The sequence below is a fragment of the Semicossyphus pulcher genome, unplaced genomic scaffold (assembly GCF_022749685.1).
Source record: "Semicossyphus pulcher isolate SPU_LCO1_2020_fin unplaced genomic scaffold, fSemPul1.0.p SCAF_1, whole genome shotgun sequence".
NCBI classification, from domain to species: domain Eukaryota; kingdom Metazoa; phylum Chordata; class Actinopteri; order Labriformes; family Labridae; genus Semicossyphus; species Semicossyphus pulcher.
In genome coordinates, this window is record NW_027211603.1 from 12,298,778 (window position 1) to 12,557,500 (window position 258,723).

The 258,723-nt window shown below is 40.8% G+C and overlaps 10 protein-coding genes across 13 annotated transcripts in view; 4 read left to right on the plus strand and 6 right to left on the minus strand.

Annotated features, from left to right (window-relative positions):
* Window positions 1–101,901: 101,901 nt before the first annotated feature.
* nkpd1 (NTPase, KAP family P-loop domain containing 1) lies at window positions 101,902–112,526 on the plus strand. 2 transcript variants are annotated; one of them, XM_069657926.1, is made up of 6 exons: window positions 101,902–102,235; window positions 103,508–103,574; window positions 104,743–104,859; window positions 107,925–108,253; window positions 108,737–110,197; window positions 111,358–112,526. In XM_069657926.1, exons 2-6 carry the CDS (start codon window positions 103,556–103,558, stop codon window positions 111,646–111,648), a joined length of 2,217 nt encoding a protein of 738 aa, XP_069514027.1. In that variant the 5' UTR covers window positions 101,902–102,235; window positions 103,508–103,555; the 3' UTR covers window positions 111,649–112,526. The 2 variants fall into 2 exon arrangements, with proteins under 2 accessions (XP_069514027.1, XP_069514028.1); XM_069657927.1 differs by lacking the exon at window positions 101,902–102,235 and adding an exon at window positions 102,383–102,417.
* lims1 (LIM and senescent cell antigen-like domains 1) lies at window positions 111,909–120,066 on the minus strand. Of its 2 annotated transcripts, XM_069657929.1 has the most exons (11): window positions 119,928–120,066; window positions 118,507–118,663; window positions 118,281–118,347; window positions 117,245–117,365; window positions 116,884–117,033; window positions 116,635–116,785; window positions 115,670–115,762; window positions 115,483–115,531; window positions 115,299–115,374; window positions 114,898–115,073; window positions 113,784–113,867 (listed from the first exon to the last, which is right to left on the minus strand). In XM_069657929.1, the coding sequence occupies exons 1-10, from the start codon at window positions 119,954–119,956 to the stop codon at window positions 114,935–114,937; spliced, it is 1,032 nt and encodes a 343-aa protein (XP_069514030.1). In that variant the 5' UTR covers window positions 119,957–120,066; the 3' UTR covers window positions 113,784–113,867; window positions 114,898–114,934. The 2 variants fall into 2 exon arrangements, with proteins under 2 accessions (XP_069514031.1, XP_069514030.1); XM_069657930.1 differs by lacking the exon at window positions 114,898–115,073 and having other exon boundaries at window positions 111,909–113,867.
* A 4,436-nt stretch (window positions 120,067–124,502) lies between these two features.
* LOC138593228 (F-box/LRR-repeat protein 3-like) lies at window positions 124,503–131,107 on the minus strand. Its single transcript, XM_069664142.1, has 6 exons — window positions 130,827–131,107; window positions 129,152–129,356; window positions 128,361–128,525; window positions 128,138–128,260; window positions 127,365–127,536; window positions 124,503–126,570 (listed from the first exon to the last, which is right to left on the minus strand). Exons 2-6 carry the CDS (start codon window positions 129,353–129,355, stop codon window positions 125,930–125,932), a joined length of 1,305 nt encoding a protein of 434 aa, XP_069520243.1. The 5' UTR covers window position 129,356; window positions 130,827–131,107; the 3' UTR covers window positions 124,503–125,929.
* Window positions 131,108–133,808: 2,701 nt separating this feature from the next.
* tpp2 (tripeptidyl peptidase 2) lies at window positions 133,809–149,243 on the minus strand. Of its 2 annotated transcripts, XM_069658001.1 has the most exons (29): window positions 149,077–149,243; window positions 148,086–148,214; window positions 147,763–147,858; window positions 147,481–147,585; window positions 147,226–147,350; window positions 146,970–147,133; window positions 146,688–146,842; window positions 146,523–146,599; window positions 146,310–146,437; window positions 145,914–146,162; window positions 145,702–145,817; window positions 145,331–145,502; window positions 145,080–145,237; window positions 144,918–144,994; window positions 144,724–144,830; window positions 143,877–144,031; window positions 143,665–143,781; window positions 143,481–143,581; window positions 143,294–143,390; window positions 143,063–143,200; window positions 142,696–142,940; window positions 141,688–141,766; window positions 140,702–140,740; window positions 140,132–140,283; window positions 139,938–140,034; window positions 139,723–139,853; window positions 139,294–139,576; window positions 138,139–138,258; window positions 133,809–138,040 (listed from the first exon to the last, which is right to left on the minus strand). In XM_069658001.1, the coding sequence occupies exons 1-29, from the start codon at window positions 149,239–149,241 to the stop codon at window positions 137,951–137,953; spliced, it is 3,867 nt and encodes a 1,288-aa protein (XP_069514102.1). In that variant the 5' UTR covers window positions 149,242–149,243; the 3' UTR covers window positions 133,809–137,950. The 2 variants fall into 2 exon arrangements, with proteins under 2 accessions (XP_069514102.1, XP_069514103.1); XM_069658002.1 differs by lacking the exon at window positions 140,702–140,740.
* A 7,688-nt stretch (window positions 149,244–156,931) lies between these two features.
* On the plus strand, window positions 156,932–201,894 carry rasa3 (RAS p21 protein activator 3). The gene is made up of 24 exons (XM_069658034.1): window positions 156,932–157,119; window positions 174,233–174,350; window positions 176,386–176,489; window positions 177,853–177,947; window positions 181,563–181,639; window positions 186,568–186,648; window positions 186,769–186,841; window positions 188,842–188,915; window positions 188,995–189,099; window positions 189,796–189,952; window positions 190,035–190,183; window positions 190,700–190,814; window positions 190,939–191,013; window positions 191,106–191,229; window positions 191,707–191,813; window positions 192,768–192,845; window positions 193,007–193,084; window positions 193,328–193,401; window positions 196,742–196,848; window positions 197,403–197,485; window positions 197,597–197,805; window positions 197,891–197,994; window positions 198,091–198,274; window positions 198,683–201,894. Exons 1-24 carry the CDS (start codon window positions 157,065–157,067, stop codon window positions 198,756–198,758), a joined length of 2,502 nt encoding a protein of 833 aa, XP_069514135.1. The 5' UTR covers window positions 156,932–157,064; the 3' UTR covers window positions 198,759–201,894.
* A 1,370-nt stretch (window positions 201,895–203,264) lies between these two features.
* pros1 (protein S) lies at window positions 203,265–212,112 on the plus strand. The gene is made up of 14 exons (XM_069657994.1): window positions 203,265–203,355; window positions 203,950–204,107; window positions 204,626–204,650; window positions 204,731–204,814; window positions 204,902–205,024; window positions 205,177–205,302; window positions 207,272–207,400; window positions 207,499–207,739; window positions 208,168–208,354; window positions 208,514–208,678; window positions 208,819–208,987; window positions 209,571–209,707; window positions 209,793–210,021; window positions 210,997–212,112. Exons 1-14 carry the CDS (start codon window positions 203,277–203,279, stop codon window positions 211,182–211,184), a joined length of 2,040 nt encoding a protein of 679 aa, XP_069514095.1. The 5' UTR covers window positions 203,265–203,276; the 3' UTR covers window positions 211,185–212,112.
* Window positions 212,113–213,606: 1,494 nt separating this feature from the next.
* Window positions 213,607–227,863, plus strand: gas6 (growth arrest-specific 6). Its single transcript, XM_069662877.1, has 15 exons — window positions 213,607–214,075; window positions 214,322–214,482; window positions 216,701–216,725; window positions 216,824–216,886; window positions 219,535–219,657; window positions 220,604–220,723; window positions 221,414–221,536; window positions 222,543–222,664; window positions 222,844–222,962; window positions 223,923–224,112; window positions 224,206–224,370; window positions 224,459–224,627; window positions 224,854–224,993; window positions 225,080–225,281; window positions 225,770–227,863. Exons 1-15 carry the CDS (start codon window positions 214,000–214,002, stop codon window positions 225,919–225,921), a joined length of 1,950 nt encoding a protein of 649 aa, XP_069518978.1. The 5' UTR covers window positions 213,607–213,999; the 3' UTR covers window positions 225,922–227,863.
* Window positions 227,864–229,388: 1,525 nt separating this feature from the next.
* LOC138593244 (transmembrane protein 255B-like) lies at window positions 229,389–243,534 on the minus strand. Its single transcript, XM_069664168.1, has 9 exons — window positions 243,471–243,534; window positions 242,509–242,651; window positions 242,329–242,391; window positions 234,567–234,656; window positions 233,586–233,666; window positions 232,558–232,643; window positions 231,685–231,844; window positions 231,411–231,557; window positions 229,389–229,607 (listed from the first exon to the last, which is right to left on the minus strand). Exons 1-9 carry the CDS (start codon window positions 243,532–243,534, stop codon window positions 229,389–229,391), a joined length of 1,053 nt encoding a protein of 350 aa, XP_069520269.1.
* Window positions 243,535–245,456: 1,922 nt separating this feature from the next.
* On the minus strand, window positions 245,457–253,546 carry grk1a (G protein-coupled receptor kinase 1 a). Its single transcript, XM_069678472.1, has 7 exons — window positions 252,845–253,546; window positions 252,226–252,353; window positions 251,402–251,559; window positions 250,508–250,591; window positions 249,748–249,872; window positions 245,917–246,118; window positions 245,457–245,749 (listed from the first exon to the last, which is right to left on the minus strand). The coding sequence occupies exons 1-7, from the start codon at window positions 253,544–253,546 to the stop codon at window positions 245,457–245,459; spliced, it is 1,692 nt and encodes a 563-aa protein (XP_069534573.1).
* Window positions 253,547–255,268: 1,722 nt separating this feature from the next.
* Window positions 255,269–258,723, minus strand: part of tmco3 (transmembrane and coiled-coil domains 3) — a 10,241-nt gene continuing 6,786 nt past the window's right edge. The window contains exons 14-15 of the mRNA XM_069657840.1: window positions 258,648–258,723; window positions 255,269–257,546 (exon numbers count right to left, since the gene is read on the minus strand). The exon at window positions 258,648–258,723 is cut by the window's right edge and continues 74 nt beyond it. Of these exons, the coding sequence (XP_069513941.1) occupies window positions 257,433–257,546; window positions 258,648–258,723 (190 nt within the window). The 3' untranslated portion in view covers window positions 255,269–257,432. The remainder of the gene's footprint in view (window positions 257,547–258,647) is intronic.

The window sequence follows — 258,723 nt, forward strand, 5'->3', positions numbered from 1 at the left end:
AGATTAAAAGGGCCAGTACACCGATTTTCGACCTCAGTCCTATCATGCTATCATAGGGAGCTAATGCCATTTTGGTAGGTAAAAAATGCAGTTTCAGCCTTTGGAGGACGCTATCCGCTTCTTCAATGGGCCCTGGAAAACCTCCGCCAGACTATGTAAAACGTGTCATCTGGTGGAGGCCAGGGAGTTAGGTAAACTACACTTCCTCAATCTAGGGCGGCCGCCTCTGATGTAATGTCTTGTTAAAAATCGTCAGGTTTGAAATATAGACTGCAGACGTGAAGATTTTTTAAACATCCATTGTTATACGCTTGTCTTATTTCAGATTCTGTAACGCTCTGAGCCATCGCCTGCAGAGAAAACGGTAGTATTTCACTTCAGCGTCTCTCGCTGGGCCATTCCTTTCAGGGCGAGGGGCGCAATGCACGCTGGGTGTTGTAGGAATGTAGAATGGGTGAAACCACGAGCTGTGTGTACAACTTTCTCCACAGCTATGGCGCCAATTTCAAATATTATTGCTTCTATCGATTACAGAGAACACCAGCTTTGACTGAAAGGCGAACTGCTCCTTTAAAGCTCCTGTGAGGGATTTTGGCGACCCCCGTGGACAAGGCAGGACATCTTAACTTTTTGCTGATCTTCTCCTGTACGTCTGTATGTATTTTTTTTCTTAAATCTCATCCTGCTTTCTTTTAACAGTCAATTGTATCAGTCATTGAGAATCTTTGCCGGGGAAAATGTAAAAAAAAAAAAAAAGCTGGTTTGGCCGCTAGATCTGACACCCCGCGGCAGAGGTTTCAGGCATTAAAATTACTATACAGAAATAGTCAATAGCTGACGGCCTTGTTTGCTTTTGTACATCAGTATTAATTTCAGTCTGATTTTATAACCAGCTAAAAACTCCTCACAGGAGCTTTGATAAATCTTAGCTTAGAAATCATTTATTTTTTGTTCATAAGTTTGTATTCATGTAAACTGGATGTGGTCATATGAGGGTAGTGGTGGGAGAAGATTCACTGTTTCTGTTCCTCTCTTTTGTTGAGTCCTTACTGATGTGTTTTCACCTTATCACACTCCACTTCTGTTTTTTTAGTTGGATCCATTTTGCCTTCATTTGTATATATTGTGTTTTTAAGTGTTTTTGAAGTTGGCATGTTCTCCCTGTGTCTGCGTGGGTTCAGTTCGGGTACTCCGGCTTCCTCCCACAGTCCAAATGCTTGTTAGGCTCTAAGAATTGCCCGTAGGTGTGTTTGTCTATCTCTCTATGTGTCAGCCCTGTGATTGACTGTGTGATCAGTCCACGGTGTACCAGCCTCTCGCCCAATGACAGCTGGGATTGCCTCGCTACAACCCTGGACAGGATAAGCAATATAGATAATGGATGGATAATTTTTTTTGAATCAAGGAAAAAATATTGCGGAAAACTCAAGAAGCAATCCTTTACAACAAGAGGAGCATAATAATGTCAGTTCTTCAGGGTCTACAAATGTACCAGCAAAATTTGAATACTGATTTTTTGCCTGCAAGACATGCAAAATTTATATCTAAGAAACTTCATGTCTGTGGGCATCATTGTATCACAGAATCCAGGCTTATTGCCACTGAATAAATGACAATGAGTTAACTGTACAGTGCAACAATAGAGTGCCAGGGTGAGCATTAACATGCATGCCACAATCTATTTAATTAATCCAAGAACCACTTCTCAGCGTCAGCAGAGACTTCCTTACAGCCCGATCTCTTGCTTCTCTCACTGCTTCTTTCAGTGTCCTACATGTGTGTGACAGAACTGTAACACAGACCTTGGGAGCACTTGAATAGCGCTGTGTGAACATGTGTCAGAGGAGTCTCTAATGGGAGCACCACGCTCCTAATATACAGTCCATCTGTAGCCTGCACGATGAATAACAACAGCTCTTTGCAATATTGACTCCTCCCTGCTCCCCCATTTTAATGATTATGCCTTTGTCCTCTGTGGTAAAAAGTCCTGCAGGAAACATTCCATTACTGTGTTACGGGAGGGGGGGGGAGGGAGCACAAGGCTGGTGCTCCTGTCACATCAGCTCTTTATTATTCATTAGGATCTCTTTCTTTTCCCTGCTTTAAAAGGACCTTGATAAGCTATGTTTATTCATACGCTAACCTTTTTAAATATTTCCAAGAGCTCTCCAACAAAGACCTACCTGGCATACCTAATACCTAATCTTTGTTTCATTATTCAGTCCTCATGCACTCACTTCTCACTTAAGATGCAATACATGAATTGTGCCTCCACACTTCTTCTTTGTCTTTCTATTTGCTATCTCCCCCTGTCTCTGTACCTGTCCCAGTCCCCCCGCTCGCACTATCATTTCATTATTTATGTTTTCTGGCAGGCATTTTTTGGTCCTTTTTAAAAAATAAATTGTATTAGTTCTTTCTTCTTTCCTCCTCCTCCTCCCCCCTTTCTCCTGTCTGCCCTCTTTTTCTCTGGCTTTCTCTCATTCAGAAGTCCTTGCCTGTGCAGACTGATCCCTCAGGGCAGCCTACTGATTAGTGCAGTCATCCTCCCCCACCTACCCACCCCCATCCCCTCTGCCTCTCCACCTTCAGCTCACCTGACCACTATTGTTTTTTTCTTTTCTTATTTAAATTATTTATTGTGCTGAGGTTAGTGTCACAGTATGCAATGCTCAAAGAAAATGGGAAAATAGCACCTTTATATGTCTGCTGTGCATTACTAGAAATACCCCAAAACCTGCTCTTGAAGCCAGTGCAATCACAGGATACTTTAAGGTAATGCATAGCTATTATTTGACACTTATGCATACTGAAATTAATGAGATACAACACTGGTTAACACCACAATGACTTGCTTGTTGGTAACATTTCTGTAGAAGTAGTTTGATATGAAGCCAAAGCCAGGATCCGGTTAGCTTAGCTTAGCATAAAGACCCTTAACAAGGGGAGACAAAGCTAAACATAATTGGTGTGTATCTTCCCTTTAGGAATAATGCATAGAGAAATGAGATCTGAGTTTAACCTTTAGCATCTCAATTAAGCTACCTGTGAAAGTCCCATGCAGGCTGAAACTCTTCTTCACGCTTTCTAAAGGTTCACATTTGTGAGCACATAAAACCATGTTCCTGTCCAGCTCCATTTGTCTTCCATCAGTGGCTCAGCAAACCTTACTCTGCTCCTCTATTATACCTCCACCGCTTGGATGGATACAGTAGTTAGCACTTGCAGACATGTTCCTTTTTCTCCGTGCCTACATCTGCCAGACTGCCAGCCACCCATGATACTTGGCAGGATTTCACTGGCTGCAGTGAGCGCTGTAGCAGCCCCACTGGCACCGCCAACACAATGCTAAGAGATGGGCCAGCTGTAAGGCCAGATACTGATGTACAAACACAGGCGCTGGTCCCAGTTAACACAGGTAATCTGCAAGGTTTCTAGAGCAGCGAGGTTCCAACACAAACATGGCTCAGAGCCAAGAGAAGAGAGAGATACTGCACATACCCAATATATGCTGAATAAACAGTTAATATAAAGCTGGGTTTCTTAATGCTGAATAGAATAGAAATAATACAGTAGAAAAGTACAGAATGCCTTAACAGGCATTGCACACTGTACAATGAAATAATATTCACCAGTGCATAAACACGCTCCACACTTACACATACTGTATATACACACATACGCTTTTAAAAACACGCATACACATATATAAACATTCACATACATTAATATGCAAACACATATAAACATGCAGAAACATATATAAACCCACACACATATTTACACATGCATACACGCATATGACACTCGTACACAGAAACACACATACACATATAAACACACTTACATGTACACAAACACACATACCCATATTTATACACTCATATACATATATAAAGATTCCTAAACATATATAAACTCGCAAACTGATATAAACATGTAAGCCTACACATATGTAAACCTGCACACATACATAAACGCGCATATACAGTATAAACATGCATACACATATATAAACAACCATATATAAACAAACATATATAAACATGCATACACATATAAACACACACATATAAACATGCATACACATACATAAACACACATATACAAACATGCATACACATACATAAACACACATATATAAACATGCATACACATATATAAACACATATAAACATGCATACACATACATAAACACACATATACAAACATGCATACACATACATAAACACACATATATAAACATGCATACACATATATAAACACATATAAACATGCATACACATACATAAACACACATATATAAACTTGCAAACACATATAAACACACACATATAAACATGCATACACATACATAAACACACAAATATAAACATGCATACACATATATAAAGGCACAAATATAAACATGCAAACACATATAAACACACACATATATAAACATGCATACACATATAAAGACACAAATATAAACATGCAAACACATATAAACACACACATATATAAACATGCATACACATATATCAACACAAATATAAACATGCAAACACATGAAAACACACATATATAAACATGCATACACATATATAAAGGCACAAACATATTATACACATAAATAAATATGTATACACATATATAAACACACAATCACATATATGAAAATACATACACACAACACAAAAAGTGACCTCATGCATTCCTGTTATTTATGACATAACTCTTGTCATGCCACTTATCTCTGGTAATCTACATACATGTGATCAACTAGCAATAAAAAAAACCTTGGATGTTTACGCTGTATGGTTTGCAGGATTGATCAATGACCGTGGCTTTATTCCTTTGGTCTATCCAATAAACACCTTCATCGTCCTTTCCATCCTCATCCAAACACAAATAAACTTTTATGTGAGCTTTGACCGCATCAGGAGCTTACTTAGATTGGACAGGACAGACACAAGCAACACCACTGCAAAATGGCAGATCATGATGGAAAACAAGGTTCAAGCGCAGTGGGAAATATCTGTTTCAGTTGACAGCTATCGAGTACATCAGGAAATGTTTATTAGTGAAATTAATGACTAATTTAGCAGCTGCACCAGTTTCCAATTATTCCATGTGGGTTACTTTATTTTGCATTTCTGCTTCCCCATGTACTCTTGCGTGCTGTCAGCCTCGCGGCGCTGTCAATCTCTATATAGATCTGCCTGTTTGTTTTTCCCTCTCCCTACCATTCTTCCTTCAGATGAACTGTCACATCCCCTCCACCGAGCATCAATCCACTCTCCGCAATCTGCCCCAAAGTTAGTGATGCCAAATCCATGACGGCCTCACTCAATCCACATTTTCCACCCAATGGAATTTGAGGACACATAAACCAAACGTTGCTTGGATATGCACATTCCCTCTCGGACTCATCAATCAGGCCTCGTGGGAGCTGCCGTGCTCCAGATTGGTTTTTAGCTTTCCAGTGAATTGATTGAGAAAAAGAAACTTAAAGTAATGTGTATGCCAATAAGTTGCCACACTGGCTCGATTTGAAACGGCATTAGGCATCCTGACTGCTTCTACCTACGATTACTAAGGTTTTGCTTTGCTGTTTTGGAGCCTTCCCACCGTCTCTATTGGCCACACAAACTATCAAACTATGTTAAAGTACCCTTGGATATTACCTGCTGTCTACCGAGAGGAATGGGAGTTTGCGTGCGGCAGGAAAATGAGTGAATGTGAGGGTGAGTAGAAGGGGGGGTGGGAGAACGCGCGGAGAGAGTGAAAGCTCGGCAGCGAGGGGAGAAATCTGAAGGGGAAAGAAGAAAGAGCTGCAATTCAAATGCTGCAATCTGACAGAATAATTTATTGAGTTTCTGCTGCTTGGTAAAGAGTTTCTGATAAATGGAGCAAGTCACACTGAACTGTTATCAAAAAATGAGAAGAGGGTCATGGCCAGTAGGAAAATATATAGAAAACATCTGAACTATCCAACCTGCTTATCATTGAGAGTGGCGTAGGGGCTGGAGCCAATCCCAGCTGACATTGAGGCGAGAGGCGGGATCAGGATGGGCAGGTCGCCTGTCAATCACAGCGCTAAATCTGATCCTTCAATTTGATATACTGATGACAGACTTTGAAGGGGCGGCACGGCATTGTGTCTTCATCGAGTGTTGTGATTGAGACAAAGAGACGTTCCCTCTCTTATTGTCGTTCCCCGCAAATAATACACCGACATGAAAGAGACGAAGAAAAGAGAAGGATTCCAGATAATAAATCAGACTGATTAAAGATGCATGCGGGATAAGCGAACCCCATTTATAAGCGTGTTTCTGTATACACAAGAAGAAACAGAAAAATTTAGGTCATTATGATAGAAAAGAAAACATTAAACAGAATAAGTTCAGCCGAGATCTTCCAAACATCTTTGAACGCTCTACAAACAGCGCAACATGAACTCAAACTTATTTTTAACAATTACAAGTAGCGTGTTTACAAACTCGGAAAACTGGGAGTCTTCCATTTGTCTTTGTTAGAGAAGACAGAGGAGATAGAGATCTCCGAACCTCAATGAAGTAGGAATTGTAATTAGCGGCTGTTTTTTTCTGTCACATATTCAGCAACAAATTTTACATAGATGAGGGATTTCACTTGAGGAAGATGTGGTGTTATTGATGTTTGTATTGTGATTATTGTTATTATAAACTGCTGTCCAAAACACACAGAAACATTAACACTACTCATGTCCCACACTTATGTATATTATATTTATTTATATACTCTGTGTTAACTTTCCTATTTTTATATTAGGCCCTAATCAGAAATAATTCACAGAGTTCATAATATATGTTTTATATGATTTCACACATTGTCCCTCTTGTTTTTCATTTAGTTAAGTGTTCTGTTATTATTTCTCTATTTGCCAAAGCCCTGGCTCGTTCCCACTGAGTGAGTGAGTATTTAGTGCTGTCCCACTATCAAATCATCAAGTGCATGAGAGCTCGGGTGCGGACTTTAACGCCACATGTGTGCACTTTCTGTGAGTCTGCATAGCTGCGGACTTTCCCGTGGGACGTACCCAGAGTTTATTGCTAACTTGGTGACGTGAAAGAATATGATTGTCCAGCCCCCCACTAAATGTAAAAGCCTTAAATTAGCCTTCAGTTAAATTGAAAGGCTTTATTGTCATTGTATGATAAATAAATACCAGTATAATAAAATAGTATTGAATAAAGTTTGACGAGCAAGCATGGATGGTGACGGGAGAAACGTCAGAATCAGAGTCAGAGTTTATTGCCAAGTAGGTTTACACATACAAGGAATTTGTTTTGGTGATTTTGGTGCAGAACTATTAACACAGAACTAGAATAAAAATAAGTTTTAAATAGAATAAGATTAAAAAAAAGGGCAATGAGACTAAAAATATAAAAAGTCTTAAGTTTATCTGTAAGTGAAACATCTGTGTTGCATGTTGTTACTGTTTATCAACCGAATATTGACATCAGATTTACATTTATTGCTTTTCTGTTTATAGCTTGCTAAAATATGTAAAGACTGTACTGTGACATAATTACATATTGGAGGTCGGCTTGTTTCTTATTACTTAATGCCTCAACTTGTTTCCAGGCAATGTGTGAGGCCACGATAGTGTGTCCCATTCCTCATGTTATACCATCGGAAGCCCTCAAAGACTCCCACACTCTGAACTGCACGGCAGACGTCTGCACGCCTGAAGTCTGTGCCTTTTATTCAATATTTACATGCCGGCGCGAAAGCTTTACAGGCAACAGTAACCAAGGGGGGCGGGACTTAATGGAGGGTCAGTCACCACAACCTACTCAGTGTATTTAGTCTTTTCTTCGCTTATTTCTGTGCCAGTTTGTCTTCTAACTTTATTTGCAGTGTGTGTCTTCCTGTGGTAATCCTAGTTTTTTCACCTTTAATTCTTAGTCGCTCCCAACGGCCTTTTGTTGTATCATCTTACAGTCTGCATTTAGGTCCCTGACTTCTTACTTTTCATGCCAAACCTGAAACATGATGCAGGTAAGAGCTCATGTGCTGTCTCTACAACAACCTCCAGCTTTCAAACGGTTTAAAGCAGGAAGGTATTGGTCTCTGTTGACTTGGAGTTTAAACTTATAAAGACAAATCAATTGGCTGACTCAATAAGGAGCAGTCTGTGCTTTGTCTTGTTAATATTTAAATAGGTTTGGGTGGTGAGTTGGCCGGTTTTCACTATCGAACCTCTTCTGAGCACATGGCTGGAAAAGGGTTTTGTTTTCACACAGTGTTCTGGGCAGATAACTTTGAATAAAGAGATATAAGGTCCAGTAAATATTTAATTAGTTTATTTTAAAATATCAGACAAATCAGTCTGAAGAAGAGCATCAGCTCGTTACCCAGAGAGATTTATTTATGGTAGTTAAATAAAAACTACTTGGGAGCATGATCCAGTGTGCGGACTCTCTTTATCAGTCTTTTCATTCTGGTGTATTATAATAAAAAATCTGATTTTAAAACCACACTGCAAATGGCACATAGCATGTTAATGCTAGTATCTACTGTGCAAAGAATTACTTAAACTTTCACCTTCAAGCTCCAAAGACAAATAGTCCGTGTCACTGCAACTCCACTTAATTTTTATTCTGTTTTATACCTCACAGTAATCGACAGAGAACACAGAGGAGTACACAGAAGTTTGGGGTTCATAAAACTATCTATAGAGAAGCGAAGAAGAGAACTGAATCCCTTTATTAGGTTTCCATTGCAGGAACATGACATTTTGAGCCTGGTTTCAGCTCTGACACTTTTTGATTTAGCAAACCTCGAATCCTACACAGCAGCAGCAAGATTAGAGCAGAATGTCATCTGCTGCTGAATTCCTTATGTGAATGCCAAATATTAAAATATCTACAATGGGGTTCATCATTATAAGATTGCCTGACGGGTCTTTGTGGCACCGCGTCCTCTGAGATTCTGCTGCTGACACGTTGGAAATATGTTCATGAAAGAGCTGTTTTAAGTGCGGCGCTGTCACAGGGCTCTGAACCCCGTCTGTCTTCCTACACACAACACCTCTGTTTGGGTGAATAACAGGTGCAGCGTGTGTTCAAGCAAACTAATGAACACAATGAACCTCGCTCAAAAGGCATAATGTGCTGTAAGGTCAATTACTGCAATAGCAAATGGAAATAACGGCAGCAGCCTGATATGGGTGAATGTAAGGTTATATGATAGCAAATAAAACAGTGATTTGCAAAAGTGATTGCTTGCCTCGTAAACACTTTCGATGGCCGACGCGTGCAGAGACAAGTTCCCTGATTGCTTATTGATCATGAATGAGTACCTCGCTGAGAAGAGATGAGCTCAAGGTTACAAAGGTCATCCAAACAGCCCGCCAGGCCGGCACAGGTCTGTTATTAATGCTTCACCGTGTTCATCAGTGATGCATTAATTCATTGTTGAGTGTTTTTTTTAACACTTTCAATTTAACTTGCATTATAGCAGTTTTTATATAGTCTCATTATTAGGTCACCGAGTAGGTGTGTGTCTAAAACGATGAACCCACAGAGTCATGACGTGACAGCCTTTTCTGTCAACTTTACATTTTAGCATCTTTGAGCCCTTTGTTTTGTTCTGATGTTATCCACTGTGTTTGCTCTCATTAGCGTTGTTTTCAGAGATATCAGGCAGCAACAAAAAAGCCCTAAAAACCCACCGCGAGCTGGTGCACACTTAGAAGCAAAGGTGCGGTGAAATTTCATCAGTGTTTGGTTAAGAGCAAACCAGATTTAGGAAGAGGACTACATTGGACTTACAGGCATGAGCTGGACACAAACACACTTTCCAATGAGTGTTGATGTCTCTCTGAAAGAGCTTTCAAGTTGGTACAGTCAATAGCTGTGTCCCAATCCAGAGGCCGCAGCCTTCAAAGGCCGTATTTGAAGGCTGTTAGAAGCGCGTCAAAGGCTGTCCCAATTCGAAGGCTCCTTCAGATGCGACCCACAAATGCATCCTCCGTTTCCCTGAAAGCGAAGGATTTTCAAACGTCCAAGGAACACACTTTAATGAAAGACTCTTTGGTTTCAACTCAATCAAATAACGAGTGTTTCACATGTTTAAGAAAAAAAAGGGCCCTTGAAACAAATTATCTTTAAAATAAGAGGTTAAGTTATGCAACGTTAGTTATGCTAGCTAGTTAGCCCGCTAGCTACCTGTTGCTCAGAGACAGGAGCGGCGTTTGGTGACGCAAGGGGAGACCAGACCACCTCATTTCAGTTCGGCTTTAACGCAGGCCGTGAATGGAGCATCCTCCATGGACCGCCTCCTCTGAAGGCTGCAGCCCGTGGATTCGCCTGTAGTTGAGTTACCAGCACAAGTATGTGTTTAATGTGACCAAAGAGATGTCCTGCCAAGCCATGAGGGGGAATATGAATGAATAGCTAACAGATGTTGTAATCAAAAATCAAATCAAATGTCAGCAAGCAAGTATATTTCTAACTATAATATAAAGCTGTTGGTGTCAGAGGGGTTCTTGGTATCAGCCGATACTCAGGACAAGGTGTCAGAATCGGTCAAGAGTCTTGTTAAGTCAAGTATTTCCTTGCTAAGTATCATTTCCTGTTATATTTTGTAATTTGCTGCCTTATTTGCTGCCTGCCTTTGTGTTTTCCCGCCTTGGTAATTGTGTGCCCCGTCTTGTCTTGTTAGTCTCACATGTCTGATTACCACACGTGTATTTAATCTCTGTGTTCCTTCCTTTCTGTGCCAGCTCATCTTCGTCAATTTAGCCAATCTCTGTAAAACCTTTGTCAACCCTGCTCCATCGAGGCTCCCCGTGTGTTTCACCTGTTGTATTTTTCCTTTGGATTACTTTTGCCTGGATCCCACAGTTAGACTGCATCTGGGTCCTCTTCCTTTCTGTTTGGAGCACAAACATGACAGAATCAGGAGGGGAAAAGTGTTTCTTGGTGCTTTTTTTATTGCTTGTTTTGGGGTTAATGGTTTTATTATGTAAGCTGGTACACAAGTTGAACTATGCAGTTTTATATGTGGTTTAGTTTGAAGTGCTTTTCACCGCCGTACCACTTTGTTTGAGCTGTAGAATAGGCTGATCGGCTAATTTGTATAGACATATACTCCTCTGTTTTGAGCTCAGTCTAGTCTTTGGCTCAGTCCTACCCATGGGTCTGTATGTGACTGACTGACTGACTGAGGGAGTGGGTGAGTGAGTGATGGTACTTTCAGAGCCATATAGAGTGCGGCCCGGGTAACACTTCAAAATAAAAGCATTGTGTCAAAACGAGGGGAATCAGAATTCCAGATCGGGCTTTTACTTTGAAAAATGACACTGGAGGTGTTGCTACTCTACTCTCCATGCCTGTGACTTTTACAACAGGAAGATACGTTAATATTGCTGTTAGAGATCAATAGGACTCAACTCAATTCACTTTCACTGTGTATACTGACTGAGAACCGCGTGCGGCTTGCGGCTTAAATGGGCAATCCTCCTTTTCTCTACATTTTCGTGAGTCACGCCAGCATTGTGAGGACTCTCATCTGTTTTCATGTCCCGCAGCCGTCACACACACGCCACACTTCCAGTGTTGCCCACAAAAGCGCACATTGACCTGGTGAGGTCAATCTTTTGTTTCATATTTGTGTATTGATTTTTTTGGTACTTCGGGTAAACAGAAACTGTTTTTTTCTGCAAAATCCACTTGACTCATTTAATTTCATGCAGGTACACTCTAGTTTCTTAAAATGAATTCCACGGATATGCAGGGAAGTAATGCTCATATGGGAGTCTCTTTGTAGTCCTATAGACTTGATAAAAGAAAAAGGTACTTTATTTTAAAGTTAAAGCCGTACATGGTGTAGGCACTGATCTAATTAGTGAGATACACACACAAAGAGAGAGTATATGAAAGAAACGGCATGTCTGCTCGGTTGGGGTGCCTGGTTCAGAGCAGACGGGCATGTGTGCACATCATGTGCCTTTTCATGAGAAATAGGGGAGACATTTGCCAGTCTCGTGTTATAATCTATAGGTTCTTAGAGGAAAGGGGGATAAGGCGAGGATTGTAAACCATATTTCAAAGGAACTGAGCAAGATAAAAACTCCTCAACATTCCTTTGCGCTCCTCCGTTCCCCAGCTGTGAGTATCAATCATTCTCTAATATTCCCAGCATGTCTTCAGGGTCTCTCCGCTCGGGCCCTAGAGCCCAGCTTATGGCATCCTTCAGATCTTTCTCTCTTTCATGTGAATGCACACGCCGACTCCCAACATTTCCGACCAGCATTAAGATTTAGGTTTCGGCTTTGACGAGGGGAAAAGGGCTGGGCTTTCTTTTGCGCTTGATGAAAATGCTGCACAAATTTGGGAGGTCAGTGGCCAAAGTGATCAGAATGGGGAGCAGCGAGGGCGCTCAGTTTTTAAAACGCATCCGGGATGAAGAGTAAGTTTGAACTGGCTTTGAAGTTAAACAAGTGCAGGGCTATATGTGCTCAGAGAATAAAGACGCACTTCTCTGAAAGGAAGAGCGTAAAGTTCAAAAGCTCAAGTGGTCGAATATCTCTTATAGCGGTTCGTTCAGAGAAACAGCCTCAAAGTTGTGATTTGGGGTCTATTGATCAAACTTGACAGCTTCTCCTTTTCAGATGTTCTGAATATGTTTTTGTATTTGATGCTTTTTTTTTTTACAATTCTGTATAAAGTATTTCCACATTGGTCTTCTTATATTCTTCTAATGTGGTAGTTTAACTTGTAATTTGAAGCTGTTTGAGGACAGCAACAGTTTTTAGTTTGCAGTTCCTCTTGCAGCTGTGGCTCAGTGGTAGAAGTGGGAGGTTGGGGGTTCGATTCCCTGACCGCTACAGTCACATGTCAAAGTGTCTTTTGGCGGGACACTGGACCCCAAATTGAATGTGAATGTGCATAAATCCTGATTGGAGGTTTGCACTCAGGCCTCTGCAATCAGTGTGTGAGTGTGAGTGTGACAGGGTGAATGTGACATGAAGTGTAAAAGCGGAAGACGAGAAAAGCGCTCTGTAAGTACAGTCCATTTACCATTTACCAGTACAATTGTACAGAATGTTTACCATGTAAAGTTCCAGTGTGACGATTATAGTACTATATTAGAAAAAGATCATGGTCTATGTTACACATTGAAACAGTCAATGATGTCAGATTGTTATTAGATTTAACCCTTATTGTTTCTGCTATTGTTAAAAACTCAACACACACACACACACATAGGCAGCCCAAGAGGATACAGTAAGGCTGGAAAATATATGTGAAGTTTTTAGCCGACACTTCTTACATAAACTAGAATCTTAAACAGTATTCCCGCTGCACCTCTGTCTCAGAGAAATTACATTCATATACTGCTTATTTGATTTTGCCACACTCGGTGGCAGCTACTGTTCCCACTGAGGGAAGTGCTGCTTTTTGTCTCACAAATCCTAAAAGGTAGTCTGGTGGCTGGTCGGTGGCTGGTCGGTGGCTCCGAGAGAGGCAACAAAAGCAGTCAGGTTGAGGTCGGGGGAAAGACTGTCATTTGGATTAAATATTAATACAAACACTTCCTGCCTGGCGTGTCAGTCACTGTTGACTTTTTAAATATTTAACCAAGACCATGATCTTAGTCATTTAGGTGCCTAAACATAAAGCCATATTATATAGTTAGAGTTACATGGGTATAGAGTTAGAGGTGGGACACAATATCCATACAGCAATATACTAGTGCGATACAATTACCGATAGGCTGGTGCGCTCTAAACAGAGTGCCACTACTTCACATTACATTATATTACACTACACTATATAATACTATTGCAATTTTTACCATTATATTACTTACACACTTTTATACTGCACCTTATATTGTATTATCTCATCCTGCACACCAAGTCACTTTATCCCATAACTTCATTTTGTCACTTACTCCTACTTGTATAACAGCTGTATATACCTCAAATTTTTATTTATTTATCTGTTCTTATTTTTATATTTACTTGTGTTACTTGTTTATTTGCTATGTTGTCTTTGAACTGCTGCAACACCTGAATTTCATCAGTAAAGGATTATCTTGTCTCATCTTCATGCCTCCTAACGGTGGCGCTTATGACTTGAATGAGGGTAACGTGAACAGAAATTAACTGCCCGAAGAAGTGTGTAATCAGATATGGTGATGTATCATTGTTTGATTATCCTGCAATAGATCAATTAATGTAGAATTGATGTATCGTGATATGACCAGTATCGTGGACCACGCATCGCGTATCATGAGTTACCGTGAGATTCCCATATTGCAGGTAATAAGTATATGAACGTTACAGTTAGAGGCTGGGCTGATGAATGTGGTAACTCTTTACTTTAACTCCCCTATTTAGCACCACAATCAATATAGCATGTTTTATAAATGGTTAAATCATGTGTTATATAAAAGGTGGGATTTCCTTATCTTTACATACATCAACATCCACTTATGGGAGGGTATATACACTTTAGAAGAACTGTTGTCTCTGCTTTATGTTTCTTTAATAATCTTAGAAATAATTAAAAATGTAGAAAAGTTCAGATCTTCAAAGATAGACGAGAACAAAAAGGAGCTCCTCTGCTTATTAATAAAGTCAAAGCAGGCTCCGTCAAGAGATCAAAAATGAAGCACATCTTCAGAACGAACTGATCTGCTGACAAAATAAATGTTTCAATCAAGCACAGGCGTTATGTTCTCTGAACATGTGCCACGTTTTTTAATCTTTAGACAAAGTGTTCCAGCACTTCATTAACATTCTGTATATTCCACGTGATAAAAAAGAAGCCGTATGCTGGCATACATTATTTTACTTTGAAGATTACGTTTAGCTCTAAATGCAGATGTGTAGCTGCCACAAGATTGGTTACTGTATTAAGCAACAAACACATTTAATAATCACAGGGTCAAACTTTATATGGAAAGTGCAACACTGACACATCTGTTTGTATTGTGTTACTTTATATAGTCAGTGTAAGGGCCGTTGTAATCGTAGAGATGTTGCATGTTGAGGAAAAAGTGACATTGCGATGTACATATACAATTAATGATCATGCTTTTTATTATTTTAGACTTTTAAGTCTACTTTCCTCTTACTTTTTTCACACTTGGTTTGGAGACAACTGCTTAAAAAAGTAGAGAGAGTAGGCTACAGGTGGAGTGATACGTTTCTATATTTATAGTGGGCTGCAGTTTCTAACGGTGTTCAAATCTATGTTTTATCAGCGTGATCATCCCCATGACGGTAACTATTGGCGACGAAAGCTCACCGTATCCCACTTCCTGACAACTCACGCCGTGTGCACGCTGCAGGCTTAAGTCGCTAAAAGAAGCGCAAACACTCAGCGGCACGTCCGCTCCATGAACAGTCCGTTTATGTGGCCTTAGCGTTAACTGGGGCGAGGTGCCCCTTATAACGGGAATACACACACTGAACAGCCGCCCACACACAACTAAAAGCCTGCCTCGATCATCCCGCCGAAGAGGATCTGTGACGGCAGCAGCGTGGCGTGCTTGTTTACAGGCAGGTGACACACAGACTCCGCTGCACAGCGGTCAGCTCACTCTGTGCTCTGGTGAAGAGCTGCACTAATGTGATATCAGATGGGCTTTTCCTGTACATTAGTGATGGAAACTAAGAAAATAGTGAGTACTCCTTTTGCTCCAAGCAACAATAAAAAACAAATTACATGTTTCACTTAATTTGTCTCACAATCGCACGTCCTGTGATGCGCCTATTGCACATGTGCACATTGCAATTGCAACGGTTAAACAATTTATCGTGCGGCCCTATTTCAAGTTATCAATTCAGAGTTTAAAAACACCTTTTTTCTGTTAACTTTATAAATAAATGGCTTCAAAAACAGTCAGAGAATGAACCTGGACAACATGGAGTATTACATTACAATTCAATTGTTCACACCAAGTCTCCCGAGTAAGTTGAGCAGCTTATTTTTAGGTTCCTTTAAACGTGGAGAATCCAATCACAAGGACCTAAATCTTTCAGCACCACATGCTGCCAAGCATTAAACTGAAGATTTAGATGTCTGAGAGTAATTTGCTGCCTCAGCTTTCCCTCCTCGTTTCTTTGTTTGTTTTAATTTCAGCTCCACCTTTCTCCGTTGCATGTTGTGTTCACGCCCCTTACATTGTCTGAGCAGCAGCGTGGCCACCAGAGGAGGTGCGAGATGACAAATGAGGGAGGAAGACACAGCGGGAGGTCATGGCGAGGTAGCGTGCTACCTCTCGCTGGGTAAATAAATAAGCCGTGGTGCTGTCAGCGCCGCCGAATATTCATCACAATAATGGCCACCTTGGGGTTGGTTAAATGTTCCAAGGAAACATCAAGGTCAGTCTGTGTGCCCTAATAACATCACAAACTTGAGGAGGTGTCTGATCTGCGTCTTTAGAAGCTATTCAGGCTTAGTGAGAAAATGTGATGTAGAAAAACTGGATCATCTGAATAATAAATGCATCTTTATAAGCAGCACATCCTTGACTTTTAATCTGTGGAAGTAAAAGTGTGTTTATCTGTGAGTCAAAGCAATAAATCTCCAGCAAAGGTGTCATTAAAAGTATCGATCCCATCCATACACCTTTCCTGGTATTGCATCTTACATAATAACAACAAAGAAAGACTCTCGAGAGAATCTGACATCCTGTGGACTCGTCTTTCTGCCAGACATATCATTTCGCTCTTGTCACACAATCAGACATCGTTCAAAGCCTGAAAGAACATATAAAACGTCTCCCTGACGCCGTGTTTTCAGCGTCCTTGGCTGCCCAGATCATAAAGCGGCCTGCAGGGGCGCGGGCATGGAGGTGGAGGATGGTATGCACTTGGATTATTTAAGTTAATATGCACCTGAAGCACAGTTAGACTCTACTAAAGGGATATTGCTCACCTGGAGCAGTGTTGATAATGCTGTGAAACACTGTGCATAATGGGCGTTTATGTGGTTGTGTTTCTCTGCAATTAAGACTGGGATTGTGTGGATTGTTTTGCACAAAATCTCACATGAACTCATTTTATATAAATTATTCATAATGGGAAGCTACTAAAATTGTATCTGTTTATGTTTTTACTTAAATATTCAGCCATAGAAACGCATTCAGCTGTAAGCTTCTGTGGAAATTGCTTATAAATGCTTAATTCAGAGATGTTCAAAGAGGAAGTGTGAGCTTAAATGAGGTTAAAACTTCAGTCCACGACCGCTGCAGCCTCTCTGCAGCCTGTGGATGGGTCTATTTAAACTGCTGTGTTTGTAAAATCAAGAAACAAAAGCATGGTGCCTCCGTGCAGGCCACAGAGGTGTTATCACTCAATTTTCAAGTCTGATTTTCATTCAGACGCTCCGTCCAGGAGAAAAACAACTCGAGTAATTCATCACATTTTATAATAGGTTGAATTTTAAAGATGGAAAAGCAGTCGAGTTACAGCATCAAGGGCAGTTATTAATACATCAAGTAATTAGCATGGTTCTGAGTGTTATGAATGAAAGTAATTGCATTGGACCCCTTTCCCACCTTGCCTCTCTCTTAAATTTTACAGAAATGGAAATTCCATCATGACCTTTTGACCTTGTGCATTATTCAAGTGCGCAGTATACCTACTATTTCTCCCACAATATAGCCCAGGGCCCCGGGTTTTTAGCACGTGTTGAAACCTCGGCGAGGCTCTGGAGAGTCGAGGCGGGGATTTATTACCCTTCACACACCCTTTTGGCTTCTTGAAAAATACCTCCCTTTGGATTAAATGTTAAAGACTAAGGCGCTCGCATTTTGTAGGGAAACTAAATTAACCTACGTACCCTAAAGCGCTCTTCTTCTACCTCGCACTAAAAGCCAAAAAGTGCATAAAGCATAATGTTAATGTCAATGATACAGATGGAGAGCAGAGGCGCTTTGAAGCCACCCACACAAACACGCTGACTGCCCTTTTACATTAGACTTTTATATGACTGTGTGCATACAGTTTGCATGATGAATGCATTGTACATTAGTAGCGGCAGAGTAAGGCCATATATAACTTACATTAGGCTCTATTTTGTGTGCAGATCTGCAGCAGTATGACACCAATTCTCTCGTCCGATTTCCTTTTATTAATGTTATTACAAAAGGCGACACATCCATAATAACAACTCATTGCTGCTAAATTTACATCTTGTGTATGCATGCAGCATCAAGTCCCTTCTTATAATTCAGTTATTCACACTGATTTTGAAAATTGCATGAGTGGCGTGCTCTTCAGTGAAGTACCACAGTGCTGCTCATCAGGCTTCAATAATGACTTCTTTACTGATCCTTAAGGATAAAGTCAAGAGCCTGCTGTTCACTGGCTTATTGTTGCAGTTTATCAAGCTCAGGTTATATAATACACAGATCAGCCATAACATTATGACCACTGATGGGTGAAGTGGTAACATTGATTAGCTCGTTATAATGGCACCTGTCGGTGGGTGGGATATGTTGAGCAGCAAGTAAACCTTTGCATTTGCAGTATTATCTGTGGCGACATTCAGAAAAAATCACAAGTGGCGCCCAGTTGGTGACGCGTTTTCTATCAGCCAGCAGTGGTTGGTCTGCCAGAGAGGGTAGGCGGAACTAAGCGGCTGCTTTTCCGGTCTCTGCAAGTGTTGTGTTGTGAGTAAACAGTAATCTACTATGGCTGAACAAACAAAGAAAAGATCGATGACTGCAGACACAACTTCAAAAATAAGTGACACCCTTCTATCACCATTAGGGGTCGCCAAAGAGAACAAAACTGAGAACTTCGAGATTATATCTTTAAAGGCTCTGCTGCTAACGTTTTGGTGCCAGATGCCTCAGCACGCCTTCAGAGGTCTAGTGGAGTCCATGCCTAAAAAGGGGGACCTACACAATATGAGGCAGGTGGTCATAATGTTCTGGCTGATCGGTGTATGTGTGGTTGTATGTAAAACGTTCTGTAACCTGCAACGAAGGTCTTAGAAGATATTTCAAGGTACCCTGTGGAATTTTTTCAGCTTAGTTATGTTTATGTTTAATACTACGTCAAAACACATCACATTTTTCCCTGAGGCCTTTAAAAAATATTTTTATATCCATAATTGATAGCCACCGGCTTATTTTTCTTGCCTTTCTTGGAACTTTGCTCCATTTATTTGATGTTGTCCATCAGTGGAATAGCACAGGATAAGCTGCAGGAATGTATTGCCGTCTTATGCCTGATAAAATCGAAGGGAACCCACTCCTAAAACTTTAGCTTAATAGCTCAACTAGCAATGGAATAACTAGTAAAGCTAATTTAAGCAGCTACCCTTGATAAGAAAATATTAATCAGGCAACCCTGATGTGGTTCGGCAGAAGCCCGAACAACCAACAAGTCAGACGCACATTCAAAGTGTCTTTTGAGCGATTTCGAATGGTTTCGTATGTGAGACTAACCTCTGCAGGAAATGTTAAGATCCGATTTTAATTGCCCTCTGCAGAAACAACACAGCGATTATTAACTGAAAGTGTGTACAGTATGTGCTGAGGCTTTTTTAATTCATGTGCGAACACAAAGTGTTTTTCTCATTCAGGAAACAAGGGCTGTTAATGTAAAACATCAAAGCAAAAGCAGCAGGCAGCTTGAAAACTGGGGGTGAGAAACCTGGTGTAATGTTTGCAGCCACAGTGGGGTGTGATTCCGGCATCGCTCTGTTCACGGCTGCACAGGCTCACACCTGCAGTTTTGCCAGAGGTGACTGACAGTTTTAAAGGAACTAGGAGGAGAAATATCTCATCCACAGCACCGGCTCTGCTGAAATAGCTTAATGGATAGATATAGCATTTGTGCGATCTACCAGGAGAGCACCAAATGCAACGTGTTTAGATTCTCTTTTATATTTTGAATCCATCTTTGATGTTCTCTCAGTAATAAGCTGCTGATGGCTTTAATGAATTAATAAAACATCCCACTGCGTGTTTGCACCTGTGTTTTATTGTGGTTTCCCTCTTTGGTTATTCAAAAAGGCAGTTTGGGGAGCAGCTATATTTACCGTATCTCTCGTGTTTTGAAGTTATTGGTACACAAGCCTAGGGACAAACACAAAGAAATCCCATTTTTCATTCAGACAAGAGCTCTTTGCCCGGCCTTGGCTTTATGAAATCCCCTCTGTGCTCAATTGCATTGAATGTCTGGAACGTCTTAGTTTACAAAAAGCGGGCTGACATTCTCAACCTAATAATTGACTTTGATAACAAGGTAGACGGCTTGTGTGTTCACGTATTGATGCTGAATATTAATGCTCTACAGATATATGATGCACTCTTATAGGAAGTAGCATGCCTTTAAAAACAGAGCAGGATGAGACTTCTCAGATTTGGCCTGGACTGCTGCCTTCACTTTCTTTGGCTGACTGCCAAGGTCAACCCTACACACGGGTCTGTATGTGACTGACTGACTGACTGACTGACTGACGGTACTTTCACAGCGGTAGACAGAGAGAGTTGCGACATCGCAATGGCGGATCATGGAGCATATTGGACCTCCACTGACACGACTCTCTGTCTATATGGCTCTGGATACTTTGTTAGGGGAGTAGGCGGGGCTGCTACTCCGCTGCTCGTCCGCTGTCCTCACCTACGTCGGCAGCGCGCACCTGCTTCCAAACACATTGTCATCAGCCTCATACGGACAGTCGTTTTGTTTTGCCCACAAAAGCGCACATTGACCTGATGCAGTCAGCCACATACTAGGTACTACCTAGTCTTGTTTATTATAATCAGGCTACTCTGATTTTGTTAAAAAGGAACAGATATTTTTATGTACATACATGGGTATGTACTGCATAACTTTCAACATAAGCACGTTTAAGTTTCCCAAGCTCAGAGTGGGAATTTAGCAGCACCGCTGTGACAAGAGAACATTATTTGATTTCACATTGGCTGCCGACAGAGCTCAAAATAAGGAAGCAGAGGGGGCTGTCTGGAAATTCAACAACCTAGTTGTGACGTATTACATTGTGTGGAACCACTTTTTTACTTCTCAGAGCAGATATTTACACCTGGACACCATGGCACAGGTGTGAGTAAAGTATCCTACTTGGTTCTCTGAGCATGTTTACAGTATAATAAAGCATGCACATCTAGTCTTTAAGATTTAAGCGTAAATTCACACAAACATTATTTGATTAAGTGACATCATCATCCTCCTCAAATATTTATTTAAATCTTCAGGAAACACATTGAGGGAGAACCCTCATTTACAATGTTGCTGAGGTACAGTCAACAATAGAGCAGCTACAAATACAGTCATTAGAGAAAGCTAGGGGGTACCAGAAGAAGGAGAGGAAGCATGGATAAAACAATGCATGTCATAATATTATGAAGGGTGCAATTTTGACTTTGTTATTTTATTGACCTCACAGGCCGATGAACATAGTTTGCTCTTGTTTCCGGAGGGATCTGCAAGCTATTCATTTATCTGTTTATTAATTTGTTTGTTGTCCATCAGTCTGGGCCTGTGGAATCACTGCATTGCTAAAGTGCACTTTTTTATGAGTGGTCTGTGGAGGGAAATTTAAATAATAGATTTAATCATATTAGTCCGTCTCCGTCTTGTAAACAGACTGTTTTACAATTAGCTGCTTCATACCAGGAATCTACGCAACACAGCAACATCTGAGATCATTACAGAAACAATGATCTTTCTGTGTTGTTATCTAACATGTATCTCAAATATCACTTGTAATAAATGTCAGTTGAGCTCATAAAAGTTGAGCTCTTGTGCGTATGTGTGTGTGTGTGTGATGTAATGAAACAGGAATCATCAAGGAGCTTAGGAACACCGGTCCATGTCCTAAGCCGAGGCTTTATTGCATCTTGTCCATTTTCAGCAATTCTGTAAATCCAATTTGAATGAAAAAGGCTGTAATGCAGCTAAAGCCGGCTGGTTACCTGACTGCTGTCTCTCAGAAACAAAGGAGTGAGAGGAGAGGTGTGGGGGCGGTGTCGGTGCAGTGACAGAATTGGATGACTTTTGCCTGTTGAAAGCAGCTGAAATCAGATTGCAGAGCACAAAGAGTACGAGAGGTGCTTTTGTCTAAATCCTTTATTGTACGTCTGTTTCTGAATGTGTGTGAGGATGCTTGACTATTGAATCTGGATTACCTTACATGATATCTGATGAGATGTTTTCATTTCAAGTGTAGGAGTGTGCTGCAGGCAGTCAAACACGTATATTACCATGCCAGACAGCAGAGCTGGGGGTGGATGGGCCGGAGACGCAGAGATGACAGGACGGAGGCTGCTGCTGCTGCTTACCTGTTGAATCTCAATGCATGAGACTGCAGGCTACCTGATAAGATAATTTGGTCCCACGTGGGCACACAACTGCAATCTGCTTCTCAGCTTTCAGGACACACGGATCATTACCTTGAAACCAACGAAGTAGATGTAACTTAATGATTATCTTATTCACTTGGAGGGAGTGCATTTAACAGGTAAGGTCACAAACCTAATGTACCTGCATTTTAAGTGTTTCAAAGGCGTAACACTTAAAATCCATAGCTGGGTACTTCCCCTGCAGGCTGCACTGCTCTGCTCCCGAGTTTTTGACTGGATGGAAAGAAATTGAGAGATAACTTTGCTGTTGTCCAAACTTTGCCGCAAGTGCAGCACAAAATGCTAATATTGTTGCGAGGGTGCCATCTCAGGCGTCGTCAAAATCAGGGTTTTATATTCCGCGTGACGGCCCTCGACAGATTTTGTCAGGCTCAGTTCAACTGACCGGATTTCAAGCTGTAACTGGTCACATACTGGAGAACTTTGGCTCAGCTGTGCTTTGATCTGCATGTCAGCATAGGTAAGCTAACCAGCGTGATAACTCCGTCCTGATATTTTGCATGTGAGTATTAAAACACAACAATTTTTGATCTCGGTGATGAAGGCACAATAGCTGACAGTTCAGCTGATAAATCATTGTGTACTGGAGAGGAGCTGTTTGACGTGCTTTTTTGCATTTACAGTTCAAAGTTAGCATTTTAAGCAGTTTATTGTGTAGTTTTTGGGTTGAGAGTGAGTTTCTAACCCGAGTATGTTAGAGTCTTGTTTAAGAGTGAAGTTTGAGAGGTGGATTGGTGCAGCGTCAGCAGTGTGGGTGTTGTAACAGACTGTCATGCTAGAAGAAGCTGCAGCAGAAGAGACATAATTTTGGCTGTTTCTTGACTCAAGTGCAGCTTTTGACGCTGTATACAACAACAATCCTAAAAACAACAAGCATATCGGTACCGAGGAGATGGTGCATTCATGGTTTCATTTAGAGAGACGCACCAGTATTGGGTATCGGGTGGTATCGAAGCTTAAGTACTTGTACTCATACTCATAAAACTACGACGAGTACCACACCCAAATACCACTTTATGGCTTGACATTAGCCTTACACAGAAGTAAAATGTGTGGCAGTGCCATGTTTGTTTGTTAAGTACAACAAAGTTGAGTGTTAAAATGTCAGCATCAGTTGCAGTTGCATCATTATGTCTATTTACTTTGTTACAGTCAGAAAGTGAGGAACATCTGATTAAAATGGAACATTTTTTAAAGTCATTTTGAGAACTGTAATGATATTATTAAGTACTCATATCGGTACTCGGTATCAGCAAGTACCCAAATGTAAGTGCTTGTACTTGGTCTGAAAAAAAGTGGTATCTTGCATCCCTAGTTTCATTCAAGCTTACTAAATAGAACTCAACGTGATGTTTCTGATGTAGATTGTGGTGTACCCCAGGGATCTGACCTTGGCCCAGTACTTTTTCCATCTTTATGCTCCCCCTCGCTGACATAATTTTCAGCTACGCTGTTTATGATCATTGCTATGCTAATAATATACAGCTATATGTACCACTACTGACCAATGACCTTTCCCAACTCCTAAATGGCATGCCTATCAGATATAAAAATGGACGGGTAGGAATGCTCTGCTGTTAAAAGCTAACAAGAGAGAGTTATTCTTTGTTAGACCAGCAAAATGTACATTTGTATGAGAAGTTCTGAGTTAATATTGAAAACATGATGCTGATCTATGCATTTGTATCCTCCTGAAGTGTCTAAAATGTGTTTCCTCTGTAGGGTGGCTGGGCTCACCCTGAGAGGCAGGGTAAGGATGTCAGACAGCCTGAAGGAGCCAGTGGAGGTGGTTTGGGCATCAAAACAGGATGCCTCCTGGGTGCCTGTTTTGGAGATTTTCAGGGCACATCCAACTGTTAGGAAACCCTGGGGTATGGCCAAACCACAATGGAGAGATTATATATCCTATCCGGCTAGAAACGCCTCGGGATCCCAAAGGACGAGCTGAAAAAAGTTGCTGGGGAGAGAGACGTCTAGACTGCCCTGTTTAGCCTGCAGCCACCGCAACATGGCCTTAGATATGTGTCACAAACTGGATGGATATTTAGCATGGTTGCACAGCAGAAAATTATTTGTGAATTACATTTACAATAGCAGCAATAACAGTTTTTGTTTGTTTGTTTCATGTCAAAAAGAAGTACACAACAAGATTAGGTACCAACAACAGAACAGAACAGAACCAGCAACAGACTTCAACAGAAAATCGGAGTTAAAGAGAAACATTTATTGTTGAGCAGAACACAATCCTTCTACAAAGAGACTGTCTCTGAGCCAAAACATCTGCAAGGCTACCCGAGATGAAAGAGCATTCAAAAGATGAGAAGGGTCTGAGAAGAGATGCAGATATGCCTCATTTTCTTTGAACTCTCTGTGCTTGCCACTGTTTAGCTGGTTAATCCTAACTACAAAAGCTTCTATTTTCACTTGGCTGGTGACCACACTGAGTTTGAATAGTACATGACATGTTTATTTAGGATACAAATGCAATACAGCCGAATGGTCTGCAAATCCTTCCTTGTCAAACTTATGTTTCAGTTCATGCTGTCGTCTACAATTCTTACAAATGTAGCCTGCATAGTGTTAAATAGCTTTATTTAACAGCTGCTACATTAAGGCAGGCCATACTTCTATAAATAAAACCATGCCCTTATCTCCCATTAGTTCTCAATATGCTCTATGAAAGGCAGCCTTTCATTCACCCAAAAACCAAAGTACTTCAAGGATGATAATCTTTCAATTGAGTGCCCTCCTTACGTATGAATGCCAACATTGACTGAGATCTGGGAAAGCCCTTGAAATCTATCCTAAATTTGGTTTTCTTTGCACTAAGAACCTACTTAAGAAAATATAATGAGGCCTTCAGCTGTTGAAAGACAAAATGCAGCATATCAACAGCCTGCATCAGAGAGGAGGCAGACGTGTGTGGAATGGTATCGTCTGCATAAAGATGCACTTTGTATTTCTATTTTCCTTAACATTTGACTTTATTTCTAACATTGAAAGGGAATTATAAGATAACCAATGACCAACTAATTAGCACCTGTATGTGCAGTGCAAGAAGTGGCAAATGCAAGCAGAGGTGGTAGAGAGTGATGGAAGGAAACCCTTATGCTCTGCGCCCTACCTCATGGAGAGCTAATAAGAAATTCTCAGCATGTTTTGGGCCCTTGAGGGTTCACTTGGGTAGATGTTTAATCAAAAGAAACATTATTGGATGTGAATATGGTTTGAACCTAAACCTGTGTCGGATATTCTGATAAGCCATGCAACTCTGAACCAGCTGTGAACCGAACGCCACGAAACGCATATTTTCACAGTAATTTCTTCACTAACCGAGGAACCTTCAAAAATATCACACACAACTGCACCAACAAATAAACAAATTAACTAACAAATCAATGACCACAGCTCTTAATTAGACTTCAATTGAACTGTAATAAAATCTCCATTTGTTCTTTTATGACAGACTGTGAGGGCATGCAGGTTTCAGTCAACAACTTCAATTAGCCAGACATACAAAGCCAGGGTGCACGGCCAGCAAGCGGAGAAGGGACTGCACTAATTGCACATCGAGGGAGGGGAAGAAACAATTAGGTTTTTGAATGATTTTTTTTCAACGTGTTTGGAAGAAATACTCTGCGTGTAATCAAGCAGAACAAACTGGATCAAACAGGTGACCAGGCAGCTATTGAGAACAAAAGTTACATTCAGATGTTGCAGGATTCAGGTCAGTTCACCCAAACACAGTTTACAAAACACCCAGCGTGTATCCACCCTTTAGTAGAGGAGAGTTCCAAATAAAAATGTCGACAAAGTATGTGGTTTATTCCTGAGTCACTGTGACATGTTTCTGCAAAGGCACGTCACTTTTGAGTCTTACAAATATATATTTTTTTATGTTTTTAGCATCACAAGCAGAATTCTATTCAGTCTTTTTCTGCTTGAATGGCAGCAAAAGTGTTGGATACCTTAAAACAGCAGAAAATACATATTTACTTTATGAATCCCCAAGGTGAAATTAATTAGTATAAACATGCTACACACACATAGGCCCTAACACATGCACAAACAGGACTCTATGGATATGCAGTAATGGAGAGATGTCAGGGTGAGGGGGCTGCACATGGACATGCCCCCTGAGCAGTCGGTGGATTCAGTGCCTTGCTCAAGGGCACCTCCACAGTGCCCACAAAAGCAACTGGCACCTCTCCAGCTACCAGCCCCAATTCCATGATTGGTCTGCACTGGGACTTGAACCAGCCACCCAGTTACCAAGCTTAGTCCCTACAGACTGAGCTACTGTCTACCCCAATGGTATGTTGGGTCACCCTCTTCAGCGGATCAAACCCAGATGGGGAACAAATACCAGTTTGATTATTGATTGAAAACTAGTTCACATACAACCCTATATGCTACCATCTAACCTGCTTTGTTAGATTGTGTATATTTTTCTGTTTTTCTCTTACTTGTGTCTAATTGCTTTCACTTATTAATCTTTTATGCTGCACAAGAGCTGCTTTTATTGTTCTAAACGCGATGACAATGAAGAGCCATTTTATTCGGTTTTACAGTTTATATGTGGCCCGTGTGAGTTACCACTGTACAAACTTTTATTTAAAGTCAGTTTTTTCATCTTTTAATACGGTAACAGAAGTGGTTCGCAGACAAACAAAATCATTTGGAGAAGTAAATAGACCTCAGAAGATAAGTGCTGATTACACCCACGCTGATGTTTGACAGGAAGGTTAGAGTTGAGAGAACTCTGCTGCCAGGGTTTTATCTCCTACTTATTGATATTCAACAGGAGCTCTGTTGTTTTTCAGTATGGTTGTTTTTCCTGGTTCACAGCTGACAGCACTTGAAATACAAACAAAAAAAAATGATCAGAAGTTGGCAGCATAAATGAAGTCCATCTTGTAAACTTGTAAGTTTTTGAATCTGGTACAAACAGTACCATCTAACTTATAAGAGCCGCAGTTTAAGAATCAATTATCCACAATGATGACTATCACACCCGTTTTAGCTTCTAAGAGACGCAGCCAAAGGATAAAGTGTAAGAAAGATTAGCATGTCTCTGTTGAGTGGCAAGAGGGGGGGACATAATTTAGGCAGTCGAGTTGATTCATTTTTGTAAGATGACTCGAGGCCTCTCAAGAGGAATGCAGCCAGGGTGTATAAGTGATATCTGCTCCATGGTTAATTCAGCACGATTTTCCAAGCACAAGGTCACTCATTGTCAGTGTCTGACAGAGACCCATTCAGAAGAATGAGATGAGCTCAGAGAGCGTTCTCATTCGGAGGCCGCAGCTCTCGACTCATAATTATCTGGATGGCGCAGGCCAGCGTGACATTGTCAAGGAACACAAAGCTGTAATCTCTGCCTGCTTCTTCTGTAATGAATTAACGCCAGTGGCGGTGAAACAGCAATGCATCACAGGCACAGATAGATTTCATTTTAGGGAGTTATCAGCGCTTCTATCACGGGAACGACTCAAGCAACATTGACTATTGAGAGCGGAATGACCTTTTCACCAGTGAGGTCTATGTATCTGGTGAATAGTCCACCTTTCATTGAAGCTCACAGGAGCACTGTCAGGTTCACTGACATGTTTAAAGGCTTTTACATCCCTGGAATAATGATGAGTTTACTGCACTGAGTCAGATTAGAGACCACCTCTCTGATAGAAGTGTTTTGTAATCTGACACCTTGTTCCGATCAACAGGACATCGTTTGTCTCCGACTCCCAAAACAAACAGAAGCTACTGTTAAAAACTAACATGTCTTTATAATGATGTGTAACATCTCTGACTGCGTGTGTAGTAGGGCTTGGTACTGGCACGGACCTAATGACACATACTAATGTAGATGCCATAACATGAAAATAAAGCGTGTAGTATTCTTATTGTGTCACTGAAGACACTGAACTAAAATTAATGCCGTAACATCGTATTAAAATAAAGTGCATATAAAAAGTTATCTTACTGTGTCGATGAACTGAAATGAATATGGCTGCTGTGTTTCCCACGCATAGTCGATACCTGGGCAGGCTGCCTCTTTCACAAAAACTGTATCGCAGGTGAAAAATGCAATATGCCACTTTCTGGCAAACTTGTGTTTTCTGGGAGACATTGTCAAACTTAACTATAATGGAAACAGAGCCGACACATATTGTGACAGAGAAACAGGAAGAGGGACGTGTCGTGTAACAGCACCTCAGTTAAAGCGGAGCTGTAGGTGTGTGGGGAACAAGGGTTATCTGCACGGTGTCTTGTTAGTGAGATCTTAAAGTTGGTAAATCATTAGTCTCTGTTTTGGTTGCAAAACCAAAGTACCCTCAAACGTCTGCTTTTATTTTCTCTGCCATGATCGCTTCTGAAGTATTGCCGGAAGTGGCTAATGCCGGGAAGAAACTAGCCTATAGCGTTACAGCGACATGTACAGGAACGGAGGTCGTTGTCATCACAGGAATTTGACATATAGGGGCGTCTTAAATCCATTAAATGTATCGATATTAGGGACGGTAAAATCTATACAGTATTTTAAACACAAATATTGCGATGTGTTTGCACAGCCCTGAGTAGACAAGAGATTCTTTTCTTAGCGAAAAGGGAAACCAAAAACAAAAGCATGAAATATACTTCACGTCTTAATTGTCTTTTAATTTGTAAAGGTGTCCCAACCAAAATTATGCACAAATATACAACAACAGACTCAAAAGAAACAACATGCAGATGGAGTATAGCCAATCTCTGCTGTATCATGAATGGCTGTAGGCTATACTGAACATATTGTGAGTGTATCCATTCAATGATTGTTCATTTGTATAAAAGAATAATAGAAGACTATCATTGTTATGTTACCTGAATATCTTACAGCAAGTCCTCTGAATGTACTGACAAAATACACGTCTATAATAAATCAAATCAAAACTTGAAATGTTCTTTTATTTTGAAAGGCCGAAATAAACAACCACAGATTCTATTTTAAGCAGTAAAAATCAGACAGCATTGGATGCATATCAACTATAGACAAGCTCTGCTGCATCATGAATGGCCCGCAGGCTACACTGAACATATTGTGAGTGTGTGAAATGCACAAGGAGACATATTGTTTTGTTTATTGAATCGCTGCTGGCTTGGAAGCTCAATGACACTTGTGAGCTTCCTGCAGGAGATTTACAACCGTGCTTAGCCGCCATGTGTTGAGGACACACAAACTATTGACCATATGGACTAAGTTTTTCTTTTTTTCTCCTGCAGTGAGTCTCCAGCTCAACTTGCAGTAAGTAATACTTTTAGGAGAGTTATTGTGAAAAGTGCAGTAAGCTTTTACGTGACCAAAGGCAGCAGCAGTGCAGCAGAACAGCAGCTTTAATACAGACAATATACCAGGGACGCGGACACAGACAGAGGGCCGAAAAACAGACGCCAGCCATGTAGAGAGGTGTTGAGGAGGAGCAATTAACTGCGTGAATTACAAAATTAATGGGTGAAAAAATATTCAATATCCCTGCAGGTGAGAAAGTCGAATAAAAAAACAGTGTGTGTTTGTGTGTGTGTTAGAGAGAGAGACAGAGAGTGATGAAGGATGACAGTGTGCATCTCTGCAGCATATTTGCCTCCCTCGTGGTTACTGAATAAAACACAAAACCTTTTAATTCTTTCCAGGGATTACTGTTTAGTTATAGCTCATTAAAAGAACATATTGGCTCCAGCTTTCTTTGCTCATTACTTTAAACCATTAAATCAAGACGGTGCGTTACTGAAACAAAAACATGAAACCTTTAGACTGTTTTAAGACTGCGACAGCACTCACGGATATCAAACGGGCTCTGCTTTAATGTTTTATTGATAGCTGATTATTATTAGACCGTTGTGAGGGGAGGGAGGAGCGGAGGCCTCTTGTTTTTAAGAGTTATTACAAAAGGAACAGAAATCGTTGCACTTTAAAATGCTGTCATGAACATAAATGTTGGTTTGGAAAGTCTCTTATTATATTTGCTGTTACCGAAATGTCGCCGTGTAGCGCACATGTTTTCTGTCAGACTCACAGCAGAGCTCAGCATCACAGCAAACATCGTCTCAGAGATGAAGGCGTTCATTAAGTGGTCAAATTTGTTCTGCTTCAAAAGCTTTTAGATTGCAAAACATCATCAACATTTCAACCTTTATTTTCTATTAAGAAAATTATTGCTCTGGGTTTTTTTTGTAACTCCTGCTCTTTTCTTTATCTCACACTCTCACTCTTTAACACAATTGTAGTTTCTTGTCATATTACAGAGCAGCTGCTAAAAGAAAATGACACATTTTTAGTAAAGTGGTGAAGAGATAATAACTATTTTACCAAACACTTCCATGAGACCACGTTTACAATTTGAGGTGCCAAATGTTCTACGGATGTCTCTTTTTAAGGACTATGTTAGTGGAGTTTGCTTTCTGGCCAGCAGTATTACTTTCTGCCATTCTTGTGTGACCAGCTCTCTAGTTTTAGCAGTTTTAGAAAGACGTGTGTCATGGGAGGAGTGGGCACAAGTCGGCAATGCATAGTTAAACAAGAAATAAAGCCAACATGTTGTTCAATTTGATCCAAATGGAATAATTTAGCAGACCGATTTTTGTAAGAGAAGTTGGTTTAGTACTTGTGTTTGGGATGCAAAGAGATTTTTAATAACTGTAACAGGAATACATTTATGATCAAACGCCTACCCGAGCTTTAAATGTAGATATCAGACCAAACCGAGCTGCTTTTTGATGAACAATATAAGTATGACACACTTTCTTATATGATTGCTCACAATTTACTACCTGAGACTTCCTTAAATTAAAGCATTGAGCTGGGATACATTTCCCAAAGCCCTCCAGCGCCTCATCTGAAGCCTGATGTATAATTCATATGGAAAGATGTTCGGGGGACACAACTGCGGTAATTAAGTTGTGTAAATGACAAGGTCATTAACAAAGTTTATATGGTAATGCCGTGCCCCCAAAAGGAGATGGGCAGCAGGACCTGTCGTGTTGTGGATGCTGACCTCAGCAGGCTGCCCGACGGGGGCTGACGAGGCTGCAGTGTTGCATTAGTCAGGGAAATGTTAAACAGCAGTACAGAGGTATTTACATAGACAACACCTAGTCATGAGGACTTAGACTGTGATCTCAAACTCATTTATATTACATTGTTTATGCAAGCTGAAATAAAAGTGCAGCTTGTGTAATTTTTTCTCTGCATTTATCATCTAAAACGTGTAATTTCTGCATGTACGATCTGTAAAAACGGCTTTTTGTACACATACGATTCAACAGAGAAAAGGCACTGCTCAGTGCGAGGCTGTGCTCCTCCATATTGATGATTACACCCTTAATTCACAGGTCTCGTTCCCTCGTCCCGTAGCTCCTCCCTGGCACTGATGGCCTCGCTTTGACAAATCTAGAGCAACAGAGGGCCGACAGAAGAGCAGATACCGCAGTTAAGTGGACGTAAGTCAACCTGCCAATGACGGGCGTCCCTTAATTGCAGCACTTGTGCGACAAATCAACATAAATGGCCCTGGAAATGTGGCCTTGAAAATCAAAGCGGCGTTGTCGAATCACACCTCCAAACACGAGATTAACAAATGAGGGTTCTGGCCGTACATTCAGCTCGATGTAATGGCGCCACTGACGCTTTGGAAACACACACAGTAGATTTTATTTGATGCTAAAATATGGACAGCTTGGGAGACACCTCACGCTGTGTAATTCTATAATTCACCTTGGTAATTCCTTTCCTTTAGGCGTGCTTTTTTCTATTTTCCATTGTTGAACTGCTAAAAAAGAAATCGCAGCTCTTTTCTCAAGCTCAATGGGGTGTTATTTTATGTCTCCTAACATGAATTACTTTGGCCGGTATGAAAATGTGTGCCGTGCCAGACAAGCCTGCTAAAATCCAGCTCCATCCATTCCTCCAATTGCTTTCAGTAAATGTAACAAAATGAGACAATAATGAAGACTAATGGCTTACCTCATTTGGTTAAAGATGAAATTCATTTTGATTACTCGGCGGCTTTGCAAAGATTTTATGATCTCTCTAAATTAGCCATTGGCTGTAATGTTCCTAATAATGAAAATATCAGTCAAAGTCCACACCTTTGATGCATAAATTGGGTTAAGTATGAGTTATAACACGTCTTAAATTGTTTCACATTGTGAAGAAAAACATCAAATGGATTGTACTTTCCTCAACCCAACTGTGGCAGTTTACATGACAACTTTGTAGATCTACTGTCAGGCTGAACACCTGACAGCTTTGTTGACTCATAAGCAAATTCACCTGCAGAAAAGTCTTTGCCACAGTCTTTGATGGTGTCCATCTTTTCCCTCTCTCCTAGTGAATGCTAATTACCCGTATTACCTTTGTCAGATTTGATGCCATAAGCCTCCCTAATCCGAGCTTCCCCTCAGACAAGCTCTACACAGTGATACAGAGAGATAGAGTGAGATGAATGCAGTGGGAGACAGAAAGAGAAGCTTGTTAATGTGTCCATCACGCACACAGACACACACGTGGACTACAAATGAGTCGAATGAACATATCGTGCATCAAAGCCGCACATATGGCAGGCGACATGTTTGATGAGTCACCTTTATGTGACAGCCTGAGTGGTCCGGATACTACAAATGAAAGTATGTTAAAACAATAGATCCCTGTCTCCTTAAAAATATGTTTGACTAAATTGTGTTCATAAATAAGTTGTGGTGACAACATAAGGGAGATGTCGATGATGTTCAGGGACCACAACAATAAAACCGTGAATGACACTCTCCTTTAATGTTAGGCACTGGAGATGTAGGGAGGAGGTTGCAAAGATCATGATTTCCGTTAAATGTATATTGCATAGACTTTAATTGTGACATTTGTTTGTCATGCTTCAAGACATAGGTCACTTCCTGTTAGCCATTTTGAGGAAACCAGCTAAATGAGACCACAGCTGTGTCTCAATTCAGGGGCTACATCCTTTGAAGGATGAGTCCTTTGTAGCCTGCATAGACCGCTAAGGCCGAACTGAAATGAGACGGTCTGGTCATTTGAGGATTTCCTGTTTGCATCAGCAGCTGTTCCTGCCCTTAACCTTGCATCACCAAACGCGGCTCCTGTCGCCTAGCAACAAGTAGTGAGTGGGCAACATTTGTATCTCTAGCTATTCTGAGTTGAAACAAAAAACTTTTACATTTAAAGGTGTATTCCTCGGCCGCTTGAATCTCTTGATATGTTGGGTTGCGAAGGATGCACCCGATGGATCCTTCGCGGAAGAGGAGGACGCATCTGAAGAGTCATTCTAGTTTAAGTTATGGTTTTGATTTGTGTTTCGGTGTTAAGACGTTATTATACTTCCTTTTGTATCTTGTTGTTTACTTTTGTATTTAGTTTACTCCGTGTTCTTGTCACAATTAAGTCTTGTTTAGTCAAGTATTTTATTCGTGTTTCATGGGTTAGATAATTTCCTGTTTTACTTTGTCACCTTGTCTCTCGTGTTGATCCACTTCCTGCCTTTGTGTCTTTCCCGCTTGTTTGATTGTGTGCCCTGCTCTTATTGTTTTCACCTGCTCCCCTGATTATCTCACCTGTGTCTGATTTGCCTCAGGTCTTAGTGTATTTAGCGCCCCTCCCCTGTCTCATTGTCAGTTCGTCGTCGTCTTTTGTCCTGAAACTTTGTAAGACCTTTATTCTAGTTTCTCTAGTGGATTTTATTAGTTTGATATCGGACTCTTCTGATCTCCTCATGACTTCTTGTCTTTTCCCTTGTTTAGGTTGGATTTTTTTAACCTGGACTCAGTAAGCCTTTGTTCTTTGCCTGTTCTTTGCCTCCAAGTCATTTTTGTCTACATCTGGGTCCTTTGCCTTCTTATTTAATACAGGACCTGACAGTTTTTGAAGGTTTCCAACTTCATCTATTTAAAAGAAACTGGCAGATTATTCAGTACAACTTTTTTGGTACTAGTGTTTCAAATGTTTCTTTATTTTTAAATTCATTGTCAGTACAATTGTAGCTCTCAATTGGGGCTACCAATACTTCAACTTTCCTCCTCAAGAACAGAGTACACCATTAATCAATTTTCATTCATTTGTGCTTCAAGTCCTTCAGAAAGATTTTAAAACGGATGAAAAGCTCATACATGATCATTTTCTGTGCTTCATTGTTGAAGGGAACACAGAATTATCCCTCGAACTTGCTCACTGTTTAATAATAGTTTTAATCATTATTACAAAGTGTGATTCATATCCTGGCCAATGTTCTTTTTTTAATCTTTATCTTAAAAATATATTCAGTACAAAGTCTTGTAGCTGCCCACCTGTATGTTTCTAGTCGTTCTCAAATCCAAGGTGGCACTTCACAAACTGATATGCTGTCTGTGCGACCCGGTCTCATCTCCAGGTTGTTAATAACACACTTTTTTCTTATATAACCGCACAAGATACGAGTGATTGTTTCTGCCAGAAAGCCTTTCTAACACCTGCTTATTGATGTAAAACACAGTTTGGTTATTAGTTAAGTAAGGTTTTAGGAAGCTGTTATGGTTTTAATTCAAATAAAAACTAAACACTGTCTTTGGGACACTCTGCTGTCTTTGGCAAAAGTCCTGTGTTTGACCCATTAATCCAAAGCTCCTTCCAAATACTAACCGCATGACCACAATACCGCGATCATGTGACACCAACCACGGGGTGGACCCAGAGACCGTCATCACCGCTATTTGTTTTCAATACCATAGACTGCCGTAAACTTTACCTCTACTATTTACTACGTCCCAGGGAACCATATCATCCTTCTTATACCGAACGATAAAGTGTGAACCTGGCTGTCAGAGCACTGCTGTTTCTACCCTCTGTGCATGTAATCTGCACAGTCTCGCAACAAGCCAGTCACCACATATTTCATTTCAACAATTAAGGATACTAGTGGTTAATAAACTCGCGTTACCACCGCTCATGCCGTGTTCACTCATGTTGATGTTGTCTTATTGTCTGGGGGACGCGCTGCAGTTAAATAAACAAAAGTTACTCCAGCAGCGAGCTGGGGCGGCGGTTAACCTCCGAACCACAAGGAGGGGCTGGTGTTTCACCACAGTTAGAAAAATCAAGTACCGTGACGGCCCTAATGACTTCTCACGAGCTGGACGGCTAACTGAGCATCAAGCATTGCCATTACATTGCATTACGTTACAGTGACTGTCAAGGGTACCTTGTGCCTCGAGATGAGGAGGGGCTGATATTTCATGACCTGGAAATGACCGTGTGATAGCAAACATTAGACTTAGTATAGTCATCTCATGTACTTGTCCTGATAAACACTTAACTTTAGAAGACATGAACGTGCTAACCTCTATATTAATGCCAAAGTTAATGCAATTATTTCTTTTTATCCCATTATTATTCACTATCCCTGTCGTCTGAGGAATAAAGCCTTGAACGCAGACATGTAAGTCATTGATAATGAATCCCATTATGTTACCTCTGAATAACTTAATTAATAAATCTATTACCCCTCATCAGGAGACTTATTGTATCAAATATAGCGTTATTCAAAAACATCAGCCTAATTGATTAAACAAATCAGTCCGATGTAATGAAATCACAATACGGTAACAAGGCCCAAAGGCAGACACCTGGAGGAAACATACAGGAAGAAAGCCTTACTAGGAAATAACTGTCATGAGCGCAAAGCAACAGATGATCCAAAACAACCGCAGTGACAGTTAAGACAGGGGTTTACATGCACAGGGGATAATGAGACAACAGGCAACAGGTGAGGCAGACAACATGAGGCCTGATGACGGGATGAGCAGCAGGTTTGCAGAGCTGATACTGCACTGATGTTATTTAAAGGGGCCGTATCTTTTGAATGGATATTCTCATATTTGGATGGGTTTCACATGTTTGAGTGTTTATTGTTCACAGTGAAAGTGAAAAATTCTGTGTTTTTCCAGAATGACATGTTTAAAAAGGTCGCCTCTGAAATGGGCCGTTCAGAACAGCTGCAGGTTTCTACGCAGAACCTTGCTTTGGCTGAAATCGACCAATCGTCATTCACCGTCACTCACCTCAGGCTGCCTTCTTGCCGAGATTTAAACTGACCATTCTGATACCTCCTGGAGATTCTGGCTCGTACACATAAGGCCCGAATAACCAATCCTAGAGCAGCCATGTTTTCTACAACTTTGGAGTGACAGTGCAGTGCGGCCGCTCCCCCACGTGGGGGAATCACACACGTGGGGGAGGGGCTACTGCAAATACTGTCAGCCAATCGTGTCTAACCTCTGAATGGTATAACAGCTTGTTACTTTCAGGAGGAAGGAGAGGCTCCAAAAATTAATTAAATTAAAATATGTATACAATTTTTAAAACAAAACAAACTTTACCAACGTGATTCAAAAACACATTAGAATAATAGAAACTTGATTGCATGGCTAAAATATATGTCCCCTTTAACGGCAGATGTTTAAAATGGTTTGTTTTTTAAGTTTGCTACTTTAATTAAATTATATATTAGGAATGTCTCAACCAAACAAAACTAACCTCTAACAGGTCCGAGTAAAAAATACATACAAATTTCAGGCAAAAACCAGTACAAAATGTTCACGCACTGTCTGATGCATAAACACAGGTGGTTGTTCAGGTGTTACAATAAGAAGAGCTCACAACAAAACAACCCATAATACGCTCATTTCTGCACATAAATAGTTTAAAAATGGTGCAGAGATAAACTAAAATGAGAGGACAGAATGCACGTTGTGCAGGCAAAATAAGAATATATATATGTGTGTCTTACTAGTTAACTATTCAATTTATTTTACAACAAAGTACAGGGAGCTTTATTTTCCAGCAGCCATACCTACAGCCAAGTAATGAGGGGAGATCTCCCTATTAAAATAACACACTGTGCAGTGAGAGTCAGCCTGCAGCCTACAGATGGGATTGAATCTTTCTCTCTGTACTAGAGCTTCACATGAAGGAAGCACAAGGACTGAGAATAAGATTACATTATTTTTTCTACTTGTACTTGTGTTGCATGCTTAAATTGGCTTTAAACTTGAATTGTCACATATTTAGAAGCATGCCAGAGTCTTGGCCTCTGTTTCTTCCTGATTCAGACAATGGTAATCTCTGCATTTGTAAAACAACACCGTGTCTGCAATTAGAAGTAGGGCTCTTGTTTTTTTATTAGCCTGCATGGGTTTGAAATGCATAATATGTAATATGAATTTTCTAAACAGCCCTCTCCTTTGGGCTGTTGGGAATGTCCTTACTGAGAGAGGGTCAAAAAAAAGAGAGACCACGAGGGAGAGAGAGTGACTAAATGGGCTGTAGTTCAACAGAGCAAACCTCTGCAGGAGACATTCTGTCCCCTAGTGGACATCAGTGTTCACTTTCTTCTTCAGTCAGCGCGTTCGACTGCATGTGAAAGAGCTCTGAGTCATATGAACTCTGCGCATACTGTGCACAGGCTCGACATAAAGACACCTGATTTAATGCAGCACATTTACATCTATGTGTTGTCTGTCTGTACAATCCGACATTTCACTCTGCAGGGGAATTTGTCACGCATTCAGAACTTGACATGTATTTATGGTACATCCTGCACTGAATAAATCAACTCTGGATCCTGAAAGAATTACAGACCAGGGATGGTATCCTCAGTGAATTTAGAGGTTGAGGAGAGCTGACGTGGGTTCTAATCAGGCGACAGAGGTGCGCCGTTGTAGTGAGAGGGAATTAAAAGTTTGCCTGCAAAATATAAAAACCAAATCAAAATTCACAAAAGGTTCTTTTTGCCGATATAATTTTTGCTCATTTGCAATGAATGACAAAAAAAAACAACCGAACCAATCGGCAAATTATAAGAAGGATTGAGAATGGATGTTTCTTCCTTTGCCAGAGAGATAATCAATTCCAAACAAAATGACAACAAATGTGAAGAAGATGTGAATAACAATCTGACAGGTTGACGTGCTTTGACTTCCAGGAAAAAATATTTTTACCCTCAATGTCTTCTGGATGCATCTGGAAGCATTGGTCACATTATGACAGTGCCTTCCTTAGGCTGGATTTATACTTGCTTTTAAATACCTGCTCGCGTACGCATGATGGCTGCAGCGCGTTCCCTGCGTCTGTTTGGAGCGCCGGCTCTGCAGGTCCTCAGAAATGAATGGTATGTGTATGCCAGATGGCAAGACCAGTAGGGGCAGAGGGGATGTGACAGGGTCAACACAGCAGCAGGAACAACAATGGCAGAAAGTTTTGAAGAGCTGAAAGATCAAGATGGCAATTATCCACATCTGTACGATGTGTCATTGTCACAGCACAGCAACAAACATGCCTGTCGAAACAGCTGGAGACAGATAAGTTTCATTTTAGAGGTCGACCTGGAAACCTGCAACTAAATGTAAACAAGTCGGGTGTCGCTATGTCTGTTGTTTACATCCCGCACATCCGGTAGTTGCATAGGGCCTGAGCTCTCTGGTGTGCCCTCTAGAGGTATCCTCCAGTAACATGCGTAGTGCAAAGACAAGCATGTGAACAACTACGTTCATAACACAGGCGGTTGTGTATGCCATGTTCTGTGCTCTTTTAGTGCGCTGGTGTGATTTTTGCAGGACCAGCTCAAATCCTGAAAAGGTACAGACACTTTCTTGGATCTTGGTTATTGCTTAAAGATGAACCCTCCTGCTGCCCCCATGTTTGAAAACAAACAGCCAAGGTGCCCTCTTCTAGATGAAAAAGAAAGTGCTCTCTAAGGATAACTTGATGCCTCCAGTGGCTCTCTAAGGTGCCCTCTCACTGGATAAATGTTATGCAGTGCTTACCAGGGTGCCCACTCAGAGGAGAAAACTAGTTGCTGGTCCCTCTACAATATTCTTTTATTCAAGAAAATGTGATGCAGGGCCCTCTAGGGTGCCATTTAACTGGAGAAAAGTTCATGCTGGGCGCTATAGGGTGTCCTTCAAGTGGCGAAAACCGTAAGCTGTACCCTCAATACTGCTCTTACAAGGAAGAACATGTAGCGCAGTGCCCTCTCTTGTGCCCATTCATGGGGGAGAAAATACTCCAGAGGCCTCCAGGGTGACCTTTCAGTGGAGAAAATACGATGATGTGCCATATAGGGTGTCATACATGTTAGGAAAGAAAGTTTGGCCTGTTCCTCAAAAAATGTATCAGGGCTATTTGTAAGCATGTAGTGCTCCTTTATATTTTTACACCTCTATCGATCAGACAGCCTGGGTGCACTGCTGTTCCCAAAGGTCCTTGGAACCATGATGGAGATGTGACATAGCCACAACCATCAGAATTAACTACAGCTGTATCCATTGGTCATCCAGGGTCAAATTGATAGATTTCTTCTACAGTACTTATGGAAAAAGAAAATCAAGTTAACCGCTCCAACAACCATTACAACAGCTTCTGTGTCAACCAAAAATAATGTTTCCTGAACAATGGTTTGGCCAGAAATCGTTTCTGCTGCTGCTGATCCTTTCGCCAACTGGGAGTTATCTAAGTTGTCAAATATTTCTAATGCAGTAAACTTGGAATTGAACTTGGAGGCTGATGTGAAAAATTTTTTCAGCTTTGTATGGACTAAACATTATGTAATGAATGCCACAGAGCAATTAGAAAATGTGTATCATGATATAGGAGAAGATTTACTTGTACCAGGAAGTCCCATTACATATTAGTGCTGTTATTAAATGAATAAGTGATTAATATTGAGACAGTTTGTTAATTGAATATAAGATTAACAAAAAACTGGAAACATTTATAGTGAAGCATGTACGTTGATGTTTCAGTATTACCTCATATCTGCTTTACCTGATGGCAGGCCTCAAAGGGGGGTTATTATGCTAATTTCAAGCTTCATATTTCACTCTGTGATACCTGTGGAGTAGCTTAGCATAATTTACAGTAAAAAAAAATTGTTTTCATTTTGGGGCACTGGTTTAGCTTGGTTGGTGGAGCGTGCACCCCATGTACAGAGGCTACGGTCCTTGACACATTGATCGCAGGTTCAACTCCCGGTCTGCCAATCATTTGGTGCACGTCATCCCCCACTCTCTGCTCCCAAAATTTCCTGTCTCTCTTGGGCTGTAAGGTAAAAGACAAAAAAATCTCACACTGGTGCTCTGTGCAGGCCCTCATACAGCCTCTGCCTGAAACCACTCAGTCAGCTCTGTCCCTTTAAGAAACCCCGCCCCTACAAGCCCACTTTCTTCTGATTGGCCAGCTTTCCGAAGCCTGCCGAGGCTGCACTTGTGATCACAAAGTGAAGCATATAGAAAAAAGTGTGTGAAACCTGGCATTCACAGCAGCCTGCAGACTGAGCTGAGAAGCCTGGGGATTACTCCAACATACTTTTACCTACAGATTTGAAACTGGACATCCAACATTGTAACATTATTTATATGTTTTATAATTTGAAACACAACATAATACCCCCTCTTTAATTATCATTATTGCAGTTGTTTCACAACACCACTAAAGAGACACTTTAACTGACGCCAAGGTTTATGTATTTACTGATTTTCACAGTGTATTGGATGAGACTCCAACAGTTAATTAAGTCAATATGCAGAAATTCCATTGATTAAAAAAAATGTAATGGACTCAGATGTTTTTCTTTATTTCTTCTTAGAGCTTTTTATAGTGTTGCATATGGTATACTGAATAGCACCCAGTAAGGTAAATACTGTACTGTTGATGTGCGATAATTAGACTTGATGTCATGACGATAATTCTGATGAGTATTTGGATCCAGCTGATGTTCCCATCTGAACTCTTGATCTAATTACTCTGCGCGTGAGAGCCGCTGCAGCTCGGTTAACTACTGTTTCATCTCTCTCAGCTCTCATAACAAAGTCGTCAATCTTCCCAGGTCAACAAAATATTTCTCTACTCACAGCTAATTGGACGCAGTCTTTGCAACAATTACAGATAATGTCCTAAAATGCGACTATGATGACAGTATAATATTTCTCTTCGTGCACTGAGGTCTGTTAGACTTTACTAAGCCACAGTGCTGCTGCATGTTGGCCATCTGGACAGGCAGTCATGTGCAGATAATAGAGAGACTAATGTCATATGCAGTCAGGAGAAATAGGAAGTACCTAAAAACAACTTTTCAGATGTTCATTTCCCGTTTGATATTGAGGTCATGTTGTCATTGATGCAGGTAAATCTTTAAACGGAGACTTCTTTAGAAATAAGAACATAGATGAGTTGGTTAGTGTTGCGTTTGATTTTAATCTTTCGTTGTCTTTTTCCTTATTTCATTCATATTTTCCCCTTATTACACTTCATTTGGTGTGTTAGAGTTAATTCACCTTGCGCGCCACATCATACATCAAGCTAAAACCGTCATTCTGAATCGGAGCAGATCACAGCCCTTTGTACCTTATCACTCTAATGTAGCTCTTTGATTTCTCTCGCAGTTTCTTCAAAGATCACAGTGTGAGTTTACAGCTTTTATCAGATGCTTTCAGACCTCGGAGCCTGTGTATGTGGTCTGATACTGGGTGATGTAATCAACAGAACGGGGGGAGACGGGTTTCTAAGACAAGAAGAAACATGTTACGTTGCTCATAGTTGCCTCTTTTACCACAAATTTGATGCATCAAAACATTCACACGGGCCTGTCAATCTCTGAAACTGTTAAAGTCTGACCCACAGGAGTTTGAATTTTTGCAGCTCTGATTCTTAATAGACGGGGAAAACACGCTCAGTTTCCCATAGATGGCCATTTTAATTGAAGGCTGAACTTTTTATGCTTACTTATTTTTTAAATTGCTGTATTTTAAATGCCCAAACATCTCAAACCAACCTACTACTAGAGTTTTAGTCTTTTCAATTATATAGCCTCCAGTGCAGTCAGGTATTTGGCGTTTGGATGACTGCAGTTTTGATCTCTCTGTGGGCTCATACAAAGTGATTTTCTGGGCAAAGCAGTCGCTCAGTGGTCAGTGCGGCTGCCTCGCAGAGAGACAGAGATCAAATCCCACTCTGATGCATCACTTTCTCTTCTGCACTTATAGTCCACTTGAGCCTCCCCACATGCCCTTGAAAGAGGACTGTTTATACATGCACACATTGAGCCAAACTCAAGGACAGCAGTTACACCGGGGGAAGGAGACCAGATAGGATGTTACAGTAGGATTTACCGCCTATATAAGACGCATGCAAACCTGCTCTCATGGCAGTTTGTTAAGTAGCCACAGAATGTAACCAATACATTTGACTACATGGACACAAGGCCAACCTTTCAAACTAAGGTTGGAAGTATTGCTGTAATGTTCCACAATGTTTGGAACAAGTGTTTTAATGATGGCTTTCACATTAGGGTGGGACATGAGTCAAACTATAAAATCTAAATCTAAATCATAGCCTTGTGCTTACAGGCTCTGATTCGTTCAAACAAATAAAACAATAAAAAATCTAACTTAGTCACATCTATTCCACAAACTTTCATTTTATAAATACATATTTGGACTCAAAGGAAACTTACGAAAGAGAAACAGTGTGCTACATTATTTTCTCATTTTACCAAACAAACTTTTGCTCAGATAATCGAAAAGACGCCAAATTACAGCATCTCTCCCAGCTCACACTTTAATAACAGAGTAAGAGTTTTATTCTCCAGAGTGAAACTGTCGGAGGGGAATTATAAACAGTCAGTGGGGGAAGATATTAAGCCTTTGGATTAAAGCCAAATGACTTCCTTAAACAAAATGGTAGCTATAACAACAGTGGGTGGTCTCCCACATACTGAAACACACACTAATGAAAACTCACGGGTTTACATGATATCTCTGCACGTAATCAAGATTTGATTCCCTGAAACCAAAGAATCCCTGAAGCACTTCCCCGCTGTAATAATCACACAAAGAACTGTCAGACATTTTAATACCTCACTCATGTAGAGCGCAGAAATGTCTCCGCATGCAGCACAGTAAATAACATGTGAGGGGGTTTCTGTTGTGCACTGCAGCAGCACAGATGAGTTTAACGAAAGCCCAGCCTGAAAGTATATTGTATATGTTCAACTAGGTGCCTTTCAAATACACAGGTTTAAGAAGCAAAGTAAAATGATGGGCACTTCCTGCACCTGAACATAAACACTCTGCACTCACTTGACTGTAAGAAGCCTTTCGCCTCTATCTCGGATGTAACCCATGCAGAGATACACACATGCTGCTGCTATTACAAACAAATCACACATAATAAATGAGAGAAACACACATAGGAACACAGAAAAACCCCGGTTTCTATTTCACATTTGATTGATGGAATGCTATTTATGCTATGCTATTTAAAATCTTTGGGCTACAGATATGGCAGCATGTTACACAGCAATGGCATGTTTTTAAAAACCTACCTGCCTTAAATCCTGGAAAATCAGCCTTGAAAGGCCAACGCAAACAAAGATTCAATCAGTTGGGACTGACCAATGTCAGAAATTTAAATATTGTTCATGTCCTCTAATCTCTCCTCAGCCCCTTGCACACTTCTTAGCATATTTCAAAATTATGCAGTTGGCAGAAGCTCAGACCTGGGGGTTACTTTCTATTCTCTTCTATTGATGCTATATAGCAATGTTTCAGAAGCAGGACCACACCTCAACCGCGCCGCTTCCGGCATTCCCATGAATTCAAACCTACCCCTCTCCTGCTTCTTCGCTCTCACATTCTGCACCCCTCCCTCCCACCCCCGCTCTCTTTCTGTTTCGCCTATCCGTAGGGCCCTGAGGGGATTCGTCGTGCCCCGGTGCTACAGCGGATCTCCTGTGAAGCTTCCCCAAAGCTTTGTTTTTTCAAAAACAGGCTTTAGGGGTGTTATCAACATTAAAATTTGGTTTATACTGACCAGACTTAAATGGATGGTTACGATTTTTCGATGCAGGGTGTTGTATGAGGTACATATTTCCAAACCAGCCGCGCACTGTATCAGATCAGGTGTTGCAGGTGTTTCCCTGTTGCAAGCTCAGACTGAAATCGCAACTTTTCAGCTGATTTTAAAGACTGTGCATGCTTGTGTTTTTTCTGGTTTGTTCACACAACAAAGCTGCTGGTCATTATAAAGATTTCACCATTGGTAGCAATACACAGGAATAGAGCTGAGAAAACGTAGTGCCAAAGAAAAGGCGAGTCTGACAGCAAGGTGAAGTGGAGAAATAATCACAATATAACGTACACTTTAACTTCTATTGATTTTTCTAGGTGGCTTGAATACGTTTTTCAAACTTGTGAAACACATAGCTTAGCTTCTGTAATAGGGCTGCAGTCTGCTGCTCCAAACAGGGTCAATACTGGCAGCTATCTACTGTAGGTAATATACTCACTATTGATGTAAAGATCGTGCAACCCTGACTCCAAAAAATCTGAAAAGAAAAGCAATAAAATCAAACCATAAAAAATAATCATTATACTTTTGTTCTGAATGTGGAATAGAAATACTGCGGATATATTTGGTTACTATAAAATTCCCTTTTTTTTTTTTGGTACAACTTCTTATTTTCCTTCTTGTTTCATTGACTGACATCCGAGATGTAGTGTGTCATAATGTTTGTGTGTCTGCGTGCAGTGCACTGCAGAGAATAGAAACAAGTGTCTCTTTCTCACATTAAAATGTGACACATGAAAACATGCATCTAACAAGCCTGGGAGGAAGCAGCTTCTTTCATCCAAACATCCAAGATGTTCTGTATTCTCTCCAGAATTTCTCTCCCATGTAAATCGCCTACAACCCTATCAAATAATATAAATAATATATGAGGAGTAAACTCCATCAATTTGGTATTGTCAAGGAAATCTACAGAGCAGGCTGCTTGTGTTTTGTTTCTGTTTTACCTCGGGCTATGGTGAGCACACTTGTCAGGGTTCCCTGGGATCTCCTCTTTGTTGTGTGTTTTCCGTGTGCGTGCAGTCATGCAGGATTTATTTTCCTTTTCTTTTTTCTGTATAGGGGTGTGGTGGGTTTACAGTGTGTGCATTATGTATGCGTGGTGATACCTTTTGAATACAGATGTAGAAGGGAACTGTATGACTCCCACACTTGCACTTTTTTTGCATGTGTAGATACGCGCAGAAAGCAGATCCTTGATAAAGAAATAACATTAAAAATCTATATGGTGAAGGGATAAGAACATCTAAGCAGAAAACTGCAACATACTTTAACTTGCAGCACAAAACAGGAAGTGGTTAAATAGGATATGTCTGGAATTAACTACATTATAAGTATGTAAAAAAAATAAACGGCACGCCTAAAACAGCAACAGCGCCTCTAATTCCTGAGTTTTCATTCTTGTCGAGCGCTCTAACACACTGTCTCCGCCGCACATTGCAGAATCTTTCCTCATTTGCGAGGAGGTGGAGATGGATGTGCAGGGATGTGAAAATAAACCCAGACTTCCCGATGAGTATTCCCCTCACAGCTCCCTGACCTTGAGGTGAGCTTATCCCTGACCAGTGTGCAAAGCTGCATGAATTATAATATCCACCTATAGTTCCAGCCGCAGCCTCTGCCCCGACCAAGCAGCAGCGGGCCTCGCACAAGCTTCTCTCCGTCTGAGACCAGCAGGAGCCTTTCTCCACCGTATAACCCTGCTCACTGAACAATGAAGTCCTCGCCAGTCCAGGCGCCTGGTTCAAGAATACAAAGCAAGTGGGGGAGTCAGAGGAGAGATGGCGGTAATTTTTTTTTGATTCATTTTTAATCCACTGTCAGGATGAATTTGAGATGTTGGATTTCATTCGGATTATTAAATTTTACAGATGGCTGGTGTGTTTCTACTCAGAGGTTGAGGGATTAAACACTTGGCTAAGGAGGTGATGTAGGTTTTGAACTGTGTTAGACATCATTATTACTTCTGCCTTCTTAAAAAGACACACAATAAGAAAAATTCTATGTGCATTAAAAAGACATGCGTTTTTTCCCCCTTGACATACATGTGAGAAAGTGAGATCGTCTTATATTCGGGGTCTAAACTTTTAAAGGCCAATTCACATTCACAACAGTAGACAGTGTGAGTGAGTGTACCCCTAATGACTGAGGCCAGCCGTCACTCACAGTGCCAGGGGGATGAAAGATGGAGAGACACGGTGATCGTCTGGAACAAATTGCTTAAAAGTAGGCCGAGTTAACCGACAACTGAGGCGGAGTAATGATGTCAATTTTAAGATAATTGTTGTTACAGAGTGTAATGTCTGAAAATGGCAGTCCCAAAAAGATCATGGCCCGGCCGTAGCGCCGCGTAGCTTGAGACTTAAAATGTTTTCTTTATAAAAACGAATATGATCTTCAAAAAGTATTTTTGGGGACGTCTTATATTCGGACCTATACAGTAAATCGTTTGGTGTAAGCACTGTTCTATTTCTTTAGTAATATATCATTCTAGTGTTTACCTGGCACACAAATGCCAACAACTTTTCATTCCAAGGTCATTAAATACTTTTGTCAGCACGTTTCCCATCCCATTGTCTCATAAATATGCACAAGGTGGGATGAAAGGAGGAGGAGGGTCACAATGATCGAGCTGAAACGACAGACTGACAGTGGAAGAGAGAACAGATTTAAAATTTGACAGCAGCAGGATGATTGGTCGACAGAAGTCGAGGCTAAATCGACTTCTGTGAGCGTTTGTTTTCACCTCTCGTCCACCAAAAAGCCTTTCCATCATGTGGTATGCGTCATGAAACAGTCCGTTTGGTTAGGTTTGGGAAAAGATCCACGTTTGGGTAAAAAAAAAATAACTCAGCAAAGACTTTTTTTTATGTTAGAACAAATGTAGCTCAGCGTAAGTTCAAGCAGGAAGACTGGTTCACTCATTCATTCATCAAGTCATTTTTCATTCATGTCCCGTTCTCGCTGTCTCCCTCTCTCTGTCCTTCCTGTCTGATGATCAGCTGATTATGGGCGTCTACTATTTTAAGCACTAAACCAACCAGATTTAGCCTCGGCTTCTGTCGACCAATCATCCTGCTGCTGTCAAATTTTTAATCTGTTCTCCTCTCTGCCGCTGTCAGTCTGTCGTTTCAGCTCTATCAATGCGACCCTCCTCCTTCACCCCGCTCATCTCCAATCCATCTCATCAGTGTCCAAGTCCAGCTCCTCAGCTCATCCTGAATCCTTCACCAACACCACCACTAGTGTCTGGACTCCATCGGGGGTATCCTATCCTGCTCTCGGCCTCACTACCCCTTCCGAGTACATGAAGACGAATGGGGTCTAATCGTCAAAGACTTTCCAAACCTGTAAAGAAATAATTGTTCAGTCATAATGAAGTCTCTCATGAATGAAATACCAGCAGCTGCCTCTTGTGTGGTCTTGTGTTTGATTCATTCATCTACACCATCCTCCGCCTCTCTCTCTACTACATCACCTGACTTCTCACTTGTTTGACAGCCAAATCACTTGCTCTAAGCATCCAATTTTGCCTTGGATGGGTTAACACTGGTATTGGTTGAAAGCCCAGTGTGTCTAAAAAAGATACTAAAGTGTATCTTGTGGTAAATATTTGCGAGGCGTCCTTATTTGATGACCTGGGAATGAAAATGGTCTGGTCAGTCCAAATCAATAGTCTCTAAAGTGAAAAAAAATCCACTGCTGATTACCCCACAAAGAAAAGTACATTTGTTTCGTTGGATGGTTGAAATGTAGAGAATTTATTGTGACACTTCCATTACATAAATTCTGCTTTCATGGTTACAAAACAGGAAGAGCAGACAGTGAGTGAGAGAAAAGTTTAACGAAAGAGAAAAAGGGCGAAACAAAAGTTGTGATAGATGTCGTACTTCTTTGAATTATGCTGCAGTGAGCAATCACGGCCACTTTGTGTTATTATGCAATATCTCTCTTTCTGTTCTTCTTTCCCTCCATCTGTCTGCGTCTCTCCGCTCCGTCCATCTGTCTTTCCTCCTCTCCTTCCTGCCTCTTCCTCTCTAACCCCTCCTTATATTCCAACACACACTCACACCCACACACTCACTCTGCCTTATCTGTATTCCCAGACAAGGCTCCCTGTTTGAGCTGTCATTATAACCACTTTGAATGGCCCAGCTTCATGGCGTACGTGGAGAGACATGCTGTGCCCAATCACACAACACTTTCTTCCTGTCCAATAGATGCATGTCGTATTTCATTCTGGGCAAGGTAATATGTATTGAAGGATTTGACTCCCAAATCCTCGAGTAACTGAACATAGCTCAGAGAGGTTTTTTTATGATAAATGCTCCCAGACAGGGCAGGTTTTTAACTTTTGGGCGGCTTTAGGCAGACGGATTTCTCCACCCAAAAGGCTCAATTATTTCTCTGCCTGGTAAGAGGGCGATCAGGTCTGTAGTACTTAGAAAACTGTGCCTTATTATTGGAAACCTCAACAGTAATTTAAATGAGGAGGTGTTTCATGACTCATGGACCACAAGCTGGTAAACACTTGAAACAACAACACATATTGTGACAGAGATACATAAATACCCAAATTTACTACTCAACTCCAGAGCAAAAAAGGACACTAATTATTGTGAATATTTGATGTTATTCTACATTTCTGAACAAGCATTTTCATAAATAACGTAAAAAAGCATGCTTCAAATATTATAATTAACCAACGAAAAGGGTTCAATTCACTGTAGTTGGTGCTGCGCAAACAGTGTTAAACTGTAACTCTATAATGACTAAATCAACACATCGACTAAAAGTAAAAGTGAGTAAAAGTACAAGCAGGTCAAAGGTCGTCTACTACAAGTTTTAAGTGAAGTGGTACTTAGAGTCTCATTAAGTCTGTATTCTTTCAAAAACCTGCATGTCTGCCTCCCTGAGTAGTCTGATGAGTAATAGACTTTAACATTTAAAAAAGTCATTCTCTGCTTAAGATATTTACACTCAACCGTACCTTCCATTTCAAACCATTTCTTGTATAGTCTGAAAAGCAAGAGAAAACTGTCTAGAAGCTTCAGGATGCAGTGTACCCTTTCAGCACACCTGTCGTAGCCGCGTGACTGCACCTGAATGCATCTGTGACGACAAAGTACACGCAGACCCCAATAGAACTTTCATCAAAGCAGCCAATTTGACGAGTCATCCCAGGGAAGCACAGGTGCAACTAATTTTGTTAACGAGGTCACAGTTAGACATGAATGCGTGCCAGCATCTACGACATCAGCACAATGGAACTAACTCAGCTCAGTGAAAAACAATAATTTTAATGTTATCAATTACACATCTGTTTTTCTTGCTGTCACAAACGTCTGTAGAAAACGAATATGAGAAAATAAAAAAACAACAGCAACTGACAAAATTAAAGTAATTAATGTAACTTTTTTCCTTTTAAATGAGGTCGGAAAAAATGTACCGTAAAATCGGGAATATAAGTCGCATCGGAATATAAGACGCAGTCTATTTTGGGAGGTATCCCAGATGGAAAAAGGTTTTCTATAGCTTTATTAATAAAATGTATATACAAATTATTTCAACAATATTTCTATTTATTTTCATTTAAACACAGTCAAAACACACACAAATTACAGCCTGCCATCTGTTTTCGCCATGTCGAATTTGCAATCCTGCTAGCTACCGGTGCTGTAGCTAGCGGTAGCTGGCAGCCTATGGTAACGTTGATTGTTGTGAGGGTGGCGGCTGCAATGGCGATCATGACGGCGCATGTCCGTGACGAAGCATTAGCAACAATTGAGTTAGTTTTCCTCGCTTAAAACAGTGCGGAAAACAGCACTGTGGCATATTGTAAATACGAGACGTCGTAGAGGCTTGGAACTGGAAACAGTTCAATGCGGAGATGTGATGTCGCCACTTAACAACCAGATAGCGCCATCATCTGGGTAAAATACCTTAACATAATAACATACCTCTCTGCATTTTATACTGGTATGTTGGTCGCACCGGTATAAAGGACGCAGCATAAATGTAATAAAATACGTCTTGTACTCCGAATTTTACGGCAAGTCAAATCTCAAATTTACATTTAAATTAAAGTCGTATCATGTCCAAATAAAACTGAAATACACTGACTGGATTCCAAATCAACTATTTACACCTGGTTGAGCACTAATAAGATCCCACCTGTGACACTTGGCAAGGGTTCTTCTGTGAAATGAGCACCAGAAACTAAACATAAACAAGGATTAAATATTCAAAAGTTTGAAAATTAAACTAAGTGGCAAAGGACCCCAGCAGTTTATCTGAACAGTACATGTCAGGGCAAAAACTTTCCCAACCTTACATCTCACCTGCAGTGATTATTTTTCGCCCCCCCGGTGTTGCAGAATTTCCAATAAAAGCTATCAGTTCTAAACTGTGGGCACTCACTCAGTCAGGACACGAGGCGGGCGGTCAATATTTGTCTGATCGCATGTTTGAATGCAGATTAGGTCTGGTGCTTGTTCAGAGGTGTACTTGCCTGTGAATTAGTTTGCTCAGTGGTGGCAGCACCTTGTCTAATTGCTCGCGTTAATGCTAATTAAGTTCAAATTAAGTTCACTCCTGATGGTGTGGATTTTAATCACAGTGGTGAGAACACGCCTGCATTCAGCATGATACGGCAAAATGGATGAGCCTGTAGGGATGCTTTCACATACAACCTGTTAAGTTCAGTTACAATGGTGGGTTTGCCAGTTTTGTTTGTGGTCTGAAAGCAACTGAAACAACCAGTGTTTGTGTAGTATTTAAGGGTCTTTATTACTATGATTTTAAAAGCTAAAATACTTTTTGAAATGTCTTTATTTGGCATATGTAGCAATTTGACTCATTCCAAGCCACAGTGAATCAAAGAGCCTTTCAGAATAAGAGCCTCAACACTTTTTAGTTTTGACATTTTCCCTTACACGAGAGCCACCAGGTGCATGAATTAACATATAAATGCAAAGCAAATTACTTTTTTTTTTTTTTTTTTAGAAAGAACGGGGTAGGGGCATATTAGGTTAAAAAGCACTCTCTCAGGAGGCAGGTCTTCAAGCTATTTTTTTCTTTCTCATCTCATCAAGTTTTGTAACTGATTCAACCGCACGAGAGAAGAGAGAGGATTGAGATTTTTTGCCTCACAATAACTAGTTGTGATTAATTTGCAGATTGTCGTGAACCATGGGGCTCGTAAACCTGAATGACGGACGCCAGGTAGCTTGTTGCAGAGCTAGTGGTCACTCTGTAGGCCAGAATTAGTGACTTGAATTTAATGCGTGCAGCCACAGGGAGCCATGTGGAGAGGAACAAAGAGTGGAGCGACAGGAGCTGTCTTTGTTAGGTGTGCTGTCACATTTTGGAGCATTTGCAGAGGTCTAATACTCAGAGTTATAATAAGGAATTTTTACATGAGATACATATTTCAATTAGGCAGTAAAAATCTGTTAAAACTGCAGTCTGATGTGCTTTTATCCCCCCTAACACAATTAATTTAGTTATTTAAAAAGTGCATCGCATAGTAATCCTTTGATACTAATAATAATAAGGTAATATCAGTTGTTTCCTCTTGAGCTAATTGTGACACCAGGGTGCATGAATATTCACATTACAAGCATTAAAGTTCTGCATAAACTGCTGTCAGTCTCTGAAATTTGATTTCCCAACGTGCGTCCAGATGATGTGCTGATGATGCAGGATGATATCACCAAAAACTGTCCATAGCTGACATGATGAAAAAAATATTTTCCCTTTTCATATAGCTTGTTGTTTTAAATCTTTATTTCTTCTTAAATTCTGCACACGAAAGCCACGCCACCTCCATCTAACTGTTGCTGCTTCCCCTCATGAACGCCATCTGAACATGACAGCCTGGTTACTTCCTGACAACATGAATCCAGCCCCCTCTCTCCTAACGCTTCTCACCCTGTGCTGCAGAACAGACCCTCTGAGGAGGGATGTTTGTATAGCAGATGAACGCACAGAAGGCACAAACAGCCAGACATTCATAATAAACCACGGGTGGCTGTATCACAGAGATTTGTTTCTAGTTAAAAGGATCTAAAAGGGGGGAAAGAGAAGTCAAACAAACTGTGCATAAGCTAACTTGATTGCTGACTAGACTAGATCATCCAGGTTAGTATTACACAAGACCACGTTACCTTTTTAAGTCCTGCAGGCATTTTAGACGTGTTACAAATACCGTGTGAAAGCAGCAGCATGTGTTGCACATCCAGCCCGAGCTGTGTTAACGGTATGTTTTAGCAAAGGTGTGGATTCACACATCTGTTGACTTGAGACTCAACAAATCAAAAATATCATACCGCCAGTATAACCCAAAGCTCAAAGATTGAAATGCATGCTTCTGTTCTAGTTTCCAAACAAGCAAAAGATTGAAGCTAAGTATTAGAAGTATTATTAGATAAGTGACATTAAATTAATCTTGTACTCAAAAGGAGTAGCTCCCCAATGCCTGTCACCTTTTTACAGGTGATAAGGTGATGTTATTAAAGAGAAATCAGTAAGCTATTAGCCCTGTCATATTTCCTCACAATTATGCTCTGAATTCTGTTTCCAATGTTCTTTGAAGATGTATTGCAACCATAAATCTGTCAATCAACACTATTCTTATTAAATGTTTGTTCTTGTAGTTGCAAGACAATTAAGTAGTAGTAGAAGGTATTTAATGTGCTACAAATATGCAATGTCTGGATTGATTTGAGAAGTTGCCATGTATGGATTGATTTGAGAAGTTGCCATGTATGGATTGAATTGAGAAGTTGCCACGTATGGATTGAATTGAGAAGTTGCCATGCATGGATTGACTTGAGAAGTTGCCATGTATGGATTGATTTGAGAAGTTGCCATGCATGGATTGACTTGAGAAGTTGCCATGTATGGATTGACTTGAGAAGTTGCCATGCATGGATTGACTTGAGAAGTTGCCATGTATGGATTGAATTGAGAAGTTGCCACGTATGGATTGAATTGAGAAGTTGCCACGTATGGATTGAATTGAGAAGTTGCCACGCATGGATTGAATTGAGAAGTTGCCACGTATGGATTGAATTGAGAAGTTGCCATGTATGGATTGATTTGAGAAGTTGCCATGCATGGATTGACTTGAGAAGTTGCCATGCATGGATTGACTTGAGAAGTTGCCATGCATGGATTGGTTTGAGAAGTTGCCATGTATGGATTGATTGAGTGTTTTGTAGTTTTCACAGGCTTCAGAAAAACTGGCCAATCAGAAGAAAGAAGGCTCTTAGGTAGGGCGGCCTTAAAGAGACAGTAACTAAAACAGCTTGTTTCAGAAGGAGGAAGCACTGTGGGTCTGCCTAAAGGGCCTGCCTTAGATAAATACTGTCAATCATAGAAAGCTGCTCTCCCAGTCACATCATAAACATACAGAGCTGGAAATAAGTATCATAAAGCTGATATTTAAAACCAGGGGGAAAAGCAATGGCTGTCTATTAATGAATCAGCTTGACTTCCATTTTATTACCATTAAAAGAAACTATTTAATTCTAATTAAATTCAACTGTTACTGAATGTTTATTCTACTATTGTTATTACACTGATGCCTGCTGTTTAATTGCAGTATTTTTAATGGCTACACTGTCTCCTCTGGCACCATGACTTTCTATCTTGAGCGGGCGAGAGAGAAAAACGTTGTACACCTGTCTCGTTACCTTAACACTAATTGACACTTGTAGTGGGTGGGTGTTCCTCCACTCTGTGGTCTACTCGTGCCACATGCAGTTTAGGCTGCTGGCACTCATTCTTCTGTTTGTCTGAGTGCAGGCGTGGGTCGGCTCCAGCCACACAGACTGATTTCATCTTTTTAAATAGCTGCACACAGTCTGGCGACAAGCCCCGGATATTTGCCTTTGATTTTAGAATATTATAAATGACACTTTAAACGTTTAAACCATTATGTGACGTGGTTTTTAGCCCTGAGATTGAATGGTCACAGTGCAAAGTAGAGATGTCGTTGATACAAAAGACAGATACAAAGAGACAGACAGGCGGAGAGGTGGCTGTGTGCAGACAGGTCCTACAGTTTGTGCAGCTATCAGAGCCAGACAGCGGGTGGTAATGACTGACAGCTTGTATTTTATCTGAGATTGTCTGGCCGTTTTGTTTTCTGTTTATTAAGCAGGTGAACTCAAACAAAGTCGTAAAGACCAGGCTCATTTTGAAAACAAGCCCAGAAAAACAAACCCTGCGTCTGCCAATATTCCCAAGCAGCATTTGGTTAAAAAAAAATACAAGCCTGAATTTGTCTTGACAAAAGTAACACTGGCAGTGATGCTGTGAAGTGTAGTTAGTACATATAAAGCATCCCTCCACAGCCAGGGGATTTCTGGCTGTGTGCTCTGAAACACAAGATTTCTTTGTGCCATTAACTGATTAAACAAATGAAATATAGTTACTTTAATTGAATACAGGAAGAAGGAAGTTCAGGAAACTATTTTCTAATTTTAAACTGACACCATATGTTGTGCAGACAACAGTGTAACAAGTGCATAAGAGCATGACATCTCTCCCTGCTGAATGTAAAGGAAAAAACTTTTTTTACACAAAATGAGGAACTTTTAGTGCAAATTTAACAATCTGCTGTCTTTTCCTCCAGGTCTTATTTTGTGCTGCAGTTGCTCCTAAATCATTATTACAGGGCTGTGAGGAGATGCACGCAGGAGGTTTCACGAGTGTCTCATCACCATAGCTACAAAACAAGAGTCCTGTAGGCGTTTCATCTGCTCTGTTCGAGCCGCTGTCCAAAACAGAATGTCCTGATGGAGGAGAGGGAGCTGGAAAAGGCTGGGTATGGGCTTTATCCATAATAACGTCTAGGGAAGTCAGCGATTAGAGCCATTTGGTGGATTTGGTAATGTTTCCTTTTATATGGTTGTAATTTTATAAATCATTTCCTGGGACTATTTCCAAGAAGTAATTTGGAACTAATTAAAAGTATGAGTAAAATCACAGGGAATGAGATAGAGACTGAGTTTAGCTGATGCGCTTCCAGTTGGATCTAATTAAATGCTGATTTTTTAAAGTTATTTGTTGCACATAAGGTTGGCTTACTTTCAAAATAGTTATGGGGAAAAATAAGAAATCAGTTTGCAATAGTTTATTTACAACTCGGTCACATAAGTTTTAACAAAGCAGGTCCTTGAGGGAATTCCTATTTTTCAAGTTATTAGAAACGTAGGCCTATTATTAGGTTATTATTACACAGTATTGTCGCATTTCTAATATGCCAACAAAGGATGAATAAATGTGGCAACACTACGTTCCCCTATTAAGCATTATAAGCAGTAATGTATGTATACAAGCATTTACTATATTGTTATATATATACACACTGCATGTAATGTAGGTTCATTTAGGAGGTATTTAATTTATTTTTTAACGACTGTAGCTCCTCCTTGATACTCATGGTAGCTGGTTTGTGTATTAGCAGATCATGAATGAAAATACATTAAAACATAGCTGCAATAATGTAAAGTATAACCTCGTAGGAGACATTATAAGTGTTCATAAATAGATAAAAAATGTTGTTCTGTTATCTTTCAAGAGATTTTACAAATTAGTTGTCAAAATGTTAGCAACAGAAATGTTGAAATCAACACATTAAAACTTTCAGCAGCAACTGTTTGGGTGTTACTGCTGTTATCAGACACAAGGTCAGCTCAGTGTCTGACCACATAACCAGGACATGAGCACGCAACGTAGCACAAGATCATTGCCCTAGATGCTTGATTTTCCTAATGGGTCATTCATCAATTGTAATTTGCTAAGCTAATCTTTCCATTTAGTTCTGTGAGGGAAAAAAATGGACCGAGCCAATTCACACTGATGAATGAACCCATTATCAACGTAATGGTAAATTGAGAGGTCAAATTAAGGTGGCTACTCGGGGAACCGGGACCCTCCCATAAAAGAAAAGTGTCAACACTTAGAACATGATCTCTCACCTCCAACAGCAATTAATAACACTGAAATGTATTAGTAAAGGTCGAGTGGAGCATTATTTCACAAAAGTGGTTCATATTCAAAGCTCATGCATTTGAGCTACTGTTACATTACAGAGGGCGGGTTGTAGTCGACAAGGATATTCAGTACAACAACTCAGAATTAAATTATGGGAGGAGCAGGAAAATGAAGATGTTTTCATCTGACAGGGGGGAAAATAAACCACACATAGTGTATATATGCAGATTGGATGAAGGACCCTGCAGACCTCACACAGGTGTTTTCACATATTCTGGCTAATAAGACTTCTGTTCAGGTTAAAGGTGGCCGACCCTACTGTGTGCTGGGAATTACTCAAGGTCAACAAATCTTATGAACTAAAAGGTGTCCAGTTAGGCAAAAAAATGGCACAGTGAAACTAATTTGCACATGTACGTATGGTACAGATGGTGCTGGAACATAAGGTCACATACAAAGTAAGAAAACTGGCTAACTGGATAGCTGACTAATGGTTTCATTGCAGCCCTACAAAGATTTACAACTATCCAAGATACATGTAAAAACCAACGGCATACTCACAACTCGAGGGGTCCTACGTTGGTGATACCATTTTGGTGAGATATTCATGCCAAAAAGGATACCAAGCCAAAGTTTGTTTTGTACTTGGACTGTTCTGCGCGTTACCTCAGATGTCGGCACTGTCACAACAGTTCCCAAATGCGTGTCAAGTCAAGTTCACAAAATTCAACACTAAAAGCAAAATAACCACACGTCCACGAGAAGATCATCTGTTGGTGGCTGTTACAGTGAAATTAATTGATTCAGGTCCAAACTTTCTTAGTCAGAAATGTTGGCGTGCTGGAAGTGATAAAGCTGTATATTCCCCTGCGCTAACAGGGTTAACAAAATTAACATTAAAGCAGGAGAGATGTCAATCAAGCAGAGTCTCTCCCACACAGTCCTGGGCAGATTCCTAATCAGTCAAGAGAAGTACAAACACCTGTGAAGGTGCACTGAGGGGCTGCAGAGGCCTTCAAATCACTTCTGTCCTGTCACGACGGATGCCTGTTAATAAATACAGCTTGTATTGGAGTCTTTTCAAAGTGATGTATCGGTTCAGAAGATCAAATTGTTTTTTTGAGTGTGTTTTAAGGGGGATAATAAGACAGGAAACCCAGGTGCTTCTTGTTATGTAATCAGATTCAAATTCAGCCTGTCAGAGTTTACTCTTCAATAATAACCAGCTTGCTGTACATTATCTCGTGAATAATGGTCCCATTGTGGCTTGTTAGTGGTTTGTAGTGTATGTTATTTGTTATGTGGGCTGTCCTTCTGTATCTATGCATAATTACGCTATAAGATATAAACTATGGGATACTGGTTGTGCCACTTAATCCACGGTCTTGCCATGAAAGCAGAGATAATTTACAACTATAACTGATTTCATCTTACTGTGAAAATTCATACTTTTTTCTTGCAAACTTATGTTACACTTAGCGTTATTTCAGTTTTAGTATCCGAGGCAGAAAATGTGATAGAAACAATAATATTTTTAACCAACTTTAAAGAAAGAAAAGGAAAAATATTTATAGACTTGAATTGTTGGTTGTAATTTTGCACTTGAGCCATAAGCCTCAGACCGTTTAAAACTGTATAAGCGGAGTACAGAGTAAGCCCGGCCTTATCCCGGCTGAAGCCAGTGAGCGACTGTAGATAAGCAGTAAATTTGAGCATACTGTGCCACATGCACTGTGGAAAATAGGCTATAGGCTTCACGCATCACGTACCTCAGCTTATACATCAATTCTGTGTGGTCACGTGGCAGTCTACTGTCTGGTTGATATTTTATTTTAACATGTTCCAGGTACAAATTCCTGTATCTGGTAGACTGATTGCTTTATTGCATGATTTAAAATAGGACAACAGCATTGTCTTACCTAGGTTAAACTGTGTGTTGTCTGACTGAAGTTCTGGTACATATCAGTACTTTTTTCAAACATTTCAAACAAGCTATTGATTTGAAAATGGTGGTGAGAAAATAAGGATGTCGTGTCTTTAGAAGTGTCCCTTCTGTCGTCCCACCAGAGCTGCCCGTCTCAGCACCACACAAGAGTAAACACTCATAATCAGTGAACCTTCGCCACTGACCTGAATCCACCCTGACGTAACAAAGACACTTCCTTTCCCTGCTTGCTCAGACTCCGGTATTGATCCTGACAAACAACACATCCGGGGTGTGTTGCAGTCATTCGACACATCTCTCTCCGCTTGTCTCAGAAGTTGCCTCTATCAACAGATCCCGCCTTTTGCGTTGCAACGCAAACACTTGCCTGAGTTTACCTTCAATGAGCGGTGCCATAACAACTCACTAAGTGTTTGTTCAAGCAGAAGGTGGGGAGAGGTCCAGGCGGGAGGGAGGGAGGCAGTGATGATAAATCACCGGCGAGGACTATGTGAAGCTGACAGTATTACATCCTTGGACTGTTCCTCAGTAGGCAAGGTGAGGCTGTCTATCGGTGGGCTGCGGCTCCCTCTGAGCCTGCAGGAAAGGCAAAATTAGGCAATTACAGGCAAATAAATCTTGTATCCCTTGACAGCAGCTTTCAGAGTGTGAGTGTAAAATGGTGTTAGGATTCAGATGGAGTGCCTCTGTGCACCAGGACTTAGGAGTGCATGATGTACTCTGCACACTATAAAGAAAGGTCCTTTCTTTGTTACAGAGAGCCAGTTGTGCTAATTCTCCATACCAAGAAAAACAGAGCATAGTTTGAATTTGGGAAACATATGGCAGCTTATTATAATTCATGGCCATTCTTCGTTCATTTTGTGGTATTGTTTTGCAGATTTGTGTGTGTTGTGTCTGCTGGGTGTACATGTGGTGATAACAATTAGTTGTCTGTGTTCACCTGGAAAAACAGATTTTACCTCTGAGGATGTTGTGTTTACTTTGATTAACCTACAAATAAAATATAAACCGGTGGCTCACTATCTCTAACTATCTGATTTATCAATCATGTTCAAATGGAGTGAAATGGTTGAACTGAAGAAAACAGCCGCAAGACCTGTGGGCCTACAAGGCGAGTGGATGGAGACAGAAGGCGTCAGGCTAATTTTCGTTAGCCTCATTACCTTGTAATGTAGAAGAATGCACGAGTTAATCTAAAAGGGCAACTGGACTTGGTTGAAGTTCTTGAAGATGTTTCATCCTAAAGGCTTCTTCAGTTCGTCGTCTTCTTCAGGACTGAAGAAGCTTTCTGGATGGATCATTTTTAAGACATATTCTATTGGTTTTGTGTAACTCAGAAAGAGAGCCATGGGGAAGGGGGAAAGTAGGAGTTAAGAAAAGCACAATTATGCAACACTTTAAGTTGTTTTTGGGGTTCATCAAGCATAAAGGTATGACCATGCATTGTCATTAACAAAAGTAATTTCATGTAAGCCTGCAATTATTATCAAAAACAAATAAAAGTCACCAAAAAAAAGGAACTTTAACCAAGTCAAGTTGCCCTTTTGGATTTAGCTTCGAATTTAGCTAACGTAGCATTAACTTGCTATCTGATTCCACAACCAATACAGCTACTGAAGCTAACGTTATGTAGCAAATTCATTCATGGGGTAGCCTTGCAAAGTTATCCATAGTTAAGACTAAGGGTGCAACGGATCACTAAACACACACAGGTTTTTGATTAGCAAAAAAAAAACCGTATACAACTTTTCCACTCCAAAGGGTGTTGAATGTTGTTGTAACATTCTAAGATTAAAGTATGCATTGGCTTGTTTGACTGGGCTGCATTTCCATAAGAATTTCTTTAAGTTACTTTGCTTCTGTTTTCCTTTTAACACACACACATTTCCCTTTAATGATATTTAATTAGGAATCGATTATTGTAACCCTTTTTTTTCTTTTACATTAAAACTCCATCATTACACCTATGGTCAGTGTAAAAGCTCATACAGCCAAAAGTAGCAGCAAAACTAGCCCGCCTACACTCATGTGACCCTCATCTTGTAGGTCGTAGCGGTCCGTCTCGTCCTCCTATATGGACTGTTGTCCAGACATCTTGTGAATGTTTTAAATGGGTACTTGTGTACTTTGCAGTTCCACTCCAGAAGGATCTAACTCAGTGAGACATTAGCTGTTTTCCCTGTTCCTATTTCATGCACTGTAGTAACAGAGGAGGACATGCGTGCATTTAACCGATATGGCTCTGCAGACGGTGTACCCGTTGATATTCACAGCATGAAATCAGACCTCAGTGCTCCTGACTTTAGCAGCAGACGAGGTGAGGCTGGAAATTGTAAAGATACATTTAATGATAGTGAAACAGAGGAATAGTTAGTATTCATGAAGAGACACGCCACTCCGACGCCCGCTCTGCTGCGGAGGGACATGGCTGGCCAAACACAGCAGCTTGAGGTAAATGCACAGAGGTAGTTTATAATGTTTGGGAGCCATAAACATTCTGCCCTTGGCTCTTCCCTAGCAGACGGACCATGGAGAATTTTACTACTGCCATAAAGCATGTTCATCTTCTGCCTCTTGCTTCCCCTCAGTTATAACACACACAGACACACACACGTACACAAACACACTCACACATGCCCATCCCTGTCATATTTCAAAAACATCTTGTGCGTTAAAATGAAGGAATGAAAGGGGATGCCTTCTGTAAACAGAGAGGTCTGTGGCTCTCCTCACAGATGCACTGCTTGTCTACTTAGCTTCAAAAACAAAATCCAAAGAAGAGAGTTACCTTACCTTATCGTGAAAGGGAATTAAGGGGTGGACACAATAATACCTCAAATCATATTTAATACAACGACTCCGCAATAAAACTTTTTTTAGATTTATCCAATTTGACAGCCTGACACAGTGAAATAAGGAAGAGCATCTTGTAACATATTTCCACTTGAAATTAAGTACACTGCAGGGATATTCACATCTAGAGAGTTTTTGGCGGATCATTTAAAAACTTTGATCACTTAAATGGATGTTACTTAGCGAGCTCGGAGTCCCTGGAGAGCCATAGCAGTTATATAATAAATTAAAGTTTATTTTTATGGTAAACAAATGAAAAAAGGGAACATTTTGACCAAGACATACAGTGCAAGAATGCCAGTTACAGACACCTGCACTCACACATTCAGAGGAAATTATCCCAAAGGTTATTAAAAAGCCTCTCGATAAAAATGAAAGTGATAAAGATATGGCAGGTCGTTCCAGAGGTGAAGTTTATAGCCGCTGAGGTCCGCCCAGACAGAGGACACCAGAGATATGAATTAATTAGATTGCCATCAAGCTCTTAGTAATGTAAACAAAGTTTTTTTTTCAACTGATATCTAGACACATGCCTTTGACCCATAATAACCCGGGCTAAGACGACCCAAGAGCTACTCAATGAGTCACCCTAAATCACATTTAATTGGGTAAATGTATACCCCAAGTGCAGGATGACTCATCAAGAAGAGAGCCAAACAACAGTACCACTGACACATAAAACAAGCAGGAGTAGGGCGATGGAGACGCCATCTATGACGTTGCATTGTTTGTATCAACTTTAATGGAAGGTTAATCTCTTGGTCAGAAGAAATCATGTCCTTGCTGTTTCTCTGCACTGAACTGACTTTTTTAGTTTTTTCCGTTAAATCCAACGGCCGATAAGAGATCAATTTAAAACTGGGTTATTTTGGCTCTGATGCATATGCTTAAAGGCATTTAAACAAAGTTAAGTGTTGGAGTTTGTATTATTCAAAATTTTGACGCCAATATTTTCACTTTTACTGCAAATGAATATCGGCTTCAAATATCGGTTATCGGCCTCCTTGACTACTAATAATCGGCATCGGCCCTGAAAAAAACATATCGGTCTATCTCTAAACAAGATGGACTGTCACTGATACAATGCAGTCCAGGAGCCTCATTGAGCGGCATTGACAATGATGAGTAGCACAAAAACATCCCGACCTTCTTCTACTTTTGTCAAAATTGTTTCATAATATGGAAATGTGTAAAACAAGTATGTGCCTCAGATAAAGTTCAATTTGTGATCATCGCTGGCAAACAACATCATGCTGGTGGATGGTAAAAGTCTTCACCCTTCCTTCCTTCCTTCCTTCCTTCCTTCTAACATGTGACATGGCGTTTTGTAATCGACACCTAAAGGTGAGGTGAAGTGGCAGCTACAGAAATTACGCACTTGGAATAACCTTCTGTATCTCCTCCAGTTATAACCCTGCAATATGGATTCAGCTGCAGTTCTGCACAAGAGGTGGACGCTTTCATACAAAAGCCAGCACATTACTTTTCTCACACCACAACATGTCCATCACCCATCCAATTTATAATCAAGAAGATGGATTTCTTATAATGAATGTATTATCATAAATACGTTTTCCTTACAGGTTGAGAGCACATAAAGTTGCTTTGGACCGAGGCATCTGCCAAATGAAGGTAATGTAATTGCTGTAAGTATTTTGTATGGTGAAATGCAGCCTTCATGAAGCCTTAATTAAGTTTCTATTTTTAGGAAATGTTTCTCTGAGGAAAGTGAAAACCAGGGGGAACCAGAAAGATGCTGTGATAGATCGACTTTATGTGCAACTGTTTAGACTCTCCGAGGCCTGGTGCAGCTTAACTCATAACCAGCAGTTCTTTATTGAACTTCTCTACGGGTCAATATAACTTTGATTGAAAGTAATGCCAAAAAATACACTCCCTCCCTGTCACATGCTTCTCCCCGAATCCCCTTCCTCTAAGTACGACTTTTGGAAAGAAACTTTTTAACTGGATTATAGGCCACTTGTACTTTTCTTCTTGTCACCCTCAGTCATAAAGCATCGCTAAAGTCATCAGGGGAACAATAAACCTCTGGGAACCATGAGTGTTAAAATGTCAAAATTTATGGCCTTCTGAGTTGTTGAGATGTTTCAATCTGGACCAAAATGCTAGGCCAAAAAAAACAGCATTGTCATCCCTATAGACATGGCTTTACTATGGCCAAAAAGTCACTTGTGTAGAGGCAGATAAGTGGAAATCATCACAACACTACAAAGAGAAAAGAAAACAGTAAGTTGGAGTAAGCAAAGTGCAGCCCTCTCTAGATCAAGAGGAGAAATCTGCTCGAGTTTTGTCAAGGCAAGGCTTGCCAAGGCAAAGAATATGTGATATATAATTTTTAAGTCTTTTTGTAACTTTTATTGGTTTAAGGAAGTACAGTGTGAAAAATCTAGGAATATTGCTTGCTATGTTGGAAAAAGGAAAGATTATATCGAAATTCCTTACTGTCTAACTCTATTAAACTGTGCTGCCATCAAAATTAATGTTGGCATTAGGGGTGGGTGGTGTACCAGTCTTAATACCGTCACCTGTGTTACGTTCTGCCACTACATGGATTTTGCTATACCGTCATTACCAGGATAAACGCAAACGTTTTGGTTTTAGTGCACACACGAGGGAAATTTACCTCCCCCAGCACCAATGACCTATGTAACACCCACAGAAGGGTCTCTCACACATAGGTCGCCAAGTGTGTATAATTGCCGAGTAATTCTGAGGTCATATCACAATTTTTATGCCATATCGCCCACCCCTAGGTGGCATTAAAAATAAAATTTGCGGACTTACAAACAAATTTTCAATTGTTTTAGACTTGAAATGCAGGACGTATTAAACACCAAGGGATCATTTTCAGTTTAACATAGAAAAAAAGTTGTAGAAAGTCTTGACAGGGAGATATAAATGTCATCTGCATAACTGGAAAAGTTAATGGAAGCTGTGACTAAGGGACCGAACGTACAGAACAGAAGTAGGTCAAGTACAGATCCCTGTGGGGCGCCATATTCAACCCTAGAACGAGCCGATACCAAACTATTCTACCCATCATTCCGAGTTTGTCAGACAGGACAAGTAACGTCCTGTGAGGAAACAGAGTTTTCCAGAAGAGTTCTCCAGAAGATCTAAGGGGACCTTGTGGTCCTCAGTGTCAATTACAGGACAGATGTCAGATGAGAGGCCACAGCAATTAACAAATCATTTTACTACCCTGGTGAGTGCAGCTTCAGTGGAGTGTTTACATCTGAACTCAGACTGAAATTGATCAAAGGAGTGGACAGATGGGCTGTGAGATGGCTTGGAACCATTTTTCCAACAGTTTTAGTATAGAAATTGTATAATTGTTTATTGCAGACGGATCAGGGACTTCTGAGTCCAGGTGTTTCTGAATATGTGTGGAGAGCTGTGGGAACAAAAGGATTTAGTAACTTGTTTAAGATGTTTAATTGGTCAAAAATAGGATAACTCATTAAAATACACTTGTTTTTCTGTGATCTGAAAAAAATTAATTAGTTACTCACATTTGGTTCCCTGGCTTGCTGTGGAGCAGGTGAATTATGTTGTCTCAAAACACCGCAGACTGGTCCAACTTGGATTGACAATTATCGTTTAACTGGCTTGAGTCCCCCGCTTCTATAATCAGTGACCTTTATTAAACCTCAACATGTTTGATGGATCTTCCTTTTCTAAAGTAAATATTAAATGTTCTGCACTAAAAAATTGTGTCTGACAATTAGAAACTGTCTGACAATGCCTGACAGGGAGATAATGATGATAGCCTGACAGACTATCATCATAAAGCATTTCTCTAAGGACTACACAAAGACAAGCCTGTTTACGTCTAATTAATCAGCAATCAATCAAAAAACAAAATAAAAAAAATAACCATATGCACAGACTGCTCGTTGTCTCCTGCATTTGGAGCACAGCAAACAAGGAGAGGAAAATGTGGGTTAATGGCTCCACACCAAAGTCAACGTAGGGCACCAGATGAAGATATTAAACCTCCAACATGAAATAAGATAAGATTGTTGTTTTTAAGGTCGACTAGACTTGTAATTAATATTTATTTGGAAGTCATTCATTTCTAGTTAAAAGAGAAACAATGACTTGAATATATAAATAGCGCCCCATCCATTATATTTGTACTGAAGCTTGAACGATGACATAAGACAGAGCAGATTGTTTTTTAATAGCTTTCTTAAAGATCAGCCAACAATGGCGATCAAACTCACAGCGTGCCACTTACTGCTTTAGGTGATATGCTTTTGTTGGACAAAGTAAAGCGAATGAAATGCTGCTTTTAAACAACATAATTTAATTCACAAGTTATTGTACTTGTAGGAGAAGTCACAGGTTAAACTCCCACACACTGTAAGCTCCAGGTTCTCTACAGCCTCTACAATTATGTGACTTTTTCCCTTATACAGTAGATTTCTGCAGTGGAATCTTAAGCAGTTACTGTTTTACATTTTCTAAGTCAAACAAGAAAAAGGAGACATGTGCGGCAGCAGCAGCAGCATATGGCAGCAGTGCCCTCTGAACTAAAACTACAGTACGACTTTCTTTATATTGTTTATGATAAAAAAAGAATATCACTCATCTTGTTCCGCACCACTATGAACAAATAATTTAATAGCTCCCTACATGTCTTTGGGAAAATGTTACTTGTATTTGTACTGAAGGTAGGTTATCTTAAACATTAAATACAAAAATAGACATCATTAGCACAGAGATTTTGCAAACAATAACATATGACCATATGTAAATACTTGCGATGATCATTACATATGACTGAAACATGGCAAAACAATGCCTTCACAGCAGTGTGGATCAGAGAAAAAGAGCTGATGCTGGTCAAAGGGCCAGTTCGCTGATTTTCAACCTCAGTCCTATCATGTTATTATGGGGAGCTAATGCCATTAGGGTAGAGAAAAAAAGCAATTTCACTCTCTAGCTTTGGAGGATGTTATCTGCTTCTTCAGTGGGTCCTGAAAACCTCCACCAGACTATGTAAAACATGTCACCTGGCAGAAGACCAGGGAGCTCGCTAAACTACACTTCCCCAATCTAGGACGCCCGCTTCGGATGTCATGCCTCATTCAGCATCGTCAGGTTTGAAATGAAGACTGCAGACCTGAAGATTATTTAAACAATCCAGTGGTATATTCTCGTCGTATTTCAGATTCTGTACCGCTCTGAGCCATCGCCTGCAGCGAAACGGTAGTATTTCACTCCAGCGTCTCTCGCCAGACTGTTCCTTTTAGAGGGAGAGGCGCAGTGCACGCTGGGTGTTGTGGGAATGTAGAACGGGCGAAACCACGAGCTGTTTGTACAACTTTCTCCACCGCTATGGCGCCAATTACAAATATTACTGCTTCTGTCTATTACAGAGAACACCAGCTTTGACTGAGAGTGGCTTTTTAAAGGGGCGAACTGCTCCCTTAAATGATTTTAAGGAAGCAATAGTAAAAAAAAAAAAAAAATACAACACCTTACATATCTCTCATTAATGGCCCAAAATTGTCTGTAATTTGTGTAGTTTCAGTTCAGTACAAAAAAGCACCAAAAATTATTCAACTAGTGGAAATTTGTAAGTTGTTGAACTACAAGCAAGCTACTTCAAAATGTACTCCAAAAAAGTTCAGTACTCCCCGACCCTGGACACAAGTGTACTTCAGTACCCTGTGACTGATCACTGTTGGGCCAGTTAGAAGTGGGAAAGAGCACACTGACTTCCACAGAGTCAGGGAGACAGAAAAATCTGTCAAATTACAGATGTGGACATTGTTTTTACTATAGGTATTAAACCAGGTTTTTGCCCAACCTTAATCATAATGTAGTTGCCATGTGCACACCTCAAATATGCTGTCACTGCATGTAATTTATGATCGCAGATTATCATTGTAATTTTCCTGTTGATAAGGTGAGGAAAGTAAAAACTGCTTTCTAACCTGCCGTGAAGTCCTTCTTTGAGGTTCAGTGTTCTGCGTTTGCTCTCTACATTCTTGAGTGGAAGGTAACATTCACAGAAAGTGCTACTTAATACAAATATCCTGATGCCCTTTACTGTGAATGTTGTTACATCACATAAAAATGTGAGTTATTTCGTGTCCAAAGCTGCAGGATGAGTGCCAGGTAAGTAACTGGATTGTTCTTTCTGCTCTCAGACGAACCATTCATAAACTCACATTTCTAAGAGCCCACTTTTCATTCCAGCATTAAACTCTTATTTTGCCCAGAGTGCCTGACCCCGTCCTATCACACATTCACATCCTGTCCGAAGCCGCACTGTGGCTGGTGGCCATCCATGTCCCTGTTTGTAGCTGCTTCTGAAGCTCCAACTGTCGCTTTGTAGAGACAGCCCACTCTTTGAAGCCTTCTCACTCAGCCAATGTTTTGTCCATAATGGGGAGTTGGCTGTCGGGCCAGTGTTGTTAGACTGGAGAAGAAAGTTTCATCCAAGTGCAACTAGAGCAGAATTACCATCAGTGAGTTTATAGCTCTCAAAAAGTGATTAGTATGTATTTAAGAGGAATAGCTGCAGCTATAGGAATAACTGTTACTCAGAAATGGAAATATAAAAGGACAAAGATCAACTCTCTAAAACTACGCGGAAACTCTTTCCAAAAATCTAAAAACGAAATAGTTAAAAATTCACCTCCTAAACTGGGAAGATTTCAAGCTTTTAAGGCAAAATTAACAACTGCAGCAAATAAATCTTTTCTGTGGGTAAATGTTTTATATCAGCACAAAAGAGCTACCAAAGCTGTTATGATTAGACGTGTGGCATTTAGCTTGTGTGGGAAGGGTGGCAGAATTTGGGCTGTAAAAAGCATCGGCTCATCAGTTGGAAAGCTGAAGGAAGCAGCAGGTGTGTGCCTGTTGCTAAGCAGCACCAGAACATTTCAAAGACACAGCTGAAAACAAGGCCCGAATAACATTTGGAAATATCACTAAAAGAATGATCACTTTTGTATAACATTTGAAAAGGTGGAACATAGTAGCGAAAGGAGCAAACTAATGCCTGGACGTTATAACGTGGCAGCTGCAGCTCAGGTAGCAGAGCGCCTGGGCCGATAATTGTAGGGTTACGTTTAAAGTGGTGACATCTGTAGTTGTAAGAGGTGCTACATATCAGTATAAATGTTTGAATTTAAGACACTTATTCTGTCTTTATTCTGTGTCATAATTACTATATACATTTTTCAAGAAGGATATTTTAAGAACTATACGGACTAAAAAACTAAAAGAGATTTTTCTCTCCAAAGTCATGGCTAGTAAGCAACATTATAATTTACAACCTAGCTAAATAGGCATATAGGCAGCATATAAGGTAAGATATTAAGTTTAATCTTTATCAGCTGACTATCAAACTCAATTTTTTTCCCTTTCTTTATTGGTGAGATAACTTCACAAAAAAAAGTGACAGAGAGAACAAAAAACAAACAAAAGTTTCGGAGTGTAGATTATTTTTTAGGAAAAAATAAATAAATGGAAAAAAACCCTCAAACTTTATTTGTACTCATCTTTTAAGTGTCGGTAGAGTAACAGTAACTTTTCTATTTTGATTCAACGACTGCAAGCCATGTGAACTATTGTGTGTCCGGGGTACAATGCTGTCGCTTCACTTGGTGTTTTACTTTTCTCGTAGAGTCAACACTTCATATGGACTGGCGGGCACAAATCAGCAATGCACTGGTATTCACTATTTTCAAATGGCAGCCATTTTTGTTTGACTTCACGCTCAGGGTGGGAAGCTGAAATGGGGCGACGCCTGCGAGCTAGTTCAGGTAGACAACTCGAGCTGCACTGATTTAATAATTGATCTGCGTCACTTCCACATCACCTGACAAACACTTCCTCCCAACTGGCAGTCGATTTAAGCTGCAAGATTTCCTGTCTCCCCCTCTGCTCTGTAATTGCCATCGCTGCCCTGCACCAGTACTGCGCCCTCACTTTCAGCCCCACCACCACCCCAGCATCCACCTGCAGGCTCCGAATAGGGGGTTTAAGATTTCATCTCATCACTCCTCAGTTTCTGCATGTAAAATAAATCAGCGAGGAGTGATGAGGATGGAGCCTAGACGCCAAACACAAGCTATGTTCTGCTGCTGCAATGAACATTTCAAACTACAACAACGTGACTTGTCTAACTGAAATGCTGTTATCATTTCATAGTGCTGTGTTAGAGGTTAGCTTGCTGTCTAATTTAGGGGTTCCCAACCCCCAGGCCACGGACAGGTACCGGGCCTTGGGTCATTTAGTACCGTGCAGCGAGTCTGTGACATTCCAAACATACACGGAGTCAGCACCCGCACTGGGCCTTGCGCCTGCAGCAACACTTCAAAAGTAGCTCAACTCAGCTGGAAAACAGCAGACCTGGCAACCCTGGCTTCGCATCCCATGACGTGATATGAAACTATGTTTGATCATGAAGCCTGATGCTCCTCTACAGCTCTGTGTTTATCAGTGAAATATATGAACTACACAGCATACGGACATACGACAGCTGGTGGAAAAGAAGTTTAATTTAATTGGCATGGAAATACGGACAGATCGCGACGTTATTGAGACAGTTGAACTTATTACAGCTACTGTCTGGTCCGTGTAGTCAAAAAGGTTGGGAGCCACTGGTCTAAATATATTGATACTGACCTATTGTTCTACATGGGGCCATATTTCAAGCACTCTTGGCCACTTACTAGACATTACCATTTAATATTGTTACATAATGAGACAGGAAAGCGATCAGTACTGTAAACTAGTGAAAATGTTAGCTAACAGTCATGTTGCCTTTTGCTGCAGGTGGTTATAACTACATTATTGGTTGTATGTGTGTATACTGAAAAGCAGCAGAGCCAGCCGCTGAGAGGTTTGGAAACCTTTACTGTATTATTAGTGTATGCATACAATAATTACAATAGGAACAATCTGGAAACTACGACTCAGGCAGGAAATAACTGGAATTATCCTTAAGGTTCACATGAAAACCATCAGGCACCTTCAGGAAGTAATACAGAGAAATATATATACTTAACAGACATTTTCACTCAACGCTGCCTTCCAGTGAATTACTGGATACTCAGCCAGCACTCAGGGGCACAGCGGTTTGATTGACATCGCTGAGCAAGCCAGAGAAGCTGCTCTGGGGTCTTGTTAGGAAGATAAAGTGCTGCCTATACAAGTTGTGTTAGTTCATCCTCAGCAGATAAGCATGTTATCTTTTTCAAACAATTACAGCGATTCCCGTGATTTACAACATGTTTAGTTGTGAAATATAACTGCGATATGACTCATCCCTTCTTGTCCGGTTTATCTACACACAGGCCTAAAGCATGATATAAATTTCTGATCTGAAGCAAACTCAGTACAGAGTATCCTCCACATGCTCACTGCATACAACCCCCATATCAACTTCTAAATTGAAACCACATTTCACGAATTCAGCCTCGATTTTGCATTTCAGACTGTGTTTGATGTAATGTTTCTTTAAACTGGTGCTGTGAGGGTACCAGCCCGGGAGCTTTAGAAATTATGTTAATACAGGATGTTAAAGGATGTTGCAACACACAATTGAAGTCCAACTTTCTGTCAGTGTCACTTGGTTGCCCTTTTCGTAGCAAAGAAGATCTGAAATTTTGTGTGGGAGGCCAGTGCATTTGCGAGGATTCAGACCTCCTCATCCAACTGTTAGATCAAAAGGTAGAGGGGAGGGAGAAATAAATAAAGACCCCAGCCAGATTCTTTGACAATGAAACACATACCTCCTACTACGACATTAACCCGACACAATCCACTGGTTAACAGTTGAGATCAGTTTAATATGTAGGGCTGAGTTAGTTCTTAATGTATAATCTGTTAATTTTAAACATGCATCATAAAGGCTAAATAACCATACCCTCCATATAGCATTTTTCTGGCACAACAGTACTGGCAGGGCGCTAAGGCTTGCTGGAGTGAAGCGCTTTTGCAGTGAGTGAAACACCTCATTAACACAAGCCCTAAGGCTGTTGTTTTAAATTAAAAACTACATTTATTATCAGAATACTCCCACAATAATGTAGCACTAGAGCATGCAGCCATATTCCAAGTAAAAACAACATAAATCATTAGCTAGCTTCACACAACAGCTGAAGTTAGCAGTCAAACACTTCCTAGCTAACATTACTGTTGATAGTGTTACACAATATGATAATAAAAAATATTACTGTAACTTTTAGCACCTTTCAACATCATTACAAAGAGCTCTACAAAACAGCAAATGTAAAACACAGAGTAAAACACGAACTAAAAGCCAAAAAGCTGAACATATTATGGCACACAAAGAGTGAAGACAAACACAAACATTAGCAAGTTAATGGTAATGTTAGCTAGCTAATGGTTAACTGCATAAGATAGCTGTTGTGACTTGGCCGTTGGTAACAAATTAGCTATCAAATTAGTTGTTCTGCCTTGAAATTTAGCCCTATTTTTCTCAAGATATTCTCTCAATTGTCTTGTAATTTACTAATTAGGGATGCACGATATTGGATTTTTTGCCCATATCCGATATGCCGATATTTTCCAACCCTTTTTGCCGATTGCCGATACTGATATACTAGGCACATGTTTTTATCCACCTAATTGCAGAGAACATCAAGTCTCCCCTGTAGTGGAATTGATATCAAGCCTACTCTTATTGTAGTGGCCAAAAATTGGCATTCATAGAAAATTGCCATAGACATCTTGCACCCTTCTTTACACTTGACAGAAGAGGCATTGTACAAAAGGTCACGTGTCTGAGCGCACCTGAATGCAGCATCCCCCCGAAACACGGCAGTGAGGGAGACATGCCCGGACTTGTTTACTGCACCTACTACGGAGACATCAGTGATAAGCAACGGACTGTTTTTATCGTGTGTGCGTCCATGAATGTGTAAGTTAGTTTTGCACTGATGTTTATGTTACACTCTGTTAGCGTCCGCTTTGGCCGCAAGTATATTTTCATGCCGAGTTAATGTCGTAGCATCACGTCAGGCTTTTTTATTGAATCATTGAGCATTCAGGCAGAATTAAAGCTTTGTTTCATCTGCGGAAAATATCAGCAGAAAAATGACATACTGTATCTGATGATGCCGATATGTCATTTTCATGCCATTATCAGCAGATTCCCATAACATGCCGATGATATCGTGCATCCTTATTGCTAATAAAATAATGAAGCGATAAAATTATAACCATTTATCTGATTTCCTACTATTATAGGTTTCGGAAACCGCCCTGGAGCTTCCCATACTGAGCTTGAAAATGGCCACCAAATACAGTATGAACATGGTGAATAGAGAAAGGGAGTAAGTGATCTGAAAGACATTTTTTTGCCCATGCTTGAGGTCTGGACTGACAGCCCTGATAACTTAGTGTTGGCAGCACACTGATCAGCTCTCGCCTCCTCAGTGTCTGGCAGTTGATATTTCAAAAATCAAATTTGCACTTGACATGAGCCTCAAGCCCCGTCCCTTTCAGCCAATCAAATGTTAGCATACTCATAGCATGCCAAAATTGGTCGTTTTGGAGATGCAGCTTCTGGGAGGGCACATTGGAATGATTTAATATTACTTCATATTCATACGCATTTAAGACGCACAATTTACAAGGGAAACCAGCATTATAACTTAGAAAACATATTTGTCATGTGTAACACAATCATAGAATAGCACAATGTTTGCCATGCACAGACCTTTAAAGTGTTATAAGAATTTTCCTACATCAATGTGTATTCCTGGTCCAACTATTACGATTATAATAGGAGCAGTTAGCTTTTAATATCCACCTTGAAGTGCTTTCCTGTTCACATAATGTGCATCTCGAAGTTGCAAGTGCAAAATGCTTAAAATGCAGTCACATTATACGTCAGATGCCACTTCATTCAAATACACACACACACACAAACACACACCCAGGCCAGCAGCAATATAAGTAGCATAAGTGAACAACAGATGACTATCAATGCCACATCCCACAATCCCTTTCTTCCTGCTGTGGTCCTCTTCTCTCTGACACAAACTGCTGAACTTGAAGGAATATTGCTTTTCTGATAACTCACAAAGTGTGACCTTACTCGCAAACAGACTCACTCACCCACTCCATGCGAGCGCACACACACACACACACAAACACACACATTCTCACCCAGATGAATACAGATATCTCCCTGTCATGTCAGATATACTGCTTGTCCTCAGTGAGCTTCGAGACTAAATCAAAAATCCATTATTAGTTTCATTCTGTCATCGGTCATAATAGGCCCAAATCGGGGATCAATGCATCACGGCGAGTTAATAAATGACTGGAGCAATAAAAATTGGCTGATGGGTATGATCGTGATTATGTAATATTCACACTTAACAAGAATCCCTTTTATGACGCTGACTCAGTTGGCATTCTTTGATCAAACTAAAAGACGGAGCTGGAATGAAACTAAAACTGCAGAAAATGAAAGTAGTACTTTTTTATTGCTGTTGATGTGTTTGATGATCATTGAGGAAAAAGACGAAAGGCAGATAGTGGGGAAGATGGGTAGTGGAGAGATGGAGTAGTGGAGAGATGGAGCCTCCTTGAGTATTGTTTTTTTAATTGACAAACATCTATCTATCTATCTATCTATCTATAACTCTCAATCTCTATATGTCTATCATTCACCCCTCTATTTCTATGTACCTATATTCATCTCTTTATCTCTATACAGCTCTTTCTCTATCTGTATCTATCTTTATATATCCCAATCTCTCTCTATGTTTAGCTCCATTAATCTCTCTCTACAAATCTCTTTATCTATGGTGAATGGTAAATGGACTGTACTTACTTTCTAGTCTTTGCGACCACTCAAAGCTACACTACATGTCACATTCACCCATTCACACACACATTCATACACTGATGGCAGAGGCTGCTACATTCATACCCCTGATTATGCCACCAGGAGCAATTTGGGGTTCAGTGTCTTGCCCAAAGACACTTTGACATGTAGCTTTTTGTAGCATGTATCTTTCTCCATCTCTCTATCTTTATCTCTATCTCCCTCTCTCTCTATCCCTATCTCTCTCCATCTGTCTTTATCTCTATCGCTCCCCATCTCTCCATCGATCTATTAATCTATCTTTATATATCTCAATCTCTCTCTGTCTGTATCTCTATCTATCTCTCTATCTGGACCCAGTTCTGCCAGCATTATTGCAAACATCAGGAACACCTTGGGTTAAGTCATTTATAATTGATATTGTTTTGGGATTTGTTGCCTTTAGTAATCTAACTCCAAAAATGTCTGCGCTCAGAATCTCAGAACACACAAAACCGTTGGTAACAAAACAGGATCAAAAACTTCTGAACGTGTTTCTCCCGGCTTGAAGTTTGATTTCCACTTCCCGGTATTATTCACTTCTTGATAAAATGTAGAGCAGCACTTCTGTCGTATCTCACCTGCGCTGCCTATTTATACAACCACGTCAACCAGGAGTACATTTTCATGAAGCTTATCTTCCACTATATAATACATAAAGACTAAAAAGCGGGTGTGCAGGATGTGCGGCAGACACCGATAAACGTGATCAATCCCCCGAAAGGACTCCTCTGTTCAGTGTATTTTAAGACTATCTGGGGTTTATGTTCAGTCCCATTAAAGTGAGCTCACTGTTAGTGATTTGACCTTCAGTTCCTCTGTCATGAGCTGGAAATCCAGAGTTAAAGTGACATCTAGCTGGCATTCTCTGACAGCAGATGAGGAGGAGGTTTAGACGTGTGCATGTGAAAGAGATATTAAACCCTAAGAACCCAGAGTGCGACTGACAGCTCCTCCACTCCTCTTGTTTCCTGTTCTTCTTCATAGCTCATCTCCTCCCTTGTTGTTTTTCCCTTTCTCACTCTGTCATCTGACACTTAACTGCACAACAGGAAGCTTCGCACCGAGGGGGTTACGATTATTATTTTTTTTAACAACCAAATGCTCTCTAGCTTGCGTGCGGTTACATAAAACATGCATATATGTTTACACAAGCAATCCAGCATGCAAAACACATCTCTAATGTTTCAGATCAGTGGGAGCATCGGATCAAAAGACATCAAACCCAGGGAGTGTCTGAAATGTCAACATTTTATGTGACGTTAAATTATTTTTGTGCCCATTTTTTTTTTGCCAGTTGCCATTCCTGAGTGAAACTTCGCGTAGCCTGCAGAACAAACACAGTTTTATTTAGTAAATGTGGATCTGCTAATTGGAATTCAGCTGGCTTCTTATTGATTTATTCACCAACAGCTGGCCACAGACAGGGGTTTAATGGGGAATAAAACCCTTTAAATCTTTTTAATTTCTTTATAACCCACCAAGTGCATTTGTGCTTTCTGGATTTATAGCAAAGACCAGTCTGCATGAAAGTGTCATTTATGAAACAAACACTTAATAAAACACTTGTGCTGCATCTTCACAGCTATCTTGTCCTCATTTTCACATGACAGAAAAGGCGCCACTGTGGATTACAACGGCCTTTAAATATCTTAAATATCAGTCCGGTTTTGTTTAAATTTTAACTAAATTACGCTGGAATCATCAACAAATGGTCAACTTTGTTAAGCAAAGTAAATTGGTCTTCCTTGATAGTATGAAGAAGATGTGGTCATTTCATGCCACTGCAAAGCTTTTGAGGTAAACTCATTTTGGCAGCTCCTACAAACCAATGAAACCAACTTCATTCAAATTAGAACTGGGACTGTGCTCATGCTTTTGTCCATCCAGCTGCAATTTGGAGCAAAATAACTTCCCAAAATTGCCACTAACTGAAAATAGCGACTCGTAGAAGGTGAAACTGCTTTGGAACGAGACCTGGAAGACAAAATAAAGCCTGCACATGAGAGACATGGCCACTTAGCCAAAATATTAGTCCTGTGTGCTGGAAGTCCACTGGGAAATTATATGACTTGTTTATTGACCATTTTTCTGTAGTGAAGGACAAAAGGTCCTCTACTACACACAGGGTGAGCCGAGCACTCTGTGTCTCTCCCTCTACAATGGCTGCTGTGACTGTATGAATAGACTTATTGTGAAGGTGGTTGTTCATACTGCTATACAGGTGTACTTGCTATTGAAGTAATGTTACTCTTGTGCATGTGATGCTAACAAACTGAACAGGGACTTTGGTGTTTTAACAAACGTATAAATGTGCCAAATGTAATCACTGATAATCAGCCAAATCACCGATTCCTTGTGCTGTCATTGATCTATGGTTGTTGAGCCTGTGCAGCAGGTCTGCTCTTTGCTATTGATATTGTTTCATCCTTTGCTTTGCTTTAAAGCACACTGTTTAATACATAATTAGTTATACTGTTCTGCTTTCAACCACCTCCTCAGGGAAATATCTGGCTCTTCTGCAGCTGAATGCTCTGTTGTTTATAGGTAAGTTATGTTTGTTGTTTGATACTGAGCAGGTATTGTAGTGTTTTGTTTTTTTACATAGTCATTTTATAAGAAGTGGTCGTCGCCATGGTGGTTTTCTTGCAGCTAATAAAGAGTGAGGACCTGGAGAGGGGACAGGTGTTGCCAATGGTAAGTTATACACTCCAAACTCAAGGCTAACTCATTAGCAAGACAATAAGTTAGCTAATGACAGCGTTCCCCACAAAATGAGATTCTATTTGCGTTGGTAGCTGGAAACAGTTGTTTATTCATAAGACTAAGAATCTAAGAGAACATAGTGAACTTGCCACTACCGCTCCCACCGGAGAAGTAGGAAGCTGGTGAGCAAACAAACAAGGCTATTTTAAAAGAAACAAACTTTGCATCACAAGAGCCAGCCATCTTTTGTGCAGGGGCGCTAAACAGGCTAACAAGCCATGTATGGAGAGCACAGGAACACAGTATACGTGCTAGTGCTGACTCATCTATTATTACTATTAAGCACACAATAAGCAATATGTCCAATACTTGCATAAACAAAAAGGCACCAACATCACAAAGACAGCTCAGATATCAAGTTCAGGGACTGAATTAGCCAAAGTGATACAGAGCAGACAGCTGATGGCACCCACCTGTCACTTAACCCTGCATAACTTTAAGCCTTACAATAATTAGAATTTTTGAGTTGTATAGAAATGAACCCCCAAAAAGTGGTTATGAACGGGGAAATGAGCTATGTGGACACGTCTTTTCCTGCTGTAAAGTTAGGCATTCTAATATGGGTGTCCAAAGGGATTGACTCGCTTTTGGAGAAGCCTCAAGTGGCCATTTGAGGAACTGCAGTTTTTGGTACTTCCATGTTGGCTACATTATTCAGCCACGGAGGCTGCCACCTGTTTTTTTGGAGCTTTTATACTGAAATCAGGATCCTGCTGCTGCCAAAAACAGGAGACTTTAACCAAATCTTTTTTGGACCAGAAAATGTAACAAAAGATGCACAAGTTCTCCGTAGAGTAAAATTTTAAGGCAAAGTCTAAGAATATTTTGAATAGTTTTTCTACCTTCCCGAGCAAACTGATAAAAACTGAAAATTTGCATTGCCATTTGAGATAGTCCACAGCTAGAAAAGAAAAGCGCCTGAGGTACAATTTTGAAGGCAAATATCTGCTAGTGATAGAAACATTTTCCCATTAAGTTTCCCATCTGTGTGGGTGTGAGTGACTGTGTGCCGACATGTGCACATGAATGTGCATGAGGCGCATTTGAGTGTGTGTGTGTGTGTGTGTGTGCGCAGTCTTGTGTGTAAATGATGACATCACTTGCATGCAAGGTCTTTCGCACACATCCCTATTTGGCCCGGCACAAAGGCATGCACACATCAAAGGCGTGGGGTTTGGATCAAACGCGGTGGGTTGCAGGTAGGTGGTGAATGTACACAACTCTCTCCATGGCTCCTTTCCCCTTCATCTATCGTGCTTTTCATGTCTGTGCTTGCAGGAGCCACATTCACTACAACACTTGAATCTTAATGTGAATAAATGAGCTGGAATCAAATGAAATTGTGGTTCAGATAGATCAGATGCTGGAACCTGGATGTAAAGCGATGCTTGACCGTGTGCCGCTGGTTATAAAACTCATTTGATTTCAGCAGGACTGAGTTGGACAAAGTGCATTACAAACTCTGCGAGGACCTTCAAAGCTGAATAGTCTCCTGTTCAGCCACAACATTGTCTATTCAGTGCAGGAACTACGAATCGCTGTGCTTCACAAAAAAAGTCCTTCTCTTTATCGGGTGTTAGAAGATATTTGTACTAAACTTAGATATAATGTGGATTAAAGTTCTGAAAACTAACACACAACTCCTGTTAAGCAGGAAATTATCCACATCTGGTCCTCAACGATCAATCTATCATTCACTAAATTCAGATGTACGGCTGCGTGGTGAAGTGCTCCCTAAGAAACTGAATCAAGTGGCCACTTATAAACTCCCACTCTGCTCCAAGCCCCCGTGGTTGCTCGGCTGCCCAAGTCACACAAACCTTCAAGTTTATTCTTGAAGTTTGACTTGTGCTCCTCTGGGACCTGAAGGTCGGAGGCGAAGGGGTGAGCGTCCCCTCTGCTTTCCTTCTCCTCTGTCCCCTCCACCTCCTCCTCCTCCTCACTTCCCTCCTCTGCTGTCTCCTCACTTCACCCATGGGACTCAGGAAAGGTGAGAGCAGGTCACACAACTCAAACGCATGGCCAACTCTCTGTCTATTTGCAAGAAAAAAAACGAGGGTACGTTAAAATCAAAATCTATACTCAGGCTAAACTCAACTTTTAGGTAGATACCTTAAAGGCTGAATGATATATGAAAGCAATAATTCTTTTGAAATGGCCAAAATGAAGTGCTTAGCCAGACGGGCTTTTTATGTTTTCTTTCTGATTTTTTGGACAGCTCACACAGAGAATTTAATAACTCGACGTTCATCCTCACAGAAGATGTACTTGCATCTTTCAAAATGCAATATTGCTTAAAAATACGATTGTACTGCCGGACCTAACTGCTTTTTAATGTTATTGTTATTGACTTTCATTATGCTGAAATGCATTATTGTATTTTGGTAAAAGGCCGTTAAAAGTTAAGAAGTTTTCAGTAGTGTCTTTAAGAGCGAGTTCCATTAATCACTGTTATAATAATAATAAAACTCGCCTCCACATCCCTCCAGATTCATCTCTTCAGATTCTGTCTGTTTCTTATTAAAGGCCTAATGGGATGTGATTGATGACAGAGTTCCTTGTGATTAAAAAGAGCAGCGACAGAGATGGTTATATCGTGTGGAGTGGAGAAATGTCACCATGATGCCTTTAATGGGTTATTTTCAAATCGCCTCTGTGATTTACAGGATTGCAAATAATTTAATATGCCCAGCCAGTAACATTGTTGTAATAAGCCATCTAAAACAATTTATTGGATGTTCTCCTACAATAATTCATGAGGGTCATGCATGTTTTATGAACAATCAATCAAACTCAAACACCAGCAGGCTGGATAATGAGGGACTATCGGAAGGAACGAGGCCTGTTCAAGCTCAGAGCTGGAGAAGGACAAACGCCGGGCTCAGTGTACTAGTTTTAAACATGGCATGGAGTGATTGTGGCGGTGTGGGTTTTCCTGCATCTGTCCATGTGTGGGAGTGTTTATCCATCACTGACAGGGAGACAGAGAGCATTTGCATGAGTCAGTTTCTTAAAAACATGCAGGATACTCTGACACTTTTTGACGTTTGTCCGCAATTACATCCAAGACAGCTTTATTTATCAGGTAGGCGGTAAGGGTAGGTCATATCCCCATCCATCACGGACTTTTGAATATTAAAGACTACAACTGAGCAGATAGTTATGATGCAAAGTGATGCTTTGAGCTTAATGCTACCACCAGCAGATGTTTAGCGGGTGGAATGTTTACCATACTTATCTGTCAGTTTGGCCTGTTAGCATGCTGAAATGTAGCCATCGTTGTTGAGACAATTTACTCACAAACACAAATGTCATATCATGGTTGATTTGAGAAAAGGCAACGGGATCTCCAAAGTTAGTATGATTCATCCTCTGGGGACCATGAATATCTGTTCAGTAGATGTTGAGATGTTTCACTAGATAGGAGAAATTTTGGCCCACTGGTGGCGCCAAAAAAACCCATAAGGATTCGTCCTATAAGCTAAGTTAACGGCAATCCAGCCAATATTTCTGAAGACTTTTGGGGACCTTTCTTAGGTAGTCATTGTGATGCATTACAGGCAGCAAATATTCAACCTTGTTACTCTTAAGACTGATCTTTGTTACCTGCAAATAGAGCCAATAGATCCGCTTTCCCACTGGTCAAAAACCCCACTAATACCTGCTAACACCCGCTGGTTTTTTTTTTGCTTAATGGGAAACGTTCCAATCGGCATTCAGACCCTGGTCAAATGACTCTGTGTCAACATGCTAATCTCCGCCCCCTTTCCGGCGCGATGCTATGCACCATCGGTAACTTCTGCAACTCCTCGTCATCTAGGCAACAAATTCCGCCCGTCTCCGTCCGAGCAGCGCTCGAACATCGTTCCAAATTTGTCGGCTACGATTTTGATAAACAGACTGAACCGGCGTAACATCTTCACTGTTGACTAACCCTGTTTCGGGCGCGTTTGTGACGTAAGACGGTGGCGCAGCAGAAAAGAGACCAAAAGGAGTATACTTCACTGGCAATGGGAACGGAGACAATCAGCATTTATAAGTGGGTTTTCCCAAGTCTGAAAAACCTGTGTCAACATGCTAAATTTAGGTGGGAAAGGGGTATAGGAGTGCTCCTGTCGGATGTAATGAGTTAAGTACAACCAAAATATGCATTAAAGTAACAAAAACATACATACAGACATACAGAATTTACCTTGTAGTTCGATGGTTTCACTTACTTTTCTCTCAGTCTTCTATTAACGTTCAGTCTTGACAGTAAAAATGTTGAATTGTAGAGCTCCCGGTAGAGGTCCAAAAGTTTATTCCAATATTACTGATTCTTTCTGACATGAGGAGGGAGGAGAATCTCACTGCTGATAAGCTTCCTGTATCAGCATTTGTATATTTTTTATTTTGTGTGGCTGCAAATTGCCGTCTTTTCACTTCTGTGAAATAAATTAGTATGTACTCATCAAGAAAAAATGAGCTTTGCAGCTGGTCGGACCACACCATTAGGCCTTATTCTCCGGAGATCATGAATTATATTTAAGTGTGGACCAACAAAAAGAAACATTTACAACCCCATAGAGCCACATTGCTAACACGGCTAGAAATGGTATCAAGTAATGTCAACCCCAAGCAACTCCAAAATTAATTAGACAAGTGGTGGAATTGACTTAACTCTGATATACATTCATATATTGTTTGAGGACGTGTAGGATAAACACTTTTTTGTAATCTCCGAAACTATTCTCTTCCAGTGCTGTCAGGAGGGTGAGAAATGGGGCACTTCATGATTTGTTTTTCACCTAAAATATCAGAAATTGGCAGTTTTTCAGTGAACTCTATTTCTGTTACTTGCAATGTGTCACTCCCCAATGTTGTACTTAATATGGGACATGGAGCACTAATCTTCCCCAGGGGACATGCAGTCACTTGCTCTATTACCTGCTCATTATTGGGCAAGCTTCCAGATGTATGTGACCATGCTGTAGGTAGTGCTAATCCTGTAATGACACAGACGCTCAATTGATTGCAGTCTGATCTCTGTCCAAGGCTCTCCCGCAAGGTGGAAATGGCGGCTTGTGAGAGAAGAATTTAACCTTCTCGCAGTGAATTGATTGAGAGAGGGACAGAGCAGGAAGTGCTGTAAGACCATCCTCGCTCGGCAGCGGATAAGCAGCTAGAGACAATTACTGACATGACATTTTGTCACAGACGTTGCTTTGTTGTACCGTCATTTGGAGCGAGTGAGAAATGTTCCAAGAATAAGCCCCCTGTCACAGAGAAATCAGACGGATCCTATATGATTTCTCTTTCATTTTCACTTGTATTTTCAAACACAGATGATGCAAGATGGTGCAATGGTCTTCTTGAAAGTAACAAACCTTATTCCTCAGCTTTAAACCAAACTATGCACGATCTTGACGTCAATACATTTCTTTGAGAACGTGGATCACTCAAGACAATTTCCACAGCAGAACCGAGTGGGCTCACCCTCAGGGATCCAGTCTGACGGAGGAACATCCTCTATCAAGGAAAGGCTCAATTTTGCAAAAGCACTGTTCAGAAAATACTAAATTTAAGCGCCTAAATATTTTATAAGTAAAGACATGAAGACATCTAGAATATTTTAAGTCACAACAGAACCTGAGACAACATTAATCCAGTAGGAATTCAATCCAAAACTGATTTGGGCAGAATTCATGAAGTGTTAGACGTTTATAAAGTCATGCTTGGGGAGCCACTGGGGATCAGAAGCTTCCAAACGGATTTGTTGCTGCTTCTAAAGAAAACCATGTCACAATGACCCCGGTAATGAGACATATCTGAACACTTCTAAAACACAACGTTAAAGTGATTATCTGGAAGATTTTCATTTAAATAAATATCTGTTAAGTCACTATCTATCGCAGAATGATGTAACACAATGGTGACTCACTGATGAAAGCCTTTGCATTTGCAGTATTACAGACTGGGTGTTGGTGTCGACTTTCGTGGGGAACAAAATCACAAGCGGCACCCAGTTATTGACACGTTTTCCATCACCCAGCAGTGGTTGAACTGCCAAAGAGGGTAGCCGCTTACTCACAGCTCCGCAGCTGTGGGTAAACAGTAATCTGCTATGGCTGAACAAACAAAGACAACTTCAAAAATAAGTGAAAATCCAAAGAAAAAGAAACAAATTCGACGCTCAGATGAAGGCAAACAGTCTAAAAAGGAAAGCGACCGTCAGCGAGGAAAATCAAGAGTTACAACCGGAGCCAACCGTGGACGTCACACAGGCAACACTGTCTGGATATCTGGGAAGCGTGCTCCAACATTACCTTTTATCGCCACAGGTGCCGCCAAAGAGAATGAAACTGAGATCTTCGAGATTACAACTTTAATCTCCAACACAGTACCACAGCAGTGTGTGAAATACTCTGTAATATATAAGTTCTAGGAGTAGGAATTGCAGGGTGACTCAATATGATACGATACGAGGCCCACGATAATATCATGATACAGCGATTCTAACTGATATATTGTAAGACAATCATACATCAGGATATGTGATTAACTGAGGGATACAAAATGCCCCTAAAAAGGTAAAGTGCAGAAATAATAACTGTAATTTGGTGTCAGATGATGACTTTAGACTTTGGATTTGAAAGTGGCTAGCGCATCTCTTAACTTCTTTTAACTGCTGTCCGACAGTATCCCACTGTTGTCTTCTTCTTTTTCTTTTATCCTGCTGTCAACATAATTCATTTCCGTTCACGTTACCCTCATTCATGTCATAAGCGCCACCACAAGGAGTCATGAAGTAGTGACGCGGTGAGTCAAAATCACAGGGAAATCTGTTTAGAGCACCATATAGCCTATTTGTAAATTAAAATATCGATATCTGACAGCCTATCCATAATTGTATTGCACAAGTCAGGACAATATAGTGCCGTAAAGCTATTTTGTCCCACCCCTATTATATTCACATACATGGACATGAATTTCCCCATGTTTTTTGTGACTGTCAGAAAGAATCTAAAACTACTGTATTTAAATTTGAAGTATCTTTAGTCCCTGCAGATTCAAATCCTGCACATTCCTCACTTTTTCACACCTGGCTAATTGCTGCAATAAGAAGGCGTGCTTGACAGATTGTTAGTGTTGAAACATTTCACAAGTGCAGTTTCCCCAATCTCCCAGCTTTCTCCAAAGTTGAAAAGGTGTCGGGAAAGAGGGTTTGAGAAGCTGTTAGATGATCCACAAGCGCTTCTTTAGAAGCATACTGATGCTTCAGTCGACGAAACGCATGTTCGACATCATGACTCGATGAACATGCTTTTAACCAAAACATCATGAGACTGATTCTCTGAGCATCCTGGTATTTCAAGGCTGAAACCGATTTTCCTCTGCGCTTCGACGTGCACTCAGTTCAAGCTGCAGAGAGACTATTTGAAGAGCACGGAACAGAAACACTTTTTGTTATGTAATTTGTGTTATGACGCAAAACGGACCACCTACAAGTGTGCCTTAAATAGGTGTGACCTTTAAGTATGGTAAAATGTTTTTCTGCAAGTCTTTCACACTACTTTATCGGAAGCTCTGAATCATCCGAGAATGGGGAGACAAGATACAGTTTAATACTTCTTTTATGCAGCCTTAAGTTTGAAACATAAACTATTAATTGTGTGTACATTTGTACCAATATATCTGCAACTGGTTCCAACCTAATTTCTCCAACTGTTTTATCAGCCAATAGATTTTCTCCGAGCCGTGTGCAGTGATTAATAATGGCTCCACGAAGGGTTACCTCAGGAATAACAGATAAGGCATGCTGCCGTATTCCAATGTAAACTGTGAGGGTTCAATTAACACTGAACCAAGTGTCCCTATGTTGCTATGCTGCAGTGAACATGATTGACAGATGGGTGTGCAGGAGAAAGGTTAGAGGGGCTTTGGAGGTAGCAGTGGAATTATGGGTTGGGAGGTGGGGGGGGAGGCGAGCACAGATCACACTCGAGATCACACCACGTTATCCATACCAATAGGCTCATGCACAGACATCGGCGTACAAATCTGCAGTTCGGTAAATTCACTGCACACATGGATGCATTTGCACACATGACACAAATCAACACAAGGAGGGAATCTTTTTTTTTTCCGCCCGCTTCCCTTCTGCACATAAAGATTTTGTACAAACACATTTACGCATGCATTGAAAAAGACATGCATGGGCACACACGCGCTTGCAGGATCGTGGGTTAGAGAAGGGCCCGGCGTGTCCCTGGTTGCAGAGCAGCTGGGCAGGGTCATTATCATCTGTGAACTGTGACTCACGCTGACATTGTCTGGACGGTCAGCTATGATGGGGCGGCATGCTGCGACAAGCTCCAGGTGACTCCAAAAGAGGATTGTGTGTAGCCGCCGGCAGTTTACAAGAAAAATAAAATGGAGAAGAGGACAGACACGGAGGGAGCGGAGAAAAAAAAACAGGATGGTGTGAAGATTTATAGAAAGCCTGAATTTTTTTTTTTTAAGCAAAGACGGATGAGGAAAACAGATGCAAGAGTTGCAAAAGGAAGAAAGGCAGGAAGAAGAAGGAGGAGGAAGAGGAAGGGGTTTGATATTGTGAGGGGGGGAAAAAAGCACAAAAAAGGGAAACCATGGCAGAGCAACAAAGAGGAGAAAAGGGGAGAGGAACCTATTTTTTATGTGAATAAAAAGCCCGGCATCAGGATGAGCTGAATAGTGAGCCGCAGTCTTGTCATCATGTCCTTTTTTCTTCCTGGAACAACCTGTTTGATGTGTACAGAGTAATATGGTGAACAGCGGGAGGTATCCACAGCATCAAAGAGAATTTAAACCACACACTGGCCCATTATAGTGTGCTCATATATATGTGTGTGTGTGTGTGTCTGCATAATAGCGACTGAATCCATGCGTCTGTATATACCCACTGCTTGATTGCATCCCTTTTCCTGTGTTGTGACAATTATCAACCAGCAGGTGATCTTTGCACGATGCTTCTTAACCAATCAAACCTCGCCCCTCCCACCTCTTGTTGTTCCGTCATTGAGTGCAACAGTGGAAGTAATAATGAACTTCCTTTTGATGATGCACAACAGAAGAGACGGCCGAGGACGGAGGACGGAATTTGTTTTCTGCAGCGCTCCGTCGCGGCTACTTTGTTCATGCATCGGCAGACACGCTCGGCTCGGCGGGCGGAGAGAGGAGGTGTTGAACAGAGTGAGGAAAGAGGAGGAAAGTCACTTCCAGCCGGAGTGTGTTGATGGATGGTCGGCTCCGTTTGGCTCAGAGCTCACATGAATAAACATCCAGTATTGAGGCCGTGTTTGCTGCAGGACCTCAATATGCAAACCTTTGATTATGTAATGAGATGAGTTTAAAAAGTAATTGAGAAAAATAATGTAATCTGGTTAGGGCTACTGTTTGAAGGGGGTTCGGTTACACTTGAATTTTAATAAGATGTTTTGAAGGGTACAGTTTTCTCCCATTGATTTTTCATTCGCCACAAGTGTCTACACCTTGTTCCCTTTCTTTAAGCAGAGATTTTATTGCAAACCGTATGTTTTCCTCTGTATACAAGACAGAGGTACGAAATGTATGTAATCACATGATCAATAGTCCCAATCAACATCTCTGCAGAGCCTCCTGCGACCTTTCTCCAGAGTCTTACAGCTCTGCTCAGAGAATTATGGACATTAATTTTTATTCATAATTATGAGAAATAGATTTTCCTGGTTCCTCCGTCTCCCCAAGGCAAGGCCCACACTGCAACCAACCTTTTTTTTTTTTTTCCTCCACTATTGGCCGACAGTTCAAGGCTGCCGTTGTGCTGGACAGCTTGTGAGGATTAGTATTTGAATGTGAAGCGTTGCTGAAAAATAAGCGAGTATGCACGGTCATGTTTTTGGATGAATAAACATTAGGACGGTCTTCTGAGACAACATATCACACATGGTCTTCTTCAGTGTTCTATTTCTAAAAACAAGTGAACAACTAATGAAAACTTTTTTTCTGTATAATGTCATTAAAGTGACAGACTGTATGACTAGTTTGAAACCTGCAGAATTATATTTATTTATTTTTTAAATAGTTACTTTTCAATAAGCTCTGTTCTGTTCTTTTCTAGCTGCAGGGAAATTAGCAACCTCATGCTCTGCTGTGTGCTATCTGCTATTCACCAGCTAACTGTCCCTGTCAGCCGTCCTTGGCAGGGCGGATGATATGCAGCAGGTTTTTTTAAACTTGTTCCCTGAAAACAACAGCCTACAGCAGTCGAAACAACATTGATCAGAGTGCTGATATTGAACCAAACAGTATATTTGCTGGCCATGAATCCAAAACCCCCCAAATGACGTGAAGGTTGCCAGTATGCTCTGCAGAGCCGAGGGGAACTGCAGGGTGTGGTGATGATCCTTAGTGGTTTCTTCACTTCAAGTAAACAATTTGGTTAACAACTCTGTTTTTACCGTTGTTCCTATCTTTCATAGCCTTTTAATATGAATTCCTTTGTGCACAGTGATGCAGGTGAGAAAAAGGAAAGATGGCGGTGCCAGAGTATCCATTAGACTTTTTTGTTGACGACCAATTTGGCCGTTAATATAGTGGCTCAGTGGTAGAGTCGGTCGTCTTTCAATCTGAAGGTCGGAGGTTCGATCACCAGCTCCCTCAGGCTACATGTCGAAGTGTCCTTGGGCAAGACACTGAACCCCAAATTGCTCCCGGTGGCATAGCCAACGGGTATGAATGTGACATCTGATTGGCAGTTGGGCACTTTACGTACCTCTGCCATCAGTGTGTGAATGGGTGAATGTGAATGGGTGAATGTGATATGTAGTGTAAAAGCAGCTTTGAGTGGTCGCAAAGACTAGAAAAGCGCTATATAAGTACAGTCCATTTACCATAATTCTGGCCACATAGAAAAATCGGGCATATGCTATGAATAGTCTTACATGCCTGATTAATTAATTCGATATGAATGAATTCATTAGACATCATTCTAAATGTGTCTTTGAATTTAATTTACGTTGAATAAAATAACTTTTAAATATGCTACATGAAGAAGCCAGTATAGGTCTAAATAAAAGCGGGGGGAAAAATAGCTCCGTTGTTCCAAATTTGTATTCGTTAAATTGCCGTTTAGGTCAGTTTGCGGGGAAATGGTTGAACAACACTGCTCCACTGCTTTCGCAAAGTTGAAGCCATCCAACCCATTGGGAAAACTTGCAAGTAATTCATCTTTTTCCTCAGGGCTGTTTTTACCCGGTTCTGGAGCGAGGATCCACGCTCTGCAGCCACACTCGACACAGGAATTGTGATGGCAGTCTTTGCCAGCTTTGCCCAGTCGGAGTAGATTTCCCCAAAATCTCGGATGATAGTTTCACAGGCCGTGTGGAATTTCCACCCACCATAGCCACGCAGCGCGGTCAACATCTGCACTGCATCTCCGCCTGTCCACTTCTTGATGTTGTAACAGTGGAGGCAAAACCAGGCTGCGTAAGTTTATATTTAAGTTCTCTTGGCGTCAAGTCTTTATGAGCCTTTTTAAATCACAATTAACATCTCTCTACAAAGTAATGGCACATTAACACCTTGAATCACTGTATCTGCACAATAACACCCTATACACTCTAACTGCACATTTACAGCTGTGAAGTCTGTATGGTACTTTACTTGAGTAGGTTAACCTTTCAGATATGTTCGTTTATGTATTAGATATATGTTAGTTTATATTTTAGATTAATATACTGTAGTTGAGGTTATTATTTATTATTGCTGTTAGAATTCCTGGATGTATATATTCATTTCTGTGTTCTAGCGTGAGGGTTATTGTTTACTGTGTATTTATTTTCTCCTGTGCTGTAGTTGCTTTGATAACCTGCTGTTGTAACGCCACGATTTCCCAGTTTGGATCAATAAAGTTTTTTTACTTATTTGGCATATTTTCCCCCGGACATTTTGACCGTTTATATCTTTATTTGCCGGAAAACTACACGTGGTACCGGCAAAAAGCTGGTCGATACCAGCTAAACCCTGCGCGAATGAGCGCAGTGGCTCTCGGCTCTCCAGTTTTATGCACCAACCAGGAGTGCTGCATGTTATCTAGTTGTATCCTGTCATACGATGACAATAAAGACTTTCAATTGAAGTTCACTCTAGGTAGCAAAAGTGGTCCACATTCTTAAACAAAAAAAGCAGGCCTACAGGTTTGAGATATGAGATAACACATGAAAAAAACATTCTGAGCATTCACTTAAGTATCTTTCTATTGTGGTAATAAGTTTGACAGCTGATATTGTCTCCCTATTAATTATACTGTAGAGACTCTTCTGTCTGACCACCTGTTACATGATATTTCTCTCTGTCCGTTTTATATAGTAACCTGAAATAAAACATCCTTCATGATGTTCTGCATGTTCCTAAAGGTCCCTCTTTAGGACCAGTGGAGCGTCGTGTTAGCTCAGACACAGCAGTGTGCGCTTGCATTAGCTGATTGGAATCAGCTGCTACACAATCACCGGCTCATTCAGCAGCCATGTGGCCACAAGCGGACCAGTAACATCCAATCACATCCATCCAGCTGTACAGGACTAGCATCAGAACCTCACACTTATAGTATCACTAATACTCTGCTGATGCCGTTTGGTGTCACAGCTCCCTGCACCAGCCCAACCTGCCAACGCGGTGCTGTTGACTTAACTCAGATTTAATGTTCTGTTATGTGTTTATTAATGGAGGATTAGATCTGGCAGCAGAATCCTCACTGCTGCTCGGATTACGAGAGAGCTGCCTCAAAGAACAGAGCAGAATACAACCCTCTAAACATCTGATATAAAAGGTTGAGTCCTTGAAATAAAAGTCTGACTGAAAACTTGCTTAATTTCTTTATTTCAGACACACAGGTCCATATCAGCATAGAAACCTAATAACATACAATGCAAAGACAAATTACAGTCCAGTTAGGGATTTTGAATATTCACTGGGAACTAGGGATGGGATTTATTGAACAACCTGAACAGCCACTCTCGTAGCTGTTGTCGGCTTGATGGTGGCTTATATTCCGGCTCGACAGACGCCATCAGCTCACGGAAGCCTTCTCCTTCCACAACACTTAATGGGAGCATATCTCCAGTCACCATGTTCGTTATTAGCAGGCTAATCTTCTCCGCTCTGGTATCATCACAACGACGTGTGCTAACAGGGCTAGCAAATGACGTGATGCGAGACTGCCTGTTGTCTGTCTCCGCTGGCTTCTCCTTTTGCTTAAAGCTCATAAGCATCGAACTAGTATTTCTATGATCTACAAGTGTAACACCACATATCTTGCACAGCATGTTACTTTTTTTTCAAAGTACTTCCAGACATCATTTTTCCTGGTCACTGCTGACACGGTGCATGTAAGCTAACTGAGTTAAACTTTAGCCGAACATTAATAATGACGTCAAGAACAAGTACTCAAATATTCGTCCCCATCCCTAGTTCACAGTGATGTAAAAACATTATTCACTGCCTTTTTCTCCGGATCCGAATCTCACAGCACAACACCTGTTTCACTGGCACCTGGCACCAATGCTTTCTTCTTCTTTTGTTATTTAATGGCGGTTAGCAAACAGCTTTCAGAGCCGCTACAGCCCCCGTCTGACGGTAGTCCTGCATTACACCCAGGTGCCGGTAACATTTGAATATTTGAAAATCATGACCTTTGCTTTTCGATCAGTTTCTGGGAGTGTTAACATGCTGATAACACCTTGAAGTCATTCAATATACTGCAAAAGCAACACCACCTCAGCCCAGTACACAGGTACCTAACACTATACAGGCTGTAGTCTATTAAATGTTTCTAACAACTAAGGTGTGTATGATATTGTGTCCGCAGAAATAGATCACATTGGTTGGTCGGATACTATTTAAATCTGTTGACAGAGAAATATTTGCTAATTATTGCATGAATTATCCTAATTATGACCTCATTAGCACACATGATTATGTTTAATATATCATGGTGATTATAGCGGGACATGCTGTTTCGCTTGTTTAAGGCAGTGGGAGAGCTCAGAGAGAGAGAGAGAGGCAGCAGGGGAGACGGAAGGCACGGCTCGGCAGGGTTTTCATCCTGAGCCAGCAGGGTTAACTGTGTGCCGACTCTCAGCTGAGGCCAGCAGATACTTATTCCTGCTTAGAATAACTGAATCTGAATCCGTCTTTAAAGACACTACACTAGAATTTAAAAAAATAACACATTTGTCCAAAAAGATTTGCTTCCACTCCAGTATAATTCAGTATAGAGATGGAATTGAGTTTTAATTAAAGTCTTAATTTATCCTCACAACAGCACAAGAACTTTCATCTGACAATAAAGCTCATTTATGCCTATGCTAGATTTAGCTATTAGCTTTTCATCTTGCAACAAAGTAACATCAAAACACCAGCACATTCATCTAGTACAACTACAAAATTACAATTCATTACTATTTAAACATCTCAATCAAGACCGAATTAATGTCGACATGACTTGTTGCTCAATATCCTTTTCTTCGCACCATGGGGAAAAGAGTGAAAGTCTGTGTAAGTTTAAGGCTCAGCTGGAAGCATATTCCCTTTTTTATGGCCTTAAATGAAAAAGCAGCTTGAGCACAGGCAGTGAGCCGCAGTGGGATGTTCAAGTTTAGAGCAGATCGAGGGGCTGCTCATTTGCTCAGAGTGGAGCTAAAAAAGCTCTCCTATGGATCTTAAGTTGACTTGGATTCAGAATTCAGAATGGGAGCTTCGTAACTGAAGAGGTTGTACGAGGACAATATGTTACAATGACGGGGATTTTGAGTACTTTGTTAAAGTTATAAATGTCAGATAAGTAAATGTCTGTTAAGTCTATCTTTTGGCGAGTCGACATCATTGGGAAAAAATCACACGCTGCGGTCGATCACATAGCAGTGGTAGGTCCATCAGTGTACCACAGTGTGTTCTCTGGTCTGTTGTTTTCTCGAAAACGGTTACTTTGGCCAAAGAGGGGAAAAAAAAGATCGATGACTACAGACAATGACTCTCCAAAAACAAGAGCAAGGCCGAGGGAAAAGAAACTTTCAACAACTGGCTGTTAAGATGGAGAGACACCAAGCCAACAGTGAGGAAGCTGTTTGGGTGTGATCCAAAAACACTCCTGTTATTAGAGCTCATCGCCAGAGGTGGCAGCAGAGAGAACAAGTAAGGGGTCTCCAAGATTGCTACTTTTAGGTTTGGGAAGGGTCGTTGATGTGATTGTTAACTTCCACCCATCCATCTATTATCTATACAGCTTATCCTGTTCAGGGTCGCAGGGGGGCTGGAGTCTATCACAGCTATCTTTGGGTGAGAAGCGGGGTCAATCCTGGACTGGTCGCCAGTCAATCACAGGGTTACACACAGAGACAGACAACCTGTCACGCTCACACTCACACCTACGGGCAATTTAAGGGTCACCAATTAACCTAACGAGCATGTCTTTGGACTGTGGGAGGGGGAGGAAGCTGGAGTGTCCAGAGGGAACTAGGAACCTTGTAGCTGTGAGGGAACGACGCTAACCACTGCTCTTGTCGACTTTCTCCCGTCTCAAAACCCTCACTCTATGGACAACCTCACATTTCTTCCTCATCATCTCTAACACCCCCTGCTGGCTTGGCTGCAGTATAGCTCATAAAGCCTGCCTCCTCCATGTTAACAGATGAGACATGAGTCAAACTATAAAATCAAAATACACGTCAAATAATTTTTTCTCAAACATGGTTTCTATCATTATAGTTAGTTATTATCATGCTGATTTAAGTCCAATTGTTCATTTTTCTGACAAGTTTAGTTTAAATGAGTTATTTGATGCTATAAAAGGGCTCTAATGCCATGATTGACAGCTCTGTTGACAAATAGGGCTCCTGCAGCCGATCTGCTCCGGATAAGCAGAGTAGAGGAGGAACAGCGAGAGGAGACAATCACTGCAGTCATTGAAGTTTCCATAAACGTGCATATCTGCTTCAGACCAACACAAGAAGCTGTTCTGCTGCAGACTGAACCGACGTGAGGGGTGTTTGCCGTTTTTTAGAAAGTTAAATATGTGTTTGGTTAGAGGAAGGGGCGGGACGTCAGTACCGTGGCTCCACCAGGCAATCTCTACTGTGCAGACTCTGGCTCCAAATGTGCAAGATGGCAGCGCCCGCTTCCAGGGGTATTTTGGCTTCACTTTTGTACAAGGAGACAAATTTACAACAGTCCCAGCAGGTCTTTGTATCTATAACACTAGGAGGACAGTCATTCAAGCATCCTGACAGAAAACAACAATCAATAGCTCTGAGGGATCGTCCTAAAATTGTATTCATTGATAGCTAAGCTTCCCACATAACATTTTAAAAATGATCCGTTTAACACTGCGCCGGCCTAATGCAACATTATACAGTGTTCATTCTGAAAGTAGCAGCTCCACCCTTTAACTACATATCGATCTTATGTGAGCAATTTAGCGCTGCCTCTCTTTCCTCCACCTTCCCTCCCTGGAGGAAAAAGCAATACAGCCTCATCATACACACAACAACACATAAACAGCGACACACGTGCGCACATGCACACTGTGGGTGTGAGACAGGGAAATGTGTGAGTGTGTGTGTGTGTGCAGGGGGGGTCACACTCGAATACATGACTAATAGACTGTCGACATAGATAAATGACTTTTTAAGTAACAGAAAATTGCTCTGTATTCCATTCACTGAACAGTAGTTTCCTCTCTTCTCTCTATCCATCTTCCCTCTTTCTTCTCCTCGTCCTCCCTTTCCCTCCGCTCCCTGCTCATCATATCTCCATCCACACGCCTTCCTCGTCTCTACACCTTTGCACCGTCGCGTCCTTTCTCTTCTTCACATCTGTACCTCTCCTTGCATTTCCACCCCAGTTTCCAAAGCAACAAGTAGCAGAATCTTCCCTTTTCTTCTTCTACTTCTTTTTTTTTTTGGCGACTGAAGGAGGAGACAGAGTCAGATCTGGGACTGCACAATAGTGGAATTATGCAAATTAATCCACCCAGTGACAATGGATTATAGCGGCCTCTCTCACAGCTGACAGAAGGAGCTCTGAGAGTCACTTTAAACGATTCTTGTCTCACAAAAATCAGATTCACATTCACGCTGAGATTTTCCGCGTCCACCTCGTGCCTTTTTTTCCAGCCGGGATGTTTGAATAGCTGCTGTATCTGTGTGCCGAGTAAACACGCCTGACGTCTGAATACTTTATAATAGACGCAACAGTTAAAAGAGAGCAGACTGAACCTTCGCACTGCATAAGAAGACGTTATTATTACATCTCGACACCTCTGCTGCGACAGAAAAATCTTCATACGCGTGTTTAGAAGTGTGTCTGTTTGGTGTGTGAAGGTGTGACAAATTATGTTTTGATGAGTGGATGCAACCTGTTTTTCTCCCGTCAGACGGATAGCACACATACCTGAGCCACTCCTACGTTTCATTAGTATTTCCAATCTAATTTTCACGTTTTTATATGTTTAGCACCTGGAAAGTGTTACTAGAAAGATGTAGATGATCTAAAACGTGCATTAAAGCTGCATTTTACCTTTCCTCCTCGCGGAATCCGATTAATCTTTTCTTTCCAAACATAGATTTGTGAACCTGACAGCCTTTTTCACAGCAAATGTGAAATTATTACTCTTTGTTCCAAACCCTTCAGGCTCCGGAGAGGCCATAACAATGCCTGCACTTATTCTTTGAATTCAAAATGTGTCTTTGTCAGGAGCACACCGCAGGCCCCAGCTGCTCAATTTCAATCCAGAACTAATAACACGTGGACTTTGTTGTGTAGGTTTTACTGCAATGTGGGCAAATACAGACAGAAAATGCATCAGCAACACAACAAAAGAGCATACTCAATGCACCAACGTTCATTCCCGTTGTGTTGCTGCTGTGTGTCCACATTGATTTTGCATTTACACTTCAGCCCGTCCAAAGCATCTCTCACAGGCTCTTGAGGTGGTTTGAGAAGCTAAATCTTCACACGTTCTCTCTGCACATCAGAGGCTTTTAAGCTGTGACTTTTATGTTCTGACTTCTTTATAGATTTAAATAAGAGTCTGCAGCCTGGCCGGCGGCTCTGTGAGCCTGTGCTTAGTCACAGCTGGGCTCTGAGCTAAACCTTTGTGTCAACACGCTAACATGATCAAAAAGACAACGCTAATGTGCTGCTGTTTGGTTTGGCGGGTCCCAGACATGTGACCGTGCAAACACTTATGTTTTCATAAAGGTTAAATGGGCAGACAGGACAACTTCAAGCTGTTGCTGCACTGAGTCCTCAGAGCAGAATAACTAATGAGCTAATAAGGTAGGTAGGCTTCCAACAGACCTGCTGCCCCCTACTGACTTTAGTAGGTATTGCACCACATAAGCGGAATAAAAGCCCCTAAATCTTATAATAAATCAGCAAGAGCTTGAATACATTTAATTATCATCCCTAGAAGTCGGTAGATCATTATCCAAAATGTGACCACATGTTTTGCGTGCGTTACATTAGCCTAAAAGGCTAATCATGTTCACCATCAGCGTGTTGTTGCTCGTATTTTCTTATGAGAGTTCAAAAGAAAGTAACGCTAAGGGGGTAAAGAATGGAATTAACTTTGAAGATATTTCATATAAAGCATTTTTTAAGATAATTTTTTTGGCCTTTTATGCCTTTACCTCTAGCGAGGACAGTGGATAGTGTTGGAAACAGGGGAGGAGAGAGTGGGGGATGACACGCGGCAAAGGCCCGAGGGTGGGAGTCAAACCCGAGGCCACCGCATCGAGGACTGTAGCCTCTGTGCATGGGCTGCCGATTTAACCACCAAGCTAAACCGGCGCCCGGACAAATTATTATAGTGTAATAGAAAAGTTAAGGTACCAAAGTTAAACAACAATTTAACCAAAGCGCCACATGAATGGCTGGACTGAATTTCATTGCGATGATATTCAATGTTTCACTCCAAACCTAAAATGTTAACCTCATGGTGGTTCAAAGTAGAAAAATACTTCACACATCCATTTCATAAGACAGGTGCGTAGGGGAGGAATGAGTCCGTGAAAACTCCCACACACTGTCTAACTTCCAAAAATATATTTTGTCTGGTACTGAAACTTTATTTTTCCAAGTTAAACAGTGTGCAGGAGTTTGCTTCAATTTTTGATAACCTCATAGTAGTAAAATAATAAAAGGCAGAGCATCCCAAAAGTCCTTTAGGATTGATCCTCTGTGGACCATGAACAAAATATCATCCTAGTCTGGATTAGGGCTGCAAGATAAATCATGTATGGATGCGATAGTGACGCGAATGAGCTACTAAAACACGCCATGCTACTACTTTATTGTTGCTCAGAGCAAAAGCAAAACTCGCCGGTTTCTCGTTTTCATTACTAGTCTACAGAAAAACGGAGCAGAACGTGCTGCAGGGTGTTTACCTTTAGCGGCTACACCTGCAGCGCACACATGGCGTGAGGTTGTGTGTGCCGAGACGCTGGGCTTTTGTTTCCCAAAAATACCATCACGGGGCTGGTCACGCTGATTAAACATACATTTGAACAACGTTAGAAATGGTAGATGGAATACCGTACAAGTAATGCAACTGCAGCCCGCAAGTCTGTTGGTATTTATTTTATTAAGAAACATGTCCACCTGAACTCTCTATACTTTTCCATGTGGTCGTCAGAGTCGCTGAACCAAGAGTGGTAAAAGTGTGTGTGTGTGTGTGTGTGTGTGTGTGTGTGTGTGTGTGTGTGTGTGTGTGTGCAATTGGCCCCTGGAAAAAAGCCACTGTCAGTCAAAGCTGGTGTTCTCTGTAATCGATAGAAGAATATTTGAAATTGGCACCATAGCTGTGGAGAACAGCTCGTGGTTTCGCCCATTCTACATTCCTACAACACCCAGCATGCATTGCGCCCCTCCCTCTGAAAGGAATGACCCAGCGAGCGATGCTGGAGTGAAATACTACCGTTTCGCTGCAGGCGATGGCTCAGAGCGGTACAGAATCTGAAATATGCCGAGAATATACGGGTAGATCGTCTAAAAAATCTTCAGGTCTGCAGTCTACATTTCAAACCTGACGATTCTGAACGAGACATGACATCGGAGGTGGGCAAGGTGTAGTTTAGCGAGCTCCCTGGCCTCCGCCAGATGACACGTTTCACATAGTCTGGCGGAGGTTTTCCAGGGCCCATTGGCGAAGCGGATAGCGTCCTCCAAAGGCACAAAGCGAAATAGCTTTTTACCATAATGGCTTTGTTCCCCTTAATAGCATGATAGGACTGAGGTTGAAAATCGGCCCTTTAAGGTGTTGGATGGACAGACAGAAGAACATTGCCATCCCTAGCTGCACGCTGACAGCATGGCAAAGAAAAAAGAAAACTGAGATAAGTGACAACAAATGGAGAAATTGAAATACACAGAACTCTTCTGTGTTAAGTTAAACATTTTCAAACAAAAGCCTACAGGGACAAAAGAAATAGTCTGAATGTTGACTTGTGTCCCTCTGTGCTGTGGATACTCTGAAGATATTAATTTTTCCTTCATAGTAGATTTTATTTTGTTTGACTTGCCGACTTGTTGGATCCACAAATATCCAACCCAAGTGTCATGCACACGTCTCTACTCCCCTGCCTCAGTGTGTACAGTAAACCTCTGCACATGCACCTTTTTGCATCTTTGTTTGCACTCCATGCTGATGCATTACGCTGTTTTTACAGCATCTCTCTCACTGTGTGCAGGAGTGATCAGTGTGTGCTCTGCTATCTTGTCGGGAGCTGTGGAACAACATGACAGCAGGGTTCAGTGTCATGATGAAGAGCATGCTGGGAGCCCTCCGGTGTATATTTTCATGAAATATAAAACAAACAAGATTAGTGCCTTTTGTTATATAATAAAGAAATTCCTCCGCGCATATAAGGCTGCCGGCTGTATTGACTAGAAAACACAGGTACAGGTGGTGTGACGCTAAAGAGGAACATGTGTGTGAGAGAAGGAAGTAGCAGAAAGGATAAGAGGAAGCCATAGGGGGAGGGGGGAGACTCAACACTTTGCACTGCATCTGGCTCTGTCCTCCCCTCCTCTTGCTTCTGTGTGGGTCCGTTAGAGAGCAGATTTCATAACAGCCTAATAACACCCTCCAAGGGGGTCTCAAGATGCAGCTATTCCATCTCTGCGTGACCTGCCATCATCTTTACCTCGACAATCCAGGCCCTGTCAACAGCCGTCAACCCCTGCAACCCCTGAGCCGCCTGATATTGACAATAAAACAGGAGGCAGGATCAGCGGGGCGGCGTGAATGTGTGCGCACACGCGTGTAAGTTCGTGTGTTGGGGAAAAGGTCCAAGAGTGGACACTCATTCCTCAACACCACCAACCCGGAGCAGGAGCTGGGTTTTTGCACCTGGTAGCTCCACTCTCGCACGGCGGGATAAAGACAGATTTCATGGAGGCGTGGAGAGGAATACAGAGAGGCAGCCGCACAGAGAGAAAAATGTATAATGATCCGCGCTGTCACAGCCATGACTTTTGGACAGCTCTGGTTACTCTCAGCGCGCCGCAGAGGAGATGGAGAACTGTAAGCCTTGTCATGCATCATAAATGTAATACCATATGGGAATGGAGCGCTCGCACACAAAAGAGAATAGGAAATCTGTGTGCTCCATAAAGAAGAATGTATTGCTTTTTACGAGGTAGCGCAAGACATATTGTGCGGAGGGCCTCATAAACATACGCATGTTTCTCTTACGAGGTTTCCCGGGATTTTAGGGAAGGCTGTACAGAATGAGGATGCAGGATTAAGAGGCGGAGAAGCACAGACACTATTTACATTGAAATGGCTGCACTTGTGGAGAAGGGAGAGGAGGAGGAGGAGAAGTCGGGGACAGATGAGACGGAGATGTGATGCGGGATCTGAATGTGGATGGGGAAAGGAGGTTGAAGGTGCGAGCAGAAATAATCATGTGTAGGATGTTTGCGCTGATAGATACAAGATCAGCATGCATGCCATTTTGCTCACCCCTGCCCCACAAGGGCTCTTGAGCGGCAATCTCAAAGCCGCCTTTTTTTTTTTTTCACCTCCTCCTAATATTTGCCGCAGAGGTATCAAACAAAAAGTGGATCTTGCTCAAGTGGAGGAGTTTTCATCTCTCTGTCTCTGGTGGGATTGTTAAAGCAGACAGTGTCTATAGATCTTTGGGGGGGTCATGGCATTCAGAAACCTCCATTTGTTGGTGCCATCATCCCCTTGGTAACAATAAAGGACAATCAGTGTGTGTGAATCAGCTGGTGGCGAGAATCTGAAACCCCTGCACCTCGGGGTGAGGACCCTATCATCGTCTTGGCTTGCTGCGCGGCTCTGCAGAGGCAGCGGCAAAGCTTAAGACATCATGCTCAGATTTGGCAGCGCTTACTTTCAGTATATCTGGCTATTTGGCTGTCCTCTCGCTGTGACTTAGCAGCATCTGCAGCCAGACTGATCAATAGATCACACCAACAAGAGGTCTTGAGGCCAATTAGGCCGGGAAAGCGGGTGTCAGGCTACGTGTCAATACCCAAGCTCGTCTGCCCTTAGGAACAATGGATAAGGAATAAAGGCAGGGAGATATAGCTGAGTGTGTGTCTGTGTGTGTTTGCGTGTTACCGATTTACATTAAATGATCATCAGCCCATCCAGGAGAAGTTCTAGCACGTCTTAAGCTCTTGACCGCACCCCGTATTCAGTAAATGCCTCCTTCACTGTCAGGTCTGCTCTTACATACCAAACAGAGCAGAGAAGTGTGATGAAGGGCGCCTGATCAAATGTCATTGTCCTGCTCTCATGCTCTATACTTTAGCACCCTCTGTTGGTGTGTCAGATTACAGCAGGGGTTTTTTTTTTCCTCCATGCACCACAGTTGATGCAAATGATCTTTCAGTGTGCACATTTTCCACCAGCTCCTGACAGAAAGTAATTGTCATCCCCTGAACCCAACATATTACAGTGTTGGTTTAATTTCCTATCGCCTTCAGCAAAAAAAATCCCTCCAAATCTGCCCAATCCTGGGATATAATTTATCTGTGTCCGATGCGTATCTCGGATTAATCATGCAGGTGAATTAGTTAACCTTAATTGGAAGGTTTATGTGGAGAAAGGGCGAGGTGGTGAGGGTTCATACGAGGGGAGATACAATCCAATTCACTCAGTATTGGTTTGTAAAAGACTTCTGGACAAGCGATAACTGAGAACCTCACACACACACGCACACACACACATACCTTCACTCTCTCTATGACAGCCGAGTTAATTAAAGTAGTTGCACAATCAGGTACTGGGAGTAAAGGCAGAATTAGTCACCCTCAGGCCAAGCACTTTAAATCTTAATCAGACGTTCACTAATTAAACTTCATTCGGCAACTAGTGGAAAAATTAAGTATTTTGCACTTCTTGTGTGCGGTTGTATGCAGTGTTGACAGCGAATGTTTGGATGTGTCAAAAAAGACAATTCAACACCACATATGCTCATGATAGTTGCATGTTTGCTTACATTATAGTTACTTAGGAACGGGTGTCAAGAACCGGTATTTTTTGGTACCGGTACGTGATTGGTCAGTGCAGAAAGTACTAATAAGGTCATGGACAAACTTGCTCCTTTCAGTATTTAACATTACAGGTTACATTCTAACGTAGCTGGCATCCGTCCCCTAGTGATGATGAAGCAACCGTCCTCAGGCAACGACGTTGCATTGTTGTGGTCTCATGCTGGAGAAAGTCTCGTAGGTCTATATGGCGGACAGAGCCAAGCATTCGAAAGTTTGTCCTCACTTCACCAAATTTAACTCTTGAGCATCTTTGTGCAATTTACTTAATAATGTAGTTGCCTCTAAAGGGGGTAACACCAGCAACCCTCAACAAACACATACAAGTTCAACAATCTATAAATCTGAAGCAGTGCAGCATGTTTGACTGCTTTAGCAAAGCTAACGCACGCGAAAGTGCTAGTTTGCCACCGGTGGCTCTGATAACAATACTGCAGAAATGCATGGTTCTTAGAAATCAGCCTGTAGTTATTCAGCCACTGTTGTTAGCTAGCTTTGGTTATTAGCACTTCTTAATTATGTTCCTATTTAATCCATAGACAGCATCAGTCATCAGCAGCCCCAGCATCATCTGCAGTGGGTAACATTAGCAGAAGTCAGACACCCAAGTTAAACCCATTCTCCATCGCTTAACGAGGGAAAATGAAAGGACGCAGAATGTCACAGAGCTGTCGCCAAGATAAGAGAATTGATGAGTATCAGTATCGATAAGCTGTATTGGTATTAAAACCAGTATTGATAAAATCCAAACAATACCCATCCCTAGTGTTAGGGTGCAAGTGGCAAATTATTCATAACACAACAACATTATTTTCACATAGAATATTACATGGCAAATTTTGTCTCCTATGCTGAGCTCTACAATTAAGTTCCCTTCAATCCAGTAGAACTCAGCATAAATGTCATCAGACATTTCACTAAAATATGAAGCACTTACATCATCATAAAATATGCAATACAACATTAAAAAGGCTTTTCCAATCTTCAATTTCACTGAAAAAGACATAACCATTAAATCTGTCTGCTTCTATAGCTAATGTACCTGAACATCACTGTGCCCACAGAGTTCAGTGAAAGTATACATCTATGTTTACACCGGCGTACGTGCGGTTTTAGATGTAATTTATGTACAAAAAAGAGACATGGGTTGACATTTATCTACGACAGACAAGCTTCATGAGAAATCCTGTATTCAACCATGATCAACATGAAAAAAATAGCTTTCAATTAAATATAGTGAAATAAATCATGTCTTCTTTTTATACATTTTCAAAGTCTATCTGCAGTGTTTTCTAAGGGACTGAAGGTATACTGCGACACCAGATGGCAAAAGTAGGCTAATGCCAAAAAGAAAAAACTAAACATGCCAAATGAAATTAGGCTTCTAGCTTGTTTTTCAAAGCTTGACTAACCAGTTATGTCATAACAAATCCTGCTCTGGGCAAATACAGGCTTTGGTGCTGCTGCTTTGGCATCTTAACCGCTGTGCGTGTCAGTTCAGGCCGCGCAGAGCAATCCAGCCATTCTCAACCTGGGGGACTCCAAAACTTGGAATTCAGTTCATGAATCATGCAGACCCCAGGCTCCGGCATGAAATCACTCATTTGTTCCATTTTTCCACGGCCTGAAAAAGTTGGACTGTGAACGCCACGAGCTATAGCAAGAATGAGGATTTTACTAGCTCGTAATGCTTTCAGGAACTGCCCACTTCACCGCGATTCTATGAATAGAGAGAAGATTGGGAGCAGGACTATGGGGCTAACGGATTGGAAAAGGCAGAATGGAAGAAACGCACAGCTCCATCTCTGGGAAATAATTTCATCTCATATGTGACAGCACTTCCTGGAGAGAGTCCGGCCTACAGACACACTGTCGTTATCAGGTGCCTCTTTTTCTCTCTTATCTGGGTTGTAAAGTTTTACAGCGTGGAGGTCTTGATGGTGTAAGGTTCACACACACACCTTTGCTACTGCTCCATGGTGCTCTCTGTGTACTGTACATTGAAATGAGCGATTTAAAATGAGTCAAAATAAAGATCAGGACTGATATTTGGAACTCAAACAGGTAAGCTTGTTTCATCTGTATCTTAGTTTGACACAGAATATAATAAGTCATTATTTTATTGCAGGTTATGGATCAATTAAAGTTTACGGTTGTAGTTAGGTATTTGTCAGTCTTTGCGCACAGATCAAAAGTCGCACCATTAAAGTTAAACATAAACTTTAGCAAAAGAAAAAAGGTTTGTCTGTAACTTACTTTTGTGTATGGTATGTTAAACTGCCTCTAAAACTTCAAGGCATCCTACAAGGCATGTACAGGCACGAACGCAAAGAGCAAATATGTTGCCAGCAGGGAAAGGGAGAAGGTAATGCAAGGTAATCATTGACACAGCAAAACTGTTGACATTTCTCGGCTCATAAAAAACACCGCCTGTACTCTAAGAGGGTGCATACACGTGCATGAATGTCAGCCATCGTCTTAAAACAACTCACTTAAAAGGCCCGTCAATCACCACTTAGAAAACGCGAAATGTAATCACTGTGGGTCGTGAATTTCTGGTTTTGCGATGTAAGCACTCTCAAGGACGTTCGAGCCACACGTGGGGCCTTTTCATTTAGCTGTCGAGGAGTTCGGCACATGAACAGAAAAATCTTTAACAGCAAATCCTCAAGTTAAAGTCAGAGGAGTGATTCAACAGGAGGTTTTTACATAGGAGCACTGGAGACTGAAAACACTTGTGTCTGCTCAGCATGATGTACAGTTAGTTTGAATTTTCCAACGCCTCCTCTGTCAGGCTTCCACAAGTCTTAGCTTGTGCACTGTATAGCTGAGTTGCAGCTGCTTTATTAGAGGTAAAATGACACTGTACTTGTGCTTCAGGTGTCTGTTTGGAAAGTATTTCCGCATATTTATTTTTACCAAGAACTGAAAAAAAAGAAGCTGTTTTTCAGGTATAATTACATCTGTCCCCAATGACACAAGAATACCCCATCTATCACTCAAAAACGACATCAACATAAGGAAGAGATGTAAAAAAAAGAAAAACAAGGAGGGACCTGTATGGAAAGCACACACCCAATACACGCACACACATGCAAGCAAACAGCTCCTAACTGCCGGCACTGAGCTCCCTGCTGTTTCTTATTCTCCACAGGTCAAAGGGATTTTCTGTGAAAGCCGCGTGTCACACCACACAGCCATCATGCATAAGCCAACAAAAGGTGAGTTCTCCGCAGGTAATGCTGCACTGCTTTCTCCCCTCCTGCTCAGAGGGACTGCATTTTCGCTTTCAGTTTCGCTTTGTTCAGGAGTAAACAAACATCAGTTATTGTCTAAAACGAGCACGTGCACACATGACCTTTCTGGACCTCCGTTAATCAACAATGCTTTTGTTTAAGCAGTATCATTGTTGTGGATGTCTCTGCTCTTTTGTTATTATTGTTGTATTTATTTCTCAATAATGGGAGGCCTGTTGAAAAAAATCTCACTTATTTCCTTATGCTGTTTAAAGTGCTGTATATATACACTTATCAGCCATAACATGGCCACTCACAGTCGAGTGAATAACATTCATTATGTCATTACAATGGCACCTGTCAGTGGGATATGTTAGGCAGCAAGCGAACATTTTGCACTCAAAGTTGATGTGTTGGAAGGATTTGAAAACTGCAGCTCTTGTGGGGTGTTCCCGGTCTGCAGTGGCAAACAAAAGTGGTCCAAGGAAGGAAAACCCATGAACCGGCTTATTGACGCACATGGTAAGCGACGGCTGGCACGTGTGGTCCGAACTAGACCACGGAGCAATGGAGGAAGGGGCCTGGTCTGATGAAAAGCGTTTTCTTTTCTGTGGATGGCCAGATGCTTGTGCGTCGCTTACCTGGGGGAGACATGGAACCAGCAGGATGCACTATGGGAAGAAGGCAAGCTGGCGGAGGCAATATAATTCTTTGAGCAATGTTCCGCGGGGAATCCTCGGGTCCTGCCATTCATGTGGATGTTACTTTAACACGTACCACCTACCTCCCTAGGCAGTGGCCTCTTTCAGCAGGATAATGATTAAGGAATGGTTTGAGTTCAAGGTGTTGACTTGGCCTCCAAATGCTCACCTTTATAATGCCTAGATTAACCAGTTTCGTGTACCTGCACTGTTTTTTTTCAGTTTGTCTGATATCGATTAATCCTTTGAGCGTGGCAACCGCAGGATCCAGTTGTCTGAGTTTTAATGTGACTCATTCTCTAATTAGGTGTGTCAAATAATCATTCAACACAAGTTACTTATTGGCTAATGCTTTTGCCAACAGAAGGCTCTGTGGATAAGGATATGAAATAATTTTACATGTCTTACATGAGTCATGCATGCTGTGTTTTATCTTTCAAATCTCCTCACAGATGATATCTATGCATATGCACTGTCCAAGACTCTGACAAAAGTGTCATCGCCTGCGACTGTAGGACTCTACTCCTCGTGTGAGAATCGAACTAACATGATCCTCAAACAAATGGAAGGTAAATTATCACTCTGTCTTTTCCTCAGCATGCTGCTACTCTTGCGCGCTGGATGACTCTTACTCTAATAACCACTTTAAGCCTTGTGACAGTGTCTACAGTCTGTGTGTAGGAACTGTGGGATGGAGGTCTTGAAAAATATTATTTTGTCACCAAACATAAAAAATAAACTTCAAATGGTTTGTACACAGTGTTAGTTTACAGTTAACGCCTCACACTGTGCACTGTTAACACTACTGTAGTATATGTTGACAGTAGAAACTGCACCTGCTAGCAACGGAAATGCTGTGACAGCATGTAGCGCTACCAGCAGCAGATAACTTTAAAAAAGAGGTGCTGAAGCAGCAGGTTAATATGCAGTGTGAAAAAGGTGACTATTATTAACACAAAAATGAGTGAAACAGAGGAAATAAACAGACACAGGGAACTTCAACAAAACATGAATGCAAGCTGACAACTCCTTCCTCCCCCCTTCTTGAAAAGATGAAACTTTATCTTCTCAGCCTCACCTAACTGGAATGTACCACCTGCACAGGTAAGTGTAGGGTGAGCTTAACAGAAATCAACCACCAAAATCATACAAAATAATTAGCAAAACATTGGTGGAAGATTTCCCAGTTAATGCTCCCATCACAATTCACCTATGGGTGCACATGCATTCCAATGGACGCAGCAAATTAAATAAAATATAATTAAGCGCAGAACTATTTTACCTATCTAAAAGGGCCTAGGCCTGCCTGTGGGCATAATGATACAAACCTGTTTCCCTGACTGAGCAGCGGATCTAAGCAAAGATCTCAGGCAGAACAACAACAGATCATAATCCTATGAAATAACAATAAAGCAAGCACATTAAACAAGCCTGTGTTATTTAAATGACTTAATAAAACATTGGCTAAACTAAACTATGAAAACAATAAGTAAACACAGAAAAACTGTTGATATTACATTATACAACAATGGCAACATAATGTTGAATTCTTGCGCTGACTATGCCACTGCTGTCGAAGTCTTCACCACTCTTGGCCAGCAGCTACAGCATGGGAATGACCTCAGAGCCAGCTCATGCTTTAATGAGTTCTTCACCTCTGACTGATTGATTGAAAAGTGGACATTGTATTTCTGCTCTGCAGGCCTTCAGGGGATTTCTGTGGCCTAAAGTAAGCACACCATAATTCTCCTAAACACTGAACATATATTCTAGCACAAGACACACAGGAGCACAGTTATGTTATATGATAAGAAATAAATAATGGTAATTACACATGGTCGCTTTAAGAAGGCAGCATGCCCCTCTTAGAGGCTGTGCTTATTACTGCGTCCAAACATGATGAAAAATGCATAAATGTATAAGCATATTTTACCTAATGAACAACAAGCAAGCAACTTTAAAGATGAGACTTATAAGACACTTATCACAATACCATAAATGAGTAAATGAAAATAAAGTAGCTCGCTTGCTCTGAAATATCATATGTAAAGGCTCAAACATAAAAATAAAGATTTCCATTTTATAGACCAGTGACACTGAACAGATTGAACATATGTGCTTCATTCAGTGGTGAAAAGATAGATTTAAGGTTTTTGCTTTGTGTTCAACAGAAGGTCTTGCAGTATACACAGTGCAATGTAGTGTTGTCATAATGTGTTTTCTTAAGCCTTCGCAGAAAGTATTGCACCCGCTAGACCCAGCTCTATGTTTACATGTTCATGTCCACACAATAAAAATGCTTCGCGAGCCGTTGCAAGACGGACCATAAATACTGTCATTCATTAATTATCAGTAGCGGCGCCAGGGGGAAGTTATTAGGGGAGCTATAGGAGGAATTTTTCACTTAACAGCCACTTAAATAAATAATGTTGTAACAGGAAAAACTACATTCAATAGTCCTCGGAATTTAACTGAAATGCATGTTACTAAATGTACAACAAAAAATTCGTGCGCTACTGTTGCGCAAAACAAACGCATCCAAAGACTATTTAAAAACAACCAAACAATTTTGATCCAAATTAAAGTCACCACAAAAACAATCTGTGGATTTACAAAATCATTCAGTTTAGAGGAAAAACGACTGCAGCACTGCTATGGTTCAATACTTGATATCTGAGCATATATTACGTTACTATAGAAACAGCGATTCACAACTCCAGCTAGCTAGCAGCTGCCAGCTGCAGCTAACTTTAGTCCGATTTACACAGCACATTGCTTTTAGCTCACAATGCTTACTTACAGCATTGATGTAGCTTGTTTCAGGAGGTCTTTCTCTTCATCCTCCTCATCATCCTCCATGCGTTGAATGTCTCCAATAAATTAGCATCCTCATTCCTGGAATTAGCAGTCGGTGAGTGTTGCCACCAACATAATCCACTTCCCCTCGTTTCCTCTCACAAAAAAAGTATCGCGATCCTTGGTCAGCTGATCAACTTTAACACATAAGAACTCAAGCGTTTGTTAAATTTCACAGAGTCACTTGGAAAAGTATAGTAACTGCTATAAAAAGCCACAATAACGTTTGATTATAATGTTCAACACATTAAGTCAAACTTGCACTTTGCAACAATACGAACAAGCAGCGAAGGTCAACGGCCGACACCATTCGCGTCACCGATACGTCATTGCGTAAATGAAAATATGTATTTAGTTTCTTATAAAAAAAAAATACATTTAAGCCAGAGTGGTGTGCTCTTTGCAAGTTTTATATTTTTCAAATCCATAAATATTTTTCAAAACAAAACCACTGCCCAGAGGGTGGCTCAGCATTTTTCAAGAGGGAATGTTGGACCCTGCTATAGCCCCACCTTCCATCGCCATTGTTAAAAGTGTGGGGGTGTGCCTTTACTTTGACTTGAATTAAAAAAAAAAAAACATAATCCTTGCATATTGCTGTATATATCTGCAGAAACTCCAAAATAAAAATCTAAAACAAGATTCTAAAACATCTTAAACCATGACCCTCTTTACATCACAACGCAACATTTTATCTATCTCATATTATTTACCCTCACATACCTAACCAGCTAAATGATTTATCCTAAATGTGATGTTATGTTTTGTGTATCTGCAGTTTACATGAAGCGGGAGACCTCAAGAATTGAGCAGGAACACAAAATGAGACCCAGGCCTCGCTCAGCTCAGCCCTCAGCCACTGGCTTTCTAGCCCTCATTGGCCGACTGCTCTTCTACTGGCCCGTTTGGACTGAGCAGAACCAGCAGCACCACAACATCAGGTTCATTTATGTGCATTTTAGTGCCTGGCATTTTGCAGGCAGTGACCTGCTGTGGGCCGGAATTGCCATACGACTGCTTAATGCCATGCAGATGAGCTTTGGGAAATTACAGCTGATACTTTTCCGTGTTTCTCAACATGATGAAGAACAGGAAGTCGTGAAGAAGGTTTGTGAATTGTCTCGACTTTTCTTTAATAGCTATCAGAGTCCACAGCCACGCTAGCTGCTCTCTGTGGCTATACTGGGATTAAATGCATGCATGTGAACATGTTTTGATGCTAATGTATCACAGGTTGTGTTCATGCTTTCTATGATGGCACTGGATAAGAGGTCAGGAGTTCACCATAGTTACTACAATTATTCCTTAGAGAAACATGAAAGTTTCAGCCAAACATGACCTCAATTCATCCAAAGTTGGGGAGATTTTTAACTTTAAGCTCATGATGGCGCTATACGAAAGGAAAAAGCTATTTAATGGCCATTTTTCTGATATACAGCACACTATACAGTCCCAACCAAAGTGTTGAACCAACAAACAAACTAACAACCACCACTGCCAGCTACAGCCTTGTTGCTAGTGTGGTTAAAGCATAACAGCGACATAAAACGTGCTTCCCTTTTTTCTTATTTTGCTTTTATTAAATTTCAGAAAGTGGAGGAGGGTCCTAATGACTGGAGGTCCAAAAAGGTTTGCTGCTGCCCTCTGTGGTTTCTCCTCCTGTCCATTCTCATTGTACCTATTATCATCCTGGTAGTCATGTTGACTTGTGGAGCTCCCAAACCTGAGCTGGATCCAGACGAGGAGGTGAACACGACAAATAGCCAGGTTGGTGTGCTGGAGGGTCTATTCATAGCTGCATTAGGAGTCCCTGCAGCAACTGCTTTGAGGTTCGCCTTCCAGATGGGCAAGAACCTCATCTTCAGCCAGGATCTGAACCTCAGGAGGGGGATGGACAATGAGAAGGTCAGCTCCCAGCTGGGCTTCATGAATGAAGTGAGGAAGGAAATGTGGTTCCTGTCTCGTTTCATCCAGTTTATGGAGGTGTTTGAAAGGAGAAGGATCCGTGTGGTACTGAAGATCACCAATCTGGACCGGTGCTCCCCAAAGAAAATTGTTGCAGTTCTGGATGCAATCAACATCCTGCTTTCAGAAGAGGAAAGTCCATTCATATCCATACTGGCCGTCAACCCAGATGTTCTTGTACAGAAGGTGAACTTTGCAGATGGCTGCTTCAGCAAAGAGGAGAGAGCTTATGCGCTGTTGAACTGCATTGTGACTCTGGCCTTCACAGTCCCACCACTGGGCGAGAATTCAAAGCGCAGTTTGTTTTACAGCCTCGCCCGCAGTTCAAAACTTCTTAAGGACAAAAACGAAAAGGAAGATGGTCGTACAACTGGGGGTCGTGATAAGAAATCTTCCTCAGATGTGTCTTTAGTGGAGATTGTATTAGACACCAAAGAGTCAAAGCCATTGATTGATAAAACCAGTGCTCTGGATGTAAAGGAGGAGGAAGTGGAGAAGTTGGTCAGGAGCGTCTTAACAAGCAATGAAAGGAATCTGAACCAGTACATGTTAGATGATGCCATGTCTATGAGAAGGGTGATCAACTCCATTCGAGTGACGGTGATAATCATGAAGGCCTTAAAGAAAGAGCTTCCTCAGCCAGAGTACATTGCAGCATGGGTAATTTTGGCCAATGGGTGGCCCTGCCGCCTCAGCTGGATCCTCCAGTGTGTGGAAGATGTTCAACAGAGAGCAGGTATTGATGGTAAGAAAGTGGCCAAAACTGATGATTCAAAGACCTTATGGGAAGTCTTCACTGAGTCCAGTGCAGAGTTGTACGTGATGAGTCCACAGATTGAGGACCTCCTCGAGCAGGACGGTGATCCTGAGATGTTTGAAAGGCTTCTCAAAATAGATTTCAAATTCACCGTGAAGGACTTAAAAAGGTTTGAAGAGGCGACGGTGAACCTGGATCTTTCAATCAGGAGGGAGCTGGCTCAGATCAGAGGGACATCCAGGCTGAAGGATTCTGGCTGGATGAGGGACCTGGCTCCTCTGCCAATCACAACTATCATCAAAATGAAAGAAGAGGATATTTGTGAAGAGGTAAGAAACTTGTCCAAGATTTCAAATGTGGTGGACTTGGCAACACCTGTGCTTACTGTTGGGAACAACAAAAGCTGTGTAGGTACAGAAAACAGTTCTTGAGCAGCTACTCTATCAGAATTACAACCAGTGTAGTGAATCTGTTTAAAGATCAGCCAAAAGCACTCATGTTCCTTTAATGAAAAACTCAGTCAAAAATTATTTTCTCCATCATGCCAGGAGCAACAAAAAGCTGATTTTCACACAGCATGAGTAGTTTTCTACACAGCAGACTGGAACAGTGAATTTGGTTACCCTGCTGAGGAGTTGGAGGTGTGCAGCTTGTCGCTGGCAGCTCTTCAACCAGCGGCTCACTGTGTCTGCTCCTTCTTGTTCCATTACTTGCTGCAATATTTAACTTGATCCACTTTCAAAACATGCGGAGAATGAATAACCACCACTGTTGGCATCAACCTAATTGAGAAATGTTTTGCAATTTCTGTGACTTCTGTACGATAAGAACCACAAAATGTGTCACTACTGGAATTCTTATGCAGCAAATGGATACAGCTACACATATGGATGAGTTGACAGTAAACACTGAGGCTCAATAAGATTGAAATGCTGAATTACATGCTGCACCATGTCCTGTACATCCCTTGGCGTAGGATGGCACTGTAAATCAAGCTGTTGTTATTACTGAGAGTTTTTGCTAAAAACGTTACATATATGCACAGCATAAATAGTATTAAAAAATGGTTTAACAACATGTAAATCTTCAGGATTAGAACTTTTACATCATTGTTAAAAAGCAGTATTTGTTAAGTGTAAGTAACACCAACTTTGTATTAAGAGATTGCCGAATTTCAGTGTTATTTTTTATGCTTTTATTTTGCCTTTTGAACTTTATTTCCTGTTCCTGTTTTGAAAAGACGCTAAAACTACTTCCTTCGATCGTAGTATCAGGAGTTAGGACCAAATGGTGAAAATAAACGGTCTCGAATTAAATGTGTTACATCTTAGCACCCCCTAAAGAGGCATAAGCTCCTACGTTGTTTTTTGTGTTTCTTTTTAATTAACCTTAAATCATCAGCTGAAGTGTCTGACCACCAAGAGAGAATGAGGAACTGAATCATTTACTCGTTGGTGTTTATAACCTTTATATTTTGTCTTTTTCCCAGTTAACGAGGCTGAAATTCCACGATAAGTATAATGCTATTGTGAAAAGCAATAACCTCAATGGTTCGGCTCTGGTGTTTGGTGATGCAGATGACCTCAAAGGCCTCCTACAAATGAGCTTTGGTGAATGGGCAACTTTCAGACTACACTTCCTTCCTCACTTACCCTCAAAACTCCGACCACAATACAGGCGAACACCATCAACGCTTTCTCAGCCTCAGAACCAGCTGTCTAGATTACATGCTGCCCAACATTACTCATCCAATCCCAGTCTGGATAAGAACTACATGTAGAGATCCAATTCAATTCCAGTAAGTCTAATATCCCTGGAATTATTCACATTTTTTAACATGTTAATATGTGTGCTTTTTCTACTGACAAGTCAATATGTTTGCTGTGAAACAGGCCTTATTACAAGACACTATTTTGCTTGTGTCAATGTGTTAAAGAAGGGAAGGTGGCAGATAGAAAAGCATCAGGAAGTTAAGAAGCTGTGAAATATGTTAACCAAAGGAAACTCACAGACCAAAGATTGTTCTATCATTGCTTTTACATTTATTTTTAGCTCTATTTCAATGTATTAAAATATGTACTTATATATTAGAAGCAGTAAGGTTCTCCATGGGTTCTATTTCAGTTTTCACTGTGTTGGCCACTCAATTATATTCACGTTTCAATCTTACTAGAGGGGTGTTGCAACAATAATTGAGACTATAGTTCACTATGAGGGAACCCTCATGTACAAAATAGCACATTCATTTTAGGTTTCTTTTTATTACTCTATTTTTGACATTTTAGCTTGTTGCATATTTTTTTAATTCTATGTTGAGTTAGTCTCACTGTAACCTTACTCTAGAATCTGTAAATGCTTATAATTAAGTGTGTGTTTTATGCCTATAGACCTAAACCAGAAATGCATGCTGCATGTTTTTAAATGTCTTATAGTTATCCCTTTGCTGCAGAGGCATAGTAGAATTGTATCTTTATTAGAGCCCGACCAGGCATGCACAACGTATAATTTGTACTTAATCAATTGAATTTCCCTGTGATGTGTTTTGGAATTCTTTATTGATCATTAAGAAAATCAAAAACAGTTTATAAGCTGCAGTAAACTGGAATTCTCCGTTTCATGTAAAGCCTGGCAAACTAAATGTATGCAAATGTAATAAAAAATGCTCATCATAGCAAAAATGTCTTTTTGTTGTGTGGTACTTTTCCAGTTTACAAACAGCCTCAGCAATGTGCTGAGTCATCAATGATATTTTAACATCAAAGTGTGAAATACTCAGCTGAAGGTTTATTTTCTTCTGAATGCCTTTGAACTGTTTCCCTCAGAAAGTTGCAAACGTTCATCTGTCTAAAAATATCTGATGAACGACCCGGGGCATTTACAGTACGAGCAGAATCCTGACACTATCACACGTGGTGGAGGCGTACAGTACATACAGGAGCCTTAGCACCCATTGGTTACTGTAAAAGATCGCGTTTCTAATTCTGCTGGCGTCCTTTCTCTCAACTAATTGATGTTTTCACACATTTGAAGCAAGGGACTACTTGTACAAAATAACAGTCACTGAGTAATTCTTTTAATAAAATATTCACCTCTTAATTATAATCTGATGAGCCTGTAGGTCCTACAGCACCTTCTAACGTACTTCTAACACTGTTATTTGAATCTGTATCAGTGTTAACATAGCCAAAGGTGGATTAATTAACACCTCATGGTTTGTTGATGCTCCGAGTAATAGCTTGTATCAAGTTTTTCTTGAAACATGTTTATTGTTTTTTGAAGTTTGCGTTTAGAGACATGATTACAGTACCTTGAAGAACACAGTGGTTGCTTTGTAGTTACTTGTACATAAGAATACAAACTCAAAAGAAGAGAGGGCTAGTAAACTTCTGCTTTAAGTATATACTAATAAAGATAGATACACTAAGGCATTACTTTATAATATAGTTATGTCAGTTACAGTATAACCATAATTTGTATTTTAAGACATACACTTTATATGTTCAAGGCACAAGTGTAATCAAATAATGCTGACAAACTTTTCACGTTCACGACAGTCTTTGATATAGACATTAGAAATTATTCTCTTGGCAAAGTCTAAATAAACTGGAACCCTACAAGTCTTATTTAATGAAGAATAAGGACGTGGACAATTTAGGAATGCATAAAAAAATGTATAAAAAACAAGCAAAAATCTGCTAATAGGCACCTTAATGACAACACCACAGTGATATACATTTAAACCTTTAGAAGGCTCCCAGCTTACTGACTAATATCGCTGTATGTGTTCGATGCCGGCTCCTCATGTCTCAAGCAGCAGTCATCCTGGATATTTTACAATCACAGGCAAAGCAGGAATACATCCAGGATGTTTGGAGGGAAGCAGCTCACTTGCGCCCCAAAGACTCAGCCAGCTTCTTGAGCCTTTTCTTCAGCTCCAGAGGAAACTTCTCATAACACTTTTTACAAACAGGCTTCATGTCAAACTCAACAAACTTGTTCCTGCAGAGAAGAAAAGAAAGAGCATGTCAATGATAGATATTTAATTCAAAGCTCTAGCCCATGTCTACTGTCAGACTTTCTTCCAGCAAAAACAGAATATCCTCAGCTTCAAGTCTTTCATTTGATCGTGCTTTTTCTCTTTGCATGTTTTATTGTGTTACGGTGTGTTGAGCTCCCTGGGACGACATACATATTCAGCTTGTTCTCTCTTATTTAAAGTGAGGATTTCCTGTTTTCTTTCTGTTTATATCACAGTAAACTGTTCATTGACTAAACAAGACATTTGAGGACATCACTTTGAATTATAATTATCATTTTAAAGAAATAATGAATAAGAAAATCATTATTTGCAACCATTACTGTAACAATCAATGATTAATAGCTTATGGGTCACCTTAAACTGGAGCATTATATTAGCATGGTAGGTTATCAAAACAAGATTAAGGATTATTTGACCAGTGAATGCACCAGACTTATTGCTGAAAGCTGTCAATTTAAGATAATCTACCTGAGGGGAAATGTATTGTTTAATGTAATTTCTGTTTGATTTAGTCTTTTGTTTGTGCTTCATGTACAACTGTTTATGCTGCTGTCTTGGCCAGGACTCCCTTGTTATTTTTCTCTTTTCATTAACTTCAGTTCTTCATCAATTCTTTTATATGTAAAAAAAAAACCAAAAACCTTTTTATGACATCTGGATGTGGTTTTTATATAAGCTATTTACAGGATTCTCCCACATCCACACACATGCTTTTATAATTTCTTCATGTACTCTGTATGTTTTGTGTGAAACTAACTTAACTTCTTAAGTTCTAAAAGAGATTTTGTATCTCAAAGTGAATATTCCTGCTAAAATAAAGGTCAAATAAAACATGCATACTTGAGAGATTTTAAACAAACAAGATGAACACAAAACAAATGCAGAGTCTTGGTGTTTACATAAAAAAGGAAACGGTCAAATCATGCCATACTGTCACAGGAGTAAACAGGGAACACCACAGAAAAAGAGGTAGTCAGAGATAGCACCAACCGAGGGACGGAGTGCTGAGTTGTAAAGAATAATAAGTCTACAGACACACAGCTGGTTTTTTCTTGCGGTCTTTGGCATCGCGCTCACGTCGGGCCAGACGGCGTTTCAGCTCCTCAGGCATGCGCTCATAGCAGTGCTTGCACACTGGCCTCAGGTCAATTTCAACAAACTTATCTCTGAGTTACCATGGAGGCAGCAAGCGAAGCATGTAAGAGGAGGAATTGGAGGAAAAGGGAAAGGAAGTTGTAGCGGGAAAGAGAAATACACAAAGACAAGTTTTAACACTAAAGAAGTGGTTAAATAGGAGTGTGACAGAAAAGTGAGAGGAAACCAACAATCAGCTGGTAGTATTTTACACAATTAGTTAGTAAAAGAAGCCATTAATGAGCAACATCGCTTACTTGAGAGTGAGCTTTGTGTGACAGGTGGAGCACGAGAAACAGCTGACACACCAGGCCTTGTTGAGAGCAGACACCACTGAAGAAAAACAGAAAATTATTAAAATTATATTGTAGTCTTTTAGCAACATTTCATATAATTCACTAAAAACACTGCACTGAAGAGCCCGATTATAGTGATACTCACCATCCCCTTCAATCACACGGTTGCAGTGATAGCACACATCTCCAAAGAGCTGGATAGCAGAGAAAAAAGGACATTAGTCGTCTGTGAGCAATGAGGGAATAATAGCGCAGTGTCATTTTATGCCGCTTCACGTGATGCCTATCGTGTCCTCAAAAGACCTTATTTTACTTGGCTCCATTTTTCTTACCTGGTTATAATGAGTCTCACAGTAAGCCAGCCCCTTCCTCTCATAATGCCGATGACCGAGGAACGGCTTCTCGCACTTGGCACACACAAAGTGCTGTAAACAAAAACAAATGTTGCTGAGGGACAGGGGGAAAACTCCTAATGAAGGCACGTGAAAGAGGAGCAGATGTCAACACACTTGGAGAGGGTGCTGATTTCTCTATAGTAGCCTTAATGATGAATATTTCATGAGCTTTATATGAATATATGTATGTCATAGACATAGCCCAGGATGATATGTTAGATCTGGAATATTCCGGTAGTGCTCCCACAGTATTTTTCAAAATTGTTCTGCTTTTCTGGCGCTTGCTGATAAAGCAACTGAAGTCGTAAGATACATTTATTTCAACTAATGACTGTCTTTTGCATTTAACTGACTGCTATACACTGATGAAGGTCTTATACTTGAACAGAATTGCATTCAGCAGCCTCCAGATGGATGAACACACAACTTGATGAGCTGCCTCAGGAGAATAATCTTTTTAAAAGAGCTCCTTCTCCCTCAAATGAGCTCATTAACAGTTCTTTGGTTCTAAAGTGGCTTATTTAATGAATGAATGTTCCTGTGCTTGAGTAATGGTATCACCATTACATGTAATATCAAGTGTAAAAGGTGGTCAGTGTCACATTTGTCCACTTTTGTTAACCTGTCGACAGTCTTTCTGATGATTGCTCACTTTAGTCCAGCTTGCAGTTTGTGCATCTCTCTGAATATATGGACGCATCAACTCAAGTCACTCTGATTGATCAGCTAACCAAATCAAGGACACAGCAAACAAGGCAATGATTCCTAAAGTAAACTCCTATAGGTGTCGTTTTCTTTAGGAGGAGCAAACTTCTTAAGTAAACGAGGCCTAAAACAACAACCAGAAGCAGGAACATAACATTGTTTCAAGTGTGCTGTTAATAATCTCCTTGTTCACTAACCTCCACATGCCACTGCTTGCCCATGGCGTTGACAACGCGGCCCTCGATGGGTCTCCTACAGGCACCGCAGATTGGTACACCCATCTTGTCGTGGCAGGGCAAACAGTAGAGCTCTCCTTTCAGTTCCCTGGCTTCAGCCGTCAGTTCCTTTCTATAGACAAAAAAAATCATAGGTTTAAACCCACCGTGGATCTGAAATGTATGGCTGTTTTTTGTACCAAACAGTTACGAGGAGCGAAAAAGACTGACCCACAATTGCTGCAGTTGAAGTGATCAGGATGATAGGGGTCATTCTTAAAGATCAGGGGCTGCTCTTCAATGATGGCGTGGCACTTCTGGCAGATATACTTGCCCAGGCCACGAGCTTTCTCACGGTTATGGCACGGGCGACACAGGTGCCTGAGGTAAGCGGGGGAGAACAAAATTTAGGGATGTCAAGAAAGCGTCTGCTGCCTCAAAATTATGTTTTGACATAATCTGTCACAGCTGCTCAAAATTCCATTATTTGTTCGAACGCAAGTGTGCGAGTCACCAGCTTGACGTGTGTAACCACCTGCTTTACAGGCTGTCATGGTGTTATATAAAGACTGTAATAAGACGGGATACTTACCTGCCAGCATTTTTGACAAACCCCACGTCCGCAAGCACAGCCTGGCAAATGTCACAGCAGAAGCAGTCGGGATGCCAACTATTGTTCATGGCCTTAATGACACGACCAATGATGAACTCCCCTGAAGGAAAGCACAAGTGAGAGATCAGCTTGAGGCAAGTGCCTGTTAGACTTCTCCAATAATGTAAGGACCGCTTGTTATTTTTTGTGTAGAGGCAGTAGCACCTAATGAGCACTCCATTATAGAGTCTTAGTGTTACTACAATACACTACTATGCTTTCTTTAGTGTTCTCTATGTGACACTTTGACGTTGGATGCATTTTAATTGTTCATTTAATTTCATTAGACCATGTTGGTCTCTCTGGACACAGAAGAGAAGTGTTTAAATTAAGCTTACATGGCTTAAAATGCATCTAGGGCTATCTAAACACAAGGAATTTTAGAGTATAAATAGCCTGCAAGATCAGAGGGGCCACTCTGGGATCTGATCTTTGAAACATAGGTCAGGCATCCTTACAACACATGTGCCGTAAGTACATGTGGATGTTAGCAGTGAAGAGCTTTGCTAGCACAGCACAGACAAGTTTGGGAACGCTCTCAAATAAACGTTGAGTAGAAAAGCCTAAATGCGCTAAAAGGGACCGATAGGAAAGACCTAGCGGCCACTGGTGTTGCATGTACACAAATGTGTCTGTGATGACAATAAATGAATACTTAGAGAACATTTTATTCTGCTTATATTATACAAAGCTCCCACATAAAACTGATGAGCCAATGCCAAACAACTACCGAAGAGTTCAGACCCACACAAGTTCCCAAAAAGCCAATACAATCCCCTTCTTGTGCCATTTGGCTTGAGTGCAAAGGCAATACTTATTCTGTCCAGTTTAATTCCCCTTATTTAAAATAGAAAGTTGGAAGGGAAGTGTAATCTATAATAATTCATAGTATTCATTGTATTAACAAAGTGGTCACACAGCCCCACAAATACTAGTTCTGTACAGCCCTGTTATGAAGAGTCCCAGTGACACTCACCACACTGGTGACAGCAAGGAGCAAAGAGCATCTGGAAGTCATGCTCACAGTATTTTCTTCCTTCAAACTGCAAAGAGAAGAAGATTAATATTCCTTGACTCAAGAGACACATTAAAAACCTCTATATAAAACCATTCAGATTATCACCACACAGCGGCATGCAAAGTACGGCTCGTCATTGTGTTGATTTATAAAATGTATCAGAAAGAATATTTTAGTAGAATACCTCATAGAAGAGTCCCTCTGGAAACTGCTGGAAACACTGGGCGCACACAAAGCACTGCTCATGGTACAGCTCTCCATTACTATTGACAATCTTCTCAGTGGCAGCAAAGCCACTCTTACATCGCTCACAGGCCGCGCTGGCCAGAGCATTAGCAATGCTGTTGCATGAGACAAGAAAATACATATTACTTCTCCCCTGTCACTCTGAGGCCCTGTGAAATGTAAGGCTGACGAATAACTGCGATGCACCAGTGTTTATCATTTGTCACATAACTGTTATGTTTACTGCTGTGCTTGTTTCAGCAGCTGTCACCATGGAGAATGGAAATAATATGTGAATCAGTTGGGGAACTCACTAACACTCTTACTCACTGCACAGTCATCACCTAATTTGGTAAAGGAATAGAGGTACTGAAAGCTCAGGGACACTGTGATGCCTTTCCATCCACCCACACATGCAGTCACACATACATAAATACATGCACACAACTCCTAATAAACTGAGTAAATAATCAGATATAATCATGATGTTATAACGAACAGTATGAGACTATCCCACAACCTACATGTAGATTGTAGATACAAGTAGTCCAGTGAAGTGTAAGGCCAATGCTGAAGGAGGTTTTGTGAGGTGCACAAATATGTTAAATGCAGCTAAACTAAAATAACTGTAACAATCCAAACCGAATGTAAGTTAATTTAACTTTCTTTACACTCATTGCCAGTAACATTACTGACATACCATGCATACGTTGCTGTCAAAGATACTCCAAATTAGACAGGGGTAAATCTGAAAGCTCTAAAATTATATCTAAATTCAGGCTGAGAGTTAAAAATGGAATTTGGCAGCTAAGTTGACTTGCAGCTGCACAGCTATTGCTGCGTTCCAGACAACTGGGAACTCCAGTTGAAATGTCCGACTGTCGATGGTGAACTCGGGGTAGTTGAATCGGCTCCGAGTTCACATGTAGGGACTCCGACTTTTAATGGCATTCAAAGGAATATTTTTAGTCGGAGGTCGGCAAAATGCTGCGTTCCAGACTTCACAGTGAGGAAGTCGGAAATTTCTGAGAAGTTCTCAAATTCCCAGTTGTCAGGAACGCAGCATAACTAGCGTGCTAGCCATACAGTTAGTTAGCATCAATAAAGTGGAGAACACAAGCTGACGTTACGTTGCCGACGTGAGTTACCAATCTAGCTATAACGTGTCAATTGTGGGCCAAGCTTTAAACGGTCGCTGTTCACCAAAATTTTTTTTGTTAATATCAATATTATATATAAACGGGGCTTCTTTTCTGGCCGAGCAGCTAGCCAACTTTCCGCTGGCCATTCAATATGACGTTAGCTTTAGCTTACCACCCGAAGTTAGCGGTTGTGTATGTTTGCTTCTAACGTTATTATCAAGCTAGTGAAAACTCTTACCTGCCCGTCATTCCAGCCACACCCAGCATCACCTCTTCACACGACCGATTTAGAAACGTAGCTAATAAACTGACATGTAATGGTGTGCTAATTCAGTGCAAATTTTCAGGGGAAATCAAACTCGTCTTGTTGACCCGTGGCGTCCCCTCCCAGCGGAGCAGTAACGTAGCTGAGCTGGCAGCGGGGCTTCAGGCCACCCACTGAGGGAGGATCCATGGAAGTTTAACATCATCAGCTTTTTACAGCTGCCATAACAAACTGTCCTGAATTGGCCTCATCATACTGGAGTACAAACTGGACAGTCCCTGAAAAGAATCAAATTTGTGGGCATAAAAAGAAAATACATACAAAGAGTGTTAAGGTCAATGTAATGTCCCTCAACAACATCCAACACAAACTCTTATTATGTAGGTGGGCTACCACATACATTTAAAACGTTATATATATGGTATGACTGTTCTTTACATAAATTAAACATCCATTCATCTAGCCTTTTGATGGATTAAAACCAGGACCTTTTTACTGAGGTTACAAATATCCCAATACTGTATTTAGTAATGGTCTAATATGTGCTTTTAAATTGGCATTATATTGTCTTCACATTTTAGATTAAATAAAAAAGAAGTTGATTGATAAATATAGTTAGGCTACATTTTGTTTGAACATTGCAACTCCATAACAAGAGAAAACAAATCTTAATAATATAACTTAATTTTTCATTATTTAAAAAAGTCCTATGTCCGGTTATTCCTGCTCAGTGTCTACACAATTCATATTAGAGCAAATAAAAGTTAACTTAAAATTACATATACAGTACATATTTTATGTTGAACAAATGGGTACAATTTATCAGTATATACAATGCAAATATTTCAGCTACATGTGGCACATATAGTTTTTAATTATTGTGAAACATACATTTCATTACAGGGCTGCACGGTTGTGCAGTGGTGAGTAACCAGGCTAGGTGTTGCCTCACAGCTAGAAGGTTTCTGGTTTGACCCCCAGTTCAGACGAGGTGGGCCTTACTCCAGCTACCTCCCACAGTCCAAAAACATGCTCGTCTGGTTAATTTGTGACTCCAAATTGCCTGTAGGTGAGGGTGTGAGCATGAATGGTTGTCTGTCTCTATGAGTCAACATTGTAACTGACTGGTGACCAGTCCAGGGTGTACCCCGCCTCTCGCCCAATGACAGCTGGGATAGGCTCCTCAGTTAAACAGAAAAAACACTTTATTTATGAATCATTTGCTACTCAGCACGTCCCTCAGCTGCTTATAATTATTTTTGTAGGTGTAATTGATTCACCGGTCCCTCTTTTCTCTCAACAGCACAAACAAAATGGTGATGCTTTCACTTCAGAGGCTCTGTACTCCCACGCAGCAGCCTCTGCACGATCTATGTTAGAAGTTTGCTGAAGTCACCAAACTCTGTACACTTAAGACAATTTTAAAAAAGGATAGCCTAATTTATCAAACTAACAGAACTGAAAAGGGACAATCAGGGAGATGTCAAACAAGAGAAGTTACTTCACGTAACTGTCCTCAGACGCCTAATGTAGGGATGTAATTACCTGACAAATGAAGGTATTTCATCACATAGATAGGCTCTTTCCTCTAAACACAATGTCCAGTACAGGAAGATATCACACCACAGTCGATCACAGCCAAGAGGTCCTATTAATCATTCATCAAAACAAGTTATAACACCTGTGTTTGGGTGTATAGGGGATATAAATGAGACTTTATTACAGCTATAAAAAGAGCCAAAGTCATGCCTCTTTTACACACAGCATTTCTACCACTTGCCTTCACTGACAAAGCTACCAAATATACACAATTTCCTTTGTTATAGAATTTCAATTTTATTAAGTTTTTGACACAATTTAATGAATACTTTGCCACCCCAAAATGATTGTTTATGTTTCTTCATACACAGCTGTACAATCTGGATAGCTGACAATCTTCACAAAATATATGTTTGGAATATTGGAGGGAAAATGTGGATTTAAGTAACACAAGTTATCTGACCTCATTTGCTCTTAGGCTACTAAGAAAAATACCTTACTGCCCTTTTAAATCCTCAAAGACTTAAAAATTTAATGAGCTCTGGGTGGAAAGAAGACAAGGCTCAAGTTATATCTTTTATCTGATTTCACTTAATGGAGCTATTATTTGAATGTGTCCTCTCTTGCTTTTGTCTTTTTTATGTCCTTATGTTGGCTCTTGTTTATATACCCTCTTGAAGAGCACTTTGCTAATAGTTAAGTGCAGTATAAATAACATTTACTTGCATTGTTTTGCAATCTATTCCTTTTCTCTTTAATGATCCAATTTTCACACAGTTAGAAGCTTAGTGTAACTTTTTTGACCGGCTAACTAAAACTCTATTACATTGAAGGTGTATTTTTCCATCATGTAACAAGGGTAAAATGTGTCTCTTTTACACTGTAAACAAATAGCATATATTAGACACGACATATTTTGCATATTGTTAGATTAATAAATGACAGAGGATAAGAGTTATAGAGGGCTATAAAAGCACCATAAAAAGGTTACAAAAATACAAAGACAACATTATGTTTATGCTATATTAGTTGGAATAAGTAGTCAATTTTACAGGATGGAACAATTGGAACTTCACTCCTAAAATGTCCTTAAAAAAAATAGAATTTATGAAGGCTAGACCTTCTCTAAGTTTCCATCCACAGAGGCTACAGTCCTCGATGCACCGGCCCTAGATTCGGCTCTCACCCTCGACCCTTTGCCGTGTCATCCCCACGTCATCTCCACTCTCTCTTCCCTTGTTTCCAACTCTATCCACTTTCCTCTCTCTCTCAATAGAGGCATAAAAGGCCAGCAAAATAAAAATAGACCAATCTCGCAAGTTTATAATCAAAATATGAACACAAACAAATGACATTCCAGCCTTAGCCGTACATTGTGCTTAAAGCTTATTAGAAAATGTTCCCATGTTTACACCCTGAATCAAGATGTTGGTCAAGAACATGTCACCGTGAGCAAGTTAGCATGCTAGCATTAGCATTTCATTTGTTGTCTTGTCTATCATATATTGGACTGATCTTAAGGTTTACTTTATGACCAAAGAACTAGAAGTTTATCAACATTAATAAAGCTCCTGTGAGGAACTTTAGATTTGTTTTAATTTTGGCGCCCCCTGTGGACAAATAAGATTGATTTTCTCCTGCACATGGTTAAGTGGTGATTTTCAGGCTTTCTTTAACAGTCACATGTATCACTCACTTTACATTTTTGCCCTGGAAATGTAAACAAAGGCAGCGTGTGGTTAATCCCTTCGCCTGACACCTACCCTCGCCAGCAGATTCAGGCATTTAAAATAACTATATAGAAATAATCAATCTTGTCACTGTTTGTCTCCTCACAGGAACTTTAATTTAATATTTTGTTTGTCTTCATGATTTACTCAGCTGAGCTCTATTCAGATGGTGTAGAAACTAAATGTGCAACACAAATTAAAAACCACAGAGCAAAAAGCTTGTTAAAGCAACAGAATTGTATTTATATTTCAGACATAGAATACATATTCAAACAGGCGTCTTTAATGTGGCTATGAACTTTACTCAAATATTACACATCTTTGGGAAAAGTACAAGCGGCTACCTTCCAATAAATCTTCTCAGTACAGAGCAGCCTTACTCAGCTGAAATAACAACACGTTGTCACTTTACTCTCTATAGAAAAACTGCAGGCCTTACTCAGCCATTTACTTGAATATTGCAATACCAATCTAAAAGCACTGAATACAAATGTAGTTAACAACCAGCAGATGGCTAGGTTATATAAATACACAACAAAATGTTCTGTAAGCCAGTAAAGGATAAAGTCCAACATAGAAATTAAGACATGATGAGCCTCGGTTAGAAGGAGACAAGTGAAGAAATATTGTGTTTTTTTTAAATCAACATTTGCAAAAGAAATCTACAAAAAAGACTAACAAGCCTATAAAACATTAACAATGATAAACTTACATAATGATTAACAAATCTCTATAATTGCACAGTCGAAGGGGGTGTTGATAAGTCCACCATCGTCCAAATATTACTCTTTAAACAATAGTGAGACATAAACGCTTCATTCTTACACATTCAGTTGCATCAACATTCAGCTGCCGAACACTGTCCTATCATCAGGGCTCCACGACTACCTCCTTAACTTTAGGTCTTTCCATATTGTTTTAAATACATACAAACACAAACAGATAAATATGATCTTGGACTAAAAGAACAACATCAATTTAAGTGGTAGAATTGTCCTTGTTTTAGGCCAGTCAATTGTGTCTGTATTACCCTTGAGAAACCTATTGCAAGAAGTACAGTTACATTCATAAATTTGCAGCCCTGTACAAGAATTTAAATTTGTCAGGCTCTAATTATGTTGCCATGTGGATTTGAGCTCCATTCAACCCTCTCCATTATAAAATATGTAGTTTTACGTGAAAATACAGGCCGGTTCGTCGCTGTGTTCAATAGCATCAATTAAAATTAATATTTCTTTTGTTCACAAATGAACGACCTGTCAATCAGTCCTCATAGGGCGGACCTTTTGTTTGCAACTTTAGGTTCACCTAATTCTAAATATAAATGCTGAACCAGAACATACATTTCTTGGGTAAACTACTGACTGATAAGACCGTTACCATAGTGATGAATGAAAGCAGCTTTAGATAGTCCCAGAAGCTGTTTTTCTATGTGTCAAAAAGTAATTAATATAAAGACCACAAGCTAATTTAAAGGTGGCTAATAACATTTCTGATTACTGCCAACAGTCGACAATATTTGGCTGCAAAATCAGTTTCATCCTTTGATGACTCTGCAGCTCATCTTTCTAAACTTAGGTCCTTCATCAAAGTCAAAGTGCTTCAGTCAAAAACATAAAGAGCTGGCTCTAGACCTGCTCTTTATGTAAAGTGTCACGAGGAAACAATTGTTATGTGGTGCTCTATAAATAGAAATTGGTTGATTGAAATTCAGATATTAACAATTGCTATTAGAAACATGGGTTAGGCAATGCAGACGTACAGTTTAGCTACTGTACGTTAAACACAAAAATATGTTCAAACCACACTCTTCCTTGTATATACAGTATAAACAGACTTAAATGATTATCGCCAACGCACCACCTCCACAAACAGCTGGAGGATGGAGCTGCCTTTAGCTCTGCCCAGATAAAATCAGAGGACAAAAGGAGGAGAAAAAGACGTGACGAGGAAACGCATTCAGAGACATCAAACAAAGACACCGCATTCAACATGAAACCTCACTGTAGACTTGTAATCAACTAGTCTATGACAAAATGTTAATGTTTCTTCTTCTTATGCAGACACTCTTATGTGTCAGTACGCAGGTTGTAAATAACTGAATATCAGCTAATCAACTGGCTAATAAAGTCTCCATGTAATCTGTATTTAAACTCTTTTACTGTTAAATTTCTGATATCTACTTGAAGGATTTGTACTTGTTTGCTCATGATATAACAAAATGTTTATGTATCTGCCTGGTACACTGCTGTGTGAATCAAATAACCCCCATAATCTCCCAATACCTCTACACATTCCTGTTCATTCCCAAGGGAAAGTGTGGACCCTCAATTATCCCAAAGAACTACACCTACCCGGCGTGTTAAGTGCTAAATGTTATGACAAGGACACAAATACATTAGGATATAAATATCATATAAATATAAAAAGTATTTAGATAAAACAGCATGAAGGGATTGGAATCAATGTTAGATGCTTTAGCTCCTCAACTAAAAGATGTAATTTCTTGAATGAATTCAGGGAGGACAGCACATTAACATACATACGGTGCCTGGGAAAGAGCCTTTCTCTGAGAGAGATGAGGGATGGTTTCAATGAACTTATTTCTCCAAATGACACACACACACACACACACACACACACACACACACAAACACCGCACACTCAAACACTTATAAAATTAATGACACAACTTTTCCCCGATCTCTACCAGGTAGGCATCATGTCTGGGAACCAGACGCGACCCAGATGCTTTGACACCTCCCAGTGGATGTCATCCAGCCCGTAGCGGTGATCTGGAACCAGTACCTCCTCCATGATGGATAGCTGTGTCAGTCTGTCTCCGCACATCTTCACAAACTCCACGAATGCGCTGCAGGACACCTCACACTCACCCAACCCCATGGCTGACAGCTGGGTGCAGCGCTGGGCGATGCGAATCAGCTCCTCATCCAGCGGCCGCAGCCCATTGGCGCACACAACCAGCTCCACCAGACGCGGGCATGTGAGCCCGACGCGGCCCAGCACGTCTTTGCTGACAGAGCGGCCAAAGTACAGATGTGTGACGGGGATCTCATCGCGGAAGAAAGGGCCGAACTCATCCTCATAGAGGAAGAAGTACATGACGAGATTAAATTTAGGAGAGTGTCGCACCATGGCGTCCCAGCTGCTCTTCTTGATGCTGTGGAACTGTTGGCCGGGATTCTCACTAATCACGTCGATGCGAAGGTGCTCGAGGTGAACGTGCTTCTCCGAGGAGAGGGCGATGAGAAGCTCGTCACTCAGCAAATGGTAGTTGAGAGCCAGTTCTCTCAGGCCGTGACACTGATCAGCCACACACAGGATGCCTGGGATAGAGAGAAAAGTCAATTGAAGGAGGCTATAGATCTTCACAGCCGGCTCAAGGTTAAGCAAAGAAAAACAAGAGGCAATGTTGACTGAAACTGTTCCCTTTCCACTTTTAGACCCACAGTTGACTTGTTTTCACTGTAACATTTAAGATTTGTAAAATCAGTGCATCATGGCTCCTTAATCAAAACCCTAAAAAAGCTATATTTCAATATTAATGTCCCTTCAAATTAACATTTATATTAGGGATGGGTCCTTCGATTATTTGGTCATTAATTTATAAATTTATCTCATCTTAAAAATTAAATTTTCACAGCGCCTGGTTGTAATGCGGCACAACCGCCAGACGGTGGCTGTTGTGCATCTGAAAGCTGTTTGCTAACATCCATCAAATAACAACAGAAGAAGAAAGCATTAGCGCCAGGTGCCAGTAAAACGGGTGTGGCGCTGTGAGATTTCTGCAGCCGTCCTCCTCCCGTAGTCTACCTGTCACTTGCAGGGTCAACACACACACAATCTGCAGAGAAACACACACACACACACACACACACACACACACACACACACACAGACAGACAGACGTCCTCTGGTATTTCCCTGCTTACGTGCTGTGAAAACTGAATCGCGAGAGTAAATATTTAACTTTTGTGACTTCAACAGACTGCTGTTGAAAACATAACAGAAGGGACCAGAACAAAAAGATTTGAAACACCTGCTACAATTATTCTTAATCAATCAAATTCTTGACAATCATCAACATTTCTAATTGATCATTCCTTCTGCTCGTCCGTACCTGCAGGTGAAACATGAGGGCAGCTGCTCATCTTCAGCAGCTTGAGTGTGTCACTGTTGTTCGCCACCAGGACTTTGAGGGACGGGTCGTCCACGGGGGTGTCGTCGATCTTCAGGGAGGAGAGGGATTTGGAGTTGACGAAAACAACCGTCAGCGCTGAGATGAAGTGAGACTGTTGAAAAAAGCAAAGGGGGAAGCATTTAGTGTTCCATTTTCTTAGCCGTAAGTGCTTGTTTTACTTACCAAGACATCAGGCATTTGACAGACACCTAGTTTGCCATCTTATCCTACCGTTCATTTGCATCAGTGGCAGAAACGTCTATCATAATTCCCTTGTCTGAATGTATGTTAATTCTACAAACAAATCCCCCTCATTAAATCATTCCTCCACAGCACAACTTGTGATCAAAACTCTGTATGCAGCCACTTTGTTTATGATTTCTTTTCCAAGATTTACCATCCAAGAAAATTGTGTGAGTGCAATCCTTTTGGCTTACACATTGTAGACCTTAAACATGTCACTTGACATTTATCCGAACGGCTGCATCGTCTACATGAGCTTCAAGCTGGTGAGTCGTTCTATTCATACAGTGTGTTATAGTTCAGAGAAGCTCATGTGTGAGAACTGTAACCATGATAATAAAGAAAAAGTTCTGATGCTACAATTATAACAGTAATCGAAATGTTATGGCACCAGGTGACTGTAAAATCAATACAGTGTGTAAGCTTTGCCTGCAGATAAAAACAGAACAAACAATCTTGCAGATGCTCACCTTGGGCAGCTCCATGAAGCTGGGCCTGGCTGTTGAGATGAGACCCAACGTTTTCAAAGAACAATTGACGAGCTGAGAGAGGATGTCGCATGCTGCCTCTGCAGACTCTCTGCTGCTGTCCACCTGAGCAGCACGGACGAGAGAAAATGAAAACCCAGAGACATAAGAATTCACTTCACTATACACTCTCCTTAACCTCTCTAGCCACATACTCGGTGCATACCTTGAAGCTGACATACTGCAGGTGGTTGGAGTGCCTTTTGATTATCTGTTTGATGAGGTCTGGGTGTGTGGCCTTCAGGTAGGAGCTGGCTGGCTGGTTCAACTCGAACTCAAAGCACCTCCACAGCTCAGGCATGTGAAAGGCCTGGTTCCAGCCCCGGCATACCTGTAGTGATGGCAGGGAAATGATTTGATCTGATCAGATTCAAGTGATCTGTTTCTCTCAGAAATAACTGATAACATTAAGTTTAGGGAGCATTCTTTGGTTATTGAAGATTGACCAAACAATAGATAATTTAGTCGCACTTAACTTGTACAAAAATGTTTTAAAAAGTCTACATTTTGAACCCAGCTTCTACTGCAACAACCCTAACTCAAAACTTGATGACACACTAAATAATGCACAATTTCTACACCGAATCTATAATTATGTTTTCCATTAAGCATGCTTTTCCACAAGAGAGTATGTTGCCAAAAAAAGAAAGCTTGGGAAATCCTTAGACAAGCTGCAAAATGTGAGTCACGGGAAAGAACAATAACCACTAATTTACCCTGAGGCAAGCAGCCTTAACCCCAACACAAAGGACTTGTTGGAACAGAAAAACACCAGGTATGTTTGTATGCTTGGCTGTTTATCCCTCCCTTGTTGATGGCCTGGAGTCCAGTTGACTTTGGATGAGAGCCATACTTTTTTTTTAACTTATTTTACTCCACGCTGTTTCATGTAGACCTATAAGTCTTACACGTTCTTACAAACAACCATCTGACCATTAAGAAAGAGGGTAAGGTTACCTGAGAAGCGAAAGCCCGATCCAGCAGAGGGAGGTACTGGAAGATGTGCAGCAGGATCTCCTGTGGCAGACACTCCCAGTTGGCTCCCTCCCCTTCAAAATCTTTCTCCTTCCTCTGCTTGCGGGACCGTTTAAGAGTCTCCTGAGACCCTCCGCTGGTGCCACCTCCGTCCTCTTGCTTGTTGCCTTGCAGCGCACGTTTCATCCTGGGTAAACAAAATCCAGATGGTTGGGCTGAGTTAACTTAATGGGAAATGGAACTCTTCATTAGCAGTATTATTTATGTAGAGACTCTTTGTAATCAGACCTGACATGATTAGCAAACTAAATATTATCCCATTTATCCTGTAAGTACTTAGCTTAGAGTCCATGTCTGGTAGGTTGATGCATGTTGACACATATTAAATATATATTTGTGATATACTACGTGTGGTTTGAGCTGTAACTATTTTCATTATCAACTAATTACTTAATCCCTTAGCCCATGGAAAGTTAAAAAAAACAATGTTAAAAATATGAAGATATGTTTGCTGCATTGAATAACTATCTTCATGACAATAAAAAGGATGTTTTTGACAATCTTTGCTTTTCCTAATGTCAAACAATTAACCATTGAAGCATTGAAAGGTTGCTGCAAGAAAACCTACTCTATACATCAGCTGGAGTTACCTGTCAGGCTAAACAGTACATGCATATTAAGACATTATTATGATATACATTTTTCATATGACACAGTTTATCAAAATTCACTGCACCAGTAAACTAACAGGGCAGATTGCCCCCACAATGAATGCTGAAACAGGGATAGGCATCCACGAATATCTTTCTTCATTTTAAGCCAATACCAATATCTAAAATAATCTTGCTAATCCAAGGCAATACAAGACAATACTGAATCTAAGACCCTCAAAATGTTTGCAAACTTTTCCATATATTATGACATTGAAGTAATAATAGATTGTTATATTACAGAAAGGCTACAATCCTAATTCTTGTTTATAATTGAGGTTGTAATGGGTCATGGTGTTGTTCTGGAGAGCATTTTATGTTGAGAGGTGTTTCTAATAATATGCCCCTCTTGTGTATGTCAATATGCAGTCCATTTCTACACCACTTCAATGTGAAAGACTTTGTAAAATAACTATTTCTGACAGTTTCAATCAAAACCGAACTTTATTATAATTTAAAAATCAAGATTATCTGAAGGACTGTAATCAATACATTCACTAATGATGTGTCACTTTCCCCTTAGAGGGGTTGTGTGTGTACACAGGATGTGATACAGTAAGTCCACTGACTCTGCCTCAGAATGAAAACATTGTTTAAAGAGGACACGCCTACCTTTGACTCACCGTCTGATGAGTCTGGTGTAAAATTCCCAAGATAAAAGCTAAACTAAAAAATACAAACACATTTTCCACGTAAATGCTTGTGATGTTTAACTACATCACGGAGGGTTAATTTACTACACAACCCCATCAAGCAGACCTAGCTAAGCCAAGAGTTAAGCTAGGTCGAGAGTTAGCTTAGCCGAACCTTGAGTCACATCTTGCAAACTAGCTAACTAGCAAACAAGTTGTAGTTAGTGGCAGTTAATGGAAAGTTACAACTAAAAAATAGTTTAGTAAAAACACAGGCTAAGTTATTGGTTGTTATCGACCTCGTCCTCCTCTTACCTGGCTTTCACCTCTGTCTGCAGACTGTTTATCAGGAAAGGCGATCAATCAACGTCAACCGGGACCAACACAAGAAAACTGCGTTCGAGCTGGCCGACCAATCAAACACATTGGACCATAGGACAGCACGAGGTGTCGGGAAGTTAACAAACACCGACAAGAAGCTTATGAAGCAGGTTTTTCAAAGGTGTTTTCGTATTCCGAGCGCCTGACCTAGTTTCGATACACAACTCAGCTTCTGTAGTTGCCTGTCAGCTAAAGATGGCGTTTGTGTTGCTGCGTCGAACAGAGTCCGTGGGTAGGCTGACCTGCAGTTACAGTGAACTGCCAGCAGGGGGAGTAATGTCACAATAAATTATGAGGGAATATTATTGAAAGAAAGAAAACAACAGCATAATTATGTATACAAAAAGACACCCAAAATAAGTTTAAGGCCTGATGCAACAGGTATACTTAACTCCATAGGGGCTAGCCTAAATACCTAGAACTTTCAATTCCTTTATGTCTTAAACGCACCACCATCACATTGAAGTTAGCATTGGAAATACAATTCTTACTCAGACTGCGTACATCATTGTTCGAACAACAAACAAGGAGTATAAAATTACGGTAGTAAAAGAAAGAAAGAAAAATGGATGATTTTTATGAGCAGGACCAAATTTAGTGTTCTAAGGGCCCCAAATGAGATTTTATATGTATTCTGTCTTCAGCAGGTTTACATCACCATGTTTAGTGTTTGTCATGGTTTTCTTTCATTCCTCCTTTATAAAAATTATATTTATAGTTATAGTTATTTTTGTCTGAGAGAAACATTTACGAGTGAAAGCTAAATTCAATGATTATCCTACAAACACTCAGCATTTGAGAAGCACTACTGCTCTTAGCAGTGTCTTATGATGACAGGCCTGTAAAGTGTTTCAGGGCTTCATCATGTCCAAATATTGCTGACTTGAGTTTCTCTCTGTTTTTGAGAGGGGTGTCAGGATGAAAAGGTCAAAGCCATAACTCCAGCTCTCTGGGGGAGGCAGTTTTGAAAGCTGAGATTTATCTGACCACATGTTGTTCTTGAGATAGGTTTTCTTCTCTAACCGTGTCCAAACATTAAAAAAGGGAGTTACAGGAAGTGAGATATCATGCATTCAGAGAGCAAATTTCTTTGACAGCCATTCATTGCTGTCATTATGGATGTGGTTGACATCCACGTCAACTGTTTAATCTGGAGTTTCACACCAACGCTCCACACTGTCAAAATATGACTGATTACTTTGTAATTTATCCCGACTCCCAGGAAAATATTTTAATTGCACTGTTCAATGACTGTCAAAGCCAGAGCAGAGTGTGCGTTAATGGATTGTGGTGTGGCGCAGTAAATATAGATGAAAAAGTAATGGACTAAAATAGTACAGGTTTGGAGAAATGGTTCTTAACTGCTTAATAAACACATTTAATTACATGATTTGACGTTATTTAAAAGAGCATCTGCAGGTTTTTAGTAGAATAACAGTAAATGATACCATACAGTCATTTCCACATGTTCCACATGTTCCTGTCCACCTTCCTTAATCATTTTAGCATTTACTGCCATCTTGTGGTCAAACACTTTGTTACTGCTTCAACAAAAACTGGACACCGTGACTTCTCTTGCATTACAATGTGCAACTATAAAAGCAGACCTAAAGTACCCACAGATAATTACAACATAAACACATTACAATGATCTCCATTGTATTTGTTTCACATTGTTAAGGCCATTCAAAATGTGTATTGACATGTTTGGAGAGCATTCCTGAAGAAAAATATCTTTATATTTCCCTCCAAAATATGATTTATATTTGCCACCAGCCAAACACAGAAACTAGCCAGCTAACAAAAAACATTAAGTTTAACCAAATAAATATACAAAGCCAAATCTGCACCACATTTTTATCTTAATTAAATGCGTTTTTTAATTAAATTTAGGGGGAGATAATAATTAATGGGTAGATAGTAGCTCATTCTGTAGTGACTTGGCTTGGGAACCAAAGGGTGGCTGGTTCAAGTCCCGGTACAGACCAAGAATGGAACTGGGGGCTGGAGAAGTACCAGTGCCTTTCCTGGGCAATGTTGAGGTGGCCTTGGCCAAAGCAACAAATCCCCCAACTTCTCGGGCCGCATGTCCATGTGCAGCCCCCTCACTCTGACATCTCTCCATTAATGCATGTCCATTGGGTTGTGTTTGTGCATGCGTGTATTTCAGGTCTATGTTTCTGTAGCATGTTCGTAATAATGAGTGAAAACATTGAGTTTCCCCTTGGGGATTAATAGAGCATGTCTTCTTCTTAAAGGGAGTGGGAGGTGAGGAAAAGCACTTTTATATACTGGGGAGTTGCGGATGGACTTTGAAACCTTCTGTAATAAAAATGAACAAAAATGATCATGGAGTTTGTGGTGAAAGTGCATGTGAAATCACATCCAAGTATTAATTAAGCTGTATAATAAGTATGCCTATACTAGCCCTAATCAAGACGTGAGAAAAAAAGGTTGCGGGTCAGTTAACACAAAAGGGTATGCAACATCTCCTTTGCATATGATATAATCCTCTAATGGCAACACCATTAATATAACAGAAAGTGTACTGTGAAATTTATGGTGAGAAAGCCAAAGGAGAAATTCAAACCTGACCCAATCAAGCTAAAGGTCTGACAAGTAAACTCACGGGAAAATCATGTGCAAATAAACTAGTTTTTCTTCTTGTTATCTCCTTTAAATAAGGAGGGACGTCTAACGCAGCACTTTTTCCGGGTCATGCTGTGCAAGGTGGATGAATTCTGCAATCTGGTTGAGAGGGAGGTATCATCATGTGAATGTAGAGGAAGCTGGCAGCAGAAACAAGTACAGATAAACATCAGCTCTTGCACGTCCAGCTGACCCTTCTGCTGAGAATAACATTGGCTCTATATTGCTGTATGTACAAGTGACGACCAGGGCACACTTTAATTCTTCCAAATTGTCTTTATTCAGTGTTGTTTTCAGTTTTTGTGACTTAATTAAATGTAACCACAAAAAAAGTGTGACATTAGCTCAGGTCTTGCTGACGTCAGAGGAAGAATGGTTATAAAATAATACTAAGAGCATACAACCTTATCCTATAACATTCTGTCAAATATTGGCATTTACTAGATTTTACGACTATAAATAGAAACACTCAACATCCAGAAGAACCATTTCTGAAGAGTTTCCTGACACCAGCAGAGTGAGAGCGACAGAGGTGCCAGAAACGGACGGTACAGTCCTGTGGTGAAAGTTAAGGCCATTGTCAGAGACTGTCATTGGCAACACGTACTGAAGACAGCTGAACCCTGAACATAACATCTATCTTTAACAAAAAAACAAACACAGAGGAGAGGAGGAACAAGGACGAAGCAGCAGGAGAAGAACAATAGCTGCAAAAAGTAAACAGACACCAAACCCAGCTGACTCCGGTAAACTACTGCAGACTCAGAGAGGCCTGAGCTATTCAGGTCTAAAAACAGAAACACAAGGAGCTCTCACTCCTGTGTGAACAAGAGTGAGACCTCTGATTCACTGTGTGTGTAAAGGTATCCCAAAAATGATTGTTTACTTCAAAGGAAGAACGGCCACAGATTGAAGACAGCTGCTTTTACATTCTGTAGCATGCATATTTCACCTGTTCGATGACTTAAAGTGATAACCTCGAAGATTTTCATTTAAATAAATGTCTGTCAAGTCTATCGCTGAATGAGGTAACACAATGTTGATTGAGCCTAGGGCCCACTGATGAAAGCCTTTGCATTTGCAGTATTATGGACTGGGTGTCTGGTGCGTCTGTGGCAGCGCCCAGTTAGTGACGCGTTTTCCATCAGCCAGCAGTGGTTGGTCTGCCAGAGAGGGTAGGCGGAGCTAAGCGGCTGCTTTTCCGGTCTCTGCAGGTGTTGCGAGTAAACAGTAAACTACTATGGCTGAACAAACAAAGAAATGATCAATGACTACAGATACAACCTCAAAAATAAGTGAAAATCCAAAGAAAAAGTAACACATTCGACGCTCAGATGAAGGCAAACATTCTAAGCGACCGCCAGCGAGGAAAATCAAGAGTTACGACCGTAACAAAGGGAGCCAGCCGTGGACGTCACACATGCGACACTGTCAGGATACCTGGGAAGTGTGTCCCGCAATTACTGTTTATCGCCATGAGTGCCGCCAAAGAGAACGAAACTGAAATCTTCGAGATTATAACTCTGAAAACAGTGATACGTTTAAATTGTATATTTTACAACTTTTGGTTTCAGACTTTATACTAAATTTATCAAATTAAAATTGAAAATGGGAAAACTGTTCTTTGGTGTTACAAATACCACGTACTGTGACAGGAAATCACACTTTTGTGTTACAGATTTTACAAGTGATAAAAGGTAGAGAATCAAGAAAATGAAAGAATTCAAATGTAGTTTGTATTTTTAACAACGCCCTCTCTCGCAGCGGCACATTGAAAACAAACAGCATGGTGTCCTGACAAGTTACATGATTCAGGCGAGACATTTTTAGGGACGTGCCAGTGTATTTGTCAGCTTAGCTCATCAACTAAAAATATACCTGAAGTCTCTGCTAACCACTTTTAAATGCTTAAACTGATTGTTTTTTCTTGCCATTCTGTGCAGCCATTGTTTCCCATTAATTTCAACATGATAAACAGTTAATTCTCAAAAGTTGAAATCTGAAAGGTTGCCTGAAGTGCTGTCACTCGAGTCTGACTCAGTTTGGGCTAAAGACTACAAAGCTGGAGGGTTGTGGGTTGAGAGTGCACCAGACCCCCGTAACACATCTCTGCTTTGGGCTAGTGGCTCGATGGCATGACATGCTGGACTGTCCGTGGCTGAATCAATTTGTGGGTAATGCAGAGGGCATATTTTGACAAGTAGGAGTAAAGGAATTAAAGAGCTGTGTCTCGGATTGTGATATTTATCCTTTTGGTTAAAAACTGTCCATAAAGATTGTGATCGTCCAACGCACAATTGGCAAAATGTGCAAACAATTTTAAATCGTATTTCATCACAATGAACATCAAGTCTGCATTCTTTCATTTTGTTAGTTGCATTATTTTTCAGGGTCAAGTATTCAATTGATTCAGCAGATCAACCTCAAAGCAATTAAACAGCGACTTTGATTAAACAATTACCCTGAAAAAAAACAGGCACCAAAATGTTTTGATGAACATTTCAGTTAACTTTGTTTGGACTGAGTTGCTGTGGTTTGATCAGATGTATCAACCACGGTAATGTCGATTGGTGCTAAGAAGTATGTCTGTACCAATTCTACCATGTGACAAATGCACAGACAAAACAGCACAAACTATTACCTCCCATTTCTCATAGCAAAAAGATGAAGTGTGCTTGTCACTGCCTTTAATGCAGACTCAGTGTTCACTGTGGATTCATACATTTTATTAGAAGACATAAATGTAAACCAATGGGTTGCATAAAATAAGATATTATGCAGAAATGGTTAGCAGTGACGTGAAGTATATGCCACGGAGAGTAAATCAGATGAGCGTAGAAAAACCTGGCACAGTCCTTTGAAGTAAATAAGAAAACAAACTCATGCTTGAACCCTCTAAATGGCCATCATCTCAGCTCTGCAGGGAGAAAATGTCCATGTACACAAAATATGCTCACAAGTACACATAAAGTCATTCATAAAACACACACTCGTGAAAACAACAGTGGATATCGTCAGAATCTTGTTTGTGATTAAAAATCTTTCAAATTGAAACAAACTAAAATCTGCTTCCAGATAAAACAGTATTTATCCTTACACGCTAGAAGACATGCATATATGCAAAATACATCACTTAGAATAATATTTGTATTATATACCTATTGCATCTTAATATCTTTTATGTTACGTGTGTATGTACATTATTTTATGACACTGTGTACAACTGCATCATTTTAAATGCTGCAGAGAAACATCTAACACTGTGTGAACATTTTACAGTGAAATCTGGACTGAACATCGTAACACTGCCCACGACTGCATCTGGTGTGTTTAGTGAGGTCTGTTGGATGGTCTTCAAATGTTGCTGCTCAGGTATCCGCAGTATGAAGTGGGTGGCCGACACCTCTGCAGGTAAGTAGAAGCCAAGAAAGTGTGTTTGTTGCTTCTACATACCTGAAAAGTAACTGCATGCAGGACGCGGACACGTCACACTGCCGATACGAGCTGTAAAACCACATTTGACGCCAAAAGCCGATGGGAGAAACGACTGCAGGAGTGAGGCTGAGTGCTGACTGATTCTACTGATTCTGCAGCTTTCAGTGCTTAAAACCTTTGTACTGTTTTTCATCCCACCGGAAAAGGTAAGGTACATGTAGAAAGGCACCTCAACACGGATTTGTGTACATGAGTCAGAGCCTACATAGACGAGACGAGACTAAACCATAAGCTTTTAAACTCTGCCTGGGTGGAACAATCAAAGAACATAGAAAAAGTCTATCCAAGGCTCCCTGCTAAGTCAGGGATCAGGCAGGATCTGCGTGCCCTCGTATGTCCAAACATCGTGCAGCAGCAAGTCCTCCCGTGTTGAGAATCATTAAGAGTTTCTCTGTTGTGATTGTTTTTACAGTGAGTGTAAGAGTAACAGTTCTTTTTCTTTTTGGGATGCATCATTGAAGTCCAAACTGGCCCTTTTATAGTATTTACACGAGACAATGAGGTCATTTCTATGATATGAAGTCCAGACAGCTGAGGATGGCTGCATGTAGAAGCTTTCAAAATGTATCGATGACACCAAAATAAAGGAGAACACCCAGCTAAGAAAACACAGACATTGTAAAGCCTTGGCAGGAGCTTTGAGCACAAATGTTTTGATTAACGAGACGTTTAAAGACGGGACGAACATGACCCCTCGACCTGTAAGGCTTCGAGTACATCCAACCATCCACAATCAGCATTATCCTTCATTTTGGTGCATCTAAAGGTGAAAAACCAGATGCATAGACCATGTGACCCTGAGGGACATGATATTGCAGAAACTATGTGTTACATGCATGAATGTGTGAGTGTGTGAGTGTGTGTGTGTGTGTGTGTGTGTGTGTGTGTGTGTGTGTGTGTTTGTGTGTCTGTGCCTAGAATGGTGTGTAGTCTGCAGGGTACATGACTGGCAGCCAGTTCTCACTGAAGGTGGCGCAGTGTGTCCATCTGAGGTGACGCATAAGCTGGAAAAGGAAACAAACAAAGAGGAAGTTATTCCAAGGAAAACAAAGGCGACATTCAGCAAATATGTCGAACAGATAAACGATCTCTGCTCTCATACCTGGATGCAGTTCCTCATGTTCTCTTTGCTCGGTTTCTCCTCCACCATCTTTGAGGCGTATTTTAAGGCTCTGCCGTACATCTTGTTCACAAGAGCATGTTTGTATGAAAACATCAACACCTGAGCAGAGACAGAAGACAAACAAACCATATGTTAGCTCTTGTGTAGCTAGGTTAAACTCAACATACAGTACAGAGAGGAAAAACAAACAACCATTGCATGTATTTACTCATACTATTCTCATATTTTGCAATTTTTTGTGTGTTAATTGTTCACAGTGAAAAGTTTTTCCAGAATTACATTTTTAAAAAGGTCGCCTCTGAAATGGGACGTTCAGAACAGCTGCAGGTTTCTACGTCCGGCTGCAGGTTTCTACGTTCCATCTTTCACCTCAGGCTGCTTACCATTGCAACTTAGCATTCTTTTTTTTTTTTTAGGATTATATTTTTAGCTTTTTATGCCTCTATTTTTTAGAGAGAGGACGGTGGATAGTGGCAAAAATGGTGGAAGAGAGAGTGGGGATGACACGTGGCAGAGAGCCGAGGGCGGGATATACAGAGAGCCTCTGTATATGGTTGCCGATTTAACTCCTGAGCTGAACTGGTGCCCCTCAACTTACCATTCTGATACCTCCTAGCAATTCTGGCTCATCTATATAAGGCTGAATAACGGATCCTCGAGCAGCCATGTTTTCTACGGCTTTGGAGTGACACTCCCCTACATGGGATCGCAGATGTGGCTTGTTAGTTTCAGGAGAAAGGAGAGGCTCCGAAAGATAATGAAATCAAAATTTGTATACAATTTTTAAAATGAAACAAATGTACCAACGTGATTCCAAAACACATTAAAATAATAGAAAATTGATTGCATGGCTGAAATATATGTCCCCATGAGTTAAAGTTCAAGGCTCAAATAGGCTAAAAATATATATATTTTTAAATATTTGTGTCAAAGTACAACAAGACTGCGGAAACATTGTTGGTTTTGGTCTTTAAGGGACTTGTGACTTAAATAAAAATATAAAACAAAATCACCAGCCTCATCATTTAGTCTCCCGTAGCAGATATATTCACATCAGAATACCTTGAATAGTTGACGAATCTTACTGTCCTCAAAAAGGAGGCATTTCATTCATTTCTGAAACATCTTGCTCACCTTGGAGTCAGTCAGCTCTGCCCACTTTTGCACCTCCCAAAATGTATCCATGAGGGCTTTAGCCACGTTTTGCAGAGAGTCGTCAGAACTGCTGGCCACCTGTTCCACCACCACCTCCTCTGCTGTTGTTGTTGTTGTTGTTGTTGTTTGTCCCGTGGCGAGGACAGCGGCGACGGAAGCAGCGCCATCCTGCGGCGCAGGCGGCAACAGGAGCTGGTCGGCCAGACTGCAGCCTTTCCTGCACAGAGCGTCCAGCAGAGACGACTTCTGCTTCTCCATGTCACTGAAACAAAGACGTTAAAACAGGTAAGATTAAGGCCTCACCAGTTATTCTGTGATAATGCACTCTCTTTAATATCAAGTAAGTACACCTTGATGAAGGACTCTAATCATGTTCTACTAATAATAATGTTCTTTAGTGAGACATACGTCTTGATAGAAGCAGCATCAGGACGAGGGTCTGTCTTCATGGTGAGGTAAACAGCCAAGGCCGTCTGGTCGATTTGGGAGATGACGATGTCTGCTGCTGATGCCACCTCCTTGAGGCGTTTTACACGCTCCTGAACCCAAACAGAAGAAAAGTGTGAGATGGTTTCTTCTAAAATTATTCAAAGCTCTAGGAGATGGATCGTGTCAGAGCTAACCTTTTCAGAGTCCAGCTGGTGCAGTCTTTGCACGTGCAGCGGAAGGTATTCAGAATAGTTTTCCCGCAGTTCTTCATAGATGGAGCTGGAGTCCAACCTGAACAGCAAAGAGATGCAAGAGAGATTGTTGAGTGAGCATTAAAAGAAAAAGGGAGACGTAGAATAAGCAGAACAAGTTGAGCAACTGTGCTCACTTTGTCATCCACTGGATCTTCAAGTCTCTCAAAGCTTCTGCAAACTCGTCCTTCACGTCTTTCTCCTTGTCTCCCTCCTTGTCCTTCTCCTTCCCTCCGTTCTTTGTTTTGTTGGGAGCAGGAATCAAATGGTAGACGACCGGAACAATATCCTGTATGAACACACAGAAAGAGACTTCAGTCAAAAACCAATAACTCAAACACAGAAGCAAATCCATGAGCTTTTTTTTACTACTCTGTATCAGCAACTTATATTCTCACCCCCTTCCTACCAGTGTCCCAAGAATCCAAAAATGCTTTTTAATACCCAGTTATAAAAGTTTAAGTGTTCATTGGCATTTATAGATGTTAGTAATTTCACTGACCACCAGAAAACTGACTGCTCTACATCTAAATAAAGCCATATTATAACTAGAGTGTTACATTTTTAAAAACAGCAATATTGACATGCTTCGACATTATTTACGAAGGTAGAACAAATCCAATCCTTAGGTAAGGAATAAGCCATTTTCCTGATGGTAGGAGAGCAGTGGACGCTCTGTTGTACAGTGTTTCTATCTCATCCAGTACCTTTTTAAACTTTCCTTGTCGTTTTGCAGAGGCCTGCCCCTGGTGGTCAGAATAACACACAGTAAGGAAGGAGACAACACAAGCACACCAAAAAGGATTCTTCTCTTTCTTCATTTTCTCTTTCATCCTCACTCAAGAGACTCAGAGTCTCATCCACCTATCTGTCACACATTAATGAAAGGCACAGTTGTAAACAGTATTGTAATCATTGTTGTTGACAAGTTTAGATTTCTCTCTCGTTCTCACATCTGACAATTATGATTTGTTTTTCCTACATCTGCTCGGCCACAAGGGTTAGGCACCATATGAGGTTCAAACAATACACAGGTCTTCTGTAGTTCAATGAGAAACAATATGAGAAAGATCTTTGCATTTGAAGAGGCCGAGTCAGCCAATTTCATTCAAAGGACACATGAAAGCGCTTTAAAGAAAAGTATTCAGCCATGTGTGATGAGGTGCACAGAGAAGCAACTGCAGCCCATGAAGATAGAGTGAATAAACCCAGAAATAAAACATTACCATTGTATGGTATGGTAATAAGAGAATGCAAATGTTTTATTCCGTTTTACAGCAATGTTAAGATTTCTTTTTTTGCACCTGTACCTCCAATGGGCTCCATAAAAAGTAGTAAGTAGCTGGCTGTGCTTGTTACATGACAGGAATCAAGAGAGTGAAAAAAAGAAAATGCCATGCAGAATCCAAAAAGTATTTCTGAAGCAACCAACCAGACTCCGTTCAGCTCTGAAGGTGATGAGATAAATGACACAGAAGAGAATACAGAGAAGCTACAAGCTTCAGAGCACTGATCTTCACCCCTGATCTTCAGGACCACAAGTACTTCATCACATTTGTACTGAAATATTTGCAGTATAGTTTATTATGTTTAGCACAAAACAATTTGCTGAAGTCTCTGATTCGACTTTAGATCCTGAGCACCAGGTTTGATTACAGGAGGATAGAGGGTAACAACAAATAAGGCCACTCACTGCTTTCTTGCCATACTCGCTCTTGGGGACAACCAGAGAGCCTGAAAGATAACACCCTGGACTCGTTCCCTTTGGGATCCTGACAAAGGGGGGGGGGAGGAGAAAGACGGCAACAGAGAGAGAAAAGACAAAATTAAAGAAAATTTGTTCACAATAATAAACAGGATAATGAACTGAGAGCTGCAAAAAAAAACATACATTTATTGATTAACTGTCAACTATTAAATTAATCGCCAGCTATTTTATTGTTTAATTTTTAAAATAATAATCTTCAAGATTTTCATTTAAATAAATGTCTGTTAAGTCACTATCTATCGCCGAATGAGGTAACACAATGGTGATTAATCCTATGGCCCACTGATGAAAGCCTTTGCATTTGCAGAATTATGGACTGGATGTCTGGAGCGACGTTCGCGGACAAAATCATAACCGCCCAGTTAGTGACACGTTTTCCATCACACAGTGGTTGGTCTGCCAGAGAGGGTAGGCGGAGCAAAGCGGCTGCCTTTCCGGTCTCTGCAAGTGTTGCGAGTAAACCATAATCTACTATGGCTGAACAAACAAAGAACAGACGATGACTACAGATACAACTTCAAAAATAAGTGAAAATCCAAAGAAAAAGAGACAAAATTTGACGCTCAGATGAAGGCAAACAGTCTAAAAACAAAGCGACCGTCAGCGAGGAAAAGCAAGAGTTACAACCGGAGCCAACCTTGGACGTCACACGTGCGACACTGTCTGGATATCTGGGAAGTGTGCTCCCGCAATTACCGTTTATCGCCATAGGTGCCGCCAAAGAGAACAAAACGGAGATCTTTCAGATTCCAACTTTAAGGATTATTTTGTGATTTCACTTAAAGTGAATATCTTCCTGTTTTCTTGACTCCTCTATGGCAGTAAACTGAATGCATTTGGGTTGAGGACAAAACGGTTTTCAGTTGCGTCCCTAAAAGTCCTGAAATATGGTTGCACAATACTAGAGAAAAGTCCCTCGCCAAATATACTCACTTGTCATCAGGCAGGGATGTGACGTAGAAGGGCTGTGTGGCACCCGGGCACAGTGTGACAGAGTTTGCCTTCTTCTTGGCCATGAGGGCAGAACGGTGTGTCTCGTACACATCTAGACTGAGCGTGGTGGACAGACGGTGGGAAACCACAAATGGTAAGTCCTTAAGGCGCTCCAGCTCACTGGACTGCTCGTGGCGGACCTGCAGACGCACAGTGTAGTCCCCCTTTTCCAGCTTCAGAGAATACTAGAGAAGTAGCACAAAAAGAGGGAAGAGGGCATGACACTCCTGAAAAATTCACCAACTACAGTAATAATAGAACATCTGGAAAGTCTGAAATATGTGAGGAGCAAACTCTTCGTGTGTACCTGGTGTGGGTAGGCGTCCCCTGAGCCCAGTAGCCTCTTGTTCTGATCAAACAGCATCCAGAGCTGACTGTCGAACTCGGACTCGTACAGCAGCTCACACAGCATGGGGCAGCTGGGGGTCACCTCTCCACTCTTAGGCTGGGGACATATCAAAAGAAGATTATAGACGCATACAACATGGAAAAACGGTGACAATTTTAATTGCTGAAGTGCTGATGGTGTTGGCAGTACCTGGTGGAAGCTGTAGGTGAGGACAATCTCGTACAGTTGTCTGTTGTTAGGCAGAATGTCCCTCAATCCCAGGGCTTTTATCTTTGAACTTACAGGCCTAAAATATCAACAGAGATGAGTCAATGAAGAACACTGATGTGGAACAAAAGTACGGTTGGAGTGTGCGTGTGTGTGTTTGTGTGTGTACCTGAGTGGCTGCACCCAAGACTTGAGGGTGATAGTGGGAGACACCTCTTCATACCTCAGAGGCGATGACACATCAAAACTCGTCACTCCCTCTGAGGCGTGCTGGGCAAAGACAAAAGAGAGTCACTAACAGAGAAATGATGCTGTCTGTCAGTGTTGATCATCCGTGTGTGTACTCTTCTTACTATGTGCAGCGGTGAAGGGGAAGTGTTGAGTCCGTGGAATGAGATGCTGTAGTCCACTGTGACGTCACCCAGGCTCGCCCACCAGCGGGCAATGCACAACTCTACCACCCTGCCTGACTGGAGAAGAGACAGAAAACACAGACATTATTATTTTAGAAATGATTATTGCTATGTTCTGATTCATGTAATGATAGGCACAGAAGTGGGCATACCAGCACTGGGAAGGCCTCAGTTAATGAACCTCTTTCCAACAGTGAAGAGAACTTGTAGAACTCGTTAGCTCTGTACGCTTTTTGTTTGACCAGATGCACCGCGTGGAGAACAAACTTTGATGACACATCTCCCGAATGCGAGGTCAGTGTGATCTCTGTGGGAGGGTGACGGGGAGAAGGAGGTGGAAAAACAAGAGAGCAATAAGGAGAGATGATGTGGACTATGGAGGTGACAACAGAATGTGTTGGATGAAGAAAACATTTTGTTTTTTGCACATCGATCTTCCCTCCACTGACTGATTGCTGGAGGGATTTTCCATTTTTACCAATGCTTTACTCAACATTTTTGCTATTTCTTACAATAAGTCAATTTGACAGCAGCACTCTCAGTCCCCAAGAGTAAAGGGTCAAAAATCCACTCTTTCTTCACATGCAATTTAGTGTACTAAGTAAAGAAATAATGGTCCAGAACAATTGGTTAGTTAAAGACCCCCTCCAGTGAAAATCATGTGGTCTTTTTCATGTGCTACAAGACACATCAGGGACTGGCTGGCTGGCTGGGCCTGTCTGCTTTTAAACTGCAGTGTACCACGGACAACAACACGTTTTCAGATTGGCAGGTTTGAGACATCACAAACCTAAGGAGCCAATCCCATTAATGGGCGGGGTGACGCTATGCATATCATTATGGCAACCACTTTGGCGATGCGCGAGCCAGCTGTGACCATTATCATATTTTTTGCATTTTTGATAACCAAACTATCGAACGCTAAGAATGTTTTTTCGATATCATTTCCACAAACCCCTCATCATATCCACACACAGACACACACATAGAAACGCTGACCTGCCCAGGAGGCTCCCTGAGGAACAGTGATGAAGTGGCGTCTGATCTGGCCCGGTCTGAAGTGGACGTCTGTGAAACATAGCTCCTGATTACGGTTATCCGTCACTCTGTCAGATGAAAGAGAGATAGAGAGAAGTCAGACCCAAACAAACTACTCGCTGGGGACAAAAAGCCAATTTAATCTGAGAACTTACTTGGCGGGGATAATAACTGTGATAGGAACTCTGAATAGAGGGCCACAGGTCGGTGCTGCTGTATCATAACCACACACCTAATAAAAAAAAACACCAGATTAACATTGATACACTCCGGAGCGATGTCAACCTTTTCCTCTCTCTTCTTTTTCAAGTCTCTACCTCCGTGTAGTGCACTCCCTCTCTCAGTCCCACAGGATCGATGCGGACATTGACGTGACGACACTGGTTCATGAGCTCGAGATGTGAGGGGCACTGCACCCATGGGGCCGCACATGTCAGCGCCAAGTGTAGCTGCAAGGAGATTCGCTCAGAGTTTCCTGTGATGGACGTTAGCAGAAGATCAATTTTATTATAAAACAAAAACACTGACATAAATTGAAATGGGAGGGGCTACTTAGTATGAACAGTACCTGTGTTCTCTGGGAAGATGGGTTCAATTCCTACTCCATGATCTGAGGGTGCAAGAATTTGGGCAGGGTCCCTGAGGTAGATGCCTTTCTGTGTTCCCACACTTACTGAGAAGCCGAGGTTGCTTGTAGGTAATGAGGCATGTTGAGTGAGGTAGTCTAATGCCTTGTCCACCTGAGAGGAAGAAAGAAATGTATATTAATAAAAGAATATATATATTGTGAATAAAATTAAAGAGGCAGAGAAGAGGCAATGGTTGAGGAAGTATATACAATATTCAATCGGGCCATTTCAACCAATGTATTTTCCCACCATTCCATGAAGGCTTAAAATAGTTTATTTTGCATCTCCTATAGCAGCTGTAGTAAATCACCTGGATTATTCCATGGCCCTGTGCGAACACCTCGATGTCATCAACCTTAAGAGCTGTGTTTTCCAGCGCTCTCCTCACCGCAGGCACAGAGGGAGGGATCCCGTTCTGCTTAAGTCCTTTATCACACAAAAACACACTAGCATCAGATTTGCCTTCTTCCTTACTTGCAGCATATTCCCATGCCTACTATCAGTCCATGAACCTGCAGTCACCTGAGAGGATGAGTGCGATGCCTCCACATGCATTAGGGGATGACATAGATGTGCCGTTCATCAGCTGGGTCCCACGAAGAGTCCAGTTGGGTACGGATGCAATGGCTCCGCCAGGGGCACTGATGCTGACCCCCAAGGCCCCGTCTGTACTGGGGCCCCTGGAAGACCAGGTGTACTGATTGGGAGGCAGCTTCTCCCTCAGGGAATACTCTGCCACCATCATGTCTGGAGTCACATACGCTCCAACTCCTAAAGAGAGAAGGGAGGAAGGTTAAGGGGACATGTAAGGACAATCAACAATTTTTCCACAACTCTGGTTACATAAACTTCCAAAGTGTTGAGTTGAATGATAAGCACTTCTTTCTAAAAACAAATATAGCTCATCAGTGTGTGTACCTATAACACTACTCGTGGTTCCCCCCGGGCAGCCAACTGTAGAGAGGCAGGGGCCATTGTTTCCTGCACTTGAAACAAACATCACATTGTGCTTCTGCACAGCCTCTGTGATCACCTCACAAATCCTCCTGAAAAATACAAATTGAAAAAATCAGAAGTGTTTGCAATACAAAAAAACCCCACACAAATCACACCCCCTGTTCCAATACTTACCCTGAATTGGGCCAGTGAGTGGCTTCCCCGTAGCTATAATTAACCAGGTCACACTTGTAGTTGATGACTTCAATCATCTTTGAGTAGAAAAAGAGAAGAAAAATTAAAGGGTGACAACAATGGAGGCAAAATGCTAATCTGTACTAAAGAGCAATGAAACTATACCGCGCGGATGAGTCCTGTGCCTGTTTCCATGGTGCTGAGACGGGTGTCTCCAATCTTCAGAGCCAGGATTTGGGCACCGGGGGCCACACCGTTGCGCTCAGGTTCTTCTGGGAAGTAACCTGCTGCAATGCTTGCCACATGTGTCCCATGTGCCCCTTTAAATGCACACAAGAAAAGTTAAGACTTCTATACACTCTCCTGCCATAACTCACTGTTATGCTGAACATCTTCTGTGTCAAATGACTTAATCATATGAAGGCTTTCGTGCTTTTAGATACCCACCTCCACTAGTGACGATGCAGAGAGTGCTGCCCTCATCATAAATATTAACAGAGTAATTAAGCATCTCAGCATTTCCTAACGTGGCATACTCTTGAGACTCTCTGTAAGAGCTCAGCACAGTGCACTGGGACAGCTCTCCACACTCTGACGTGTCGACTACAGCCCTAAAGAGGAAAACAGTAACAGACCATGTAAGAGGTAAATATACTATTGTTTAACGGGAGTAGATTTGAAAAGGAAAGTAGGTATGGCTTACTTCCATGTGATGCCGTCGTGCCAAAGCAAGCAGTCATATACAGGACCGGGATCACTGTATTTCTTTTCTAGGGATGCCAGCAACTCTGACTGACTCTGCAGCTCTTCTTTCTGCAACTTCTCCATCTGAGGAGATGTAGGTTGAATGATACATGTGAGAGGGACAGTAAAGAGAAATCAGATTAGGAAACGCAAAATTACTGAGACTAGTAACTACACGTCAACACTGAAGGGTGTGCGGTTTTGTAGGTCTGACCTGTGATGGTGTCGGGTGAGAGAGGTCAAACTCTTCTGTCTTGCGAGAGACTTCGGCAAGTGCTGCTCTGTGCGGTGGGTCCCACATCTTCTCCTTTCGCTCTTTCTAGTAGACAAAAGTACCGCAAATGCAGAATTACCTTAAAAACTTACAGAGGAATGCAAACACATATTTATTCATTTTCTCTGCAGAACTTTGAGGTGAATAGTGCACAACATTTCAGCTCTGTGCACAACTAACCCATTACACACGCAGCACATTAATAATGTCAAGTCTTCCTACCTGTATTCTTTCTTTGAGCGCCTTAGGGAAAAATTCATAGCCATTTTTAACTCCAATGCGATACTTCCCTGATGGATTGACCCAGGCAGGAGGGATCTGGGGGACATAAAAAGACACTATGTGAGACAAATATGAAGAAAAATACATAAAGTACATGTCTAATGGTCTGGTCAAGAATAGTTGTGTAGATTTCAAAAATTGGCCATAGAGAAATTATGAAAGAAATCATTACACATCCCCACAGAATGATGTGAAATGTAGGACATAACCTGTAATAGCACACATATTATGTCAGTCTTAATATCACAAAGGTGTCTACAGACCTTGAGTGTTCTACCAGAGAGGCCAGTGATTGTCCCATCTTTAGGTTCCGCCAATGTTGTCATATTCACGTCACCGCTGCCTGTTGTATCAATGATGTCAATGATCTTTGGCTTTCCCTCAGTTGTGACCTAAAGGAGCAATCAGTGATGAATTAGGAAAATCAGGCCAAAAAGGATGCAAAGTACATTTTCAATAACTTGCAGTGACATACAGAGGACTGTAAACATGAAACATTTTGTAACTGAATTCAAATCTGAGCAAATGTGAAGCCATCATAAAGAGTAACTTCAAGTGCCTTGTAAAAGCAGTGCTGCCCTTTCACGTATTTAATTACACTCAATGAAGGAGTCAGGTTTAGTCTCTGCCCTTTAAGCACAACTGGAGCAGGGTTACATCTGGTTGAAAAATTACAATTATACTTCCTTTTAGTTTAGTGTAATGTGCCAACTGTCCTTTCTAACATGGACAGAGCTGCATGTAAATGAGCAGATTCGTATCAATTACTTTAGTCAGTACTGTGTAGCTAACTAGAGTCTAGTGTGACTTGGCAGTTAACATCAACTAATAGCTCATTAACCGACAACTAACTTCGCTACGTATGCTCATGTTGGTTTAACTAATGTTAATATGGTGACAACAATAAAACTTTGGTCAAATCCGAAAAGACAAACTTACACTTGTAAGGAGGAAATCTGAAGGAAATAAATTCTGATATTAGCTCACAGGCTAACCAAGCTAACGGTAAGTCAGTTAGTTGTACGTTAGTCAATCACCAGAACACAATTTGACAGCAGGAGAAAATGCTTCATTACAACTACGTTTTGTTGAATTGGTTGTCATAAAAATTATTAAGCCAATTGTCACACTTGTGTGTATCGACGCTAGCCAGCTAGCTGTAGCCGTTAGGTGACTGTACAAATGAAGTGGAGTCGGGCCTTTAGCTTTGCTAACAGCTAGCTCGAAGCTAACGTAAGGCAGCCGGTCATTTACCTGCATGCCGGGGGCCCCGGGATCCACGCCGGTGTCGAGGATAGCGATAAGCACCCCTCGGCCATCGTACTCGGGGAACCTGGTTAGATAAGAAGCGGCGCCGGTTTCTTTCTTGGGGAGCAGCCCGTGAAAGGGGAACGGCTCTTCGGTGGAGTGAGCAGCCATGATCAAAAGAGCGACTATGAAAACAAAGCAGCGAAATGGGAACAGGACAGAGGTTGACGGGGAGGAGAGCAGTTTAAAGGGGCAGTGCGGGTCTCCTGGAACCGTTATTCAACAGGCCTTTTGCCAATATGTCATATTGTTTGAATAACCCTCATTTATTATCACATTATTTTGTTTATCACATATGTTTACACACACCACTGGTTACATCTAGTAATAGCAGCATGTAACCTGAAACTTGGCTCCCAGAGGCCCAAAGTTCACCATGTTCCAGTTGATGTGTGACAGCTTAATCAATGTGAACTTTGTTTATTTTACCCTTGAAACACTTTCTTTTTCTCCTTTTTTCTCTTTTGTTTTTATTTGGATAAAGGCAATATCACGAAATAGACAACAATTGGATTTATTTTTTTTATTTTTTTTTACATCAATTCCTTTCTCAAGTCTTTTATATACATGCATATGCATATAAAAAAAATAGGCCTGCGTAAATCCTCTCAGTTATTAACAAAATAATAATTGTAGTTAATTCACATGTCCCTTGCTCACTTTGAAGTTGGGAAAAAGTTTTATCACAGTTTTGTCACATCACTTTTATTCTCAGCACAGCTCCATACAAACTCAAAGTGATCAGAGGTCAGCAAGTATAGGGCCTTTTAAAATCTATGTCATGTGGGGGTTGCCTGGACAAAGATGAAATCTGAAATACGGCTAAGATCAAGCCCATAGTCAGTTTCCAGGGAGGCGTCTACATTGATTTGAAATAGGACGAATTTGCTTTAAATTCTTGGAAAATGAGGACTTTTCCCCCTTAATTTCCTCTCTTCTCTTATTGCCATTTCTTCCTCTATTTACCTAGGTCCCACTGGTTAGTAGCATTTTCTGTTCAGAGTTAGTTTGGCTGGGGTCATATTACAGAAACATCCTATCTTAAGTCTTGATTCTGTAAAGAAGAGTCTACGAAACAATTTTCCCCAATTTGGTATTATAGAAGCAAATCCTAACCAATTTGAGGAATCCTATCTTATCTTACTTCATCCTATCTTATCTCAGGTTAAGCCTCTCAGTTCCACCTGCTGACATTTCGTTGGTTGCGTAAAAGCAAATAAACAGCAGCTGTTTGGATTAATGGAATTAGCTTACACTACCTAATAGAAAGGTGAAAGTAAGGACAGCTAATCGGTTGAATTAGGAGAGTTAATTAAGATTTGGGGATCTTAGGAAGCTTGTGAAATATACTTCCATCATCAGGGTCTTACCTTATCACCAAGTGAACCAGTTTGATGGAAGTTAGGACATTTGTGTTTTACAATGAGGCTCATTTCTAGGCTTAGACTAAGTCGGTATTTATCTTTGTAGACAGTTTAATTCACGTGTCCACAGGCTAAAACTACACAATAGGATATCTAGTCTACCTCCATGTTTTATAGCCAAGTGATTTCACTGGCTGATAAATGCACACTAGGTGGTGCTATAGTACCAATTGTTGTGAGACTTGCCATTTGCTCCAATTGGGCTGATGAAACGAAACTAAAGTCATTTAAAGTGAAGATAATCTGTGCTGCCACTGCTAAAATTAAAACTAAACTTTTAACTATAGGTAGGGACGTAATAAACATATTGACACTGATAATTACTTGTAGCTGCATGAGCTGAACATGCAGTTTATAGTCACACTGAGCCTCACATTTCATTCTGTTGTTTAAAATCGTCTCCATTTTTTGTTGTTTTTCATGTAATTTCGTGGTTTGAATGATTACATACTGAAATGAGACGTCTGTTAACCTCCAAACTCTGTATAAGTTATGAAGCAAGCAAACATAAACAAGGATGTTGTCTTAGTGTCAACGTGGTTTACATATTTCAGTTACAAACAGCAAAGTGTAATTTGGTTTGGAGCTCGACCTGGTGGATTTGTGCGATTGCTTGGTTTAAGACTCAGGTCAGCTGTGCTTAGTAAACATATTTAGCCTACTGCTCCTGCTTCCATTTTATTATTACCCACACTGCAGCTCACGCTTGCCAACAATCTTACATAAAATAAACTAAAAAAATATTCAGTTTAGATTCTGACTAGGTTAGAGGTTTGCTGAAAGGATGGAGAAAAGACTATAATTATATCTGCTTGGTTGCTCATTATTTTCTCTTTAACCCCAATACAAGCCTGCAGCCTGATTTCTGCTTTTCTGTTTCTATTTTCTTTTTCTGTTTCCTTTTCATTTTTACAGATGCAGACCAGAGGACAGAGAGGAAACAATCAAATCCAAAATACCTAATCTGATCAACACGGTGCCCTGCTTGTGTGAGTTGGCTACACTTGAGCTATCTTTGCACCCAGACTTTAAATTAAAGTTGCATTGCTATCCTTTCCACAGACCAAATCCCATGCATTCATCTGACATTTCATTCATGCTCAGAACATAGAGATTTTACGAGGTTTTTTTTCATAATACCAGGATTAACTTTGCACATGTCATTCGCCATCTGTTCATCTCAGTACTGTCTGTCTCATGTATTCTATATGCCTACACATATGTGCACTGTACGTTACAGTGTGTGCTTGTACTACAAAAAAAAGCACAAGCCACGGTAGGGAGGGTTAGTTGCAAGTGAACAGTTATTTTGAGTGTGCCAACGCCCTCAAACGCTGCACTGGTGGCTGCCTTGTGTGTAATAAAACAACAGTGAGCATCCTTTCACTAATCTGCTTAGAATCAGCATCTGCCTTCTCTTCCTCTTTCTGACAGCGGCTCTGCGTTCATACAAACATATGCATACACTTGCAAAAACATTATACCATATACCTGGACACAGATTTTGAAATCTCTGTATATCTCTTTCTTATGCTATGATAAGTTAGACCGCCAAAGTAAGAGGGGTTTTTCTCTCATTCTCAGCTCCACACAGAGGCTTGTGGTTTACCACAGGGCGTAGTCGCTCTAACTAAACTGAAATAAATGCTTGTCATAAACGTCTTTGAAGCATTATTTCCCTTTGTGATGTCGTGCGCACAGCTACAAAAACCTGTATTCTCCTCCTGCCTCTTTTGCTTGTAGATATGATAACTACTTTGGCTGGTATGTCATAATGGAGGCAACCCGTGTACTGTAGCCTTATTAGGTTACTGATGTTACGTCTCTGCATGCAAAATCAAAAGGGGAGTTCAGCATTTACCTGCTCGGCCAAATCATGACGTTAGAGCCCAAATCATTGCCCCATCCTGCTGCTAGCAGCACAAACAGGACATGATGAGGCCAAATTAAAGAACTAATATTCTTTTCCTCAGTGCTATGACCAAGTGTTTCCTCAAAATAAACTCGTCTTGTGAGGTTATTTGTGCAACATGGGTAATACCATGGTTATTATCTATGAAAATACCCTCACAGTTTTAGATGAGATAGGCAAAGGCACGCAAACCATGTTGGCAACTGCGTCACTGATTAGCATGCAAAGGCACAATACGTGCACGTATGTACAACTAATCCATTCAAAAGTATAATAATATTAAATATTAGCATCAAACTGAAAGTAACATAATGTTATAATATATAAATATGATATTATTATATTGTTGGATTGCACTCTAATATGCATGTGTCACTTTAATGTTGTGGCAGGTGAAGGTGGGACTTATATAAACTACTTTAGATTCTGTTGGGGAGTTAATACTATAATGATGTATCATAACTTATTTGTTTGTTATGTTATTATTCAGGTGCACTGGTGGAGGAAGTATTCCTTTCCTTTACTGAAATAAAAAGTACCAATACCACAATTCACACTGTAAAAGTTGTGCATTAAAATCCCAACTCAAGTAAAAGTATTATCAGCAAAATGTAATATGAGTACAGAAGTTTCCTCATTTGACAGTATTACTTAAAATACCTGCACACCAGTGTGTAAGCAGCGTTTTGAGGTAGAACTAGTTTTAACCACTTCACATACAGCTGCATAGTTTAATGAAGAGGCTGCCAGCATATGACAGAAGAAAAAACAAGTTTTGCAACACAAATCTGTTTTTTTCCGACCTTGTCTCTATCTATTGTGAAATGGATTTTCTTTTCCTTTTTAAACCTCGACACTTAATTTAAATGAGACCATGTGGGAGGGGGAATGTTTGTTTGGTGGAACTGCTAACAACACAGACGTCTGACATGAGGCCCCAGTTGGACACTTCTTTTTGTAAGCTGCCGACAAGCCAAAAGATTTAAGATAAATTACTTTAAACTAAAATAAAAGTTCCTTAAACTTGTGTTTAAAGCTCCTGTGAGGAGTTTTTCACTGGTCATGAAACAAACTGAAATTAATACTGATGTTTCTATACGACCTACAGAAGCAAACCAGACCATCAGCGACAAGATTGATTATTTCTATATAGTTATTTTTAATGCTTGAAACCGCTGATGGGTGGTAGGTGTCAGACGAAGCAATTAACTGCATGCTGTCTTTGTTTACATTTTCCATGGCAAAAAATGTAAAGTGAGTGATACACGTGACTGTTAAAGAAAGCAGGATGAGATTTTATGTTAAAAACCGCCACTTAAGCATATACAGGACAAAATCAGCAAAGATATAAGAGGTACGGCTTTGTCCACAGGGGGCGCCAAAATCAACACAAACCGAAAATTCCTCACAGGAGCTTTAAGTTAAGTTCTTAGTAAAATATTTTGTTACGTTCCTCCACTTGTGATCTGAGTCTGAAAAGTAACTACAAACCAAAGCTCTCAAAGAAATGTGGTGGGGTAAAAAGTGCAACATTTCCCTCTGAAATTTAGACTAGTAGTATAGAAGAAAACAGTAATACGCAAGTGAATTAAAGATGCCTCAAATGTATATTTAAGTGCTGTACTTGAGTAAATGTACTTTATTTTTACTTTACTCTTGCAGAGTTGTAGCCGTGTGAAGGCTGTTGTTTCTCTTCCCTAGGATCTACCACGCCAGCAGTAGTGACGAGACACGTAGCCTAATTAGATTTAGAGCTGTTCTAAAGGAGTCACAGATAATCCCAACACCTTGGCCAGCAGCAGACGCCCTGCAGCTAACGGTCGTTTCAGGTAGACAGACTGTCCGATTGTTCTTGAGCCCCACATCTCTGTTTGGGTTGGGCTCGGCCAGCTGGGTTTGTAGAGTGTTCCAGAACGTAGTCGGACTATTTTGAGGAATGTGGTCATAGTGATGTCAGAGGTGTGGCCCAATCGGTTCACCAGCATGGGCTGCTGGTGACCCTTGCGCCTGAATCACCTGAATGGATCTTAAATCCTGTTCAGACGTCCCTCCCACCAGGCACCAGTACCTGGTCTATTCTTATATCTGTTCAGTTTGGCTTAAGATCAGAACAGAAAAAAAACCAGAGCACTTATTCTTACCGGGTTGTTGCTGTCTTGTTTTGTGACTAATTTTAACCTCGCTGTATGTTTACATTAGCTTCTTTTTGTGCCTGTCCCCAAGTTAGTGTGAGAGTTTGTGACAATGTTTTAAAAATACACAGTCTGTTAATGGCAGGTTGATGTTTAGGTTCATGCAGTAAGCGACTCTTGCTGCCTGTAACATCGGGTCAATTCAGTTTAAGCTCCACAGGCCAACGCCGATTCCTGTTGACTCTCGCTGAAAGCCTCTTTGAAAATTGTTTAATAAGGAGTAAGACTAATCCTTTGTTGGTTACAGGCTGAAAAGCTCAGGTCATGTGGAATAGCAAAAGATCATTTGCTCCACAGAAATAATCGTGTAAAAGCTGTTATGTTGCTTTTTGCATCTGCAGTCTATTTGATATAGGAAACAATCTGGGGAGAACCAGTAGAGTCAGACTCATGCTGCTGCATGTGGGGCCCTTAAAGGGGGAGTAACAGCCACACATGATGCAGAGAGGGGGGCAACAAATAAAATGCTAATCAACAGACGAGTATGACGAGTATGTTGAGCTAGCTTTGCCTGCGGCAACAATTCTATTTTTTTTTTTAATCATTCAACATTATAAAGGTAGTGCTTTTCAATTCAGAGTCTAGCCATCCTCATGACGTTGCAGCTTATGTATGAGAGGTGATTCATGCCCAAGAGGGCCAATCATAGGTATGAGGGGTGATAAATGAGGGGCAGCACAACACTATTGCTGCTATTTGAAGAGATTTGATGAGTCTAAAATTTCCGCATGGCAACATGAAGACATATCTGGTTTTGGCAATGGACGGTAGGCTACTTGGCGTTTTGAAGTGTTAGCAACTGCAGAAGTTACAAAAATGAATGTTGCTTACAAGAATATTGCTCTTGCTCTTAAAGCTGTAGTAAGTTACATTATTAAAACTAACTTTTTGTCATATTTGCTCACTTTAAACATGCAGTAGTACATGAGAGAGATAATCTGTAAAAAAAAAAAAAAAAAAAATCATGTTCCTCTGGCTCCTCCTACTGCTCCTAATGGCATTTGAAAGAATCCAATGCTCCCGAAACACACAACCAATCAGAGCGTGTCAATCACACGCTGCGCAGCACCGCTTCTCCGCGCATGCTTACACAGTCAAGCTCAATTTCTTCAGAGCGCGCAGCGTCAGCTGGTTTATGTCTACAAAGGCTTAAAAACAACCACCAGGAATGAAAAAACTGCCCATCCCTCTATTGCCAACTATGGCTTACACTACAGGACCTTTAAACTGAAGAAGAGAAATGAGGAAGAGCAAGCTAAAAGCAACCTTAAAAGAAAGAGTTGGACCAAGACTGTTCAGCGTTGTTTCATGGCGGTGTGGCTGAAAATATCGAAACATCCTTTTGCCTATGGCCCACTGATGAAAGCCTTTGCATTTGCAGTCTCATGGACTGGATGTCTGTGGCGACTTTCATGGAAAAAATCACAAGCAGCGCCCAGTTAGTGACGCGTTTTCCATCACCCAGCAGTAGTTGGTCTGCCAGAGAGGGTAGGCGGAGCTAAGCGGCTGCTTTTCCGCTCTCTGCAAGTGTTGCGAGTTAACAGTAATCTACTATGGCTGAACAAACAAAGAAAAGATCGATGACTACAGATACAACTTCAAAGAAAAAGAAACAAATTGGACGCTCAGATGAAGACAAACAGTCTAAAAAGGAAAGCGACTGGTGCTGTGTACAACATGAGTTGAGTTTAGAGTGAGCTTGTTAGGGCACTGGACCAAAGTGTGTTGTTATATATGTATTCTTTAAATGTGTTTTTTATTTGGTCCCATTGAGGTACAATATCGCTTCTTCCATAGAGTCCTGGTCAAGTTGGGCAGGGCAAAATAAGTAAATAGGAAAATTATTATAAAGATGTTAGATAAAGTAGACTACAGACAGTTTCAAACCACTAGAAGAAAACACAAACACATAGGCTTGTTAGTCAGGACCTCAGTTGTTTCTTCAGGCTGTAATCCAATTCAGAGCATTTGTATGAACTGCATTCATTCACAATGTGTTCCAAACTACATGGGAAAATATGTAGTTGCACATTATCATTAACATGACAGAGGGCGGGACCTCGGCTGTCTTCAGTTTCCTCAATGACACCACTTCCTCCTCTTAGTGGCACGGATCACCCTCCATACAAAGCGTGTGGGCGGCGTCCTGCGGAGCCACACCTCCACTGGCGCCGCTGCCGCTGTTGCTGCTGCGGGGACTGAAGCTGAATCTGCTCGCTTGTTCTCAACCAGCCAGCAGCAGCAGCAGCAGCAACAACACTGGTCGGGCCGGGGTATGATCGCTGTCCGGAGAGCATAGATGTGCAAAACCCCTGGATTATCCGTTGCGCTGGAGAAGCCAGAACCGAGCACCGTGGAGGACTGTCTTTATCTAGTCGTCTAAAGGGAAAGAGCCACGGGGAGAGCATGGCGGTAGAAGAGGAAGGTCTGCGGGTTTTCCAGAGCGTTAAAATAAAAATAGGTAAGGAGAAAAATCCCTACCCCCAGTCTGAGCGCCTCAATGGATGGCTCCATGTTAACGGGCCAAGCAGGCAGTGCGGGCTGGAGACTGGAGGAGTACTGATCTGTCTTGTTCCTGCTGGTATTGATATTCAAATCACACGTTTTTTCCCCCTTTCAGCACATGGTGTATGAGCCTAAAATTGAAAATGTAAACGAGACAAATCGACAGCTCGAAAGCCTTGTGGGAAATTGTGGGAATTTGGCAGCTGGCATTAGGAGCCAGTTCTATACAGACTGATCTGAGCAGACTGGCTGATTTTAACAGCGACATAAAGGCTCCACAGCTGCACATTTCCAGATGCTTTTTCTAGACACTTCACATTAAATATAACCTTTATTACACTTTAGCTGCAACCACCCATTCATGTTATGTTATTACACCCCCCCTTTCTCCCTCAGTGCCTCCCCCCTACTAACAGCTTCATGCTTAACTGTCTAGCTATTGATTGTTAGCCCAGATTTCTATATTTAGAAATGTAGCTGGTCTCCTGTGGGTACTCTTAGTTTGTAGCAGGCATGTGGTGCATGCATATCTTGTGAATGGAGCCATGAGGAAGGATGAGTGCAGTGTGCAATGGAGGGCTGTGGTTTTTATGCAATTCAGAAATTGGCCTAACTGTTACATGTAGTTAATTTTCATAATATTGTGTTAAACTGTTGTAATGGTGCACAAAATGTAATATTCATTTTGTCCAACCAACAGTCTAAAAGCAATAGGTTGAAGATGTATAGTGATATATGAGAGATTAAAGCTGCAAATCTTGACATTTTTGTCAGTTAAAGTCTAGGTGAAGTGAAAAATGTCATTTTAATCCTTTTAGATCACATCCCCGGTAATATTGTGCATCTATTTGACAATATAGGCCAAAAAAAATACAGAAAATCCATTTCTTCTTATTCTTATATCAAAATCAGATCATTTTTTCTTCCGGTAAAACTAAATATCACGCGTGCTTTTGGTTAGCACCAAACAATTTCAACCAATCAGTCTGCAACATTTAGCTGCAGAGAACCAAGAACGCTCGGTCAGTTAGCTAGCTACTGCGCTGTGGAGAACGTCTGTCTACGCCCACTACCTCTTTCAGCTCGACTTTAAACAAGTATTTATTTCAGTAGATGTTATAGTGATTGTTTTATTAGGGGAAGAAGTCTAATCTGTTCATATTTATACCTTTTAAATACCAAAACATTCAAATCAGGCGGTCAGTTCCTCTGCCTGCCCTCGCTGTTATCTCAGGTCAGTGTGGGATGTTTTCACTGACATCCGGCACCCGACTCATCCTGACTGTCTGCGCTGTCTGGTTTGTTTTGACTCCAAACATGCGACAGAAGGGATGAGCAGAGGAAAAACAAAATATTTGACACAACAAACACACACATACACAAGCGGTGGGGCTGTGTGTTGATGCCAGCCAGCATTACACAAAAACACTCCAGTAGCCCTTGTTCCAGTTGAGCTGATGTACAAAGTTAAGCTGTGTTTTTAAGCTCCTTACCTGCTGTTAAAATTGGCTGCGGCGTCCCCGGGAAACAGCTGGGGAGAGAGAGAACTGCCCCGAGATATTTCACTCAGACCTGAAACTCCAGGGAGAGTAGTAATGTTGAATCACAAAGGCCCCGTCAGATTGCTGCACTTTCTGAATGAATGATCAGTCAGCCGGCAGCGTTGAGACTGTGAATGAAAACTTAATGACTGGATGACACTCGTCTTTCCTAGATACAAGCCTGCTTACTTATGACTGGAGTAGTGTGGAGGGAGTATTCAGTTACCTTACTTAGTAGATAGATTACTTAGAAAATAACAGTTATATATAAATGAATCTAAGTACAGACATTTTATTACCAAAATGTACATAAAGCTCCTGTGAGGAGATTTTCACTGGTCATGAAACAAACTGAAATTAATACTGATGTTTCTATACCACCTACAGAAGCAAACCAAACCATCCGCGACAAGATTGATTATTTCTATATCGTTATTTTTAATGCTTGAAACCGCTGGTGGGGGGGTAGGTGTCAGACGAAGCGATTAACTGCACGCTGCCTTTGTTTACATTTTCCAGGGCAAACCTTTAAAGCGAGTGATCCATATGACTGTTAAAGAAAGCAGGATACGATTTTATGTTAAAAAACACCACTTACGCGTACAGGACAAAATCAGAGAAGAGATAAGAGGTACGGCTTTGTCCACAGGGGGCACCAAAAAAAAAACTTTAAGTATCAAAAGTAAAATTTCCTAATGCAGAAAAAAAAGCCCCTTTGAGTTACATACATTATATATCATAGATTAGTAAATTATTACTATTAAATCAATGTTTAAGTAGCATTTTATTGTTGTAGTTAGTTCACTTTTGTACTTTTTGGATGTAAAATTGTCATTTTTTAAAATTCTAACTAGCAGACCTGCAACGATTTTGTGATTCGTCTTCCAATTATTATGTGCAAATGGTTTTCGGCCTTTCCAATATGAGTATTTTTAGAATTTCTTTGTATTTTATTATTCTAAATTGAACACTTGCTGATTTTTTGATTGTAGGTTGAACAAACACGAAATTTAAAGCCTTTATCCCCGACTCAGAGAAACTGGGACAAACAGTATCGCCTCTTTTATGACATTTTATTGACCAAATTATGAATGAAGAAATTACACAGCAGGTTAATTGATAATAAAGATAATTGTAAGTTGCAAAAGTAGTAACTTAGACCAAAAACATAAGAAAAATATAAATAGTACAACATTTCCCTGTAGTAGACGTGTAAGGTCGGATCATATGGAAATACTGAAGTAAAATGCTTAAACTGACACTTTTATGTACTTTGTTACCCTCCTCCAGTGACATAATGACGTCATATTAACTGGAAAAACAGTTTAAAGCTTTATAAACATGTCCTGACTTGATATTTACAGTTTACTCATGAAGAACATTTATGCTGTCATCACTTCCAAGCTTCTCATCTTCCTCTGTCCCTGCTCGTCTGTAACGTCGCACAGTGTTGGCAGCAGAGTTTATGCTGTGTTGTCACCTAGCAGCAGTCACACTCGCTGTCAGTCCGATCCCCACGGAGCTCTTCTCCCGGTAATGTCTGTGTAACACTTGCATCACGTTGTTTTCATCAAAGTCTTGTCCTTTGGCATGAGACTGCGGCTGCCTGATGACTCAGAGCTGAAAATCTGCCACATATTTGTCGAGCACAGAGAGAGAGAGGACTTATGATTGTTGTGGTGATGACTCCTCTCAGTTTCCGGGAGGAACACATGGATTTCGGAAACCGAACAGGGCTACTGGGCCCGAGTCCGCGCTGTCTGGGGAACACAGGAAACAGGAAACTACCCCCAATTCACTTCCTGATTGGCTGGAATAGACTACAAAAAGAATTGTGTTTTTTCCTGCATGGCAACAAGCTAATGCAAAGCAGATGTAGTGAGACGCAGAGCGAGGGACAGAGGTGGTGTCTCACATACAGCAGTGGGCTGGGCTTCATCTGTCAGCGGCTGTGCCCCTGCCCTGTCGGTGCTCAGAGAGACGGGATCTCTCGGTGGCACAGCTGGAGTCGGGACTTTGCTCTAATTAACAACAACATATGTGCATTCGACTGCTCTGTCACTGCCAGACACACAGTCTGACAAACGCGGAAAACACGTAAAATCATATCATGGTGTACATCACTGCAAATGTTCAATGAAATGTGACACTGTGACTAGAAACTCACTTGTGCTGCCAAACTTTGCTCAGACCCACAGAACGTAAAGGTCCTCTTTGGTGTTCTTGACCCTCAATAGTACTTCCAGTAGTTGTATGCGTTAATAACCCAAAAACATAACAATGTGCCTTCAACAGAAATGAATAAAACTTTTAGCCACAAGCATTGAGGTAAATCATTCTTCAATATGCAAAAAACTGCTTTTCAAATGAGGACAGAAATGCATTCAACATGTTTTTAGGGCCTCACAATAACACACTCAATGTGACCTTTTTGTTTACAAAACACTCCACAGGGGAACCTTTGGTTTTTATGTTGTAGAAGAGATCTTCAGCTTCCACAGATGCAAAAAGTCAGACCTAATTTTTTATTATGTGTACAAAGTCTTCCCCAAGATATCAGCACTAGATATATTTCCATTAGAGAGCACTGAGAGAGACTGGACTAAAGCAGTAAAGTTGCGGAGCATGAAACCAAACAATTAGCTTAAAGGCACTAAAAAACTCCCATTGACCCCTTTCAAATAACACAGTCATTTTTGACGCTTGCAGCAGCTTTAAAGCTAAGTTTCGGAAAATGACAGGGATAATACAATTCAAGGGGTTAAGGGAAGTGTATTAATAATAAGTATATTGTTTACTCTGCGTGTTTTACTGTTAGGCCCTTGTTGAAAGATTCAGATTCTTCCAGTATCTACCTACGTCCCTGTCTCAGGGAGGAGTTATTGGATTGGCCTTCGAGTAGATCTCCATTGAAAATAGGGCACTGTGGCATCAGTTGTCCTCATGCAAGCGGCACTCCTGAGGCTTTATAGTTTAACAGTCGTTCTGTGTTTAAACTATTTAACATACCCCTTTCCCAACAAAATTAGCACGTTGACGCCGTTTTTTCAGACCCGGGAAGACCTGTTAATAACTGCTGGTTGTCTCTGTTCCCATTGCCATTGGAGTATACTCCTTTCGCTGACTTTTCTGCTGCGTCACCGCCTGACGCCACAAGCGCGCCGGAAACAGGGTTAGTAAACAGTGACGATGTTACGGTCTTTGTTGTATCTATTACTCATTCAGTCTGAGTATCAAACTCAGGGCTGACAAATTTGGAACGATGTTGGAGCGCTGCTTGGACGGAGACGGGTTGAATTTGTAGCTGAGATGAAGAGGAGTTAAAGAAGTTACAGACGGAGCATAGCATCGTGTTGGAAAGGGGGTAGGAGATTAGCGTGTCGACCCTGGTTTTGTGTTCCCATCATTGCCGATTCATTTATCCCGGGTCTGAATGCTAATTGTAACCTTTCCCATTAAACTAAAAAGCTGGGGCTACAGCGTTGCTACAATACAGGTGTAAATTCTGACAAGTTTGAAGCCACAGTGGAAAAAAACTGTAAACAAGGTGGTGTTGGAGGTCGAGGAAATTCAGGCAGCTCAGGTCGGGTGAGCTGGGAGGGAAATGCTGGTTTGTAGCAACAAAGCCCCCCCTTCTTCCCTTGACAGCTGGCCAACAGAGGTTCCCAAACTTCCTCCTGTCCAGACTGAATAGGAGACACACAGAGTGACGGGGAGAGGGGGCGAAGAATGTGTCTGTGTGGAGGACTCCAGCTCCTATTTTTTGGGTAAAGAGTTCAGGTTTCATATATTAAGAAAAATAATGATTTATTGAGGCTATGGCGACGTAATATTCATGAGAAGTTGTGTGTGCATACAGGCGTTACATACGTGACTAGTTCCTCGTTCCGTCCTAGAAGGCAGCTCTCTTGGAAGTATAGTTTGCTGTAAACACGTGTGTTGACTGTTTGGACGCAGATCGTGTTTCGGTCCAGGCAGCTTCAGGCTGGTGGAATAATCCGGGTTGGGTGCAGCAGCTCCCCTAGCTCTCAGTAATGAAGAATACAGTACTAGGAATAATGGGGAAGTATCGCAGAAGGGCCAGCATGCCGGGTCAGCAGAGGTAAATAAAGGGCCACAGAGTGCTACTCCTTCAGGATGTCCTTCAGATGCCCCCATGGGAGAAGTCCACTCCTTCCTGGGATGACTGCTACCTGCTGGCAATGACAGGAGTATGAAAACAATCACCAGAGAAAGAAAGAAAGTAGTGCCAGAATTATCTACAATTTACAAAATATTAAAAACGACATATTTGGTAACTCATAAGCTACGGTCAGATGACAGCTAACGTTAGCATTCAGCCACTTTCTAGCTAGTGTTAGCTAGAAGGGGGCTAAAAGCTAATATTACTGTTTGGTAATGTGACATGATACAATAGGACAGGCATACATTTCTAGCCAACGTAATGCTAGTTAAGAATTGACTTCTTAGCTAACGTAATTCTAAAGCAATGTTAGCTAGGACGTGGTTGAATGCTAGCATTAGCTGGTAGCTAATGGGTTATGAAATATGTTGTTTTATGTTGAAATATGGCCAGAAGTCCCTCCAGATTTTCACTATCAACTGTCTTTGTGTCGCTGATAAATAGAGAAGTGCTGAAATGATAATAATTTTAGTTTAGTCACAGCATTATTAGCTTCCCACCCTTAGTGTGACATCCCAAGAAAATGGCTGCAGTGTTAATACAGTTAATATTGTTTCTATGTTCTGAAAAGCTTCTTTAGAAAGTGGTTAAAATGGCTCCACACACAAACTGATTAAATCATGTCTTGCAACAGTGTTTCTCTCCTCTGGCAACACCAGCAATGTCAGCTTACCACATACAGGGACTTACACCCAACTCACTCTCCCTTCCTGCGCTTGCAAAAGATAGCATATCTTCTCACCAGTGTGAATGCCAAACCTGTGAGCATATGTGCACGTAGGGGAGAGCTGTCCTCATTTTACACATTTAAAAGTATTTTAAGAACGATGTAAATGTAGAATAAAGCTAAAGGGAGTGTTAAGGTTAAACTGAGTCCTCTTCTTTGGGTTTGAAACCCTACACTCACATCCTCAATGAACACAACCACAGTTCTGACCCCTGATTTCTAACATGTGAGCAGATTTCAAGCTGATTTTTCCTTCACTGTATAACTTCACTGCACACGCCCTTTTGTGTGCATGTTTGTGGTTATGTATTTGTGTTTTACTCAAATTTTCCATTGAGACTAACGGATCTGTTTGAACATTAGCTGGAGGCAGGCTCGCTCTAGATACAGGCTGAGTTTGATGAGTAACTGAAAGCTGGTTTATCACAGAGACTGTGGTGTGCAGAACAGCCAGACCTCAACTGTAAACTCCCCTTTTTTTCGTCTCCACGCTGTTCCTCCTCACGCTGCTCCGACAACTGTTGTGGTTGTATGGAAACTTCCGCGCCGAACAGATCAGCTGGTTTCAGTGTGGGTTTATTTATCATCGTGGACAAATTGTGACAAGCAGGGTTGCATTTAAAATGTTAAATTAGAGGAATAAGTAGCCGTATTGGACACTGACACTGACATATTATCCTGATGTTTAGCTTCATCTGAGGATTGTCCATTGTTTTGTGTTTGATATGTTTATTGTGTAAGTGTGACAAGTTGTCAAATAGGGTGAAATCTTTTTAATCTGACCTTTCAACCACTTCCCTTGACAAAACTCTGCCCAAACTCTATGTGGTGTATATCGAACATTCAAACCATGTATGCTGCAAACAGTTTGCAGTGTTTGCCTCCACCTTGCAATGCTCACAGCTGAGACCTGCTGCCTGAAGCTGTGTCTTTAGTAACATATTCGGGCAGTACATGGTCAGATTATGCTGCTGTTGTAAAACTGACACATCCATGTAACTGACATGCAAAGTGACCATAGCCACACGATTGTTCCACCTTTAGAGGCTAACCTACTTTAGAGGCTTCAGATGGGTGGGGGTTTTCGATACTGAAAAGACCGAAATTAAAGGGTGAAACCAGACTATAAAGGTGAAGAGGTTGTCAGTTATCTCGCTTCCTTGTCGGGTAGTCTGGTACTCAGTGTTGTCATGTTTATTATCGGAATTGGGCCTCTTGACAAGTGCCAATCATTTGCTTTGTGCTTGACTGCTGTTAGCTAGTTTAAACGGGGAATTCCAACACTTTCTAACACTTAAACATCTCCTAGCTCGTAATAAGGTGCACAGTCTTGAGCGTCACTTGACAGAGCTTTACATTGTCTGAACTCAGGTTGTTGTATTCAGTGGTTATCTGGATTTTGTCTTCAATTTTTTAAAGGAAAGCTTTAAAGGAGCCTCAAGATGAAGCTATGTTTATTTAATTTATAGCTGCTCATTGGCGCTTTAAAGAATAGGCGTGTGTTTTAGGTCTTTTCAGGCCTCTCAAATATTGGATACACATGTAGTATAAGTTTTAAGATTTATCTGATGCAAAAACACTCACAAACTGTGAAAAGTTTTATCTTTTATTTTATTAAACTTGGAATTTCCGCATGCATGTGTGTGATCAGCCAACGCAGCACTTTGTCATGGCGTTGCTTTTAAGTAAAAGTTAAGCCAGGTTCATCCTGCGTTGGTAGGCCTTCGTGTTGTGATGTTTGTGAACGATCCGACTCTTTTGAACGGCTCTTTGGTGCCAACAACGGGAACCGAGTCATAGGTGTGAGCAGCTTTTTTATAGTTGTGCCCAAGTTTCACTGCCTGTCCTAGATCCACTCCCCTTTATGCTGAATAACCACGGGCAGCTTTTTTTAACTGCAACTCCGCCATACTAGGTCACGTGCAGCGGAATTGTGTACCTTGTGTAATGTTTACAATGCAGGTTGTAATTTAGTGCTGCTACACCTAGTCCAAACATGCAAATCAAAATGATCTTGGTGTGATGACTAAGTTCCAATCTGATCCAAATCTTACCCTATCATTATCCTAGTGATTATTTCACAGATAAACCTAGTAACCTTCGCCCCCTGAAAAGAAAGGGAAAAAAAGAACAGCTCTCGGAAAGGAACGGAGCCATAGGATCCGGGTCACTTCAAAGAGCTGTAATTCCCAACACTAGTACACCTGCTGCTTTGTACTCACTGATAGGAATGAATGTGGTCTTACAGTCCTCAGATTTTACTCTTCCAGACTTTCACATTTTTATTGGACTTCAGACTGATCGGATTTGACGCTACAAAGAGTTGCGTAAAGGTGTTTTCTGTGTATTTAGGGAAGGTGTATTTTAGCTCCTTGACCTCACAGGACCTGCAAGCCTGAGTGTTGCCACTAGGTGAAAATAGCCCAGTTTGTAAGTCATGTTAGTGTTTATCAGGCAGTGGAGGTCTAACAAAAACAAGATTGGGTTGCATTATGGGAAGTGTAGGACTCAGGGTTTGGGAGTTTGGCCCATATTAGGAACTAAAATAGTCAGCATGTCTTCTTGTCTGCTGCATTGATTTTAACCAGTGTTGTTTTGATCCGTCTCTTACCAAGTTAGTTCTTCAATCTTTATTAAAGGGCAAAATGAAATTTATTTAAGACTTGAGTTTGGGATCTGAGCACCTTTTTTGTGTGTTGTCCTCTTTAGCCCTAGTTTCAATGATAGAGGAATGTTTTATTGTGGGATCAAAGCTACTGTGTGTGTGTGTATGTGTGTGCGCAATGTTTCTATGTTTAGTCATCTTCGGAAAAGACACGAATGACGTACAGTTTTGTTTCACTTCTTGTCTGACTCTTGACGTTGGAGCATTAAAGTAACTGAGCACAAACTCTGATAAATTGTGATCTTACAAGTTTCATTCCTTCTTTTCATTCTCACGGTGTCTCTCTCTCTGTGTCACACACACACACACACACACACACACACACACACACACACGCACACACACACACACACACACACTCAGGGGTAACTGGGTTGTTCGCTGCTTTTAAACTACATCTTGGATCCAGTTGAAATTCCTTTCTCCTCATCTCATTTCCTGTTGTAGCTTTCTCCAGAGCGAACCACTCTCCGGTTTTCTATCTGACTGACTTCCCTCTTTCTCTCTCTCTCTCTCTCTCTCTCTCTCTCTCTCTCTCTCACCCCTGATTGAGTACACTGCTCGTATTTTTCTCCGTAAACCCCTCCTTCTTTCCTTTCCTTAAAGCCTGTGTTTCCCAGGCCTGCTCGTGGAGCAAACATCCACTGAAAGCATTCACGCCTGTGTATCCTCGAATGTGTTCATGTCAGAGACGATTAGAATAACGGGAGCAGCGGTGCCTCTCTAACTGTACGCACGAGTGTGGCCCACTGAAACCAGTCAGCAGAGGAGGAAGAGGAACAAAGCTACACATTCACTGCATCCATTACGCTATTTCAATAGCTCCTGTTTCCTCATTTCTTCCTCCATCTCTTCGCTCTCCTCTGCAGGGATGAGGTGGACCTTTTCTGATGTGTCGATCCGCTCCCGTTCACTCTTGCCCTCTTTGGGGTGTTCCTGTCATCATTATTTCTCTGCACATCTTCCCCTCAACGCCCCCGTGTTTTGCGCGCACACCACCACACAGCAGTCACACACACGTGCCAAGAGTGTGTGTGTCTTTGCTCTGCATGTTTTGCTCGGATACTAGGGCAAGATATTCTCCACGGGCAGCTGCAGCGGTGCACGATGAAAGGAGAGAAGCTGCTGTTGTTGTTTTTTATTTTCTGCCTATTTCGAAGCTCAAGGAGGGAAAATGCAACCCCCTCTTGAGAAAGCAAAAGATTTTTATTTAAAAAAAAGGGGGAAGTGGATAGAAAAAGGAAGATGAGGTTAAAACTAATTTAGAGACAGAAATCGAAAGTCAAGCCCGACATAGATGAAAAGCATAAAAAGGGGGCTTCAGACAGAAAGGAAAGAGAAAGCACGCGGACCATAAAGTAAGAGAGAGTGATAGGCAGGCTGAGACAGAGGATTACAGACTCTGGTTTTATAATAAAGTCTTTAATCCTTATGTGTTGAATGGCAGGTTACTGGAGAGGCTAAGCCTTTCTTTTTGCAACAGACTTACACATCAAACACAAATGTACACAGCGTACATCCTTCGCTTAACATGCAGGTGTACGTCTCATTAAGATAGAAATAGAATAGAATAGAATAACAATAAATAGACCTCTCGCACAGAAAGAAGCATAAACATTTTGCAACAATGAACTCCAACTAAACAAACAGACAAACACAGCTGAGACAAAGGAGGGAACCGAGAATCAAATATGACACAAAACTGAAACTTGTGCACTCCTCCCTCACTGTTGTGGTTAACATCCCCTGAAAATGACAAACTCTCCGGTTGTGTGCGTCTTATCAACTCATCCAGAGAGACAGCTGTCCTGCGCTTCCTTCTTCCCCCGAACAGGAAGCTGAGATGTCACCCTGCCTGTATTTAAATCTGTGGTTATGGCACGGTTAAGGCTGCTCCAGTTTCAGTCCTGGTGGGTTTTTACACCTTTTCAGTGACTGAGCACTGACTGTTTTATTACTGATGATCATTTTCCGGACATCCTCAGGCAGTTAACACGCGGTTAGATACGGTTTCTTACAGGCAGCCCCCTGCTTCAGTAAAAATATCGACCTACAGATATTTTAAATTTGCTTGAAATTGGGCAGTGGGCATTATTTTGTATTTACCTTTAATTTTGCTTTGTAAAGATTATTTTATGATTGCATGGTAATTTAGAGGAAATAGAGCCTTGAGTTGACATGAATCTTGCAATGCAATACATGTCACAATACAGAGATTACAATTCAATATATTTAAATATTGTTAGCTATTGGTTTTTATTTAAGTACAACTGTTTCTGTGTAAAGAACACACCATCTTGTGCATAAAATCGTGACTTTCTTTAGCACTGAAGGATGTTGCATCACATTTCATGTTACATCCAACATCACAGCACGTCTTCTCGTGCATTCTAGGCAAAGAATAAACATTTTTTCTTATCAGTTCAAAATATAGACATATGAAAAATGTATTCTGCATATAAAATCTATTTATTAAAATAGATACAGTGGGGCACTGACAGCTGTTAAATCGGCCATTCCCCATTCTTTCTTCCCGTTTCCAACACTATCTGCTCTTCTATCTATGAATAAAGGCATAAAAGGCCAAAAGAAATGATCTTAAACATAAAAAAATAGTGTTTTTGAGAGCTGATACAGTATCACAAAACCTTGTACAACGCTACTCAAGTGGTATTTGTAAGTTGGAAGCCTGAAGAGTTTCCAGGTGATGCATTCAGATGTCGCACAGATTACTTTAAAGTTAATAATGTCATTACTATATTTAGTCAACTGTGATTTATGTGATTGGTAAACATCAGTTTATTCTCACTGCATTCAGAGGATAGACTGGTCTGAGACGTGCTAGCTTTGTTGCAGGGGCCTTTAGGTGGAAGAAGGTGGTTACCTGCTGCCAAAAGAAGAAAATTGGGTCCTGGTAATTTCCTGTTTTTAGCTGGCTTGCTGTGGTTAGCGTTAGAGTGTGTCTATGCACACAGAAATCCCATAAATGTGAGTATGTGTGAATCAAATATGAGGTTGGGACTTGAAACACGGTGTCTCCAGTAGTAGGGCTGTCTGCATCTTAAACCTCTTGTTTCTATTTCTCTTTGTTTCAAATAGAAAAGATGCGACTTGTGGGTGTGGAGGATTGAGAGATATTCAAACACACTTTTGAAGGAGCTGTGCTGAAAGCAATGTAACAAGTAACAAAAACGTATTATTGTTGCTATTGAGTAATGAGATCAGAATGTGTATTGAGTAATTGAAGGACCAACACTGCTCAAACATGGATTTAGATTGTAGGTTAATGTCAATTGTGCAGTTTCTTGCATTATAGGCAAGTTTCCATCCAAATGTAGGTCATATTTTTAAAAAAATTAAGGACAACCAGCAAAAGAAAATTTAATGCATGTTTGTATCCACTGCTTTAACATGAATATAAAGCCCCTTTTACACTACCAGTTCAAGGCGGGATTATTACACATCTGTTACGTCTCGTCTTCTATGTAAAACACACAGGTGGTGGGGCGAAGTCGCTCAGCGTCGCCCCACATACTGGGTCCGCATTGCTTGGTCCAGTGTAAAACGACTGCATGACAGCAGAGCTTCGTTACGGCGGTGAGGCGGAACCTCAGTGTAAAAAGGGCTTAAGAAGTTTGGCACTTTAATGTAAACAGCTTTAATTCGCTTGTAGGCTGCCTTTAATCTACTGCAGGAGAGAACACGTCAAGATAAAGAACCACTCTCACACAATGGTAAACATGACGTAAATATGACATTTGTGTGACATATTAGAGGCAAACATATTACAGTTCTTGAGCTGTGTTGTCACTTATCTATCAGCCTGCATGCTAATACATCTGTGTTCAGGTAAAATTGGCCATTAATATCAGCTCAAGCAAATATACAGATGTTAAACTGTTAAAGTTTCTCACCTGCGCTTGGATCAACCTACGCAGAAAACTTTTCACCTGCATTTCAACACAAAAAAACAAAGAAAGTGAAGAAGACGAGAAGTTCACTGTGATGGATCACTTATCTCATGCATGTTTCAAGTCTCTGCAAGTTGATCTTCATGTCATATTGGCATGGGTTGAAAACTCTGGCAGCTTGAAAAATGCACTCATCAATCCAAGAAGAGAAAGCTCTGCAGTAATAAAAGAAGAAACGGTAGTTGGAGTAAAACATGCTAAAGCGTTGGAAGAGCCGTTGGAATGTGTGTGTGATTTACACAGATGCAGATGAAGCGTTTTCCAGGTATATCCTTTTTAGTAGATGTTTTGGGCTCTACAGTAGCTCTGATTCTGCCGCTTGTTATTTATGTTGCAAGTTGAGTCATTAACCAAACACACGCAGAGCAGAGAACGCGGTGCTAATCCTGTGATGTTTTTTTGTTACTGGGATGACCTGGGTGAATTCAGGAGAGAGGGGTGAACGAGGACGAGTACAGGAGTGAAACAAGTGCAGGAGAGTAAATGTGGGCGGAGGTGAAGAGGAGACGGGAGGACGATGTAATAACAGTGGGAAGTGGAGGGATAAAGACAGAGATAAGAGACGCATACGTCATCGCTCTGCTCGACACATAAACACAGACAGATTTGGATTCTGTAACAACAAACTGAAGCGGCGGAGCGTGTGTCCTCTTATACCGCTCAGGTGTCTGTTTAACTTGTGAATGAATGTTGTTGTTGTGAATTGTTTGTGTAATGATCCACACGCTGTATGAATCGGCCTCCAGAGGAGCAGTCATAACAGCGTGTCGCATTACAAACCCCACAGAGGGCACTTAATCACCTCTGTTGGTCTCGGCATGGTTTTATATTTATCCTCCGGGTAGAATTATGGACCAAAGGTAGAGACATTTTTCACCCCGATGGCAGATTAAAGTATTTCACAAAACGTGTTGCAGAATTTCAAGTAACGTCACAGAGAAGAGCAGAGGAAGCTTTAAAGATGAGTCACAATGTTTACGCGAATACTTTGCTTGTGCTTTCTGTTACAGACGTCACAGCGACACTATGAACTCCATCCAGGACGGTCTAAATCCCTGTATTTAAACATTCATCACTTCCTGCTCCTTACGCCAACTTTTCAGTGATATACTTCTATAACAACCAGAATTACTTTTGATTTTATACATCCTTGTGGAACATGTAGGGACACCATGCTCATGCTCAGTGTGGACATTTTCACATAGGTTAATAAACTCATGACAAATCAGCTTTGACTGATTACAACAGACATATTACATCAATGACAGTAAATATCAGTAGAGCACTTCCTCCTTCCATCGTCATCACTGTCTCAGACGTCAACGGTCAGTTTTACTTTAGTCATATGCTGAGTAAATTCTGAGTCCTGCTACTCTGCGGTAAAACTCAGCTGCTGCTGTACAGATCAAACACTTAAATACGTAGAATGAACCATTGGGTTTTATGTCTGTAATTGGTGTACGCCTGAAAACAGTGTAAGACACCTGACCGTGCCAAGCCTGCTAACATGTTGTATGAGGTAGTTTTAATCCAGCAAAACCCCAACAGTAGTCTGTCTATCAATGCTATCCATCTTCCCTGTCTTTATCCCCGCCTGTTGTTTTGTTCTGAAAGTGCAAACCTGAGCAAAAAAACGCATCACGAATATGAAGTTTAATTTTTTAAACTTGCTGAATTATTTTATTAAGTGATAATCTCAGATTTTCATTCAAATAAATGTCTGTTACGTCACAATCTATCGCCGAATGAGGTAACACAATGGTGATTGAGCCTATGGCCCACTGATGAAAGCCTTTGCTTTTGCAGTATTACAGACTGGGTGTCTGTGGTGACTTTCGCGGGAAAGAAATCACAAGCGGCGCCCAGTTAGTGACGCGTTTTCCATCACCCAGCAGTGGTTGGTCTGCCAGAGAGGGTAGGCGGCTGCTTTTCCGTTCTCTGCGTGTTGCGAGTAAACAGTAATCTACTATGGCTGAACAAACAAAGAAAAGATCGATGACGACAGATACAACTTCAAAAATAAGTGAAAATCCAAAGAAAAAGAGACAAATTCGACGCTCAGATGAAGGCAAACAGTCTAAAAAGGAAAGCGACCGTCAGCGAGGAAAATCAAGAGTTACTGTGGACACATGTGACACTGTTTGGAGATCTGGGAAGTGTGCTCCGGCAATTACCGTTTATCCCCATAGGTGCTGCCAAAGAGAAGATTACCACTTTAAAGACCAGGGCACTGTTTTAAGATACTTTTACTTGAGCTTGAATTAATGGTGCCTTTGCTTGGGCCTATTTTCAGCTGCGGATTAATGCACACTTAGAGCTCTAGTGAGTATTTACAGCTGCAGGACAAGGAGTGTGGGAACAACTCAAAATAAACTACAGTTCCCAGGTTCATTGTAACGAAGGAACATGTCACGTAGTCAAATTAGTACTCTGCTTTACCTTTAAATTGTGAATTTCCAGTGCAGGACTGTGGTATAACTGGTTGGTCTCATGGCTGCAGAGCAAACCCGCCTGTGTGTAAATAAATCACAGGTTTTATACAAACAGTGTAATTGCATGTTAGTCAGTGCTTCATGACTAATGTGATTACTCACCTCCTCCCAGTGATGCTGCAGTATATGCTTTCATATTTGCAACACCAACTTTTCCTTCTCAAGCATACTGAAGGTTAAAAAGGTAGCAGGAAAAGACCTTTGTACTATTTATTCGAGCTTAAAGTCTAATTGTGATGCTGCATTCATGTGAAAAATTACTTCCTTAATATGAAGGTTGCTTTATGTTTAGCTGTTTTACAGTCAGTTTCCAAATGTCAGCTCTCTCCCCTTCCCTTCTCCAGGCTTGTAAACACTGCAGTGTGTATGAAAGCTTTGTGTTTTGCTGTAAAGTAGCACAAGATTTCTTCTGCAGGGTGTATTTGAACAGTTTCCAAGTGCAGCAGCAGCAGCTTTTGTTCTTTTACAGGCTGTAGAAATGTTGTTGGGAGGTTACTTTAAAGCATTAGCACCACTAACCAAAGGGGCAACAAAAATACTGAAACAATTTAAAAGTAAAAATAAAGCCCAAAATGTTGGGAACTACTTTTATACGGCAGAGAGAAAAAGTTAATTTGAGAACAGCAGCACCAAGCCACTGACTCCTGCTGCCCCTGTGAAGAAGTCGCTCTTTTAAAGGCAGAAATAACTGCGAGATTTGCAATAGCTCAGCTTGTCGTCAGAACACCAGCATCAGATTCCTGTGCAGATAAAGGATCGTTGTTGCAGCAAACAATGACCGTGTTACCCTCACACACGTGTAACTATAGACTACAGAGTGCTCAGGGTCCCCAGGGCACAGAGAAAGAGACAATAAGGACCAGAGAGGTGACTAACATGGATCCATGGCTTCATAAAGGAGAATGTATTGCTCCTGAGGGACGACTGCAGCACCACCTGTGTCTGTATATGTGTGTGTGTGTGTGCGTGTAAGTGTGTGTGTACGTCTCGGTGGGTGGTTGGACCACATTCTTGTGAAAGGGAGTGCTATCTGTCACACATGTTTGATGAACAGATTGAGCTTGAGCAGGATTCAGGAAATGTCCCACGCAGATTCTTTCATTCACAGATTTGACACACACACACACACACACACACACACACACACACACACACACACACACACACACACACACACACGCAAGACACAAAAACAGACTCCACATGTTGTTTTGAAGGTTGAGCTGTTGTTTGTGTGTCTGTTCCTGAAAACACACAGCTTAATATTTATGTCACCCCAGCAGACCTAATCTCCTTATACGTCCTATGAGATTAATCGAAGCTAAAACAGGTGTGAACTTGCATAATGCTTTTTCCATGAAAGTAGCGTGCATTCAGGGTTCTTAAATAAGTAATCACTTACATCTTACTGGTTGAATAAACACTTTGTTTTTCATTCCTGAGTACTCACCCTCTCTCCTTCCCCCTTCCTCTGCTCTTTCTTTGTGCAGGAGAAGCAAAAAACATCCCTCCGTACCCGGGGCCGAACAGGATGAGGGACTGTTACTGCACCGTCAACCTGGACCAAGAAGAAGTCTTCAGGACCAAGATCATCGAGAAGTCACTCTGGTACGTTGAAGGCCTCTACACTTGTTCTTTTTTGTTGTTTTTTAACATCTGTGCAAACAGAAAAGAAAAAAAACCCCCCTGAAAGTCAAATATTTTTTCACTCTATCGGATGTCAAACTTCAAGGCAGAAGTGGTATAAAAAATGTTTTATCAGCTCATTTGATAAGTCCCTGCCTTTTAGATGAGAAGATTTATTGAACCGGTTAGAGTGTTGTGTCTCTCTCTTGAAATAATTTAGATGTATTTACATTTCTTACATATTTGGGCACAGAAAACTGTATTGAGTTATGTTAGGAACGCAGCAGAATTCTGTTTAAATATAGGAAATTATACTAACTTAAAGGGGGGGTATTATGCTAATTTCAAGCTTCATTTTTTTCACACTGGTGCTCTGTGCAGGCCCTCATACAGCCTCTGCCTGAAACGACTCAGTCAGCTCTGTCCCTTTAAGAAATCCCGCCCCTACAAGCCCGCTTTCTTCTGATTGGCCAGGTCTCTGAAGCCTTTGTGATGTCACGAAGTGCAGCGTGTAGAAAAAAATGGTGTGAAACCTGGCGTTCACAGCAGCCTACAGACTGAGCTGAGAAGCCTGGGGATTACTTACTTTTACCTACAGATTTGAAACTTCATCCACGTTTAGTCTGGACATCCAACATTATATATATGTCTTAAATGTGAAACAGCATAATACCCCCTCTTTAAGAGAAAACGTAATGAAAAGTATTAGACGGACATATTTTAGATACATCACAATGAGATACTGTGTATTGTAACACCGGGCTGCACGGTGGTGCAGTGGTTACCACTGTCGCCTCACAGCTGATAGGTTTCTGGTTGGAATCCCCGGTTCGGCTGTAGGGGGCTTTTCTGTGTTGTTCTCCCTGTGCATGCATGGGTTCCCTCCGGGTACTCCAGCTTCCTCCCACAGTCCGAAGACATGCTCGTGATTAACAGCTGACCTGTTCAAGGGTGTACCTTGTAAAGATAATGGATGGATGGATGTTGTATCACCATTTTATTTCATAAAGAGTATGGATGCTTGAATAGATAGTGAATCCAGTCCACGTTGACCACACACCCTTTGGAGTTTTCACATTTCTGATTTGGCTGTGCTGATAAAATGAATGAAATGTATTTATGTATCCTGTATTCATCCATCCTATCCTCTGTCCGTCCGTCTGCCTGTCCTCTGAGTAACAGAAGAAGTCAGTAATTGTTAGCTGAAGCCCTGAGGGCGCAGATCACAAGATCCTCATTGAGCTGATTTCTATGGAATTCAGTCGTCAGTGATGTCCACTTACAACCAAGATACAGCTTGTTAGACAGAAACTGTTACAATGGTAGGAACAGTTAACAAATCACTAAGTTAATTGATGTTTTAAAGAACAAGTGAGAGTAAAAAAACGAGAGGGGGTCACAAATGCACAGAAAGTCATTCATGCTGTGATGCGATGTAAACAATAAAAGACACAGTTTGATGACCTTATGAACTAGCAAGGGATCACTTTACTCCTTTTCACGCTTTTTATAGAATCCCTTTATAAACACAAGTGATGCGCAGTGCTTGTTAAGCAGACCATATCTTGTAATTATGACTTTAGTATAAAATAGAAGAAAAGCTTTTATAATAATAATCCAGATCTCATAATTATGATAAAACTGTTTACGGATCAGAATCTCATAATTTTAAGATGACTCCTTTTAATTTGTTCCTGCAGTGAATGCAGCGTGCTTCTGTAGATTCTTTATGTTTGGTTATATTAGTGAATTAGCTTGACTGTATAATGCTGTACCTTCTGTCTTTTCTTTCATGTTACAGAACAGCGACTTCAGACAGTTTATTTCTTATTTTAGACATCAATCAGTGACCTATTTATTACGGTACACTTGGTTTCCACACCCTCTCTTTCCCTCACATCATTCCTTCTTTTCATCTCCTGACAACTAAACATAAAATTCATGCGTGTTTTTGGTTAAACCCGCCCAAATCAGATCTCTAATCCAAGCTTGCCTTTTTGTCTCCTCTCACCTTCAGTCCATTTTATGGGGAGGACTTCTACTGCGAGATCCCACGTAGCTTCAGACACCTCTCTTTCTACATCTTCGACAGGGACGTCTTCAGGAGGGACTCCAGTATCGGTGAGTTAGCAGCTGCTCAAAGTGTCTGAGGCCTTTCTTAGACTTATAAAACAGAAGCGGTGCTTTTTTATGTTATGATTTTAACAACTTTCATTTTATTATTTTGTATAATTTACGGAAAGTGTAATATCTGGGTTACATGTAAAGCCTGGAAATCATTTGTGTTAAAGAAATGTTAAAAATGTATATTTTTTGTTGGATGAGAAGATTGATACAACCTATATGACTGTACTTTAAATAAAATAAGCTAGCCTTGGGGCGCTGGTTTAGCTCAGTTGGCACCTCATGTACAGAGGCTACAGTCCTCGCACTGATCGCAGGTTTGACCCCGGGTCTGCCGGTCATTTGGTGCATGCCGTGCCGCACTCTCTCCTCCCCATATTTCCTGTCTATCTTCAGGTGTCCTATCAATAAAGTCAAAAAGCCCCAAAAAACTAAGCTAGCCAGTTAGCTAAACGTAGCATCAAGACTGGAATCAGGGGAAGACTGATAGATCTGACTTGGTTTGAAGCAGCACCTCTAAAGCTTAAAAATGTACATGTTACAAGTACAATCAATACTAATAAAGAATGTGGTTTAAGGACCAGAGCTGTTATTTCCTGGAGTCTTCTTTGGTGTTCGGGCAACCTCACATTAACAACAAACCCACAATATTAATAGTTTTAATCAAAGAGAGTAAAGCTTTCAGAGCTGAGCTATTCATTTTATTTCAAGTTTTACCAAGCTAGCAGTTCCCCTATTTCCAGTCTTTATGCTAAGCTAAGCTAACCAATAGCTGTCTGTACCCTAACAGACAGACATGATTGTGGTATCAATCTTCTCGCCTAACTTTGGGCAAGAAGGTAAAAAGCACATTTCACAAAATTAAGGAATGATAGCTGAGTTATACTTGTAGCATGAAAAAGGTGTGTCTCTCTTTTGTGTGCGGCCGGATGTTTTTATCACTGTCATTGGGTGTGTCATTTCACATATTGGCGGTTAAGTATTTGTATATGTGTGACCACCGACCACAAACTGAAACCTCTCCCATGGTGTGATTTGTATCGATCTCACCTTCTGTTCTGTGTGTGTGTGTGTGTGTGTGTGTGTGTGTGTGTGTGTGTGTATGTGTCTGGGTGTGTGAGATTATGGGTGTTATAAACAGAAAGGGTAATGTTAGTATCAGTATAGATATTACTGGTTCATTTGCAGTGCACTCTACTTCTGCACCTGGTTCCTACCGCAATAAGAGAGATTGACATGTCGGATTAAAATTTATTTTTTTCTTGAGTGTGTGATTCACACACATCTGAACACGTAGGCTTTTTAGGAAGTGGATTTGTGTTCTGAGCTCATTTGTCTTACTGTGTTCTTGTGTGTGCAGGCAAGGTTGCAGTGAAGAAAGAGGACCTGCAGAAATATCACGGCAAAGACACCTGGTTTCAGCTGCAACCTGTCAGCGCTGACTCAGAGGTGCAGGTCAGTACAGAGAGAAAACACAAGCACACACACACACACACACACACACACACAAAGGCTGTCACACGGTAAGACAAAGACAAAGCACTCTCTCTTGATCTTCTTGTTTTTCGAAGAATCTGTTGTATCTTTCTCAGCTCCTCCACAGAAACATCTTATACTCTCTGGTTTTCCCCTATTGTTTCTTAATAAATGTCTGTTAGGTAACCATGTATTGCCACATAAATTAACATAGTCATTGTGTTGCATTGGCAGTATTTTTGGTTTTACAAACTGGGTGTTGAGTCAACATTAGCTGGAAAAATCCCAAGTGGCATCCGTCACCAAGCAGTGGTTGGTACGTCAGAAAAAGTAGACTGAAGCGATGCATATTTTTTCTGGTCTCTGACCATCTTAAAAGTTAGCTTAAGTCAACTAAATAAAGAAAAGATGGATGATAAAAGCTACTAATACTTCAAAAAAGAGCAACTGCAAATGCAAAGAAAAAGGTAAATACCCGTCAGCGAGGATGCTGTTTGATTTCTGTTCAGATGAGGCTCAAAAATACACCTGAAATTATCGGCATGGCTGATATAGGCGCCAAATACAACAAAACCAAGATCTTTAACATTGCTGCTTAAAGTGGTAATCTCGAAGATCTCAGTTTCGTTCTCTTTGGCGGCACCTATGGTGATAAATGGTAATTGTGGGAGCACACTTCCCAGATATCCAGACAGTGTTGCATGTGTGACGTCCACAGTTGGCTCCGGTTGTAACTCTTGATTTTCCTTGCTGACGGTCGCTTTCCTTTTTAGACTGTTTGCCTTCATCTGAGCGTCCAATTTGTTTCTTTTTCTTTGGATTTTCACTCATTTTTGAAGTTGTATCTGTAGTCATCGATCTTTTCTTTGTTTGTTCAGCGATAGTAGATTACTGTTTACTCGCAACACTTGCAGAGACCGGAAAGGCAGCCGCTTAGCTCCGCCTACTCTCTCTGACAGACCAACCACTGCTGGGTGATGAAAAACGCGTCACTAACTGGGCGCTGCTTGTGATTTTTTCTGCAAAAGCTGCCACAGACACCCAGTCCAGAACACTGCAAATGCAAAGGCTTTCATCAGTGGGCCATAGGCTCAATCACCATTGTGTTACCTCATTCGACGATAGATAGTGATTTAAAAGACATTTATTTGAATGAAAATCTTCGAGATTATCACTTTACATAACGGCAGTATGTACAGTATGCATACAGTATGTACATAGATGTGAGATAGTGTGTCTGCATGCTCATGTTTCCAGCAGGGCAGAACCCAAACAAACACAGCATGTGTGCACCTGAAACATCACAGCTGCTGGGTCAAAGTCACCTGCTGGCTCTCCACGTAAATACTGGAGATCCCATTTGTTCGCCCTCATCAGAGCTCAGTTGAAAAGGAACTCGCAGCTTTAATTGAAATCATTATATCGACCACGTTCTCGCGTTGCGTGGTGTGGTTTTGATTTGCTTTTGGGAGTAATAACAGGATGTCAGTGAATGTTACGGAAACATGTTCATGGTTCTTGTGTAATTGAGTTCAGATCAAAGCAAATTATTCTTGTTGTTTTGGGAAATTTAGAGACAGTCCTGACTGAATTTTTTTTATGCCTAATGCTTCATTGTTAAATATTTATATGATACATTTTGAATTAACATTTTTTTAAGGAAATACATAAACCTATCTAAACAGTGTGACTGTTTTTCTTGGCTGCACATACCTGTGTCTGAGGCGCACCGCTTTTCACCTAGTTCATGTTGCATAAATAGGGAGAAATGGGCACATTCATTGAAGCATTTTAAAGTTAATTTAGTAGCTTTTTTAAATGACAAATACTTTATCTGACATGCAGATAGCACTTCCCATTGGGTATTCTCAGCAGCGTATAAATGTTTGACCTAAATGTGTAAAAATAAAAACCTTAAGGCAAGAAAGACATCTTTATTTTTGTTGTATTTTTACTGCCGAAATGATTTATCTATCATTTATTAAAAAAATGTCTAGTAATCAGGTTTGGAGCTGTTGCATGCTTATTCTACTATTCAGTATTCAGCAGTCTCACTCACCCACACACACTGTTACGCACATGCACACACCGACAGGAACGCACACACCCAGATCATAGTGCCACACACACACAGACGCACACACACACACACACAGTGACAGACAGTCGGATCCACAGCGAACAGTAACATCTGCAGACAGATGGGTGTGTGTAGCCCTGGAGCAGGGATCTGAAACAGAGACACATTCATCCGCGGAGCCGGGGAGAGGAAGGATGTGTGAGAGAATGAGAGTAAAGAGAGAAAGCGAGGGAGATGGATCAAATGAAGTAGGAAGATAGAGTGTCTCTCTTCTCTTTTCAATAGAGGACACATTGTTTGGCCTGTGTGCACATGTGTAAGTGTGTGTGTTTGTTCCCTCTGCTTGAATCGGCCAGAAAGAGAAACGCCTGTGAGTTTGCATACTGATGCTGCTAATTAATGGAGCTTTTCTAGACAGCTGCACCACTACACTGTCATTATGTCATTAATCCAATCACTTCCAGGCTAAATAACTTCAGCGTGACTTCAGACTCGCAGCTATTTTTTTTACCATGTTTCTGTTGGTGGAGAAATGCCACTTTTGTCGTGTTTGTTTTGTACAGGGAAGAGATATCGTTCATCATATGTTCACAGGCCTTTTTGAAAAACAGTTTCAACTGTGTCTGGTTTTATACAATTTAGAACTGAGCTGCCATCTCCAGCGCTGTTAAATGAAGCCAAACGTGGAGGTTCCCAAAACTGCAGTTCCCATACTGGCCACTTGAGGCTGGACCCAAAAGCGAGTCAATCCCTATAGAGCCCCATATGCCCAGCTTAACATCAAAAATAGAACATGTTTACAACCTGGTACAAAAAACTTTCACCATTCATGAAAACTCACCGGTTTAAATAGGCCTAAAGTTATACTTTATTAGAAGCATGGCCACTTGGTGGGTGCCCTCAACTGTCTGCTCTAGGCCTTTTTCACAGCGGACATTTTTACATGCAACAAGAGGAAAAGCGCAGGTGTTTATAGTAGCATTAATGATGGCAGTATTCCATTTAGCTGCTTCAATTTCATGGTCCTGGTTGTGTGCACGCTGACTGCCTGTCATGGCTTTCTCAGACACCTGAATGTCCCAAATGCTATGTTCCCTTTTGTTATTCTGTCTGGTATAGTCAGCACGTCGGATGTAGGATATGGGATGTATTTTGTATATTGTAGGTATTTAGATCTCCAAACAAGTACCTGGAACTTATAATGTCTAATGAAAACCTTTCAACTTACACGTTTTAAAAGTTGAAACCAAAAGTGAACCTGTTGTGTTATTGGTTTGTAACATGGGCTGTAACCAAGCATAAACAGGCCTGAAAAATAAGTATTTTTAAGATTGGTTTTACGTTCAGATTCAGCAGACATTTTTCCTCTTGAATCTATCTAATATTTTCACACGCACATACAAACGATTCAGAAATGTATGGTTTTAATTGCCTTCTTTTTGGACACCTGTTCTGCAGGCACTGATGTTTTCCAAAGTGTGTGCGTAAAGAGTGTCTGATCGTGTGTTCTGCAGGGGAAAGTGCACCTGGAGCTGCGTTTGAGTGAAGTCATCACGGACAGCGGAGCCATCAACCATAAACTGGCCACAAGGTGAGACACACAGTGTACACACAGTCCTTTCCATTGGACAAAAGAAAGACAAAACTACACCTCATGTTGTTATTTGACTTCTGCTGTTTTATAGAAATGATCAGAGTTTATGTAAAGAGGTGGAAACAAAAGAAGAATTTACTGCCACCAAACTTTTAGACACTTGGTTTTTTTTTATGCTGTCAAGAGTAAACTTTGGGCTGTGTTTAAAGATCATTCCTATTCCTGTGTGTGATGTGACACTCAATAGCGAGCGATAGTGTGTGAATCAATATGTTGTGGTGTGGGAGTCCCGAACGCATAAATCTGCCCTCCCACATTGTCTGTGTGTGTGTTGCGATGTGTGTAAAATGCAGTTGTACGCGCATGTGGCGTGTGAACTTCAGTGTTCGCAGCGGATCAATGATATGATTGAGGTTGGATTATTCTGTGTGTACATGTGTGTGTGCTTGTTTGCTGCCCAGCTCTTCTCCTGCAACATGAAGCAGTAAAGTCAGATGATGAGCCAGCGTGACTCAGTTCCCAGAGCGCACTGTGGGTAAGGAGCTTAGAGCAGGAGGTCATCTAGTCAGATTTCTCTAGGAAGACACGTGTACGAGGGAGACAAGGCTGCGTTCATTCAGCTCTGCAGATCAAAACAACCGACTGAAAGAACTTGCTTTTAGCTTGCAGGTAAACTGGCATAGTGTGTAACAGCAACAAATCAAGAGAAAATGAAAACGCAAGGATAAACCACCTATTTCTATATGATGCTACTTGACATGGGTACTGCAGTGGTTAGTGTTCTCCCCTGACAGAAGGTTCCTGGTTCGAATCCAGGTTTGGACATAGGGACCTTTCTGTGTGGAGTTTGCATGTTCTCCCGGTGCATGCGTGGGTTCCTCCCACAGTCCAAAGACATGCTCGTTAGATTCATTGGTGACTCTAAATTGCCCCTAGGTGCGAGTGTGAGCATGAAATGTGTCTGTCTCTATAGCCCTTTTTACACTGAGGTTCTGCCTCAGTGGCGTAACGAAGCTCTGCCATCATGCAGCCTTTGCCATTCTACTTCGGACCACACAACGCTGGCGTAAAGCCGCCACAGTGTGTGTTTTTACAAAGCGTTTAGGCGTTGCGGTGGCAAAATGTGCGCGAGGTGTAAACAAAGCCCTGACGGCTCCGCTGTTCACACATATGCCGTTTCGCCTCTGTTACTACCTCTGACGCCGGCTCAGAGGCGGAGCGATTTCGGCCCACCATTCTGCCTCTATGCGTTTTAGATTGAAGATGTATTTTTACAGAGCCGAAATAATCCCGCGTTGAACTGGCAGTGTAAAAGGGGCTTATGTGTCAGCCCTGTGATTGACTGGCAATCAGTCCAGGGTGTACCTTGCCTCTCGCCAAATGACAGCTGGGATAGGTTCCAGCCTCCCCACGACCCTGAAGGATAAGTGATGGATGGGCTACTTGATACTAATATTCTCAACACCATTAAAGAGGGAAACTTTTCAACTTTGCAATTCATTCAACAACGACGAAAATAAAAAAACTATGAACATATTATTGCATCATCAATAATAACCACGTGAGGGGCGATGGTTTGGCTTGGTTGGCTCGGTTGATGGAGTGGGCGCCGCAAGTACGGAGGCTGTAGTGCTCGGCGCTCCGATCGCAGGTTCGTTGGAATTTTCAGATGTGCTCTATGCTATGGCGCCAAATGTAGCCTTGAGCTGCAAGCTAAAGCAGAGATGAAGAGTTACAGAGGACTTATTATTATTACCTCCAGTTTTTTTTGTTGTTTTTTTTTTACTTTTAGTCTTCAGACCCAACGGCTGCTGACTCAGGTGACATCACTCGAGTCAATTTATCAGATTTTTTACAGCTACTTCGTTTGCCTCAAGAGGTTTTTTAGGCAACTTTTTCATGTATGTAGCACGACCCACAACACCTGTAAACAGACTGATGTGTAAAAATAAGTTCTACTTTTAGTAATATTTTTAATCTAAGTCTTTATATTTGACTTAATAAATAGTGACAATACAACTGTGGTACTCAGTAACAAGTTAAATACTTCTTCCTCCACAGGGAAAATGCTGTCTGACTGAAATGTTTGACATTTCATATTGAAACACGTGTACTTTTGGGTGATTTTCAAGTCCCTGTTCTGATTTAATTTAATATATGGATTCACTTACTTATAATTCTTCACCCGTCAGCCCTCAATGACACTGACTCATAATCCCATCTGCTTTTTGTGTGTGATTTTGGCACCGTGATGTAATTCGTTTCCTCTTATATGTGAGGGAAATTGTTTCTGACAGGATACGTGGGCGCAGAAAAAGGCACACCATTAACCTAATATGAGTAACGTCGACTAAAACAAATAAGTCTGCTTCACCACCGCTGTCTGGCATGTCAGAGCCCACAGCGGTGAAGAGAGAGAGGGAGAGAGAGAGGGCTGAATAGTAGGCCAAGCAGGGGTTATATAAACAAGCTCATTGGACAGGAAGCGCTCTGGCATTAGTGATGCTTAACCCAGCCCAGTCCTTATTCCTTATTAGGAACCTGTGTGTGTGCGTGTGTGTGTGTGTCAGTACAGTTGTGGGCAGCGTTGTGATTTGCTGTGTAATTCACCATGCGGTGTGAGTAGCGGTGCATCACACATGACACACAGGAAGTGATTCGTCCCGCTGGGTGTCCTGTCCTGTTTGGGTGCTAATCCCCTTACAGCATGATGTCATCGCACAGCCGTGACACAGGAAGAGACGCAGATAGACAGATAGATAGGCAGATAGACAGATAGGTAGACAGATAAATACTTTACTTTCATACGGATAAAACTGCTGATTTACTGCTGTTGATTGTTTGTGGTTTCCAGATCTTTCACATAGTTTTGATTGAGTGCAGATGAGATCCATCAAAAATCTTTTTTAAACATCTGTTTTACCGCCTCTGTCTGGGCTTAACAAAGTTTTTAAACAAACATTTTAATGGAGCTTCATATTTCCTTCATACCTATTTTGTTCTACATACACAATTTGAAGACATGCATATAAACTTTAAAGCATGAGTACAATGTAGTAATCGGTATACAAACTTCAATGTAAACAATAAAGTACTAAATATGACTACTTAAGGTGCCATAATCTGGTGAAACAAATACACATATCAGTCATATTGCCTTCCTTAAATGTACCTTGGAATGAGAAACTTGGCCTTTTATGCCTTTTATTTATAGAGAGGACAGTGGGTAGTGTTGGAAACAGGTGAAGAGAGTGTGGGGATGACACATGGCAGAGGGCTGAGGGTGGGGCATCGAGGACTGTAACCTCTATGGGCCGCTGAATTGACCGCTGAGCTAAACTGGCGCCCCATTAAATTGAATATTAAGTATACAGATTACAAATTATGTTTGTTCCCTATATGGCTGTTTGTGATTTTATAAAAGCAGTTTTTTATTTATTCTGGTATTTTCTTCCTTTGATGATGAGAGAAGCTGGAGTCCTCCTCTGGACCACATTTGCGGATTTAACTTAAAGACTTTGTTTCCCATATCTACCTTACTCTCTGATTTCTGATTTCTCGACCTTAGACTCAGGATTCAGTCCATTTTCCTCAAGATATGGTCTCTTCTCTTTTTTACTTTATTTTGTCTCTCAAGCCCTCTTTGTTCAGTGTTTGTAGTTGCTGGATCACGCAGGATTTAAAATTGGCACAACTCTCCGCCAGCAGCTCAAATGGAATTACTTCCCTCCATCTCTTTTCATCTCCCCCGCTCTCTGTTTCTGCCCTTCTTACATACAGACACACCTAACTCTGACACCAGGGGCCATTTTCACACACTGAGAAACTCTCAAAGAGCTCTAAACTCGGTCCAAAATTTACTTGCAAGGACTTCCAGCATGAGAGTATGAATGGACCAGATGTTTTATGCCTGGGAAATGGAGGTGTTTTTTTGGATTGCTTGAAATTAACCTCTTTTAAGTTGTTTTTGGTTACATGCCTCTTTAAGTCATTGCCACACTTGTATCAATCATGTGTACATTCATTTTTGTATTATGAAAGAAATGAACGGCTGCAGAAAACAGGTGGTTAATTTCACAGATAGCTGATGTATTTGTAGATTCTTATTGTTTTTCAATGCAGACTTCTTGACATGGCATAGCAGGAAAAGCACGGGTGTATTTAATGACATAAAACGTGGCTGCATTCCATTTCGTGTGCATGTTTTAGGGCCTCACCAGCTTCACTAGCTTTGCTTAATTGGATAACTAAAGAAACAGAGCCATCGTTAATTTAATTAGTAACACCTGTGCTTTTCTCTGACAAGTCAAAATGTCTGCTGTAAAAAAGATCTGTTAAAGCAGCTAGAGGTTTCTTGTTGTCATACAAAGTGTCACCTGTGATTACTGCGAAAATATTTACAAAGTAGGATTTAAGATATTTCGCTTTCATGTCTTATGTCTGTCTCATGTTCGGCAGGTAGCTCGCTCAACTTATCCCTTTATTTATGGTTTTATTGTGTGTAAGAGTGCTGATGAGAGCAGTGAGCCTCGTCCTGCAGAGTATTGGTCTCAATCCTCAGTGGTCTTGGCAGCACAATGGACCCTTTCCCATTGTCCTGTTTCCTGGCCTGCCTCTTTGCCTTTGCTTAGCTAGCACTTTAGTGCGTTAGCATAGAAAAGGAACATTAGCATACTGTAAAAGCCCCTTACGAAAGCTTTGTCTATATAAGGTTTAAAATAGTTTCTGCACCATTCAGCGTTTAGTATTATGAGCCTTCACATTTGAGCTAAGGCGAGGCAGTCAAAGTAAAGCACTGGATGAGATCACACCGTGCTAATGGTGCATTAAAATTAGCATAGCGTTAATGTATTACAGGTGTGTGTGTGTGTACAAGTCTATGCAGTGTGCTTATTCATTAATGGTGTGTGTGTGTGTTTCTGCAGAGTGTTGGAGTGCCAAGGCCTTCCTATCGTCAACGGCCAATGTGATCCCTACGCTGCTGTCTCCTTACTCGGACCGTCAAGGTCAGACCTCTCACGTGATCGAACGGGATTTTACCTTTAACCATACAAAACTTCTTTTAATCGCATTTTTAACTTTGGATAACGTGGCTTTATCGTCATCTGCCTTTCTGCTTCTCTCAGGTCAGAGGCAAAGAAAACCAAAGTGAAGAGGAAAACCAACAATCCACAGTTTGAGGAGGTTTTCTACTTTGAGGTAAACATGTCTCTGTGTGTGATTGTTGAGCAGAAAACCAAAAAATAAGAAAATGGGCTCTAAGTAAATATTGCAAGTCCAATATTTATCTACTTTTCACCCAGACAACCTCCAATGTAATCATTACAATACAATTAACAGAGACAAACCCAGTTAGCAACAATGTAGAGTTAGCTCTAAACTGTAAAACTTGCTAGCTAAAAAAGTGAATTTATTTAATTTTCTAGCTATTAAAATGTATATATAAAAGTTTTTCACTTCGTATGTAGAAAAATTAACTTACTTTACAAATTGTAATTCTTGCTAATAATCAAACATTAGCATGTAACATCAGAGAGTTAGCATAACTTTAGCTAACTTTGGCTAACTGTCTGCTAATTCACTCAAGATAAAAATGACTCTCAGCTGACCTACTTGCAGTATCTTTTTTTTAAAACATGAGAGGTTTGTAGGGTTGTTACAGTAACACATTTTGTGTAACTGTTTATGGAAAAATTAAGTTTATGTAAAAAAATATATATTTTATTTTATATATATATATATATATATTGAATATATCCTGTATATACACACACGTAGCATCCTTTCATACCATTTCTGCTGTAGCTGTTGAAATTTTTGAGATAAAATTACAGAAAAGTAGTTAAAACAATTGGAAACACATAACTGTTCCCTGTATTGTTTTTTCTTCTTTATATATTTTAAACAACAAACTTTATATTTATTTGTAATATTGAGTTTATATTAAGGTAAATAGTTCACACACACACACACACACAACTCCCTTTCACACTGCCCCCGTTAACCCTCGCTCTCCAGCAGCTCTGACATTTTTGTGTCGCCCCTCCCTCTGACCTCCCCGCTGCTGCAGCGCTGAAAGACAGCAGGACAAGAGTATGATTGATTCGGACAAAACACCAAACAATCTGTCCCATTGATTTCCATCCGACAAGACCGTCTCGTTTATTACCCACCACCACATGAGCGGGACTCTGCCTGCAGCCCCCCTCTGAGTCACACGCAGAGCTCCGCACGCACACACAGGCCGTCCATCATCTTTATCTGCCATATGATTGCTCCTTTGATCGTTACAAAATGGTTTTTTTATTACCTCAAACTCACATGGATCCTGCAACATCCTGATCTCAGATAACTCCAACCTGAGTCAAATCTGCCTGACATGGAGCTTAGAGTTGGATATGGGTCAAGGCTCATTTTGGCCTCATTAATAGCAAAACATCCTATGTTGGGGGGAGTTTTTCCTTATCCCAATCAAAGATCTAAGGATGGATTTGTTGGATGCTGTATGCATTGTAAAGCCCCTTGAGAAATATTCTTGATTTGTGATATTGGGCTATGTTAATTAGAGCAGCAACATTTAAGCAAAAACATCAAACAGTTGCTGGTTCCAGCTTCTGCGATGTACGGTTTAGCTGTTTTTGCATCATTCATGATAGTTGATGAAAAGTGATTGAACAAAAGAAGCAATTCTATGTGTCACTTTGGCTCCGGGAAATTGCGATGGGTATTTTTTGGGGGAGATTTAAATAATAATTCAACTATTAATCTGTTAATTGTCTAATCAGCAGATTGCTCAAATGTGAAAATAATTGCTAGTTGCAGCCCTAACACAAATAAAACTGTCTTGATTTGACTGAGTGTAATTGTGAAGCATTTAGTGTCTCAGTTAGGGTTGCAACTTACAATTATTTTCATTGTTTAGTGTTGAGTGTGAAAAAATACACATCATATCTTCCTGGAGTCTGACATATTCAGATTGCTTATTTTATTCAGCAGACAGTAAAAAAAAGATACTAAATTTAGCACCATAGAGGTGAAGAAAAATATTAGATCCTCACATTTGAGAAGCCGAAACCGTGACTGAAGTGGCAAATCAACTGTTTCAGCATCAGTCTAAACACTCTGAGCCTGCTTCCTCTAATGATGTAAACGACTTAATCCTGCTTTAAGCTAAATGCTAACTCCGTCTCCATTTCTAGGTGACGCGGCCATTGAGCTACACAAAGCGGCAGTTTGATGTTGAAGAAGAGGACGTTGACAAGCTGGCACTGAGGTGAGCCAGGAGTTTAATCAACACTGTCCTGGTGTCATTTAAAGCACCTGCCTTGTTTTCAACTGTACTTTGTGTTCAGGGTGGATCTGTGGAACGCCAGCAACCTGAAGTTCGGGGACGAGTTTCTCGGGGGTGTACGTGTTCCTCTGAGGGTCTTGGGTCAGGCTGGGGTCCACGACGCATGGTGAGAGGAACATCGCAGACACACGTACACACACAAGCCACTTTCCCCTGGTCAAAAACGGCTAACACACGACTTTTTATGCTAAATGGGAAATGCTACAATCGGCATTCAGATCCGGGTCAAATGACTCTGCAGTAGACCCGGGTAGTAATCGCCTCGGGTTTGATCGGAATTGATGGGAACACAAAATCCGTATCAATGCGCTAATCTCCTACCTCTCTCCGGTGCAATGCTATGCGCCGTCTGTAACTTCTGCGACTCTTTGTCATCTCAGCTACAAATTCCGCCCGTCTCCGTCCGAGCAGAGCTCGAACATCGTTCCAAATTTGTCGGTGCCAAGTTTGATAAATAGACTGAATGAGTAATTGATACAATAAAGACCTAACCACCGTAACATCTTCACTGTTTCGGCCGCATTTGACGGTGACGAAACAGAAAAGACACGGACAGGAGTATACTTCACTGGCAGTGGAAAAGAGACAATGGGCATCTATATGCGGATCTATACTTGTCACAAGCTAGTTAGTCTCTTTGTCTGTCCACCGGTGCTGCGCAGCTAGTGTACTGTGGGAGCTTAAGATTCAAAAGTGCAGTGAGAATGAAGCTGAAAGATCAATGCAACTTTGAACAAATGTGTAAGCATTCTTTTAGGCCAGTTTTGAAAATGTTGAGACTATTCTCATCTTCTTCTTCCAGGTACTTTCTCCAGCCGAGGGAGAACGGAGGGAAGTCAGTGAAGGTAGAAGAGCTCGGCTCTCTGCGTCTGAACATCGTTTACACCGAGGACCACGTCTTCCCCTCCGAGCACTACACTCCCCTCAGAGATCTACTGCTGCACTCTGCTAACGTCGGGGTGCGTGAACGTCTTTGCTCCGTTTGGACTCATTTTTTGTTCTGTTACTTCACTGTCTAAATGTTCGCTCCTCTCTGTTCAGCCTGTGTCGGCGTCCACGGCTCACATTCTGGGGGAAGTGTGTCGAGAGAAACAAGAAGCCGCCATTCCTCTGGTGCGATTGTTTCTTCACTACGGCAAGATCGTGCCTTTTATTAGCGCCATCGCTCACGCCGAAGTCAACCGCACACAGTGAGTGTCTTGTAACTTTTCCCTTTTGAATACCACCAGAAACCACAGCATAACAACAAATACTCAGTTATCCAGTTGCATAAATCAGTCATCCAGCATTTTGTGGACATCCTATAAAGTTATTTATTACAGAAGAGGGAGAAGCATAATATGTTGGAGACTTTCCACATTTAGGAAATATCTCATTTATACTGTAGCTTTGTTTGTTGGCAATAATGTGGGTACATTTATTAAATATAAGCCAGCTGAAAGTTGTGTATTTATGATCTGTAATTAATTTCGCCACCAAATCAAACACAGATGTATTTAAAGATTATTAATTAAATTGGCTGCAGAAATGAGGTCATCAGATTGTATTCCATATTTACGAGCTTAGCATTTTGATTTGACTGTGCTGTTAGGCAGCCACAATAATGTAATTCATTAAATGTCTCATATAAAATCATGTTGTTATTACGCTGTCACTTGGATTTCCACTTTAATTTCACACACCTCTTTGCCGCTCTGTGTGTGTAGGGATCCTAACACCATTTTCCGGGGAAATTCGCTGACTTCCAAGTGCATCGACGAGACCATGAAGCTGGCAGGAATGCACTATCTGCAAGTCACACTCAAACCCATCATAGATGAGGTATTGCGCTGCGATACGTCCATGTTTTTCTATTTGTGTCTTTGTTTTACCAGATGCTTTGATTCAATTTGTGCCACGTGTCTGAAAATATCTGGATAAATAATTTATGAATGGATATTTACAGATCTGCGCAGAACACAAACCCTGTGAAATCGACCCAGTGAAGCTCAAAGAGTCGGAGAACCTGGATACAAACAGAGTAAGAAGCATGTTGTGTGTTTACGTGTGCGTGTGTGTGTGTGTGTTTATCACTGTATCATCTGACATATCTGCCCTGCCCCCGCCCCTCAGGAAAACCTTCGTCAGTATGTAGACCGGATCTTCAACGTCATCACCACCTCTGGCGTTCGCTGTCCGACTGTCATGTGTGATATCTTCTTCTCTTTGAGAGAGTCGGCTGCCACCCGTTTCCAAGGTAACCCGCCTCCTGAATGACTTACCTGAGAGGAGAGAAAGAGAGAGAGAGGACGCCGCTAATAGGGAACAGGAAACGCACAATAAAGAACAGGATGTACAAAATGTCCAAGGACACTTTCTTCTCTTTGTGCTCTGCTATTTGTGTCAAGCCTGAGAACAATTAAACCTCCTACACACTTATAACTGTTATGTGTGGACGATGTACGACAAGTGTCATGTACTGTGCTGCCTCCTGTTGGCTGTCACAGGGCACCGCAGCCAAAGGAGGAACAAGCTGTTAAATTCAGTCTGTGTATCTTATTAAACTAAAGATTTCCACTTAAAAAGAAAAAAAGGAAACATTTACCGTATCATTCAGTGATCACATTTACCAAATGTGCTTTTCTTCTTCCAAACTGAGAATATATGTAATGTCCTAGATGTCATTAATGCAAGTATGTTGAGGGCATAAATCCATTCCTTTTCTGTTCTCCAGTCGATCAAGATGTCCGGTACACAGCAGTGAGCAGTTTCATCTTCCTGCGTTTCTTCGCTCCAGCCATCCTCTCCCCTAACTTGTTCCATCTACGGCCGCACCATCCAGTGAGTCTGACTTTTAAAACAAACACACATTCAGCCATTATATATACATTATTACAATGATTCAATAAATAATATTTAAAGTGCATTTTTAAATTAGTTTGAACCCTGAGTTTGCATGTTCTCCTCGTGCATGCGTGGGTACGCCAGTCTAAAGGCATGCTCGTTAGGTTCAATGGTGACTCCAAATGGCCCATAGAATGTGAGCGTGAAAGGCTGTCTGTCTCTGTGATTGACAGGCGATCAGTCCAGGGTGTACCCCGCCTCTCGCCCAATGACAGCTGGGATAGGCTCCAGCCCCCCAAAAGATATTAAAAAGACAAATAAATCTGATTGACAAGAGCTGTGACACTGTTTACGAAAAAAAGTTGAAATCTTTTCAAGTAAACAGGATAAGCGGTATGGATAATTGATGGATGGACATAGAGCCTTGGAGTGGCCCATGTCAGACCTCTCAGACAGCATCGATCTGCCAGTCTTGGCTGAGCGAGTCCTCCTTTCTGAATTTTAACATTCTGTTTCACATGAACTCTATTTCGTGTTTGTTTCTGTTGCCCCATGTACATTTTTCTGCCTGCATTCACGCCATGTGGAAAACAGCAAAGCGTCATCCAGATGCCAAAAAGATATTACAGCAAAGAGTGGCCTTCGACCTCAGCAAAACAGACAGTAGAGCATGTGAATCAATAAGTGTATTTTATTGTAAAAGATTAAGGACTATGTTCAAAGTTGGATGAAGACCTTGGAAACAGTAGCTTTCTCCGACATTACATGATTCTCCTCTGAAATATTTTATGTTCCACTTCATTTCACATGAAGGACTTCTTGTCCCTGTTTGTGTAAAGCGAAGTTCAAAGTTCATGTTTTACTTTGAACAGCAGTTATTTTTATATAGATCTAGGTTAATAATAGAGTTCTTCTATGATGTGGTCAATTGTTTCGTCTTTGTCTCATCAGGACCCCGCCACCTCTCGAACCCTCACCCTCATCTCCAAGACGATCCAGACCCTGGGAAGTCTTGCCAAGTCTAAATCTGTGAGTTTCTGTGAGAGAGTGTATTTTTCTATTTTCAATCCGGTGACTAAACTAGACTTCATTTGTATTTCAGTCCTAAAAGTTAAATTTAAACACAACTTGCTGATCCTTCTCTCTCCGTCACTCCTCTCTCTCTCTCTCCCGCTTTTGTTCTTTTCCAGGCCAATTTCAAAGAGTCCTACATGGCTGCGTTTTATGACTACTTCAATGAGCAGAAATATGCAGACGCTGTGAAGAATGTGAGTGTTCACTCGTTTTCCCTGTGCACTTTAAAAAAAAACTCTGCCAGCTTGTAGACACATATCAAATATTCCTTTTGTTTTGTACCTCAGAAGAAGATAAACTTATATGAAGTGGTGATGAAACGTGTTTCTGGACAAGAGTGGAGACAGATTGAAAAGTGGAGTGGATACAGGGATGGGAAAACAGTTACTAACACAATAAATATATTGATATAAGGTGTTCTTTACTTCCCTCCACAGTTCCTGGATCTGATCTCCACCTCTGGAAAGTGGGATCAGAAGAGCATTGAAACACCCATCATGCTCAAAGAGGGGTGAGGAACTTATTTTTTTAACTTATATTCATGAGAATAAAACCCAAATTCTAAGTAATGGAAAAGTGAAAAGTGTGCCTATAAACAGCTCTGTCAACATCACTGCTAAGATGTCCTACGTCTGTGATTTTAGGTTAATTTAGAGGATTTATGGAAAGTAATTTTAGGTTTTGTAATTGTAGTAAAGCTCTTTTGGGCAGGCTTCTTGTCTAGTGTTACCATATTGTCTGTCATTTTTCCACCTCTAATTAACCACCTTCTATGTTTGTCTTTTCACCAACTTATTGGCACGCATTTATAGTTTTACCCAAGAAAGTTGGGTTGACTTTAAAGGCTGAACTATCCTCAGTTAGAAAGTGTGGGAATATTGATACCTGTCACTCAGATGACTGTGTGGTATGATATGAAGCTAATGAGCAGCTCGTTAGCATAAATTGAGGCTTGCTTCTACCTTGCTTCTAGCTCTGAATGAGGGCAACATAGTCCGCCTACCAGCCCCTCTTAAGCTCGACAATGCACTTATGTCTTCACAAAACATAACGAGTTTAATAATGGTTAGATGAATGTTTATGATTGGTTAAACTGCCAAGCTAGCCTTTTACCTGGCTAATCTGAATAACAGTAACTTTTTGGAGTCCCTGACAGAGGTATGGCAACTGGTCAGGGTCATTAAATATTAGCTGGGGCTCATAACCTCCTGTAAAACAAAATTTTGCTTTAACATTTGTAAAAAAAGATACAAATTGTTTATATTGTATGGAGGTGCCTACATTTTGTTAACACTGAATAGAGCCACACTAGCTATTTCAAGAATTGATGCTGCTAAGCTAAGCTAACCTGCTGAAAGAAAGAAAGGAAAGAAAAGGAATGAAGTGAATATGTTTATTTACCAAATTGCCAAGCTTGGTAAGATAGTTTTTACCTTAACATGGTGACTCCTTGTAGTCTGATTATTTTACAAAGTAACATTAAAGCTTCACCTGACGCTGTAATTTTGGCGCTGGCACCTGGTCTGTTGTTATAATGATATTTCTGATGAGGCTGTAAGGGGAAGGATAGTTTCCAATTGACAGTAGTTATGTCAGCGCCTTGCTCACCACCATCCCCACCCTCTTTTGTTTCTGCTACCGGGCGTAGGAGTGTTAAACTCACTATAAAGAGGGTTGATGGGAAGGGGTCAAAAGGCACAAAGGGCAGGTAAGAGCTTCTCTGTATAAAGGCTTTGCCCTTGTGACCCCGTGTGTGCACTGTAACTGCCCCCAAACCAAGCCCGGCCATTTTCTCTCCCAACATGCGCTACTGCAGACGCTGCTGCACTTTACTTTATACCCCACCTGTTTAAAAGCAAAATATCAAACGACTGTCACACTCTCTGATTCTGTGTGATAGCCATTTTAGTCTCACTGCTCTCACATGGCAGTAGAGTAAGAGATGGTATAAAGTAAAGTGTTTACCTTTAAGCCTGCTTATGTAGGAGGCGTCATTAGTGCTGGTAGCCCTTCTCGCCCTGCCAGACACGCTTGGTGTGACAGTGACAGCAGGGGTTGGTTACTGTACAAACATTTCTGGGATCTCATATCTCCCTGGATCCTGACTGACCCTTTACACCCTGTTTCCCGACCAAGTCTCTAACATACACATTAGTGTTTCTAGCACAGCTCCAGGTGTTACGTCAGATGTGAAACCAGCACGTTCTTGACTCCGTAGTGCACATATAATATAGTATCAGACTTCCTGTACTAAGTAATTTTGGTGTTTGTAACCCTGGTGCTCCATATTCAATGTATCCTCTGGCCCTTAAACTCTAAAAAGAGATCCTGGTGTTTACTCTCCCTGAATGGACCGTATCTGTGGTTTTACATGTTTAAGCCTATTGACAACAAATAGTTCACACCACTGTCAATCATTTTCCAAAGCATAACATCATTTTTTAGATTCATGGACTCCATTTATTTAATTACATTGTACAAATCAAACGAGAATTTGGAAACATGCTTGAAATAGCTGATCCATCATGGTGGATTTATGCTCGTATATATTTATTGAATGGTAAATAAGTTGCAAGCTGAGAAGCACTGCATGCATAAGCAGAATTGTTTGTTTCATTATCAAATTATCTTGAATTAATTAATCACATTTAATTTAATTAAAAAATGAATTGTAACGTACATCAATTGCCAGATAATAGTGACAAATGCCAATCCAAGTTTTCCAGAGTCAAACATGATGTCTGCAAAGGTATTGTTTCTTTAACTCACAGTTCAAAAACCAGAGAAGTTCCTGAACAGTAATAACTCAGCAAACTCCAACATTGGAGAATCTGGGACCAGACAATTTTCTGCATTTTGTTCAGAAAAAAATGATTAAAAGAGATTCATAAATTATATTTAAAAAAGTAATAATTTAAAAAGTTTTTTTAGACTGTTTGCCTTCATCTGAGTGCCGAATTTGTTTCTTTTTCTTTGGATTTTCACTTATTTTTGAAGTTGTATCTGTAGTCATCGATCTTTTCTTTGTTTGTTCAGCCATAGTAGATTACTGTTTACTCGCAAAACTTGCAATACTGCAAATGCAAAGGCTTTCATCAGTGGGCCATAGGCTCAATCACCATTGTGTTACCTCATTCGGCGATAGATAGTAACTTCACAGACATTTATTTAAATGAAAATCTTTTGAGATTATCACTTTAAGCTCTAATTTCTTGCTTAGAAAAAGTGCTGTTCAGCAGGGTCAGGTCATGCATTAACACACCAACAAGAAGAAATATCAAAGTACTCTGCACGGAGTACCAGGTGCTTTTCGACAGACTGCATTGCTGAAAAAATAAACATGACAGGAACTGTTCTGTGATGGATTAGCTATCTTAAATTTCAAGTTGAGTAGATTTTCATGGTCTACTTTTAAGACATGGAAACCAGTGAATGAAATCTGTTCTAAATGGTGTGTTATGATTTGGAATAATTTGGATAAAGGGGTAAAATATGTAAAAACACAGGTACCTTTGATCTGCTGAAACGTCTCCTTTTAGACTCATAGACGGTTAAATCTATGAGAGCTGTACTGATCATCATGTACAGCAGCGATGAACGCAAAGAACTGCAAGCATGTAAATGCAATGATATATGTAGACATCTTACTGCACAGGATTCGTTAAACGTTTTTCTAAAGCAATTAATCAAACTCCTATACATTTACTGCACATTATATTATTGAAGACGTATATAAGAGATGCATCGTGCCGGAGAAATAAAAGCATTGTGATGCATTTAAACATCTTTGTGACGCATGAGTTCATCTTTCCAGCTCTTGAGCTGAATTTCTCTCACCGCTTTTTCCTCAGATTTATGATCAAGAGAGCTCAAGGAAGGAATCGGTTTGGAATGAAGAACTTTAAGAAGAGATGGTTTCGCCTCACCAACCACGAGTTTACCTACCACAAAACGAAAGGTGAGGTCAAAGGTTACTCAGGATCTTCCTACAGTGGCGTGTTTCACTGTCGCCGTGAAGTTGTGCAAGAATCAGCAGGAGGCAGAGAATCTGCTGAATGTACATTTAGTCTGAACATAATGTGCGTTCGACACATGTGGTGGAGATTAGGTTACCGAGCAGGGGAAACATTTCTGCTGCATCCAAACAAACTCAGGCCAAAAGATACACACAAGCAGTTTGTTATTCCATACTACATGCCAGGTTTGCAAAAAGATTCTAACTTAGGATGCATACTAAAAAGCTTTTACATTTTTCAGCTTTTTAATTGTGTATAGCTTGAATTATCGCCTTCATTTATTCAAATACACTCATATTTGCAGTGTGTATTAACCTGTGGACAGATAGACTAAATAGTCAAGTCTCAATATTTGTTCTCGGGGGGATAGTTGGGGGACCACAGTGTCAGGCTTTGAACATCCCTGCTGTATATAAATTAATTTAAAGGAAATAAAATCATTTTACACATTCCTTTATCCTTTACTAATTTCTGCTGTGTTTCCTTTGTCCTCCAGGTGAGGGCGCTCTGTGCAGCATTCCCATAGAGAACATTCTGGCTGTGGAGAGGTTAGAGGAGGAGTCTTTCAAGATGAAAAATGTACGTACCACACACAGCAACCCCTATTAAATGTTTGGCATTTGGCCCAGATCTCTCCTACAAGCTTTTAGATTCCTCCCTCACTTCTGTCCCCTTTTCTTCCTCCTCCAGATGTTCCAGGTTATTCAGCCAGAGCGCGCGCTCTACATCCAGGCCAACAACTGCGTGGAGGCTCGCGACTGGATTGACATCCTGACCAAAGTCAGCCAGTGCAACCGCAAACGTCTGAGCACCTACCACCCTTCAGCCTACCTCAACGGCCACTGGCTCTGCTGCAAGCTCTCAGCAGACACAGCCGCTGGGTGCTCGCCCTGCACTGGGTACGCAAAGTTGTCAAAGTCTACCCAGCATCAGGTCCTTTTTATTTGTTTCTGATCTCTCATCCTCCTGTGCGTCTGTTTTCAGCGGCCTCCCTGCAAACATCCAGCTGGACGTAGATGGAGACAGAGAGACTGAGAGGATCTACTCGCTGTTCAGCACATACATGACCAAACTGATCAAGATGCAAGGTAGGACAAGAGTGCATTTCGGGATCCTCATGTATATTTTGTATTTATTTCCACATTGTCCCTTTTTCTCACTGTGCTGCCGCTCTTCCCCTGCAGAGGCCTGCGGCAGTAAGTCCGTGTACGACGGGCCGGAGCAGGAGGAGTACTCCAGCTTTGTCATCGATGACCCACAGGAGACATACAAAACCCTGAAGCTGATAGTTTCAGCCGTGCAGACGCTGGAGCAGCAGCACACCAAGTACAAACGGGACAAGTTCAAGAAGACAAAGATAGGCAGCCAGTATGTGTTTTTTGTCTATTCATGCTTTTATCTTAGTTGTAATCTACAGTTATTGTGTATGTAATGTACGTAATTGTGAGTGAGAAGTGCAGGAAAATGGCAGATTTTAAGTTTAATACAGAGGAACTTCCTTTGTGGGCCAGCAGGTGGTGAAGTTGCACAATCCACAATTGCCTATAATTCATTTAACATGCAGAAAGAATGAAGATCAACTGTAGCACCTGAATATCTAGAATGTATCCAGTATCATAACTTTAATCAAAGTGGTTCCCCTGGTTCCATGACTCTCCCATTACAGCGCTGACATAAGAGTTTGGTTCAGATCATTTTGGCCTCCAGTTTAGCTCATTAACAAATAATCTTAATCCTGCCAACAAATAAACATCATCTTCTTCTTTGTTTCCTTAGGGAGCATCCGATTGGTGACAAGAGCTTCCAGTGCTACATCCGCCAGCAGTCTGAGAGCTCCACCTACTCCATCTAGCCACGGCCTGATGTACTGTTTCTATGATGCCCAGAACCAGCATATCTTTCTTTACTGCGAAGAAATCCATCATATCAATGCTCAGTGTCTTGTGTTGAGTTTTAAGTCTTTATTTCTACTTAAAACTCGATAAAAATGGAGGAGGAAAGAGGGATAATTTCCGTTTGTTCAGTTTTAAGAAAGTTTTAAGACACGATACCAGACTAAATGAGCTGATGGACTAGATGGACTTTTCTTTTGCGGTCTCTCAAGGTGCATCACTCCAAAATTTGGAGAACAGACCTCAGATCAGCAAGAAAAAAAGAGGAACAGTTGTGGGTGAAAGGAGGGATACGAATGAAGAGATAATCATACCATACATCTATTTTTCGGACTCCTTTCTGTGATGTGACGAGAGAACAAACAAACGTTTTCACTGGACAGTTTTGACAGTGACCGACACGCACTTTAATCGCCTCCAAATCAATGGATGAACAAGCCTCGCAGCACACTTTCAAAAAGCTTATTTTATCTGTTTGATTTGTATTTGTTTATTTTAATGGTTGTTCAATTGTTCCGTTGTATTTCACTCCAGAAAAAAAGGAAGGACTACAATGTTTCCCCCTATCAGGTGGTGTTGTACCCATGAAACTCTTTTTGTGTGTTTGTTTTATCCCCAATGTCCTCAAGACGGCTGTGAAGGTCGAGGGCACGCAAGAAGGGATTGTCGGGACCAAGCACAGCCAAGAGCAGCTTGAAGTTAGCTTTCAAACATCACTCCACAAACTATTTTATCCCTTGTTTTTTTAATGCTAATGATCCATGTGCTAACATGTTTCAGTTCGGGTTTCATTTGAGGCCTGGTTCAGCTTCAGTTGGATATCGGTCCCCTGTGTTAACCAGTACAAGGGTTAAAGGATGATTCATTTTCTGCTTACACTGAGCCAGACAAACATGGATGCCTGTTTTAGTATCTCTAATTGACAACAGTTTTTTTTAGTGTGGCTGTGTTTGTACACATCAAGGTACAGCCTCCCTTTTAAGTTCACCAGATGGCAGATTAAATAAACTCCATTTAACGCTCCATCTATGAATAGAGAAATTAGATTATGTTGAACTTCAGAACCAATTTCTGTCAAAATCAGGACCTGATTAACACAACCAGTCTCTGGTGAAAAACATGCTGTAAATCCCTTATAACTCTCATAATCTATAAATTGGGAATTGGTGCATCAGCACAACGTTATTTGGTTTAACCGTAATATAAACTGTAATAATTATGTGTTTCAGATATGCAATCAGTAGCGGCTTATGAAATGCCCCTGACCTATTATTGCAATTCCATTCAACCACTCTGCAATAAATTAAGAACAAAATAGTACCAAGTTGTTTTTTTGTTGGCCTTATGTAGCATTAACTGTCTCATAACTGTAGCAGGTCTATTTGCATGGAAAACAATGTATTTTGCTGCTTTAGGAGGATTTAGACATATTAAAAGCCTATGTTTGTCACTCTGTGTAAGTAGAAAAAGTAGGTAAATCCAAACCACCCCTTCCACTATCACAAAGCAGAAACAATGTGTTAGCACAGCCCATTAACAAGGATGGTTTTAGCTAAACTTTTAATTAATCGGTATACTAACATTTTATCCAGTCTTGTCTCCAGTTATGATTGTGAAATGGATAGTGTGTTACTGGTTGTGTTGCCCTGTTGGCTGCCTAATAATGTAGTTCTTCTGTTCAGTGAGTTTAGCTCTGTCTTACTTTGGAAAAGCTGCCCCCTGTAGTTTTAAACCTATTTATATGCATTCCTCTGAGAAACTGCCTGCTGTGAATCTTACCGGTCAGCACCCCCAGAATCTGTTGAAGGTACAGGATTTATTGTTGTTAACCCTTTTGTGTTGTCTTATGCATTAGCGTTCATATCCATCAGCACTCACTCACTTACGCCAAACCAGTGCATGTGAAGTAAAGTTGTAGTCATGGCGATGGTAGCTTCCACAGACACTTCTGTGCGACCAGGTGACTACAAACCACCACAAATGTTTTATATTTTCCAAAAAACTAACTGGTTATGTAGCCACATGGGTGTTCACAGGATCCTGAACAGTGCCAGTCATCACTTTTATAAAATTATCTTTCTGAAAAACAGAAAAAAAAAATAATTGTTAAGATGTGTTTTTTTTTATATCTGAAAAAACAAACTACTTATTAATCCAACGACACCTTTTTCTTTGTCGAATATGTTGATTTATGAGGAAGGTTCTCAACAGATTTGACTTGTTTTCTATCTTTGTCACAGAGATCTCGCTGTGTATCTGAACTGAATGACTGAGGTCTGCGTGTGATTTGTGTGCGTTTGTCGGTATGTGTAGGAGTGATTGAAATGACGGGTTGTATTGCCAATTGAATTATCCCAGTGTTACAGGTCAGGAAAGAGTCCCACTTGTTAAAAAAGAGAAAATCACTGCCTGTAACTCTACTAAAGACTAGTAGGACTGTGTGTCCTGATCTAGTGTCTCTCCTCTTTCCTTCTTGTATAGAACCACTGTTTCCTTTCAAGGAACTTTTGCCAATATAATCTCCCAAAAACATTTTATGTGTAACAGTAATAACACTGATGAAACATGAAGAAAACAGTGATGCTTTAACCTCTGAACTTTGGTGAGTGTTTGTTTCCACCAGTTACTAACTCTCCTCAGGTTTAAGAAACTCAGCAGCTTTTTTTTTTTGCCAAGACCAAACACCAAACACTTCTGTCTCTCATCCCTAACTAGGTAATCATATTTATTATCATTTTCAGCCAAACCTTCCCAGAAACATCGGCTGAGCTGGTGGCGTAATGGCATTTACAGTTACGGCAACTCCTCCTCCCAGAAGCCCACAAAGGAATGACTTATGCAATAATGGTGTGTCAGCATGCAATAATAGTAACAACCCCTCAATAAACCCATCAAATTATCACAAATTAACGCACATCTGCAGCAAAATGCCTCTTCAGATAAACGCATATTATAAAGGGAGAACAGTGTATTTTGTACAAATATTTTAAAAGTATTAAAATAAGCCTGTTATATGTGTACATAAACTGTTGAATGAATGGTGAAAATGTGATGTGTTTTTTTCCTGGATAACTAAATGAAACCAATATTAATGCAGATGCAGGTGTCTGTGTCATTTGTTCAACAGTTCAGTCTGCCTCTAAACTACTCTGTCTGCAGTTACATTACAAGATATTTTGTTAGTGAGTCAGGTAATGGACTAACGGAGATGTATTGTGCTGTGATGCTGCATTGGGTACACTGCAAAGAGATGCATTGCAAACAAATGTATCTTTTTGTACATTATAAACTGCAGGAAAGCTTTAATAACACACATCTCTAACGTGGAATATAAGATTCATTACAATTATTCAAGCAAACAATAATTTGAAGGCAAATTATGCGGCAGTTACAGTGCAGTTTACAACAAAGTATTTTGATTGCACATTTCATGACCGCTGATATAGATTACAAAAGCACTGGGACATTTATCAATGCATCATTCTGCCTAAGGTGTTCTGATTACTGTTAATTAACATTTAGTAATTAAGGTTGAAGCAAAAGTCCTTGTCTAGATTGATTAAGCTTGTACCTCAGAATCACTATGCCCTCAAATCACAGGTCTGCCAACATACTCTTATGATCTCATGATAAATGGAAACATACAAATTTACACTACAAAGTAGCTGGTGTGCGGTACCTTGTAGACATACAGGAAATTGTTAATGTGTTGCTTGGCAACAGACCAGTTTATGTAAAGTGTAGGACCTATTTGGTAAAAAATAATTAGGCTATCTCTTGTTGCTTATTACTTTTACTTATACATCAAAGTTGTGCTGTTGTACTGAATATCAGCATGGCTGTGACTCAGTAATTTGCCTCCTGCTGTAAATAATCGTAACCGTGCTGATATTCAGTACAACAGTACGACTTATCTGCTTTTAAATTGTCCCTTAAACCATTGAAATATCGGAATAACTTTTGGCAGCATGCCAGGCCTGTTTGTTGTCTTTCGTGTTTGCATTTCTTTTCCCGTCCTCTTTACTTTGTTTTAATGAGTTAAGTAATGTTCAAACACAGGAGTAGCCTATTTGCTCATATTTGTACAAAACGTATATCTTCCTTTGTGGTTTTTCAGTGTGTGTGTGTGTGTGTGTGTGTGTGTGCGCACTAGCAGAAATCCAGTGCTCCGGGCCTTCTGTCGTGTATTGTATTTAGTAAACCTATTTTCTGCCTCAGTTCAGCCCGAGCATCAACATGTTGGCGTGTAAGTAAACAATAGCAGTATGGGTGAGCGAGTTAGCAGCGCTCCCTAGCTGCCTCCCCTCATTCCCCCCTGGAACTGCTCTCCTGGCGGCCCCCGCCACTCCTCCTCTCCCTACGAAAACACTTTCGGGAAGAATAAAGTTATTTTTTCCCCCTCACGGACCTGTACGCAGCCAGCCAGCCAGCCGTTACTCAGAGCCAAACCGTGGCCTAGCAGGAAACACGGCTCGACTATGTGGAGAAAGAAGCGGGCACTTGGGGAGTCCTTGACTTGTCTCGTGTTTCTTGTGACGCTCGTCGATGCTTATCGATGTAAGTATGTAAGTGTTCGGCTATACGGTTAACAATTTGAACCCTACGTGGTAAACGGAGTAGCCTGTTAAACTATTAAGTGTCATTGCACCATATTGAAAGCAGCCTCCAGCCAGCCAAACGGGACTTTTGAAACAACTTTTAACATGACAGCAGCTAACAGGGAACAGAAAGTGTAAGGGGTCATGACTCCTTTCTACACGGTGAAACAATGTTTGGTTAATACGAGCTGCTTGTTGCGACCACAGGGTCATTTCTGGGAAATAACGGTTTCGCAATGACCTTATTTTCAGGCCAATTCATAGAAGAGTAATTGTCCACTTTGTGCGTGCATGCAGGCAGGAGCTACATCAGCCATCTGTCAGGAGGCAACAGGACTGAAATTCCTGCTGGGATCGGTCATGTGTTATTATCATGTAGTTGCATATGCCTGCTTATATTAATCACACATGTAAAAGTGATAGTAAAGTATAACCTGCACAGTGGTACAGGCCTCGTATTTCTCTAACAGCAAACAACAACACTAACAATTGAAAAGTGGCTCTACACAATGCATTTGAATGAATGTATTTTATGTGTCTCTATCTGTTCTAGTCCTGAGCCAGAGCACAGCCTCCCAGTTCCTCAGCAGGCACAAGAGAGCCAACTCTCTGTTTGAGGAGAGCAAGAAGGGCAACCTGGAGAGGGAGTGCATTGAAGAGCTGTGCAACAAGGAGGAGGCCAGGGAGATCTTTGAGAACCAGCCTGAGACAGTAAGTAGAGACCCCCTGATCTCACTGGTCAGGAAGGTAGACTGGTTCCAGACCTCTAAATTACTTCACCACATCTCTATTTTCTACAGCAATTTAGAGAGTGAATGTGATTATCAATGCAAGTGAGAGATCAGCTAGGACTGCAATAAACTACTATTTTCATACCTGATGAATCTGACAATAATTTTCTTAAGTAATTGTTCATTTATTTGATTTATTTATTGTGAGAAATTTGAAACCCAAATATATTCTATTTTTCTAAAACATGTCTATCAATATCAAATATTTTTATTAGATTGACTCTTTATTGTCTAAATAGTTCTGCCAAACTTTCTACCAGTGTTAAAAACAACATGCAATGTTGATTTATTCCTGTTTTACGCAGACAGCTGTGATACAAATATACTTTGTAATCTCTCTTGCTGCACACAATCTCCTGTCTTTGTCTTCCTTTTTATATTGCCAAATGTGAATTTTAAGCATTTGTTAATCTATATTCTGCTGTGTTTTTTTTCCAGGAATACTTCTACCCCAAATATGTTGGTAAGTTTTCACAGTTCATTGTGGCATTTTGATATAAACCTTGCTTTAAATACTATGTCTGATAAAAAACACTGTTTCAGCGTGCCTGGGTTCACACCGTGTCGGCATTTCCAACCAGAATTCAGATTCTGCCATCCCGTCGGATCTTCGCACCTGTGTGACAGGTGAGGGTTTTTTTTAGTAGAAAAAGTTTGCATATTTATGTCAATTAGTTAGCCTTACATTTACATTTACATGCTGTTTTTGTGCAGAGATCAGTAACCAGTGCACACCGTATCCATGTTACAAGGAGGGTTCAGAGCGCTGCGTGGATGGCCAGGGCTCCTTCACATGTGAGTGTAAGCCCGGCTGGAAGGGGCAGCGCTGTGAGGACGGTGAGTTTCATCATTTGAAACTTTTTTATTTAAGCTTTAAAATATACAAGCATAGACGCTCAACGCCTTATGTCTAACATCCTTACACTGAATAAATGTAATCTTTAGAAATGACTGAGTTGTCATGATAAATGTTGTTGTTGACTTGGCAGACATCGACGAGTGTTCAGATCCTGAATTTCCAGCCGGATGTAACCAAAAATGTAAGAACTTCCCCGGCAGTTTCCACTGCATGTGTGAAGACGGATACTTAATCACCGACAAAATCAACTGCATAGGTAAGATTTAAAAGCTACAATCTTAACAGTCTCTAAAGTTATACATCATTTGACATTGAATTCATTTAAATGACACTGAAAGACAGAGAGGTAGTTATATGTTCTCTCTCGCTGTGTTTGAGTGAATTAATGGCCTACATCACACACGTGAAGACATCATGTCCTTACAACTCAGGAACATATAGTGATTTAGCAGCTGAGCAAACATACATTTCTACACAGTGTATTATTCTTTTAAAAAACTTCCTTCATATACATCCATACAGACGGTGGAACCCTAAGCACTTCATAACAAAACTGTGCTGTCCAGCTGTTGTCCTCAGGGTCTGAACCATTTATTATTTCTAAAGCTGACCTGAAGTGACCTGCTGTGAAACAGAATGTGAAAAGCTTATAACGACTGAAAAAATGCTCCTTCCCTTTTTGCTGTATAAAGACTTCAGTTAAAATCACTGTGTAGGCTTGGACGCTTGGATCTGTCTGATTATATGTGGGCAGTTTACTCATTATTTATCTTTGAGGGAGTTGAATGCTTGTTGGGTACAAAGTCTTCACAAACATCAGATTGAGTCATTTGGTATATTTGCTTGTTCTTTTTTTTTATGCTCTGTGGAGATTGAAGACCATGCAGATAGTTTGTGCACAGCCCATCGAGACAAAACCAAACGTATGCAAAAAAATGTGATTTGTTTTTACATTTTCTAAAAGTAAAGTAAGACATTTCCCCCCCTTTAAATTAGGCTTAAGAAATTAAGTAATTATCAAACTTGTTGTGACTTTCCTTTAAATGACCAACTTTTTGTACTACATTGAAGGTGACAGACATACGATTGAGAGAAAGCTGAACCTCTTTTCACAACTTCCATGTTTGTTTGTCTGCCTGGTTTGATTTCACAGCATAACTCTCAAAAGTGATTATTTTTCTGCAGCTGACACCTGCCTTGAACACACCATCAAGGAAGTATTTATTTGCAGCTGCACTGCATTATGGTACAATGATAATATTATTTTACAAGAAAATATAAAAGCTGTTTGAAAATAACGCCATCAATATGAAAATCTATGATATGAAATGATTTGAAAAATGTGAGTTTAAGAGACTGTAGTTATATAAATGTGTTTCATACAGTTATGTATCAACTGTAATGTACAGATACAGTTCCATCCATCCACTTATCCTGTTCAGGGTCACGGGGGGCTGGAGCCTATCCCAGCTGTCATTAGGCGAGAGGCGGGGTACACCCTGGACTGGTTGCCAGTCAATCGCAGGGATGACACTTAAGCCCCTTTTCCACTGGTCAAAAAACCCACTAACACACAGCTTTTTTTGCTTAGTGGGAAAGGTTCCAATCAGCATCCAGACACGTATCAAATGACTTAGCAGTAGACCCGGGTAATTAACGCCTCGGCTCCGATCGGCAATGGTGGGAACACACAACTGGTGTCGACATACTAATCTCCTACCCCTCTCCGGCGCGATGCTATGCTCTGTCGGTAACTTGTGCGACTCCTTGTCATCTCAGCTACAAATTTCGCCCGTCTCTGTGAAAGCAGAGCTCGCATCGTTCCAAATTTGTCAGCACCATGTTTGATACACAGACTGTTTACCAACCCTGTTTCCGGCGCGTTTGTGACGCCAGGTGGTGACGCAGCAGAAAAGAGACTGTAAGGAGTATGCTTCACTGGCAATGGGAACAGAGAAAATTGGCATTTATTAGCAGGTCCTCCCGGGTCTGAAAAACCTGCACTAATTTTGGTGGGAAAGGGGTAATAGAGACAGACAACCTTTCACACTCACTTTCACACCTACGGGCAATTTTAGATTTACCAATTAACCTAACGAGCATGTCTTTGGACTGTGGGAGGAAGCTGCCCACGCATGCACAGGAAGAACATGCAGAATTCAGTTACTATTATAACTTTTTAAAGACAGTTAGCCCATAGTCACTTTTGATTGACTGTTTTCCAGATATCAATGAATGCCTTTTGTACCCGAGTATCTGTACTGAACCAGCAAAGTGTGTCAACACACCTGGCATGTACGAGTGCCGGTGTCCTCCGGGTTTCAAATATAACTTCACTTCCAAGACCTGCAATGGTGAGACTTCACTTTGATTGTAAACATTTTTGAGCACCCAAATTTAAAAAAGCAACCATGGAAATTAAGCTGAAAATATTTTTTCCCCACTGTTGTAGATGTAGACGAGTGCGAGTCTGATGTGTGCAGCGGGAAATGTTTCAACACGTTGGGCAGCTACACGTGCCACTGCGATGGTCGTGTGGGTCTTCGTTTGGGAGACGATCAGCGATACTGTGAAAGTATCCCTGTTTGCGTGGAGCTGTATGACTACAAACACCCTGAGATGCTTTACCTGGGAGAGCAGTTTGGAGGCCTGCCTGTCATTTACCTGCGCTTCCGTCTGCCGGAAAACACAAAGTGAGGGTCCATCACACACACACACACACACACACAAAAACATACATGTAGTGCCCCGTAGCTGAGACTACAAAGGCTGTCGTGACAAACATCATCACTCCGAGTATAGAGAGGTTTAAATCTTAGTGGTAGTGACACTGAAGTTGTGCGACCTGGGTGTAGTTTCTCCATAGACTCATGTTAGCTTTTTACTTCTGTCATTTGCATTCACGCTTATAGAGGACATAACTGGATGTTCATTTGAAAAGTATCTTGCTAGACCAAAATCCTTGAAAAGATCTCATTGTTTTTTGTGAAGGAACTGGGGCAACCTTAACTATCATGTTGGCCTATAAAAATATGTAATTCATGAAGCTCTATTATATTTGTATATAAACACTGTTAAATTGCTGTGTCATTTTCTGTCTTTTTCTGTTCCGGGCTCTCAGGTTTGCAGCTGAGTTTGACTTTCGCACGTTTGACCCTGAGGGAGTTGTTCTGTACGCTGAGTCATCCCAGGACTCGTGGTTCATGCTGGGGCTGAGAGGAGGTCGTATTGAAATCCAGTTCAAAAACCAGCACACGTTCAAGGTCACCAGCGGAGGAAAAGTCATCAATGACGGACAGTGGCATGTGGTAAGAAAGAGCTGGTATCAGTAATTCCCTTGACATGATCGACTTGCTCTATAAACTGAATTAATGGAAAATGGATTGTATTACCCTCCAGAGCTAGTCTGTTTTGAGTTACAGTACAGTTGGAAAGAGAAAAGATGATACCATGTGTGTAACATGCAGATCTCTGTGGATGAACTGGAAAACAGCATCAGTGTGAAGATCAGCAAGGAAGCTGTGATGAGCATCAACAGCCCTGAGAGTCTCTTTACTTCAGTGAACGGCAAACTGGAGACCAAGGTGTACATCGCTGGTCTGCCCAACCGCACTGACAACGTCATCAAACCTGTGAGCATGCACAAGAAACATCACTTTTCTTTCTCCGTGACCACATTTAATAATTTGTAAAAATCACCTTAATAACATAGCAGAACTAATATACAAAAACGGATTTACATTGGACCGGCTCTAATCCATCCTTCCATTAGATAAACCCTCGACTCGATGGCTGCATCCGGGGCTGGAACTTAATGAACCAGGGCGCATCGGGGGTAAAAGAGGTCATCCAGGAGAAGAAGAGTAAACACTGCTTTGTGTATGTGGAGCGAGGTTCTTTCTTCTCTGGGGCAGGACTGGCACACTTCAACATTGACTATAGTGAGTAAGTTATACTTTATTAATCCCTGTGGGGAAATTTGGCCTGTGCATTAACTACTTAGTTTTATTACCTTTGAGTAGCCATAGCAAAAGTGCTACAGGACCAGATCTAGTGCTGAGCATGGTTTAAACCAGGGGCAGGGACAGGCTGTTACCAGGCATGCATGTGTTTTAGGGTGGGAGGAAAGTGAAGCATCTGGAGGAAACACGTGGACAAAAGGAGCATAAAATTCCACACATAAGGGCCCCAGTTGAATCTGGTGGGTTTGAATGAAGACTTAACTTCACTAAGATCTGCACAGATGCAATGGAGGAATATAGAATCAGAGTTTTTCTTGAGGTAATTTTGAGTATATTTAGAGATATTTGTAAGATTCGAGTATACCTAGAGAAAATGAAACGATAATGTTAGTGTAACATGATATTTTAACATTAATTCTAAATATTTTTCCATCACTACGACATGCAAACTCATCATGTAATAACAGGAAACATTTCTTTTGTAGACATTTTATACACATTTGAACTGTTCCTGTTTGCTCCCTGACAAAACAATTGTCTCTGTGTGTCTGTGTGTAACCAGGTGATTCTGGGAGCTGGATTGTGGATGTAAAGATGAACATACGTCCGTCCAGCAGCACTGGCGTCCTCTTTGCTCTTGTCACCAACCACACAGTCCCCCTGTCGGTGGCCGTGGTAACGCAGGGAGAAGAAGAAGCTGTGAGTTCATTCACGCTGCATGTTTCACACCTATTCAAGCACTAACACGTTTTATTAACCGATGTTTTTGCCCTCCCTGCTCCAGAACCTGCAAGTGTTCCTGTATGGTGTCGCTGTCGCCATGCTGGACTCACTCATGTTGTGTTACCCCGATCGGCTGTCAGTGCAGCTGACTGTGACTCCAACAGAAATCCAGATTTCAGGCAACTCGTCCACCGTCACCTACATTAAGTCTGACCTCCAGCGGGAGGCACTGGAGCGCCTCAACAGCACTATGCAGAACCCCGTCAGTACATATATAGGAGGGATACCAGGTTGGTAAAAGCAACAAGTTAGAGTAGAGCAGTAACTTTTGTGAAGATAACTAGGAGGGTAATTTATCTCATGTGGCTTCCTGGCTTTGATTATTTCGATATGATCACCGAACAGTCCTCATCTATTCATAAAAAAAGCTTTCTCTGACATTTCCTTTTGCGGGAAATAAGTTCAAAGCAAATCTTAATCAGATATTCTCTTGATTGTGCTGAAACAGCATAACTGTGGGCTGCTTTAAGCTAAATGCTAATGTTGACATGCTGTAATATTCAGAGTGACTTTGCTAACATGCTTATGTTAAGCACAGCATTGTCAAATCATTGCTCACTGTGTTAGCATTTGCAAATTAATCAGAAATAGTGTAGCTGAGAATGATGGGAATGTCACTTGTCAGTCAGGATCTTGTTCATGCAGTACAGTTGAGATTTTTGACCAGATGATGGCGCTAGATGAAAAGTTAAGGCATCGACAAAAGGATGACAGTTTATCGTATGGAGAAAAGGACTTTTTGTACCAAATGTGACTGCAAACCATTTAAATGTTGGTAACATCTTTCCCCTAAAACCCAACTGGCAATGTCTTGCTTGAGCTAGAGAAAAGCCAGTCTGGAAATCATGTTTTTTTTTTTGTTAAATGTGTGACTTAATATAGTAATTAAACATCCTTAACTTAAGAACTTCTGCCCGGAAGATAGAGCTCCTACATGTATTTAAGAATTGCTGTCCTGATATACCAGCATGATACATTCAAAGACATGGCAAAAAAAGTTGCTGTCTGAGGTCAATAGTTAGATCAATAGGGAAGAACTACATATGCTGCCTGTGATCTTAAACTTAAGAAGAATCTTGAACTTTAATGTTGTATTTTTATACTTATTTTGTTAATTGTTTCACTTTTTCTGGTCTAGCATCTCAAAATCCTGGTGTTTAAAGGAGCTATAGTAACCAGCATCTCTCCCCCTCTGTCTCCTTCAGACGATGTCCCGTTACCTGCCACCCCTGTGTCAGCCTTTTACCACGGCTGCATGGACATCACAATCAGTGGCCAGCAGCTGGACTTTGATGAGGCTCTAAGCAAACATAACAGCATTAAGTCTCATTCCTGTCCTCCTGTGTCTGCCCCTGAGAGTCACCCTGATTCAGCACACCCGCACAGAAAGTGACCCTAATTAACAAATGGATCACATTAAAAAGACGTCACAAGAGGCGGCGTCCCACAGCGGCCCCTTCTTGGGATATTTTGGAAAGAGATTTAGAGAAGGAGAAATTATGAGAGGGAGGAGGGTGATGAGAAAGAAGTGACAAGAAGAGGAGATAGAGGTAGACAGCTATAGTCATTTTTGTCGACTTTCTTTGATGGGTCCATTTTAAAGTTTGTCTCATGCATTTTATCCTTTCAGTATTACTGTTCCTGTCCTGGGAGCATCTTGTTTTGTTTTGTTTTTTTAAAATATATATGTATATGGTGAGGAACAACGAAAGCTGGCTTGTCAGTGAGCTAGTCAGAAGCTGGATTGCCGGATGACGTAATTGTAGCACTTTGTTGCAATGAAATTAAAGCTTTGAGATGAGCTGAGCTCTGTAGCATGTATTCCCTCTTGTGAGCTAGAGATGGTTTATGTTAGTGTTGAAAAATAAACAAATGGTCACTGTTGACCAGGCTTTGAGACCACCCACATCTTGATCCCTGTTGCTGAATCATGGTACTATCTCTAAATCCTGTTCACTGTGGTTGTTGGTTGTGTTGCATTGAAAACCACAGAGGAGAAAGCTGAGGCTAAGGATGCAGATCTAATATCACCATCTCTTATTCCAGCTCAGTCGTCTTTAGGTATTGCGTTGGTTAGCGATTAAAACTAAAACCTAAACCCAGTATGGTTGTCAACAGATGTATACACCTCTCGTTATCAATGGTCTCTAAGGACTGTGTACAACCTGTGTTTCTGTCCTCGTCTTCAGGGTTCTCTGTCTTGCCTTTTGTTCAGAAATTACCTTGTATATAAAACAAGCCATCTTTAATATATAACTTAAATGTAGATGTTCAATGCTGTGTTTGTTTTATGTTTGTTTTAATAAAATTGGTCAAAGCTACCTTCTCTGAAGTATTGAATTTCAGCACTACATTTATTTGCTTTATTAATCCAAAGATGTATCCAAAATACGTTTTCGGTAGTTCTTTTGGTTTGAACTGACTTCTGTATTCTTTCTGTAGCTGTGTCTCTAGTCCTGCTTTTGTCCTTGATGACACAACACCTTCTTAAAGCAGTTATTTACAAAACACAAGGTGTGTTTTTCTCCAACAGTGAGTGATTTCTCCTTCATTTAGACGATTTTTGTAGCAATGAATGGCAGCAGGCCACTGCACTATCCTGCTCCATTGTGCTACTTTAGAATAGGTAGTTAAAATCATATTTTAATAAAATGTTAACATTTACCGCGTACAATATATAGGTAAAGAAAAACTGTTTTTGCATTATCTCAACCATTAATCTTTGGGGGATATCAGCAACACATTGCTGGTAAAAGTCCACAATTTAGTGAATTATCTGTCAGACAATAAACCAGTAAATTTCAGTCATTGTGTTCCGAATTTAGAAGTCAGCTTACATCAATATAGCCAGCTAAATGTTATTTTTGTTATTGTTTGAGCTCAACATGTACAGTTACAATAAAAATTACAAACAGATGTGCTGCAAATATTTCATTACACATTACATTCTCTGTTATAAATAACAATTCAAGATTTCATAACTGTTATGAGGACAACTTGAAACAATATTATCAAGTGCATTTGTAAAATAACTCTATGTCTGATAAAAACAGAACTATCAAGATGACACACTTTAGCCTACTGGCCTAGATACATCATTGGGAATACAGAGGAAAAGCGAGTGAAACACAAACAGCAAAGTTAGTTGAACAGGAACCAATTCTTAAAACAGATGTGAGGTCAAGCAATTTTAGGGAAAACAAAACTGAAAGAAAAACTACCTAACTACGTCTTTTTCGGTTTTTTTACTTAAGTAATGGCTCTGATGTATTGTAAGTAATTCAACATTTAATTTAAGCATCAAAGCAGAATTATACATAATCCATTATGCAGAATGGCCCCTTACAGAAAGATATATTATTGTGTGCTTTGCTGAATTAGTATTATTGATGCATTAAAGTATAAGCGGCATTTTAATGTATAATTTGGCAACTTGATAAGATAAAATCTATAATGGACAATTTTGCTTTGGGTCGGTTTTGATAGCAATACGTTCTACAGGCTATGCTATCACTACTGCTACAGAATTGTACTTGAGTAAGACTACTTGGTTACATTTCACTACTGCAGTCTTTTACCACCCAGGCTGAAGACACTACCGCAAACAGTATGGTGATGATTAAAGCATATCATACCATACCATACTGAGCTTTAATTTCTAGCTTCCCCCCTAGTGTGATACTTGCGGCACACACACTAACCAGCACACGCGCATTAGAGGAGGGAGGGATGAAGGAGAGGTGTCTAAAGGGCTGCATCGTTACAAACTCCTGCCTGCACTTTTCAGAGCTACTCCCCCTCCTGAAGCAGCAGAGGCGTGCAGTCTTTCTCTCCGCAGAGTGAGGACTTCAGTCCGGACAGAGGAACAAGCGAGAGGGATCAGAAATAAAGTACAGACCGCGATGGGGACGAACTGAAACGCAGAAAAAAAGGATAACGAAGGCTCATTTGCACGTTTAGTGAACAATATGCGGGGATAACGCACGACAGTTTAGCTCGCGACGCTCCGCGGCAGTGATTTTACATCAAAAAACGTTAACAGCCAACGGTCGGAAGTACCTGAGAAATACCTGCAGTGTTTCGCTGTAACGTTAGCCTCGACTCTGTGCAAACAGCAGTGACATTGAGGGATTGGGGGAGACTGAGAGACAGAGAGGGGGCTATAAGACAAAGTTTCTGAAGCTTGGCGCAGTCACAGCGGTTAAACAATGCGGCTGACCCCGACAAAGTCCCTTTCATCAGCAGCCCTGCTAATCCTGCTGGTTGTCCGCTGGTCCGACAGCAGTAAGTAAACATTTACATGCTAGGTGGCTAGCTAGCTCGCTAAGTCCCCTTTGACATTTGTGTTGTTGCTGGGGTGATACATGCCTTAACGTCATTAACGGTTCTTTAACGGTTGATGTTTCGCAACACTTCTTAAATGTTTTCGTGTTTTATGAGCCAAAATATTGCTTAATACAGAGTTTTTGACCTTCTCTTGCTCTTATGGGTTAATATATTTTGGGGGGTCTTCCTTGTTTTGTTTTTTAGTTTCATTGTCTCCCCAAGAGGCGAATCAGTTCCTGAGCAGACACCGGAGAGCAAATCAAGTTTTCGAGGAGACGAAGCAAGGACACCTGGAGAGGGAATGTGTGGAGGAAAAGTGCACCAAAGAGGAGGCCAGAGAAGTGTTTGAAAATGACCCAGAGACGGTGAGTATATTAGATATTGTGGCACCAAACCACCACTTAAAAGTTGAGGTTTTCGGTTAAGATTGTATGCGGGTTTCTCCATTTCAAAACAAAACTCCAACACCACACCTTCCTCTGGCATCTTATCCACTAAGGTACTGCAGTATTTAAAGTCTGTTCAATAATCAAAATATTACTAGTTGGCTGAACTAGTTGTTCTATGGGTCATAAAACAAGGTTGGTTGTTTACATGATGTTCATATTGACTGCAAATTGATGACTACAATGTAACAGTAGACTAATGATTCATTGTCTGGTCTGTTGGTGTTCATGCTCCAATAAGTCCTGATAGCTGTCAGAACACATACGGTAATACTCCCATGTCCAAGGCCTGTTTTCTTTTTGTTTGTTGCTGTGACAGACTTTGAGTCAGTGTGACTAAGCTGAAGTTTATGAAATACAGTTTTAGGGAAGACAATGCCATCCATACACTCCATTTATACTTAGTTGAAATGAGTTGAAATATTGTTCTGTCAACTGAAAAGCTGCTTGGCTTAGGTTTCTAGAAAATATGTAAAACACCTGGATATCTTCTTTCGATCTCTTTTCTTGCAATGTGTGTCATTGCATGTGCCTTCACCATGAACACAGTAGTGCACATTTCCACGCTAATCTGCATTCATGCTCCCACCTACAATTTCTATTTGTTGTTTAACAACAAACAAAATCAAAACACTGAGTGTGTGTTTAGGAATATTACTGCAGATTAGTTTCCATTCTTCATTCATGAATGCACAGATTAACCTTTTCAGCCATGTCAATACATAAGCCTATTGCATATGCAAACAAGCTCCAGTGGCATTATTAACATGTTGCCAGAAAACGTGCAACATGGGGGCAAAGAGTGCATTCATTCATAGGTTAAGATGCAGACTTTGAAGTCTCTTTGCAGACATGTCTATATAGCGTGTTGCATAAGTCCTCGTTCGTCCATGTTGCACAGTAAGATAAGTTATAGTGTAGGCTATTTTTAGTGCACTACTCCTGAAAAAAAAGTAAATCCTGATATTTTTGAGAGTGTTGTTTTTGCATGTCATCTGTTTCGCTGCTTGATTTAAGATTAGGTTTAAACTTTATGTTTGTTAGCATTACAACAGTGATGCTGTGCTCTTTAAGATCGCTCTTTCTCTTAAGTTTTAGTTTTGTGAATCAAAGTGAAGAGGGAGTGAATGAGGCAATCGATGACTCAGTGATTACTTGTAAGATTAGTCGAATAGAGAGACATCTTGAGAGCCAAGGGAGGGGGGATTAAAGTGAAGCTGAGCTGGGTTCAGACTTCCGAGGAAAAGGTGAAGTCAGGTGACGTCCCTTCCAGTTCACTTTGAATCAGCTGGATGCACACCCCCAGCAGAATAGCGTTTGTGTGCCTAAAGTTTCCTATCATATCGTGCCACAAAGCTGCAGTCTCATTCATGGCTGCATTATTCATTCTGCAAGTGCTTGTCTCTGACTCTGCATTTTTTTTCTGCTGCAGCTTCCTGGCTCTGCAGAGAGAGGGAGAGTGGGGTGTCCCTGGATACTTGTGATTATCCACGGAAAGACACGCAATCCCACAAAGTTTTAGGGCTCTAACTTGTCAGGTGGTTGGTCAGGATAGACAGATAGCCGATGAAAATATGTCACAACTAACTGTTATGTTAGGGCCAAGTTTATTGATAGCCCCAAAGTAGTTCTGTCTGGGTCGACACTACATGATCATCTCTTCTTGCAAGATACTTTTTTCCACCTGAGCTTGCTGCATGTGGCTCCTGCTGCAGTCTCTGTGCCTCAGGAGCCAGTCTTTCTATTGGTAGACCCCCCCTCCCAAATTCTGACCTAAATGTGGAGCATTACTGCAGCCAGGAGGCGGGAGGGATGCTACTACTATAAGGAATGCAGAGAATTCACAGGAAGCCTTTGGCAAAAGGGCGGGACCCATTAGAGACAGCACTAACACACAGATTACAGGGTAATCATATTGTAATCTCTCTGGGTACTAAACACTCACACACACACACACACGCATACAAAGACACAAATGTCATAGTCAAAATTAAGGATTGTATGAGTTTCTGGATTATGTCAAGTAATAATGAAACTCTAAAGCATATATTTAGATTATCTTGTTCTGTTTGGATTTTTGTTTATACGACTATGTAACTTTATCCCTCTCTGTTTCCATCCCTCATCCCTGAATTAGGACTACTTCTATCCCAAGTATTTAGGTAAGCCATCACTTCAGACTTAAGCTCTTCTTCTCTACTGACAACATCCACTTCGACTGATTACATTTTTGTAATTGCCTTGTTTTGTTTCCGTCTAGCCTGTGTGGAGAAGTTCGGGGATGCTGAAAAGAAGAAGCAAGATCTGATTACATGTGTTCACAGTAAGTTTTATTGTCTCGTATCTGTCTGCTGACAAAATTTAGCTTGATGGCAACTTGATGGCCAAACTGTCTCTTTCTTACCCTCACTTTCTGCTTTTTTTGGGTGACTGTGTGACCAAAAAAGTCTAACAGTTGGTCTAAATGTTATTACATCCAGAGAGAGGCACATAATTGTAGTGCAGGGTTGGGCTGCACTGCAGTATCCCTGCCCTGCATCACACTCTCTCTAAGTAGAAGAGGAAATCGAAGGAACAGATCCTAAACATGTGCTGAGTTTTTGGGCTACTCCAGGTCAGATTTTGCTGCGTGACACACCTAACTGATTCTGTGACTTTGAAGCGTGCTATATGTGCGTGAGTCTATGTATCTATGAGTAACACTGCAGCGCTCTGCTTTAGTGATGCTGCACATTGGTGAATGAGTGACACACCCCTTCAGTCGTCACAAACTCCCTCACATGCTCTCTCACTGGGTGACTGCACCAGCTCCTTCGTGACGTGGCAGAATAGTTTGACGTGAGTGGAGCGCAGGATTTCTGCTGCATCAGGATACACGGAGCGACCCGGCTTCACTGCTATTGGCTGAGAAACCTCGAGGGGGGGTTTCCATGACTCAGCTGCAGCATCGTGGCACGGCAGCTCCTTTTTTTTCTGTCAGCACACAGTATCTCTCTTATCTCTCTTGCTCACTGTAAATCTCTGCCCATCTGTCTCACTGCTGACTAGTTGTGGTTCATATGCCAATATCACTGCAGATCAGGACATTTCACTAATTCCATTTATGAAACATTACAGACATACAGTGTTATAAACATGGCATGTTTGGGAAAGATGTTGGCTTGTGCAGAGGAGTATATTTGCACATACCAAAAGCTGATTTCGTTGTGAGCACAGCAGACTGTTTACTCTCTCACTCCTGTCTGTTTCTATTCCTTAAGCTGCAGTTTGCTAAAAATACCTTCTTAAAAACACATTTTCCTATTCTGTAGCATAGACTGCATGTGACTAGTGTGCTGCTCTAGTTGCTACTCTAAAAACTTTATCTAAATTGTCATTGTGGTAGCCTACAGGATGTAATTTATTAGATTAAATGAAATTAATGTGCTGTTAAGGGACAGCTAAAATTCAGTGTGAGGCTCCTGCTGTTAGCCCTGCTTGCTAATTTAACTGACCAGGAGCTTTTGGTAAAATTGTCCTGATTCATTTAAGGACTACTTTTAGAACTAGTACATGCAATACTAAGAAGCACATACTGATACTGATATAGATATTTTCACATTAATTGCCGTACTGTCATGTATAAAGCTACCGCCAGTGGCTTAGACTTATTAACACACACATATATATATATACAGTATATTAACTAGTATGAGGAAGAAAACATATGATCAATTTTGCTTTTTAAAAAGATGATGAGCTTTTCAGTAAACAACTGACAAGGATGTGTCAGCTAAATGGCTTTTGTACATATCATGGTTAGAAAATAACTAATTATGACAAGCATTTTAGATATGTAAAGAAAAGTAATTATAATAACTTTATTAATTAAAAACTATTAGCTAAAAATAAATCATTAGCTAATAGCTAAAATAAATTAAATGCTTTAGTGTTGCCTTAAAAGTGAATCAAACCCATACATTCATGTACTACTACAGGCATACCTCTAATATTTGGAATGGATTGCCCTTATGCAATAAAGTTACACATATGTTTTGTATTTTATAGAATATTTAGCCTGATAATGCCCCTTACATGCATTGTTAGTATGGTAGTGTGTTAGGATTACAGGTAACATAGGATATGACTTTGTTGTCTCACACTTGATGAAAGTGTGCTGGGCTCAGCACTTTGCGTTTATAGGTCTTTATATGACATTATATACATCTTATTTGTTTTCACTGTCCTTTGGAAGTCCGAATATGTCTCTAATACTTAAGCTTCTCACAGCATGAGCCTGTAGTTAACACTGATATTTAGCACCCATGGGTAGTTCAGAATTATTAACATGAAGAGCATGTTGTCAATGTAGATATGTGAAAGCTCTGAGTGATAATTTGATAAATGTTAACACTTAAAACACTTTACATTTAGCTATTTCAATTTAGAGCAGAACCCTAGTGGCTTTGTTTTTTTACATGCCAGCCTATCTCTCTCCTCTTCCTCTCATTTTGTACTGACACTGTCCTTTTCTCTCTCTGCTCCAGCTAACATGTCCAGACTTGTCGAGCAGTCAAACACTGCTCGGAAAAGGAAACTGTGTGGGGAGAGAAAAGATTTACACATGTACTCACTTACACAAGCCTGCAGTGAAGGAGAAAGCTTAAGTGTTTTTTTTTTACTGGAGACAGTTTTGCCGAACATAAATGAACAGAGAGTTGAATTTCTGTTTGATCTTGTTTTTTCTGTGAGCTAGAGGACAGGTATGCTGGCAAAGATGGAATTAGGGCATCCCTGACAGAAGAGCTTAGCCAGCATTAGTCTATTTATATTGAACTCCTGATATGCAGACATAAGAGATGCCCGTCCTCTGTCTGGTGTCAGTATACAGTTACACTCACTGTATTCATCCGGTTTACAGATTCAATATTAAAGCAATAACTACTCTCCTTTGTCTATGTCTGTCTGTCTGTTTTTTTCTCACACTTCAAGATATTCCAGACCAGTGCTCTCCTTCTCCTTGTAATGCCAGAGGTACGGTGCGCTGCGAGGACAAAAAGGGTGACTTCCTGTGTCACTGTTTTACCGGCTGGAATGGAGCCAGATGTGAGAAAGGTACTGTCATCACTTAGAGTTGGACACCATGTGCTGGAGCTCAGCAGAGGTTGAATTTTTTTTTTGCACTGTCACTCAGTGTCATATCCAGCTTCTCAGAATAGATGTTTTGGTGTCTTTGACCTTGTGTCTTACAGCCAAGTCTCTTCCCAGCCACTGTTAGAAAGATCAGTCTTCGCATCACTTTCATTAGTCTTTATTTTTATTGTTTTTATGTCCTTTTTGTCCTTGCACATCTACTTCTTGTGATTCTGTTTCACTTTTATCTTGGGTCATTCCAGGCATGCCTCTTTAATATCCAACTGCTGCTGTTGTTAATGATGTGTTAATGGAGTGTCAAGTCAATATGAACTGCATGTACGGGAATCTGTGTCTCTTTTAGAGGTCAAAGCTAGTTGTTGTTTATAGATATGAGGGGAGGCTTGCATTTCCTTTGAAAGAAAAGTGAAAGTTAGACCAGGGATTCAACTTTTTACAATGTAAATGAAATGTGTATACATAGAAAAGTGCACATTATGTGAGAGAAGGGGAAACATGTTTCTCTGATTTATGGCGCAGCCACTGTTCCACACATTTCCACTGTGACTCATCCTGCCACCTGACTGAGAGGAAACCAAATTTGATTCAGTTTGACTTGGACCGAGCCTTTTCCACTTGACGACTCCTCTTCTATGCAACACTCAAATGCAACACTCAGATGCAGTGACTTACAGTTCTTTGTAAGGTGTTTAACAAAGTACAATTTCATAGAACCTTAAAGCTAGCTTTTCTGTGTCCAACTGAACACTGTGCACAAATGTCTTACTTTTCAATTTGGTTAAACACAAGTTGGTCCTAAAGTTCTGGTGGAAATCTTAACACCAGCCAAACAACCTCATGCTGTACACAGCTCATGATGATATTTTTCCTTGCGCTCACGTTGACCGCACCACCCTACTATTTGCAGATGTCGACGAGTGCTGCACGAGAAATGGAGGGTGTGACCATGAGTGCAACAACACTATGGGCAGTTACCGCTGCTCCTGTCACCAAGGCTACATGTTGGTGGGACGCCACATGTGCAATGGTAAGCCACAAACTATAGATTGTCTGACAACCGCAATCAGAAGTATAACACAAAACACAATTTGTTTGACTAAGTCTTGATGTGAACAATTAGAAAACAACTTTAAAATATGAACATTGAAATTATTTCTGCAGTTTTTGCATTCCATATTGAATGATTATGAATGTGAGAGTTTATGTGGTCTGTGGTCCTTAAAGTGATCCAATGTCAGTGGTGTTCTTGTTGCATAATTATAATTGTAGGTTAAGTTAAATACTATGTTGACAAATTAGATAAACATTTCAGTCTTACAGATCCTCAACATAACAGAAAATGTACATAAAGACATAGTAAAGACATCTAATTTTGCTGTTGATATTTATTTTGATGCAAATGTGATGTACTGTCAGTGAAGTGCCGGAATAAGCTCATACTGTATATTGTGTATACGTTACGGTATGAAACAATCAATCTACAGATTTTAAAGTTGCTTTTGGTTGAAGTGAATATTGTATTGATTCAAGTGGTTTTGTTTTTCCACTATTCCAGTTAAAAGGTCTACTGTATTCTCCTGACTCAACTGCAAAGGAACAAATAACCTTCTCAGATCACATCCTTCCAGCTGAAGAGTTGCCTTTATATTCCTCTTAGCACAGTTGAATTTCCACCAGACTTTGACATTCCCGGCTGACCGCAGTTTGTCTCTTTCAGACGTGGACGAGTGTGAGGATCCAGGTGTGTGTGGAACAGCTCGATGTGAGAATCAGGAGGGAAGCTATGACTGCTTGTGCGATCATGGCTATGCCTACGACAATGAAACCAAAAGCTGTGTTGGTAAGTGTGTATACAGACACACACAAACACACATCTGTTTCATAACAACTGACTGAGGAGCAGTTTCAGCCTCAGCAGGACTTGATGCAGCTGTGTTGTGGGGTCAGGAAAGGAATGCAAAGACATTTGGAGCAATTCTCTATAAGTAGGTAACAGGTCACCATCTCTATAGCTTTAGAAGTTTATGGGTGAAATACAGAGATTGACCCTGTTAGGCCAATGTAAAATGCATTTAGAAATTCAGAAACAAGGAAGATGTGTCTTAGGTAAGATACGTTTTTTTCGTTACTTTTTAGACTTACTATAATATGTAATGATTTGAGAACACCATCAAAGCCATCAGTACAATCACAGCAGGCTCACCAGGCCAAATCATCAAGTTTTTGTGGACCTTAAAATAAGTAAGAGCATAAGATGCACAAATATGAGTTTTATCTGACATTTCCCACTAATTTAATAGCAACAGGCATTAGCATATTGTGACAATGTGACACACACTCTCAAAAACTTTCTTACTCAGGGACGGCCAAAAAAGAACAGCTGAAAAAACACATCAGGTCTGTTGGTAAAAACATTGGATAAAAATGTGCAGACTCAAAACACAGTCATTAATCCCTCATGTAGCCTTTTTTTGCTCTGCTGTGGAAACCAGACTTTTCATAACCCCGGTGTGCCTCCTCTGAGAATTAAAGTTTGTTGTAGCTTACCCTCTAATGGCCATGTAAGGTTGTATACGGAACATGGAGATACCACCCAGCCAACGTCAAAGGCCACTTGACTCAAGTGTTGTTTGCATTCCCTAACATGTTGACAAGAAAGACGTCTGATTTTTTTTACATTCTTGTGAAAGTGATGTTTTTGAGACCCTGGAATGTCATGTTGTGCCTAATTCCTCCGCTGATTGCGCTCTTCATAACCTCTCTGATTCTCTGTAACTCTTTCTACCCCACTCATGACTTTCATCTCTCCTTCTCTCTTGTCTCTTCTACCGGCTGTCTCCTGTCAGATGTGGATGAGTGTGAGACACGTGTGTGTGCAGAGGAGTGTCTGAACACTCCTGGGAGTTTCCGTTGCTTCTGCGATGGTCGTCAGGGCATGAAGCTGGGCCAGGACCTCAGGAGCTGTAAGGTGAAATACATAAAACTGTGGCAATCCTTGTAGTTTAGCTTAAACCTTTGTGGTGAAATTGTGATTATTAACTACATTCTTGATCAGTTGATGTTTTGTAAACTCTTAAATACAAAAATGGTTGTCATGAAGCAGCAGCATGCGTTATCTCCTGCTTGTTTTCTGTCTGTGTTTTACAGCCTCTGACTCCCTGTATGTCACCGTCTCTGAAGAGGAACTCTCGCTCCCTCTACCTGGGCCGCATGTTCAGCGGTGTGCCAGTGGTGAGGCTGCGTTTCCGCCGCAAGATTCAAACTGGGTGAGAGAATTGATACCTTTTGATCCTCACGGTCGTCTTCCAAAAAAATCATGAAACCTTAATTACAGTCAGATTACAGACAGATAAATGATCAACTTTTGCTAGCTTGCTGGTTGGTACTGGTCAGACTGGTTTAGTTTCAGCTGATGAGCACAGAAGAAATTATGAGTGTACATTTTTATTCTTTAGGAACCAAATTTTCTCTTTTGACAGTCTTGCTAGAGACCAGCTCCAGTCATGTTTTAAGACATATAAAATGCTCTGCTTGAAATAATAAATTGTGTCTGATATGGTTTTTTTGCAAAATACTTTTGAATTACCTCGTAAAAATCCTCCCAAGGCATCTCTTCCTCCTCCCTCATTAAAAATTTGCTAATCTATATGGTCCCCGCCCACTTTGCAAATTTCCCACGGCCTCCTCTGTTGCGAAAACAAAACACATCTCTGCCATCGTTTAGTGGCGACTTGTTGAAACTTAGATAGTAATGTAGTAATTAGTAGTAGTAATGTTAAGGTTATTAATCAGTAGTGAGTTTGCAAAAATTATGATAACGGTTACAGCTGGCTCGCACATCGCTGAAGTGGTTGCCATAGGTTACACATTTACAAACAATGAGTTAACTTGTACTGCAGAACTTTTCTCTTTCCGCTTTAAAAATCCAACTCAAATGTGCACACATCGACATCTGTAGTTTCCAGTGAATGGCCATGCTATTAATAGTTGTATTCAGGCTGAACAGCCCCTAAAGGTTAAGCCTAACCCTTTTTACCATAAATAGTCACTCTGGGAAATTGTACCAGCTAATTCTAAAAATATTTCTCATATCAGCTGAAAAAAATTCCACTTTTTGACTGCTAAGAGGACAGCAGATAAATATTATTTTGGTCACTGAAAGGAGTTGTTTCTCTGTTGTTTTTCTGATACTATCTCTTCCCTTTCTTTTCTTTATTTTATCACAGCTTTTCAGCTGAGTTTGACTTCCGCACCTATGACCCCGAAGGAGTGATTTTCTTTGCTGGAGGTCACCTAAACAGCTCCTGGATCGTGTTGGCAATGCATAAGGGGAAGTTAGAGCTGCAGCTGAAGTACGGCACAGTCAGCAGGGTCACCAGCAGCGGGCCCATCGTCAGTGACGGCCAGTGGAGAAAGGTTTGAGGCTTCTGTTCTGAAAGTAAAACATTTTTGTACATTAGATTCATCAGCTGATTAAAAGCTCTTTAAATGACTCGTTTTTTGGCTCAGATCTCGGTGGAGGAGCATGGGCGGAGTCTGGTGATTAAGATTGACAGGGAGGCCGTAATGAAGATTGCAGTAAATGGTGATCTGTTCACGCTAAAGAAGGGCATGCATGAACTCAACCTCACTGTGGGAGGAGTCCCTTTCAGAGAGGACGGCCTCGTCAATCAGGTTTGTATGTTTTGATTTGCTTGTGCTTGTTTTCTTCAGTATGTACCAAAAGAGATGTTCTTTACACATTTCTCAACTGTTGACACAGGTGAACCCACGTCTGGATGGCTGTATGAAGGAGTGGAGGTGGTTGACGGGTGGAGATACATCCATACAGGAAACCATTCGGTCCAACGACAACATGCAGTGTTTCAGCGCAGAGGATCCTGGAGCTTATTACCCCGGCACAGGCTTTGCCCTCTTCAACATCAGCTATGGTGCACTTTGTGTGTGTGTGTGTGTGTGTGTGTGTGTGTGTGTGTGTGTGTTTTGCATAGCGTGGTTGAGGTTACTGATCCTCCTTGCATCTTCCTGAAGTCATTAGTCAGTGTTTAATTTGTTTGGGCTTACAGGTTGTTAGCTTCCATCATCGCCTACTCTTTTGTCAACAGTTTGCCTCATCCTGTTTGTCGTTAAAGTTCACGACCTGTTCTCCCTCTGCAGAATCACAGAATCTGAGCATCCGGTTGAATCTGCGGCCAACTTCTGCAATGGGAGTACTGTTTGCACTTGTTTACCAGGACAGAGTCCCTCTCTCCATCGCTTTGGCGGACTATCATCCCGGCACAGAAGAATGGCGAGATGTGAGTCCTTTAAAGCTCAACCTGTCTGTAGAATAAGTTTGCCACTGGAAGTCTGATCTCACAATTGACCTTCTGTGTGCCTTCAGTTCATTCTGGTATCTGTAGATGATGTCATCATTGCCAGCTCTCCTGCTCCCCTGTGTGATGGTGAGAGTCATGAAATCCAGGTGACGATCTCAAGCAACCAAACCCTGCTGCTGGTCGACGGCCAGCCTGGACGTAGCGAAGACAACGAAGTTCCTATGGACATCCTGTCTCAGTCCACCACCTTTATAGGAGGGCTCCCTGGTGAGGACACGCACATTTATACGCACATTTGCCAATACATTGTTCAAGAAATGTCTAAGTAGCTCAGTACCTTGAAGGGAGGATAGCAGAGGGAAAATCTAGTACTGACGGACAATTTTTATACATATTTGATACATTATCTTAGGCGGTGAATGATGGGAATTGGGAATGATTTAAAGTCCTCCCCATTTATGAGAGTCTGACGTACTGTGTATAGAAAACCATGATAATGACCCATAGCTGTCATGTCTGCAGGGACTGTCGGGTGAGTCTCAGCAAGAAACAGCTCCAATATTCCCCAAACAGGAAAGAAAACACAACAAGGATTTTGTCTTGACACCCTGACAACATGTATTAACATGTTTGCTGACAGACTTATCTCTCTGAACAACATGTTTTTTATAATCATAGTTAGGTCACAGTTAAAGCTCCTACGCAGTCCAGCTTGGTTAATTTGTGTATCACATGTTGTCATTTCCTCTCCACAGATGTTCCTCTGGTGTCCACGCTGGTGTCGGCGCCCTACAGCGGCTGTATGGAGGTCAGTGTCAACGGACAGGCCCTGGACTTGGACCAGGCCATCCACAAACACAACGACATCCGGTCACACTCCTGCCCCCTGCTGGACTCCCTCCAGTGACCTGAAGTGGAGTTTATTAATATGACCAGTGCATCAGTCTGCCAAAACTGATCCATTAGCAGTTAATTGAGGCAATGGGGATAATTTCCAAAATATTTATAACAGCTTTGACCAGCGGGGAGATGCTTTAGATTGGAATGTAAAAAAAAAAAAAACTGGTCCTGGTTTTGCAGTGCAGCTGGAGCCTTAGCCCAGGACCTTGTCCTTTTACTGTGATGACACTGCTGCCTAGAGGCATTAGCAGGGAATAACACAGTACTGTAAATCAGCCAATAAGCAACACCTTTACTAGGCAGAAGATATGGGAATAAATGCTGCACAACATTGCCTCAAAAACTGCCCATGTATCACAGCCTTGTTAGCCCATAAGAACACACAGGGCCTTATCTAGATCAGTGTCAAATGGCTGGTCTTTGGTCAGCCTACTACACCTGGTATCCTGTGCTTAAATGCAAATCCAACTGGAGTTCTGTAGGCAAAGCTGCGTTCATGTTGCTTACATCCAGTTCGCCCACAGTCAGGCCCATGCTCACAATGCTTGAAATAACCAAGTTCTTATTTCAAATACAATAAATGAAAAAATGGGGACCAGGTGCTCAGATTTTGTTGAGTGTTTGGTGCAAAATGACTTTTAGCTTGATTGAGGACTTATTATATTATTTGCCCCTAACTTTTACCACAGTGTGGTATCAGGCACAACTTTGTGTTCTGTAAAAAACTTTAAAAAAAACTTGCACATTGTTGCAGGTAGAGATGGACTGTGTGTGAATCACTTGTCTTTATTAAAGCAGCACTCCATGTCTGCCTGCAACCTTAAAAATCAACCATGTGCCTCCAAAGAACAACTAACCCAAACTTTTGAACAGCTTCCCTTCAAACAGGTGAATCATTTCACAAAGGTGCAGTACTGTAACACACAAACAGAGCTAAAGCTTGTCCTGATAAAATCTTGTACTCATTGCAGTAAATACACTATGCATTTCAATCTGTTGAGTATTAGTGTGGAAAAGAAATGACCGATACCCTGATTCTCAATAATCTTCGATCACTATCTTCGCCACAAAGGCCCCTTCTTTCCCCCAGACTCACCCACTAACAGTTTAAACCTGCCATATACCAATCTGAGGATGATCAATAAGTCACAGAAGCACAGGGACAAAGGAAGGGGCCCTCTTCCTCGAGGAGAGACAGTGAGCACTGCATCGAACGCACCACACAAGCTACTGAGAGTAAAAAGAGTGCGCTGTAATATACTGAATATGTAAATAACGTGACTGTACAATGCTTTGTAGAAGACAGAAAACAAACACTACCTTTTGCTCATCCAGGTTTTCTGCACATTTAAGTTAATCCAAAGTCAAACAGTAACCAGAGTCTCTCAACTTCATCTGCTTCCTGAAATAAAAAAATGCTTGAGCACCAAATACATGAATGTTTTCCCGAAATGGAAATTGGGAGACTGTCAGAGCAATAGCCAGGGAACAAAGTATCATGATTTTTAGGGACTCATTTTTTAATTTGATTTTATAGGTGCTAAGCAAATCAAAACTCAATAAAAACAAAGAATGTCAGAGGAGCATTGTGATTGAGAATGCCAAAAGGGCTCCGGTGTTGTTTAACTTCCCTCTTTAATGTTTCATTTTCTAGTTTTCTGATGAATGAATGCCAGAATATAGAGCTTGACGAGTTAATGTTTATTTTTATCTTGTGTTGTATATTGAACTTTGTCTTTAGTTGTTATTTTTCACTTTAACTGCCAGTATGTGTACAATTCTGAGAGAAGTCTGCCTTTTGAGTTTCAACTTCCCTCAAGAGTGAAAATCCTATTTAAAAAACAAAAATAAAAGCAGTTGTATGAACATCATAGAGTAAAATTGTATTTTCAAAACAAACACATTTGTATGCTGTGTGGTTATGTTGAAGATAAAATTTGTATGTGTTGCTCCATGTGTGACATGTTAATAAGTTCTTTGAGTTAATTTATTGACTCTTTATATATGACTGTTATATTTCCTTACTACTACATACACTTGACTGAGCAGCATTTTCTTAAACACAACACAAAAGTTAAATGAACCTTGATTTAAGATCATTTAAACATTCATGAAAAAGTTGTCAAACTTGATTAGGCAATTAAAAACATGTGAGCTAATGTTTATGTTTTGCTAAAGCACCCACAAGTGATGTATAAAGGAAAATACTCAAACGTACTGTGACAGTAGCACAAGTAGAGAACAGTCACGCCTGTGCGTATTGATCTGAGCAAAACAGATTTATTGCTTATGAATTCAATTTTTTATTTTAGGAGGAAGAATGTGTGATTTCTGTTTACAAAACCTACATATACAGTCTCACTTTAAGCTGAACAATACAGCGAAAACACCTGGTAATAGAAGTGAAAGTAGTACTGGTCATACTTTAAAGTAAAGGTTTGACATTTTAGGAGATACACGTTCACTTTTTGCCAAGAGATAAGAAGGTTGATTCCCCATTTTCAGTTCCAAAGGTAAGCAAAGCTAACAGCCTGCAGACAGTTGCTTCATATTTACTGTACAAACATTTAACAGCAAATAATATTTCCCAAAATATCAAATTCTTCCTTTAAATGTGATATTTGATGAAGCCCTTACTCCACATGTACTTGAATACATCACTAAATGAATGCATCTACTATAGGTGTCTCTTTAATGCATAATGTATTTAATAGCAGCAGCAGCAACTACGGAACTGCATCCCAAAGAAGTTAACATGCATCATCAATAATATATACAGTTTGCTGACTTTAAAGTGCACATTAAACGATTCACACAAACATAAAAATAACAGCAACATCAGCTTCATTTAACATTTCAAGAAAGCCCTTTTAACTGCTCGAACAGTAGTGAGACAAACACGGTAACACCTGAAACCCAATCTACACAAGTTATAACAGACTTATCAGATCACAGTCAACTGTACTACTACACACTTATTCATATGTAATAAGTTAGTCACATAAAGACCAGCTTAAAGCTTACAGGAAAAAAATATAGACAAGACTTTTTTGGGAAATATGCTATTTGCGTTTTAGCTGGAAAAGAGATTAACAGGTCGCATGGCAAAGGCTACCGAGAGATGGTCCGGCACATAAACTGCTGTGAATTGAGCTGTTGGTTGGTGGATTTAGCTCATTATTTACCTCTACATATAGGTGTGTCATCAATAAACTCCTCTGACTCTGGGCAACCAAGCGAAGAAGCCTATTCCCATATGTTTTCCTTTAACATGTAAGCACTTAGTCGTGTCTATTTCAATACACAACATAGCTTTAAATCTGTCTCTCCTCAGTGCAACCACATGAAACGTCGGTACAGAGCAACAGTGAAGCTCACGAGTGATTTCTGTCTACAAGGTCACTATTGAAATGTCTTGTGCTACATTCAGTCTGACCAGATCAAGATGTATTTGCTCCAATCTGCCCCATATGTTCAGCAGGCGTATGGTGGAGGCTTCTCAAAGGGGCTGTAGGATGGGCCGTAGAGGACAGGCGCGTTGGGTGTCAGCATGTAGCCCCCTGGTTCCTGGTTGGCTCCCTGAGGCTGTGGCTGGGTGGGAGCATGAGACGGCTGGTTCTCCTCAGACAGGCCTGAGTTGGATCCGTTCGGGATCAGCTGGGGAGTAGCAGGCTGCTGAAAGCTGCCGTTATGCTGAGGGAGAGGAGACAGGGAGTGGTGGAAGGTATGTGGAAGAAGATCCAAAGATATTAAAATCATTTCCAGCATTTTTTATGTGGGGTGTGCCCTTTGGTTCTCTGGCAGAAGTATCAGAAAAGATGAGCTATCACTGATAAATCTGTTAGAAATATAACACACCGCAGACAACGTCAACATGAAATGAATTAAACAATGAATCTGCTAAGATTATTGGCTTGTTTCAGAAATACAACTTAGGCCGCAGTTACTTTATGGCACCTATTCATAAAGACTCAATCCGGTTTTAAGAAGTTTATTGGATATCTGCCGTTACATACAATATAATCTATGTGATGTGAATATTTTCTTAAGCCCACTGGTGCTTTGTGCTAAAAGCTAATGTCAGCATGCTAACATAATGACAATGCTGACTTTTAGCAGCTAAAATGTTTAGCATGTTCACTTGGTTTAGCCTGTGAGCCTGCTAGCTCAGTAAAACTTACTAATTAGTCCTGAAAACAAAAAGTACAGCTGAGAATAATGAGAATATCAAGTATTTTGCAGGTATTTAGTCATGAACCAAAGCATTTGGCAGAGTTTTCAAGTTAAAAAAAAAGTAACCAAACCTGGCAGGGTTCATCCTCTGAGCCACATTTTTATGTAATTTCACAGTTATCCATCAAACAGTGCTGAACGTGTGCACCGACGGACTCATTGCCTTGAGCCCCGCCACTACGCATTCTAAAGATCGTCTCCATTTAACTAGACGGTTGTATTTTTTTCTTCAGCTGTTCTGTATTTTTTAAGATTAAAGATAGTTTTAGTCAAGTTTTGCAGATATCAACCTCGGCTATGGGATGCTGGTCACGTGCTTTGATGTTCGAGTAAAACAGCTGTTCTAGTGCTGTAAGAAAATTATTTGATCCAGTGCTGCTCATCTGGTTGCCACACTAAGACACTGAGAGGGAGAATCAAGCTCTTCTCATGGCAGACATTTTGTCTCATTATGTAGGAGAAGCACAGGTGTAACTGTCAGGAAAGGGGGGGGGGCGCAGGTGCAGACCCAGGGGTGTCTCAAAGTTATCCACAAAATCGCAGTAGCGATAGATTGGAAAGGGGAGGAAAAAGACAACGAAACTGTATAGAGCCGCTACAGGCTTCCTTAATGAAATAAAGCACTAAAATGATTAACTGAATCACCGCTGCCAAGCAGCTGACTCAAAACCAAAATTGTCCAGGAGACCCAGAAAACTCAAAGCTAAAGGCAAAGGCTGCCCGGGAGGCCTTTGATAACCCAAAAGGCTGGAGTCACACAAACTCTCCAGCACCCCAAATTATTCCCTGGGAAACAGGCAATTGACCACAAATACACACAAGGTTCTGAGTTCGTGTTTGCAGATACACCGACAACTAGAGAAGCCACATGGAGAACCTCTCACTACCTCTGAAGGTGAGATAATGAGTCAGGGCAGTGCACTGGAGACTCAGGGTATATGAAGACTCCCCACACCTGGGCTTAATCAAAGCCAATCAGTGCCACACACACCTGATTGCAGTGAGTTGATTCTTTCACCACTCTCACAGGGCCGAAAGGTTGAGTTCCCTCACATGTAACTGAAAGAAGTAATGATGGCTCTGTTCAGTTCAAGTGTCCCTTTAAATCATGAGAATGAGCCAGCATAAAACACTACCAGGACACTGAAACTGGAGCAGCCATCACTAATTTTCTTACTTGGATCTGTACTTTTTCTACAGTGTGTTTTCCTTAAAACATTCCTATTATTGATTCTTATTTGCTTTTTTCTCTCGGCTGCTTACCTGCATGGGCATTGGGTAGTTGGGGTAGGCGGGCAGAGACTGTCCCGAAGGACAGAAGCCACTGTAGGTGAACATGTGCTGGGTGGGGTTGTACAGGATGTGGGGCGATGGAGTTGGACTTGGAGCCATCGGAGGAGTTGGCTTCTGCTGAAGAAAAATGGTAATAAAGTTGGCAAAACAGGAGTTGTGAAGGGGTCACTTTGCACCTATTTTTTTTAACTTCCTTTTAAATAAAGATGCACTCCAATCTTTCCACTTTTGTCCTCCTGCTCACCATATCCTTGTACGCTCCGAGTATGGCTGCAGTGATGATTCCCAGGAACAAGCCGATCACGTTGAGCACCACTGAGGCCCAGAGCAGGCGGTGCAGGTGGATCACGTCCCAGCAGCTGCTGACCCCGGTGAACTCGAAGTACTGTGTGTGGTGCTCCGTGCTGGAGGAGGAAGAGAGCAGGGAGTGAGTACATACCACACCGGCCACATATTTAGACTTAAGATTATCAGTCATTAATGTCAGTGAGCTGGCAGCTAAATGTGGTGCAGCTTTTATTAAGTTTATTAACAACACATGTAGTTTTCCTGCTATGACAGGTCAAAATGTCTGCCATTAAAAAGACCTACCACATTTTACTATCAGTTAAAGTTTTATTTTACTGTTTTTCAGGCAGAGAAGAATTAAATTAGTAATTTCTTCATAAACCTTCCCGGCAGATATTTATGCGCTACTCATGTAGGCACAAACAGGGAGATTCTTCCTCTTTGATGTGCAAAAGAGCTCAAGGAAATCTCCACCATAAAGTAGTTTGTAGAATAGGGTCATTTTTAATGCAAGAAAGTGTAAAAATCACATTATCCATGTTTGTTTGTCTTCTAAGACAAAATGATCAACAGCAGAGACATTAGTAGATTAAGATACTTTTGTTACATGGGCCCTGCTCCCTGCTCTACAAGAATCAATAAATAAACATGCTCACTTTGATAGACTGACGTACACAAGGTTCAAGTATCACCGAGCTAATCGTAGATTCCTGGAAAGTAGAAGGTTATCTAACCACATGAAAACACTATGCTGTAATGTAAAGTACAAAGAAACGAGTTACTATGGACCTTGTTCATCCGAATACCATCAGCTGGTGTTGGGCCTCACCTCTGACAGTTGTACAGGTAGCAGCAGTAGCAGGTGTTGCTCCTCAGTTTCAGCTTGCAGGCTTTTTCAGACGTACGGCACGTCACCTGCAGTGTCAGAGGTTTTACAGACCTTTTAGTCGGATAATTCTGTCCTGAAAACTGATACAACATCCAGATAATCAGGAGCAATCATAACTGAAGAGAAAACTCACTGCATGTCAACATAACAAATCCAAAACTTGTCTTGATGAAATGTGAATTAGTCTGCTTTTAGTGCACTGACATTACTTGACCACAAGATGTCACTATCCACTTTTCAACTGAACACCAAAAGGCTGCAAAGCACAGAATATAATCCTGCATTTGCCTAAAATACATTTTAAGCATCATTTACACCATTAAAAAGACGACTTCTGAGACACAAATGTAAAGCAGTGAACAAAGGGGAATAAATAAAGATGACGTAAGTAAATGGGAACCCTATTCAACAAGGCTGTTAGCTTTTTAGGTTATTATTCTAAATGTTCAGTGAGAAATTGACTGGTTTGACACACAAACAATAAAAGGTTGTTTCTATTGTCTATCAAAGACACAGTATGTAAATTCTGCAACTCTCAATTAAACTCATAACTAAAGTCGTAGTTCGAGGGGTCATGTAGTAATTAGGGATTATGGGGGTTGTTGTTTTCATTGTTAAACTACCACGATTGCAATAAGTAATCCTGCTCCATCGCCAGTGAGCCATAAAGACAATACTTACAATTGAGTGGCTAGCTAGCTATAGATAGTTGCTTCCCTAAGTTACCCCCAAAGTTATAGCAATTAGAGGGATTAAAGGGGATCTGAAACTATTGACAGGCACTAAATGAAACGTACCGTTGCCTTAAATAAAACAACAGATTTCTCCAAGTGTAAACGTAGTAGGAACCCACACATTTACACAACTCGACAAAATAAATATCAGAGGTCTTGTTTTAAACCATTTTTATGCTGACATGTTTTTTATACCTTTCAAGTGTGCATACAGTTTGTGTGTGTTTGAATCACCTCAGAGTAGTAGCTGTCGAAGGCGTAGCCCGATCCACTGGCGTAGAAGTCACACATGTCCTGCAGCAAGGGCCTCGTGTCCTGTGTGTGACAGACACATAAGAAACAGACAAACTTATATGGGATTGTGACCACTGGTGTAGAAGTCTATCATTTAACTGTGATCTAAATGCTTTATTTGTGTTGTGCTTGTGTGTGATGTGTGAAGTTTCAAGTGTCTGTGGCTTGTGTGATTCTTTACCAGCTTTACATTTTGCGTCCGCTCTAAACGGTCCAATGCGCCGCACTATAAAACCCACAGCATTAAACCTCGCTGGACTTTATATAATGTGAAATATAATGTGATTTTCCAGAGCTTGAAGGTGCAATAAATATGACTTTTACTGTCCTGTGTGCACAAAATGAAAATATCTGCAGAGGCCCTGATGGCACTGATGATCAATATCAGTGACTCGGTGCCAGGTGCTGATCAGTCCAGCTTTTTAAACTCTCTCTGGTCCACACTCATTAAGACGATCATTAAAATTCATGAGGCCGATGTGACTAACTGAGGTGTCCATGTATACAACCTCAGAGAGGAAATTTACCTTATTTGACCTGCTTTTCTCTCCGGTCCCACACAAACAAATTCAAGGAAATGCACTCAGGGATTTTCACCCAAAACACACAGTTATCAAACAAGCCTCTTGAGGAGGGGTCACATTGTATAAAACAAAAGTTTTCAGTGTCGTACAAAACTTTAGGACACTTTTAATCAGCCCTGTTGAGCTGAATGTTTCCTCAGCTCTGCAGGTCGGGCGCTAAGATTGGTTAGTCTGGTCCACCTGTCTGTTGCAGTGATGGTGCAGACAGCTCTGTCTGATTACATCTGCAAAGTTCCTGATCTTATCAATGTGTCTGTACCAGTCTCACCTGCATTTCTGTAGAAAAACCTCTGTTTTTGTCTTTCAGAGCAGGCACGTTTACACAAACAAAACTTACAATAAACTCTGAGGCGATGATCCCGTCCACAATGGCACAGAAGAAAGCCGCAACAACTCCGATGCTGATGAATATGATCGCTGCCGTGAGCTGAAAGACAAAGTTGAAGGAAATGAAGAGTCAAAAAAAGAGGTAAAGTCGTGAGAAATTATTTTCTTATAAAGAAAACCTAAGGTATCTTCAGAGTCGAAATGTATGTGATTATCAGCTTGTATTGGGTGTTATTTGAACTCAGTACTGGATTGGAAACAAATGTCTGACAGGTTTCAAAATAAAAGATGAAAAATCCACAATAAAATAAATGATATCAAAATCAATGAGGAAATAAATCCACCAATTAAGAATCAATGCTGACATAGTTTGCAAGAAGTTTACAGGGGAAAAAAGTTAGTCTGCCTGAAGTTCATTTTGAAAGTTTTCATTGATAAAATCATTCTTGCCACATATACATTTATTTCTACCAGACTCAAATTTTCATGAGCAATTAAGATGTATCTTTTCCATCAATTTATATGCCAGATTTATGATTGTACAAAGGCAAAGTCAAAGTGTTATCATTAAACACACACACTGGTTAATGTGAGCTCAGTGTTTCAGCTCATGTGTGTCCTGATTGGTCGTCTGCAGCGTCTGGGCTGCAGGACGATAAAGGAAATGTACGGCTTCTCTTCTGCCAGCACAGAGGTGCTTTGTGGGTAATTTATAGGCAAAGAGGCAAAGTACAGGAGACAGAGGTGGCCTTTTGTACCAGCAAGGTCAATCTCATTCCCCCAATCTCTCTCTCACACACACACACAAACACGCACAGACTGTTGCTTACCTCACACACATTCAAACCATCCTGTAAATTACGTCGAAGAATTTGATCACTGATCAAACTATTCCAAATTTCAACACATGTTCTCCCGTGTGGTTTTCACTGTAAGACAAAGTGATTTGCAGATGTAACACACACTCGCGCACACACACAGTTACACAGCAGACCCAGCTGGCTGATCACAGATGTCTGATCGTGAACTTTATCACTGAGCATCGTTTACTGTCTGTTCTATCGCTCCTCCAGGACCAAACCTGCTGTACTGAGGCAGCAGATTAAGCACACTTTTTCTTCTATCTACTGTATCTATCGGTCCCAAATGGATGGTGAGATACGGACTTTTGTCCAAAATTTAAGCTGAAAAAGTTACTTTAATGCAGATTTTTAATATCTACAGTATATCTACCGATCTTGCATTTACACTTTTCTGTGCTTCAAGTTCCTCAGGCTAAAAAAGTGCATGTTTATGAGACTAAGAGAAGTTTGCAGTTGATTTTCGGTTTGTATTCTTGTGTTTGTTGTCTTTTTTAAACTATTAGTTTCATACCAAAACTTCAAGCAAGAAATTTTAGACTAATATTTGGAGTAAATGGGCCTATTTTATGGAAGACACTTTGACATGTCACAGTGAGAAAGTCACAGGTGTATGTGATAAAAGTTAACGAAGGCTCAATTTCATTAAGCTGCATCATTGAACACCTGTGCTTTTCTTACTCCCACAACTTCAAATGAGGAAAAAAACCTGTCACATTTTGTTCTGTCAGTTAAGAGGATTTTGTCTTACATATGAAACATTTAAAATACCTCCTTTTTTTTGTTAAATATAGTGCTCTAAATGTATAAAACACAAATTGTTCAGGTTTGTTTCACAGGTTAGTTTCTATTTACCTGTGAACTGTCTGCACATGTGAGAATAACACAAGACATGGCTGCACGGATGTTAGGAAGACAAAATGAAATGAGAGCCCCGACTTAGAAAAGACACCTTTTTTTCCTGGGATGGTTTTATCTGCCACTGGCCCAGACTCTCCACTTCATTAGCCGTTTAAATGACTCTGCTTTTATGGGCTGTAAGTGGGAGATGAGGCCAGCAGCAGAGACAATAGAGCCTGACAACTGCATTACTTCACATTACCTTAGCACCAGCTGCCAGCCCATAAAACACCTCAACACACACTCAGTCGCCCAAACCCCCCAATCTCTCCTGATGCAACTGAAGCAGGGACAGAAAAATCCAATACTGTAAAAGATTAAATATACACAGGCACACTGAAGACAGTTTTCTGCTCTCATTAGACGAATCAGGGAGGAAATATTAAAAAGGAAGAAGCAGTGGAACAAAACTAAAACAATTTATTCTCGTAGTTTAAGTTAAATTATATGGGACTCCTATTTTATGCTTCTATACTTATACTCCACTAAATTTCAGGTAGATATTTTGTACTTTTTTATTATAGTACATCTGACAGCATACTAAGCTTTACTTAAAGTTATAATTTCGAAGATTTTCATTTAAATAAATGTCTGTTAAGTCTCTATTTATCGCCAAATGAGGTAACACAATGGTGATTGAGCTAATGGCCCACTGATGAAAGCCTTTGCATTTGCAGTATTACAGACTGGATGTCTGGGGCAACAAAAACTCACAAGTGGCGCCCAGTTAGTGACGTGTTTTCCATCACCCAGCAGTGGTTGGTCTGCCAGAGAGGGTAGGCGGAGCTAAGTGGCCGCTTTTCCGGTCTCTGCAAGTGTTGCGAGTGTACAGTAATCTACTATGGCTGAACAAACAAAGAAAAGATGGATGACTACAGATACAACTTCAACAATAAGTGAAAATCCAAAGAAAAAGAAACATACTCGACGCTCAGATGAAGGCAAACAGTCTAAAAAGGAAAACGACCATCAGGGAGGAAAATCAAGAGTTACAATCAGAGCCAACCGTGGACGTCAAACTGTCTGGATACCTGGGAAGTGTACTCTTGAAATAACCATTTATTGCCATGGGTGCCGCCAAAGAGAACAAAACTGAAATCTTCAAAATTAGCACTTTAAAGTACATTCTGCAGCTTTTATTAATTTGCACATTTATATCAGTCACAATTTGAATGACAGATTCATTTCACTTACATCTGAAGTAGCTTGTTTTTTTGGGGGGGGGGCAATTGGGGGCAGCAGAAACAAGTTGTGAAGACAACAATGACATATTGTCACCTTTATAATTGACAAGATAAACTTGTTCGCAAACAGTTGAATGTTTAACAACAATTATTTACATATTAACTTTATTGTCACATGTAGTTGTAGTTGTGGCATTTGGCTCTGTTTTTGGTTTCCACCAACTCCCGGGAGTCAAAATATTGTCACCAGCTAGTTGCTAACTCCCTGCTAACGCTATGTGAGCGGTGAGAGTGAACCAAAACAGTAAAGTGTAAGCCTTGCAACTAAACAGAGCTGAATCTTGTCATGAAGTTCTTTAGAGTAAAGAGGGGCGTATCCAGACTTTTTGACGGGGGTGGCCCAAGTGGTGCACTGACATATGCTGGGGTGACTATAAACATGACAGTATCATACCGTTTTTATATTCCAGAGTATAAGCTTTTAATTTACCAGACCAGATAACAGGGTGGCATCATAAAAACCTTCCATACTTCATCATTTAAGGACTGAAAATGATTTATCTCTAAAGGTCACATTATTATGTACAAACAAAACAAAATGTGATACATTGAAAATACCATAAATGCTACAAACAGCCTGAATGAGTTGGTTTGAACTTAAGTCCCGCCTCTGGCCAATCTAACCAATCTTAGTTTAGAATAATGTTGACACTTTCGGTGGCCAATCAGATTTTTAAGGAGGGCAATGTCACCCAAGGCCACCCCCCTGGACACGCCCCTTGAGTCAAGAAGAGCTGTGTATACATAATTTGCTGTAGGATCCTCAGTATTTCACACCGTGTTCCTTTCATCATCCGATAGATCTTTATATAAAGATATTGATTATAGCAACTTTGAGTACTGAAAAAAGAGAACTGTCAATAAAAGACAAAGACGTGAATAAAGTTAAGAGACGATCTATCAGAGATGAAGCGATAAAGACAAAAAGAGGAATTTAATAGGAGTCGGTAGAGATACTCATCAGGTTACGTAACAAAAGTCGCTGACCGCTGCAAGGACTTCCTCTCCTGCTCAGTGATCCAGTGACCAATCATGACCGCGGCTGGACACACTGGTAATGGGAACGTGTTGGGTAAAATACGACCCTTTAAAGGTTCACTGTTCTGCTCTTCTGAGCTTCAAGGAGACCAAAAGGACGACAGTCTGTGAGATACAGACAGTAACTTCAGGAGAGGAGGCTGGAGCGACGAGCACGAGCCCCGTGAAGGGGTTGGTCATAAAGAAATCTTGCAGAGTATCAGAGCGGTGAGGAGAAGCAGAGTTAGTGCAGATAGGAAGGGACTGTCTTCCTTTTACAGAGAGAATTTCATGCTCCATCGTCCTTTTAAACATTTTGGAGGGCAAGATAAGACAAAATGAAAAATGGGGTGATACGAGTCATTAAGATTTTTTAGAGCTTTATGCGAAGAAATGTCATTGAAGCACAAATGTGTGATTTTTAACTGCGCACATTCATAAAGAGGGCGGGTCACTGTGGATCAAAATGAAACACTAAAATCTAGAGGTATAAAAGAAGCGAGGGGTTTGGATGTCTTTTGTGGAAAAATATGGATGGTGGATTGTTTAACCACTTTTATTAAAATTATTTAAGATGTTTCTGGTATACTTTCCATTTAAATTGTTTGATTAGTTTCCTACTTCAACAGAAGGGAGGGATTACGCTGAGGCGTGAAACCGGAAGCAGCAGTGGATGAACTGGCACAATCCGAGGCTAAATTTTAGTGGTCAGAGGAGCAAAAAACGAGGCAGTGACATGCAGGAAGTACAAGAAGCTCCAGAGCTCTCAGGTGTCATTGTACATTTAGTTGTTCTTTAATGAGCAGCCTCGCTCTACCAGCCGTCTCTCATGTTACAGTTCGAGCCTCAAACACAGGAGGGAAGAAGACACCTGTGTGAGGGGAGAGATATAAGAGACACTGTGGACCAGCAATCACACCATTAAAGTTTAAAGCACCGAACTGGGAGCAATGCCGAAAAGGCAGACTGATGCAGCAAACAGTAAATGTGTTCTCCTCTGTGGTTACACATTTACAGCGAGGAAGGAGAGCCTACAAAAAATATTCTTTTACACAAAAACTGAATTTATCTTGGATAAATGATTCTTTATTTTGAACTATGTCCACATACACACAGAGACATGCTCTCTAGGAAAGGTATCTGTAACACAAGACGAAACGTAGGATGCTACATGAAAAATTCACAACACACAGACGTATCTAGGCTCCAGTCACAGGCAGAGGGAACACAGGGTAATTGCGGACCAGAGGTGTCTTAAAGTTATCCCTGAGGGATAACCACAAAAATCACAAGTGATTATATGGGAGAGGGGAAAAACAAAATAATAGCAAGCTAAGAACAAACTCCCTTCACAAAATAACACTTCGATAAGGGCAAACTAAACCACGGCTGCCAAGCTGCTGACAAGAAACTTTCAGGGTGACCAGGGAAACACTTATAAACCAGAGCACAATGGCTGCCTTAAAAGAGAAACACAAACGGATGGGGTTGAAAAGACCTACCCAGCACCAACAACGACTCGAGACCAACTAGAAAGGGTCTGCAAATCACACAGAAAGGGAAAGACAAGACCGAGACAACCTCTCCATACCTCTGATAGTGAGATAATGAGTCAGCACGGAGCACTGGAACCCAAGGATATATTGAGGCTTCCCACACCGGGTGTTAATCAGGGGCAGTAAGTCACACACACACACCTGACCATGCACTAAGCTGATTGCCCCAACAAACTCAAGTGGCAAGTCTGAGTGCCCCTCACAAAGTCTCCACTTTTTGTCGAATTGCTGCCAACCTTTATGTCCTAATACGGCATTTAATTCAATGGAAGATTTGCTGTCAAATTTGACTTGATGTCAGACAGAGGTAGATAATAGCAACCATTGATATTTTCGAAAATAAAAGACCAATGTTACAAGCAGGATTTATCAACTGTAGCTAGCTAGCTACATAATTAAGCTAACGTTAGCTTCCCTGGTTGAAAGTGCCTCAGTCTGACTTTTTAATGTTGAGCTGACTTCTTTAAAAGGAAACCCTTGAAAAAAGGAGTGTTTAATTTGTACTGCACCAAACAAAAGGGCAGTAGTTACATAACTTAAAAAATGTAATTGTTGGGGCAGCTGTGGCTCAGGGGTAGAGTCGGTCACCCCTCAATCAGAAGGTCAGAGGATCAAACCCCAGCTCCCTCAGGCTACATGTGGAAGCGTCCCTGGGCAAGACACTGAACTGGCATAGTCAATGGGTATGAATGTGATAACTGTGACTGACAGTTGGGCACCTTATGTAGCAGCCATCAGTGTGTGAATGGGTGAATGTGATATCTAGTGAGCTTTGAGTGGTCTCAAAGACTAGAAAAGCACTACATAAGTGCAGTCCATTTACACACAAATTAAGTTAGATTGACTCAATAACTAAACTAAAATTGATTTTTGAAAAAAAAACTAGTTAATTGGTGTGTATCCAATTTGGCATTCCATATGTAAGAGAGTGAAGAAGGCAAAGAAGTGACATTTATTTTATCATGTAAAAAAAGTAAGCTGAATAAGTCAAATTCCAAAAATCTAAATAATTGCAACATTTTAGAGATTTTGTAATTTGGTTAGTTTTTGTTATTCTAATACCTGATTCCTGCCCTGTTATGTCTTAGCTTAACCTAAAACTTTACCTTCATCTCGTTTGGGTTTCCTCTCTATACTCTTTGTTCTCCTTTTTTCCCTTAAAAACTACTGTACTCTTATCAACTTGAGTTTCAATATGTACAATAAAATAAATGGGACAAATTCAGAGGTGAAAAACTAGGACTCACAATCTGCCAGAGTTTTTGTGTCAGTGGTGTCCTCTTCCGTCCTCGCAGGGACTTCACACAGTTTGTCTCATGGTGGGTTTCAAGCAGTGATGTGATCCTGGCTTCATTACTTTACCGACAGAGGAGCAGTTTCAGCTTCTGGCTGCCAATCACCCTTAAGTATCATTTGCAATTTTAACTTAGTGCCAGAGGCTGCTGATTGAAGGTCAGTTCATGCAGACTTTGTTCTTTTTTAATTCTGTTTAATTTATTTAAATCTGAAGCTCTCAAACAGACAGTTTCTAATGTTGTTATTGCCACTTGTCCAACATAAGTTGAATAATCAGTCATTGTTAAAGTACAGAGAGGCACTTTGATGATATTATACTTGTGTCCCTGTCAGAGATCAACGAGCCCTGTCAGCGACTGACCAATACTAATATAATTTCCCTCCATGTCATTGAAATCCAGAGACAATCACATTCACTTCCCTGACCACAACTCCACTCATGTACACTGACCTGGGCAGTAGGACCAAGAACACATTACGCTGCCATCAACTAATCTGATTTGTCTCTTATAATAGAGCAATGTCCCAGAAAACGGTTTAGTGAAGTTTTAAGTGTGTAACATCATCCTCTACCTTATGTGTGCCGTTTCCAGGAACAATGGCTCTTTTTTGGAGGTGAATATATTAAGTGTATTGACAGAAGTCACCTTGACAGAGAACAAACAGGAGGCTAAAATATGAGTGTGACGTTGCACAATGTATGCAATTTCTGAAAACAAAAAGATGTCAACAAACCTTAGGGCTTACTTGTTAGCAAACAGTTGTCGATTTACACACTGAGCACATGCAAGGTAACATTAGCCTTCGTTATAAATGTGTGAAATAGATGGAATAAATGATTATAATGTGATTTTAAATGTGTTAAAATAACAACATGGCAGTCAGAGGAGCACACTCACCATGGGTCTGCGGTTTTCCACCAGGTGGATTCCAACAATCCCCAGAAAGGCTCCGAAACTCAGCTGGAGGTAGAAAGAGATCAAAGTGGAAGACACAAGCAGAAACACTTGACACAGAAAGAAGAAGATTAAAAAAAAAACATAATCATGAAGTGTTTTGAGGAGGAGCGTGTCACTCACGGTGATCCCGGGGTAATAACCAGCAACAGGCACATTGTCGGTGCGAGTGGCGGAGATCAGACCCACCGTCAGCACCACCAGAGACAGAGCCAGCAGAGACACGGTCACCCACAGAGCTGATTTCCTCCGACGCAGGTACTGATCTGAGAATGAACGGGAGAAAGAAACACCAGTTGTCCTTACTTTTTACTTAAGGCAACATGCAGATATTGAAATTATTTTAATCTAATCTAATCTCTAATCTTTTTATCTTGATCTTGGTCCTGACATTTTGGCAGCATTTGAAGAAGTATTTGATCATTACGTCAAGTTAAAGTACCAGTACAATTATGTAAAATGCTTAGTAACAAGTCATGCATTCAAATTTTACTCAAGTAATCATCAACAAAATGTACTAAAAGGAAAAGTAAAGTAATGTCCTCTATCAATGTTACATTATCAAACTTGTATTATAAACCTGTAGGCAACATTCAATGTTGTAGCTCGATATAGTTTTTTATACTGTTGTCTTGTTTGATTTACTGTGTGATTTGAATAACTCTGTGACAATATTCTTTATGCTTATTGTAGGTTTTGTCCCAACAGTTTGCAGTATTTTAGTTTTTTCACATCTATTGTGTTTATTTTGAAGCATCAATCCATAAAGTTTTCTTATGTGCAAGAGCTTTAGTTATTCAAAATCCTTATCAGTCTAGTAACTGTGGCTGTTAGATTAACAAAATAAAAGCAGTTATTACTTCAGGAAGTGGAGTAGAAATGTGGAAACAGAATTAAATGCAAATACTTAACAAAATACAAAAAGTCTATCTAATATGGATCAGACTTTCCATCTCTGCAGATGAGCTGTCGTGGATGCATTTCAAGTCACTCTAACAATAGATTCAACACTTGCTTTACAAGACTTTTTGCACACAAATTAAAAAAACACAGACACGTTTCCAAAGCTTTCATTTCAGTTTTACCTGTTGGATCCAGTATTTCAGTCGCTGATTGTTGAGTTGCTTGCTGGGTTTCAGGCTGCTGCATTTTGACAGTCCGGGTGAATTGAAGTTTTGAAAAACTGAAGAAAGTGTTACGATCAAGGTGGCTTTTATCCCTATCGATTCAAAACTGAGTCCTCTTCATCCTCCACAGAGCGCGGCCACCGGAAACAAGCTGCGAGTCAGGTGTTACTTAAAATTCAAACAGCTTTTCTTTTTTTTTTTTAAAGGAGATGGATTTAACGTAGCTGAATGTTACCACAGCCGCTCACTCTGAACACAGATGGGTTCAACTTTCTTTGAGCCTCAGAGAGAGACAGACACACACACAGAGAGAGAGAGAGACACAGAGACACAGAGACCCAATCAGCTTCCCGGGTTCACCTCCGTGATAAATTATTAAATTATTATATAACTTTGATAATTTATCAATGAGGTCTGCTTGGTCTTTGTATTTATGTAGGAAATACTTTAAAAGTGTTTAAACTTGATACTTTTTAATAAATGATGTGTGTGAAGTGAAGTTTTTGGTGGTTGTTTAGATCTACAGACGGTCAGTCTCCCTCGCTGGTGATGATGCAGCACCGTTGAAGATATATGAGTTTGCAGCGCCCCGCAGCGGCCAGCTCTTAACACTTCTTGTTCTTGTGCTATTATAGAAGTTTTTAGAAGTGTCTTCAAATATTCAAATTGATTAAGAAAAAAACAAGTTCGGTGATAATTCAGATTAACAATATAATTTATGTAGTATGTAAAAGAAAAACTTATAGAAATTAAAGAAACAGTGGATCTACAGATACTAGTGTTTAGGGGGATTTTAGGTTTTTAAGAGTTTTTGTTTGTCTCAGGAGGAATTTATTCTGGTTTGGAGAGTTGGTTGAATAAATCAAGCATCTGACATTACTCACTCACTTGTGATAGATTTTGCATTCTTTTGTGAAATTTTGTAATCTAAAAGATTAATTGAGAAGTAAATGTACTTTATTTGTACTTTACAGCTCTCTTAGGTCCAAGTGTTTTTATATCTTTTGAAGGGTTAGCACATATACAGCTCTAAAAATGTAATGTGAACATAATCCAATACATCTTGCCTTCTTTTAGGTATAGCTTCAGCACACTCAGTATTGATTCAACATGTTCTGAATTATTTCACACACAACAGATGTTGATTTTTATTTTTTAAAATAATTTATTTAAATCCATCAGTATCTCTGCAACAGATGGATACAAGCTTATTTACATTCTGAACCTGTACTACATTTATAAAATATTGCAGAAGAAAAAAGTGAAAATACAGACAAAAGCACACGGACAAATGGACAATGAGATAAACTCAACATGATTTGTAGTAATATGTTTTCAAATGATTTGTCATCCATCCATCTATTATCTATAGCGCTTATCCTGTTCAGGGTTGCGGGGGTCTGGAGCCTATCCCAGCTGTCATTGGGCGAGAGGCGAGCGTACATCCTGGACTGATGGCCAGTCAATCACAGACAAGCTTTTACGCTCACACCCACACCTACAGGCAATTTAGAGTCACCAGTTAACATAATGGATCTATTAGACTGTGGGAGGAAGCTGGAGTAACAGGAGGGAACACGCAAACTCCACACAGAAAGACCCACTTTGTCCGTACTGGGGTTGCAATCAGGAACCTTCTAGCTGTGAGGTGACAGTGCTAACCACTGCACTACCATGCATATTAGTCAAATATTAAATAACATGACAGATACCTTTGCAGGCATAGTAGCTAATAAATGGTCAAAAAGTGCTGAAAAATGTGCATCTCATAATCTATTAAAACATCTATTAGAGAAAATATTTTTTTCAAGTCATCTCCATCTGTACAGTAATCTTGCACAATTTACTCCAATAAATAAAGTTGTTTTTACTCATTAACAAAGAGTTCACACAAAATCATCCATCAACAGCAGGAGCTCTGCTATGTTTCAGTGGTCTAGTCTCTCATGACAGCGTGCAGGTGGAGGACCTGGATGGCTGCTTCAGGATGGATTCACGTCGCAGGTCGTTGGGTAAAGCACCGCCAGGTCCCCAGACCGTGAGCTCGCCGTAGATCCCCGTCTCGATCATCTCCTCCTGCCAGGGGATGGAGATGGTCCCCGAGGCAAACTCATCAAAAAACTCCCTGTCCTTGTCTTCCAGCTGCACACCTTTAACCGTGGAGAAGGCCCCGACGTCACCGACGTCCTTGGCGTAAACTGTCTTTGAGTCTGGCATGAAAGGGGGAGTAAGGATCCCTGAGGAGACACATGGATAGGATAGGGATAAAAACTAAATTTTTGACCACAAATTAAATAAAAGTAAATATAACTGAAGTCACAGGTGTGTGTATTGGTGTAGTGAAACAGTGACAGGTTACAACTGGGTAACTCTGATTAGACATTTCTCTCCGTACAAAACAGACCTGCATCCAGTTTCCTCCAGTTGATCTCCCTGAAGAACAGATGCTCCCTGAGCTCGTCACACGATCCGTTCTTGAATCCGAGCCTCCTGTCGACCTCTTTGAACAGCAGACCCTCGCAGATGGACCGAGCGCTCTCACTGAACTGCTCTGGATAAATCACTGGATCATTCAGGATGCGCTTCTTTATCACTTTGTTCTCCACCTTTAGACAACACATACTGTCAGTCAAACTTTAAAACACATTCAGGAAAATTCAGACCTTATTCTAACTAATCCTTTATCTGCAGGACATGGAGGTTTGATTACATGCCCAATCCTCCCCAGGATATCACTATGAATACTCTAGAAACATTTTTAATGTTATTACTTAATGTGTGAATATCTAATAAAATCCATAAGGCAGGATCAAAGATTGTATATTCAAAGTCTTTAAAGTTAAAAGCTGTACCTAAAAGTACATCTACTGAAGCACTGTACAGACTTTAATATTTTCTGAAGTACTTGTTCTTGACATGAGCACTTATGTTAACTTATCTTAACTTCATGCAACATTATACTTGGAAATGTACTTAAAGCTTTAAAGGTACATTCAAAACCTCCTCCTTTCTAGGAGCCTTTACAGTTTTCCTTTTAATGTTTAGGGCGGCACAAGTTTGTTGGTAAGAATCAGTGTTTGGTGTGTCCCTTCTGGGCTGCTGTTGAAACATAGCAGACTCCTTGTAGGAGGACCCAATCCCTCTGTAGATATGAAAGAGCATATTCTAAGGTAACAAAATTAAACATGAATGAGCTATCCTCTATGTGAGTGACTCTACAGGTGAACATAATAGATAACCAGGGGATTGATTTAACTCTCATGAAGCCAGCAACAGGTCAAGTCAAATGGAAAATAAAAAATAGAATGTGGCTTCGAATACTACAAATAATTTGCGTCCCACTTTCTAAATAAATGCCATCATGCCATCCAAGCTCTCACCTGGGACATAGGTGATTAAATATGTACATAATATTTTTGAGTGAGACTCAAAAATAAAACATGAGAAAGTAGAAGAGGGTCGAATGGGCTTCTGTAATATTTGGTTTTCAATTTAATGTCACAAGTTTCATAAATTAAAACTTAATAGAAAGTACAATTAAAGTGTGGAAGTAAGAAATAACCATCTAGAAAGAGTTTAAGTCTACATGTGATGTGCTTCTCACAAAAATCATTGACATATGAGATTAATTGAAATCAATTGATTACAAAGCCTATAATTAATTACATTCATTTTCTTAATCACCTGACAGCAATAGTTTTTGATATGATGTGCTCATGCGTACATACCTGGGTGGTACAACAAACCCTCTACCCCGCAGCTGAAAAAAATCCTAGAGGAAACACTGCTTTCCCATGCGCCATTGTTGTGTTGACAGTTGCCATGACAACGCGGACAGGCGGACCCCGGCAGGTGTCAATCAGGGATCTGCCACGCCTACACAATCCTGAGAAATGGTCTGAACAGCCAAATGATTTGTTGATTTTCAGCAAGATTTTCTAGTAGTTCTAAACATTTATTCTCACTGAGATTTTTGTGGATACTTTATGACACACTCAACTCTGATATCATATATGCATTTTTGCTATTTAAAGCCGAGTTTCCAGGGCCTTTAACCTAATTGACGCGTCATCTTCCGGGTGGCACGGAATGTTGTAGTGATGGAGTCCACAAAGGCAGTGCAGGCATCATGCGGTTTATTTTACATGCCATCGAGTCATTTTACAATAAACCCTTCGTTGATCTTGACACTCCATAAGCATGAACGCAAATCAAACAAACGGCCAAGTTAAAACGACAATGACGTCGGTCAAAAACTGTGTGTAACCCCTGGTAGGCTGCTCACCTGCTGGGGGAATGCCTCTTCCTCTGCATATACTTTCACAGCCACCAGAGTATATACGCCCCCTACTGTGGCAACAAGGGAACTACATCATAAGAACACCCATTGCACACACATATATTAATACAAAAATGGCTCGAACAGGCAGTCTGTCGCTCCCAGTCGCTCTGACGTCACATCTTCTCCTGACATCACGATGACGTGGGAGTTCTTTGATGTCTGCTTATATATACTAGGTATAAATGTGGTTTGCAGCGCTACACTTAAGTGCTACACTTACATGCTCTTCCACATTTGTGCAGTTTTGTTAGATTTCATAACCATCTTTGGATATAACTGGAAGTACTTTTTTTTTCAAACTCAGACTGTCTGCCAACATGTCATTCTTCACGTCCATCCTAACAGCTGTTAGTGGCTTTGTCAGGTCTGGTCTGGGACTTAATCGCAACACATCACCTCCCCAGCCACAGATAGACCTGACACCAGTCAGAAATTTGGGTCTCGCGTTGCTGCGTCAGGATGCCCTTCGCCGCAGAAACTTGACTTCTGCTGAGGCTTGGACTCGGCAGATAGACATTTTCAGCTACATCTCCTGGATTCAGAGTGTTCAGTCTGGTAGTGGGAGGCATGAACCTCTTCCTCTCGCTCCCTCCTCATCTGTAGATCAGCGTCCCACTATGCCTGTGAATGAGCCAGCCTTGGGACATAACGAAACTCTTGAGCCAGACACACCACAGCCTGCTGGCAGCAGATAAGGATAGATTGCATTTTATTTTATGATTTTCTTTTTGCGCTTGACTTTCGGAGCTGCACTTCTTTTAACCTTTATTTGCATTACAGTTTGTTTTTAAGAGATACACCACATATTGAAATGGCCCTGGCAACACCTGCAACCTGTTTAGTTTTAGCCCTGGCAGTTGGCTGCAATCAATTTAGCCTTTGTTTCATTGTTATTGTGATTCTTTACGAACCTGGCTTGCAAAACAGGTGGTAAGAAGAGGCAGAACAAATCATCCCCTTTGTCCCTTTCTCCACTTATCTGTGTGGGTTTACCCCGGGTGCTCCGGTTTCCTCCCACAGTTTTAATGAAAAAAAAACAAACAAACAAGTATGCCTGGGTGCTGGACAAACTGAAGGCTGAGCGTGAGTGTGGTATCCCCATTGACATCGCTCTGTGGAAGTTTGAGACCAGCAGGTACTACGTGACCATCATTGATGCCCCTGGACACAGGGACTTGATCAAGAACATGATCACTGGTACATCTCAGGCTGACTGCTCTGTGCTGATCGTTGCTGCAGGTGTTGGTGTGTTTGAGGCTGGTATTTCAAAGAATGACCAGACCTGTGAGCATGCCCTGCTGGCCTTCACCCTCGGTGTGAAGCAGCTCATCGTTGGAGTCAACAAGATGAGAAGAATGCAGGTTATGCCCCTGTGCTGGATTGCCACACCGCTCACATTGCCTGCAAGTTCAACGAGCTCATCGAGAAGATCGATCGTCGTTCTGGCAAGAAGCTTAAGGACAGCCCCAAGTTTGTCAAGTCTGGAGACGCCGCCATCGTCAAAATGACCCCACAGAAGCCCATGGTTGTGGAGGCCTTCTCCAGCTACTGACTCACTGACCAGGGAGGCAGGCAGGTGGGGGAAAAGAAACGGGGAGGACGTATAACACTTACCACCCAGTTTCCAAGTTCTACTGACAATATTTCTTTAGCAAAATCTGAAGTTTAGAACTTTTAAGTGTTATTAAAGAGACCTGAGAACATTAACTTAAGTAAAGGACATGAGTGTTTCTTCCACCACTGTCAAAACATGAGTTTCATATTCGCAGCAGTCCCCAGATCAGGCCACAAGAGGGCAAAGATGAGCCATCCAATCTCCAATCACTGCTCCTGTATTTTCACACAGGTTGCATGAAAATGGAGCCAAAAATGAGTCATACAAAGTGTATTTACCTTCTCTCCTCTGGTCCTGAAGGGTCCCTTGGCAGCCATAAACTCGTACAGCGTGACCCCAAGAGTGAAATAATCCACAGAGTAGTCGTAGCCCTCTCCTCTCAGCAGCTCTGGAGCCATGAAACCTGCAGGAGACAGAAAAGAGGAACCTTTCAGTTCAAGAGTGGAGCTTGTGATAAGACTGAAGGATCGATTTCTAATTTAAACTGCTGAACAATATCTAAAATATATTCTTTTAAGACTTCTTGAGTCAGTTGGTCTTTACAAATACTGTATATGTTTAAAGAGTCCAGTCATCAGAGAAGCTCACAATACAGTATACTACTAAAATGTACATTTTGTCATTCCACTCACTTAAAGGGTGACTATTTTTTGTTACCTCCAAAACATATTTTGTGTTATCGTCCTCCATTAAGGTCAAACTTTCCTTCCACAGATTTCTCAACACAGCCAGCTAAAGTCTGTAAATCTGCTCAAGACACCATGCAGTACATTATATATATCCCACATATATTCCTAACTGTTCCTAACTGACTGTATTTCTGCTGATATCAACATGGATTATATCTTGTCAGTGTAGCATCATTGCAGTCCAGTCATTCAGGTAACACTGTTTGGATAATGGGACATGGGACAAAGTAAATGTCATACTTTAATCACAGAGTGAAGAAGATAAATACTGAGGAGCTGTGGGTTTTCTGGGTGTGATCACAGATCCTGGTGTTAAAGACTAGGTACATTTAGTTTTGTTGGCCTGTACCTGGAGTCCCAGCGTAGCCCTTTGTTTTCACCTGATCATCAGCCAGCTCCACAGCCAGACCCAGGTCAGAGATACGGACGTTACCTGTGAGAACAAACACCAGGGGATGTCAAGAGCTGTGCATGTCACAGATACCTGCAGACGACTGTGAGGCTATATTTTTAATGTCAGCTTGGCTGTAAGTAAAATCACAAACGGCTGTATTATATTTTGAGTGCATAAGGGAGTTTGGATGAAATTCAATTGATTTAAGGAACAGTTTTACATTTGGCTTTTCTGACAAGCATTAGGTGTTTAAAAATTAGAATACTTTTATGTCTGTACGGTTAATATAAGGTTGAAGGCAGGAAACGGTTAGCTAAGCGTAAGTTATCATTCAGACTGTAAGACGGCTAGCCTGGCAACAACTTGTTAATGTTACACTTTGATTTTTGTACGGATAAAACAAACAAGATATAACTTAGAAATCTGTGAGGTTTTGTCAACTTCAGTGGCAGGCAAGCTATTTCCCCTGTGTTTTACATTTAGCTATGCTAACCTTTTCCTGGCTAAATCAGGAAACATAATTTAAACAGACATGAGGGAGGTACCAATCTTTTGATCTACCTTTATGCAAGAATGCAAATGAGCGTTTATGTCAAAATGAACAACTTTGTTTTATTGAGTTGTACATTTATTTAAGTTCCCCATAATCCACCCTCAGATGAACCAGTATGGTCTGTTGAAAGTACATATTACCCACAATTACCTCTAGTCACATTACAGCCCAACAGCATTTTGACTGAACTTAAATCTAATATAATTAAATAAATACATAAATAATGTGTGCACTTTAGGCCCAAATATCAAATAAAAGACAGAAATATGTCCTTTGCATAGAATTGAGTGTCTGACCTTGGTTATCCAGCAGCACGTTCTCTGGTTTGAGGTCTCTGTAGATGATCCTCTTCTGATGGAGGTGCTCCAGACCCTGGATGATCTGAGCAGCGTAGTAACAGGCCCGCGACTCATCTAACCCTGGATTGTCCTCATCAACATTATAAATGTGATACCTGGAGGTACAAGAGAGTAGAGTGTACGGTAGACGTCTATTCTCTAAACACATTGTGAATGTTAAGTCTTATACTACTACAACAGGTAACAGGCAGTGATGATCCATTATCCCTTATCTGATTCTACTTGCAGTGCTGAAACAAACTAAGCACATTTAGTCAAGTCCTGTAAGTAAACATTAGATTTCATGACACTTTAACTTTGGGTGTTCCAATTTTATTCCTCTTGAGTCTTCTTCTTCTCTACATCTCAGAGTCAGTTACTGTAAGATATTTCATACACTTCCTGTCCAGTGAAATCTATGCATCTTCAGATGAGGGGATTTTGAGTGTTTCTGATGTATTTACAAGTCCTTTAAACCACAGCATCATATTCTATAAAATCATTCTAATGCAACAAAATGTTGCATCAGTACCCATACTTAATTTCATGTTCTGAATAATTCTTCCACCACAATATGTTTGACATTACATTTACAAGGCATTGCATAATACCTGTAAAAATTTTGTACAATTCTTAACATCGGGTTGCAAAGTGTCAAAATGATATCCCTTTGGCTTTCCTTATAGGATGAAGATGTATATAATATACAATAATAATATATAATAATATATAAGACATTTTTTAGTCAGCATGTCAGTACGTGAGCGACGATGATATCTAACCTCAGGTCTCCACCGTTCATGATGGTCATGACTAGACACAGCTCTGTTTTTGACTGGAAGGCATAGGCCAAAGAGACAATGAATCTGCTGTGGACTCGAGCCAGGACCCTCTTCTCCACCATCGCCCCCTACAGGACACAGACGGACAGCAGCTAGAAGTCCAAATTTACTCGTACAGTGTTTCTCTGATACAGCAGATCACGGTCAGTAAATAGTCTGGAGAGTTTCATAGAGAACATATTTTAGAGGTTTTGTTTTAATCTAGGAAACCAAATCTATTGCCTTTGTTGTGTTGTTGTTTTTTGGTGCCATTTGTCTTTTTTTTACGAGAAGGATCATCGAAAAACAATCGGCTTGATTTTCTTGAAACTTGGTTACAGGGTTTAGCCTGGGCTGTGGATCTGACTCATGAACAAGCAATAATATTGCCCATATTTCAAGTGTCTAGGCCATGGTGAAGGCCTTTGCTCTATTAAGTGTCTAAAAGTGTTTTGGCACTGTATAAGGAGATCATAATGTTCTAATGCTGAGGACACTAATCATACAAAGGTGAATAACACTGTCTGTATCACTCCGTCTAATTACTGTCTGATGTTGGACTGATGATTGGATTCCTCACCTCATAGCCTTTTCTCTTCTTCAGCCTCTTCTTGTTGAGCTTTTTGCAGGCGTACAGTTTCCCTGTGGCCTTCATCTGACAGGCCGACACCTCCCCAAAACCCCCCTTACCCAGGACACGAAAATCCAAAAACCAATCCTCTCCTACGGGCTGCATCTCCAGCCACTTCCACTGCAGAAACCTTTTCATGTACATACTCTCCAGGAAGAAAGTGTAGGGCACTTCCTGGAGAAAGTCCATCACATGGTCCATGGTGTCATTGAAGAGGTCCTCCCCGGCCTCTTTGTGTTTCTCTTTGACCTTTGTGATGCCGTTTTCAGGCAGGAAGGGGCAGAAATACTTGGCGCCAGGCTCCATGTACCTGGACAAGATCTTGCTGGCTTTCTTGACTTGATCTTCATCCTCAGCCATGTTGTATTCCTCTATGTCCTTCCATAGGCGACAGGTGCCTTTATACTCATTCTTGGAATCCAGAAACTCCTGGAAGAGACGTTTCCCGATGGGCTGCTCCACACAGGCCGACTTAAAGCCCAGGTCTAAAGTCTCCCGCAGGCCTTCACACACTGTGATGTGAGGCAGCTTCAGGCGGGAGTGGAACTTCTTGTCTCGGTTGGATGCAGGGTTGGCAGTCCCATCGAAGCTCCCGCGGGCTGATATGTAGGCAGAGTTGGCCACCACTGTCGTCAGGCCGCCAATATCCATGGTGAAACAATCAAAGAGGGAGGAGGAGGGGCGGGGAAATGTAATGCAAAAAAAGTAGAAAGGAAAAATGTAAATCTGACCTCCTGCTTGCTGCAAATAGCGACAGTGTTTCCATCAATCGCTAAACCTTAGAGTCCCTTCTCGTCCTCTAACACGCATGCAGACGGACAGGCAGATCTACCTGACTCATCGCCTCTCCCCAACGGGATTTATCCTCTATGTAGGCTAACTCTGTAATGCTTTATCCTTTGCTAACCCACGTGCACGCTGCAGAAGACAAGAGGGGAACACAGTATGAAACAAAAACTTAATGAAAAGGAGAGACAGAAGAGGAAAAGTGAGAAGGAGAGGAGGGATACATGTGGTATGCATGTAGTGGGTTGGTAATGATAGGAATGCACTGAAGCAGAGAGAGAGAGACTGTGAGGGAAATTAACAGTGTTCACATAAAAATATTATGCTTCAGTGCAGGTCTTACTTATTTTAAACCTGTTTTCTCTATGGGCTTAGAAATAAAGACTTTCTGCTCAAAACAAGAAGATGGCTACAGAAATAACAGATAACTTCTTTGAGATACAAGACATTCTACATTTATTGTGGTTTCCTCTCATAATTCTCTTTAAAACTGTAAGGTAACTAGTTTCAGTTTATTGGTTAACTTTATTTTACCATAAGGTTACTTTTTTTTTTTTAGAGAGAAAAAAACCTATTTTAAACATGTTATGCAAAGTGATTCATGACCTAAAAAAAAATTATGAAATTATATATTTTTGTTGTAGCGTAAACCGGTGCATGCTAACAAACTGTCGTCTCTCTTTTCTTTATAAAAATAATTTAAACACTAAAAATCTGAGGGGGTCAGAGAGAAAAAGTTGGTATTGGTTCAAGGTTTAGGGATGATTTATTTTCTATTTACAACAAAATTCTGATATAAAGCTGTTGCATGACCAGTACACCTCCAAGAAATCGATTCAGGTATAGTCTGTACACTCTTTGTACCTGGTTACCGTCCACCCCCACTAATAGGATGATCTTGACCGTGGCTACGAGGTTTCTCATAAATCTGCTGACTGCAGAGCTTGTGGGTTTAGTCAGTACAGGTTAGCTCACATGCATGCTCACAAACACACACAGACGTGTGTCGGCCAGACTTCATTTCCATGAAAAAGCATATTGTGCTGAGTAGTTATAGCAATTTTTTTTTTAAATTATAGTAATTTGAACACAGGTGGTGTGAAGAGGAGAAGATAATTCAGATTCCTGCAAAAGCCACCAAATACAATCAATCAGACAGTAGATGTGTTTAGTAGCAGGGTTGGGAAGTGGTCACTAGATGATTCAATTCAAATTTGCATTTTCCCAATATTTTGTATGTGAAATACTGAATACATAACCCTCTTTGGACCTTTTTAAATCATTTAAAGGAAACAATCTACAAAGAAATGTCACTCTTTGTTTGAACAGTTCATGTCTGTGCCTAAAGTGGAGTTAAGAGAGGAGGAAAATATGTAGGGAGGAATATTGTATGTACTGAATGTTTGTGAAAGTCGAAACAGAGAGCAGTTAGATGAATCCATGCTGTTGGATCTTTAAAGTCTTGACTAAAGGACCTACTCTGAATCTAAAATATTTAAAAGAATGAAGACAGTTGTTATTATGTTATTATGGAAAAAGACAGTTTGATATCGTTAGTGTACGGTCTAGTTTTATTGCAATTAGACACATAAAGTATTGCATCCTAAGATTATTAGTGTAAAACCAAGACAACTTCATTTTGTCAGTGTATTTTTAATAAATAAATGAACTAATTCAACAGTTTTAAAACACATGAACATTTGGATGAAACGTTTCTTTGTGCCCGGGAGCCTCAGTCATGGCCACCCAAAAGGAAATATGTAAACTCATCCTCTACAGAAAGTAAATAAAACATCCCTTAGAGTTTACATACTGCAGGAAGAAGAATAGTAAACATAAAAAAGTATAAAACGTACGTAGCTACATACATTTAGAGTGCACAATATGAAAGATAAGTCAAAGGTGAGAACAGCTTGAGATGCTCTCTCTCAGTGAGATCACACTCCTCAGTCTCTTTTAGTGCAGAGCAGGCACGTCAGTTTAACATTCAATGGTAACTAGTGCAGGATTTTCAGTAAGTAAAATTTTGTGATCTAATATTTCATTATCTCCATTTTCTACTTCATACTAATGTGTATAGTATTGTTTATACAACAATCTGACAATAATGGAGAGCACTAAAAGACAGCTAAATAAAGACCTCTATAGTCTTTGTAACAGGAATAATTGTAGAGTTTAGGTTAGGTGTAATCACAGCTAAATTCACAGTAGAATTATCATTACAATAAACGACAAGTGCCTTCTATAATACAGCAGATATAAGGTTCACCCTTCAGTAAGAACCCAGATCTGCCATTTGCAATCACCTACATTTGAAGGTAAAAGTCAGAGTTGGTTTAGTGAGATGGTGAAATATAGTGAAAATGAGTCTGTTTTTAATTATTTAAAAACCCTCTGAGACCCAGACATCCCCAGAATCAGCACAACTTCAGCTAACTGTATGTCACTCAATAGAGTTCACTACACTATAATAGGGGATATCAGCCTATAAAATAACAAACAAACAAAAAACGGAACTTACATTTTTGCATATATTATTGAAAACCACATACTCGAAAACAAAAAAACTCGATGCTGAAAATTGCACACGTGTGTAAGGATTCTTCTAGAAGTGATTTGAAGCTTCTACTGCTCATGAGTTATGCCCAGAGTTATGCAGAAATGTCGGATATCGTCCACATCTCCTCCGTCAAAAATCAGCTGCAAAGCCTCAGCTGTGTTATACCTCTTCTTTACCATTTCTTTTCATCTTTTTATATAAAAACTAAACTTCGGAAACTTATCTCTTCTCTGTTTTCTCTCCTGTCTCTCTCTGTCGTCTCGCTTTGCTCTGGTACTCCTGCATTTTCGCCTCTGTATCACTGAATAAAACACAGGCTGATGGCACCTACTGGAGCCAATCAAAGTGTCCGATTCGGAAAAGTGACTTTCTACATCAGCAACAAAGATGCTGATGACCACTGATCTATAAACATTCAGAAAGAATGGGCAACGCGCCAGGCAAAGAGAGGAGACTATCCATATTATTTACAACTTTACGCTTTAGTTTACTGATGGAACGAAAATTCACACATGAGCAAGCTCGGGCTCTGTTTCTCTAGTTTATGCCGAAAAAAACACACAAGTCTCTTTGTCAAACAATCGAAGAGTTATGACGCGCTAAAGACAACATGGAATTTGGGCCCGTATATACGGGACCCGTGGGTCTCCGAGGGTTAAAAGAATTCTGTAAGCAAATTATAAAGTTGAACTTTCAGTTTGGTCCCTGTCAATGTTACAGCGAAGAGAAAAACTTGAAGGTGCAGACACAAATAACGTTGACTCTTAACAGAAAACAGAATAAGTTACAGGAAAGCATGTTTTTTCTTCATGATGCATGAGAAAGTTCATTTAAAGCATCAGAATGGAAAGATATTAAGACTTGTGCTTCTCCACTGACCAGGTGAGCAGGTGTGCTTTCTATAAATGACTTTATCAAGCCTGTAAGACGGTTTGATTTTTGCCACAAGGGTGAAAGGGTTCAGTATGCGTGATCAACTAAGACCTAATACAGTGTCAGTGTGTATTAACGCTGTTGAAGGGCAGGGCCGCTCCGTGCTCTGACATGTAGAAAAACAAAGACAATGATATATTATTGTGTCCTTTAACATGAGAGCCTTTCTGAATCCAATTAGCTTCTTGTAATGCTGCTGTTGGCTTTGTTTAGAGAGTTAACCTGGGAACCTTTTGGCCCTGAAGCTGTCTCCTCTGGTCATGTGAGCAATTTCCGTTCGGCCCGGGGGACCAATCTGTGTGTGGTGACTCTCCACAGCACTGGTGCCAGCAGCAAACTGAGGGTGGTGACACTCAGAACCAGCAGGTACACCTGGGTCCAGAGAGATACAGCAACAAAAGAGTCAGAGAAAATGTCACTACTAGATGAAATTATTCATAGGTCTATTAGCCTTAGGTCTATGCATGCATGCATTGACAAGCCTACTTGAAGGACATGGGTTTCCTATGAGGTGTGTGCAGTCGTAGTATAGTTTATTCACTCTCAATGTATCCCCTGATTGGGTAATCCCAGCTACAGTTACATTTACTTTCTTCAAACTTGATGAGCCCGACGGTAGTTGGACTTTTGCTGCACTTTTTTAGTTTATTTCTGTGGAGGGAATATTTTCCTCTTCCTTGCCACCTGCTGGTCCTTTTGGTTGACTATTTTACTGTTGTGTTTTGTGAACATTATACACAGTATGCCGTACTGTGTGTAATGTTTCGTGACGTCTCAGGTTTAAACTGTACCATTTTTCATTAAAGAAATTTGAGTGGTTGAAGGAGGTAGTGGTGGGTCCTAAGGCTAGACCAGTTGAGAATCACTGCTTTAGAATATATTCCATGGTGATCTCTGTGATACTGTATATGTATAAGGTTCAAAAGGTCAATTTATCTAAATTGGAAGTGGTATCTAGATTAAAATCTACATTATAGAGATACTCTAAGATGTCTGTTTCTTCTCTGATGAATAAAAGAAGTTGGTGTCGCTCACAGCTTAAAAAAAAATTGAAAAAGTCAAAGCAACACTGTTTTGTAAACAGTTTTTTCGAGTAAGGGGACAAATTTGTTGTTATTTCAAAACCTGAACACATAAACGAAAGTACCTGCAGACTGGAAACTTTAAGAGATGAACAAGAATTGGAGGGTTCTCTACTTGTCATCTCAATCAAAGCTCTTAATTTTTCATTTTCTGCAGCTTTTGTCCAAAATCTAATTCCCACTTTTATCTCATCGCAGAAATGTCACTGTAAGTAAAAAGAGTCCCCCTGTATCACTTAGAATTTGAAGTCATCTGATTGTATCTCAAGCTAGGACCAGACTTTATCTTGGACTTTAACATTTACTTATACCCAAAATGTACTTTCACCTCTGTGTCAAAATCCTCCATGGAAAGCTACAGTTAAAAATCTTATATTCAGTCGTCACTGACCTCTCTGGAGATGATGCCAGCCCGACGTGCTCGGCTGCCCAGGACGAAGGAGAACTCACTGACCTGAGCCAGACCA

Bases quoted from the DNA above. Each gene is read 5' to 3' on its own strand.
- nkpd1 (XM_069657926.1), top strand. The intron at 104,860-107,924 runs GTAAATTATCAC...GTGTATCTGCAG, and splicing joins GATCCTCAAACAAATGGAAG to TTTACATGAAGCGGGAGACC. The intron at 108,254-108,736 runs GTTTGTGAATTG...ATTAAATTTCAG, and splicing joins AACAGGAAGTCGTGAAGAAG to AAAGTGGAGGAGGGTCCTAA.
- lims1 (XM_069657929.1), bottom strand. From the start codon at position 119,956: ATGCTGGGTGTGGCTGGAATGACGGGCAG. The intron at 115,763-116,634 runs GTTAGTGAACAA...TTTTGTTTACAG, and splicing joins GCAAGCAGTGGCATGTGGAG to CACTTTGTGTGTGCCAAGTG. The intron at 115,532-115,669 runs GTAAGAAAAATG...TCTGCTATCCAG, and splicing joins GTGAGACTCATTATAACCAG to CTCTTTGGAGATGTGTGCTA.
- LOC138593228 (XM_069664142.1), bottom strand. From the start codon at position 129,355: ATGAAACGTGCGCTGCAAGGCAACAAGCAAGAGGACGGAGGTGGCACC. The intron at 128,526-129,151 runs GTAACCTTACCC...CCATCACTACAG, and splicing joins ATCGGGCTTTCGCTTCTCAG to GTATGCCGGGGCTGGAACCA. The intron at 126,571-127,364 runs GTACGGACGAGC...TCTCTATCCCAG, and splicing joins CCCTCATGTTTCACCTGCAG to GCATCCTGTGTGTGGCTGAT.
- tpp2 (XM_069658001.1), bottom strand. From the start codon at position 149,241: ATGGCTGCTCACTCCACCGAAGAGCCGTTCCCCTTTCACGGGCTGCTC. The intron at 143,391-143,480 runs GTACACACACAA...TTGATATTTTAG, and splicing joins TCTTGGGTGCAGCCACTCAG to GCCTGTAAGTTCAAAGATAA. The intron at 143,201-143,293 runs GTACTGCCAACA...ATATGTCCCCAG, and splicing joins TCACCTACAGCTTCCACCAG to CCTAAGAGTGGAGAGGTGAC.
- rasa3 (XM_069658034.1), top strand. From the start codon at position 157,065: ATGGCGGTAGAAGAGGAAGGTCTGCGGGTTTTCCAGAGCGTTAAAATA. The intron at 186,842-188,841 runs GTAAACATGTCT...CTCCATTTCTAG, and splicing joins AGGAGGTTTTCTACTTTGAG to GTGACGCGGCCATTGAGCTA. The intron at 191,814-192,767 runs GTGAGTCTGACT...TTGTCTCATCAG, and splicing joins ATCTACGGCCGCACCATCCA to GACCCCGCCACCTCTCGAAC.
- pros1 (XM_069657994.1), top strand. From the start codon at position 203,277: ATGTGGAGAAAGAAGCGGGCACTTGGGGAGTCCTTGACTTGTCTCGTG. The intron at 205,025-205,176 runs GTGAGTTTCATC...TTGACTTGGCAG, and splicing joins GGGGCAGCGCTGTGAGGACG to ACATCGACGAGTGTTCAGAT. The intron at 208,679-208,818 runs GTGAGCATGCAC...TCCTTCCATTAG, and splicing joins CTGACAACGTCATCAAACCT to ATAAACCCTCGACTCGATGG.
- gas6 (XM_069662877.1), top strand. From the start codon at position 214,000: ATGCGGCTGACCCCGACAAAGTCCCTTTCATCAGCAGCCCTGCTAATC. The intron at 220,724-221,413 runs GTAAGCCACAAA...TGTCTCTTTCAG, and splicing joins GGGACGCCACATGTGCAATG to ACGTGGACGAGTGTGAGGAT. The intron at 222,963-223,922 runs GTGAGAGAATTG...ATTTTATCACAG, and splicing joins CGCCGCAAGATTCAAACTGG to CTTTTCAGCTGAGTTTGACT.
- LOC138593244 (XM_069664168.1), bottom strand. From the start codon at position 243,534: ATGCAGCAGCCTGAAACCCAGCAAGCAACTCAACAATCAGCGACTGAA. The intron at 242,392-242,508 runs GTGAGTGACACG...TTCTACCTCCAG, and splicing joins GTTATTACCCCGGGATCACC to CTGAGTTTCGGAGCCTTTCT. The intron at 234,657-242,328 runs GTGAGTGTGCTC...TTTGTCTTTCAG, and splicing joins TGGAAAACCGCAGACCCATG to CTCACGGCAGCGATCATATT.
- grk1a (XM_069678472.1), bottom strand. From the start codon at position 253,546: ATGGATATTGGCGGCCTGACGACAGTGGTGGCCAACTCTGCCTACATA. The intron at 250,592-251,401 runs GTCAGACACTCA...TTGTTCTCACAG, and splicing joins CGTGCTGCTGGATAACCAAG to GTAACGTCCGTATCTCTGAC. The intron at 246,119-249,747 runs GTAAATACACTT...TGTTGTCTAAAG, and splicing joins TCAGGACCAGAGGAGAGAAG to GTGGAGAACAAAGTGATAAA.